The following is a 288,358-nucleotide window of genomic DNA, read 5'->3' as shown; positions in this document are numbered from 1 at the left end:
AAAACAGGAAAATGATAAATGTTGGAGGAGATGTGGGAAGATTGGAACACTAATGTATTGTTGGTAGAGTTGTGAAATGATCCAACCATTTTGTAGAACAATTTGGAACTATGCCCAAAGAGTTATGAAAATGTGCATACCCTTTGACCCAGCAATAGCTCTTCTAGGGCTGTATCCCAAAGAGATCATACAAATGGGAAAAGGACCCACGTGAACAAAATTATTAATGCCACCTCTTTCTGTGGTGGCAAAGAATTGGAGACTGAGGGGATGTCCATCAGTTGGGGAATGGCTGAACAAGTTGTGGCATATGAATGTAATGGAATACTGTTGTGCTAAAAGAAATTATGAGCAAGTGGACTTCAGAAAAACCTGAAAAGACTTGCATGGACTGATGCTAAGTGAAGTGAGCAGAACCAGGAGAGTGTTGTGCACAGTAACAGCTACAGAGATGACTTTGATAGACTTAGCTCTTCTCAGCAATGCAAGGATCTAAGACATCTCCAAAAGTCTCATGATAGAAAATGCTATCCACATCCAAAGAAAGAACTACGGAGTTTGAATGCAGATTGAAGCATGCTATTTGCTATTTTTTTCTTCTGTTTTGTTTTGTTTTGTTTTCTCTTTCTTGTGGTTCCTCGTATTGGTTCTAATTCTTCCTTACAACATCACTAATGTGAAAATATGTTTAATAGGAATGTATATGTATAGCCTATATCAGATTGTGTGCCATCTTGGGGAGGGAGGCGAAGGAGGGGGAGAAAAATTTAAAACTCAAAAGCTTATGGAAGGGATTGTTGATAAATCAAAATAAATTAATAAAAATAAGAAAAAAAGAAAAGGCCCTTTGTAGGAGGAGATATTTGAGCCCTGAAGGAAATGAAGACTTCTGAGAGGGAGGTGAAGTAGATGAGCCTTCCAGGGCTATAGGACAGACAGCATATGAATCCAAACCCAGGACTCCTTTCCCTAAGCCCTGGTGCCTTCCTGTCATACTTACTACAACAATTAATAAAAAAAAAGAACTTTGCAAGAAGCATCTCATTCAGTCACCATCACAACCCTGTGAAAGCAACAACTCATTATATACTTTGGTTCTGAACAGGGCAAAAAGAGGGCAGGATAGAGTAGTGCTTTGGTCATAGATAAAGAACAAGGAAGGAGCACCGCCAGTACTGAAATCTAGATCTTCTGACTCCCACTCCAGTGTTTCTTCCACTGTACCACAGAAGCCCAACGGTCACACTGACCTTGCCCCTGGGCAACTCCATTTTCATCCCTGACAGCTGACTGCCTAGGAAAGCCTGCAAGGTTCAGCACATGGAATACTAGAAATGGAAGGGACCTCAGATATGAGTCCAACATCCTCCATTTATTGCCTCAAGTCACATTACAATTCAGTATTGGAGACAAGATTTGAATTCAGGCCTTTTGATTGCTGGTACATTGTCCTTCCTAGTCTATTATGGTTCACTTTTCTTTCTCTAGGGAGCTTTGTCTCTGCTAGTCAAGTGTATTCTTTCTCTTTCTCTTTCCTCTGAACTCCTGTAGGCCTTTGTACCTGTCAGAGAAATTATCACCCTCTACCCAGTTTTAAAATTATGTGTTTCCATGGATTAATTCACTCTGTCCTCCAAATACATTGTGAGTTCTCTGAGGCAAGAAGACTAACTTATTTGTTTCTCTATTTACCATAAAAAGCCACACATAGTTTTTCAGCTAGCAAATGCTTGCTTAACATTTGTGGAATAGAGACAAGTGGTTAAATTCTTTCACAAATAAAAAAAACAAAGATCCATCTCTATAGCCACTGAAAAATAATAATGATGATGCCTATCATCAGTGATGACTGGGTTTGCATTTGGACCATAATGTACAACCAAGAAATATCACCAGAAAAGGAAGAAACAAGTCAAAAAGTAAGAGTAAGAAAACATCCTCCACTCAGACCAAGTTCTGCACTGGTACCCCAAAGATAATTAAAGAATCAAAGGAAGTTTCTTGCCTACTGGGTGAATTACCTAAAGAGGATTTCCAAATTACTAAGATAGGAATTACCCAGGATGAGATGGGTAGAAGTTTTAAGATACATCAGTGTAGTATGAATATCAAATATAAGGTCATAGAACCATCGAAGGACTATATAAATAATAAAAAGATATTAGCTCTCATAATGTAGTATTTAAGGATTCGAAAGCTTTCTCATCACTAAAGTCCCGTAAGGAGGCAATAGGAGCAGAGTTATCTCCATTTTATAGGAGGGGAAATTGGGGATCAGAGAAAAGAAAACATGGTCAGAATCACAACTGTAAAGATCTTAAGATCTAGGAAACCGAACCCAGGCTTTCTGAGTCCATGTCCTGGAGCCTTTACAAGTTGCATTAAAAAAACAGGGAAGGAAAGGGAATGAAATCTTAAGAAGGTAGAGAACAGAGACAGGAAGAAAAGAGGGAGAGGAATAATAAGAAGCAAAAGAAAAGGAGGAAAGGGAGAGAAAGGGAGTATAAAAACAAGCAAATTAGACGGCTAAGGAAGAGATGGCTTGTTTCCAATCATGCACCCAAGGCATGCATCCCAACTGGGCCATTTTCTGGGTGATTTCACGGGTCACAGGACTCTGACCAAACATCCTGGGTCACTTGGGTCAAGTCATTTTACTTCACAGAATCTCCTTCCTAGGAGCCAAGGAGTCTGCTATTTCTGATTCACTGTCAATACCTACGGAATGCAGATGGGTCCCACAAATCAATAAAGCATTGCTCCAAGACTGAGAAGGGTGGTCGTCCTCAACCCTACCGCCCAGTAATATAATGTCATCAATCACGTTGTCCTGATGCTCCAAACCTAAAAACAACTGTATTCTTTTTCTCACCTATACTGTTCTGTTCTTTGTTCTATGCTTATACAAGGAGCTACACTTCCTCCTCTAGGTCTTTTGTACTAACTGAGCTAGCTATTTAATCCTCTTTATTAACAGGTTCCCACCTCCCAATAAACTGTTACCTTGCTCAGAAAAAAAAATGTGCCTCAGTTTACTTTTGTCGAGTTTAACTCATGACCGCACCATAACGAGTTTCAAATTCTGCTTATGACCAGTAAGCCAGGAAGGTAAGGAAAACAGTGAAGGACTTAGAAGATATTGTCTAGGAAGGAGCTTCAGTTAATCTTCAGACAAATAGTCCTCATCACTCAAATCTTTCCATGTTCTCTGTGCCTAAGACCTGCAACAGCTCCTAACCCAACTCAGGAGACTGTACCAAAGAATCAGAGAACATAGGATAAAATAGGCTCACACATGAAAGGGAAGCCACACAGGTAAAACGATTCCCAGAGCCACACTGCTCTATCACAACTTGATCTCACCTGGCTCCCTTGCTCTCCCACCTACCATAACATATAACTCTAATGCTACCACATAAGGCCTCATTAATAAACATCTGCCCATAATCCTGGAATGTTTCTGCTTTCATGAGCTTCTTACAGGTAATCTCAGAAGCAGGTCTGCCACTAATTCATTGACACTTCCTTTCTCAGAACTTCAGTTTTCTCATCTACAGTAAGAACAGCTAGGCCTATAAAATCATCTCATTAAGTAACATTTAAATTCTATCCCTCTATGATTATTAAGTCTAGAGTTTAATCTCTCCTCCCATGCAGGAATGCCACTTAACACATTTCCAACAAGTAAATAGTTGGCCTCTGCTAGAACAGGGGAGACCCTTTACATCCTGAGAAGTAGCATGGAATGATGAGGAAACCCAGCACTCAATTTTGAGTTCAAAAACTTCAAGTCCTGGTGCCACCATCTATAAACTTTGAGACTCTGAGCAAATCATTTAAATGCTCTGCACCAGTTGCCTCATCTGCAAAAAGGCCATTGAAGAGTCATCTCACAAGTGCATTGTGAGCAATCAAATAGGGTAAATTACATAAGGACTTAACAAACCATGATATACTCTATAAATATGATCTGTTACTCAATGAGGAAATTCTACTTATTTCATGTGTTTGGGAAACCAGATTAGTACAAGATTACATGTGACAGGACTCAGGAGTCTAGTGAATTTCCCTTCATTTCCAGCTCTTAGGTCCAGGCTAACTTTTTCATAAGCAAATCATTCAAAAGCCATCTGGAATTTGTTTCCAGGGACCTGCATTCATACAAGCTGGTTTCATAATTGAAGTGGATTCTTGCCTGTATATAATGGTGGTCCCATGGAAGCTGAGCTCAGAACAGCAGCTCACTTGGGCTCACTTCACTCCACTTACCTTACCAACACTTACACCATAAAGGCAGCAGCTGTATGCTTGTTCCTAATGCTGACACTGACATCCATCTTCCATGAGTATATCTTTCCTGACTTGGCCCAAACCCCTGACATCAGCTGTCCCCTTACAGTGATTGACCCAGAGAGTCCCAGGATAAAAACATGTAAGATGTGGGCACACTTCCTGTACAGAATGACAGCTTTAAAAAGAAATACATTTACTTTTCTCCATCTGCCAAGAGAAATCTTTCAATATCAAGGTTGGAAGAGACCTTAGGAGATAGAACTGAAATTATAAGAGCTTGAAGGGACCTTAGAACATACAATATTGAAGGCAGAAGGATCATAGACTATAAAATATTGGAAGAAATCATTAAAAACGTACTTTTAGACATGAAATGGAATTTTGAAGTTAATAACAGAGCTAGAAATGGATTTAGAAGATGGGATGCAATCTGTTAGAAATATAACAGATCATAGGACATGGAATTGTAAACTCAAAAGGGTCTTCAGAGTAAATTTAATTCATTCCCCTCATTTTAAAGAGACAGAAATTGAGGCCTTGTGAAAGAAGAGGAGAGAAGTTATTTCCTTCCATTATATTAAATGGAATTTCTTGTCACAGTAGAGGAAAGAATTTCCTAAGACTAATGGAGCAAAAGCAGGAGCATTGTTGGATCATTCAAGAGACCATGTTGGCTTCTCCTTAATACTTTTGCCTTCTTTATTTCTATCCCAGATATGGAGTCAGTCTAAGAAGAAATAGCAAGTCCCTCAATACTAACCCTTCTGATTTTGTATTCCTATTTTGTAATGACATTGCATTTCACATAAATGTGGTCCCAAATTTATATTAAATTATTTTGAATGAAAACCAGTGCAAAATTTATTAAATATGGAGGCTTATTTCCAGATGGCATTCTGGGTCAGCTTCAAATGGGCTGTTCTCCAAATGTAAATATTAAAGTTATGTCCTGGGTAAACAGAATCCAAGTCCACAAGGACCAGAAGCCTAGATAGGATAGATAAAGCTCAAGGTCACAAATCAGAAAGTAATGTTATGGGGTCTCCTACTCTAGAAAATTCCTCTACCAATATAGATCAGCACCTAGGCTGTAGTGTATATATAACTCACAAGAGTTAAGATCCTTGTCAACATGGTGATACAACCAATGTAAGAGAAGCAGAACTGGCACCCAGGTCTTCCTGCCTCCAAAGCTGACCATCTATCTATTCAGCCATGCTGCCTTTTACTCTGCATATTCTAGAAAGTCAATAAATAAATATCTGTTGAATAGAAAATTAGAATTTTGGAAATCAGAACTCCTTACCCCTCTGTGACTATGAAATGCAGAGGAAGGGGTAATTGATCTCAGTGGTTCTATGTGAAGATTGTAGGCATGGTTTTCATAGTCTCCTGACCATTTTACTTTTCAGAACCAAGAACTAAGTATCCTCAGATTTTTAGAAACTTGACTTTGTAAAAATCCTATGACCCAAGAGGGAAATAATGAATATTATTGATTTTTCAGGTGGACTGAAAAGGTCATGAAAAACTGCCACCAGGAAAGTCCCAACCATGCACTCCAGACTATAGACCAATATATGGTTCTGATTGGGAAACATATCCCAGTAAATGTACTTTCTGCAGTGCTGTTAAGTAAACACAGACATCAAATAAAAAGGAAGAGATTTAATAGGAGCAGGATCTGGGGGGGGTGGGACAGAATTCAGTGGTTAACACAATGGAAACATATTCTTGAATGATATGTTAAACCAGAGAGTGAGAAACCATTGTTCCATGCCCTTACAACATACCCCAACAGCAGATCAGTGTTTACCAGCAGTTCTCCTAGCCAGATGATTCACACTCCTCTCTACTACATTTACTATCTCCATTATCTTTCCCTTCTTCTATATGTGCTATATGTATGGGCATAAAATGTATGTCCATTTTACAGATAAGGAAACTGAGGCTTAAAGTTTCTAAAGCTATAACAATAGTGAGGGACAAAGCCAAGTTTTGAACCCAGTTCTCCCTTCGTGACACCATGTCACCTCGATCAACAGGGCTTACGATAGACAAATCCCTTCAAGTCTTTGGGCCTCTGTTTTCATATGAATGGAATTAGTTAAATGCTTCCATAGTTTATTCGTATATGTATAAAATTAGTGTATAAAAATAGTTTGACAGAATGATTAATATATTGCTTCCAGATTCAACAATCTGTTAACAATTCCTTCTAGAGTTAATCAATGTATTTATAAATTTATGAACTAGTTGCATACCTTTGGACAAGTCACTCAAATTCTCAGTGGTCATTTTTCATCTATAAGATCAGGGAATTCCATGAACCCTGTCAGTTCTGACATGCTACAGCTCTAACCCTTCTCAAAGGCATCCACAGTTGTTCACACATCCTCTCCAACATGCCCATGATTCATCCTATTCATCAGTTTAAATGCTAAAGAGGAACACACATGTATGTGTGACATGAAATGTATATATGTTTCTGTCTTATATTTATATCTCTGGTTATCATCTTTCCTTCAAGAGAGTTAAATATCATTTTAGACTAGTAACTCTGACTCTAAACTTTAATATGTCTCTGTACCTGTACTAAAGAACTCCTCTGATGCCTCATTGTGGCAAAGAGGTGGCTCTGGATTCTCAAAGGCTTTCTCAAGGTATGTTCAAGTTTAAGTCCAGGTCTTCCAGCATGAGTACAGCAACAGACTCATTGAGAGATCTGCCTACCTAAAAAGGCTCATCTCCAGAAGGTTGTCTTCAGGGTGGTGAATTTTCTTCAGTCACAGCAATTCACTGAGACTGTGAGAAGTTGAAATCTGCTTGAATGCAAAACTTCCAGAAGTTTAAAGTATTGGCTTCTGTAGCTTCTAGTAAACACAGCATGGAATGAAGCAAAGATCTGATGTTGATCCATCAATAAACAACCATCAGCTGTGGCAATTTTTTTTTTTAGCTTTTATTTATTTATTTTTAGTTTTCAACATGCACTTCTATAAGATTTTGAGTTCCAAATTTTCACCCCATCTCTCCCCTCCCCCACCCCAAAATGGTGTGCAATTGGATATAGACTCTACATATACGTTTAAATTGAACTTATTTTCACATTAGTCATGTTTTAAAGAAGAATTAGAACCAGTGGGAGAAACCACGAGAAAGAAGAAACAAAAAAAGAGAGAGGTCAAATACCATGCTTTGGTCTGCATTCAGACTCCATAGCTCTTTTTCTGGGTGTGGACAGCATTTTCCATCATGAGGCCTTTTAGAGTTGTTTTGAATCCTTGCACTGCTGAGAGGAGATGAGTCTGTCAAAGGTAGTCATCGCACATTGTGGCTGTCGCTCTGTACAATCTTCTGCTGGTTCTGCTCACTTCACTCAGCATCAGTTCATTTAAGTCTTTCCAGGGTTTTCTGAAGTCTGCCTGCTCATCATTTCTTACAGCACAATAGTATTCCATCACATTCATATATCACAACTTGTTCAGCCATTCCCCAACTGACGGGCATCCTCTCAATTTCCAATTCTTTGCCACCACAAAAAGAGCTGCTATAAATATTTTTGTACATGTGGGTCCTTTTCCCATTTGTATGATCTCTTTGGGATACAGACCTAGAAGTGGTATTGCCAGGTCAAAGGGTATGTACATTTTTGCAGCCCTGTGGGCATAGTTCCACATTGCTCTCCAGAATGGTTGGATCAGTTCACAACTCCACCAACAATGCATTAGTGCTCCAATTTTCCCACATCTTCTCCACCATTAACCATTTTCCTGTTTTGTCATGTTAGCCAATCTGATAGGAGCAACGTGATACCTCAGAGTTGTTTTGATTTCTCTAATCAACAGTGATTTAGAGCTTTTTTTATATGACTATAGATGGCTTTAATGTCTTCACCTGAAAACTGCCTACTCATATCCTTTGACCATTTATCAGTTGAGGAATGACTTCTATTCTTATAAATTTGACTTAATTCTCTCCATATTTTAGAAATGAAGCCCTTATCAGAGATAGTGGTTATAAAAATTCTTTCCCAGTTTTCTGCTTCCCTCCTAATCAGGGAGATATGGCTATTTTAATAGAAATGGGACATGACTTCAGAAAACTGATGGTGAAGCACGTCTGCTCTCTCTCCACAGAATGGTGGGGCGCTATCAGTAAGAAATAAAACACACACTTTACAACATATCCAATGTGTTGGTTTGTTGAGGGTTTTGCTGTTACTGTTTCATTGTTTCCTGTACTAATTTGTTAAGAGGGATGGTTCTATTGCTAGAGAGGGGGTTGAGGACTGAAGAGTCATGGAGAAACGGCAATGATTTTTTTAGATAGCATAAATTAAATATTTTAAAGGCAGGCACAATAAGTTTTAAGAGGAAGTTTAGAGAACAATAGCAACATGGTATTAAATGTGGAATCTCAGTGAGAGAAGGAACATCAGAGATCACCTAATCCCACTTTACCCAGCACATGCATCTGCTCCGTGACATCACCTGCAGCTGGTCATCTTCTACTTAAAACAGGGCAGGGGCACCTGTGGCCTCAAGGCACATGTGGCCCTCTAGGTTCTCAAATGTGGCCCTTTGCCTGAACCCAAACTTTTCAGAACAGATCCCCTTAATAAAAGGACTGGTTCTGTAAAACTTGGACTCAATCAAAAGGCCACACCCGAGGTCCTACAAGATCACATGAAGCCTCAAAGCTGCCTGTTCCTCACACCTGGTTTAAACACTGCCTGCGACAAAGAGCTCATCACTCCCCCAAACAGCCCCAAACATTCTAAAGTTTGAAATAAAAAAATGGGCTTGTGTATTACTGATCTTCACTTAACTTTCTTTTCTCATTACACAGGCAGAGCAATGACGAAATCAAATTTTCACATCAAGAATGTAATTCACATCAATTTTCACTCAAGAATGGAATTGCTATTCAGGAAAGAGTGACCTTTATATAAATGAAATCTTTCAAGCAAATGTTAGATAACTGTTGGAGATACTTTAGAGCATATTTCAGCTATTTCAGAGATGGTTTGGACCTTCTATGAAATCCACCGAGATTTTTAAGCTTTTTGCTTCCCAAGAATGTCCTACTAAAATCCAAATACTACAGGGAAATATCAAGGTTCATCAATTGACCCCAATTGCCTCACCAGAAAAGAAAAACAAACAAACAAAAAAGAATCCAGAAAAGGCATCTGTGGGAAGATGAGAAAGGTCCCTTGCAGAAAGGAGAGCAAAGTATTCCAGGAGGTTTTCTGACCTATTTGAGGATATCTGCTTGAGGGAGATAATTTCTATTAGTACGTATATACATGTGTGCATGTAGGTATATATATATATATATATATATATATATATATATATATATATATATATATATATATATATATATATATATATATATATATATATATATATATATATATATATATATATATATATATATATGTATGTATGTATGTATGTATGTATGTATGTACATATGTATGTATGCATGCATGCATGTGTGTGTGTGTGTGTGTGTGTGTGTGTGTGTGTAGGTTGTAGGAAGCATCCCAAACACTGCCTTTGCTCCTTGGATCTTGAGACTAGATCAATACCATTCTATTCCTATCTAAAAGTAAGCTGTATACTGGAGAGAACAGGGCATCGGAAATGATAGTTGGAATCCTGCCTCTACAAGTCATTGTCTGCACAAGCTTAGGGTAAATCAGTAAACCTCTCTTGATCTTATTTTCCTCACTGATTAAAGGAAATGTTTGGATTAGATGATCCAGTAAGATTTCCTCACGCTTTAAATCTATGATCTAGACGAGGTAAAGAGAAGACTGTGACAGCCAATTTGTCATCCATGTTTCACCAGTTAAGGCTTATGTGTCGAGATTGCCATTTGTCAAACTGCTCAGAGTTATTGGCAGTACACACACTTAACATTTGGGGGCATACATCATGGGACCAACAAAACAGAGAACTAAATATTTTCACCACTCTTCACGAACTCTCACAAACTCCCCAAATTAGGAATTATGCCAAAGTAATAAAGTAATTGCTGCTCTCTCCACAAACCAAGGTGATAATGTGGCTTAGACCATCCTCAAGATGTAGAATAGGGTGTCAATATGTGGCCTCTGGAGAGGTACAGCAGACATTTCTAGGCTCTTTTCCCATCACCCTTCTCTAAGGGAGACGTCATTCCCTGGCAGGAAGCAAAAAGCAACAGGTTGAGGCCAGAAGTTTGACCACTCTGCTCTCTTCAAGGAGAGGAGGTACCAGGCTAGAATGGGATCTATTTGCTCTCTTAGATATTGTTGATGTAGGGAATGAATTTTTCAGGATCAGGCTAAACTTCTCACTACTGTTCATTGTTGGAAGAAGCGAAGCAGTACACCAAGATTTATATCCAAGTCTTGGCCACTCATGCAAGTACAGAGCATAGATCTCCATCGATTAGGAGGAGTATCATCCCAATAGGCTTTGGGACTTGGGTAACAGTAATAAGCCTACTTAGGTAACAGCCTTGTAAATTAACAATAAAGAATCTAATTCCTAATTGACTCAATCATCGTAACTTCCCCTACAAATACTCACATTTTGACAGGGCACATAACCTGACTGAAAGAAGAAGAGAAGGAAGAACACAAGAGCTTGGGATGCAGCCCAAAGGGTCGTTTCCTCTAAATAGGAGCCAAAAACTAAATGAAAAAAAAATGTTCAATATAGAAGAAACATTCCAAATGCCCATTGAAAGAAAACTAGACCTGAAGAAATTGTTTGCTTCCCAAACATCCCTGAAACCAGAAATACAAGGAAAGCTAAATAAGTACCTCAACCAAAGGCAGCAATAAAAACAAAACAACAAGACAGAAACCATTCAGAGATTTCTTTTTAAATGTACAAGACTAGATAAGGATGAAAGGCAAGGTCAAAAAAAAAAAGTTGTGCTGGAGAAACAAGCCTGAAAGATCACGCACTGAACCTCATCACACCCTGAGTACAGGAAAGTCACTGTTCTCCTTTTGGTTTTTAATGAGGCTAAATTACAGAAAGGGAGGGAGAAAGAAAGGGAGTGGTAGAAGTTTACAGAAGGGAATACATGATGTACCTTAATTATGTCAAAAGGGAAATAACTCCTCCTTCCTCTCAGGAAGAAGATAGCCTAAAAGACAATAGAGAGAGATAAAAAGGAGAGCTAGAAAAAGACAGTAATGAAGAGAAAATTCTTTTTTCAGTGGTGAGGTAGGGCACCAAATGTCCTATGAGACAAGAGAAATATTCTGTGATGCAAGATGAAGATCGCATAACCGGTGTAATCTGCAGAGAGTTTATGCTTAGAGAAACCACTCATTCTGCCTCAGGAAAAAGAAAATCAGAGTACCTGGGGGCAACTGACATGCAGAGGACTGAGACAACATGGCCCTAGGGAGGAAATTTGGAAACAATGGTGGGAAAAATGACCAAGAGAGGGCAAAGATCAATGATGAACTGAATAATCAGGGACATTGGAAAATTTCTACCTTGGGGCAATATCTTCTCGTTATTTGGAAGAATTCTTATTTCTAGGAGTGAGGAACAACAGGAAAAAAGGGTGGACAATGCGAAGGTTTAAAAACAGTAACAAAAAACTTTCTTAGAATAAGTAACCCAGGTATCTTAGAAGGCTTGATTCCATGAGGGATTCTGAGACTAAACAAGGACTAAATAGGCATAGCGACCATGAACCAAAGTCTGAAATAGGCAAGGGAAGTTAAATGATGGAGAAAAAGGAGAGAAAGGAATCAGTTGTTTTTTTAAAAAAAAAAGGTATAGAAAATGAAATTTTAAATACTAACAAATAAAATAAGTTAAAGGTGAGGAGAAGAAGGTGATTTCTACTTGACTACTCAACTGGGAGGGTAAAAAGGAGTGAGAATTAAATAAATAGATAATTAATGGAAAGAAAAAAGAACTATTCTACAAAACTCCTAAGGGATGGAGTAACAAATGGCAGGAATGGCAGGGGGTGGGAGGGGCAGACCTCTAGGATAAGAGGAAGAGAGCCAGTGGAAAAAATGATTACCTTAAAATATATTAAGCTAAAATAACTAAAAAGACACAGTATTGTATTGGAAAATGGAAAAGGAAAATTTTAATTTGGAAATAAATACCTATACAGTCATAATGACATATACATATTCATATAAGATAAATGAAAATATATAAACAGGTTCTAATTTTAAATATCAATGGATTAAACTGTAATGCAGAACATTATTTTACCATTTAGGTAGTAGAACCCTTTAGGCCATGGAAACCTCCAAATTCCTTAGCAAGACCCTTATCTGGCTGCTCAGGCCACAGCCCTCAGATCATATCTCTGGAAACCTCCAAATTCCTTAGCAAGACCCTTATCTGGCTGCTCAGGCCACAGCCCTCAGATCATATCTCTGGAAGCCTCCATTGTGAGAAAGTTTGCAGAGCATTATCATATCTAGATAGAGGGAGAGGGGTGTCCTTGAAAAAAAACTCTTCCTCTTGCCAGACTTCAAAGATCCATCCCCCTCCCTGTCCTGTATACTCTCAATATAAACCCAGGCTCGACCCCTGATGAGGGCTGCTTGATTTGGAAGTGAATATCCCTGGCAGCCGGTAAAGTCCACAATTTAAAATTAGTCTGGGTGGTCAACTCGCTAATTTCTCGGTATAACAAAACAATCCAAGAAAATAAAAAAGAATGACAAATTGAAAAAAGAAAACAAAACAAAACTCCGCAAATTGTTACTTGCAAGAAAAGTTAAAAAACAAAAACATCCACAGAATTAAAATGAGAAGTTGAAAAAATATTTACTTTCCATCTAATCAATTAAATAAACAAAAGTTGCAATCCTGGTAGCAAACAAAGCAAAAACAAGCATTTCCAACATAAAAAGGAATAAACAAGGGAAAGGCACTATGCTGAAATGAACCATAGACAACAAACCAACCTCAATATTAAGCTTACATGCTGCAAGTGCCTTAGCATCTAAAATCATAAAGGAAAACTTCAGGAAGATATAGACAATATGTCTTGATATATCAGTGATCCTCTCTCAGCTCTGGATAAATCTAAAAGAGACTGAAAGGGAAAGTATAGAACTGAAAAAAACTGCTGTAGAAACTAAAGGTTAAAAAGTGTGATGTCTAAATGATAGACTGCTTCTATGGGTATTTCTCAGTATGACATGGAACTTTTGCAAAAAACAAAAAACAAAAACTGAGGCCTAGAGAGTTAATTAACTTGCCTCAAGTCACATTAGAATTCAGTATTAGAGACAAGATTTGAATTCAGGCCTTTTCATTGCTGGTACATTGTCCTTCCTAGTCCATTATGGTTCACTTTTCTTTCTCTAGGGAGCTTTGTCCCTGCTAGTCAAATGTATTCTTTCTCTTTCTCTTTCCTCTGAACTCCTGTAGGCCTTTGTACCTGTCAGAGAAATTATCACCCTCTACCCAGTTTTAAAATTATGTGTTTCCATGAATTGATTTACCCTGTCCTCCAAATATATTGTGAGTTCTCTGAGGCAAGAACACTAATTTATTTGTTTCTGTAGTTACCATAAAAACTCACATATGGTTTTTTCATCCAGCAAGTGCTTGCTTAACATTTGTGGAACAGAGGCAAGTGGTTAAATTCTTTCACAAATTTTTAAAACATCAAAGATCATCTCTATAGCCACTAAAAATAATAACGATGATGCCTACCATCAATGATGACTTGGTTTCCTTTTGTACCATAGTCCACAACCAGGGAAATATCACCAGAAAAGGAAGAAGCAAGTCATGAGGTAAAATTTACATAAGAAACAGCCTCCACCCAGGCCAAGTTCTACACTGGTACCCCAAAGATAAATTACAGAATCAAAGCAAGTGTCTTGCCTACTGGGTGAATTACCTAAGGATGATTTCCAAATTACTAAGATAGGAATCATCCAGGATGAGGTAGGTAGAAGTTTCAAGATATATCAATGTAGTATGAATATCAAATATGAGGTCATAGATCCATTGAAGAACTATATCAATAATGAAAAGATATTAGCTTGTATAATGTAGCATTTAAGGATTCCGAAACATTCTCCTCACTAAAATCTCATAAGGAGGCAGTAGGAGTAGTGTTATCTCTATTTTATAGAAAGGATATTGAAAATCAGAAATAAGAAAACATGGCCAAAGACATAGCTATGAAGATCATAAGATCCAGGAAACTGGATCCAGGCTTTCTGAGTCCATGTCCAGAAACCTGTCTAAGTCATATTTAAAAAAAAAAAAAAACCAGGGCAGGAGAGGGAATGAGATCTTAAGAAGACAGAGAACAGAAATAGGGAGAAAAAAAGGGAGAGGAATAATAAGAAGCAGAAAGAGAGGAGGACAAAGAGAAGGAATAAAAGAATGAAGCAAATTAGAGGGTGAAGGAAAAGACGGCTCTTGTCTCCAATCATATACCCAGGCACTCATCCCAACTGGGCCGTTTTCTGGGTACTTTCGTGCATCACAGGACTCTGACCAAACATCCTGGGTCACTTAGGTCAGGTCATTTTACTTCATAGGGTCTTAATTTCCTTATCTATCAGATGAAAGTGTTGGACCAGACCTGGAAAGTCCCTGTGATTTTCTAAGTCTAAAGCACTGGATTTTCTTTCACACTGGGAATCAAGTGACCCAGAGAACAATGGAGGATGGATAGCAGCAAGCTAGGACATTATTAACAATGACTTTTTGCCTAAGCAGTAGCAAAAAAAAAAAAATATATATATATATATATATATATATATATTATCAAGGACATGTATGATCACAAAAGGAGGTGGACTGCTCATGTAGTGAGAACAAATTATAACATATACACAACCCAAGAGCTACATCATTATTCTCATATGGTTAAAAGAAGAAAAAGGATTTTTTTTTGTGGGGGGGAGTTAAAAAGACTTGGACAAGGTTCACAATGGATAAAATGGCACAAAGGCCCTGAAATCTACACCATTAGAGTGTGCATATGATGAAATCACAGATAAATCCAAGCATCTGTGTAACAATAGCTCACATTCACATGGTACTTTATATTTACAAAGCACTTTCACAAACATTCTCTCCAATCCAATAATCCTCGTGAGTGAAAGGGACTATTGTATTCATTTTATAGAAGAGGAAGCTGAGGCTGAGAAGGGTGAGATGACAATAATTTAGGCAGGTTTTTTTTTAACTTTAGGCAATCACATGTACCTATCAAAGTGGTAAAGTAAAAGGAATATTGGATTTTGAATCAAAAGGCCTTAATGTGAAGCTTCACTGTGCAACTAGTGATCTGGCTGTTTGTGGGCAAGTCACTGCCCTTCTCTTGGGTCTCAATTTCTTCATCACAAAAACCAGAGAGCTGAACAAGATGATCTCACAGGTAATTTCCTGTTCTGACAATCTATGCTCTAAGGTTCCGTTCAGTTTCATAACCTAAGTATTTATGTGTTGACTCATTCCTCAGGTAATTGCTTCTTTACCCAATAATCATGACACATCTGATCTCATCCTTATAAGAAGGCATAGAATTCCTAAACTTCATTAAATTGTGCTGCTTCTAGTATCAAAAAAAAAAAAAAAAAGAAATCATCTGAGACTCCTCCATTACCTGAAAGGGAACTGAGATTCCCAGAGTGAAAACAAACTATTTTGTACATTTTTCTCTGAGAAGGAAGGCCTTGTGTAAGAGTTAACTTTTTAAATAATCATACTATTAAGCTCATTAAATCATAAATATCAGGCATTCAAAAGCTTACCCACTATGATCAGGATGGATTTATACCAGGAAGATAGGAATTGTTCAACATTAAGAAAATTATAAGCACAATATGCCATATTAATAATAAACATTAAAATCAGATTATTATATTAATGGACAGAAAAAGCTTTTGACAAAATATAGTATGCATTTCTGTTAAGTATTAGAAAGCTTTGGAATAAATGTATCTCTCATCAAAATTATGGAGTATCAAAACCAAGAATTAGCATCAGTTGTAAGAGAGATGCTACAGATCTCTCCAATATAATCAAAGTCTCCTTTCTCACCAGTACTATTTAATATAGTTCAAGAAATGCTAGTTATTGCAAGAAAATTAAAAAAAAGAAATGGATGCAATAAGCAGAGGCTTAGAAAACAAAATTATCTCTATTGCAGATGACATGACTGCTTACCTAAAGAACCCAAGACATTAACCTACAAAAAAATTAAGTAATTAATAGCATAGGTAAAGGAGTAAGATATAAAAAACACAAAAAAAATATCAGCTTTTCTGCATATTATTAACAGAATCCAACAGCAAGATACAGGAAAAGAAATTCCATTCTAAGTACAAAGAATCTGTGAGTATGGCCTACCAAGACACACTCAGGACTCACATGAATAAAGCTACAAAAAGCTTTTTTATGGAAATACAAAGCATTGGAAAAATATTAAGTTCTCATGATTATAGCATGTCAAAACATTAAAAATAGCAACACTACATAAATTAATTGTAGGTTTAATTTTATACAAGAGTACTAAGGGATTATTTTATTGGTCCAAACAAAATAGAATAGTCATCTAGAGGGGAAAAAAAAAGGTCAAGAAGCTCAAGGAAAATACTGAAAGGGGCAGGTAGGTGGTGCAGTGGATAGAGCACCGGCCCTAGATTCAGGAGGACCTGAGTTCGAATCTGGCCTCAGACACATAACACTAGCTGTGTGACCCTGAGCAAGTCACTTAACCCCACTGTCTAGCCCCCCCAAAAAAAAGAAAAAAGAAAGAAAATACTGAAAAAAGAAGGCATAAAGTGGCCATAGAAGTACCAAATTTCAAAATACAGGATTAGTAGTCATCATCAAAATAATCTGATCCTGGATAAAAAACATAAAAGTTGAACAATGGGGTAGGAGATTAGGCAAACAAATACTAGAAACTATCAAACCTAAAATTACAGTTTGATGAGCCCGAGAGTACTACTAGGGGATATCTTATCTGAAGGAAAGGAATGGAAAAACTTGAAAGTAAATTCAGAGAAATTAGGTTTAGACTTAAATGTTATGCCATATACCACAGTAGATTCCCAAGGTTTACATAACCTAAATATGAAAAGTTACATACAAAAATTTTAAAGGACAAGGAATGGAAATAAATTTTATAACTATGGCTAAGAAAGAATCCTTACCTAAATGGGATAGAAATGACCATTAAAAACCTGAATGAATAATTTTCATTTCACAGTATTGAAAAGCTTTTGCATAAGCAAATAAAAAGTTAGAATCAGAAGGGAAAAAATTTGGAAAATCTTACCAATAAATTTCCCTATAAAAATCTAACATCAAGAATATAAAAAGAAGCAGTGTAAATATGATTAATACACAGTCCTGGAAAAATTGGTAGCAAAAGAACATAATCAAGAAATTCTCAAAAGAAGAAATCCCGACTACCAAAAACTATATGAAAAAAAATCCTCTAATTCACTAATAATAAAAGCAAGGCAAATGGAACAACTTTGAGGTTCCACTAACATATCAGATTGTCTAAGATGACAAAAGTAGAAAATAACGTTGATATGAGGTAGTGTAGAGAGAAAGCACACTAGTGCACCAAACTGTACACACTCTTTGACCCAGGGGTCATTAATTATAACACACACTCCATGGAACTGAACACAGAAGGAAAGGATGTAGATGTGTAAGAATATTTATAGTTGAACATTTCATTGTTGCAAAAGACTGAAAAAATAATTTTCTATAACTTGGAAAAATGTCTGAAGTAATTGTGATGCATACATGTTACAGAATTTTATACGATAAGAAAGAAGGAATAGGTTGGATTCAGAGAAATCTGGGAAGATTTCTCCGAACGCATGCACCAGGAAATGGGTAGAAGAAGAAAACAATTTATGACCTGACAACAAAAACATGAGAGGAAACACGGTCAGAACACTGACCGAAAATTGCCTAATCACGACTTCAAAAAACTAATGAGATAACATACCCTTTACCTCTCCACAGAGGGGTGATGAACTAGAGGCATAAAACTAGGTTTGCATGATCAGATATGGTCAATAGTGTTTTGTTTTCTTTGACTACACACAGATCTGCTATGAGAGTGGAATTCTATTGGGTGGGGTGGGTAGGTTAGAGTCAGCATGTGGAGATAGACATAACAGAAAGAACGTTAACAAATTGTTTTTAAAAGCGCAAACCGAGGAAGGGCAGGAAAGTGCCCACCCCAAAAGGACACTGATAGAATAATTAGCTGAAACCTTTTCATATAAACATATATACATTTTTCTAAGTATATGTGTGTACTTTTTACTTCATATGTGGAAGAAGTTTCCTGATTATACAATCCTATTCCTTGTTTTTCAGATCTCAAATTTTTGTATTACTGATTATTGAAAAGAGGAAAAAAAGAGTCCGGAACATACAAATGTCTATACTGTGTTTCAAAAGCTCTAAAGAAAAAAAAAGTGGACTATTACAGGGTGTCTTTTTAAAAATTTAATTGATTGGTTATTTTTTTAAATTCTTACTTAAAATTAATTGATTGGTTATTTTTTTAAATTCTCACTTAATTCACTAAAATTTAAAGATTAAAATAATCTTCTGAGGAAAAAAGAGTTTGAATTTCAAAGATTATTATTTAGTTATAACTAGAAATTCTTTCACTTAGAGCAAAAGCTCATTTTACGTCTATTTGCCCATTTGTCTGGGGATTGTGGGAGGCAGAGGGGACACCAGTACAAAAAACTGTCTCCAGCATGCAAGGGTGCAATGCTATCGCACACAGAAAAAAAAAACGATCATGGCAACAGTTATACATTTGGAGGCAGCAGCCTAGGGTACTAGCAGAAGAAGAAGTTTTGATTTAGTTAGCATGGGGAGAAAGTAACCTCCTCCCAGACGTCCATACTCTGAGGCAAAGCCTTACTCATAACATGTTTCAGATTCTGCTCATGACCAGTAAGCCAGGCAGCCAAAGAAAGCAATAGGAAAGGACCCAAAAATAGGCTCTCAAGGAAGCAATTGCTGTAGTTCACTCAAACGTTTGCATGTTCTCTATGCCAAAGACCTCCAGTAGCTCCCAGCCCAACTCATTAGACTTTCTGAGAGATTCATAGAGCATGGCAGAAAATAGACTCACATCCATAGGGAAAGCCACCCAGGTAAACAGATCCCCAGAGCCACACTGCTGTGTCGTAATGTGACCTCACCTGGCTACTTTGCTTTCCCTCCTACCATAACATATAGTTCTGATGCCACCACATAAGGCCTCATTAATGAACATCTGCCCATAATTCAGGAACATCTCTGCTTTCGTGATCTTCTTTCAGGTAATCTAAGAAGCAGATCTGCTACTAACTCATTGACACTTCCTTTTTCAGAACTTCAGTTTGATCATCTACAATTAGGACAGCTAGGTCTATAAAACTGTCTTATTAAGCAACCTTTAAATTTTATTCCTCTGTGATCATTAAGCCTAGAGTTCAACCTCTCCTCTCACACAGGAATGCCACTTAACACGTTTTCAATAACTAAGTAGCTGGCCTCTTCTAGAACATTTTCAATGATAGGGAGACTCCTATATCCCAAGAGGTAGCATAGAATAGTGAGGAATCCCAGCACTCAATCTGGAGTCCAAAAACTTCATTTCAAGTCTTGGTGTCACCATCTACAAACTTTGAGACTGAGCACATCATTTAAATGCTCTGCACCAGTTGTCTCATCTGTAAAAAGGCCATGGAAGAGTTTCTACCTCACAAGTGCATTGTGGGCAAGCAAATGAGGTAAATTACATAAAGCAGTTTGTAAACCATAATTCATTATGTAAATATGAGATACTACTATTTGAGGAAATTCTACTGATTTTATGTGTTTGAGAAGTCAGTTTAGAATAAGATTACATGTGACAGGACTCAGGAGTCTGGTGAATACCCCTTCCTTTCTGGCTCTTAGCTCCAGGCTTTCATAAATGAGTCATTCAGAGTCATTTGGAATTTGTTTCCAGGGCCCTGCATTCATACAAACTGGTTTCACGATCAAATTGGATTCTTGCCTGTATATAATGCTGGTCCCACGGAAGCTGAGCTCAGAACAGCAACTCATTTTAACTCACTTCACTCCATTTGCCTTGCCAATACTACTACCATGAAGACAGCAGCTTTTTGCCTGTTCCTAATGCTGACACTAATGTCAATCTTCAGTGAGTCTCTCTTTCCTGACCTGGTGTGAACCTCAGACATCACTTGTCCCCTTACAATGACTGGCCCAGAGACATCCAAGATTAATAACACCTAAGAGGTGGGCAAGCTTCCTCTTCCGAACAAGAGCTTTAAAAAGAAATGTATTTACTCTTCTGCCTTTGCCAAGAGAAATCATGCAATGTCAGGGCTGGAAGAGAACTTAGGGGACAGAACTGAGAATATAAGAGCTTGAAGGGATCTTGTAAAATACAGTATTATGGGAGGAAAGACAATAGATTACAACATGTTAGTACAGGAAGAGATCATAAAAAATGCATCTTTGAAGATAAAATGGAACTTTGAAGTTGATATCAGAGCTAAAAATGTATTTGGACAACAGAATGCAAATTTTTAAAGATATAACAGAACCTAGAACACAGAATTTCAAAGTTGAAAGGGTCTTCAGACTTGCCCTAATATACTCCCCTTATTTTAAAAAGTTAGGAACTGAGGATGGAGTGTGATGGAGGAAAGAAGTTATTTCCTTCCTTTATATTACACAGAATGTTTGTTCGCATTAGAGGAAAGAGCTTTCCAAGGCTCTAGGAGAAGAAGCAGGAGTACTCAAGAGACTGTTTAATCCTTTTGCCATTTTTATTTCTATTACAGATGTGGAGTCGGTCTCAAAAGACGCAGTAAGTCTTCTATCCCTCAATCCCCAACTATTTTCCTGTTATATTCCTATCTCATAATAACAATACATTTCACATGAATGTGGTCCCAAATTTAAGTTAAATTGTCTTGAAGATGAACCACTGCAAAATATAATAAATATAGTGGCTTATTCCCAAACAGCATTCTGGGTCATCCTCCATTGGGCTGTTCTGCAAATATAAATTTTAAAGTCATGCCCCAGTTGAGCTGAAATCAGATCCACAAGGCACAGAAACCAAGAGCATATCCAAATATGACAGATAAAGTTCATAGTCATAAATCAGAAGTCAACTGGCTTCTATCCTAGAAAAATCTTCCACAAATATAGATTGGCGTTTTATTTATTGATCTTACTGCCTATAATTTACAGTTATAGAGGCTTGTCAGGGACACAGAGATTAAATGACTTGCAAACATGGTAACACAGCTAATAGATGAGAGGCAGGGCTTGATTCCAGGTCTTCCAGCCTCCCACACTGGTTATCTATCTATTCTGCCATGCTGCCTCTTACTTTGCACACTGTGGGGAGTCCACAAACACCTGATGAATAGAAGATTAGAACTCTGGAAGCCAGAGCTTGTCATACCGCATGACTATGAAATGCAGGTGAAAGAGGAACAAAAACTGGTGTAAGGAACTTTATGTTGAGACTGTAGGCTATGATTTTCACAGTCTCTCTCAATCTTTTTCCTTTTCAGACCCAGTGACCTAAGCATCTTCAGGTTTTTAGAAACTTGATTTTACAAAAATTCTATTAATAAAAAGGGAGATGACATGTATTATTGATTTTTCAGGTTGACTGTAGCAGTTATGAAAAAATGCCAACAGGAGAGACCCCAATATGCACTGAAGGCTATAACGCAATATGCAGTTCTGGTGGGAAAATATTCTGATGAATGTGTTTTCTGCTCTGCTGTTAAGTACAGACATCAAATGGAAAGGAAGAGAATTAAATACCTGATAAGGAAGGGGTTCAGGGTGGACTGGGGTGGTGGAGAGGGGTTCAGTGATTACTACAATGGAAACTTATTCTTAAGTGATACATAAGATCAGGGTCTAAGAAACCATTGTTGCATGTCCTTAAAGCATACCCCAACAGCAATTCTCCCAGCTGGATGATTTATGGTTCTCTCTGTCACATTTACTCCCTCCATTACCATCCCTTCCTCTATATTTACTGATATCCCAGTTTTACATACAAGGCAAGCAGGGCTTAGAAAAGCAAAGAGAAGTATATAAAGTTATAAAGGTAGTGAGGGACAAAATTAGAATTTGAACCCAATGTTCTTTCCACTACACCATGTCACCTCTATCTATGTGGCTGAACATGGAAAAGTCCCTTCAAGTCTTCAGGCCTCAGTTTCCATATGTATAAAATGAGTACATAAAAGCAGTTAGACAGGATGATGGATGCCTTCCAGAGCTAACACTCAATGTATTCATAAATTTATGACCTGTCACTCAAATTCTCTAAGACTTTTTTTACCTGTAAAATGAGTGGATTACATGAATCCTTCCAGCTCTGAAATGCTACACCTCTAACCTTTCTCCTTAAAGACATCCATATTTGTTCAGATAGCCTCTCCTCCAACACCATCACAGTAACAGGTCCCTGTTCTTCATCCTATTCATCATTTATATATACATATACACACATATATGATGATTTGTTCTGTCTCATATTTTTATCTTTGCTAGACATACCCCTTTCAAGAGATTTACATCTCACCGTGGGCTAGTAACACTGACTTTAAACTTTAATATGTCTCTACACCTCCTCTAATGAGATACTCTGATGTTACCTTGTGGCAAGGAGGCGGCCTTGAATCCTCAAAGGCTCTCTCTGGTGTGTGCAAGTTTCTGACCTGGTCTTACCAATACAGAAAGTCCTCCAGCAGTACAGTGACAGAGTGTTATTGAAAGACTTACCTACCTAATTTTATAAAGGGCCATCACCAAAAGTTATCTAACAAGTGATGAATTTTCTCTGGTCGGAGCAATACATCAAGACTGGCTACAAAGACTCTGATGGATTGTGACATAATTCAGTAGAGAAAGTTCCTAAACAGACAAAATTAAAATAGTAATTTTTGAGTATTAGTTTCTGTAACTCCTAGTAAAAACAAGGTGGAGTGAAGCAAAGATCTGATGTTAACTGATTGATAAGCAACCATCAGCTATGGCCCTTTTAATAGAAATATGATGTGACCTCAGAAGACCGATGGTAAAGCATGTCTACTGTCTCTCCACAAAGTGGTGGCAAGTTATCAGCGCGACATGAGAAAATGTTATGTGTGTGTATATTGTTATATATATGTTATGTAATCTATGTGTTATATATTATATATGCATATATATGCCCAAACTAATACATTAGTTATGTCTCAAATATATTCATATTTACATATATATACATATATATATTTAAGTTTGTTTGGTTTTTCCCCTGAATCTATTTGTTGTTAAGGGTGATATTATGGCCTGTGAGAGGGCTAGGGAGTGGAGAGGCAATGAGAAGTGACAATGACTTTTTTTAATAGTGTAAATTAAACATTTTAAAGAACAAAACAGAAGTCAGTGAGTTTTCTACGGATGTTTAGAGAATGAAACCAAGCCAATATCACATAAAAATGGAATCCTAGTGTGACAAGGGATATCAGAGATCAACTACTCCTTTTACCCAGTGCGTGAATCTGCTCTGCAACATCGCCCCCAAGTGGTCATCTTACTTCTGTTGAAACACTGCCTGTGACAGGGAACTCATCAGCTCCCCAAACAGCCTGTTCCATTGTTTTCTCCTCTGCAGAAAAAGGAAGCCGGACTAAGTGATATGTAAAGTTGTTTCTATATTATTATAAGGTTTGACATCAGAAAAATGGACTTGTGGCCCCTCCACGCCTAACTTTTTTTTCCTCATTCCACAGGCAAAGTGATGACAAAATCAAATTTTTACAAATGAGGAAGTGTTGAATTAGAGCGTCAGTCCTGAAATGTCCTCCCGTGCTTTACATTCCTGATAGAAGGCAATGCACAAGACATCTCTTATTTCCAGAAGATTCTCCTTCAGAATGTTGGATCTTCAACCTTGCTGGTACTGTTGCTTGTAGCATGAAAGAAACTTCACTGAAATCTGTCTGAATTCTGTGAGAGGGAGAGGTAAACAGGGAACTTCAGGAACAGAAGATGTCAAACGTCATAATAGGACTAGAACCCAGAGTATTCCACCTAGAGAAGACTTGGTATTGGGTGGAAAGGTGGGGCAGTTTACTGACTTCAAAGATTTTTTTTCTACTTGGCTCCAGAGGAAAGGACTCACACCTTTTAGGGGTAAGGGGAGGCAGGGGAGCACTTTTTGCAGGGGGAAGAGAATTTCAGCTTAATATGATGAAAAACTTCAGCAAGAATAGAATGTGCTGCCCCAGGAAGGAATGCTTTGGTTTTTTTTTTTGTATCTGTAGTTTTTTAAAGCAGATGCTAGATTACCACTTGCTTGGGATTTTTTTTTAACTAGGTAATGGGGTTCAGTGACTTGTCCAGGGTCACACAGCTAATAAGTGTCAAGTATCTGAGGACAGATTTGAACTCAGGTCCTCCTAACTCCAAGGCCAGAGCTCTATCCATGACACCACCTAGCTGTCCTGTGCTTGGGATTTTTTAAGAGTATTTCTGCTATTTCTGGGATGGGTTAGACTAGCTGATCTTCTAGGAAGCTCTTTTTAATCCTTTGAGATTTTAAAGCTTTGCAAGACTTGGTAATTAATATGCAATCCTCCAGGGGAATATTAAACTCTATCCATTGAGAATCAGACAACTTGGCAAAGAATCCAAGACAGGCATTTGTTGGAGCAGTAGCTTGCAGAAGGGAAGGCATCAGAAATTGCAAAGGATTCAAAGAGTCTCTTTGACCAGTTGGAAGGTGTCTGTGTGACTGAGATTATTTCTGTCTGGGCATGTTTAAGCTATGGGAAGCAATCTAATATGCTGGCATTTATACTTAGATCTCTAGACCATATCCCTAAAAATCTGGTGCTGATTCAAAGTAATCCATGCTATGGTACAGTGGAGAGAACAAGGGGTTGTAGTGAGTGAGTTGGAATCCTGTCTTTACCACTCACTGTCTGGATGAACTGCAGTAAATCACTGAATCTCTCTAGGCTTCATTCTTCTTACTGATCAAATTAAGTGTCAAGACTCGATGATTCCCTAAAATTTATTTGAGCTTTAAATCTATGACCTATACAATCTAAAGTGAAGACTCTGGGAGCTGATGCATCATCTTTGTTTCTCCAATTAAGTCGTATGTGTCCAAGTTCCCATTGCTCAAATTGTTCAGAGTTATAGGAACTGAATCCATTTAAAGTTTCAGGGCATGGATCATATGATTAACAAGAACAAGAACTCAACATTTTCACTAGTCTTCATGAACTCTCAAAAACTCCCCAATATTAAGAATTATTCAAAAGATGTCAAGCAATTGCCAGTCTCTCCACAGGACAATGTGACAAAGGCTTTCCTTGGCAGGTAGCAGGGAGTATCCTTGGGTTGCTCAGGGGAGACATCTCTAACTTACTCTTCCTACATTCTTCTCCAAAGGAGACTTTACTTCCTGGAAGGAGGAGAAGCAAGAGGTTGAGCTACATGGTCTCCATTAAAGAGAGGTGATGCTCTTGGTGTGTGAAATGAAACATACATACACACACACATGCATACAGCAAAGGCAAAATTTTTTGGCTTGGTAATGAATATTTATTACAATAAATTTGTTTTTTTTCTTTTTCAGTAAGGCAGTGAAGGGGAAGAAAAGAAATTTATTCGATGTTCATTTTTTAAAATAGAGGAGTGAAAAGTAAACAGATCCCTAGGGGCTTAAGAGTTAAGGTTTTAAGTGGATGCAGAGCCACAAAGTAGTGTGAAACTGTTTCCCAGACCCATCTAGGAAAGGAAGTAACTGTGGTGCTTTACACAGGTGAGGAAACTAAAGCTCAAGGTGGTTAGATAACAAATATATGGAAACAGAATCAAGGGAAAACTCACCAGTAAAACCAGATTTTTCTAAGCTTCAAAGCAATATTTTGGCATATAATCTCAAGGTCACAAGATTCCTCATTAACTGGGAAGATAATACAGAAAAACTAGAACGTGCATAAAGCAGTAACACAACCTAACTTCTTTGAACAGATGCATTTCCTTCAGCAGCAATGAGATGGCTGACATCAGAAAATTCATTAAATATCTTTCTAGAATCCCATAATGATTACATGTGACTACTTGCTATCCCTTTAGTACATGTTAAGATATAAAAACAAACAGAACTATTGTCCTGAAATTCCTTAAGTTCATAGTCAAGAAAAAATGTTTAGAATTTATTTTAAAAAACATCTTATAGAATGTTTATAAGAATCAGTATTTAATCAAAATGTGGGGCATAATTACAACTATTTTAAGAGATGTTTTCTCTAAATTCTATTTGCTGGAACATTCTGAGTAAAGGATACACAGATACACACACACACACACACACACACACACACACACACACACACACTTAGATATATTTTAAAGGTTGCCCTGATAGTATCATAACACAAATTCTGACGCCAAATTACATGCTCTACTGACCTGTTTCTGACTCTTCTATGCAGATGAACAGACTGTTCCTTCCTTAGCGGAATCTGGAGCTTTCCACAGAGTTGCAAGGCATCAGGGCATCTTACTGAACATTTCATGGGCCTGGCCCAATTCTTAGTTGAGTAAAGGAAATTATCCAACACTGCCACAGCTGGCAGACCTAGCCACTTTGATAGGCTGGACTAATAGGCTGCATGAGAGAAAAAATTAAAAAATACTCCTGTCTCTTTATTTTGCAACTTGCTCCTTTGTTCTCTGACACACTTTTTCCTCCTGAGATGAATGTGGTTGTAGAAGGGGATCCAGTGAAAATTGGAAAGCAGTTTGGCAGAAACTAGGTATAGACCAACATCTTACAATATATACCAAGATAAGGTCAAAATGAGTATACAATTTAAACATAAAGGGTAATATCATAACCAAACTAGGGGAGCATGAAAATTCTTATCTGTCAGATCTGCGGATAAGGGAAGAATTTTTGACCAAACATATTATAGAGATCTTTATGGGATGTAAAATGGATAATTTTGGTTACATTAAATTTAAAAAGGTTTTGCATAAACAAAATCAATGCAACCAAGATTAAAAGGAAAGCAGGAAACTAGGAGGAAATTTTTACAGCAAGTTTCTTTAATAAAGAACTAGTTCTCAAATATATAGAGAACTGGGTAAAATTTGTAAGAATGTGAGTCATTCCCCAATTCATAAATTATCAAAAGAGGCAAAACAGGCAGTTTTATAAGAAGAAATTAAAGCTATCTATAGACAGGTGAAAAAATGTTCTAAATCACTATTGATTAGAGAAATGTAAATTAAAACAACTCTGAGATACTTCCTCACACCTATCAGATTGACTAATGTGACAAAAGAGGAAAATGACAAATGCTGGAGGGGATGTGGAAAAATAGTGACACTAATACACTGTTATTAAAGTTGTGAATTGATCCAACAATTCTGGAGAGCAATTTGGAGCTATACTCAAAGGGCTATAAAACCTTGCATACCCTTTGAGCCAGCTAGGTCTACCCCCTAAAGAGATTTTAAAAAAGGAAAAGGACCTATATTTACAAAAATATTTATAACAGCTCCTCTTATGGTGGCAAGGAATTGGAAACTGGGGCAATGCTCATCAGCTGGGGAATGGTTGAACAAGCTGTAGCACATGATTGTGCTTTAAGAAACAGCAAGCAAGAGGCTTCCAGAAAATCCTGGAAAGGTTTATATGAAATGATGCAAAGTGAGATGAGAATAACCAGGAGAACACTGTACACAGTGACAGCAATATTGTAAGGAAGAATAATCAACTGCAAAGACTCATCTACTCTGATCAAGACATTGATCCAAGACAATTCCAAAAACCCATAATGAAAATTGCTATCCTCTTCCAGAGAAAGAACTGGTGAGCTGAATTCCAATTGAAGCATGTCTTACTTTGTATTTCCTTTGGCTATTTTTTGGTCATTGTTTTCTCTCATAACATGGCTAAGACGGAAATATGTTTTGCATGACCTCACATGTAAAATCAAAATCAAGTTGCTTGGCTTCTCAAAGAGAGGGGAGAGGCAGAAGGGAGGGAGAGAATTTGACACTCAAAATTTTTAAAAATGAATGTTTACAAAAAAATTTTTACATGTAATTGAAAAAAATAAAATGCAAACAAAAAGGTTGTTGAAATACTTTCAAAAAAGCAAGTAACTCAGCCAGCTATTTTCCAATTCAGTCTCACTTGAATGACCAGGAAGTTTGGTATTAGACTACTGAACAGATCTCTGACACTCACTGAAACTGAGTGGCAAGATAAAGGTCAAAATGCTTGGCAATGGACCAGGATGCAGTGGATAACTTTGGCATCTTTGATGTCTGACCAAGGTCTAATTACTCCATATTGCCTGCTTCAGCCACATTCATGGCCAGCAGCAGAAGTCTTTGCATACTTGGGGTAGACATCTCCCTAAATCACAGATGGATTTGAGGCCCGGCAGTTAAAACCCTCACCCTGGTTTAGCTCTTCTGCCCAGATGGTTTTACTAGGGTGTGGCCACTACACGTGCTTAACTACAAACCAAGTAACTGGAGTGAGGAGGTAGGCGAGGACATACTACCTCATGGAATCAAATAAAGGCCCCTTGTAGGAGGAGACATTTGAGTTGAGCCCTGAAGGGAGTGAAGAGTTCTGAGGAGGGGGTGAAGAGGATGAGCCTTCCAGACCTGGTGGACAGACGGCCTGTGGATCCAAAGCCAGCACTCCTTTCACTAAGCTCTTGTATCTCCTCCTAACACCTATTATAACAATTAATAGAATACAAAGCACTTTGCATGGTGCATCTCATTCAATCACCATCACAATCCCATGAAAGAGCAGCAGCTCATTATATCCTTTGGTTCTGACAGGGAAAAAAGAAGTCAGGGAAGAGAGGTGCTTTGGTCATAGACAAGAGCAATGAAGGGGCAGAGCCAGCACTGAAACCCAGGTCTTCTGACTCCCAATCCAGTGTTTCTTCCACTGCGCCACAGACACCTAAGGCTCACACTGACCCGTCCCTGGACAACTTCATTTTCATCCCTTCCTGCTGACAGCCTAGTAAACTTACAAGGCTCGGCTCATGGAATACTAGAACTCGAAGGGACCTCCGATACAACAGGTACAATAGAATAGTTTATTTATGAAGAAACTGAGGCCTAGAGAGTCCATTAACTTGCCCCAGGTCACATGACAGTTCAGTATTAAAGACAAGATTCAAATCTAGGCCTCTTGATAGCTGGTTCAGTGTCCTTCCCAGTCCATGGGACTTAAAGAAAGAGGGAAAGGACCCATTTATAAATGACTATTTATAACAGTACATTTTGTGGTTGTCAAGAACTGAAAACAAATTAGTTGTCCATCAAATGAGGAAATGTTTGAACAAAATGTAACATAAGAATGTAGAAGAATTTTACTGCATCCCAAGAAATAAAGAATATGATATATTCAGAAAAATTTGGGAAGAATTATATGAACTGATGCAGAGTAAAGGGAGCAGAACCAAGAGAACAATTATGCACTGACCACATTAATGTGAGGGGAAACAACTCCAAAAATCCTCAGAATCCTCACCAAAGTAGTGACTCATCATAATTTCAAAAGACTAATGACGAAACAGACCTCCTACCTCTTAGCAGAGAGGAGATGGACTAGAAGTAAAGAACTAGACTTGTACTTACAGATTGGGGCAATGTAGTGATTTGTTTTGTATCCCTACATAGATTTGTTATAAGTTGGTTGATTTTTGTCCTTTGTTCTTAAAGAAAATCAAAATGATATCATTATGTTGGAATCAAGGTACAGTGTGTTCAACTGTGGCTGACCGATCAATAAGAGCTCAGAAGGCTCTAGCCCAAGTCGGGCACGAATAGTCCACATGAACATTGGGAGTAGGGGTGTCTCAAAATTTGCGCATCTCAATTTTTTTTGAGCTATTGCAATATACTTCACTCACCCAGCACAGCACTTTCTTTGATGCAGGCATACCAAGCTGAGCAATCCTTTGCCAGTATCTCCCATGTCACATAATTGATTCCAAAGCTCTTCAGAAAGACCTTGAAAGTGTCCTTGTATTGCTTATGAAATCCATTGTGATCATTTGCCTTATGTGAATTCCCCATACAATAGTCTTTTAGGCAACCACGTGTTTGGCACTGGAACAACACGGCCAACCCATCAGAGTTGTGCTCTCTGAAGTAGAGTTGAATGCTTGGCAATTTAGCTAGAGAAAGGACCTCAGTTTCTGGTATTTTATCCAGCCAGGTGATCTTCAGAATCTTCCTAAGACAATTCAAATGGAAGTGATTGAGTTTCCTGACATGGCACTGGTATACCGCCCAGGTTTCACAGGCATACAACAATAAGGTCAGCACAACAGCACTATAGACCTTCAGCTTGGTAGTGAGTCTAATATCTTTTCTCTCCCAGACTTTCCTTCAGAGCCTCCCAAGCACCGAATTAGCTCTGGCAATGCATTTGTAAACCTCATAATCTATGTGTACATCTCTGGAATGTATCCTGAGATAGGAAGTCACTTACCAAGGCAAGAAAGCAATTAAGTGGCAGAACCACTGGTCCAGGGAGAAGGTATTCAAAATTCACCCAAGTATTATGAACTGGCTGTGCTGAATTTCATATAACTAGATATGTGATTTCTTAGCTCTGACAGGATTTTACTATCTAGCTTCCATATTTCCTATTTTGTCCACATCATTTTGAACTCATGGGTAGAACATCTCTCTTTCAAATTTCACCTGTCAAATAATGCAAAGTGAGGAGGAAACATGGTGCACTGGGAAAGCATACTACAGCTGGAGATAGAAGACCTGGGTTTGAATCTCAACTTTTATACCTATTATCAGAATGAATCTGAGCATATAATTTAAGATCTTTGGTCCTCTGGTTCCATTTATGTATAATGATGGGTTTGAACTATATTTATCTTGGATTTTTTGGGTACTTAGGCTTCTAAAACACTGTAGCTCTACTTTCCCCCCAATTCCAAAAGACATCCCCTTTTGTAGTTTCCCTTGCAACATCCTTCTTCCTCTTTGCTACAACCTACTTAATGGGCATTTCATTAAAACCTTTGTCTTCTACTAATATTGTCTCTTAAATGATTTAAAAATTAACACTTTAACTGAGTAATGGCCAAATAAATTGTGGTGCACGGATGTAATGGATGAAGTGGTTCAGACTCGATATCAAACTCAAAGGAAATGCTCATAGATGCTCCATTCTTCAGAAAAAAAGGAAGTTTACTTAACCACAGAATGCAAAGAATATTCAGCGAGAAAATGGCACTCATTCATACAGACACAACACACTGGTCTCCACAGAGAAATACATCTTCTCAAAATAAAGTGTTAATATGCATGGCAGTAACACACCTTTCAAGTCTACAAGCTGCCAATTCCAGAGACTAGGATTTTGAAACCTTAAACAACCAGGAAGCTGGGTAAACAATTCAAGCCTTAATCATCTGGATCATTTAAGTATAAAGAACACTTCACTTTCCTTCTTAAGGAGAAAATTAGCCTAGCCTAAGGTAGAGTTTGTTTCCACCTCAAATAAATATATGCTGAAAGAAATTATAAATATTATGAATACAGAGAAGCATGAGATCACTTAAGTGAACTAATTCAATGCAAACAAAGCCAGGGAAATAATATATTTAACTACAACAATGTAAATGGAAAAACAAAATAATTAAAACTGAATTCTGTGAAATTACAATGACAAAGCTTGACCACAAAGAATGATAGAATCATAGGTTCATAGATTTAGAAATAGAAAGGAACTTGGAGGCCATCATATCTAATCCCCTCATTTTACACATAAGGAAAATGGGAAAGGTCAACCTGTTTGCCCAGCATTATACATCTAATAAGAATCCTCCTCTTCAACTACTCTGTAGCTTTGGATAGTGTTATTGTCCTCATATCATTGATATTCTCTTGTCTCTAGGTTTTCAGGACACCACTCTCTCCTGATTCTCTTCCTAGTAATCTGATTATTCTTTTTCAGGTTCCTTTGCTAGATCCACATGCAGAACACACCTTCTAACTATATGAGTCCCACAGAGTTTGGTCCTGGACCCTCTTCTCCTCTCCCTCTATTCTACTTCACTTGGGGATCTACTCAGCTCTGATGAATTTAATTACCATCTCTCTACTAATGATTCTCAAATCTACCTATCCTGCCCCAAACTCTCTACTGACATCCAATCTCTCATCTCTACTTTCCTTTTAGATATCCCAAACTCAACATGTTCAAAATGGAACTCATCATCTTTTCTCCTAAAACCTCTCCCCCTCCTATGTTTCCTGTTAAAGCTAAAGACATCACCATCCTCCTAGAGCCTTGGGATCATGGCCTAAGAGTCATCCTCTTTACCGTCTATCTCTCATCTCTCATAGCAAATCTGTTGCTAAGTCTTGTCAATTTCATCTTTGGAGTATCTCCAAATACACCCCCCTCTCTACTCAGATATTGCCATCACTCTAGGGCAGAACCTCATCACCTCATTCATAGACTACTTCAAAAGCCTTCTGGTAGGTCTGCCTGCTTCAAATATCTCCCCACTCCAATCCATCCTCTATTCAGTCACAAAAGTTATTTACTTGTTTTTTTTACATTTATTTATTTTCAGTTTTCAACATTCACTTCCACAAGATCTTGAGTTCCAAATTTTCTCCTTATCTCTCCTCTCCCCCCAGCCCAAGGCAGTGTGTATTCTGAATACCCCTTCCCCTGATCTGCTCTCCCTTCCATCATCCCCCCTTCTTTTATCCCCCTCCCTCTTCTATTTTCCAGGAGGGCAGGATAGATTTCTATACCCCATTGCCTGTATATCCTATTTCCCAGTTGCATGTAAAAACAATTTTTAACATTTGTTTTTAAAACTTTGGATTCCTAATTCTCTCCCCTCCTCCCTGTCCACTCACCCTCATTGAGAAGGCAAGGTTATACATATATAGGTCATGCAAAACACTTCCATAATAGCCATGTTGTGAAAAACTAACTGTATTTCCCCATTTATTCTATTCTCTCCTTTGACCTTGCCCCTCCTCAAAAGTGTTTGCTTCTGATTTGCCCCAATTTGCCCTCCCTTCTATCATCCCCCCCTCTTATCCCCTTCTCCATATTTTCCTGTAGGTTAAAATAGACTTCCATACCCAATTAAGTGTATATGTTATTCCCTCCTTAAGCCAAATCCAATGAGAGTAAAATTCATTCATTCCCTCTCACCTCCCCCCTTTTCACCTCCACAGTAAAAGCTTTTTCTTCCCTCTTTTATGTAAGATAATTTACTCCATTTTACCTTTCTCTTTCTCCTTCTTGTAAAATCCTTTCTTGCCCCTTAATTTTATTTTTTAGACATCATCCCTTCATACTCAACTCACCCTATCACCCCTCCTTCTCTAAGCCAAATCTGATAAAAAGTACAGTTCACTCATTCCTTCTCACCTCCCCCCCTTCCCCTCCACTGTAAAAGCTTTTTCTTGCCTCTTTTATGTGAGATAATTTACCCCATTCTACCTCTTCCTTTCTCCTTCTCCCAGTACATTCCTCTCTCACCCCTTAATTTTAATTTTTTAGATATTGTCTCTTCCTATTCAATTTACCCTGTGCCTTCTGTCTATATATATTCCTTCCACCTACCCTGATACTGAGAAAGGTCTCATGAGTTCCAAATATCATCCTTTCAATGTAGGAATATAAACAGTTCAACTTTAATAAGTCCCTTATGATTTCTCTTTCCTGTTTACCTTTTCATGCTTCTCTTGGGTCTTGTATTTGAAGGTCAAATTTTTTATTCAGCTCTGGTCTTTTCATCAAGAATGCTTGAAAGTTCTCTCTTTCACTAAATGTCCATTTTTTCCCTGAAGGATTATATTCAGTTTTCCTGGGTAGGTGATTCTTGGTTACCTCCAGAATATCATATTCTAAGCCTTTCAGTTCCTTAATATAGAAGCTACTAAATCTTGTGTTATCCTAATTGTGTTTCCACAATACTAGAATTGTTTCTTTCTGGCTGCTTGCAGTATTTTCTCCTTGACTTGGGAACTCTGGAATTTGGCTATAATATTCCTAAGAGTTTTCCTTTGGGAATCTGTTTCAGGAGGGTAATCAGTGGATTCTTTCAATTTCTATTTTACCCTCTGGTTCTAGAATATTGAGGCAGTTTTCCTTGATAATTTCTTGAAAAATGATGTCTAGGCTCTTTTTTTTTATTATTGCTTTCAGGTAGTCCAATAATTTTTAAGTTATCTCCCCTGGATCTATTTTCCAGGTCAGTTGTTTTTTTCCAATGACATATTTCACATTGTCTTCTATTTTTTCATTCTTTTGATTTTGTTTTATAATGTCTTGATTTCTTATAAAGTCATTAGCTTCTATTTGCTCCATTCTAATTTTTAAGGAAGCATTTTCTTCAGTGAGCTTTTGAACTTCCTTTTCCATTTGGCCAATTCTCCTTCTTAAGACATTCTCCTCCTTATTGGCTTTTTGGACCTCTTTTGCCATTTGGGTTAGGCTACTTTTTAAGGTGTTATTTTCTTCAGTATTTTTTGGCTCTCCTTTAGCAAGTTGTTGACTTCTCATGATTTCCTTGAATCACTCTCATTTCTCTTCCCAGTTTTTCCTCTACTTCTCTTACTTTCTTCTCAAAACCCTTTTTGAGCTCTTCCATGGCCTGAGGCCAATTCATATTTTTCTTGAAGGCTTTGGATGTAGGAGCTTTGATTTTGTTGTCTTCTTCTGGTTGTATGTTTTGATCTTCTTCATCACCAAAGTAAGATTCTATGGTCTGACTTTTTGTTTGCTGTTTGCTCATCATCCCAGACAATTACTTGACTAATAAACTCTGTGTTAAAGTAGGGGTCTTCTTCCAGTGTGGAGAATGTACTGTCGCAAGCTTCAGAGATTTTGTGTAGCTGTTTTCAGGGATGCTTCTTGGGACCTGTAAATTTTCAGTTCTTCCAAGGTGGTATGATCAAAGGGGTGGTGTTTACTCCTTTCCTGGCCTGTGCTGTGGTCTGTGAGTGATCACCAGCACTCTTTTCTGTCTTGGAACTGTGAGGATTCTCTCTCTACCACTACCACAAGCTTCAACACACCAGCACTCCTCCTCATCCCAGAACCTCCACCTAGAACTACGGCTCAGATCCAAGCACAGGAAAAGCAAGAGAATCTTGCCTCAGCACAAGCAAAGAGATCCCTGCAATCCTCTTCTGATCAGCCACTCAATCCTCCCTTCATCTGTGGCCCAAGAGCTCCAGAAGCAGCTGCCACCCCAGGGCTGCGCTGCAACTGGGGCTAGACCAAGCTCCTCTCTCACTGTGGTCCAACAGACCTTTCCTACTGACCTTCTAAGTTGTCTTTGGCATTTGTGGGTTGAGAAGTCTGGAAACTACCATAGCTTCTCCTTGATTCAGTCCCCTCAGGCCTTAATTAAATCCAGGATTTATAAATATCTATATTATGTTATGAGTTCCAAAGAAAAAAGTGGTGTAGTATAGTACTTCTTTTCATAAGTTTATTAGATTTCTTCAGTTGTCTTTAATAAATATACTAATTCAATGTTTAATTCCTTAAATTTTAAAGATAAAAATGAAATTCTTCTAAGAAAAAAAAAGTCTTGGATTTTAAAGTTTCGTAACTATAGTCATAACTTGGAATCCCTTTACCAGGACCAAAAACCATTCATTTATTTTGCAGTGGGCTTGGAGAGGGGGAACAAATACACAACTTAGCTTGCCACAGGAAGATGAATGATATCAGCTTAGAAGACAATCTGATCACAGGTACAAGTGGGCCATTGGAGGTGGTGGACCAGGACCCTGATGGAGGACCTTAAGGCTTCCATTCAAGGACTGAAGTTACCAAGGGAAGGAAGCAACCTTCTCAGATGTCTGTACCCTAAGATATACTTGTTTGAGGTTCTGCTCGTGACCAGTCGGCCAGGAATGAAAGGAAAAGAATATTTAAGAAGTCAGAAGGTACTGTCAAAGAAGCAGCTGCTGTTAGCCTTGTGGCAAACATTCATCACCACTCAAACCTTTTCAAGTTCTCTCTGCCTAGGACCTCCAGCATCTCCTGGCCCAACCCATGAGACTTTCCCAGAGATTTACAGAACATGGGGAAATATAAGCTCACACAATTAAGGAAAGCCATGTAGGCAAACAGAACTCCAGAGCCACACTCCTCCTACATGAAAACTTAATATATTTATGAATTTATGAACTAGATGCATAATCTTGGACCAGTCACTCAAATTCTCCAGGGAAGTTTTTCTTCTACAAAATAAAGGGATTCCATGAGAACAAAATCTCACCTGGCTCTCTTGCTCTCTCTCCTGCCATCATCCATAGCTCTGATGCCATCACATTAGGCCAATTTGGGGAATATCTATTCACTTTCCAGAAATATCTCTGTAGCTATGAGCTTCCTATAGGCAACCTCAGAATCAAGTTTTTATAGGAACTCTACCAATGACTCATTGTCACTTCTATTCTCTTAGCCTCAGTTTTTCCTTCTAAAGACTAGAATACTATCACCTTAAGGGTCCTTTGAATTCTAATTATCCATGATTCCTAAATAAGTAGCTAGTTGTTCTCTGTTTAAACATTTTCAATGATGAGGAGGTCATTATTTCCTGGGAGATGGCATGGAATAGTAGGGGAGTGGTAGACTCAATTCTAAGCTCATGAATTTGGAATATTTATTAAACACCTACTATGTGCAAGGCACTGTGTTAAGCACTGGGGATACAAAAAGATAGCCCCTTCCCCCAATGAACTTACAATCTAATTAGAGAGACAACATGCAAACAAACATATACAAAGCAAGTTATCTACAGGATAAACAGGAAATAATTAATAAAGGGAAGACACCGGAATTAAGAGGTGCTAGGAAAGCTTCCTGTAAAAACTGGGATTTCAGTTGGTCCTTAAAGGAAGCACAGGAAGTCAGTAGATAGAATTGAGGAGAGAAAGCATTACAGGCATAGGGGACAGAGAAAATATTCGGAGCTAGGAGACAGAATATCTTTTTACCTAAACATTAATGAGTACGAAATCAATGAGGAAAGAATAAGATATAAGGAGACTAGAAAAGAAGGAGGGAGCTAATTACGAAGGGCTTTGAATGTCAAAAGCAGAAGATTTTGTATTTGATACTAGAGGCGATTAGGAGCCAATGGAGTTTATTGATAGGGGACAGGGGGAGACCTGTGTTTGAGAAAACTGTTTTAGTGGCTGAATGGAGGACATATTGGAGTAGAGACTGACTTGAGGCAGGTACTCACCAACAAACAAACTGTTTATAGAAACCTGACTTTACAAAAACCATTTGAGCCAAAAGGGAGATGATAAATATCACTGCTTCAGCAGATTGACTGCATCACTACTCAAACCTCTTCTAGTCTTCTGTGTCTAAGACTTCCATCAGCTTACAGCCCAAAACAAGAGACTTTCCCAGAGATTCCTTGAACACAAGGGAACATAGACTCACACACATAAGGAAAGCCACCCAAGTAGCCAGATCCCCACAACCATACTGCTCTATCACAAGATTTCACTTGGTTTCATTGCTTCCCTCTAGCCATGGTAAACAATTATTCTGCCACCGCATAAGAGCAGGCTAGGGAGCATCTACCCATATTCATGGGATATTACTAAAGCTAAAAGCTTCCTAAAGAAAACCTCAAATCCAGGTTTGTTTGTTTCTTTAACCCCACGTCTGCCACTACTTCCTTGTTACCTCCACTCTTAGAGTTTTGCCATCCATAATAAGAACAGGTAGGCCTATAAATCTGTCTCGTTAGGTCCCCTTCAGTTCTAATCATACAGGATGTTTAAGCCTCTCCTTCCATGCAGGAATGCCACTTACTACATCTTCAATAAGTAAATGGCTAGTCCCTGTTAGACCATTTCCAGGAATGAGGAGCTCACTACTTTCCAGGAGGTATCATAAAATCATGGGGAAAGAGCTCAATTTTGAGTCCAAAAACTTGGTTTCAAGTCATGGCATCACCATCTACAAACTATGAAACTTTGAGCATGTACTGTATACTCTCTGAACCTGTTTTCTCACCTGTAAAAAGGCATAGCCTAGATCAGGGGTGGGGAGCCTACTGCCTTGAGGCCACATGTGGTCTTCTAGATCCTTATGTGCAAATAAAGGCCACGCATAAGGATCTAGAAAGGCCTGATGTAAGTCTTCTTTCTACAATCCCCAATCCTTTTGCTATTGGATTTCTTTCTTATAATAACAATGCATGTGAGATGAATGTGATGCTAAATTTGAATTCAATTATTTTGTGTGGAAATCACTGCAAAATATATTAAATAAAAGGACTCATTCCCACAAGGCATTTTGAGTCAGGAGCCTGACAACAATCAAACCTTCAACTGGCTATAAATTGTTAAGTTATGACTTAGATCAGTAGAATCCAGGCACACAGAGCCAAAAGCTGACAGTATTTGAGTATGATAGGTATTGCTCAAGGTCTTAAATCAGACATCAAAGATATAGGGAACTCTTGGCCTGGAAATTCCTCCTCCAGTGTAGATCAGTGACTTAGCTATTACTTAAAGGCTTAAAAAGGACGTGTCACTGGGGGCCCTAGAGGTTAAGTGACTTGCCTGTAGTGATTCAGCTAATATGTGTCAGGAGCAGAACTTGAACCCAGGTCTTTCTGACTTCAAAGGTGGCCATCTATCTACTCTGCCATTTTGTTCCTTATTCTGCACATAGCAAGTGTTTAATAAATGTCTGTTGAATTGAAGATTGGGACTCTGGAAACCCTAGCTGCCCCCCAGCCTTTGACTCTAAAGAACAGGGGAGGGAGGGCAGACAAACTGATCTCAGGGGCTTTGTGTTAAAATTGTAGGCTATGATTTCCAGTGTGTATTCATGTCTCTTTTTTAGATGCAGAGATATAAATACCCCCAGGTTTTCAGAAACCTGACAATCCAAAAAACCGTTTGAGTCAAACAGGAAATAACACATAGTATTGCTTTTGCAGGTTGACTGCAGGGGCTTTAAAAAACTGCCACCACAAGAGGTCCCGGCCTGCATACAAATATATGACCCAATATGTGGTTCTGATGGAACCACATATTCTAATAAATGTGTTTTTTGCTCTGCTGTTAAGTAAGTATAGGCATCAAATGGAAAGTAAGAGAATGCCTGAGGAGGGGTCAGTGGTTAATACAGCAGAAACACATTTTAGCATAATGCACAAGGTCAGGGTCCAAGGGACATCAGATCAGGATGTACCATCAGGTCAGATGATCCACACCCCTCTCTGCTACATTTCTTTTATCCTCTATCCTTCCCCATCCCAACACAAACAAAATGCTGTAATAATTCCCAAGAGCAAGATTAATAAAGCCAGACAAAATGTAATACAGCTTAATGGATGGAAAGCTGGATTTAGAGATGGGAAGCTCTAGGTTCAAATACCCACCTATGACATTAATTAGCAGTAAAACTTTGGCCAAGGCATTTAATCTCCCTAAGCCTCAGCTTCCTTTTCTATAAAATGGGAATAATGATATCTGTATTTCCTCTTACTTCACAGGATAACATGAGGCTCAAATAGGATAAGGCATATACCTCCCTTTCCAAATTTTAAAGTAGTACATAAGCATCAATAATATCATCATCATCATCATCATCATCATCATCAGTATTTCTTTCCTGATCCCCATGCAGGGGGCAATAGAACCAGTATCCATTGGCCTGGTCATACTCTAACTTGGAGTTTCCTTCTAATTGGGGTGTCACATTTACATCTCATTTAGGCCAGTGTCTTTTAGCTCTAATATATCTCCATACCTCCACTAAGGTACTTCTCTGATGACTCATGGTGGCAGGGAGGTAGCCCTGGATTCTTAAAAGCTGTTTCAAGTTTGTGCAAGTTTCTGGCCAGGTCCTACCAATGCAAAAAAATCTTCAAGCATGAGTACAGTGACAGACTCTTGGTCTGTCATTGGGACGCCTGCCTAAGTTCAGCAAGATTTATTACTAGAAGGTTGGCTACCAAGTGATAAATTTTCTTTGGTCATGCCCATTCACCAAGACCAGCTAGGAAGGTTCGAAGGGATTATAAACCATTTCAATGGAGGGAGTTCCTATAATAAAATTAGAGAACCTTGAAGAATTAGTTTCTACGATTCCTAGTAAAGATCAAATCATAGTGGAGCAAATGTAGAGTGTTGACTGACTGACAGACAACCATAAGTCACTGCCTTTTTAAAAGAAATAGGAGGTGACTTCAGAGGATTGATAGTCAAACACTCTTCTTGTCTCTTCCTAGGATACTGGTGGACTATTAATGTGAAATGAACTATATTTTCAACATGATTAATGTGTTAATTGTTTATTTGCTTTGTGATATATTTATCTGTTGTTAGGGAGGATTCTGTGGGCAGGAAAGGGCAGGCAAAGAAGTGGAGGGAACTTGGGACTTGGCAGTGATTTTTTTAAAGAACATCAGTTAACCATTTCAAAGGAAAAACAAGAATGGTTGATGAGTTTTCTAGGTATGGTCAGAAAAGGAAAGCAGAACAGCATCATATAAACACAGACTGTCCAAGTGGGAAGGGATTTCAGTGATCATCTAATCCTAGCTTTTACCCAGTACATCAGTCTCCTCTATGACATCACTGCAAAGTGGTCGTCTTACTTCTGCTTAAACATTGTCCATGATAAGGAGCGGCAGCCTATTCCATTGTTTCCCACTCTGCAAAGAGGACAAAGTTAGACCAGTTAGTCTTTGCAGTTTGACTCCCAAAAATGGGCATGCGGCCTAGTGTTCTTCACTTCACTTTCTGTTCTCATTCCACAGGCAGTGATGACAAAATGAGATTTGTAAATTTTGGGACGTGTTGAATTAAGGCAACAGTTCTGAAATATTCTCTGCTTCCTTTCCTTCCGACTAGCAGATCAATGCACAAGACATCTGTTTTTCCAGGAGATCCTCCTTCTTAATGTTTGTTTGATTGTCAACACTGCTTATACAATAAAAGCAAAATTATTGAAAAAATTTTTGCTAATTTCTGTTGGTATGAAAGAAAACAAGAAATCCAAGGGACAATACAATCCCAAATGTCATAATAGGATTGAAACTGGTCATGTTTCAACAAGAGAAAATTTGTAGGAGGAAAGGAGAAACATGCTCACTGGCTTCAAGGCTTAAATTCAAGCAATTAAATTAATTCAAGAAATTAAACTTTTTGTCTTGGTTCCAGAGGATAGGGCTAGTGCAGTTAGGGGTTGCGTTGTTGAACTGAGTTTTTTAGGGAGGAGGATTTCAACTCGATAAAAGGAAAACTTCCTAACAATTAAGAGTCAAACAATGCCACAATATACCACCTCAGGAAGTAGTGACCTTTCGGTAACTAGAACTTATCAGGCATAAGCTGAATGACCACTTCTTGGAGACGTTGTAGAGTTTATTTTGACTATTTCAGGGATGGGATGACTTCTATGAAGCCTGCTGTCTTCACAATTCTTTGAGACCTTCAAGCTTTAGACACTCCCACAACAGACTATCCTATAAAAATGCAAATGGTCCAGAGAAATATGAAATTTTGTTTATTGAGAATCAGACCTCATGGAAAAAATCCAGGAGAAGGATCTGTGAAAAGAAAAATTTAGTGCCTTTTTGATCTTTAGGAAGGTTTCTGTATGACTGGGACTATTTCTATTTGGGCACATTTAACCTATAAGAAACAACTCAGACTGTTGGTGTTAATCCTTGGATTTCATTCCAGATCCCTACAAATATGTCTTTGTCTCAGAGTAAGCCATGCCATGGTTTAGTGGAAAGACCAGGGAATCTGGAGTGTGAGAGTTTGAATCCTTGCTCTATAATTAACCACCTGGGTGAACTGGAGTAAATCAGTAAACCACTCAGGGCTTCATCCTCTTTATTGATAAAGTCAGGATTTTAGATTAGATTACTCTCTAAGGGTTCTTCTACCTGTGATCTAAATAACCTGCTAGGAAAGCTCTGGGAGAACTCCTGTCATCTCTGTTTCACAAGTCTTACATGTCCAGGTTCCCATTGGTCAGAAAGTTCAGTATTATGAGCACACAACATTAAAATTTTAAATTTTAGGGCAAAAGTGACATGACTAAAAAGTGGAAGACCAAACAATATCTTCAGTCCTCATGAAATCTCAAAAACCCAAAATAGAAATTCTGTGCAAGAGATAAAGAAATTTTAACTGTCTTCACAACCCAAAATACCAAGAAGCCTACCAAGGTAATAACCTTATGAATTAATGATAGAGAAGCTAATCACTAACACTCATTGTCCCACTCCCTCCTCCAGCAGACCCTGAACTCTAGCATGGCAGACAATCTGACCCACTAGCTTATGCTCTGGGATCCACACAGCAATTTCCTTGTCACCATTCAGTGACAACAAACGGCAGAACTCAGCTCTGCCTACACACTTTCAGGGAAGGGAGTGATATAAGAAGCCAGCCTGCCAGAATGCAGCAATATGCAGCCAGAGAACTAAAGAAAATATGGAAGAGCAAAGGAGCTCAAGATTCACCTGAAGGTGATCTACCCTACAAGTCTGAGCCTAATCATAACTGAAAAATGTATAATAACGGTCAATAGAGGAGAGGCATTCAAAACATTCCTAGAAAGAAAACCAGACCTAAAGACATGATTTCCTTCTCAAACACCCCAGACAACAAAAATACAAGAAGGTTGAACAAATACAACAAACAAGGAAAGTAAGAATAAAACCCCAGAGTAACCATTAAGAGATTTCTTGCTAAATCTCATGGATATGACAAGGGCGAGAGCAGAAAAGGAAATGAAAATGGAGAAACAGGCCTGAAACATGAAGGGAAAAAACTCAGAAAATCCCGTTTATGGGTCAATCAATGTTTCTGAGGAGTTAAATTACACAATGTGAGGGTATGTAAAAGTGAGTAGGGAAAGAAGCGGAAGAAGAAGATAGAAGAGAATATATGATGTACTCTAATCAAGTCAAAGCTTAATAATGAAGAGAAAATAACTCCTGTATTCTCTCAGGAAGAAGAGAACCTAGAGAATGGGTAAGGAAGAAAAGGGAGAGATTAAATAAGGGGGAAAGAAATGGGAGAAAGTTAAGGGGGAAATTTTGGTCACTTGATAGGAGAGAATAACCACTAACAAATGCTCCTATGGGTGAACACAGAGGGGTAATGGAAACCTTGTGCTGGGTATGATCTTAAGAGATTTGGCACTTAGAGATACCATGTATCCTGCCTCAGGGGAATCAGAGTTCCTGGGGGAAGATAACATCTAAAGAGTGGGACAGCATGAACACAGCAAATGGGGGTGGGGGAATGAGCAAGAGGAAGTAAAAGGTCAGTAATTAACTGCCTGATGAACGGCATGGGAGAATTTCTACCTCAAAGCAGTCTCCTCATCACCTGCAGGAATTAGTATTTCCAAGAATGAGTCACAACAGAAAAAAGGCGGGGGGGGGGGGAACGGGGTACGGGGGCGGGGAACAACCAAAGGCCAAGGTTTACAAGATAATAACAAAAAGAATGACAGACTGGCTAAAAAAAATACAACCCCATAATTTATTTCTTACAAGAAATACATTTAAAAAACAAAGACATACACAGAATAAACCTGAAGCAGAAAAAAATTACCATTTTTTTTACATTTTTAGTCAATCCAAAAGCAAGAGCTGTAATCATATTATCCAACAAAGACAAAAATTCACAACACAAAAAGAATAAAAAAGGAAACCCAGTTGTGCTGAAATGAACTATAGATATTAAACCAATGTCACTATTAAACTTATATGCTTCAAATGTTTTAATATTTAAATTTATAAAGGAAATATTAACTAACTGACAAGAAAACACAAACAAGAATACAATAGTGGCAGGAGATTTCAATGTCTTCCCCCGTTTTGGATAAGTCGACCAGAAAGATAAAGCAAAGGGAAAATATGCAACTGAACAAATTGCTAAAGAAACTAGTGTTGAAAGATTTATGCTCTCTTCAAAATGGGACTACTAAAGAATATACATATTTTTTTTTCTCAGCACAACGTGGAACTTTTACAAAACTTACTCATGTATTAGGGCACAGAGATTGCAAACAAATATAAGAAAGTAGAAATACTAAACATATTCCTCACAGACCATAATGTAATAAAAATAGCAATCAGTTCCAGGACCACAGAAGACCCAGACTCACATGGAGACTTAACAATGAAATCTAAATAATGAGTAAGTCCAAGAATAAATCATAGAAAAGACAACTAATAATTATGCAAAAAAATGATAATGATGAAACAACACACCAAAATTTCTGAGATGCAACTAAGGCAATCTTAAAGGAAAAACCATATCCCTGGAAATATACATTAACAAAATAGAAAAAGAGAGAGTTAACGAACTGAATAAGCATTTTGCAAAAATTAGAAAGTCAACCAAAAAAAAACCTAAACTATGTAATAAAGATGACATAGTAAAAAAAAAAATAGAGGATTAGATAAAATGGGGGGGGGAAACTAGAGAAATGATAAATAAAACTTAAAAGCTGGTGCTTTGGAAAGACCAGTAAAATTGATAAATCTTTACCAATCTGATTCAAAAGCAGAAGGCAGAAAATAAAATCTATAAAATAGTAAGTGAACAATATAAAACCAAAATAAGACCAGAAGGAAAAAAAAAAGGAATAATCAGTGTCTATTATGCAGAATTATGTGATAATAAAACTGAGAACACAAAAGAAATAGAGGAATACCCACAAAAATATAAATTCCAAAATTAAAAGAAGGCTTAAGAGAGATCTTTAAAAACCCAGTCTCAAAACAGGAAATAGAGATAGCTATAATAGAACATTAATGAACAAACTCCCGATCCTGATGGATCCTCAAAATAATTCTGCATCAGAGTTTTAAAGAATAGTTAATGCTCACACTGGGTGGCCAGATGGCACAGTAGATACAGTATTGAGCCTAGGATCAAGAAAACTCATCTTCCTGAGTTTAGATATGGCTTTGGATACTTACTAGCTGTGTGATGCTAGGCAAGTCACTTACACTCATATGCTTCAGTTTCCTGTAAAATGAGCTGGAGAAGGAAAAGGCAAACCATTCCAGTATCTTTGCCAAGAAAACTCCAAATAGGGTCATGAAGAATTAGACACAACTGAAAAATGACTGAACGACAACAAAAGTACCCATACTTCACAAATTAATCTCAAAAACTTTTGTGAAACAAATGTGATCTTCATAACCAAAACAGGGAACTATAAGTAAAGTACAGGAAAACTATAGACCTAATATCATTAATGAATACTGATTCAAAATTTTAAAATAAAATCCTATTAAAAAGACTAGCTTCTTGAAAATACTTTGGAATTATACTTAAACAATTACTAAAGGGTGCATGCCATTTGACTCAGCTCTAATGACTAGATCTAAAGACAAAAGAGATACAAGAAAGAAGAAAAGTTCCTTTACTACAAAAAAAAATTATTGCAGCTCTTTTCATAGTGGCAAAAAAACCCCCTAAAAACTGAGAATGTCCAACAATTGAGGAATAGATAAATAAATTGTGGTATATGAATGAGATGGTGCACTGTTATGCTAGAAGAAATGAGGAAATGGACAATTTTTAAAAAGATTTATATTTACAGATGAAGGATGAAGTGAGCAGAACCAGAATACCAATTTATAGTATAATATCAATATTAAACAAATGAATGATTTTGAGGAATTTATCAACTGACAAAGAATGAAATGAGCAGAATCAGGAAAACAATTTATATAATGAGAACACTTGAAAAAACAATTTTTTAAGTTGATGCAATGACCACTCATGCATAATTACAGGAAATCAGTGATGAAACATCCTATCCATTATAGAGAATGACACATACAGTTTTGCTTGACAATGTATATTTGTTTCAATAAATTTATTTTTATCTTTTAGGGAGTGAGAGTGAAAGAAAACATTTCTGTTCATTTTTAAAAAAAATACAAGGGTTGAGGGAGGCGATATAGATTAGAAATTTTGCATGCACTTTTAGATGAGACCACTCTATTATCAATTTTTTAATTGCTTTATCTTGCAAGAGATTTCTCATAAAGTGGAAGTAATCTGTAAATTTATGTAACATAAAAATGAAACACATTACTAAAACTGGAAGGTGACAAAAAAATGGAGGGTGATTGACAAACTTGAGGACATGAATACATTGAATTATCATGGCAATAATAATTTTTTTAAATACTAGCTTACATTATATAAAACTTTAAGGCTCCCAAAGCATTCACATCACAAAAACTCCATAAGGTAGCAATGGAAGTATTAGCACCATTTTATAGAATAAGATATTGAGGATCAGATATAAGAAGACATGCCAAAAGTCATACTTGTAGAGATCATGAGATCCAAGAAATTGGGCACTGGCCTTCTGAGACCATGTTAGGATCCTTTCCATATCACTTCAACCACACAGGGCAGGAAAAAGGATAAAGTCATAGGAAGGTGATGGACAGAGATAAGAAGAAAGAAAGGAAGAAAGGATAAAAAAATAAAGGTAATGGGGGCACCTAGGTGGCGCAGTGCACTGGCCCTGGAGTTAGGAGGACCCAAATTAAAATCTGGCCTCAGATATTTGACACTTATTAGCTATATGACCCTGGGCAAGTCCCTTCACCCTAATTGCCTCACCACAAAAAAATTTAAAAAAAATAAAGGGAATGCAAAAGAACAAAGAAATGGAGGGAAAAGGAGGAGATTACTCATACAACTAATCCAGAACATAGGCAGCCCTTATTTGATGACTTTTTGTGTGACTTTGGTCAAATCATTTCACTTCACAGTTTCAATTTCTCTCTCAAATGAAAAGATTGGTTGGACAAGGCCTTCACACTCCCTTCTAAACCTACAGTTCTATCTCTATGGTTTTACACAGGTTTTTATTTTAAAGGGGAGTACAAGGGGACACGCGGAGCAATTAAAAGATACAAGGCAGGAGGCTGACTTTTTGTGTAATTAGTGGTAAAAAATATGATGAAGGACATATACAACCAGAAAGAAAGGTAGGCTGGCAATGTAGTAAGAACAAGGGATGACAAATAAATGGCCAAAGTTCTGCATTGGTATCCCTGTGGTATGAAAAACAGAGGAAGAGAAAGGCCTCTCAGAAGACTTTTTTAAAAGACTTGTACAAGGTTCAAACTAAATAAGAAGGCATGGATGGACTGCAATCTAAACCATGGAAAAATGGTGCCCATATTGTGAAATCACAGATTCATCCAAGCATCTATGTGACAACAGCTCACATTCTTGTGAAAATTTCTGGCTCACAAAACAAAAAAAAATGTTTCAAAAACATTCCTTTGTTTGTTTTTCTAAAACCTCTCTGACAGAAGAGGGAAGGTATTATTTTCACTTTCATGGGAGGAATCTGAGACCTAGAAATGTGAAATATAATATCAGCAAGGTTTTTTTAAATCTGCTTTTTTACTTTTTAAATTTATTTTAATATTTCCCCAATTTATTTATTTCTTTTCAGTTTTCAACATTTACTTCCACAAAATTTTGAGTTCCAAATTTTCTCTCTATCCCTGCCCTCCCCCCACCACATGACAGCCTGCATTCTGATTGCCCCTTCAACCAATCTGTTCTCACTTCCATCCTCCCATCTCTTATCCCCTTCCCCTTCTATTTTCCTGTAGGATAAGATAGATTTCTATACCCCTTTGCCTGTGTATCTTATTTCCCAGTTGCATTCAGAAACAATTTCTAACATTCATTTCTAAAACTTTCAGTTCCAAATCCTTTCCTCTCCTCCCTCCCCACACACCCTCATTGAGAAGGCAAGGAATTCGACGACATAGGCCGTATATACACATGTAGTTATGCAAAATACTTCCATAATAGTCATGTTGTGAAAGACTAACTATATTTCCCTTCATCCTATCCCAGTCCCCATTTATTCTATTCTATTCTATTCTTTGTCCCTGTCCCTCCTCAAAAGTATTTACTTCTGATTGCTCCCTCCCCCAATATGCCCTCCCTTCTATCACCCCTCCTTCTCTAAGCCAAATCTGATAAAAAGTACAGTTCACTCATTCCTTCTCACCTCCCCCCCTTCCCCTCCACTGTAAAAGCTTTTTCTTGCCTCTTTTATGTGAGATAATTTACCCCATTCTACCTCTTCCTTTCTCCTTCTCCCAGTACATTCCTCTCTCACCCCTTAATTTTATTTTTTAGATATTGTCTCTTCCTATTCAATTTACCCTGTGCCTTCTGTCTATATATATTCCCTCCAACTACCCTAATAATAAGAAAGGTCTCATGAGTTACAAATATCATCTTTCTATGTAGGAATGTAAACAGTTCAACTTTAATAAGTCTCTTATGATTTCTTTTTCCTGTTTACTTTTTTATACTTCTCTTGAGTCTTGCATTTGAAAGTCAATTTTTCTGTTTAGGTCTGGCTTCTCAAGAATGCATTAAATTCCTCTATATCATTGAATGTCAATTTCTCACCCACCCCCTCCATTGATTACACTCATCTTTGCTGGATAGGTGATTTTTGGTTTTAATCCTAGCTCCTTTGAGCTCTGGAATATCATTTTCCAAGCCCTCCAATCCCTTAATGTAGAAGTTGCTAAATCTTGTGTTTTCCTGATTGTGTTTCCACAACACTTGAATTATTTTTTTCTTGTTGTTTGCAATATTTTCTCCTTGACCTGGGAACTCTGGAATTTGGCTAAGGAATTCCTAGGAGTTTGCTTTCTTTCAATTTCTATTTTACCCTCTAGTTCAAAAATATCAGGGCAGTCTTCCTTGATAATTTCTTGAAAGATGACATCTGGGGGCAGCTAGGTGGTGCAGTGGATAGAGCACCAGCCCTGAAGTCAGGAGAACCTGAGTTAAAATCTGGCCTCAGACCAAACACTTGACACTTGCTAGCTTTGTGACCCTGGGCAAGTCACTTAACCCCAATTGCCTAAAAAAAAAAAAAAAGAGGACATCGGGGGGGGTTTTTAGCATGACTTTCAGATAGTTCAATGATATTTCACATTATCTGATTTTTTCATTCTTTTGGCTTTGTTTTATAATTTCTTGATGTCTCATAGACTCATTAACTTCTATTTGCTCCATTTTAATTTTTAAAGAATTATTTTCCTCAATGAGCTTTTGGCCTTCTTTTCCATTTGTCCAATTCCACTCTTTAAGGCAAGGCATTCTTCTCCCCATTGGCTTTTTGGACCTCTTTTGCCATTTAGTCTAGTCTACTTTTTAAGGTATTGTTTTCTTCAGCATTTTTGGGAGTCTCCTTTAGCAAGCTGTTGACTCATTTTTCATGATTTTATTTCATCACTCTCATTTCTTTTCCCAATTTTTCCTCTACTCCTCTTACTTGATTTTTAAAATCCTTTTTGAGCTCTTCCATGGCCTGAGACCAATTCATATTTTTCTTGGGGGCTCTGGATGTAGGAGCTCTGACTTTGTTCTCTTCTTCTGGTTGTGTTTTGATCTTCCTTGTCACCAAAGTAAGTCTACAGTCTGAATTTTTTCCCTCTGTTTGCTTATCTTCCCAGTCAGTTCCTTGACTTTTTAACTCTTTGTTAAGGTAGGCTCTGCTTCCAATGCAGAGGATGGACTGTCCCAAGCTTCAGGGGTTTTGTGCAGCTGTTTTCAGAGATATTACCTTGTGTAAGTTTTCAGTTCTTCCAAGGTGGTATGATCCAAGAAGAGGTGTTTACTCCTCTCCTGGCCTGTGCTCTGGTCTGTGAGTGGCCACAAGTACTCTTTTCTGCCATGGAAATGAGAGGAGGGTTCCCTCCACTGCTGCCATAAGCTCTACCACGCAAGCACTCCTCCTTGCCCCAGGACTGCCACCCAGGACTGGACCCAGATTCAAGCATGGGCAAAGCAAGAGAATCCTTGCTCAGAGTCAGCAAAGAGATCCCTGGAATCCCCCTCTGATCAGTTGCTTGATCCCCCCACCATTTGTTGGCCAAAAGCTCTGGAAGCAGCTGCAGCTTTGACCACTGCCCTGGGGATGTCCTAGGGCCAGGGCTGGACCACGCTCCTCTCTCACCCAGGTCCAACAGACCTTCTAAGTTGTCTTTGGCATTTGTGGGTTGAGAAGTCTGGAAACCACCACAGCTCCCCTTAACTCGGTCCCCTGAGGCCTACTCCAGGTTCACTGAGGTCCAGTCTTTGCCTGTGCAGCCCACATTGAACTGTGCTCCTCTCCCAGCCCAGCACAACAGACCTTTCCCATTGACCATCCAGGTTGTCTTGGGCTGGAAATTTGTTTCACTTAGCTTTTTGTGGGTTCTGCTGCTCTAGAATTTGTATAGAGTCATTTTTACAAGTATTTGGAGGGGTTTGGGGGAGAGTTCAAGCAAGTCCCTGCTTCTACTCTGCCATCTTGGCTCCATCCCCCCTTTTTAAAAATCTTTTAAAATCTTTAAACAATCATTTTTGTACATATCGAAGTTGCACAATATAAGGAAAACTAGATTTTGAATCAGAAGAATGAATGTGACCCTTAGCTCTACAACTAATGACCTCAGTGTCCATGGTCAAGTTACTTCCCTTCTCTTGAGTCTCAGTTTCCTCATCTGTAAAATCAGAAGATTGGACCAAATGGTCTCCAAGGTCTCTCTAGCTCTAATAATTTATGGTCTGAGGTCCTTTCCATTTCCACAAACTGTGTATTTAGAAGCTGTCTTGTTCTTTAGTGGATGGAGAACTAGGACTGAAGTCAGGAGGACCTGAGTTCAAACTTCACCACAGATATTTACTAGCTGTCGCTAAAAACTTTGCCTGCCTCAGTTCCCTCAATTATAAAATAGGGATAATAATAGCATCTACCTCCCAGAATTGTTGTGAGGATCAGATTAGATAATAATTTTAAAGCACTTAGAACAGTTCCTGGCACATAGTAATTGCTTAATAAATGTTTGTTTGTTTCCTTCTTTCCTTCCTAATATCCTTGAGATTTCTAGCCTTGTCTTTCTGAGCCAGGGAAAGGCTTCTGCCTTTCTTTAAATTTTATTGCTCCTAGTAGGAATCTATAATTCATCTGGGTCTCCTGAGTTCCCTTAACGGAAACTGAGACTTCTAGAGTAAAAACAGATTACTTTCTGCTATTCAAATTTCTGAATGTTTTCATTTTCTCTGAGGAAAAAAACATATGCTTATAAACTTATTAAACCATAGAGTGCAGATATTCAAAAGATTATCTATGATGATTAGGTAAGATTTATGCCAGTAAAGCAGGGATGATTCAATATTAGAACTTTATCAATAACCACGGAAAAGGCACTTCATTTTCAAAGCACTAGAAATGATGGGGGAAAGAGGATCTTTCATCAAAATTACAGAGTATCAAAAATTAAGAACTGGTATCAACTATGATGAAAAACACAAAAGGACTTTCCAATAAAATAAGCAGAAATGGCTATCAGCTATAAAGCAACCATGTAGCCCAGCTTTCATGTGTACCAGTCAACACCTGAGAGAAATCTGGTATTATCAATCAAAGCTCCCACTTCTTCAAGGTTAGATGTGACTTGCTCCTTTGACTCTGCTCCTTGTGAGTGAGGTCCAGATTATTGACTCTCCATGCTCCCACTTGCTCAGTGAGGAAAAAACCACCCTTCTCATCCATCTCCTCACTGCTATGTTTCATTTGATTGCATTTGACAAAGCATAACTATATACAGTCCTTCAATCACAATCCTGAAAATGAATATAAACTAATGCATCAGAACATCCAATATAGATCTTTTCTTGACCATGAATACTCACCCAAATAAGCAGCCACCCTTCTTCTTCCAGGACAGTCCCAAACACAAATACTCACAAAAAGCCATTGTTTTCAAGGCTGTTTCACTGGAGATTTAGCCTTCAGCCAGTTAGAATGTCACTTTGATTAAGGATAATCTGGTCTCAGACTCTCTTCCAAAGGCAACACTATTTGAGCCAGAATGGACAACCCAAGGTAGGCTTGATCAGGTGCCAATCCTTCATTCCGGTGGTGTTGATCCCACTCCAAGATCTTGTTGTCTCTGGCAGGGTCTATCTTTGTACAGGACAGGAAGACCATGTTATTCATCTCTCAATATTCCATCATGGGGGCTATCTCCAGTCATCCTGATCTATATCTTGCCACAGACCCCAGATGGTTCCAGAGCGGAGAGCTGGTGACTTTGCAAAGCCCTGCCTCACTTAAATCCAATTCACTTGCAAGTCATGACATCACCTTCCCGATGCCATGGTTCTCTTCTAGAACAAAGGACAAATAATAATAATGTCTTTGTACAAGGAAGAGATAATTAAGCATAAGATGACTATGGAAGGGATTTGTAATACAATATCATTTTGTACATAAGGACACTAAGGCTCAGAGACATTAAATGGCTTGCTTTATAGGTCAGGTAAGTAGAACTGGAATTTGAGTCCAGGACCTCTAACTCCAAAGCCAGCCCTCTTTTGACTATGCCACGTTGCTACATGAGGTCATTTGCCAAGAGATCCCTCAACTATCCCTTCTTATACCATTCAAATACCTTCAAGCACAATCTCCTCCACCCCTTTATCACACAAAGCCTTGGCCCTTCTCCTTGCCAAGGCAAACCCCTCCACCTGTGCCAGTTTTCTCCTTCTGTTCCATCTCCTCCAGCAGATTGCGTCTCTATCATCCCCATTCTTATTTACCTGCAATCTCCTGTTTACTGGTTGCTTCCTTATTGCCTTTAAACATGCCCATGTCTACCCATCCTCAAAACTCATTTGATCCATCCATCCCCACTAAATATCATCCCTTATCTTACCTCCTTTTTGTGGCTAAGCAACTTGAAAAAGTTGCCTACAAGAGATGCCTTCTCTTGTTTTCTTCTTAACTCTCTACAGTCTATCTTCTGACCTCGTTATCAAACTGAAACTGCTCTCTCCAACGTCACTAGTGATCTCTTAATTGCCAAATCCAGTCTTCATACACCTTACATGCTGCCATATTTTTCTTTAATCCGCTGACACTATTCCTCATGCAGCTCTGGGCATTTTCACTGGTTGTCCCCCATGCCTGTAGGACTCTCCCTCCTCATCTCTGCCTCCTTCAAATTTCAGCTTAAATGCAACCTTCAACAGGAAGCCTTTCCCAGTTCCCCTTAATTGTGCTACCATCCCTGTTGATTATTCCCCATTTGTCTTGTGTTTAGTTTTTACATAGTTGTTTGCATGTTGTCTCCCTTGTTGTTTTATGAGCTCCTTAAGGGCAAGGACTGCCCTCAGTTTTTGTTTAGTTGGTTGGTTTTTTTGTCTTTCTCTATATCGCCAGTGCTCAACACAGCCTGGCACACAACAGCACTTAATAAATGCTTACTGACTGACTCCTTTCTTGAGAATGATCTGGAAAAATTCTGCCTGTCCCATCTGCCATTTAAGGTTTGTTTTTTATTAGACTTTTCCTGTCTGGCCAGAACCTGTTGACTAGTAACTTAGGATCACCAAATCATAGGGTTCAGAGTTTAGACACCATCTGCCTAAATCCTTCACTTTACAAATGAGGAAACTGAAACTTAGAAAGATGAAACACTCTCTTCGGTCAGAGGCAGCAAGTTTCTCCTAACTCCAAAATTCTTACTACTGCCCTCTAGTAACACACACACAAAGTCTAATTTCTGTAACAGCCCTTCAAATGTCTAATGACTAGTTACACACCCTATAAGTCTTCCCTAGGCAAAACATGCCCAGTTTCTTCTATTCATAGGGATAATAAATCTAGCAGTAGAAGCCACCTCAGGGCTACCTAGCCCACTCTTGGATATTTTAGAGAAGAAAATGAGGTCCATTCAATTGACCCTAGATGCCAAGAGGTATTTTTTTCGTTTGAATTTTTTTTAGTTGTTGTTTCTACTTTAAAAAAATTGAAAACTTCAGAAATTTGCATGGAAATATATCTTATCAAAATGTTGTGTAAGCAATGGGACATCCTTCAGGTGTAAAGAGATGCCAGCTTTTTATTTGTTGTTGTTGTTTTAGGTTTTAGGCAACCATAAAGCTGGGTCAATAGTTCAAGCCTTAATCACCTGGATCAATTAAGTATCAAGGCCAATATTTTTAAGGAAAAATTAGTCTAGTCTACCTGAAGTAGAGTTTATTGCTACCACAGACAAATTGGGTGAGGAAACTACATGGTTGGTTAAAGGACTGACAGTATCATAGGGGCTGAGATAATATAATTTCATTGAAAGTCTGAAATGTGGGCTGGGAACAACTCATTCCATCTTGACAATTTTGAATGATATTGTCCACCTGGATCTTGCAGGAATAACTAATAGTAGATAACAAATTTTCTCTAATTGTGTGAAAATACAGCTAGAAACAAAATATTTCCTGAAATGGCACCATGCTGGCTGATAGAGATAACAATAGATGTCCTGGAATTGAACTAGGTAGGGTATAGAAGGTAACAGAAGGGTGTAGAAGGGTATAGAAGATAATAAGTTTTCTTGATAAAATATTTTACACATGGTGCTGAGATAACAATTCTCTTTGAATTAAAATGTTTTATGAGAGCACTGAGGTGAGAGCTAAGTGGCGCAGTGAATTGAGTGCCAGGCCTGGAGTCACAAAGACTCATCTTTCTAAGTTCAAATTTGGCCTCAGACACTTTCTAGTTGTGTGACCCTGGGCAAGTAACTTGACCCTGTTTGCCTTAGGTTTCCCAACTGATGGGCATCCCTTCAATTTCCAATTCTTTGCCACCACAGAAAGAGCTGCTATAAATATTTTTGTACATGTGGGTCCTTTTCCCATTCTTATGATGTCTTTGGGATACAGCCTTAGAAGTGATATTGCTGGGTCAAAAGGTATGCACAGTTTCATAGCCCTTTGGGCAGAGTTCCAAATTGCTCTCCAGAATGGTTGGATCAGTTCATAACTCCACCAACAGTGCATTAATGTTCCAATTTCTCACACTTCCTACTTGGGAGTTCTTGAGAATATGTGCAACTATAATACATCACTAAGAAGCTCCTATCTTGCAGGAATCCCTGCTCTATGTGGATATTCTGACTAGAGGTCTCTTGCCTCAGGAACCAGATCTTTACAACTCAGAAATTTCCCCATAGAATCCAAGTTCATTCCATTTTCTATTAGGTGACTTTGCTTCTAATTTACCTAGACAACCTAGTTTTGTTAAATCATTCAAAGAAGAAATATAGTAGTAAGGTAAAATTCTTCTCCTAGAATTAAAGTCTATTCTCTTTCTGAATTAAGCAAGCCTTTTTCTTTCAGAGACAGAAAGAAGAGATAATCTGAGATATTATTAAACACTAGATAAGGCTTTTTTTTCCTTTTCTCTGGAAACCCCTCTAAAATGAGAGGAGGTCCTTATATTAATAACCCAGAGTTCTCAGCCCAACCCTTTCTTTTGACTAGTCTAGTAAGGGAGGCTACAGTAATAGGAGAGGTAAGAGGTAATAAGGCCCAAGTGAACTAGTGAGGATTGTGAGAGATGGGAACACATAAGAACAATATTATGGATGTAGAAAAGACAAGATTTGGCAACTGGCTGGATATTTGGTGAAACAAAAAGTGAGGAATCAAAGATAAAGAAGAACTTGAGAACTTAGAACACAGCAAGAATGGTGATGAGATACACAGAAACAGGAAAGTTCCAGAGAATAGATAAATTTGAGGGGAAAAAATGTAATCATAATCCATTTATGCCTGCTCATCCTGTGATACTCATTCTTGAAAAGTGTATGTGATGGAATTTGGGAGGTAGTATTATTCTCTGGCCATTATCCTGGAACCTACTTTTCCAGTGATCTGGGAGGAAAAATGGAGCAACATTGGAGGGGTATGGGAAAGGGGAGGGGGAAGAGCTGAGGGAGATTGAAATTTGATGGCACAGCTGATTCAGGTGCTTGGATTTGAACTGGCTATAATAGGTTTGAGGAGCCAAAGCCCAGCACAGCAACTGGAGGTCAGCTCTGGAGTTAGGGAGAATGAAGGGTGTAGTATAGTAGTTATAAACAAGAATAACATTAATTATGAGGGGAAGGGAGCCTCCCCACATTCTGATTAGTTGATTACTCACCCCTTGGGGTCAAGTCATAGCCTTCACCTTGGAAACCACTACTCTAGAAGACTGAAGCTGAGATGACTTGGTTGCCCCTCTGAGGCCATAAAATATCTGGGAGCAATACCCAGTAAAACTTTCATCAGCAGCAGCAGAGCATCATTCATTTTTATTTTTTTTAATTCATTTTGAATTTAAATACAAAAAGACCAAAAAAAAGAACATTTCCATGTATACTATACAACATAAACAGAGTATCTGATATAAAACTATGAATTTCCATTCCAGTCTGTTTACTTTTTTTGGAAAAGCTATGTAATAAGCACTACACTTTGTTTTCAAAGCTACCTTGCTTTTCTGTGCTTCCTTCTAAGTTTTGTTCTCTGCTGTGTACTTATCTTTTTTTTCTCCCTCCCATCCCACCTTGCTCTAAAGAAGGATACAATTAAACACAAAGATACATAGATACATATATAGATATATACACATACACATATATGTATGTATGTATATACACACACACATACGTGCATAAATCCATACTACACACACTTCTGTTTGTCAGTTCTTTCTCTAAAGGTGGATGGCATCTTGCTTCAGAGGTCCTTTACAGTCAGTTAGTTTGAGTATCAATGAGACTCAAGATGAATTAGTCATTCAAAGTTGTTCTTAGGACAAAATTTCTGTTACTATGTACACTGTTCTCTTGGTACTGCTCGTTTCACTTCTCATTTTTTCATGCAAGTCTTTCATATTTTTCTAAAATCAACTAGCTCATCATTTCTTACAGTACAGTAGTATTCCATCACAACCACATGCAACTTGTTTAGCCATTCCCCAATTGAAGAGCAGCTGTCATTTTAGCCAGTTTGATTGATGTAAGATGATATCTTAAAGTTGTTTTAATTTGCATTTCTCTAATCAATAATGATTTGGACCATTTTTTTCATGACTACATATTGTTTTTGATTTCATTGAAAAACTGCCTATTCTAGAGAGCAGTTTGGAATTATGCCCAAAGAGCTATAAAAATGTGCATACCCTTTGACCCAGCAATACCACATCTAGGGCTATACCCCAAAGAGATCATAAAAAGGGGAAAAGGACCCACATGTACAAAAATATTTATACCAGTTCTTTCTGTGGTAGCAACAAATTGGAAATTGAGCGGATGCCCATTAATTGGGGAATGGCTGAACAAGTTGTGGCATATGAATGTAATGGAATACTATTGTACTATATGAAATGATGAGCAAGTGGACTTCAGAAAAACCTGGAAAGACTTGTATGGTCTGATGCTGAGTGAAGTAAGCAGAACCAGGAGAATGTTGTATGCAGCAACAGACACAGTGTGTGATGACTTTGATAGACTTAGTTTTTCATAGCAATGCAAGGATCTAAGACATCTCCAGGTCTCATGATGGAAAATGCTATCCACACCCAGAGAAAGAACTATGGAGTCTGAACTCAGATGAAAGAATACTATTTGCTCTTTTTTTTTCTTCTGTTTTGTTTTCTTTCTCTCCTATTGGTTCCAATTCTTCTTTACAACATGACTAATTCAGGGAAAAAAAACTGCCTTCATGTCCTTTGACATTTATCAAGGAGGAATGATTCATATTCTTGTAAATCTGACAAAGTTCTTCATATATTTGAGAAAAGATACCTTTATCTGAGAGACTATAAATTTTTCCCCTAATTTTCTGCTTTCCTTCTAATCTTGGCTACATTGGTTTCATTTGAACCATTTTTAAAAAATTTAATGCAAGAAAAAATTATCCATTTTACATCTCACAATACTCTCTATCTCTTGTTTGTTCATAAAAATTGTTTTCCTATCCATAAATCTTATAGGTAAAATGTTCCATGTTCCTAGGTCATGTACCTGTTTTGACTTTATCTTGATAAATCATTTAAGGTATTAGTCTATGCCTAATTTCTGTCAGCTTGCTTTCCTAACAATTTTTTACCAAATAATGAATTCTTATTCCTAAAACTTAAATTTTTACATTTGTCAAATACAAAATTACTATAATTATTTACTATTGTGTACTGTATGTCTATGCTGTTCTACTGAATCTACCTTCCTATTTCTTAACCAGTACCAGATAGTTGGGATAATTACTGCCTTATAATATAGTTTAAGATCCCTATCTCCTTCCTTTATATTATTTCCATTAGTTTCTTTGAAATTCTTTTGTTCTTCCAAATGAATTTTGTTATTCCTTTTTTCTAACTCAGTAAAATAATTTTTTGGTAATATAATTGGGATGGCATTGCATAAATAATTAAGAAAATTGTCATTTTTATTATATTGACTTTGCTTACCCATGAACAATTAATATTTCTCCAATAATTTAAATCTTACTTTATTTGTATAAAATGTATTATAATTACGCTCATCTAGTTCCTGGGTCTGTTTTAGCAGGCATACTCTCAGGTATTTTATACTCCCTACAGTTATTGTAAATGAGGTTATCTCTTACTATCTTTTCTTACAGGATTTTGTTAGTGACATATAAAAATGCTGATGACTTATGTGTGTTTATTTTATATCCTATGACTTTGCTAAAAGTATTGTTTCAACTAACTTCTTATTTGAATCTTCAGGATTTTCCAAATATATCATCATAATTGTTTGCAAAAAGAGATAATTTATTACCAGTTTTCCTATTCTGATTCCTTCAATTTCTTTTCTTCTCTTATTGCTGTCGCTAGCATTTCTAAAACAATATTGAATAATAGTGGTGAGACAGTGTAGTTTCCCTGTTTATCTCTTTTAATCTCCTTTTTTTTACATCGGCTAAATTCTACTCCAGCTCTTTATTTTAACTCTATCTTTCATTTTTAATTGTTTCTGATAAACAACATGTTGAATTCTGATTTTTAATCCATTCTGCTATGTGTTTCCATTTTATGGGTGAGTCCATCCCATTCACATTCAAAGTTATGATTACTACTTGTGTATTTCCTGCTATCCTATTTTCCCTTGCTATTTATTGTTCTCACTCCATTTGCCATATTCCTCCTCACTCATCCAATTTACTTCTATCTATTGTCTTTCTCTCCTATTCCTTAATCTATCCAACCCCTCTAAAGAGTCCCTTCCTTATTCTCTCCTCCCACCCTCCTAAGTTCCTCCCTTATCCTAGCCCCTCACCCTCCTATTTCTTTATAAATTTAGAAGACTTTTATGCCCTTCTAGACATGTTATTCCCTCTTTATCCGGTTATGATGTAAGATTGAAGCACTACCAGCTCTCCACTCCCACCATTTCCGCTGTAACAGTTATGACATTCATGCCTCATTTGTATAATTATTCCATTTTACCTCTCCCTACCCAATTTTATTTTTTAGAATCATCCCAATATATTCAACTCAACCTCAAGTCTTTTATCAATGGATGATCTTTTTAACTACCCAAGTAATGATAACAATTTTAAGAGTACAGGTAACATTTTCCCATATAAGAAGTAAAAAGCTTGACCTACTGAGTCCCTTATAATTGTTCTTTAATGTTTACTTTATATTTCTCCTTGATATGTCAAATTTTCCTTTGAGTTCTGGTCATTTTGTCACAAATACCTGAAAGTCTTTCAGTTTATTACATATCTAGTTGTTGCTGTTGCTGTTGTTGTTATTGTTGTTGTTGTTGGGCAAGTTATTTTTGGTTGTAACCTCAGCCCTTTTGCTTTTTAAAATATGTTTGAAGTCCTATGGTCTTTTAATGTCAAAGCTGAGCAGTCTTGTGTTATTCTGCTTGTAGCTCTGTTGAGGTCTAAAGGTTTAAGGGTTCTGGGACCCCTGAGATCACGATGCGGGCCCTGCCTGAATGAATTCAACCCAAATCTTCTTTCAGCCAGAGAAAATGTTTATTAGAAATAAACCATAAGGAGCATCTGAATAAGATCAAAAGGTAGGTCTAGGGCTTTCAAAGGGAGATGAGGAGCTGGGGCCTGTAGAGCCAGATTCCCTTTGGGGTAAGGGGCAAAGATCTCGGCTTGGGCCCATACCCCATCAGCTCCATGGTATTTAATTTTTTTTTTCTTGTTGCTTGTAATATTTTCTCCTTAACCTGGGAACTTCAAAACTTGGCTATAATCCTATAAATTTTCATCTTAGGATCTCTTTCAGTTGGTGATCAATGCATTTTTTCTATTTTGATTTTACTCTCTCATTCTAGTACTTCAGGGCAATTCTCCTTAATAATTTCTTGTAATATCATATCTAGACTCCCTTTTTAATCATAATTTTCAGGGAGTCCAACAATTCTTACAATGTCTCTCCTCAATTGGTTCTCCAGATTAGTTGTTTTTCTGAGAGGTTTCACGTTCTCTATTTTTTTCATTCTTTTAAATTTGTTTTATTATTTCTTGGTGTTGTATGACATAATTGGTTTCCCCTTGCCCAATTTTAGTTTTTAAGGAATTATTTTCTTCCCTAAGTTTTTGGATCTCTTTTTTCCAATTAGTTGACTATCTTTTTATAATTTTCTTGATTTTCTTGGATCACTCAGGGTTTTTTTTCTAATTTTTACTCAGCCTCTCTCATTTAATATTTAAAGTCCTTTTTAAGATCTTCCAAGAACTCTTTTTAGGCTTGTGACCATTTGATATTTTTCTTTAAAGGAGGAAGTTTTTTTGTTTGTTTTTGGTTTTGTTTTTGGTTTTTTTTAGCTTCACTATCTTCTTTGCAGTATGAATCCAGATTTATAGTGGAGAACAGCCATCCATAGTCAGGGTCTTTCTCCTTTGCTTGCTCATTATTGTTATTGTTATTATTATTTTATTTTTAGGAGCTTATTGCTGTAGTAAAGTTCTAGTCCCAAGGCATGGAGAATGATGCCTCAGGCTTCAGGTTTTAAGTACAATTGTTTACTAAGTTCTATCTGGGAGTCTGATCTTGGGCACTCCTCTCCACCTCAAGGCCACAGTTTGGGTAACTGCACAAGTCACTGCATCTGCTCTTGGCTCCCTAAAGTCCCTCTCCAGGCTGGGAACTTTAATTAAGTTAGAGGGAGAAAGGACAAATCAGGGAAAGTGATGTTGAACTAAATGGCCTTCAGTTCTTTGGTATGCAAAGAAATTAATCTAATTAGGACCTTTTTGGAAGGATTTTCCAAATGCTTTTTTAAAAATTGAATATGCATAACTTTTGTTTTATACACACACACACACACACACACACACACACACACACACACACACACACATATATATATATATATATATATATATATATATATATATATAGAGAGAGAGAGAGAGAGAGAGAGAGAGAGAGAGAGAGTTATAGTTATAACTATTAAAACCCCAATGAAGGGGTTTTAATAGAGTGAATGCTGAGTAATGGTAGGAAAGGAAGATTCTGGAAGGGGCAGTAGGGGACAAGGATTATCATGACTCCCTTTCTACATCCAATTTGATGAGGAATATGAGACAAGCTAAAGCCAGTGCTAAAGAGAACATTCAGGGATGTAATAACATCTGGGGGAAGTCATCAATGCAAATATATAGAATAAATCAAAGAAGAAGTACAGAATTAAGTTTGTTCCTATAGGATTTAAAACTGGAAGAGATCTTAGAGGTTCTAGTTTACATATGAGGAAACTGAGGTCTAGAAAGCTGAAGCAACTTGACCAAGGTCAGTAATGGTAAGCAGCAAAGTTGGGAGTTCATGCACTCATTCAAGAAATATGTATGAATCTCTAAGTATTTTAGAAAGACTAACTGATGTGTATAATTAGAGGACCCAGCTCCAAATTCTGGCTCTGGGTGTGATGTAACCTTTTTGGATCTCAAAGTCTTCATTTATTTAGTTAATGGGGGAAGGGACAAATCAGGGAAGATAATGTTGAACTAAATGGCCTTCAACTCTTTGGTATGCAAAGAAACTAATCTGCTTAGGCCTTTTTATTTTTCAAATGACTTTTTAAAAATTGAATATTTATAACTTTTCATTTACACTTAGGCACACATTTGCAGGTTATATCACCTTGGGTTTCATATTGAACTACACTGCTCTTGGGAACACATTATTCAATTTCCTTCAATAAATCAATAAACATTTATTAAGCACCTATTATTATATAAGCAGCTAAGCAATAAACACTTATTTAAGCACTGGGGATCCAAAAAGAGACCAAAGAGAGCTCCTGCCTTCAAGGAGCTTATAACATGCAATCAAATAGATACAAACCAAGGCACATAAAGGATAAATAGGAAATAATTAAAGGTGGGGAGACATTACAATTAAGAAGGGTTACAAAAGGCTTCCAGTAAAATTTGGGATTTTAGTTGAGACTTAAAGGAAGCCAGAGATTGGAACAGAGAAGGAAGGATATTCCAGGTATGGGAGATAGCCAGAGAAAAGGTCCAGACAAAAATATGGAATGCCTTGTTCATGGAACAGCCAAAAGGACATTGTCACTGGATCAGAGTATGTGATTGGGAGTAAGGTGTAAGAACACTAGAAAGACAGAAGGAGACTAAGATATGAAAGGTTCTGAATGCCAACCAGAGCATTTTTGGTTTTGATCCTGGAAATAATAAGCCCCTGGAGTTTACTGAGCAGGGGGTGACATGATTGGACCTGTGCTTTAGGAAAATGGGGAGTGGGAAGAGACTTGAAGAAGGCAGATCCCAGCAGGCTATCGCGATAATCTAGGTGTGGGATGATGCACTAGAGTGATAGTAGTGTCAGAGAAGAGAAGAGGCTTAACAGGCTTTAACAACAGATTGAATATGGGAAGTTCAGAGACAGTGAGAAGTCCAGGATGTCTTCTAGGTTGGAAGCCTGGAGGACTGAGAAAATGATGTTGCCCTCTACCATAATATGGAAGATAGAAAGGGTAGGGTTTGGGGGAAAAGATAATGAGTTTCATTTTAGCCATATTTAGTGTAATATATCTACTGGATATCTAGTTTGGCATGTATGAAATGCAGTTGGAGATGCAAAATTGGAGGTCAGCAGATAGAATGGGGCAGGATAGGTAGATCTGATAATCTTCAGCATATATTTGGCAACTAAATCCATGAGAACTGATGCGATCACTAAGTGAATTAGTATAAAGGGAGAAAAGGGTCCAGGAGAGAGCCCTGAGGAGAACACGTGCTCTAATGAGTACATGATCTGTAAGAGGAGCCAACAAAAGACCCAGAGAAGGAATGGTCAGATAGGTAGAAAGAGAATCAGGAGAGTTGTGTCCCAAAAACCTAGAGAGAAAAGAGTATCAAGGAGAGGATAATCAACAGTTAAAGGCTGCAGAGAGTTCAAGGAAAATGACTGAGAAAAGGACATTGGATTTGGCTACTAAGAGATCATAACTAATTTTGTTTGGCAGTTTGAGTGGAATAACTAAGATCAGAAGCCAGGATTGTAAAAGAGGTTAAGAAGAGAGGAAAGAAGGCAGAGACACCTATTGTAGATGGCTTTTTAAAGGAATTTAGTTACAAAGGGTAGAAGAGATATAAAAAGATAGTTAAGAGGGAATGGAAGGCTCATGTGAGTGGTTTTTGTTTTTGTTTTTTTCCAAGATGAGGGAAACATGGGCATGTTTGTAGGCACAAGGGAATGAGCCAGTAGACTGGGAGAGATAGAAAATAAGTGGAAAATGGTGATGAGAATGAGGGCAGTCTGTTGGAGGAGAAGGAATGGAGTGGGATTATTGGCCTTAGTAACAAATAAAGTCACTTCATTAGATGAAGGAGGAGTTAGTGGCAGAAAGCAACTGAGTGACAGGAGATAAAGAAAGGAATGAAGAGGGAGCTCATGATGAACGGCCTCATTTTTTTCTTAAAATATGAGATAAGATTTTTAGCTGAGAGAGTAGGTGAAGAGGGAGCCATTAGAGGTTTGAAGGGGGATGAAAAGGTACCACTGTGGAGAGTGAGGTAGTGAGTTATTAAGGGAGGTATAGTAGTGGTGAAGGCTAAAGCTGGAGAGTCTAATAAGGGCCTATTTTTTCAGAATATTTGACTCACCAATTTCCCATGCCCGGCAGGTGTTAAAATACTCTGACCGCTTCTTGAACCTTGATGGCAAGCAGGTGTGTATAATTAAAGTAACACCTTAGGGCTGGGATTAGTCACATAAGAATAGTGGGAACCCCTCGGGGGTGATTGTTAGCCTCCACTATTTAAACTGGACCCTCCGAATAATAAAAAGCTCAGTCTTTCACTGGCTGGCCTGGCCCGTCCTCTTCATTTCACACTTCTCCGTTTGATTTAATACTTAGTCACGGGAGACAGGTGGCACCACGAACAGGGACCTGAAAGAAGGTACGAGAGGAGTGGCTGTCTTGGGAACTCCTGAGAAAAGAAAATCCTTGGCCAGCAAGGTCCTTGGCGGCTTAATGCTGTGGAAACAAGGTAAAGAGAGCCACAGTCACAACACCCTATCTTTTAGCAGTGTTAGGGCTGGAAGGACACCAGGCAAAGTGGGGATGTAGGGAAAACAAAAGAAAAAAGGCTCAGCAATAGGAAGAGAAGGGAAGAGAAGGGAAGAGAAGAGAAGAGAAGAGAAGAGAAGAGAAGAGAAGAGAAGAGAAGAGAAGAGAAGAGAAGAGAAGAGAAGAGAAGAGAAGAGAAGAGAAGAGAAGAGAAGAGAAGAGACGAGAAGAGACGAGAAGAGACGAGAAGGGAAGAGAAGGGAAGAGAAGGGAAGAGAAGGGAAGAGAAGGGAAGAGACGAGACGAGACGAGACGAGACGAGACGAGACGAGACGAGACGAGAAGAGACGAGACGAGACGAGACGAGAAGAGAAGAGAAGAGAAGAGAAGAGAAGAGAAGAGAAGAGAAGAGAAGAGAAGAGAAGGGAAGAGAAGAGCTCGAGCATAAGAATAAGGTCGCTTGGGAACAGCCATGCGCACTTACTTTCGGTTTTGGAAGGTGCGCCTGGGATTGAAGGTATGGGTCAAACACAAAGCAGAAGCAAAGACAGAGAATATTATCTACCACTTTTCAAGGAAATAGTGAAAGAAAGGGGTTTACTCATTACAAATAGCCAGTTACAGGAATTTTTGGAATGTGTAGAAACATGTTGTCCGTGGTTCCCTCAAGAAGGAACAATAGACTTAGAAATGTGGGAAACGGTGGGCAGACAAATGAGTGAGTACTATAGGAAATAGATCCAGGTGAGTTCTCCATAGCTACATTTTCAATTTGGATCATGCTAAAAATATATGTTACCCCCCTGCAGAATGTGTCATTAACAACAAAGGTACTCAGGGTAGATGCGGGGGTGGGAACAGAGGAAGAAGAAGAGATGAATAGAATATTTGATGAGAAGCTTAGACTTGTAGAAGAGGATGAGAAAGATGTTATATATTCAAGACCTATCACATCTTCCGCACCATTAAGATCCCCACCCTCATATAGATCAGGCTCAGATAAAGAAGATCATGAGGAGACGAATAAAGATCAAAAAAGCCATAAAATGCATTGTAAAGGGACATTAGAAGAATCAATCATAAAAGCAGAGGAAAAGGGAGAGTCAATACCCATGGAATTAAAATTAGCTGTGCCAAAAAACATGCTATTTCCAGTATATGAGGAGAAAGATGTAAACAACCCAGGCACAAACATTAGAGTTCATAGACAGTTTGAATTTAAATTGTTAAAGGAATTAAAACAGGCTTCAGTTAATTATGGGCCTAATAGTTCTTATGCACAAACATTGTTGGCACATGACTGGTACTCATTAGCAAAACTTTTTTGTAGGGGTCACAGTCAAAGATAAAAGAACAGTACAAGTTCCCAAAATAACTTGGAAAGAAGGGCCTCCCATATGGGTGGACCAGTGGCCCCTTAATCTAGAAAAAATCAGGGCTTTTCAACAGATAGTAGAGGAACAGTTAGCTGCAGGACCCACAGAACCCTCCACGAGTCCGTGGAACTCTCCAATATTTGCCATCAAAAATAGGTCAGGAAAATGGAGCATTACAACCAGGATTGCCTCCACCAATTGCAATTCCTGCAGAATGGCCTTTATGGGTTATAGACTTGAAAGATTGTTTTTACACCATACCCCTTAGGCGTGAAGACTGCAAATACTTTGCATTTTCATTGCCTTCCACAAATTTGAAACAACCTTATAAGAGATATCAATGGAAGATACTTCCCCAAGGGATGAAAGATAGCCCCACTACGTGTCAACAATATGTGGCAGAAACTATAGATCCTATTAGAAAAAAAAAATATCCGAAGGCATATATAATCCATTATATGGATGATATCCTTTGTCCTCATCCCCAGAAGGAGAAACTGTCATTGCTGATGGATGACATGTTTAATGTTTTATGAGATCAAGAATTAGAAGTAGCGCCAGAAAAAATTCAAAAGACACCTCCACACTCTTATTTAGGTCAGATAGTGGGAGAAAAAGAAATTCGACCTCAAAGGATAGAGTTAAGTAAAGATCAACTCCTTACACTAAATGACTCAAAAGCTTTTAGGTGACATTAATTGGATTAGGCCTTATTTAAAAACAGGGACTCATGAATTGAAAGATTTGTATTATCCGAATCCTACTTCAATACGGATACTGACACAGGAGGCTAAACTTCAGTTGAAAAATGTAGAGGACTCATCACAAGCTGCTGTGTCCTGTAGAATAGACCATGAGTCACCTATAGAGATTACTATACTAGATATCCCAGAAACACCCTTCGGGTGTATTCCTCAACAAGACAGGTTATTAGAATGGGTATTCTTATCCACACAGCCAAAACATACCCTCCAAACATACCCATCTATGACAGCAGAATTGGCTAAAAAGGCACGTAAAAGATACCCCAATTAGTAGGATGCCTTCCCTGTGCCATACATCAGCCTTATAATAAAGAGCAAAGAGAAGATTCGATAAGCCGAGAACACTCATGGCAAGTATTAATGGCTGTTTTTCAAAGACATGTTGACAATGTGTACAAACACCCTATTCTACAATTGACCAGAAAGCATCAATGGATTATTAACACAGTAGTGAGAAAAGACCCATTAGTGGGAGCACTGTCAGTTTTCACTGATGCTTCATCCAGCCATATAGCCACTTCTTTTATCCCTCCTGATGAAAGGTAGGCAGCTCATACACCATTGAAATCCACTCAACAAAAGGGGATATATGCCATAATTTTAGCATTACAAAGATGCACAGGCCCTCTTAACATACTTTCAGACAGCAAGTATGCTATTGGGATGGTCAATAACATAGAAACAGCACAAATAAAGGTATCATCTAATTATTCCATATTTCAAGTGTTTATGATGTTACAACAACTCATTAGAGAGCGAACTTTGCCTCTCTATTGCACTCATGTACCTTCACACACGAATCTCCCAGGACCTATTATTCAAGGAAATAGGATAGCAGACGAGCTTGCAAAACCCACATTATTAATGTTAAACATTCCAGAAGCCAAAGAATCACATGCTAAGTTTCATCAATCTGCTACAATGCTAAGGAAACCATTTGGAATCACTAGAGAACAAGCTTGTCAAATAGTAAAAAATCGTTGTAAATGCCTGCCTTGCAGTCCTACACCACACGCTCGCTATCAACCTACGTGGACAACAGCCAGGTGACCTTTGGCAAACAGATGTTACACATTACAATAGCTTTGCAAAATTACAATTTATTCATGTTACAGTAGACACATTGTCTTCTCTCACTATGGCTACAGCACAATCTGGAGAATCAGTCAATAATGTCATAGATCACATGCTTCATTGCTTTTCTAACTCAGGAGTACCTAATATTCTTAAAACTGATAATGGCCCAGTATATACTTCACATTCGTTTTGTACCTTTGTCTTACTTTCCAAATAAAACATATCACTGGAATCCCCTATAACCCTATGGGACAAGCAATAGTGGAACGCAAAAATAGATCCCTGAAAATGCTTCTTCAAAAACAGAAAGGGGAAGAAGTAAGGGGAAGGACACGAAGACAATTGGTACCAGCAGTACATGCTCTAAATTTCCTTACACCTGATAAAGAAGGCTATACCCCAGCTGAAAAACACTTTAGGGTTTATGGGAAAGGTAATAATGGGGAACAAGAGACTCAAAAAAGAGTCATGTAGAAGGACCCAAAAACCCATCATTGGTTTGGGCCAGATAGGTTGTTAACCTGGGGGCGAGGGTATGCTTCTGTCTTTCCAGATGGTGCAGAAGGGCCAATATGGGCTCCTGAATGGAACATCCAGATCTGTGCTCGAAGTGACCCGGAAACTTCAGACACTCAGACTGCAGGACAAGCACAGAGACAAAAGAACAAGAAGGGAACGTCCAAGACAATGGAGAAGGACAACAAAGACATTATTACAAATGATGAGTGTGCTGCAGTTGACCACCCTGAAGTTTGATCAAAGCATCGACTCTCATTTTCCCCTGCAGCCTTGAGGTGTTGTTTTTCTTCAGTATTTGTACAACGTACTCTTTCATTCTACAAGGGCAAGCCAGCCAGAATTAAGCCTCCTATCCTCCACCTTGTGATGTGACTTCTTAAGGGAAGAATCAACCCCAGGACATACTGCTAAAATGACCGACATTGTACAAGAAGAGTTATGTTGGCATTGCTTACCACCTTGCAGGGGAATTATACCATGGCAAAGGGAAAGCCAGTACGCTTCCAATATGTTTTAGGACAGAGGTGATTTTTGGTCTGGGATATGGTATCCTCTGTATCACTTATTGTATATACCAGATCATTGGCTTGGAAGGTATCATTGGCATAGTGTTGAATTTATTGGAGATCTTTGATTCTGATTTATCTTTTGTTAACAGTCATTTCCCAGGGACTCAGCCCCAGAAACTAGCCCAAGAAATTCTGGAAAATTGGGCGCAACCAATATATCTGAAAAGGTACCTGCTTTACTGTTTCATCTGTTTTCATGGTCAACATTGCTTGTTATATTATCTATGGCAATGGGTAAATCATGGTTTAAGTTTTTGGGTACAGATGTTCATCACCTTAAGTCAATTTCAAAAACAAAAATGGGGAGTTGTTGAGGGCCAGAGCTGGAGAGTCTAATAAGGGCTTATTTATTCAGAATATTTGACTCACCAATTTCCCTTGCCCAGGAGGTGTTAGAATACTCTGACTACTCCTTGAACCTTGATGGCAAGCAGGTGTGTATAATTAAAGTAACACCTTAGGGCTAGGATTAGTCACATAAGAATAGTGGGAACGCCTCAGGGGTGATTGTTAGCTTTCACTATTTTAACTGGACCCTCCGAATAATAAAAAGCTCAGTCTTTCACTGACTCGCCTGGCCCATGTCTCTTCATTTCACATTCCTCCGTTTGATGTAATACTTAGTCGCAGGTGACATAGTAGGATTGCCCAGCAGTAGTGAGGGCCCAGTTGAGGCTGTATAACATAAATTTGTAGTGGATCCAGTCAGACCAGTTTTGTGATTTTCTCCATTTTTGTTTAGCAGCACATATGTAGAAGCAAAGGCAGTAAATAGTGGGAGTGATCTAAGGCTGAAGTTTGGCTGGGCATAATTGGTGATTTGATAAGGGGGTTAGGGATTCAAGAGAGAAACAGTGTAAAGTTGAATTGGTTCTCCAAGGGATCAAACTGGGGAAAATAGGACAGAGTGGCTAATACAGGGGAGAGAATTGAGAGGTCAAAGGATTAGAGGTTATGATATGGATGAAGAATAGGGTATTGTGCTTCTGCTTCCAGGAGTCAAGATGGCAGAGTAAGAAGTAAGTTGTTCTTACCCTCCCTTATAAACTTCTGAAAGCCCAGAAAATATAGCCCCAGGAAAGGCCCTGGAACAGCTGAACCAGAAAAAAGATGGCTTGCAGCAGTCCAGTAGCCCAGGTAGCTTGAGGGGGAAAGGCCTCTCTTGCCCTGGGGGAAGGGGAGAAGTACAGAATGGGAGGCATCTCAACAAGCTAGCAGAAAGCCCCACCTCAGCATACCAGGAGGAGATCCTGAAACCCAGGTGGTGGAAAAGGCAAACACCAACACCTGGACCTCCAAGTGCCTCGGTGTGGGCAGGGGAACCAGCTTGAAAAACCAGGTGCCTTGGCATTCCACAGCAACCAAGTCTAACAGTGCCTCAGCAAAACCAAGGGAAGCAAAGGCCCCAGGCAGATAAACATCCTGCAACATCCATCTGAAATGAGCTGAAGAAAGCAAAAGGAAGGAAAGGCCTGGGTGAACAGGAAGTCTCCAGGGGCCGCACTACCCAGTCCTACTCCTAGAGTTCCAGTGTTGCTGATTCCAGCCCAACACCAGGTAAGCTGCCAGAACCCTACAGCCTCCAACTGCCAGCATTGGAGGCCCCAGCACACAAAGCCAGTGACCAGGCCCCAGGCTCCCAACACAAGAAGCTTGGGTCAGTGCTCTCTGCTCCCCAGCAGGAGAGCTCAACCTCTGTAAAGGCCAGGAAATAAGCAAACACCATGAGCAAAAAGAAACATATGATAGATTCTTATTATGGGAACAGTAAAGATCAAGGCAGAAATTCTGAAGAGGACAATATTGTCAACAAACACACATCTGGAACCTCAAAAGGAAATATGAACTGGCCTGAAGCCCAAAAAGCCTTCTTGGAAGAGCTCAAGGAGGATTTTAAAAGTCAAATGAGAAAGGACGCTAGGTGGCGCAGCAGATAGAGCATCAGCCCTGAAGTAAGGAGAACCTGAGTTCAAATCTGGCATCAGACCAGTCATTTGACACTTACTAGCTGTGTGACCCTGGGCAAGTCACTTAATCCCAATTGCCTAAAAAGAAAAAAAAGTCAAATGAGGAGGGAGAAGAAAAAATGGGAAAAGAAATGAGAGGTATGCAAGAGAGAGCCAATAGCTTGGAAAAAGAAGGACAAAAATTAACTGTAGAAAACAAGTCTTTAAAAAATACAATTGGCCAACTGGGAAAAAAGTACACTGAAGCAAACAAATCCCTAAAAATACAATTGGCCAAATGGAGAAGGAAGTACAAAATCTAATAGAAAAAAAACAATTTGTTAAAAATTAGGATTGGGCAAATGGAAGGTAATGCCTCTGTGAGAAAGCAAGAATCAGTCACACAAAAACAAAAGAATGAAAAAATAGATGAAAATGTAAAATACCTCATTGGTAAAATAATCCAGGAGAGACAATTTTAAAATTATTGGTCTACCTGAAAATTACGATGAAAAAAAGAGCCTGGACAGCATCTTTCAGGAAATCATCAAGGAAAACTGCCCTGAGGTCCTAGAACCAGAGGGTAAAATAGCCATAGAAACAATCCACGGGGGAGGGTGGGGTGGAGCCAAGATGGCAGAGTGAAAGCAGTGACTTGCTTGAGCTCTCCCCCAAACCCCTCCAAATACCTACAAAAAATGGCTCTAAACAAATTCTAAAACAGCAGAACCCACAAAAGGACAGAGTGAAACAAATTTACAGCCCACAACAGCCTGGATGGTTGATCAGAAAGGTGTATCACGCTGGGTGGAGAGAAGAACACAGTTCAGAGTGGGCACACAGGCCTCAGTGAACCTGGAGCAGGCCTCAGAGAACTGAATCGTGGGCAGCTGTGGCAGTTTCCAGGCTTCTCAACCCATGAATGCCAAAGACAACTTAGAAGGTCAGTGGGAAAAGTCTGTCTCTGTGGTGAGAGACAGTGAAGTGTAGTGAGGTCCCAGCCCCATTCCCCAGGCTCAGCTCCCTCCCGAGCTTCTGGCCCACAGACTGAGGGGGAATTGAGTGGCTGATCAGAGAGGGATTGCAGAGATCTCTCTGCTGGTGCAGGATTCTCTTGCTTTGCCCATGCTTAGATCTGGGTCACAGTTCTGGGTGGCAGTCCTGGGGTGAGGAGGAGCTCTGGCGTGGGGGAATTTGTAGTGGCTGTGGAGAGAAAATCCTCCTCATAGTTCCAAGACAGAAAAGAGTGGTCACTCATAGACCACAGCAAAGGCCAGGAAAGGAGTAAACACCTCACCCCTTATCATGCCACCTTGGAAGAACTGAAAATTTACAGGGCCCTACAAGTATCTCTGAAAACAGTTGCACAAAATCTCTGAAGCTTGTGACAGTACATTCTCCACACTGGAAGCAGACCTCTACCTTAACAAAGAGTTTATAACTCAAGTAATTAGCTGGGATCATGAGCAAGCAGCACAAAAAGAGTCAGACTATATTATCTTACTTTGGTGACAAAGAAGATCAAAACATACAACCAGAAGAAGACAATAAAGTCAAAGCTCCTACATCCAAAGCCTTCAAGAAAAATATGAATTGGTCTCAGGCCATGGAAGAGCTTAAAAAAGATTTTGAGAAGAAAGTAAGGGAAGTAGAGGAAAAACTGAGAAGAGAAATGAGAGTGATGCAAGAAAATCATGAAAAACAAGTCAACAGCTTGCTAAAGGAAACCCAAGAAAATAACATCTTAAAAAACAGCCTAACCCAAATGGCAAAAGAGGTCCAAAAAGCCAATGAGAAGACTGCCCTAAAAAGCAAAATTGGCCAAATGGAAAAGGAAGTCCAAAAGTTCACTGAAGAAAATACTTCCTGGGGACAGCTAGGTGGCAAAGTGGATAGAGCACCAGCCCTGAAGTCAGGAGGACCTGAGTTCAAATCCAGCCTCAGACAAACACTTGACACTTACTAGCTGTGTGACCCTGGGCAAGTCACTTAACCCCAAACTCCCTAAAAAATTAAAAAATTTTAAAAAAAGAAAATACTTCCTTAAAAATTAGAATGGAGCAACCAGAAGCTAGTTACTTTATGAGAAATTAAGATACCGTAAAACAAATCCAAAAGAATGAAAAAAATAGAAAACAATATGAAATATCTCATTGGAAAAACAACTTACCTAGAAAACAGATCCAGGAGAGATAACTTAAAAATTATTGGACTATCTGAAAGCCATGATCAAAAAAAAGAGGCTAGACATCATCTTTCAAGAAATTATCAAGGAGGAGCAGCTACTTGGTGCAGTGGATAGAGCACCTGCCTGGATTCAGGAGGACCTGAGTTCAAATCTGGCCTCAGACACGGAATACTTATTAGCTGTGTGACCCTGGGCAAGTCACTTAACCCCATTGCCTAGCCAAAAACAAAAAAAAAAATTATCAAGGAAAACAGCCCTGATATTTTAGAACCAGAGGGCAAAGTAGAAATTGAAAGAATTCACCAATCACCTCCTGAAAGAGATCCCCAAAAGAAAACTCCTAGGAATATTGTAGCCAAATTCCAGAGTTCCCAGGTCAAGAAGAAAATATTGAAAGCAGCCAGAAAGAAACAATTCAAGTATTATGGAAACACAATCAGGATAACATAAGATCTACCAGCTTCTACATTAAGGGACCAAAGGGCATGGAACATCACATTCTGGAGGGTAAAGGAGATAGGATTACAACCAAGAATCACCAGGCAAAACTGAGTATAATCCTTCAGGGGAAAAAATGGTCATTCAGTGAAATAGGGGGCTTTCAAGCATTCTTGATGAAAAGACCAGAGCTGAATAGAAAATTTGACTTTCAAATACAAGACTCAAGTGGAACATGAAGAGGTAAACAGGAAAGAGAAATCACAAGATACTTATTAAGATTGAACTGTTTACATTCCTGCATGGAAAGATGATATTTGTAATTCATGAGACCTTTGTCAGTATTAGTATATTTGGAGGGTAAAGAAGATAGATAGATAGATAGATAGATAGATAGATAGATAGATAGATAGATAGATAGAGGGCATAGGGTGAGTTGGAGATGAAGGGGTGATATCTGAAGAATAAAATTAAGGGTTGAGAAAGGATTATACTAGGAGAAGGAGAAAGGGAGAAATAGAATGGGGTAAATTATCTCACATAAAACAGACAAGAAAAAGCTTTTACAGTAGAGGGAAAATGGGGGAAGGTAAGAGGAAATGAGTGAATCTTATTCTAATCGGATTTGGTTTAAGGAGGGAATAACATACACACTCAATTGGGTATGGAAATCTATCTTACCCTACAGGAAAATTTGGGGACAAGAGAGCAAGGGGATGACAGAGGGGAGGGCAGATTGGGGGAGGTAGTAATCAGAAGCAAAACTTCTGAGGAGGGACAGAGTCAAAAGAGAGAATAGAATAAATGGTGGGTGGGATAGGATGAAGGGAAATGTACTTGATTTTTCACAACATGACTACCATGGAAGTGTTTTGCATTACTACACATGTATAACCTGCATTGAGTTGCTTGCCTTTTCAATGAGGGTGGGTGAGGAGGGAGGGAGAAAATTTGGAACCCAAGGTTTTAAAAACACATGTTAAAAAAATGTCTTTTCACATGCAACTTGGAAATAAGAAATATAGGAAATGGGTATAGAAATCTATCCTGCCCTACAGGAAAATAGAAGGAGAAGGGGATAAGAGAAGGGGGGTGAGATAGAAGGGAGGGCAGATTAGGGGAAGGGATATACAGAATGCATGCCATTTTGGGGTGGAGGGAGGGATGAGATGGGGAGAAAATTTGGAACTCGAAATCTTGTGGAAGTAAATGCTTAAAACTAATAATAATTTTTAAAAAACATCCAGCAATCACCTCCTGAAAGAGATCCCAAATTGAAAATGCCAAGGAATATAGTAGCCAAATTCCAAAATTACCAAGTCAAAGAGAAAATACTGCAATAAGCCAGAAAGAAACAATTTAAATATCATGGAACTACAGTCAGGATTACACAGGACCTTGCGGATTCTACATTAAAGATGATAAGGCATGGAATATGATATTCCAGAAGAGAAAGGAGCTTGGATTACAACCAAGGATCAACTACCCAGCAAAAATGAGCATGATCTTTCAGGGGAGGAGATGCATACTCAGCGAAATAGGGGACTTCCAAACCTTCCTGATAAAAAGATCAGAGCTCAACAGAAAATTTGATCTTCAAATACAAGACTCAAGAGAGACATAAAAAGGTAAACGGGACAGAACATGTTATTAAGAACAAACTGTTTACATCCCTACAAGGGAAGATGACACTTGTAACCCTTGAGAACTGTATTGTTATTACATCATGTTAAAGGGGTATACATAAAGGTGGTGGGTAAAAGTTGACTTTGATGTAATGATAAAAAAAAAATCTAATCAAGTGGGTTAAATGGATCCAAGTAAGTGGATTAATCTGATCTAACTAAGAAAATGTACTGAGGAAAAAGGAAAGGGGGAGGCAGACAAGGGTAAATCACACTAGAGGAAAATGCACAAAAACCTATTACAGCAGAGGGAAAGAAGGGAGGGAGATGAGCATTGTTTGAACCTTACTCTCATCAGAGTTTGCTCAAGAAGGGAAAAGCATACTCAGTTAGGTACTAATATTGATAGACTTAACCCTTCTCAGCAATACAAGGATCTAAGACATCTCCAAAGGCTTCATGATGGAAAAGGCTATCCATTTCCAAAGAAAGAACTATGTAATTTGAATGCAGATCCAAGCATACTATTTACTATTTTTTTCTGTTTTGTTCTGTTTCCTCTTTCTGGTGGTTCCTTCTATCGGTTCTAATTCTTCCTTACAACATCACTAATGTGAAAATATGTTTAATAGGAATGTATATGTATAGCCTACAACATATTGCACACCATTCTGGGGAGGGAGGTACGAAAGGAGGGGGAGATAAATTTAAAACTCAAAAGCTTATGGAAGTGATTGTTGATAAATCATCAAAATAAATTAATTTTTAAAAAAGAATAGGATATTGTAAGGGAAGACAAGAGGGAAGTAAAAAGCCAACAGGTCATGATTGGATTAGAGGATTTCAGAATTCTTGAACACAGAAGTGGTACATTTGTGGGTGATGGCAAGATCATAAGTATGACCATCTTTGTGTGTGACTCAGGTTGAGTGCAGCAGCTCATGGAAAATGAGTAGGTTGAGGATCTGAATGGCTAGGGTATTTGAGGATAGTCAATATATAACTGAAGTTTCTTAGTATGAGCGCAAGAGTAAGGAGAGAAAAAATGTGAGCCACATAACAAACCCATTTGGAAAGGAAGGGGGGAGGTCACCTGGAGGGTCTGTAGACAGTAGCTACTGGGTGGCATATAGAAATAGCACGAAGCTCAAAGTAAAACATGTTACTGAGACATAGAGGGAGGAGATGAATCTGGAAGTAGCAATAGAGGCAAGGAGTTATTTCAACTCTGCCCCACCCTCTGACCAAATAGTCAAAGAGAATTAGTGTAGGTGCATCCAATAGTGAAAAGGGTGACCAAGGAGGCTGTGTCATCAGAGGGGAACCAGGTTTCAGTAAGAGCTAGTAGAAGGAAGGAGTGGGAAAGGAAGATTTAATATGAAGGGTAGTTTGTTGCCTATGAGACTAACGTTCCAGAGGTCACAGTGATAGGATTAGGCAGAGTTAAATTGAAAACTGAAGTGGAAGGGTCGAGGGGGATAGGAAAGAGAAATTGTGTGGTGACAATCTAGGATTTGGATGATAATCTACAGGATTTGAAGGGTATAACCAAGTGTGAGAATGTTCATCATTGAGTGGAAGACACCCCTCCTCTTGCCAACAGAGGTGACAGATCTGCCTAGAGGCAAATGCACTACGTGATGGAAGGAACAGATAGTCAGATGAGAGGCCCTACTTTACAACTCATCCCTCTAAAAGCTGGAGATTAGGCAGTAAAGTGCCCAGCTGGAGATGGAAGTTGAACCTGCATTACAAGAGAAAGATGTCCTTTTTGGTGGATGCAGAATAGACTTGTCTTATTGGAATTTCCTTTCCTTGCTATTCGAAATTCTTTCTCCTGCTCCCTTGCAGAGCTTATTGTTTAACATGACAATGTCCCTGCCTTGAAGAGTTTATATTCTAATATACTCCACTCCCTTTACACTTCTCCTGTCACGTATCTAGAGTGATAGGCAGGAAAAGGAGTTTTGTTCTGGGGAGTCACAGGGATGATGAGTAGACCCAAGGGACAGTAGGTTGTAAAGACCTTTAAAGATGCAATGGTGATATTGGGCTGATTACTGAGCCACTGCTTCCTTTACCCATACGAAGAATCTATCAATAGCCAGAGTATGTGTAAACTGAATCTCCAGCCCCACTGATATAGATTCTCGCCTCACTGAAGGAGATAAACAACCTGCATCTGGGTGATGGGTGAGATGGAGTTGTCTGGAGCAAGAGATTGTTTTTTTTCAGTCCTTTAAGGTCTTCTAGCTTCCAGCTATGAGGAAAAAGATGTGTGAAGTCAACCTCTTTCCAGGACTCAAAAGGGGAAAAAGATTCTGGAAAGAAGTCAACATGAGAGGAGCTGGCAGTATCTTATTATGGCCTTATCCCCAACTTGCTACAGTAGAGATTTCAGGGAACTTCCTTTTGGGTGGGATCTGGGATTCTCCTCCTTAGATGAGCTAAGTTATCTTTCAGTGGAAGAGCTCAATCAGTACTGTCTAGTGTATGTTGCTATATGTGTATTTTCTCTGATTTCTGTTTTATTATTAACTTGGATATATAGATTTCATCACTAATTGCTATGTGTCTTCATTGTGAAACTGGCATTTGGTGGGAAGGTGGTCTAGCCTTGGAAATAAAGCTTGGTGTCCTGTCCCCATTAAGAAATGGCAATTAGAAGTCTAGCTTGAACCTAAAACTTACATCCCCTAGACAAATGATATTTAATAGAGCAGATAGATATGACTTTTACCCCCACTCTTTAAAGAAAGCAGAATGGAGGCTTCCTCTCCTGGAAGGAATTAAAGTGTCACTTGGAAAAGGGTAGGGGAAAGAGGCATTAGAGATCCCTATTCTTGTCTCACAAGGCTATTGAAAGAACATTAAATGACATGGTGGTACATTATTTTTGCAATCGTTAATGCATAATACAAACGTGAGTCATTATTGCTAAGTAGCCTGGATGACTGGAAAAGCATATTTTCTGTTGGGAAGCATTAGGCATGTCTTGGTAGATACTGACCTATAAACTGATTCTCAATTGATTTGTCCTCAGTGCTGTGTGTTACTTTGCAAGGCCCTGGTACTGTACTTCTTGACATTGAGACCCTCTCAAGGTCACCTACACTACACCCAGAAGGGTCACCACCTTCAGCATAGAGCCTGGGAGCACACAAATTCAAATTAATTTATGAATTCAGAAAAGGGGGTTACCTTTTTGGAGTAATTCAGAGAAATAAAGGCAATGTGGCCAATAAATCAATTAGCATTTGTACTTCAGGAAAAAACACTGAAATTGAAAATAATGGGCCTGGGTTCAAATGACAGTTCTGCTATTTACTAGTTCAACCTTAAGCAAGTCACTTCACCCTTAAATAATGAGCATTACTTACTTATTAACATTACTGTATTGATCACCTCCTATGTGTTAGACACAAGGGATATAAAAACAAAGAATGGAAAAATTCCTACTCATAAGTTTACTCTCCAAGCAGGAGAGTGGACTAGATGAAATCTAAGGCTCCTTCTAGGTACAGAGTCTATGAAAATTTCACAGAATTGGGGGGGGGGGGAATTAAGTTGTCATGTTTTAGAAAATATATAGAAAAGCTTTAGCACACAAGAAGGTTGGTGAAGGGACTATAGATTATTATTACATAAAAGGTTGGTCAAGGAAATGGAGATATATTACCCTAGGGAAGGGAGGATTTAAGACTTTGAGGGAACATGAGGAGTGATGTCAACTATTTGAAGGGCTGTCAAGTGGAAGAGAGATTGAACTTGAATTCGTCCTACTTGGGAGCAAAGATAAAGGTAGAAGCGATGGTAAAAACTGCGGAGAGGCAACGTAAGGAAAAGCCTTTAAATAATTTAAACTGCCCCAAGCGCAATGAGTGGCCTCCAAGGGATTTAGAAGGAAAGGGTCCTAGGTGTTCATCTAGTCCAATCCTCTTCTTTTCCAGATGGGGAAATGGAGGCCCAGGGAGAGAAGAGACTCGTCTGAGCTAGGACCGGGGACATCCGAGGTCCTTAATCTGAGACTTCGCGTTGAAGGGGTCGTACTGAGGCTGCCATAAAGGGTTTTGTTGCACTGACAAAAAACAGCGCTTCCCTCAGAGGCTGGCACTTAGTAGGCGCTTAATTAAAATTGATTGACTGACTGACTGACTGACTGATTGATTGATTGACTGAAGAAGTCACAGGACAAAGCTGGAAGGGACCTAAGAGTCCCTGAAGTCCAACCTCATCTTGGAGAGAAGATGGGACGAGCACTCATCGCGGACTCCTCCCAGGGTTCTTGGCCACATCTCCGCTAAATCCCTTCCGTTTCACAGCCCCGGGAGCGGTCCTGAGCGAGGCCGGAAAGGCAAGCGGAGCGGCGGTGGAGCCGGAAGTGTTTGCCGGGGTGTTTTCTCTCCCTCTCTCTCTCTCTCTCTCTCTCTCCCTCTCCCTCTCCCTCTCCCTCTCCCTCTCCCTCTCCTCCCTCTCCCTCTCCCTCTCCCTCTCCCTCTCCCTCTCCCTCTCCCTCTCCCTCTCCCTCTCCCTCTCCCTCTCTCTGTCTCTCTCCTCTCCGCCCCTGCTCAGTCCGCTTGTCTCTCCCTCACACACGCGGAGTCAGAACATTGTCCTCCCGCGGTCCCAGCCCCCCGCAGCCTCTGCCTCAGCCTCGACCTCCGGGCGCCCGGGCCCGCTGTCACGGCCGCTAGACGCAGGGGAAATGGGGAGGGGGCGCGCCGGGGTGTCCCTGCGGCCGAGACAGCGGAGAACACGCCGGGGGCTGGGCCTGGGGCGGGAGGCCGTGAGACAGAAGTCAGCCTTGGGGACCCGGGTGGGAGAAGGGCACAGACTAGGCGGAGGACAGTGGGACCTGGAGCCCTGGACAGCGAAGAGGGGGGATGGGGACTGGTGAGGGGCCCAGAGCAGAGAAGGACGCAGACTCGGGGCGGGGGCACCCAGGGGTACACTGTGGCTGGAAAAGATAACGAGGGCAGGAGGGGAGGGGAAGGACCGAGACCAAGCACAATGAAAGCGTGGTCCTCGTGAATCAGTGACTTGAGGAAATCGTGGAGCAAAATCATGGAAATGTGATGGACTGAAAAAAAAATTTTAATATCATGTCATGTCATCATGTCATCTTTATGAAAAAAATATCAAGCCTTGAAACTGTCAAGAGCTCTCCCTTACCTTGCACGGAACAGAGCTTGGGAAATGGTGGACCAGATGGTCTCGAAGGTTTCTTCTACGACTAGTATTCCATGGGCTTCTCTGTTAACTCTGACAATTCCACTAGTTGAAATTGTAACCTTCTTTTAAGGTCCAGTTCAAATGCCGCCTCCTGGTAATCTCTGATGAATTTTCATTGTGAGACAGAAGCCATATCTTTAAATTCCTATAGTAACTTAAATATACTATTCTAGTCACTATAGTATATTCTGAATCATTTTGTAGTTATTTCTGTCTTTATCTCTTCCACTAAACTATGAGCTTCAGAGGGCAGGAAGTATGTCCTATTTTTCTTTCTATTCCAAAGAGTCATTTATGAGCTTCCTCTAAGGTGACCACCTTAGTCTTCACTCAGGGCTTAATGCTATTGTAGGCATATTTCTCATAAGCTCAGTTTTCAGCTTTCATAGGGTATAGCTGATTAAAAGCAGAAAATGGGATAAGGGGGAAAATGAAGTGTTCCTAGAAGTAAGCATGCTACCAGCATTCATTAATGCTTACAAACACAAATGGAGGTTGCTGGTAGACCATAAAAAATAGATCAGAAAACTCAGGACACAACAGGATGGGGCTATTTATTTCAGAGACAAAGATACCTAAAAAGCTCCTGACGGAGATCTTTAATGTATAGGCACTGTAGATTCTCTGTTGGAAGGGATCTCTAAGGTATTCTAGTTGCACCTGTGTCTGAACACTTTGTTAGGCCCTGGGGATACAAAGACAAAAATTAAACAGTCCCTCTTTTACTAGAGCTTACATATCTGTGTGTGAGTTGGGGAGGCAGGCATATAATATACTCAGCTAAATAAGCACAAAGTATATACGCAGTAAAAATAAGTTCAAGATAGGGAGCCAACAATTGGGGCACTTAGAAAAGCCTTAAGAGGAGATACCCAAACAGCTCCCCTAAGGACTGATGGCACCAACAAAACCAACATCACCTGCACTATCTCCACATCTTCTGGAGCTATTTCAAAGACGGTTGGTTACTGAACCAGAAAGAACCATAGACCTAGTAGGTTTTAAGAAACAAAACCAAAGTTGCTGCTCATATCTTTCTGTTACCCTTGGAGAGGGCCACTTGGGACTCAGCAGCTTATTCCTTGGCCTTCCCGTTGAGGGAAGAAGAGAAATCACTTTTCCATCTTATCCATGGACAAGGTGAGCGATCCATACATACTTATTTGTGTACATACTGCATCTCCCAGTTGAATGTAAGCTCTTTGAAAACGGATTTTTTTTCATTTCCCCCCCATTTTTGTCTTTAGACATAGGAATTAAGGAAGTCACTAAATTTGTTATTTCCAAATCCATTAAATAAAGTCTGATTACCAGGAGGCATGTTAATACTGGATCCATTTAAGGACCTATGTACATACAATATGGACAAACAACAGAAATGGATCACTAACTTTTTTTCGGTCCTACCTGTAAGAGACTGAGGAGGATAGATCCTCCCCAGCCCCCTGTATAACGGCCTCATGACCTGACAAAGATAAATGGGAGTTACCAATGCATGGCCGGGACCAAGAGGACTGGAACATTAAGTAACAAACAAACTTTTACCTGGGAAAGCAATTCATCTCAAAGAACATTTTTCTTGAGAAAGGAGTGTAGCTGTCCAAGGAATTGATCACTCCTTGGGAGACTTACACAACAAACAGTTATTTGGGGCTCTGATCAAGCCCCCCAACCTTTGTTAAAGATGTGTGTGTGTCCTGGACAACAGCTCACCAAGGATACGTACACAAAACAAAATATTAAGATTGTTTTTCCCTGGTTTACATAGATATAAAAGGGGTCATTTGGGAAGGGATTTTTGGAGTACTTTGATGTCAGAGATAAAGCCACCCGCATCTCTGATCAGAAGCAGATTGCATGCATGACTTCTGTTGAGTCGGAGTGGGACTCCGCCCTGTTGCCTCCCTAACCAGAACTCTTGGCCATTCTTTAGTCTCCTTGGTCCAGTAGGTATGAGCTTGCCTGGTCAGTGAGTGTGTATCCTTTCTTTTCTTATTTCCCCTTTTCTTTGATTATTACTTATTGTATTGAATGTTATTGTCATCTTTATGTGTATTTTGCCTTAATCATTAGTAATCGTTGTAAAATAAATGTCATAATTTGTTAAGTTTACACTGAGTACGTGTCATTATATCTTGAGATCCAAACCTAAATTGAAATACTGCACAGTCCATAATCCTTTCGATTATACTACCCAATTCAGAAAAATGGATGCAGGTGGAGAATGGCTACAGCTCTGGTCCAGAAGTCAGAAGATGTAAATAAAAGTCCTGTCTCTGCTCCTAACTTACTATATGTGATCTTTGGCAAGTCACTTCCCTATGGACCTCAGCTTCCCCATCAGTGAAGTGGTGACTTTGTCAGCTTATTAGTGACAAGAGTATGCTAGAATTGGAGTTCTAATGCCTGAGTTTAGATCTGGGATCTAACACTCATCTTAATGACTTAATCTCTCTGTGCTTCAGTTTCCTCAACTGTAAATATGGGGATAATTGTAATCATATTCTTTGCCTTGCCGGGTTGTCATGAGGGAAGTACTTTTTAAACCATAAAGTTCTAGGGAAATGAGAATTGTTCATACCATTTCTCCATAGTGAATACAGTATTGCTTCATGCAGAGTATGTGCTCAGCAAATGTTTCTCACTGATAGGACAATCAAGTCCACTACAGAAATTGTCAAAAAATTTTACTTTTCATTAAAACAACCAAAAAGGATTTGATGGCCAGCAGGTGGTGCCATTTCATCTTTTTGGACAGAAGATGAAGGTGACTGACATGAATTAAATAGCCTTTGGTGGGTCTGACAGCTGTTTCAAGTCTGGCCTCACTCTAGTCCATCCTCCATCCAGCTTCCTAAAGCTCGTGTTATGCCATGTCAGCTTTCTACTCAATAAACATTAGTGGCTCCTTTCAGCCCTTGGATCAAACACAGAGTCATCTGTTTGGCACTCAAAGCCCTTCATGACCTATGTCCAGTACCCTCTCCAGTCTTCTTGCCCCTTGCTCCCCACCATGGCAGATCCAGCGTCACTGGCTTCTTGGCTGTTCCACAGATAAGACACTCTACTCATTTTCTCTGCCTGCCCTCATGTCTTCCATCTCCCTCCTCATTTCTGTGTCCTGGCTCCCTTCAAGTCCCAATTAAATCCCATCTATAGGAAGCCTTTTCCAATCCCTCTTAAATCCAGTGAGCCAACCAGGTAGCACAGTGAATACAGCATTAGGTAGTCCTAGAGTCAGGAAGAATTGAGTTCAAATCTGGCCTCAGACCCTTACTAATTCTTTGCTTCCTCAACTGGAAAATAGAGATAGTGATAGCACTTACCTTGTGGGGCTGTACTTTGTAAAGCATTTAGCATCGGGCCTGGCACGTAGTAGGTGCTATACAAATGATTTTTCCCTTCTCCACTCCCATGCCTTCCCTTTGTTAATTATTTCCTATTTATACTGCATATGGTTTTTTAATACATAATTGCTTGTTGTTTCCCCTATCGGATTGTGAGGTTCTTAGGAGTAGAAACTGCATTTGACCTGGCACATAGAAGGCACTTTAAAAAGCTTACTGACTGACTGTCTTTTCTGCATCTAGATTGTGACAGGTATCTATTTTTTGTTTGTTTTCCTTTTTTTTTTTTAAGGCAATTGGGGTTAAGTGACTTCCCCAGAGTTGCACAGCTAGTGAGTGTTATGTGTCTGAGGCCAGATTTGAACTCGGGTCCTCCTAACTCCAGGGCCGGTATTTTATCCACAGTGCCACCTAGCTGGTATGAATTTAAGTATTATTTATGTCACTTGGGGTTCCCCACCTCAGGGTGGTGTCTGCTTAAGGTGTTAGGCAGCTCCTGCAAGAGGACCATTGAGGAGAGCTGAGAAAGAATTTGATTCCTATTCCTACAGGCAGGCCAGCTCAGGAGATAAGTAGAGTGAATAGTGAGGACTGGCTCTCTCTTCCCCTTGCTGGCAGGAAGGTGCCATGTCAGGAAACAGACGCTCAATGGAATGGAGTCTGAGTGATCCCCTGCAAGCAAAAAAGGGCCAATATCAAGAGACATATGCGTAATGGAATGGGATATCTCTTATTCCCTGGTGTCCTGTGTCAGGAACAGCAAGTCAGCCAGTGTTGCTAGATTGTAATACATGGAGGGGAATAAAGTATAAGAAGACTGGAGGTATAAAGGGTCCAGATTGTGAAAGGCTTTGAATGGCACACAGCATTTCCAGTTTTGTCCTGGAGGTAATAGGGAGCCACTGTGATTTATTGGACAGCTAGGTGGCATTGAGGATAGAGTACTTGGGCCTGGAGTCAGGAAAATTCATCCTTCTAAATTCAGATCTGGCCTCAGACACTGTCTGTGTGACCCTGGGCAAGTCACTTAATCCTGTTTGCCTCAGTTTCCTCACCTGTAAAATGAGTTGGAGAAGAAAATGGCAAACTACTCCCGTGTCTTTGCCAAGTAAACCCCAAATGGGGCTTAGTTTCACAAAGAATAAGACACAACTGAAACAACTAAACAACCATGGAATAATTTTTTTGTGTTGGGACAATATGGTGTGGTCTGAATTTTGGGGAAAATCACTTGGTAGCTGAGTAGAGGACAGATTGGAATGGGGAAAGGCTTGAGACAGGGAGACCAATCAGAAAGCCAATTTGTATCACTTGAATCTATGATTATTTAAATTGTCTCTTTCTCTCTTCTTTTCTTTCCAGGGAACCTGGTCTTCATCCTAAGGGAAACTGGCACATCTTACCCACGGAACTGAGAGCAGGCTGTTTGTTTTCTCTTTACATTGTTAGGACCCAGGAAAGAAACAGTTGGGCTCACATTTCGGTAGATTTACATAGATTACACAGATTTAAGATTTACATAGCACTTCCTTCACAACAAGCTCGTAAGATATTCCCACTTTTTAGACGAAAAGAATTGAGGTTCAGAAAGGAAACGTAAAATTGTCTGTGGACATCCAGCTTCAAACTGTAACCGAGGTCTTCTGACTCAGAGCGGCTTTGAAAGAATATTGAATTTGGAGTCAGATATCCTCAATTTGAATCATGGTTCTACTGTGTGACCTTGAGCAGCTAGTTTCCCCTTTCTAGACCCAAGTTTCTCTCTAATTGTAATGAGAGGGTAAGCCTAGATAATCTGTAAGAGTCTTTCCAGCTTTAAATTCCATCATCTTAGGATTCCAAGTCTAACACTTTCTAGTATACTTTTTTTTTTAGTGAGGCAGTTGGGGTTAAGTGACTTGCCCAGGTTCACACAGGGAGTAAGTCTCGTCTGAGGGCAGATTTGAACTCAGGTCCTTCTGACTCCAAGGCTGGAGCTCTATCCACTGTGCCACCTAGCTGCCCCTCCATTTTGCCTTTTGCTACTGCTGTCATCATCCTCATCCTTCAGCTAATATTCAGTAAGAAACTCTATGAGTACAGTTCCTTGCTCAGTTAAGGAAAGGATATGGAGAAGATGTTTCATCTGCCCCTGAAGAGCTCATATTTTCATTACATAGCATTTACCAAGGGTGGCCGTGTGAATGTTTTCTGCTTCACACTGGATTTTTCAGTAAACATGCAGCAACTGCTTTATTCAACAACATAATCATCTGCCATTGAATAAGACCCTACTGTGCGCAAGGCATCATGCTGATCACCAGGGAGGACTGAAAATGTAGTTAAGACATGGTCCTAGCCCTCATAGATAATACTATATGTGACTCCAGTGACAGCCCGTGGAAGCACAATCCTATTAAGCAGCAAAGGCCGTCAGATGTGCTGTCAAGCCAGCACTGGGACCTTCGGGGATCTAGAGCATCAGCCATAGCTCCTAGGGCTCAGGCTACATGTGACTTGCCCTTTTTTCTCTGCCGTTTGTGGATGGTGGCCTAATGACTGCCAAATAACTACTCCGGAAAAAGTAAAATAAATGCCCCTCGAATCTCAGCCCTGCTCTATTTCACTCGCAGTCATTTCCCAAAGCAGCTAGGTGAAGCAATGGATAATACACTGGACCCAGAGTCAGAAAGACCTGAATTCAAATCCAGCTTCAGATAATTAATAGCTGTGTGTCCCTGGACAAGTCACTTAACTTGTCTCAGTTTCGTAATAACAGCACCTACCTCCCAGATCTGTTGTGAGGATCAAGTAGAATATTTGTAAAGCTCTTAGCACAGTGCCTAGCACATAGTAGGCATTTAATAAGTGCTTATTCTCTCCTTCCCCAAGCATAACTATATGCGATCCTTTAATCACAATATTGTATAAATACATGAAAATATACCCCGTACGGGCATCTTCTTGCCCTTGAAGCTTCCCCATACCAGGCTGCCACAGCTCCAGACCCAAGTCTTACTACATCAGGGCTATTCTGCTCTTGACCTGAAGATTCAACTTGCAGTCGGTTGGAGTGCCCCTTGAATTAAGGATACTCCAGCTGGTCTCTGTCTCTCCCAAGGACAATCCTGCTTATCTAGCAGGGATACCCAAAGGAAGACTTGGTCAGGTACCAGCCCTTTTTTCCAATGGTGTTTTCACTCCAGGATCCTATTAGTCTTGGCAGAGTCTATATTTGCACAAGCAGAGGTCGTAATGGATAGGATTAGATTGAAAGCTGGCAGGGACATTAGAGATCATCTAATGCAGTCATTTTGTACATGAAGAAACAAAGGTTCAGGGGTTAAATGCTTTGCCTCAAGTCACATAGGTAGCAAGTAGCAGAGGCAAAATTTGGATCCAGATCTTCTGATTCCATGATGAATACTCTTTCTATTGCACCATGTTGCTAGTTAGTGGAGAATGGTCCCAAGGAATTTTGCTTATCTTCTCTGCCCATTAAAGATTTGGGTTGGTTTTTTGGTTTGGTTTTTTGCTGTTGTTGTTGTTGTTGTTGTTATTCTTTTTCCTATCTGGCTACAATCCATTGTCCTGTAACTGAAAATCATTGAGCCATAGGGTTTAGAGTTGGCAATCGTCTAAACTAACCACTTCATGTTACACATAAAGAAACAAGCTTGGAAAGATAATATGCCTTTGCCAGAATTACACAGATAGTCTGTTGCTCTGGACTCTGAAATTCCTGCTTTTGTCCTCTGGTATTACACAGAATAAATCTAATTTCTTTGCTTTGTGACAGCACTTCAGATATCTAAAGACAGAAATCACACATCCTATAAATCTTCTCTTGGCAAAACCTCCCCAGTTTCTTCACTTCATGTGACAATAAATCTAAAGCCAGAAGGGTCCTCCAAGGTCATCTAGTCCAGCCCTTACCCCCATTTTACAGAGCAGGAAACAGAGGTCCTTTCAAGTGATCCTGGACAGGATGTTTAACCTGTACACCATCCTGGTCTCCATCCATTTAACTCATGAAAGCTCATCAATGTCCCTTCTAACAACCAACCAGAAAGAGAAATTGTTTACACTTCTGTAACAGTATAGTTTACATAACTTGGCAGCAGCTCTGGAAAGTAAGTAGTACAAGTATTTTAAACCCTATTTTATAAATAAACTAAAGCTCAGAGAGGTAGACTGACTTGCCCAAGGCCACAAAGCTAATGAGTGTGGGAGGCTGCATCAAAACCTAGGTCTCCTTAATTATAAATCAAGGTTGGTTTTTTTTTGTCTTGTAACACTAACTCCATAGGTGACCTGATCTAACAGAGCAGTGGTAACATATCTGGTTATCTGGACAGTAGGGCTCAAATCGTGCAGTCTAAGGTCATATTAACTTTTTTCAGGACATGATTACACTAATTGCAATCAACAATTGTGATCTATCAAGACTCCCAGGTCCTTTTCACTTGAACTGCTAGCTACCTAAGACTCCCACATCTCCTATTTGTATACTTAATTTTGAACCTGAGTAGAATATTTCTTTTAAGTTTTTCCTCCCACATAATGCAAAGTGAGAAGGAAATATGCTGTCATAGGAAAGAATACTGAAGCTGGTGGCAGAAGAACTCAGCTTGAATCTCTGCTTTTATACTACCAGTATGACTTGGGGCAAATAATTTAAGATCTTTGGTACTCAGTTTTCACGTGTATAATGAGAGGCTTGGACGATATTATCTTTTAAGTGCCTTCTAGACCCTCTCTTAAATTTGAGGGGTACTAAGGTTTCTAAAACATGCTAGCTTTTTTCCCCCCAATTCCATAGAAAACACTATCTCTTGCAACATTCTTCTCCATTACTATTAACTGATGTACAATACTATTTCATTAGTCTTTTTTTTTTATTTGTACTAATTTCATTTCCTGGCTCACTAGTAAATATTACATCAGTTGGGGTGTAAGCTGAACAAATGGTAATGGATGGTGTTCTGGCTGGGCCTGATTGGCCAGTCAGGTTGTTCAGGCTAGAGATTAGAATCAACTGAAACACTCAGACTCTCCAACATTTGGCAAGAAGGAAGGTTACTTAACTGCAGCATAGAAAGGATATTGAGCAAGAAAACAGCGGTTCAGATGGGCACAGCCTTTTTGTCTCCACATAGAAATTCGTATTGTCAAAAGGATATTTTACCACAGCTTCGTTACAGGCTTCTTTAAGTCTAAAGGCCAGGAACTCGAGGGGCTAAGCTTTTTAAGCCTTAGGCAACCAGCCAGCTGGGTAACCAGTTCAAACTTAGTGACTTAGATTATATAATGATCAAGTTTTCCTGCCTTTTTACAGACAAATTAGCCTAGCCTTCCTTCGACTGAGTTTGTTCCCACTATAGATGAATGTATCACCGTACTGAAAGAAAGAATAAATACAGAGAAAGAAAGATGACATACATAAATCGATTCAAAGTAAAGTTGTTCATACTTTGTTTTCAAAGAGAACCAATGACGTCATGGAATGATGTCTTACACAGGAATTGCATTTAAATGAAGCAGAGCTGTGCAAAGTTTCAGCCTCACCCTTTGGGAAGGCAACCGAAGCAGGTGCTGTACAGCGTAAAATAAGGCAGAAGCAGGAAAACAGTGAAATAAAATCAAAAGTGATTTCAGTGAAAATAACAAAGAATCATAGGATCATAGATTTAGAAGAGGAACCCCTTCGTTTTATAGATAAGGAAACTGGTACTAAGAGAGGTCAAGTGCCTTGTAAGCATCTGCAGCAGTGTCTGAATTGAGGGTTTCCCGAGTACAAGTCCAGTACACCGCGTGCTGTGCCGCCTGTACATGAAGTTACCTCTTTCTATGCACCAACCCTCACCACCCCCATGACACATAAGATGTCAGTCAACCTTTTTAGATGTTTTGGCTTATTCCTGAATTGAATTTTCCTCTTTCTTCTTCCATTATTTGCAACAGTTCTCTGGGAGGGAGAGAAGTGGCAAACCAGAATGGGAAATATAGGTAACATGAAAACAAAATATGTTAATTTTTTAAAGAAAATATGTCAGTGAGTGCCTGCAAGCTGTGGTTTTGAGAGATGAAGAACCACAAAACTACCTTGGACCTGATACAGCTTTTCTGAGGGCCCATGCGAGAGGGGGTGGAATGTCCTTGATGCTGTACGCAGATGAGGAAACTGAGGCCAAAAGAAGTTAACGGACTCATTCAGGGCCATCTAGGTAGTAAATGGCAAAGCTGGGATTTCAACACAGTCTTTGACTCTAGATAAAATGCTCTAATAAATCAAGTTTTCAACTCTGCTATGCAAACAAACCGGTTGTTTCCTCCTTGGCTGAATTTGGGGTTTTCCCACAGAGCAACAAAGCCTTAGGGCCTCCTGCTCTACACCATACAGTACTGGACCATTTCTCATCTTAATCAAAGAAATAAGTCTCTTTTCTCTTTTCAGAATTACCCAACACTGCCTCAATAGATGGACCTTGTCAACCGGACAGGTTCTGTAATGGACACCATAGGAAGAAATGTTAAAAATCCTGTTGTCTCTTGGTTTTCAAATCCGTCTTTTGCTCCTTGCTGTTGTTGTTACAGAGAATTTAGGCTTTTAATTATTCTGCTGTTGTTTTTCATGTGCATTGTTATAATTATTGTGTATGCTATTTTCCTGGCTTTGCTTATTTTACTTTCAATCAATTCATATAAGTACTTTGTACCCGTTGGGGGCATTATCATACTTCACGCTGCTTTATAGTTAGATGTATCCATGGATTCACCCCAACTACACTTCGAATTCCCTGAGGACAGGAAGACTAGCTTATTTATTGTTAAAAGATTGGGCATGGTAGTCTTGAGCCCACTATGAGAGTTTCCCTTTAAGAGAGGCTCAGGCTTATAGAATTTATGCATGGAAATCATTGTTATAAGAGTAGGCCTAAGTGCAGTGGATAGAGCACCCAGCCCTGGAGTCAGGAGAACCTGAGTTCAAATCTGGCCTCAGACACTTGACAATTACTAGCTGTGTGACCCTGGGCAGGTCATTTAACCCCATTGCCTAGCAAAAAAAAAAAAAGATTAGGCCTGATGGTCTTCAGGCCATTACTATGGTCTACCCTTAAGGCTATAAACTTATAGAACATACTCATGGAAAAATATTGAAAATAATATTTTTCTAAGATTAATACAGCTGCGTGCCCAAAATAATATTTTGTCTACCACCAGCTTGTTTTCTCCCTGATAACAAAACCCCTAAATAATGTTTGTCCTGACCCTTAATATGCAAATTGTCCAGCTCCAGGGAGGCTGCCTCCAAATTAGAGTATAAGAACCCCACACTCTGAAGGATACTTTGGAGCACACCCCTCTCCACCGGTAAGAGCACACACTCTCTCTGCAGCACACCTTTCCTGATTAATGGACCTGTGTCAACGTACTCCCCAATGTAGCATCATTCTTATGTGAGTTATGCTCTTATGTTAGTGTGTGTGTCCAAGTTGTATATCAGATCCCCTTTTCTTTCTCCCCTTTCTACCCTCTTCCTCATTACTTGCAATAAAACTTGCATTGAACTGATTCCCATTGTTTTACACGTTTTCAGCATCTGAGCTCACTGAAGGGTTGTTTTTCCTAGTATCTCTGGCTGGCCCATGGACCTTCTTTTAGACATAAACTGGGTACCCAGACAAGGACTTAATCTATTGACATTCACACCTATACTGAGGGAGTATGGTGCTGCAAGCCCAGTCAGAGAAAGTAAGGTCAACAGGGGAACCTTACATCCTCCTATGAGGGACTCCCTTATACCAGAGGACTGTCACAAAACATTTATTTATCAATATTCCATAACACCTCATATCTGGTTTCTTACATGGTAGGTGCTTGACAAACATTTATGGAATAAAAGAATGTTGTTAAATTGTGAGGAAATCAGTATTCCTTTATAATTTAAAACATTTTCTTCTATTGCCACTAATGATGATGATTATGATGCCTATTTCTAGTGCTTATTTGGGCTCAAGAAATAGCATAAGAAATAGTCAGGACTTATAACCTAAAAAAGGGATGGGTAAACCGTGAATCAAGAGAGAAAAACAGATTGTTGTTATCCCAAAGGCTACACTGGTACTCTCTAGATACTAAGAGAACCAAAGGAGGTGCTCTTGCATATTGGATGAATCATCTCTGGAGGCTTTTCAAACAATAGAGTTAGGCATCTTTCAGGATGAAGTACGGAGGAGTTGCAAGCTACATCAGTGGAGGGGGACAAATGAGATAATGGATCCATTAAAGTATTATAGCATTTTTTAAAAGAGCTAATAGATCACAATTATGCAGCAACTTTTAAGATGTTAAAATCATTTTCATCACAACAACCCCATGATGTAGCAATCTGTTTTATAGAAAGGGAAATTGAGAATCAGAGATCAGAAGACTTGCCCAGGTAAATAACAATAATAGGAAGGGTTGTGGGAAACTAGCATATTAGCACACTTAACTATACATATCCTTTGACCCAGCAGTATTGCTGTTACGCATGTGCCTCATGGAATTTAGAGACAGAGGGAAAGGATCCATAGATATAAGACTATTTGTAACAGCATGTTTTGCCACAGCAAAGAACCAAAAATGAAATAGTCTATTTGGGGAAATGTCTGTCTGAACTATGATATGTGACTATAGAAGAATTTTACTTTATCATAAGAAATAAGGAATATGGGGGCAGCTAGGTGGCACAGTGGAGTCAGGAGGACCTGAGTTCAAATCTGGCCTCAGACATAAAATATTCACTAGCTAGGCAAGTCACTTAACCCCATTGCCTAGACTAAAAAAGAAGAAGAAGAAGAAGAAGAAAAAGAAAAAGAAAGAAATGCAGAATATAGAGGATTCCAAGAAATATGGGGAGATTTATGTGAACTGATACAAGGTGAAGTGAGTAGAACCAAGAAAACAATTTATGCCCTGATGCAATAATGTGAAGGGAAACAACTCTGAAAAACCTCAGAACTCTTACCAAAGTAGTGCTCAATTATGAATTCAAAAAAGTAATGATACAGACTTTCTACCTCTTAGCAGAAAGATGGGTTAGAAGTGTAAAACTAAATGCATATTCTCAGACCTGGTTAGTGCATTACTACACAGTTTTGCTTGATTATACAGATTTGTTACAAAGGTGATCTACTGGAGGGAGGTGAGAGGCAAGTCAGGGGGTAGAGATAGACATGAAAAAAGAACATCAGCAAAGCATTTTAAAAGATGCATAGGAGTAAATGGAGGGGAGATGCAGATGCAGGAAGGAATATGAAAATAAAGCAATTTATTACAATCTGTTAGGTGTATTCTTGCACATATAAATACACAGACAAATTTTTTTAAGAAAAGTCTATGGATATAATGAGAATCTTGAGAAAATTTTAACAATATGAAATTGAAAAGCTTCTTAAAATTCATATACATAGGGGAGCTTAGAGAAATTGACAGGTTCACTGACACTGGGGCAACATCTAGCCACAACTATATGTGGGACAAAGGTGGCAGAATTGGGGAATATTTTAGCATCCAAGGATAGAAAGAATACCAAGGCAGGTAGCATTAGGGTAGAAAGATATACTTGAATTAGCACGGGGTGCCCTCTGGAAGCTCTGTCACTTGGCCCATGACCCAGTTCTGAGTCACAGATCCAGAGTGGAGATCAGGAGTCATGAATGAGGGGAACTCCAGCTGAATTGAAAGCATGGAACCAGTTCTGAAATGTGTCTATGCGGCTGTGAACCCACAAGGGGAGTGGGGATCCAGTTCTAGTCTTTAGCCCAAGACAGAGGCCTGCAGTAGGAATAATCAGGGTAGAAAACCCAGACCAAACAGGAACCAGCAGTTCAGTTACTCTGAACCTAGAGAACCTCCCAGCAAGCAAACAGTGACTAAATCCAGTAGTACTCTATTGAAATTCAATCACACACAAGCCAAACAGGAACCTGCAGAACTCAGACCAGGAGGGCAGTTAATAGACTTCAGCCTGGATTTTACCACTTTGGGAGGACTGAAAACTTGGAGGCCTGAGCCTGAGCTATGACAACAGCAGAGGAATGTAAGAGGAAAGATCAGGCCAGACATCTCTACCCCCTCCCCTGAAGTGTATAGAACCCAATGCTAATATAAAGTCCAAAGTCAAGAAGCTAGAAAAATGAATAAACAAACAAAAAAAATCCACATCATAAATGACTACTACATCAGCTACTACATATGCCAGCTCAAGGCTGGCAGAGAAAAAGACAACTTGAGAACATCTATAAGCAAAGCCACAAAGAAAATTGCTGATTGGATATAAGCAAAACAAGAATTTCTAGAAAAGTTAAAGAGCAAAAATAAAATGTAAAAACCAATTAGAGAAATAATGGATAGATGGCCAAAGACATAAGAGCTATATAAGAAAAATATGAAAATAGAATTAATAGCTTAAGAGGTACAAAACTTTTAAGGAGAAAAATAACACCTTAACACAATTCCAAAACATTTTTCACACAAATAGAGGCAGATCTAAATAACTGTGAAAATATCAGTTGCCAAAAGATAGGCCAAGCTAAAATAAAAAAATGACAATTCTACCTAAATTAATTTACTTATTCAGTGCCATACCAAACTACCAAAAAAATTTTATAGAGCTAGAAAAAATAATAAAATTCATCTCAAAGAAAAAAAGGTCCAGAATATCAAGGGAATTAATGAAAACAAATGCAAGGGAAGGTAGCTTAGCCATACCAGATCTTCAGTTGTATTATAAAGCAGCAATCATCAAAACTACTTGGTACTGGCAAAGAAATAGAGTGGTGGCTCAGTGGAATAGGTTAGGTATGCAAGACACAACAGTCAATGACTATACTAATCTACTATTTGATAAATCCAAAGACTCCAGCTTCTGGGATAAGAACTCAATATCTGACAAAAACTGCCAGGAAAACCGGAAAATACTATGACAGAAACTAGGCATAGACCAATGTCTTACACCATATACCAAGATAAAGTCAAAATGATATATAGGCTATAGATATAAAGGCTGATATCATAAGCAAATGAGGAGAGCAAGGAATAGTTTGCCTGTCAGATTTATAGAGAATGGAATAATTTATAATTAAACAAGAGATAGAGAATATTATGAAATGCAAAATGAATAATTTTGATGACATTAAATTGAAAAAGTTTTTTCCCAAAGCCAAGGCAACCAAGATTAGAAGGGAAGCAGAAAGCTGGGAAACAATTTTTACAACCAGTATCTCTGATAAAGGCCTCATTTCTCAAATATATAGAAAACTGAGTCATATTCATAAGAATACAAGTTACTCCCCAATTGATAAAAGGATCAAGGATATGAACAGTTTTCAGATGAAGAAATTAAAGCTATGTGTAGTCATATGGAAAAAAATGGTCTAAATCACTATTGATTAGAGAAATACAAATCAAAACAGTTCTGAGGTACCACATCATACCTATTAGATTGGCTAACATGACAAAACAGGAAAATGAGAAATGTTGGAGAAGATGTGGGGAAATTGGAACACTAATGCATTGTTGGTGGAGTTGTGAACTGATCCAAACTTATGGAGATAATCATCCTTGAAAGACTTAATACCTGTTATTAACACCATGATTCATCATAATTTCAAAGGATTCATAATGAAACAACCTCCAGATAGAGTTGATAGACGCAGAGTCCAGACTGAAAGACATTTTCTTCTCTTTTTCTTTCTATTTTTGATATGGGTAGTGTAGAAATTTGTTTTACATGACTATACATATTTGTAAAGATTTTTTTTTCTTGCCTTCTCAATGTGTGGGCAATAGAAAGAAAGAACTCAAAACTGAAAATAAAATAGAATTGAATTATTGGAAAAAAATTTTAAAGTGATGTGAAAAGGTAAATAAATAGATTAAAATGGCCATCCTTTTGACTCACAGATTCAATTATTAGTCATATACAAGAAGATTAAGAGAAAGTCCCTTCATACACCAAAATACTTGTAGAAGCACATTTTGTTGTAGCTAAGAACTGGAAACAAAGTAGATGCCCATTGATTAAGGAGTGGCTAAAGAAACTGTGATGGATGAATGCAGTGAAATATTAATGTGTTGTTTAAAAATGACCAATCTGATGGATACAAAGCACGGATTTAGATAAAATGCTTTAACATGAAACATAAAATACATAAAAGTTACAACAATGTAAATATAGAGAGAACAACCATAAAGCAAGCCAAAGTGAATGTTGTAAAATGACAAAGAAAAAGCACAATTCCAGTAAAGAGTTGGGAGAAAACAACCTCTCCCACAACTCTGCAGAGGTGGGAGGCATAGGGTATAGAACATCACATATATTTTCTGATTCTTTCCATCAATTGGATTTGTTTGGGGGTTTTCTCTTCATCCTTTAAAAAATATTCTTTTGATATGAAATGACTCTTTGGGAGTGGGAAGAGGAAAGTATGGAGAAATTTAGGTAATATAAAAATAAAATGTATTCATTCAAATTTATTTTTATAAATAAATACATAAATATAATACATAATTAAATATATATTTAAATTGTATATAAATACAAATAAAATATATAAATATACATAAATGTTTAATTATATAACATAAACATCTAATTATATAAATACATGCTTAATTATCTAAGGATCATTGAGTTAAAATAGAAAGCTATCAAATGATCTACCAGCAGGTACATACCAGGTAAAATCTTCTGTAGTCTACCTACTGCCTCATCTCTCCCAGTCTCCCAGAGAACCTTAAGAGCTTGTTATCATGCCATTTGTCCTCAGCACATTTTATGCTATTTACTCCAGGTGCAAAAATTGCTAATTACCTACAGAACTAAGTTTGACAGGAGTCAAGCACTGAAGGAAAGTAGAGGCAGAAAAGATTAGTTAGGTGATTTTACAATGTTAAATTGTCATTCCCTCCCAGTTTAAATTAGAAATATAAACCAGCAATATTTGTATTGTGTTGCTGGTTAAAACATACACTTTCATGAAGATAAGACTTGAGCCTGTGAATGATTTAATTGTAAAAAAACAAAAAAAAAACCTTATGGAAATAATTTCCCTGTTGTATGTAGAACAAGTCCTGTTGAGAACAAGATATGTTCCTTAGCGTGTGACTGAATTCCTAATGACCTTTTCTTTGGCATTCCATGGAACTGGACATTCTGAAACTGACTTCATAATAAGGGGAGTGAATGTTCCATTCACCAGTTTTGTCAACAAGAGCTGAATCTCCACAGATCTGTATAGAAAACAGTCAATAAGGACCCTTCAGGTGAAAAAAATCGCCTTTTGTCTCAGGACAATGAAAATTATTTTGATATTTTTCATCTTGGCACATTATGATTTCTCAGGTAAGGTTATGAAATTTAAATTCTGACAACTTAACAATACTAGGGCAGAGTAACCAAGGGAGAGCAATTTCCTGGACTGCATGTTGAGACACTGGACTCTCTCATTGATAATAAGGTTCACTACCAGGATTAAAACCATATACTTACTTGGTATATATTTTCTACTGTTTCTTCACAATAAAGTGTAAGTTCCTTATGGGCAAGGACTTTTTTATTTTTGTCTTTGTATCTCTAGCACTTAGCTTGACACACAGTAGGTGCCTAATAAATGCTTACTGAAGGAAGGAATATCTCTGGCAGTAAGTAATTGATCAGTTCAGAAAGATTAAAACATCATACTCCATGTCAGTTCTGAAGTGGAAATTTAGCAAGATGGTATGGAAAAAAAGGAAGGAAGGAAAGGAAGGAAGGGAGAAGGAAAGGAAAGGAGGGAGGGAAGGACAAAGAAAGAGAAGGAGGGAGAGAAGAAAACTTTGTTAAGCTGCTATGTACCAGGGACTGTGCTAACCACTTTACAAATATCTCTCGTAGCTAGAATTGTAAGAAGCCTACGAGAGGCCCTAGCCAGTAGCCTGCTCCTCCATCACGGCTAGGACAGGTTCCTGCGTTTTTCTGAACTTGGGATTCAAACAGCCCATGTTCACTTGAGGGTAGCGTTAACTGTTGTAGACTTGACTGACGACTACCTCTGAGGGAGACAGACAAATGGCTTCTGTCTGGGAAGAGAGGACACCTTGTCATGAGCACCAGTACGGAAGAAGGTTTCCAGGACTTCTAAGATTTGGGTTGGTGGTCTGTTCTTATAAAGCAATATTATTTGCATCATTTGTGTATATCGATGGATAAAATTCAATTGCATGCATTGGGAAGTATATCTAATTGGTATATCTATCACATTAGTTATGACAAATACTGGTAAATCAATTTTAGCCATGTCCATGTATTACACGACCTTCATGAATTTCCTTTGACTTTTTTGTGTGATTTTAGTAAAAAAAGAGGAAACAGTTATGTGGCAGTGAGATCATTCTATAATAGATTAAATTGCATGAATGAATGAAGGCTTTTCATGAATTTTTTTTTCTAATCACCTGTTTTCCTGCCAGTTAAGACTTTATCTTTGTTTTTCATGGGAAGATCAGTTCTGATTCTCACATTTCTCTTGTTCAGTAACTTAGCTGATTGTGGTGAAAAATGAGATTTACATTCAATACTTTCCATGCTATCTCATTTATTTATTCTCTGATATAGACTGACTTCTATTAAAAAGGTTCTAGCTTTTCCTGAAATACAGCTGTTTCAATTATACTGCACTTTTTGCATGATAATTAAAGTTAATGGTAATTTTTATTATATATGATTATAAGCCCAGGTAAGTAATAACTCTACTGTAGGATTGAAATTATACTCTTTAAAAATCATATATAATTAAAATTAGCCAGATAGGAAAGACCACAAGTGTGTCAATTTCAAAATAAAGATGTTTAAATTAATTTTTAATATTAGTTTTAAAATTTTAAGTTCCAAATTCTCTCCCTCTTTCCAGACCCTCCCCCATCCATTGAGAGGGCAAACAATATGATATCCATTACACAGGGAAAGTCATGCAAAACATATTTCCGTATTAGCCATGTTGAAAAAAAAGGCAAGAAAAATAAAGTGAAAAACAATAAGCTTCAACCAGCATTCAGAGTTCATTGGTTCTCTCTTGGGAAGTGGACAGCATTTTTCATCGTGAGCTCTTTGAAAATGTTGTTGATCACTGTATTGGTCAGAGTAGTTAAGTTTTTCATGATTGACTATTGTTACAATATTGCCGTTACTTTGTACAAGTTCTCCTGGCTTGCTCACTTCACTTTGCATCAATTCATATAAGTCTTCCCAGATTTTTCTGAAACTATCTCCCTATTAATTTCTTATAGCACAAGAGTATTTCAACACAAGCATATGCCACAACTTGTATATCCATTCCCAAACTGATGGGCATCCCATCAACTTCCAATGCTTTGTCACCACAAAAAGAGCTGCTATAAATTATTTTCATACAAATAGGTCCTTTTCCTTTTCCTTTGATCTCTTTGGGATACAGGCCTAGTAGAGGTATTGCTGGGTCAAAGAATATGCACAGTTTTTTAGTCCTTTGAGCATAGCTTCAAAATGTTCTCCGGAATGGTTGGATCAGTTCACAGCTCCAGCAACAGGACACTAATATATCTATTTTTTATTTCTGTTTTTGTTTTTGGTGAGGCAATTGGGGTTAAGTGACTTGCCCAGGATCACACAGCTAGTGTCTGTGTCAAATGTCTGAGGCTGGATTTGAACTCAGGTCCTCCTGACTTCAAGGCCGGAGCTCTATCCACTGCACCTCCTAGCTGCCCCTATATCTATTGTTCCGCATCCCTTCCAGTATTTATCATTTTCCTTTTCTGTCATGTGAGCCAATCTAGTACATGGTATCTCAGTGTTTGTTTTAATTTTCATTTCTCTAATTATTAGTTATTCAGAGCATCTTAAAATATTATTATAGCTAGCTTTGATTTCTTCTAAAAATCACCTGTTCACATCCTTTGACCATTTATCAAGTAGGGAACAGCTCTTACTCTTATAAATCTGGCTCAGTCCCTGTGTAGTCGAGAACTGAGGCCTATATCAGAGAAACTTGTCATTTCCTCCAAATTTCTTGCTTTCCTTCTAATTTTAGTTGCATTGGTTTTGTTTGTGCAAAACCTTCTTAATTTCACGTAATCAAAATGATCCATTTTACCTTCCATGATCCTTTATCTCTCTGGTCACAAAATCTTCCCTTATCCATAGACTTTACAGGTAATTTTTTCCATGCTCCACTGATTTGTTTATGAAATCACCCTTTATGTCCAAACCCATTTTGACATTATCTTGGTAGACAGTGTGAGATGTTGATCCATGCCTAGTTTCTACCAGATTGCTCTCATGTTGTCCCAGTTTTTGTCAAATAGTGAGTTCTCACCCAAAAAGCTTGGATCTTTGGATTTTTCAAATACTAGATTACTGTTGTGATTTACCTTTGTATATCCTGCATTTAATCTATTCCACTGATCAACCACTCTATTTCTTAGCCAATGTCAAATTGTTTTCATAATTACCATTTCATAATATAATTTTAAATCCGGTACTACTAGGCCACTTTTCTTCGTATTTTTCTTTCATTGATTCCTTTGACATTCTTAATTTTTTTGTTCTTCTAGATGAATCTTGCTATTATTTTTTCTAACTCTATAAAATAATTCTTTGGTAGCTTGATTGGTATGGCACTGAATAAGTAAATTTAGGTAGAATGATCATTTTTATTATATTAACTTTATCTACCCATAAGCAATAATTAATCTTTCTCTAACTGTTTAGCACTGTATTTATGTGAACAGTGTTTTATAGTTGTATTCATATAGTTCCTGGGTATGTTTTGGCAGGTAGATTCCCAAGTATTTAATGCTATCTACTATTATTTTAAATGGAATTTCTCTTTCTGTTTCTTCTTTCTGGGTTTTATTGGTAATATATAAAATGCTGATGATTTATATGTGTTTATTTTACACCCTATGACTTTGCTAAAGTTGTTGTTTCCAGTAGTTTTTTAATTGATTCTTTAGAGTTTTCTAAGTATACCATCATATTGTCTGCAAAGAGTGATAGCTTTGTTTCCTCACTGCCTATTCTTATTCTTTCAATTTCTTTTTCTTGTCTTATTGCTACAACTAGGATTTCTAGTACAAAAAATAAATAATAATGATGATAATGGATATCTTTGCTTTATCTTGAAGTTATTAGGAAGACTTATAGTTTATCGCCATTACAGATATTACTTGTTTTTTAGATAGATAGGTACTGATTATCATTTTAAGGAAAACTCCATTTATTACTATGTTTTTTAGTGTTTTTAATAGTAATGGGTGTTTTATTTTGTCAAAAGTTTTTTTTCCTGTATCTATTGAAATAATTAGGTGATTTTTGTTATTTTTGTTATTGATATAGTCAGTTATAGCTATAGTTTTCCTAATATTTAACCAGTCCTTTATGGTGGGTAAAAGATGAAATGACTGAAAAAACAAAGATTCAACCATTTAAGCTTATCAATTTATTAAGCAATGCATGCCAGTTGCATAACAAATCAGGACCAGACTTCTTCAGCTTAGGGCTGGACTGAATACAGGAGGAGACATATTTTTATGGATTAAAAACTATTAAATAAGACCAATTAATTAAAATAAAACAATTAACCAGAATATAAAATTAGGCAATCTGATTTCTAATTGGAGGAAAGATTAGGGACTATCCAACTTGGGAGGGAGAGAGCAAACAGGTGCAATTCCCTGAAATCAGAAGAAGAGGTATCTACTCCCCCCAAGTGTTTGTACTTACTCAAAGGAACACAGAAACACTAACTAATTGACTAACCTAGGGCCAGGTTTCAGATAAGATATATGGGTTATTTGAGAAGCATAATTGTGAGAAAACTCCTAGCATCAATCTTAGGATCTGACTGGGTCTCTGGGCCCCATGATCTAGGTCCTTAGCTAAGGGTCTCTACGCAGTGGGTAGAGATGGCCCAGCTTCCCAGCCATACAGGGCTAGGTTCAAACAATGGAATGTAGTTTTCTCTCAATTCCCACAATTGAATAAAGTTTATCACAAGAGAGAAATAGACTAGACCCATAACTGAATAGAAAGGGAACTGAGCCAGGTGCAGAATTGAGTCACAAGATGGAGTCGGTGTTACTCATTCAATTCCTACTATCACTTGCTGTTCTAATCCCCTCAATTCTTTCAGTTCCCTCTTTTGATTTGTGGAGGAATGACATCCCACTCCCCCCACCTCCCACGGATCACTTATCTAATAAACCAAATATAATAAGATTTTTCAAATATTTAGAATCAGAAATACATACGTCAAATCTATGTAAGTCAAGATCAAACTACTTAGATGGCTAACAATGAACTAATTTTGAGAAGGGATGGTTACATGTCACCAAAGTAACCAAGAAAACTTAAACATAAACATAAACACCATGAAATAAAAGGCTAAAGAAACACAACAATTGTCATCAGCATAAACTAACATCAAGTCTCCTCGTATCCTAGTAACTGACTGCCAATGTCCATTTAATCATCACATTTTGTCTTGAGTCCTAGATGTCCGATGTTGTCACCAATCCCTGGAAATCTCTTGGACATTCTGTAACAGGCTTCATTCTCAGAACAGTTCTGAAAGAGGCTCTGCTTCTCTGGTTCCAAGTCACTTGTAGAGATTCCTAGATAATTCTGATAAAATCTGCTAGTGACAATACTTAATACAATTTTGTAGAATCTCTTCAATTTGGTTTACCAAAACTGAAACTTAAGAGAATTTTCAATTTCTATTTCTTTATCTAAACCCTGTACCTGACAAAAGAATCTTTAAAAAAAAATCATGAGAGTCTAACCTGTAAAATGAACTCTTCTTTCTTTTAAAATTATCAGGCACATACTTTAAAAAAGAAAAATGATTTCATTTTCTGTACACTTAACAATGCAATTTTTATATAAAATCCTTAATCCAATTTTGAGAACTTATTACTAAAATAAATTCAAAGCCTGAATTTTTATACTAGATACATTTGGAAGCCAATCATATACATATGTATTTAGTTCTAGAGAAAATAATTGAATCCTGTTCCTTTCTCAAAATTTACTATTCCATTTAATTAGAAAGCTTTTACATTATATCTGTTTTATTACTTTGTCTAATTCCCCTTTTAGAAGGATATCATCCCTATATTATAAATTCATCACAAATATGGATTAAAATGATGATACTTGTATCTTCTTATACTAACATAGGGATTTCTAGCCTCACCCTAGATTCAGTATTGCATTCACAAAACTTCTACTACTCACTTGCCCTCATTATAGAAATTTACTGTGAAAGGAAAAGGAGGGATATTGTTATGACAATATCAAGACTCATCTCCTCAAGGGCACAGACTGATCTGAGGTCTACGTAACAGGGAAAGAAGACTCCCTCAGCTCTGCTTGATTCCAGTTGAGTCATATCTGACAGCCAATCATATAGTCACGAGCTATCAAAAGCCAGGCTCAGGATTAAGCCGGTGGGAAAACTTCCTGTTCAGAAAAGAAATACTGCAATAGAGAAACTGAGTCAAAAGGATTCTACGTCATCCACTCAACTTTTCCCAGGAACAGACATGCTTACGGTGCAGTTCTCAGACTGCAGCACATCTGCTAGCGGCTTCGTGACAATTCAGACAACCATCCCTGTATTCAAAACTCAAAACAATAGTAAATTATAGTCACAAGAGTTTTTACCTCTCATAACATAATTTCACTAACCATAGCTTAGGGCTTCAATATTATTCATTTCTTCATGTCTCCCTAACAGTTAGATTTCATCCATCCTTTACTTACAAATTAAAACTAACCTCATTCTAGGGTTTCATACTACAGCAAATACAGCAAATATAGTTGATTCATATAAATGTATTGAAATACATCTGCAAACCATCCTATACATTGTCATAATTTTTACAATAGCCAAAAATTTTCAAATGAAAACCCACTTTTTATTCTATAAACTTATTCTGTTTTAAAACAAAACATACCCCATTGAATATTTAACAGTTTTCAAATTTCTTTTATCACATTCTTTTAAAAGCTCAATTCATAATCTAACAGCACCCAGATTTTTTAAAAGTTGTTTTTCTAACAGCATTTTTGATATAATGATTTCCCAAATTTTACACTATAAGAAAAATTTAGAAATAAAATCATGACATATACAATATCATATATTTAAAACATGAAACAAAGCTGCTCTCCTGAGCTGTACTCTGGTCTTTACCCAGGAAGAGCTCCTGCTCCCCTGCGACAGCAACTGCTCCTGTTTCTCTCGGCCTGAAACTGTGACCAGGCTGCCTTGCTCTCCCGTATCCACAAATGCTAGTGTTCTTCTCTGCTTTAGAACTGCAACCAGAGTGCTTCCTCCCTCGGGACCAACTATATGTACTCCTGTCCACCCTGGAATTGAGACCCAGAACTGCTTATGTGCAAGAGAGCTGCCGATCAGCTCTCGCTACACCCAGTGCCAGCAAAGAGTTCTCTGTAACCTCTTGCTGCCCAGATATGAGACCCCCTGAGAACGCTCAAAGCCACTTCTGCCGCTGCTACCTCATGTGTGCACTTCAGACAGGCTTCCACCCCAGTGTCACAGGCCTCTCCTGCCATCCTCCCAAGTTGTCTTGGGCTGGAAAAACATCTCATCTTGACCTTTTGTTAGTTCTGCCAAATTCTTCCAAATGTTGGTCAAGCCAAAATTTGATTTGAGGCATTATTTTGAAGTTGTCTAGAGGGGAATATTAAAAGATTTCAATGGGTTGCTGCCTATACTTTGCCTTCTTGCCCCACTCCTCTCATTTCTTTTCCCAATTTTTCCTCTGCTGTTCTTATTTGATTTTCAAAATCTTTTTTTTAAATTCTTTTTTTAGATCTCTTTCATTAGCTTTTCCAGTAATTCTCACGGGACCTGTGTCCAATCTACATTTTTTACATTGAGGCTTTGCTTGTAAATGTTTTGGTTTTTGTTTTTTGTTATTTCTTCTAAGTTTGTCTTGAGCTTCCCTGTAACCATAGTAGCGTTTTAATGTTCAGATTCTGTTTTTTATTGTTTTTTGCTTCTTTTCCCAGCCTATTTCTTGACTTTAAACTTTATGCTAGAGTTGGGCTCTGTTCATCTCTGGTGGGGTAGGGCTTACTATTCCAAGCTTCAGGCTTTTTATCTCTGCTGTTTTCACAGCTAGCTCTTGGAGTCTGTACATTTTTACTGTTTTCAATGTGGTGTGATCCAGGGTGAGGTGTGATTAGTTATTTCCTGGCCTGCATTTCAGTCTCTACCCAGGAAGGGCCTCTGCTCCCCTTGTGACTACAAACACTAGTGCTCCTCTCTCTATCCTGGAACTTCAACCAGGAACTGGGGTTCTTTGCTCTCTCTCTCTGCACTGGAGCTGTGACTAGGGCCTCTGTTCCCTTGTGGTCACAAGCATTCCTCTTCACCCTGAAACGGGCACCCAAAACTATGTCATGGGCATTGGAGTTGCCAAGCAGCACCTGGTCCTGCACCCTGGTCTCTGACCAGTTGTCCAAACCTCTTACCATCTCTGGATAGTCAGAGCTCCCTGAACTGCTTCTGCTTCTGTTTTTGCAGCTGCAGCTTCCAATTCCCATAGCTGGTATTTCTGTCACATTATGTTCCCCCATCCCAGCGTCACAGACCTCTCATTCTGACCTCCTAAGTTTTCTTTGGCTGGAAATGTCCACCCTGATCTTTTGGTGGCTATGCTGTTCCAGAATTCGATTTGACACATTATTTTAAAGTTGTTTAGAAGGGAATGTCGGGAGAGTCCAGCTAGGATTCACCCTCTACTATGCCATCTTCATATCTATGTCCTATGACCAAGATAAGGATTTGATCTAAGTGTTGGGTTATTTGGTCTGGGCCTGGATATGAATCTGGTATATGATGTGGATCTGGCCTATTTCCCCCACATCATGCAAACCCTACAGGTGCCCCTTCACTAACACACTCTGCTAGCAATCCCTCCTCCCTAGTACTTCCAGCAGTCCATGGAAAACGGGACAGGCTTGACATTGTAGGAAGGACAGAAGCCAAAAGCTTTTGGCAGTATCTGCAGTTCTGGACAAGGGCCAGATCACTGCTGCGCCATGGAGAGGAGCCAGTGACAGGATGGAGAATCTCCAGATGGCAGCTGGCCAGAGATAGGACACTGCAGTTGATCACAGAAGAACCACTTCCCATTTAATGGTTTTGTCTATCATGTATAATTCTGAAGAGCAACATGTGTGTGTAAATGTGTACAATATACAATGATTATTTTTCTCTCTCGTTGAATTTTGAATTCATACCAGTTAAAAGCAGATATGATATAGCCTTACCACACTGATATGCTGTTATATACCACACAAATAATAACTTTCATAATGTATATAGCTATTTAAGGTTAAAATATCTCATTTGTATCCTCACAACCATTGGCAGTATGTGCTATCATCCACATTTTGTAGATGCGGAAACTGAGGTAACTAGGAATTAAGTAACTTGCCTCAGATTACACAGCTAGTCAGGTCCAGGCTGGATTTCAACTCGGGACTGTCCCAGTTCCAGGTCCAGTGCTCTACCCAAGGTACTAGTTAGCTGCATCTAAGATTTGCCACCTTTGTACAATTACTTCATGAGAATTTTCAGGCATGCTTAGGACACAGAGAAAGACAAACACACATACACAGGAAACCACTCAGGTAATTAAAAGCTTCCAAACTCAATTTATCTACTGCATAGAAAGCTTCCCTGGGCTCTGAGGTTCTTTCTTCCTAGCAATGCACGCAGCTTTATGAGAGTCAGTTGAGAACCAATGGTAAAGAAGCCTAGTCTAATTCTACTTTTCTAGGCTAAATATCATTAGGCTCAGAAAAGAGAGAGGCCAGTAACCCCTCAGAGTAGTACTTCCTTCTATAACAGATCAAATGTCCTGCTTCCCTACTTGTGGTTACACAATTTGCTAGATCCATTTGCTACATCCATGCACAGTCTCCACTCACAGGGAGGTGATAAAGGGTTGGATCAGAGTCAACAAATCTTAAAAAAAAAATAAACAATTCTGAGGCTGATTTATAGTCTATCGACTATGTTACTTCCAGGCAAAGGTAGAAGCAGTGGCCAACCTCTGGTGGTTGCTTCAACTGGGCCATGGGGCTAGTTTACAATTTAGCACATCTGTATCCCAGAAACCCTAGGGCTTCTCTGCTACAATTCAATAGATGTTTATTAAGTGCCTATTCAGCACAAGTCACTTTGCTAGGTGCTGGAGATATAAAGATTTTTAAAAAAAGGAAATCATCTCTGCCCTTAAGTTGCTGAGCTTCAAAGCAACCATAAGTTACAGAAGGCCTGCTATTGATAATGTGTTTATTAGAAACTGGGATATACGGGCATCAAAATAATTTGAATTTTTTTACCTAATCTATAACCTACATATTCCATGTGAAGATAATTCCATCTTTTCCATCATTTATTTTTACCAGATTACTCTTTCACACAAAGTATGAGATGTATGTATGCAGATCCTATATGTAGCCCCACCATCTGCCTGGTACGAAAGGCAACACAAGCTGCTCCACAAGGGACCTAAGCTGTTTTCCATTTTATTAAACAGTCTCTACCCTGTCTCCCAGTCTCCTTGTTCATGCTGGCCACAGTTCTTTGTTCCTATTCCATTCTACCAATGCCCCAAACTTCTTTCACTAACCGTTCTCACTGTTTTGCACATAAAACTTTGACCTTGACCCCATGCCCCACTCTGCTATCCCAGGAAACTACTGACTTGATACTTGGAAATTTGAGGAAGAGTTTACAAATATTTTTTATGACTCCTTACAGAAGTGGAATCATATGCTTTAGTTCTCCAAGATAAGTTGTTCATTTTCTCTCAAATTTGTACTTATTTGATCTTTGTTCATGTTTGTTCCAGATGTATTCTGTCATGGGCTGAATCAAACTCCAACAGTAACAGTGACAGCTACAGACCATATACAAGCAAAAGAGAAAATGGCTTCTGATGCTTATCAATGGGAAATTGACGAGGAGGTCAGTCTTAAGTAGCAATAGAGCACATCACTGTGCAAAGATGCAGAAAAGGAATAGACCAAACTAATCAATTGAAGCCTAAAAGACACAAGGTTTCGCTAAGTAGGTTGGAACAGAGTTTGGTCATGGAACTGTTTATTTATGTGCCATCTTTTCACAACCCTTATCCTTTTGTCTAACCTGTCCATGTAAGAACACGTTCTTTAATGAAACTCAAAGAAGAGAATATGGAAACAATCCATCTATATCCTCAGAGGATCTCTTAAACCTGAAAGATATGATGGTAAAAGGTATGCTCTAGCTTTGGGATACGGAAAATCTAGAATGGATAGAAGGTGTAATTGCCAAGTCCACTATCCTCCCAGCCTAGTAAGTGCTGCAGCTGCCTGTGCTGTTAGCAATATTTAAGAAACTCCCCCCACACACATTCTTTCAGACAATCATTTCAGTACAGAAGGTGGCTAAGGAGCAGTTCAATACAGAGGAAAAGTCCTCATAGGCCTTCTCACACAACACTAGGTAGAATCATGTTAAAATAAATCTTGGTTTGGAACTCACCCATGAGGCAAACTCAGGAAAAGAAAGTTAAAAGGATTTTATTTAGAGACCAAGGCAGCAAGGCAGTGTTACTTTTATTAAACAGTTTTCATAAAAGGGCAAAAGTATTTTGATTGGTATACATAATTATGAGGAAATGGGATTAGTGCCATTTTAGCTCTTCTCTCATTACAGTATCATAGGGAGATGGGATTGCATCTCCTGAAGGCTAGCTCCTCATATACTCAAAGTCTAAACCAGGTTGAAAGTGGATTCATTAAGAGTGACTCGGAACAAATAGCTGACTTTGCAGTCACTCCCTCTGGTGCTAACCATACTCAGAGCGTAGCACCACAATTGAACCTATATCGCTCCTCTATCCTAAACTGCATCATCCTAATCTCTGCTTCCTCTAATTTGAAACTTGGCTTGAGAATCGGTTCTTTGCACCAGTGGAGGCATTGTAAACACAAGCAAGACACAATCACTATGAGGACACACAAGAGATCAACAAACAGATACTTTGGCCATGAGAGATTTGGGATCCTAGAGGTTGGCCGTTCCCATAGGGACCAGGGTTCTTTCCCATCCTCCTGGAACTTTTTCCAAGCTTTTCAAACTAAGTCTATATGGATCTGAATGTCATCAAAATTGTCAAGAACTCGGGTGCATCACTCTCTGTCAGAAGGAAATCTAGAGCCAGCCCATTTTGTAAGACCGCATCGCTAAGTGTGTGGACTTCAGTATTAAGGTCCTCTACTGCACCTATGATTTTATTAAGAATTACTTGCAAAAATGTGTCCATTTTATTCAATAGTGCTATACTGCATCCCATCCCATACATGAGCAATATGATAGAAAAAGCCCTGTTAGGAAGAAGTATGGCAGAAACTTAGATGGCAGTTCAATAAAGTCAATCTGTGGATGTCCAAATGCTAGGGTTGCCCACTTTCTCCTATTTCATGGCAGTTTTCTCCTCCAATGACTTAAACTGTTGACAAAAAAAGACATCTAGAGACCACACAATGGGCCTCTGCATAAACACTGTGGGAAAACCATGACAGACAAACTTGTAGTGCAAGGGCCTCAGTTCCCAAACCTATGACAGTCCAAACAGAAAAGAAAATCAGCCTACAAAAAAGATAACAGGTCCATGACCCATAGAACTAATAAAACAAGCAAAATTATAACAGGGTGAGTAAAGAAACCCAATATAGTTGTAGTTTTAGGGGTTTCAAGTCCTTTGGCAGGGTCCATGATCTTCAAGAATCTGACAAGCATTTCTTGTGGGTCTCAAACAGCTGTGCATGGGTCAAGGCAGATGTGTGGTAGAATTTCATTAGCCATCCCAAAGTCACTTAGAGATTCTCTAGGTAATATTGCTAAGGCCTGCTAGTGATAAGACAGTATAATTTGGTTAAACATGATAAGGTCTAATAAAATTGTTCTTCCAGTAATTAGTTCATGTGGTGAAAGCCAGTTCAGACCTTATGGATCCAATCCTATTAAAAACAGAGCTATAAGAAGAACACCAAGTTAAAAACCAATGATTCGCCTGAAACTTCAGAGAATTTTGGTTTTTACATAGTGCTTGCTTTTCCTATCTTTACTCAAACTTTGTGTCTGTTATGGACATTCTGATACATCTATTGACAGGCTGAAGGAAGAATCTTAAAGATCCATGAGGACCGGATTTGGAAAATCAATCTTTCTGTCGCTTAATATTATCAGACAGAGACTTCAAAATAAGAGAAAGATTATTTAAATTTTTATTTAAAATTATTAATGCAATTTCACATGTAAAATCCTTAATCCAATTTTTAGAACTTATTACTAAAACTCAAAGCCTGAATTTCCCATTAGAAACATTTGGAAGGGGTGTGTGTGTGTGTGTGTGTGTGTGTGTGTGTGTGTGTGTGTATCCTAGGCCTAAGATTTCTAACAGTCTAATCTTGTTACTTTCTCAAAATTCACTACTTCATTAATTTTCTTTTAATTTACATCTTTATCCTGTTGCCCTTTTTAGAGGATATGTTATCTTCATATCATCCTGAAAGAATGATATACTTCAAGGACCTAATCATGAATATATAACTATTAGCACAGGATGTCAAGGCTGAGTCATTTACTCAGTTGCTTGAGATATGGAGCTGACCACAAATTCAGATTAAAAATAATGAGATCTTTCATACTTGCATCCTATTACGGTAACTCAGATCTTTTTGTATTAATTTAATAATTAATAGATTTAGTATTATAACAACAAAAACTTCCACTGTTCACCTGCCTTGATTATAGAAATTTGCTTCAAAAGGAAAAAGGAGGAATATGGTTATTACAGTACCAAAACTGTCTCAAGGGCACAGATTGACCTGACATAAGCCATAACAGGGAAAAAATTCCCTTATCTCAGTTTGATTCCAGGTAAGAGTCACAGTTAACAGCCAATCATACAACAAAAATTCACATTATTCACAGGATATCATATCCAAGCTTAGAATTAACCAGGAGGGAAATTTTTTCCTGTTCAGAAAAGAAATAGTACAAGGTGAAAGTGAGTCAAGAGGATCCTACCTTTGCCTATGCAAGGTCACACCCTCAAATTTCCCAAGCACATACACCTGTACCAGTTTCCAGACCACACTCCCTTTGGGTAGCATAGAGCGTCCTCTTGAACTATTGGCTTAATGACAATTCAGACAAACATACCTGAAATCAAAATTCATAATAATATCAAATTATAATCCCAAGAGATTTTACCTCTAATAGCAAAATTTCACTAATCACAACTTAGAGCTAGGATATTATCATTTTTCTCATGTGGCAATAATATCTAACAATAAGGATATCTTATTTTTGCTTCATTTATAAATGAAGAATAATTTAATAAAAAAAACTCCACATTTTTGGAGTTTCACAATACAATGAATACATGATTGTTCATGCAAAACCCCAGAAAAAAATGCTGACTGTGGTAAGCCTCCAATTGGTATTTCTTATTTCAGTATTTCTAAGGCAAAAATGAAAACTTTGAATGTAAGGTCTATTGTTACTAAGTTGGTTCCAAGATGCAACTTCAATACATACAATTCATTAACAGGAACAATTTCATAATTTTCATAAGTAATAAGCAAATAATGTCAGGTAAAACTCACTCTTGGGGCAGCTAGGTGGCGCAGTGGATAGAGCACCGGCCCTGGAGTCAGGAGGACCTGAGCTCAAATCTGGCCTCAGACACAAAATACCTCCTAGCTGTGTGACTCTAGGCAAGTCATTTAACCCCAACTGCCTCACTAAAAAAACAAAAAACAAAAAAAACACCAAAAAAAACCCCTCACTCTCTACTATTAGCAAACTTGTAAGTCCCTGCATTTTGACTGTGGGAGTGATCCTAGTTTCTCAAACTCCATTACTTTAGCATTTTACAGCATGCAATCATCAGGGCTAATAGGATCTTATGGCCCAGGCTGAATAGAAAGTCCTCAAAGTTTCACAGATAAGGGCAACTTAAAAGGTCTTTGCTACTTCTACCCCCAAAAAAGAACAGTAATAACATTATTATTGATTTTACAGCAAAATATACTCAATAAAATATTTAACAGTTTTCAAGTGTTTTGACCACTTTCTTTAACAGCTCAATTTATAAAAGATTAAAAGAGAATTTAACTTCATAATGACATAATTGTAACGGATTATTTTTCAAGTCAACAGCATTTCTGATACGACGGTTTTCCAAAACTCACAATACAAGAAAACTTTTAGAAACACAATAAGAACATACAAAAATAATATATTTAAAACATCAAACAAATATTTTACTGGTCAGATAACATCTATTCAGTTGAATGCACTTCCATTCAGTTGAATGCACTTCCAAATACTTTATGTAGAAAATAATTCAGTATATCACTTTTGGCAATCTATGCTGACTACATTCAAGATAAATACAGAGTAATTTTGCTCCAATTATGCCTTTAACAAAACTTACTTTTGCACTTTCTAAACATATTGCTATAATGCCAAATACTAGTTATCTTTTCCTTTAAGGTTTGATTTCCTTAAATACCGAAAATATATCTTGAGACTGGCCAATTGGTGGCTCCAGCCAGCAGGATGGGGAAAAGGGTGGTAGTGGGATAGGGCAGAGGTAATGACTGGGGCCCTCTGATAATCTGAAGATGTCACCTTGGGGCAGAAGCTTCATCCTGCACCAGTTTTTTGCAAATTCTCTTAAAGTAAGCCTCCCTTTTGAAGTAAAACACTGTGCCCCCTTTCATTTTGTAAATCTACCTTTCTAGGCCTTTGTCTCTTCTACTCTATCTTGCTGCATTGTATACTTGCCAAAAAGACTATTTTATGGAGAACTCACTCAGGGCAAGCTTTCACATGGTAGTCAGAAGGAAGAAGTGATACAAGGACAGTCTCAAGGCCTTTCTCAGAACTTTGGAATGGATTGTGTGACACTTGCACAGGACTGCTTAGCATGGTGTGCCCACATCAGAGAAGGTACTATGCTTTGTGAGCAAAGTAGAATTGACATTGATCAAGAGAAACACAAGCTGCTCAGACTTGGAGAATTCACCCCAAATGTTCACATGGACCATTTGTGCCCAATCTATGGTAGAACATTCTGAGCTCGTATTGGTCTGATCAGCCACAGTTGGACACACTGAAACATCACTCTAGCATAGTGATGTCATTTTGGTCCTCTTCAAAAACAAAGAGCAACCACCACCCAACCAAACAGCTGCATTGCAACCCCAGACTTTATGACCACTACAGATTTTCACATCCTTAGCCTCACTTTCTTTCTCTTTCCTAAGTTCTTTCTTTTCTGATTATTCCCTACAAAAGTGATTCTTAAGAGTGCCATGGTCTTTGTTTCTGAAAAATTCAGATGATACAGACATGGTAATGAGTCTCAGCTGGAAAGGTCCACCCAGCAGTAAGTACCATGTCTGTTTTTTGTTTTGTTGCATACACAGCTAACAATAAACAAATTCCCCTTATTTATCTGGCTTAATTTGCTTCTCACAATTATCTAACTACCAAGTCCAGTCTGAACCAAGTTCTACCACTCAAGCTTTGGCCACTCCCAGTTGAACTGGAAGTATTCCCTTGCCCCAAGTTTTTAATAGCTTCCCTAATGGGGAGTCAGCAGGAGGTTTACTCTGTCCCAACTCCATAATGACACCAGTATTCCTTGCCTTTCTGTTCCTTGGTAACCTAATGCTGGGCAAGACCACTACTCATCACTGGTCCCTTTTCTTCTACATGATGCCACTCTTTTGCTTCATGCACAAATAAGAATTAATTTTGGATTTGGGACCTATTTTTCCTTGGCCTTCAGAAGTTTGGGAGTTTAATTCTCTGCTCACTTCATAGCTGACTGACCATTGTGGGATTCCACTGTGATCCGTGATTGGACAAAGTTCCACATGCTGGCTCACCAGTAACAGTTACACAAACAAAGTGGCTCCTGGTTGGCTTGCCAAATTTGTTAAAATAAATCGTGGTTTGGAATTCATCCTGGTCAAGGAGGCAAACTTAGGAAAAGAGAGTAAAGAGGATTTCATTTAGCACACCAAGGCAGCAAGTCAGTTGGGTGCAGCCAGCTGGATTCAAAGTGCTTTGCTTTTTATAGAAAGGAGTAAAAAACTTGTATATAAGAGCAAAGGTATTTTGATTGATACACATATTTATGAGGAGATAGGATTAGTGTTGCCTCAGCTCCTCATCTGTTAAAGTGTCACTGGGAGATGGAATTAGCATGGGGAAATGGGATTAGTGCATGTGCATACCACCAGATCATGCAGGCTAGCTGCACACTTATTCAAAGTCTAAACTAGGTTTAAAATGGATTTACTCAGACTTGTGCTGTGACTCAGCCAAAGGATCAGACTTTGCACAATCACATGGAGGCAGAAATTTTTAAATGGACATTATTGAGCTAAACAATCTGAAGAATTTGGAAGACACCTGTGGAAGGAGCAGCATCTGTTCCATGTAGGCTAAGATGATTTCTACTTAAGGATGGTCAGGGGATATGAGAAGCTACAGGCCCGAGGTCCCTCTTCCAGAAGGATGAACAAATAAGGCCACACCATAAGATACCTTGCATAAAATCATTTGATTTCTTTCATGATATTCCACTTGTGACTAGTTTAGTTATTTATTAAATACTTCATAAAATAAGCTGCAGGCAGTTTGTGTGGGGGGGGAAGGGATGGAGGGGAGAGAGAAGAAGTTGCGGATTCATCAAGATACCCCCATATCAATAACTCTTAAGACCAATTTAATCTTAAGGGGAAAAAAACCCACTTTAAACTCAAATCAATGAGACCAAAGACAAAACAGGATTACCAAAAACATCACCTGCAAACAATTCTTCAAGCAAAGAAGAAAAGATTAACAAAGTGATAATACTAATATTCATACACTGATATGTAATTAGAGAGCTTGCTTTGTGCACAAAACTTATACAGCTTGTGTACTGGGGAATCGAGTATAAAAACTTTCAAGTGTACCAATAGCTTGAAAAATATTTGTCCCAGCTCAGTTCAGCTGCATTTACTTTGAGAAGGTGGGGGGGAGGGTGTGTAGAGAGAATCCAAAGGCATTCACACAAATTTCATAGTAAAGTATGAAAATAATTTTTTAAAGGGTAAAGTCCCACTATCTGTTAAAAAAAACATACAGTAGAGGCTTTAATGTCTCCAAAAAATTTTTTTTAATTATCAATTTAAATTTTTACATTACTGTAATGAACTTCTCTGCTTTTAATAGGCTTCTCCAAGACAAGAAGGTATAATGACCATTAGCAACACAAAGCCATTAGTTCCCAAGCAAAGTTCTCTCTTGTGCATGTGTCCTTTAATGTAGAGAGGAGGAAAAGAGAAAATTTCTGACCAAAGTCCAAAAGTCCAGACCTTCCTTCTGGCATCAGAGTGCACCTGAAGAAATCCTTACAAATAATTTCAAATAGTCTTTAATTGACCAATTCTACTCCAGAGCCCCAGATCCCACCACTCAAGCAGAACTGGAAAGAGTCCAAGTCTTGGTGCAGGGAAGAGAAATGGTATTAACAATCTGCACTGATAAGCTGATAAGCCTGTGCCCAAGAACATCTTAAGAAGGGGTCTTTAACCTTCTTTGTGCTATAGACTCCTGTGACAGTCTGGTGAAGGCTATTGACCTCTTCTCTCAATGATTTTAAATACATTAAATAAAATACATAGAATTATAATAGAAAAGTTAGTCAAAATAAAAATGTAATTTTTTTCTTCATGTAAATTTACTTAAATCTGTCTACAGACTACCAAAGAGTTTGTGAACCCCCAGTAAAACTAAGTTCCCCTGCCTGTAATAATCAAGATCTCTCTTGAGGCTGCCTGGAATCAGGAGTCTGCTGCCCTGAACTCAGCTTTCCTAGACTCTTGGCACTCTGTAGCTGGTGCAGGCACTATTATTGATACTCTTAACTTCCTCCGTTCCTAACTTCCCTGGCTTCCTTCCATTTTCCACTTCTGCTTCCATAAGGGTCTGGTGGAAAGAGAAGGGGGAATGTCTAGTGACCTGGTTCTCCTATACTGAGGCCCTATGACAACTCTCTTATCATTTTCGTTTTCTGTCATATTAATCAATATGATAGCTGTGATGTGGTACCTCAGAGTTATTCTGTTTTGCATTTCTCTAATCAATAGTGATTTAGAGCATTTTTTCATATGACTATAGACAGTTTTGATTTCTTCATCTGAAAATTGCTTGTTTATAGCCTTTAACCATTTATCAATTGGGGAATGACTTTTAGTCCTACAAATTTGACTCAGTTCTCTATATATTTGAGAAATGAGGCCTTTATCAGAAACACTGGCTATAAAAATGATCCCTCTCTAGTTACCACTCCTAAGAAAGCTCTTCATACCAGCATATGGAATTAAGACAATAAAGTCCAGTTTGGGGGAAAAAAATTTTTTTTCAAAGAGTCAAGCTGAAAAAGTTGTTCTTTATTTTAGGAGAAAGGGGAAGGATTTAACAGATAGCAGACCTTTGATGTTTGTGTTTTTAAGTTTCATTATTTTAACAACAATTAAGTTGTCTTAAACTTTGGCTTCTTAGATGAATAAAAATGCCTTATAGTTGAGTATTCAAAAAGTGCTGTACTTAGAAAAAAAGTATATAATTCCCTGAGTACATACCTTAATAAAACTTCTTAGACATACTGGTGAACAGGTATATGTAGGCATGGGAAACACAGAAAGAACATTCCACTTGGAACTTTACCCAATAGGCAAAAGAGAACCATTGAAGGGTTTTGAGTAGAGAAGTGATCTGGTCAAATATTTTAGAAGATTAGCTTAATAGTTATGTGAAAGCTACACTGGAGTGAGAAAGTAGAGACACTACTCTATTACGATACCATTGCAATAATCCTGGCACAAAATGATAAAGGCAGGGAAATGTATGTCCAAAATTGTAGTGAGAAATCTGCTAGTACTTGACAATTGATTTTATGTGGTATGTGAGGAAGAAGGGGTTTGAGCATGCTTAAGAGGACCCCAAAACTCTGCTTGTAGACTTAAAAGTGGTTTCATTTAAACAGTAACAACTGCGGAAAGCCATTGCTATAGAATTAAAGTCACAAAATCACAATCTAGTCTAAACCTAACCAATAATCCTTGTTATACCATCCTCAACAAATTGTCATCCAGCCTCAGCTTGAAGACCTTAAATAAGAGATAACCTACTACCTCCTAAGTCAGCCCATCATATTTAGGGTTAGTAAAATCAATAAGCACTTATTAAGTGCTACTATACGTTAGGCATTGTGCTAAGTGTTAGGATACAAAGAAAGACAGAAACTATGCCTTTCTCTGCCTTTAAGGAGCTCACAGTCTAATGGAGGGAGATAACTTACAAGTAATTACGTACAAAGAAGATGCATATATGTGCATTATATATATATATATATATATATATATATATATATGAAACACACACACACACACACACACATATATATATATATATATATATATATATATATATATATATACACATATTTATTTATTTATTTATAAGAACACTTAGAGGTAATCTTGAAGGGAAGGCACTCACATGGAAGTGGAGGGGAAAAACCATGAATAGGGTGGGGATAGTGGAGTGGGTTGTTTTTGGTTTTTTTTTTTGGTAAACATTGGGATTTTAGTAAGACTAGGAATAAGACAGAGAAAGATTTATTTTTCACGTTTTTTCTCACATCAAGAAAAATGCAGATGCTGCTATAAAGTTCCAATCTTTATTCTTGGTTCTTAACTCTGAATCCAAGCAGAAAAAACCTGATTACTTTTTATTTGTACCTACATTTCAAATAGATGAAGATAGCTAGCAAATACTTCCCCAAGTTATCTAGATTCTTCAACTGAATCTCATAAATCATATTCTCCAGACTTTCTGCCTCCTGGCATCCATTTTATGCACATGCTCTAGACAAAGAAATGGTTTCCTGCTCCTGCTCTCCCTTTGGTGTCCTGTGATCTCAGACTACCCAGGTTTCCCGTCACAGGCTTGCGCAAGAAAACAAGCAAATGGTGCTGTCAACGATGTTGTTATTACTCACCTTGGGAAAAAGCCATCATTGTTGAGCCCCTTGATGAATTTATGATATAATCTATGCCCAAGATCTCAGTTACCTTACAGTTTACAGAATAGCCTCTGTCTTGTGTAATATTTTTCCGACAACACAGTACAACACAAACTCAAAGGGGAAGCTACCTTGGCAACCAAGCTACACTGTTGTCATGAAGAGGTCTCACCTGGCTCTCTCAATTCTTTCCAACACAGAAAGCCCTGTAACGACTGTAAAATGAGCCATTTTAAATGCCAACTTCTCCCTGCTTTTATCCGTAATCAACCACAAAATGGAAGCATCTGTTGCCTCATCAAAGTAACTAGAAGCAGCTTCTGCCTTCCCCTACCCATGGCTAAGTTGCCCTACTTTCCAATTTCTGTTAAACTTCCTTAGGCAAAGAATGAAAACTCCTAATAACTGAGATGAACTATGAAAAAAAACAATAAAACAATCCTTTATGAAAACTGAAATTTGACCTGTTAATTTTTTTAAGGAGTATTCATGTGATATATTCCAATCAAGACGAAGGAAAAAAATTCGTTTTTGCTCCCTAAAGATCCATCTACTGTGTGGGACTAATAACATCACCTATCCTAGCCTCTGTGTATTCTGCTATGTGAATATGTAAGTAAAACAAACGAAACAATTCTTTGATTGATTAAGGGTATTTATTTGGTTGATGGTCTTCTGTTTACTTCTGAGAATGTTTTCTCTTTAGGTGTTATCTGGATGGCTTATTTGTGTAAAGGAAATAGATCAAGGCAATCTTTCATCTAATTGGAAACTTTTCCTAAATAACCTGAAAACATAATACCTTGCAGGCCACTGTTTATCAGGGACTAAACAAAAGAAGTTTCTTAATCAACTTGAAGAATCATAGGGCGTTGGCCTTTGAATAAAGAAAACTGATGTGACATAAGGAACTGTTAATAATTGGTCAAGAAGACCAACCATGGATCTTTGTGGCCTAAGCAAAAGCAGTCTGGCCCTATTAAATACTTCAGTATCATCTTTTCCCTTGTGGAATGAGGAGCAATATGATAATTTCTTCCCTTCTTAGCCCCCATAAAACCAGGAGTAATGGTAATTTGCAGCAGAAGCCTCTGGTCAAGGGAAACGTGTTTGCACATGGCCTAAGAGGAATTCAGGGATGTTGCTTCCTGAACCCAAACTTCTGTGTAGAGGAACTGGGATTCTGAATTCCTTAGACAACAATGATCTCAGAATCTGCTTTTCTAGAAGAGCATGGAGATCTCTAGGGCAGCAACAACTCTGAAAAGCGCCTCATGGGTAGCTTCAAATTCAAGAGTTTCTAAGGGAGTTTGAGAGTTCTAGATACTTTATCTTCTAAAGGACAATTTCCTCATGCTTTCTGCTCCTTGGAAAAGGATGAGGAAAGTCCATATGCATCCTATGCAGTGTCCTGCTTTGATCTTAAAGCCACCAAAGATTTTGATACATCATAACACGAAGAGAGCAACATCCAGAATCAACCTATAGATAATCAATTGCAGGAAACCAGAGACCAAAGTCATCCATCAGGAGCACTGTAAGCAGCCCTGAAACACCAGAGGCATGCATTGGTACTCCTCACGTGTATCCTGGTATCACATGGTCCCCAAATGCAAGTCTTTCTACATGTGATCACTATATGTGTTCACTTTCCCTGCTGATATTGAGTATATTTGTTGGAGAATGATCCCTAGTTTTATTTGGGAGATGTTTTGTTGCTACTTTTCTGATTACGTAATTTCTGTAAATGCTTTTGCTTTGAGCTAATTGTGTCAATGGCTGATAATTAAATGGCAAACACATTGGTGGGGGCTCATGAGCAATAGTTTTAGAAGTAGAGCCCCAGTCAAGAGGATATTGAACCTTTAACCTTGCCTTCTGAGGTACTCTACTGGAGGTTAGAGGTTGACCCCCAGGGATTGCACTTAGAGAATTTGTGGATTGTTTTTTACATCAACATGAGAATCAGTAATTTGAGAATGTTACCCAAATTCTTTCTCAACTAAAACAACATTCTACTGATTTAAGTGACAGACTGTTATAGCAGCGTATTGGACTTGAAGCCAAAGGCCTGAGTTAGAGTTCCTGTTCTGCCACTTGCTACAAAAAATTAATGGTTAAACTCCTATGGACCTCAATTTCCTCATCTATAAATTGAGAATAACTCCTCTCTTCCCCTGGCCTGCTTACTTCACATAGGTGTTTTTAATATCATAAAGTTTAGAGCTAGAAGTCTTAGAGATAATCCACTTATTTTATTGGAGAGTGGGGATGGTATGGAGGGATTGAAGCCCAGAGAGGAAAAGTTACTTGCTCAATGTCTCATTATACCTATTAATACAGAGGACTGGAAGTTACAATTAGAAAACCTGCATTCTTTTTTATTTCCCACAGTGAAGTATTATGTGAACCTTAGGCAAATTAATTTTCTTCTCTGAGCCACAGTCTGCTCATCTACAAAATGGACATAATCATACTTGTTTTTATGTCACATGTTGAGTATAAGCAAAGTACTTTGTGAGATATTAAGCCTTCTAAAAAGCTAAGCTATTAGCAGGACAGAGACTGCTAAAGCCTGCTCAAACCACTAGGCTTTTCTGTGTGAGCATTTACACCTCATAAACTGTCATATGCCACAAATTAGGGCTTGATTCAGTTTCATTGATTGTCTAGACTTAAGAAAGTGAAGGAGAAATTTTAATAATGTAGATCAAACTTAAAAGTGTATCATGTGTACTTCCTCCCCCAATGTCTTTCGTTAAACATTTACCTGCATATTAGAATTGTTACTATTAGTACTAGTATGGTTACTTTGCACAGCTCCCAAGTTCCTTCTACTTAGATTTTCATCCAGACCAAACACTATCTAACTCAAACACCTAGTCCAAAAAGAATACAAAGAAGAAACATTTATTAAGTACCTAGTGTATGGAGAATATGGTGTTAAGCAGCTGAGAGGAAAAGTAAAGTTTAAACAAAATGTTATGAACAAGATTCTAAGAGCAGTAAGGGAGAATGGGGCAGCAGCGTCCTTGCTAGGAATTCTAGTAAACTGGGGGGCTAGAATGGCAGCAACATTTGGAGAAGTAGTGCTGGGAGTGAAAAAATATTATGCTTAAATCCTTGAGATCTTGTTTCTAATCTAGTCTCTGGAATCTTGCAGCTGTGTGACTTTGTGCAAATCCTTTAATCTCTCTGAGCCTCATCTTCCACATCTATGATGTAGGGATACTAATATCTGCACCACCTACCTCACAAAGATCTTGTAAGAAAATTGCTTTGTAAAGTTTAAGGCATAACTGAAGCCAGTTCTTGTTATTATCCCAGTCTATTGGATATAATAGCTATAAATGCGAAGTGATGTGCTACATGTTAAAAATTTAAATATAGAAGACAGTCCTACCCTCAAGAAGCTTGCTTGAAATCAAGGGTTTGATAAGTACTTACCAACATAAAGAAATATTTTAATAACTAGCTTATGATACGCTTACCATAAATTCATGGTATAAAAAAACCAGTGGGGCCCAAGAACCTGTTTCAGCAACCTTATATAGGTCTTAGTTACATAGGCAGGATGGATATAGTCGAATTTTACAGAGGCAGAAGGGGAAGATCTATATCAGGTAAAATAATAAATTCATCAGTAAATGCTAGGATCATAGCTGTAATGTTCATATTAACCAGCAATACCAGAGCTTTAGCTAGTTAGTGAAAATGTTTATCTTAATAGAGGTAATAAAGCTGAGCCAGAAATTTTCTTATCATTAACCAATTTATCACCAAGCTAAAGTTTGGTCAGTTAAGTTCTATAAGCTCTAGCCAGTCATGTGACTTGCTGCCTTAAAGACATGACAGTAAAAGAACTAAACCAGAAAAATTCTCCTATGACAGACCCTGCTTTGGAGCATAAATCTCATAATCTGTTTATCTATAACCATATTCTTGTATATTCTATCAAATTCCTCTCAGGAGTTGTCTGATAAGCATTTCCACAGGCAGATACAAATATTTGGAAGCATCAAATATGTCAGCAAAATAAATGCAATATAATAACAATTGTTAGCATGACACAACACAATTTCCTATATAACATAATTTCCTTTATCCAGCCAATTCCTGGCAACTAGCTCAGAATGTCTTATTCAGATATCTCTATATATTTTATGTCCTCCAGTCCCTTCCCTAACTCCTCAAAGAAATTCAGACGCTAGAAAAGTACTAGGAGAAACACATATGCACAACATTCAGCTAATGTCCATTTAAACAACAGATGTTTTATCTTGTCATTTTGGGCTTAGCTGTCTACTTCATGATGTCTTCTGTTCCTGGGAAACATTTTGCTTTGGAAATGCTGTGTTTTTAACACTGTCAATGCAAAAATATGCATGGCATGACTTCATAAATATAATGGGAATTGTATTTCTTGCCTTCTTAATGGGTGGGGGAGGGAGTGAAGGAAGGGAAAGAATTTGGAGCTAAAAATTAAAATCAAACCACAAGAAAAAAATTAAAAAGGGGAAAATAATAAAGGAAAAAGAGTCTGCCCTTGACCACTATCCAGAGTTTCAAATTCAGGTCATTCAACCTCAGAGACACACATTCCTGAGTCTGCATCCTGGCGTCCCTAATTGGGGCATCAGTTTTTAATAGTACCTAGAATAAGTCTTGTTTCCAGGGCAGTTTTGGAGAGGTTATTCCTCCTTCCGAAGTTCAGGTTACTTTCAGAGATTCCCTACGTAATACTACTTAAACCTCCTAGTTATAAAATTTAATATAATTTAATAAATTTTGCAAAACCTTATCACATTGGCATTCCATTGTAATTAGTTCACGTGATAAAAGCCAGTTAAAATGTTATGGACTTAATGTTATAAATCAGAGATATAGGAAGAACATCTATAATCTATCTGAAAATTTACCGAGTTTCAGCCTTCGTATTCCATTTGCTCTTTTCATCTTTACCTGAGCCCTTTACATGATACTGATAATGCTATCCACAGGCTAGGGGAAGAGTCAGACTTTGTAAAATAAATCCTTCTGTTTATTCATATAACCAGAAAGGGAGATCAAACAGAAAAAAAAAATCAATCTCATTTAAGAAAAGCTCACAAAATAAGATATAAAAATGAATTTTTAAAATTGACTTAAGAATTTAGTAAATAATAATGATAATTATAAATTAGTTTTAATATTAAAACCCCATTCTTTATAATTAGTAACTCTCTACTGTTATCTTAATTTGAAAACTGGTCTTTTAACCAAACAATTAGACCATACTGTAGAATTTTTTTAAAAAATTTTTATATCTATTTAATCATATTGTACACACTGAAATGCTATGGACAACCAGTCCATTTAATGCATGAGCTTCACCAAATTGAGATAAATTTTCTTTCTCCCTAAAGTTAAGTGCTTTAAGATTGTATGTTTATAAAGACTCATTATTTGGTTTTACAGGGAGCTTTTATTCATGGTCATTCTTAGAACCACAAATATTTCCTTTCTCTTTTCCAAATGTATCTACATATAACACATGAACCTCCAGGTACAGTAGTTTAACAGTTTTTTGGAGAATTAATTAAAATATATCTATATATGAGAGCTTCAATACAACTTAAGACTTTATCAACAATTATTTAAATATATCCAAAGATTGTTATTAAAACATATCCTGAAGCATGTCACTAAAATATATCCAAATATTTTTATTAAAACCTATCTAAAGCCTTTGTATTTAGGCATCTTTATGGATAGGCATCTGTGAATATTCAGATGTATCTGAAAAAATTTCAAAAGTTTCCTATTCTTTCCAGGACAAAATTTAAAATGTATCATTTAGGACAATCATCATTACTTGTTCTTTTCTTTTTCTTTCTTCTTTTTTTTTTGATTGACACACTAGCAGAAGTTTTAAGGACATTAATATAATTATAGTTATCACAAGAAGTTTAAGTATATTCCTTTAAAGAATAAAACATTCAGAAGCCAATTGTACATTTCCTAATTCTCAAGTGGAAGCAGTTTAATCTTGTTGCTTTCCCCAAAGTGAAGTCTACTACATTAAATATAAGACTTTTACATTTTATAACATCATATCTTTATCCTAGCTCTACTTTGAGAATAAAATTATTTTTAAAATGAATTCAAAGCTTTAGTTAAATTAGATTTAATACTAAAACCCATTTTACAAATATATACACATACATATGTAGAGGATATTGAGACAAGTAACACTCACAAATTCAGAATAGTAAAAGGAAAGCAATGGGGTCTTTTATAATGTACCTCATTACAGAATTTAAGAGATGCTTACTGATTGTAGCAAAAAGGTCCAATATAAAATATTTGCAGTTCTTCTGAGACAGAGAAAGTTGCTATGAAAGGAGGAAGGACACCACTGCAACAAAACAAATATTTCCTCCGGCCTAATCTTGAAGTCACAGACTGACTGACCTATCATAGACCATAGGTTTAGCATAGGAAAACCCCTCCAAGATCTGTTTGATTTCAGGTGAAAGTCATTCACATTTTGGAACAGCCAATCACTTACTAGAGTTACACATTATTCACACTGTGTCATATCCAGGAGCAAAAATCAAAAGCATTCCTTTTGAGAAAGAAAATAGCGCATGGGGAAACTAAGTTAAGAGGATCCTGCCATTATTTATGTAAGGCCATCTTCTCAACCTTCCCAGTCATTAGCCTACGTAACAATCCTAACATTCATTCTTTCAGCAGTTTCCAGAAAGCATTTTTTTCTGAACAGCTCTTAGCCATTCTCTTGAATATAACTAGTATAACAGACAGTTATAACTGAACTTAAAACTCAGAACAAATCAAATCACAATTCTATACCACACAAGTTCCACTGCTTACAGTTTAGAGCAAGCCACAGTTGTTTTTCATGTAGCAAAAATTGTTAGTTAACAATAAATAACAATCTAAAAAATGAATAGATTGTTCTTATTGAGTACATACAAAACCTTTCCAAAAGCATCCTTTTCATTGTTTTACTTTTCTACTTTTTACACATTCTAATGTAAAAATCAATTAAGAAGTAATGATGAAAATATTCACATTCTCGAAGTTTATCCATAAAGTGAATACACAATAATTTACTCATAACCAAAAACAAAAACAATGTTCTCTCTTAGTGCAGATGTAGTAAGGTACTTATGTAAAACTAAGTAGGTTCAAAGGTGTAATTTCAATTTATACTATTCCAGTTGCAGTTTAATAATTTTCAAAATCTGTTGCCAGACAATCCATCACATAAATAACAAACAAGTTATTCTCCACTTTAGGTTGTGAATGTTTTGGGGGAAGAGCTTACTATATAGATAATGAGTTGAAGTACTTTTACTCTAAGGGTAGAAGTTAGAAAAGCCCTTATTTCCATACCATTTTCATAGAGCTGATAAGATTTCAGGATGTTTAAAAATTTTAGTGGATCTGGGCCTCTCATAGACAATGGAATTCCCAGGCAAACCAGAAAATCCTAATCTAAAAATTATAAACAATCTTTAATCAGAAGGGCACTCTGTCACCCAGGTAAACCAAATCACTCACCTTTAAACATTAAGGATAATCTTTAACTACAATAATTTAATCACAGCATTCAGATCAAATAAATCATTACCAATAAATGCATTATTCTCTAGGTATCTTTATCTCAAATTACAGCATTCCTAGTATGATGGTGTCCCAAAAGTACAATGAAAGAGATGAAACATAATAACGCAGTACCACAAATTTATAACATAGACTCGAAACAAAACTTGTGGCCAGGTAAATTACATTAATCCGGTTGAGTGAATTTCTAAATTCTCTTAGAGAAAAAAAAATCAATTCATTACACTAACAAGTTATGCAGAGACCACTATAGAGTAATTAAAATCCATTTGCATGTACAGCTACAAAAGCAGCTCTTATTTTTGCAACATTTTGCAAACATTTTTATCTTAATGCCATATTTCAAATGCATTTTCCATCAAGATCTGCTTAATTTATAGAGAATCAAATATCACAAGCATTCTAAGAGGGGAAAAAACTCACTTTAAATGAGACTGCATTACAATATTGTTTCCAGGATCTTTGTTAGAAGCTTAAACACAATACAGATAGATAACTGCAGTTTATTCAGTAAGAAAATTATATACCCAACAGTGGGTAATGTACATGCCTGTGTGTCAGTTTCACTGATGACATACCTATATTCTCTCCTATAGAGCTACCTGAGTCAGAAAGAGCAAGGGTTTCTTACAAGGCAGGTATTCACTCAGACCAAAGAAGATGTAGAGATGGGAAAAGAAAGGTATTAAAATGAAAAGAAGGAGCTTAAATTGTTAACACAGGAAAGAAGGTGTCTTTTATTGTAGACCAAAATAGATAATACTTCATCTGTCAAAAAGATCACTTGTAGACATTTTAAAATATATATATATTTTTTTAAATTTATTTATTTATATATTTTTTTTAAATTTTGAGTTCCAAATTCTCTCCCTCCCTTCAATACTTTTCCCCACCCATTGAGAAGGCAAACAATGTGATATATATTATAGGTGTGAAATCATGCAAAACACTTCCATATTAGCTATGTTGCAGGGAAAAAAAGCAAGAAAAACAAAGAGTGAAAAAATTACACTTCATTCTCTGTAGAGTTGGATAGTATTTTTCATTGTGAGTCCTTTGGAACTGTGTTAGATCATTTTATTGATTGCAATAGCTAAGTCATGAAAAACGCATTTCCATATTAGCCATATTGCAAAAGAAAACACACACACACACACACACACACACACACACACACACACACACGAAAAATAAAGAGAAAAAAGAATACTTCCATCTGCACTCAGAGTTCATCAGCTCTCTCTCTGGAAGTGGATAGCATTTTTCATCATGGTTCCTTTGGAATTGTCTTAGATCATTGTCTTGATCAGAGTAGCTAAGTCTTTCACAGCTGATCATCCTTACAATATTGCTGTTACTGTGTACAATGATTCCTGGTTCTGCTCACTTCACTCTGCATCAATTTATATAGGTTCTTCTGAAAACATTCCCCTTGTCATTTCTTATAGCACAATAATATTCCATCACAATCGTCTATCACAGCTTGTTCAATCATTCCCCAATTGATGGATAGCTCCTCAATTTCCAGTTCTTTGCCACCACAAAATAAGCTGCTATAAATAGCTTTGTACAAAATACTTTTTCTTTGATCTCTTTGGGATACAGAGCTAGTAGTAGTATTGCTGAGTCAAAGGATTTACAGTTTTATATAGCTTTTTTAAAAAAAATCCACTATCAAGAGGACAAATTTAATCAAATCAAATCTGAATTTACAGTTACAAACAGTACCATGCAGAATTTAAATGTGTCCAAAGTTCATTCATTGACAACACCTTTTTTCCTCCTTAGTTTTGGGGTACATTCTCAGCTATTCTGAAACAAAGGAATTGCAAAAATAACCTTTCTAACATAGCAATGAAATTGCAAATGCATATCCCCACCACACCCCCCAAAAAAGATACTATTATACCCTTCTCTTGGTCCATCAAGTTCAGAATTTTAATACGCTATGTTAAAATAACTCCATTCTGTATATTTATCTCTAAATTCTTGGTAAATGTTGTAACTGAAGAAAATTCTGCAATTTTAAATCATACTATGATTCTAGCTCTTTTCCTATATCAACAAGAATTAGCTGAAATAAAACTCAGAGATCATTTTAAAAATCTCAAAATTAATTGTAGAAAGCGTGTGTCCAAAAAGTGTCCACATATTTACAGGCACAGAAATTTTTCCATTTTCCTCTGATCATGAGATCCAAAACTTTTGGAACCTTTCTATCCCTTTCTTTCTGTGGACTCTAAGTACAACCCTAACAATTTATTCAACACTATCTACACTTAAAAATTTTCTCAATCCCTCACATCTGTAGTTTTCCCAATCAAATCTCAAACCCATCCTCAGAACTAGTTTCCTTAATTCCACTGAATCTCTCCTTTGTAAATTAGAACCATACTAATCAAACTGAAACTTTCAACTCATTTTCCACATCAAAATAGAAGCTCTGGTGAATTTTAAAACCTCAGAGATTAAAAGAGTAGTTGCAAGGTGATAACAAATAGACATTTCCCTCAATCTGCATTGTACTTGACTTCACTAGAAGCCCACTAATCCTATCTGGAAAGACATCTCCACTATTTTAAGAGATTTCCAACCCTATCTGGTTATTCTAATGGGATTAACTAGAGGCCTCCAGGCCCAGGAACCAGATCTTTACAACTCCTCAGAAATTTTCCCATAGCAACCAAGTCCATTCCAAATCCTATTAGGTGACTTTGTTTCTAATTTACCAAGACAATTTAGTTTTGTCAGATCATTCCCAGGAGAAACACAGTGGTAAGGTAAAAATTATTCTTCTAGAATTAAAGTTTGTATTCTCTTTCTGATTTAAAGAAACCTCTTTCTTCCCAAGACAGAAAAAAAAAAAGAATCTGAGATATTCTTAAGTACCAGATAACTTTCCCCTCTTTTTCTCTAAATAGTTTTATAGGAGGATATCTCTTACGTTCTCTAGAGACCAGCTTCAGTTTTGTTTAAGAATTGAGCATTTACTGTAACCCTCCAGAAAATATGGAAGTTGAAGAAGGGGTGCTTTATGTAAAAACCACTGGGTTGGGGCAGCTAGGTGGCGCAGTGGATAGAGCACCGGCCCTGAAGTCAGGAGGACCTGAGTTCAAATCTGGCCTCAGACACATAACACTTACTAGCAATGTGACTCTGGGCAAATCACTTCACCCCAATTGCCTCACCAAAAGAAAAAAACAAAAAAAAAACCCAAAACAAAAAACCATAAAAAAAAAAAAAAGGGGACAGCTAGGTGGCACAGTGGATAAAGCACTGGACCTGGACCAGGAGGACCTGAGTTCAAACCCAGCCTCAGATACTTGACACTTACTAGCTGTGTGTCCCTGAGCAAGTCACTTAACCCCAATTGCTTCGTGCAAAAAAAAAAAAAGAAAACCACTGGGTTTATGGCATTATCAAACTATACTTTTCATGAATATTTAATGCATGGTAAACATATTTCCTTTCTGCTAATTTCTGCAAATGGGAAATCTTAACTTATCTTCTTCTTTCTCTTTGTACCCCCAAATTGGTCTAAATGAGGAGCAAAAAGACTAGAAAAAGGCCTCAATCTTTTTCCTTCTTCTGGTTCTTAAAACTTATCTCCAACTAAAAGTTTAACAGAAAGTTCAGTGGAAGTCTCTCTTTTGCCAAAGGGTGAGATCAGCATTAGAACTGTAGTAGCCTTAGACCCAGAGCTAATTTGGGTATGAAATTACAGCTACTAACTTTACTTCAATTTCAAAAGATGTTTCGTAGGGACAAGGATATTGTTTTTAGACAGTTTCTACAATATATACATTTTTCCCCCCTCCAAGCCAGAGTTCCCATATCAGGAGTAGATTTGACCAGGAATAATTTAACTTCTGAATCTATAAGCAATTCTCACAAACCAGAATTATCAGACCAAAATTTAACAAAGCACTACCTATATTAGAACCAGAGAGAAACCCCCAAAATGATTTGATTACTAAAGGCAGAGTTGAGATTTATGTTGGATGTTTTAACCAGATCAGCATTCCCCATGAATTCAACCAGGGAGGGTAGCCAAGATAGTACAGTAAGGACAAATAAGAGACAGACAAGTCCTGCTTATCTGCCTGAGGGAAAATGAGGTGAAAGGTCATGAGGTCTGTAAAATTTCTAGTTTAGGGTATTCACTGAGAAAAAGGAGGTGGAGAAGTCCCTCCTGTTAAGACCTCAGAGTTTTTCTCAGCCCACCAAATCTTGTCTTTTGACTCCATATTCACAGAGCCATGCTCATCAGAGAAACTGATGCACTTGGAGATTTAACAGGCTGAGAATGAAACCCCAAAGTGAAATGTCTACAAGCCACACATTATACAAAACTAAAACAAAGAAACAAGGAAACAGTAGCTGATTTGGTTTCATGGAGGCAGTTTCCAGCTAAAATACTTGGGTTGCTAGAGAAATATAATAGGAGAAAACTCCTTACATTAATCTTCAGATCTGACTAGGTTTCTGGTCAGCATAACCTAGGTCCTGAGTTAAGCATTAAACAAATCTGGTTTCCACAGGGCTATGCTCAAACAATGCCACAAAGTTTTTCTATATTATTTAACTGATTATTCAGGAACAAAAGGTAGACAAACAGTAGGCTATGCAGACAAAATAACAGGACACTAACCTGTCTGCAATTTTCTAAAAGCAACAACAAATTTACAAGTTAGTCTATTTAGCCTACCCAGGGATCTCTCAAGCTAAGTTTTACCTCGTGCTTCTGGGCTTCTTTATCTTAATCTGCCCACTCTGACCTATTCCCCTCTCTTCATGGTAACCTGTTTTGATGTAAAAATTGTCCAATAATTCATTGACACATACTCATACTTATCAACATTCCAAAACATTTTAATCAGTATATATATATATATATATATATATATATATATATACATATATATATATATATATATATATATATATATATATATATATATGCATATATGCTCACCATTCACTCTCAGTATACAAAAACCAGTGGGGCCCAAGCAACCTTATTTATTATATCTTAGTTACATAGGTGGGATGGATACAATGAAATTTTACAGAGGTAGAAGGGGAAGGTCTGTCACGTAAAATAATAAACTCATCTGTTAATACTAAGGATATAGCTAGAATTTTCATACTAACCACTCATTAACACTAGAGCTTTAGCTAATTAATGAAAATATTCATCTTAAGTAAATAGAGGTAATAGAGCTGAGCCAGAAATTCTTTTATCACTAACCAATTAATTGCCAGAATTAAAGTTTGTTATGAGCTAAATTCTACAAGCTCTATCTAATTATATATTTTACTGTCTTAAGGAAATAGAGGCAACGGGACCAAACTAGAACTTTTTTCTTATGGCAAAGCAAACAACATATTTAATAGAACAGTAGCCAGAGGAGGGATGGTTTGTACAGTCACAGGGGATACACACTTTTAAAAGTAATGAGAAAGGGAGCAGCTGGATGACACTGTGTATAGAGCACTGGTCCTAGAATCAGGAGAACCTGAATTTAGATCTAGCCTCAGAGATTAACTAACTGTGTGTCTGTGGCAAATCACTTAACCCTGATTTCCTAAAAAAAAAAAAGTAATAAGAGAGTTGATTTGATTGATGGCTATGGGTGAAGTAAGGTATATCTAGAGCTAAATCTAGATGTAGCAGGCTACCACCAAAAAGAACAGTGGAGATCCATGGCAAAGAGTCAAGTCTTCCAGGTCATGGTTTCTGGCCTACTGTTGAAGGGGCTAACAAGAAGATGACCCAGGAGGAGCATAATGCAGTCAAACATGCAAGCTAGATGGTTGGAGAATACCTTGTTTCCTTAGTTTGCCACTTCTGCTGCCTCAAATTAATCTGCAGAAAGGATCTCTGGAAGCATAGAAAAGTACCCAACCCTAAGCTAGACAGTTATTTGTAACAAAAGACTTTCAGCTCTACCCAAATCTAGGGGTAGAAAAAGAAATATTTGATTTTAGTCTGCAGACACTATCCAGGTTTTTGTTACCTGCCTGTGATGGAAATGACTAAAGGATTCTCAGCATGGCTACCCTTCAAAGGGAGGAGTTCTAGCCACCATACTGTAGCACAGTGGCCTCCAAGGGCCTCCAAACTTTGATCCCATTTTCCTACCATTAAAAAAAATTTGGAATACATCCCCTACCAACAAATGTGTATTTACCTATTTAAAATACATAAGCAGCTAGAGTAATAGTAAAATTATATACACAAGACTTACACAAACATAAAAATTAAAAAGATTGATATAGATGAAATAATATTTGGTCCTGTCAAAGTGATATAAGGAAGACTACCAAAGTAGCAAAAACTAGGATCTTTAATCTAGGCAGGAGAATTATAATTCAGGATAAGTATAGCACCTGAGTACTAGAGTACCTGGAGGAGCAGAGAGGGTAGTCTAAATAGTTTCAACAGGGAGGGAGTCTCATGGAAGCCACAGTCTCACAAAGCTGTTACATGAAGTTGTTTTGCATAACAACTAAAGTCCATAGCTGGGGAGGCTTGACTAGATATCAGAGCAGCAGGTTCCAGGTACAGCAATGGGGAGTTTCCAGAGATATCATAAGACCAGCTCCAACTGCTCCAACCATGGGCTTAATGGGACCAGGGTCAGTTAGCCCCTTCTGATGACTGAAATAGTAGCACCTACCCAACTGGGTTGTCATGAAGACCATGAACCCATCAAGGAGCAGGCCCAATGAGGCCAGTGGAGCAATACTGCCAATAATAGCCTGGGCTTGGTGCAGGTGCAGTGAGAACAAGTCAATGACATCACCAGGAGTTGGTAAGGGTCTTGCAGCATTGAAGCAAGTTACCCTCCACACACATTCCATGCATGTGGATCCTTCATGTGTGATCTTCATGCATGCTTATTGTCCCCACAGATATGGTTTTTCTTTGTGGGATAGTGTACTCTAGGTTTATAGGTGAAATAGTTTATGTTATTTCATTATATGCCTCTGCTTTGAACTTATGGTGCCTTTGGGCAGTGAGGTGACACAGTGATTAGAGCTCAGCGACCGGATTCTGGAAAACTTGGGTTCATGTTTATTACATCGTCTTTTCCCCTCAAAACCAGTTCATCCTCTCATAGCAGCTAAAATGATTTTTTAAAAAATGCAGACCCTGAGCAAGTCACTTAACCTCTTTTTGCCTCAGGTTACTCAACTATAAAACGGGGATAACAACAGTACCTACCTCACAGGGTTGCTGTGGGGATCAAATGAGATATTTATAAAGTACAGTGCCTGCAACATAGTAGGCACTATATAAATACTTATTCCCTCTAAGGTAACTAGTTGCATCAGGCCTGGAATCAGGAAGACCTGAATTCAAATCCGACCTCGGATACCCACTAGCTCTGTGACCCCATGCAAGTCATTCAACTTCTATCTACCTCAGTTTCTTCATCTGGAAAATGAGGGAAATAGTAGCACCTACCCAACTGGGTTGTCATGAAGATCAAATGTGATAATAATTCTAAAGGGCTCAGCACAATGCTTAGAATACACTAAGCACTGTATAAATGTTAGCTACTACTACAACAACTAGTATTACTACTACCATAATCATAATAACAATAATAGTAATTATTATTATTAATCTAGCTATGGAGAAAAAAGCCACTGGGCAATTGATGGTGCATTTTAACTTTTAGTCGAAATTAGACCCACAGAGAATCTTGAACCTGGGATAGCCCCATGTGTGCATAGGAGATGGCCCAGATGCTACATCTCTATATAAAGGCACTTTCCATCTTTTCTCTAAGTTATAAGTTTCCTTCCAGCACTGACATTCTCTGTTTGATGTGCTAAGGTACTTTTACATTAGGAATTCTCAAACACAAGTTGAGGACAACAGGGACAGAGTCTCAGAACAACAGATGTATTAAAAAATGCATCCTAGGTTGCACCTAAATAGCTTTATTTATTAACATAGACTCAAGCCTCATCAGAAAACTGACCCATCTCCAGAGATGGCACAAAATGGCTTCTATGACACAGACGACAATCAGGAAAGGGAAACACAGCAGAGCGTTCTTCCAATTATCTCTCGGCCTGTTAGTGCACTGGGGAAAAGACACAAAAAATGGCAGTGGGTGCCATTTGCCCTTCTCATGATGCTGCCTCTGAATGCTGCCCTATTAGCAGGGCAGTTGCCCAACCTGTACTCTTACCAGGTTTCAACTACAGCACCAACAGCCCGTATTCTAATATTCCCTTCCACTCTAACATCCTGTTGCATGATCTTCTGCTACTGTGGAAAGGTTTGAAAGCTAAAGGGTTGATTTTATGTTGCAGTTTTGCTACCTAACCATGTAATGTGGATATGTGGATGCTTTCATCTGATATGCCAACAGTGTGCCCACATGTGGTATGGATAGATAAATATCTAATCTGAGATTTGGTCTACCTCATCTCCAAAACAGATTATAATTTCCACCTTTATAGATAGTAGGAATAAGGCACCAGCAGCAGCCTAGTGAGGTTGGGTAGGAGGGGCAGGTAGGAGTGGAGTCACCATATCTGAACAATCTTTTCTGCACTCTTTTATCTCTAAGAGGCGTAATGGGCAATAATTATATCTATCACACATTACATATCTATAGTCTAGGGTTGCAATAGGCGAGTTTAGGATAAATACTACTTTCTCTCATTGCTCTAATAGCTTAGTTCCTTTACACCAAACATTTGGTACAGAAAAGATTATCACAAATAGCATACCTTTTCTCAAAATAAGTAGTAAACAGAAATTGAAAGCATTACATAGATTAAAGTAAATAAATGAATACACAAGAGTACATGAATTCTTCAGGAGAAAGAATGATCTCACTGTGAGTTGGTAGAAGTCTGCTCTTAGCATTCTCTAAGGATGCAGGTATTAGAAGTCAAAGGACATTTTGGGAACAGCTAGCCCCCTTGTCTGTTGCTCCAGGGATCCTGATATTCTGTCAGCTCTTCAAAAGTCTGCACTCGCCTGTAACTCTCAGACTCCCTCATTGCCTCTCCCCATAGTCTTATGTGCAGGTAAACATTATTATGGGGTCTGATGCCTCTCAGCCAATCAGGAGTCATGTCTCATTCCACATATGAATCCTCATAGGGGCTGTCCCTGAGGAAAAATCACTCTAATCTTGAGTGGGAGTAGGGTTACCTCAACATTAGAGAAGAATATTAGTGGAGGATTCTAATTATGTATACTGTTTTTTAGTGGATCTGTGATTTCATCAGTGTAGGGAGCTCTCAATGAAGAAGTTCCTATGCCAATGAAGATTGGTACCTTCTCTGCCACTCAGAGTCTTCAAAAGTTGCCTGACCCACTGAGAGATTAAGTGACTTGTTCAGAGTTGTACAGCAAGTATATGTCCGAGGTAGGACCTGAACCATGGTCTTCTGGCCTTTCATACCACTTCCCTGTCTACCACTCCATATTGCTTGTTAATTGTATTTAAATCTATGAAGAGATAAACAATAGTATACATTTGTATACAGCTTTAAACTCTATAAAGTGCTTCCCATTATCAAAAATGGAGTTAGAAGATAAATGAGCATTGATCTAATTGCTCAAAGCACCTTGTAGATCTGACACCATTTAGAATGGAGAAGTTTTAACTTTGTGCATATGGATTTACTGCTCCTAATATCTATTTCAATTTCCCTTAGTGCATCCCAAGGCAAAGTTCAACTGAAAAATATTGGGAAATGCCAACGGCAATGAACCATTCTTACTTCAATTCCCCACTATTCAACTGTTTTAAAAGAAGGAATCATCTTTGTCAACTTTACATAAGAATTCATTTCATCATTCCATTTTAACATTCTTGCTCAATAAACTATTTTTTTCATGGGAATCCTTACTTTTTATTCAGAAACTGACACCTTCGGACGCTTATAAAATACTTAGTTACTGGACAGAACGTGATGCTTGTACAGCGGTATATAAAGCACATAACGCAGTTGTTACTGTGTGTCAAGGGAGAGTGATTGGGAATTCTTTACCACTTTGTCATAAAATTCATACAAGATTATGTATTTAGAGCAAGAGACTTAGAGTGCATCAAGTTCAATCCCCGTATTTTATAGCTGGTTAGAAAGGAAGGCTCATTAACTTACCTAAGGTCACATGGTAGTAAGTCATCAGAGAAAGTCAGTCCCTCTGGCTCAAAACTTAGTTCAGTCTAGTTAACATCAACTTAACAAGTATTACCTGAGGGTTCATGATAAGGCTCAGAATGGTTCTAGATGAAAAAGGAACAGAGAAGAAATGTAAACTGTCAAGCTGCTAGCTCCTAAGGGCCAGACCTTGAAGGAAAGATTCAGAAGATACCATCAAAGACTCAGTTTTCTGCCTTGTTCTGAGTCACCAACTCCTTACAGATAAAAACAGGGGTAAAAGGTAGAGAGGGGAGAAGGTGATAGAGAGTTCAACACTAAGTTCCCATCTTAGACAAATGGGGTAGAGGAATTAACTTTTAGATATATTTAAAAATTGAATAGCATAAAAAATAAGAATTATATTTAGTTTTATTTGGTTTAGTCATAGTTACTTCTCTGAGCTTCAGTTTCCTTATTTGTAAAATGAAAATAATAATACTTATACTGGCTATCTCAAAGGTTATGTGAGAAAAGTGTTCTGTAAACATTATATTAAAAACTATTATTATTATTATTACTAAAGAAATAATGACATTAAAGTTTTTATTTCCTTCTGGTAAAATTAGAATAATCTAACAGAACTGTAAATAATAATTCAAATCTAACAACTTTAATATTACATGTAAATGGATTATATTTTCCCAGAAAAGAAAAAAAGGGTTATAGAATTTGTTTATAATTTTAGTTATACATTTTTAAAAATAGAATAAAACATGTTTTGTAGGAAACATCAAATGTGTAAACATGAATATAGATTTAGATGAAGGCTGTATAAAAATTTGTCATATTACACAAGCTGAAGGAAATCTGGAATTTCCTTGATGTTACCTAACAAAGATTAACCTAAATAATAATACATTAAGAGAGATAAACAAGAGTATTATGTTATGTTTGAAGATTTGATAGATAATAAAATAACATCCATTTCAAAACATATGCACGTCAAATAGTAAGTTAGTACTTTAAGGATATAGGGCAGCTAGGTGGCACAGTGGATAGAGTGCTGGGCTTAGAGTTCAAATCTAGCCTTAGACACTTATTCTCTGTGTGACCCTGGGCAAGTCACTTAACCCTATTTGCCTCAGTTTCCTCATCTGTAAAATGAGTTGGAGAAGGAGATGGCAAACCCATTCCAGTATCTTTGCCAAGAAAACCCCAAAGGGGGGTCACAGAGTCAGACATGACTGAATGACTGAACAACACTTTAAGTATATATAATTTCATCACCGTGAGTGCTTCCTCAATGGAAATTCAATTTAATTCAAAAAACATTTATTAAGCACCTACTAATATAAAGTACTGTGCTTAGGCATTGGGCATACAAAAACAAAAATAAAAGAGCCCTTTCCCTCAAGGAGCTTATAGTCTCCTAAGGGATACAACACGTACACAAGTAAATAATTACAAAGCATCTACAAAGCAATTTTAAGAGAGAGTATGCTAACAACAGAGGGCAGAAGTGAAATCTGGAAAGGGCTCGTGTAAGGGCTGCCACCTGCACCGTACTTTGAAGGAAGCTAGAGGTTTCAGGTAGCACGAGTCAGCTAGACAGTGGAAGTCTGAGACGTCAAGTGGAGTTTTGTATTCTATCGTACAGGTACTAGGCAACCATTGTGGATTTCCAAATAGTGGGGTGACACAGTCAAATCTGTTTCACTGATATGAATTTGGCATCTTTGGCAGAGGATGAATCATAGAAGGGAATACCTTCTCAGGGGTAATTTAAATCAATCTCTGCTAAGTAACACCAACCTAGCCCGACTGGCCTTCTTTCACTTCCTCACAGACAATATTCTACCTCCCATTCTCATGCCTTTCCACTATGCCTGGAATGCTCTTCTTCCATATCTCCACTTCTTAGGATCCCTACCTTCCTTCAAAGCTCAGATCAAGTTTCTTCTTTTACATAAGGCCTTTCCTCATCCTTCTAGCTTCTAGAGCCTTCTTTTGAAATGATTTTGTGTCTACTTTGTACTTTTTTTTTTCCAGCTCTTTTAAGTTTATTACAGGGTTCAGCTCATTTATTAAAAGGGAGGTATGGAATTGCTACATTATACAATTTTTTTAAAAATTTGTTATGTGGAAAAGGGGGAAGTTTTCTACTTATTACAGGTAATCTTGACTTAAGCTTCAGTGAGTCACAGGTACCTAAAACCCATTAATTTTCAGCTGATCATCTATAGACAGGCCAATCTTGAAAAGAAACTGGAATGTGTTCTTCACCCTCTAGCTGGAAATCTCCATATTCTGGATGCTCAATCATAGGACCATTGCAAACATTTTCTTTCTTAAATGCCTTAACTATTTTTTAAACTGTAATCATTGATTCCTTAGAGAGTAAGAGAGGGTCTTCCTCCTTAACCTTTTATTGTTGAATTTTTATATTGATATAATCCTCTGTCCTAGCAGAAAGTAGGTCATCACCCTTAACTTGAATCAGCAAAGAGGTCAAATAAGTGGAGGTTCTGGATAATGAGTTTATATTACAATTCCTTTTAACAAGTAGGGCTAGTAGGGGCAGCTAGGTGGCAGCAGTGGATAGACCACCTCAGACCAAACGCTTGACACTTACTAGCTGTGTGACCCTGGGCAAGTCACTTAACCCCAATTGCCCCAAACAAACAAACAAACAAAACAAAACAAGTAGGGCTTGTTGAGAGGATAGAACCCTGGGAAGTGAGGGTAGTCAAGGGGAAGACTTCTGAGGAGCAGCAGTTAAGTTATTTCTCCAGATGAAGGATTTTTCACCTAAACAAACTTCCCAGACTAGAAACCTTCCTAGATGTAGACTGTAGAGAGGAAAATCTCAAAGTAGCTTCCACTCAGTATCGTATATGTTTAAGATACTGAATGTTCTCTCTTTGTAAGTGGACCATTCCGTACAATTCTACTTAAATGATTTTATGTAACGTGAATTTCCTGTGGAAGTAGGGAAGGGACGGAGGCAGGAATGGGTAGGCCAGAGACAGACACGCAGCACCCCAGCTAATTGTTGTTGTTTTTCATCCTTCCTTCTCAAAGAGGACCAAAGACATCAGGAGGGTGATGTCTTGACTTGCAAGTGAGGCAGAGCTGTGCAAAGTCATCAGCCTCACTCTTTCCTCCAGAGTCACTGGCAAGACGTAGGTCAGGATGACTGGTGATGGCCTACAATACAGTGGGAGATCTTGGCCTTTTCAAGCTAGGGTTTCCCAGGTCTCAGTTTGTCTAAGCCAACACCCATTCAGTAATTAAAGGCTAGGTAAGAACTGAGGCAAAAGATGGCCTAGTATGCCTTCCCAAAAGAATCAATCTGAGAGCGGAAGCGTTTATATTTACACCCACAGAGCAGAACTTCACACGTGTCTCATGACGAGGCCACCTTGCTTGATCCAAACTACTCTCACATTGGCAAGATCTAAGTTTTTGTAAAGGAACCCCATTCTCTCAGGCCTCCATGCTGAAGGGAATAGACTCTATTCATTCTTCTAACTCCTGAGTGTCACTGAGGCCCTTCCGTTTACTTAAATCAGCCATTTATAATCATGACGTTTAGATCCTAAACATAGCTGTTGACTTAGAAATGAGGCAAAAAAGAAGCAAAGTGAAAAACATTTGTAGAAACAAATCTAATGACCCAAGACCAGTCAGTCAATCAATAAACATTTACTAAGCACCTAAAATAAAAGGGAGATAAATGAGGCAAAAGAAATAATGATATCACATGCACTGACATTAAAGCGAATTCAGGCATCATAAAGACATCACAATTTACACATAAACCAGGGGCACACTCCCCTACCAACATCCTATCTATAGAGGAGAGTGGGCACGCCTTTGGTAGCCACTGAGACCTGACAGGGAAGTATGTGAGGGAGTAAAACCCATGTACTTAGCAGAACTCGTAACTTTGGATTGCTGGCTTTGCTGTCATTGGTTCAATCAGGAACCCACGAACCATAAGAAGCCATTTCTATGCTGGTACTGCTTCCTAGTGGCCAAATACTGTTTTCTTTCATCTTTAACTAACGTAGCATTTACAAACTCAACATTAATCCCCCGTAAAAGGGCATTGGAAAAGTGTTTCATTATTAAATTGCCCATAGTTCTATTCAAGTCAGAGGAATAGAAAGCTGGCTATTTTTCTGGCGACTACATTGCAGCCCAACTAGGACACCAATCGGTCTATCGTTTGAACAGCATTGAGCTCATTAGCAAAACAGTTCAAGCGGACTCTGAGCAAAGCAAACTAACTTAGAGAGCACTTCAATCACCCGAATTCTGCACCATCCAATCAGATTTTTAACACTATTCCTATACAACAAAACAGTTATAGAGTTTGTCTCCCCCTCTTTCGCTTGTCCCTCAAATACTAGAGGGGCGCAAAATAGAGCAGTGGGTGCTTCTGAGAGTCTTAAACCACTGTGACCGTTTGGAAGTTTTGAAGGGCAAGAGCTGGAAGTCCAATCTATTTAGCTAATTAGGAACAAGCAACAGAAGCCTTATTGTCAGTTGGCTGCTCTGCTGCTGGCTTCTTCAAATATCCCCATGAAGCTGCTGTTCTCTTGCTGCTCAATGCTTCCTCTTCTGCCAGGTTCTTTAACAGCTGCCCCACAGCTCCTCAGCCTGTAGTGAAGGCTGTCCCCCATACGTGTCACAGGGTGTCATGTATGGCTTGCAGGTCGGCCAGAATAGACTCATCTCTAGTATCTTCTTCACCCACCATTCTCCACGGGAGACTAATTCCCACCAAGAGGGAAAGCATGGCATTGGGGCCGGAACCCTGGCCATTCTACTCTCCTTGGAGAGAAGGGGTACAGAGCCAGTATTCATATCTATCTATCTATCTATCTATCTATCTATCTATCTATCTATCTATCTATCTATCTATCCACATACACACACACATACCTATATATACACAAACACACTTACATATATAGTGTATATATAGCACACATATATGTTTACATAGTACATGTATACCATGTATATATTATATACACATATTCTATATATTATATATGTATGTGTGTATGTGCATGTGTGTATACATATACACACATACCTGCTCCCTTAAGTATTGTTAATCTAGGAGATGTAGTTTTAAGGTTCAAGCCAAACTCCTGATTTTTGATGGGGAAAAGAGGACCCAAACTTTATTTCCAGGGCTTGACTTCCTTTCTAGCAAATATCAGTTCCACAATGCATACATAGAGCAAATTGCAAAGAAACCCATGGATATATGGGTCAATAGCAAAACAGAAATCAGAGAAAATATTCATAAGAAAATAAATACCAGGCAAAACAGAGTGCAGGAGTTCTCCCATTGGGAGTGAGGTAGCTCAGCTCAACCAAGAGAGAGTTCCATATCTCATCCAAAGGGAAATTCTTCAAAGTCTCTAAAGTAGCAAGCTGTTGTATTAATATGATTTAGTGAGGTTCGGATTCGCTCCTATAAATGACACTCTCCAATGCACCAGAAAATAATAGGAAATAGATAATTTATTTAGAAGAAGCAAAGCACAGATAGTTTGAATTTGCATAGAAAGCATAAATAATAAGAACAATCAATAATATAGCACCGATCAAGAGAGTCGGTAATGGAAGAGAATACATCACCAATTCAAGGGAACCTCCAAAATCAATCAACGGCTGGGAGCCCCGTTGCAGCCAGTACAAACTTGAATTGTGTAAAGATTTTCCCGGGCAAAGCGTCCTTCCCGCGGGTGAGGCTCAGCGGGCTTACAGGACGCAGTGTTTTTATATTGTTCTAAACAAAGAAGGCTTGGGGCCAAGAACCCCTTTTTGATGCTTGCGCTATTCATGGTTTGTCCAATACACATCTGACCTTAGCCACGCTCCCATCCGCCTGAGGCTTGGTATTTTGTTTTTTAATAACATCACGTCTCACAAGGAGAGGAGCCAACCCTCCATGTCAACGTGACCTAGGAATGGCTAGTTCCTGGAATGCTAGGCCAAGAACACTCAGGAGATATGGAACGGTCATGACCGAGATTTGAACTGAACCTATTTATTTGAGTGATCTTATTAATTTAAAGGGGAATTTCCAATTTCCATTTCAGCTGGGCATAAGGATATGGTGGAGACTGGCAACTCCTCTCATGTTGGTTTCTTCCCAAAGGCTTTATAGGATTGGTACCATCCATTCATCTTCTTTTTCAAAATTGGAAGCCAGAAGAACCTAAAGAGACTCAAAAGCCTAAAGGGTAATCTGGATTATTTACCCTTTCTCTTTCTGTTACCAACTCTAATCTGCCCCCTCAAGCAGGCCAGAGGCATTGCTCTTGGCCAATGAGGAACAAGTCCCATACAATTGGCCCTTTGGGGCTCATTTAAGTGTATATCTCTAATACTTGAGTCTCTACCCATCTTTGCCAGGATGCCTTTAAGCAGTAACCCTTCCCTCCAATCTCTCCCCTCTGAGATTGCCTTATGCTTACACTGTATATCTCGTACATAGTTATTTGAATATCCTCCTCATTAGAGTGTGAGCTCCTTAAGGGCGAAGTCTGTGTTTTTGCCTTTCTTTCTATCCCCAATAAAGTACAGCACTTGGTATTTTATTACTGTTCTTTCAGCTGTGTCCAAGGGTTTTCTTGGCGAAGATACTGGAACGCTTTGCCATTTCCTTCTCCAGCTTTTTTTTTTTAAACAGATGAGGAACTGTGCCAAACAGGGGTAAGTAAAGGGCCATACAACTAGAAAGGGTCTGAGGTCAGATTTGAACTCAGGAAGATGAGTCTTCCTGACTTCGTGCCTGGCACTCTATCCATTTAGCTGCCTTATCCACTTACTCGCCTAGCTGCCCCCTTGGCACATAGTGCTTAATACTTGTAAATACAGTAAAGTGACTGACCCCTGTTATTCATAGACTCATCTTTCATTTGTTTGTTAACAACTTACCAAATCTGGCATATGAAATCAACAATCTTTATTTAATCTTTATCCCTCAGTCTCCGGGCAGTTAAACAATTTTTATAATTTTTTTCAGTTTTATACTGTTTTAAAACAGTTATGCGAAATGAGCTGAGGCCTCCATCATATTTAGTGTCCTTAAAACTATGCTTTGTCATACCCCTGTATTATCAGATTTAATAAATAAAAGCCCTTTCTCTGCTCTCTTTAAACCATCACTGTTGACAAAAAAAGAGACATCACCCTATATCCTTTACAAGGTAATTTAAATTTTCATATCTATTTATGCCACAGTTCATTTTCTATTCCAAAATATTTTTTCCACCTGAGAATTCTTTTGTTATTTACATTTTTTTAAAGTAATTTTATTAAAATGAGGCTATTTTCCTATACTTTTCAGGCATCAAAGTGTTCATCTAGGAAAGTAGCAGTACGTTCTTTACTAGGATATTTAACTCTTTAGATAAAAAAAAAAATCCTTTTAATGGTTCATTTGATAGTAAAGGGATCCATATAAAAGGGCAGTACCTGAAAGGAACAATGCCTTACATTTCTTTGGATGCATCTTGTTTTCTCTTGGAGAGCAGGGCATTTTTGTCTTTGTATATGCCTATTATTTATAGCAGGTGCTTAATAAATGCTTGTTGATTTTTATTTTAAACTATTATGATGTTTCCCATAAGGCCTGCTGAAGATGAAATTTGAATTCTCCCTTCTATCATATTATAATGTTATTACATTTGTGTATCTTATATGCTTTGTTCCCCCATCCTTTTTAATTTTCTTCTATGCCTCATGCTTGGAAACATCAATTCATGTTGGGGCAAAATGTTGGAAGCAATATTATGTGAGAATCACTCTTAAGTGATAAGGCTTGGCTCTAGGATTTGCCCTCACTACAGACACTTAGTACTTGTAAGGTCAAGTTGTCTAAGGAACGATTCTTTTTCCCTACCACCATCCTGGGTGCTGATGATCCTTGAAATTCACATATCCCCCCTCCTGGGGTGGAATGCAATCTAGGAGAAGGCTGTCTCTTAATGTACAAAATCTATTCTCCACACCCCATCATAAGGCTACTACTGTCTCTTACCACAGACATATGCTTATCCACCTCCGTGGTAATATGCTCTAGTGGAATGGAAATCTTTCCTTTCCTATTTAGGGAAGAGGCTTAGCTCTACTTATCCCAAATTAGTCCCTGGCCTTCACTGCTTTTATCCTATTTTCCCATAGTCCACATTCTTGATCAGAGATAAAAGAAAGTGCTAATCCTACTCTGTTCTCCTACAGACTGGGCAGGGGCACATCTAGACCTCTCCTTTATCTCCTACCTCTTCTCTTCACATACACACATAGCTGGTACATGGCCTTGGACAGACTCACATGACATTGAATATAGTGCCCACAGCTCCCTTTTTCTTTCTCTGGGATGACTGACAGCCCCAATCTTCACTTACTCCAGGGGTGGCCATACCCTCAGCAATGATAACTCAAAACTCTCTCAGAATCCCTCTCTCAGGACTAACCCTGATGCTGAGTGTGATGCACTCTTACTACTTGCTACTGTAGTTGCTGAGACCCCACAAGTGTGATATGAATATATATACACAAAATCAGTTGGCCTGTCACCAATGACTCTTAAACATAAGACATTTACTAAACGATATGGCAAAGGCAAGAATAATCACAAAATTTACTTTCACTCATTAGGAGACAAAAGAAAGAATAATCAAAATATAACAGTCTACCCACAAACCTGGGTCATACCCTCCTACTGTTGTACACAATATCCAAGGGTAAATCAAGAAACGTAGCAGCAGGGAGATCCACAAGTAGAGAAAACCATGTGCAACTCTTGACGCTGGATAGCAGACCTTGACGTCACGGGTCTCTTTAAAAGACAAGTAGCAACGCTGATTACCTAATGGACATCATGGTTTCTCTGTTATCTACTATCCTTTTGGTTTTCACAGATCTTCTGTCAGAACCACTTTTCTCCTACTCTTGGGTTACTAAAGCAATGACAAACCCTTGGCAGGGTATTATGGGAGCGTCAAATCAAGTCAATAAACATTTATTAAATGCTTATTATTGATGGGATACAGGCCCTGGGACTCCCCCCCCCCACCAACTTCCTTGAACTTTCCCACATAGTCAAGTCTCTGGCTTTCACCTGAGGCATTGACCCATCCATCCCAACTGACCTTTCATTGTGGCTACACACAGTCTCCCAACTCTGTTACCTGTAACCTAGCCTAGCCCTTCATTGTTTATTACCTCTGGATAACCCCTGCCCCTTCCCACCCTTAATTCCATCTAGACTCCTTCTCTGTTCCCAATGTCTTCTGTATAAAAGGTCTGTCTTGCCTCCATTAAAGGGCTCAGATTCAATCTGGCCCACTAGTCAGCACAAGCGTCACAAATGCTCAGATTCCTTAAGAAACTGGCCCAATTCTCTCAATTCTCTCAGTGCTAGGGAATCAGGAAAACTTTAGGTACTTTTTTGTTTGTTTGTTTCCCAAGGCTTACTCCCAGATCCTCCTTTATGGAGGGAGGGACTTCCAGCCCCCATACTCATAATAGGTCAATCCTTTTCAATTTCCAAAAATTCGCCTTTGGGCTATCTTTTACAAAATTGGAAAAAATTTAGTTTCTCTAAATAACTGGAAAAGAAAAAGCTCGTGTTCTTTTGCAACACTGATGGGCCTCAGTATCAGCTGAGGGACTAAGAAGCATGGCCCATTTACTCTCACAGCTAGATTTATACTGTCTCCAAGAAGGAAAATGGATGGAAATACCTTTCATTGAGCTCTCTCAGGACCCCATTCTCAGAAAAGAGTGTAAGATACTCGTAGCTAGAGCTGCCCCACAAAGGGGGAATGGGGGTCAACTGGACCTTTTGGATGACCCTCTTCTTATGCCCCCCCCTTCTTCCCTGCCTCTGTTTCTACAACCTCCCCAGCTCCTATCCCCACCCTACTCTCCTCTAGGCCCTCCTGCTTCTCATTCTCCCCTGGCCCCCCCTGTTTCCCATGCCCCACCCTTGGCCATCTCCTCCTTTTTCTTTTGGTTTTCCTTTCCTTCTCCTCCAGCCCCCCCCACCATTTTCTGCATCATTCATCTTCAACATCTCCTACATTGCACCTCCTCCCCTAACCCCTCCCCCTATGGCACTGTCTATGGTATCTCCTCCTCTGACCCCACCCCCTCCTCAGGCGCTAGCTGATCTCTCCCCTTGCCAGCCAAATCCCCGGGCCTTGCAGTCCAATTCAGTTCAGCCATCAATCCCCAGCTCTTTGCTCACAAGAAGTGGGATTTCATAACTCCCTCCCACACTCCTGTTCCCACAGCACTTTCAGGGCTTTTTCCTCTAAGGGAAGTAGCTGCCTTGCCCAGTGGGACAATTAGAGTGCATGTTTCATTCTGTATATCAGAATTCACTCAGGTTAAAGAGAAACTGGGGTGATATGCTGAAGATCCCACTAAGTTTACTGAGGGCTTTAGGGATATACCCCTACGATTCGAGCTTTCTTGGAGTGACTTGCGTATCCTCTTCTCCACCTGTTATACCACTGAGAAGAGGAGAATCTGGGAACAAGCCCAAAATTATGGGGATTGTTTGGCTAGCAATGACCCCATAAAATACCGGCCCCAGGAACAGCTGTTGCTCCCACTAGTGACCAGGCACGGGATTACCACAAGAGTGAGGATAGAGGAAAGAGAGATCATATGGTAATTTGCCTATTAGAAGTCCTAAGAATGGCATTTTGAAAGTAAATAAATCTTCTAAAAATTAAGGAAATTACTCAGGGAGAAAACCTTACCCTTTGCCAGGACTAGCTTTGGTCAAGAATGGAATGAAATAGCTAATCAAAGACATCACTGCTGATTTTTTTAAACCAATATATTCATCAATTATGTTAAAAAACAAAAACAAAAACAAAACAACTGCAAGAGATATTCTGTCAGTTTTGACTGGTGGTAGGGTCTTTCCCATGTTCATGCAAATGCTGAAGCTGCATTCTGTCAAGTGTCTGTCATGCTAGAGAATGGAAATACAGCTTCACATGATTCCTAATCCCTGGCCTGAAGACTCTAAAGTCTTGAAATGCCAAATTCTCATTGCTCCATCAATTCCAGTGCTGCAAAATGTGCAGCAGTCTTGCTTGTCTCCTTCATAAATAGATACTTGGGGGATGTTATTTTGGTGCAGTGTGTGCAGAGCAGTGTGGCAATCCTCACTGGTGGCTGCTCTCTTGTCCATGTTGTAGAAGCAGCGCGCGCGCGCACACACACACACACACACCCCACCACCACCACCACCACCACTGCCACCAACAACAATGCAACCAAGATGAAAAGGAAAGCAGAAAGCTGAGAAACAAATTTTACAGCCAGTGTTTCTGATGAAACCTCATGTCTCAAATATGCAAGAATACAAGTCATTCCCCAATTGATAAATGATTAAAGGATATGAACAGGCAATTTTGAGATGAAGAAATTAAAGCTATGTATAGTCATATGAAAAAATGCTATAAATCACTATTGATCAGAAAAAATACAAATTAAAACAACTCTGAGGTACCACCTCACACCTATCCTATTGGCTAATAATACGACAGAAAATAGAAATGATAAATGTTAGAGAAAATGTGGGAAAATTGGGACACTAATGCATTGTTGGTGGAATTGTGAACTGATCTAATTATTCTGGAGAACGATTTGGAACTATGACCAAAGGACAATCAAATTGTGCGTACCCTTTAATCCAGCAATACAACTACTAGGTCGGTATTCCAAAGAGATCATTAAAAAAACAGAAAAGGACCTACATGTACAAAAATATTTACAGCAGCTCTTTTTGTGGTAGCAAAGAACTGGAAATTGAGGGGATATCCATCAATTGGGGAATGGCTGAACGAGCTGTGGTATATAAATATAATGGAATACTATTGTTCTACAAAAAATGATGAGCAGGAGGATTTCAGAAAAAGCTGGAAAGACTTACATGAACTGATGCCGAATGAAGTAAGCAGAACCAGGAGAACATTATACACAATAACAGCAACATTATGCAATGATCAACTATGATAGACTTAATTCTCAGCAAAACAATAATCCAAGACAATTCCAAAAGGCTCATGATAAAAAATGCTACCCATATCCAGAGAAAGAACTGATGAATGAACTGAATGCAGATCAAAGCATACTATTTTCACTTTCTTTGTTTTTTTTTCATGTTTTTTTCCTTTTATTCTTTTTCTTCTTTCACAATATGACTAATGTGGAAATATGTTTAACATGATGGTACATGTGTAATCTACATCAGATTGCTTGCCGTCTTGGGGAGAAAAATTTGGAATGCAAAATCTTATAAAAATGAATGTTGAAAATTATCTTTATATGTAATTGGAAAAATAAAATACCATTTACAATAAATAAATAAAAGTTCTGGGTAATTTAGCTGCATTACTTCTATTTGCATTCATGTTTTTTCTTGTGTCACATTTTTTCTGGATAACCTATCATGTTATATGTCTATGTTTCATGTCTTCATGGTCAAGACACTTTGGCTTGTAAAGGTTGAATACATTCTTTAGCAGTTGTTGCCTTTTGGTCCTCTAATGCCAAAACATATTCTGATGAAACCATTTTTGGTTTCTGTCTCCTTCAGAACTTCTACATCTTTGCAGAGATTCTCCACTGTGTTTTCTGTTTTCTCTCATGCTTTTTGTGGATTTTAAAAAAATTCTTCAATGAGAGTTCTGAATCTTGACCTAATTCTATTTCTAATATTTCTTTTAACATTTTGATTTCTTCAAAGAGACTGACTCAAAACTACACATCACTAGATGAATCTTAATGTTGAAAAACTAGATCTTTCATACAATCACAGATTTAGAGCTAAGAGGGAACTTACTGGCCATCTAGTCCAACCCCTTATTTTTATAGATGAGGAAACCAGGGTTCTGAGAAGTTGGGTGATTTGCCTAAGCCCTGACCCACTCCCAAGTGGCAAGTGAAAGAAGCAGTATTTGAACCTAGATCCTCTAACTCTAAATCCAGGCTTTTTCCTCTGCCACAGTGCTCTTTGTTTCAGGGAGAATACTGGTTTAATTAAAAGAATGAAAAAACGTATATGGAAAAACAAACAGGCAAGAATATTAATGAGATCTCAGAAAAAAATGAAGGGAAATTTGTTCAAGATTTAAAAATAAATCCTACAGTGAAGAGTATTAAATTTACATGGTAGTATATAAAAAGTAGAAAACATAGAACAGAGTAGAGAATCTAAAAATAGAACCAAATGTTCTCAGTTCAAAAGTTTAGTGTTCTGTCAGATCTATGGACAAAGGAAGAATTTAGGATATAGAGAGCATTATAAAATGTAAAACGATCATTTTGATTATATAAAATTTAAAAGGCTTTGCACAAACCAACCAATGTAAACAAAAATTAGAAGGAAAACAGAAAACTTGTGGAAAAAATTTACATCAAATTTCTCTGATAAAGATCTCATTTCTCAAATATGTAGAGAACTGAGTCAAATTTATAAGGCTACAAGTCATTCCACGATTGATAAATGTTCAAAAGATATGAGCAGGCACTTTTCAGACAAAGAAATGAAAGCTATCTATTGACTACAGAAAAATGAAATATATGAAAAAAATGTTCCAAATCACTATTGATTAGAGAAATGCAAATTAAAACAACTCTAAGATACTACCTCACATCTATCAAATTGGCTAATATGCAGAAAAGGAAAATGATCAATGTTGGAGGGAATGTGAGAAAACTAGACACTAATGCATTATTGGTGGAGTTATAAACTGGTCCAACCATTCTGGAGAAATATAAAACTGTGCATATCCTTTGAACCAGCAATACCACTACTAGGTCTGTATCTCAAAGAGATTAAAAGAGGGGGGAGGGGAAGAACCTGTTTATATAAAAATATTTATAGGAGCTCTTTTTGTGGTGGCTAAGAATTGGAAATTGAGAGAATGCCCATCAATCGGTGAATGACTGAATGAGTTGTGATATATGAGTTTATTAGAATATTATTGTGCTATAAGAAATGATGAGCAGGATGATTTCAGAAAAACTTGGAAAGACATGAATTGATACAGACTGAAGTGAGCATAACAGGAGAATACTGTACAGTAGCAGCAATACTGTACCACGAACAACTGTGAATGACTTAGATATTCTCATTAATACAATGATTCAAGACAATCCCAAAGGACTCATGATGAAAAATACTATCTGGAAAGACTGGTGATACATGAATATAGACCAAAGCACACTATTTTTCTCTTTCTTCCTTTCTTTCTTTCTTCCTTCCTTCCTTCCTTCCTTCCTCCCTTTCTCCCTTTCTTTCTTTTTCTTGTTTGAGTTTTCTTCCATAAAATGACTAATGTGGAAATGTTTTATATGATTGCACGTGTATAACCTATATCAGATTGCTGACCATCTCAGGAGATGAGGGGAGGGAGGGAGGAATAAAATTTGGAACTGAAAACTTAGGAGAAAATAAATGTTATAAATTGTTTTTACATGTAATTAGGAAAAAATAATATGTTATTTTAAAAAACCCAACTCACTAAAACATAGCAAGGAAGGGTAATGACAACTTTTTTCATTAGTCAGCTTTTCAATTTATATCCAATTCTCTTCCTGCTGCTTTTTAAAGATAATAAATGTATTTCACAATTGCTGCTTAAAAATTAGTTAAGGGGCAGCTAGGTGGCGCAGTGGATAGAGCACCGGCCTTGGAGTCAGGAGGACCTGAATTCAAATCCAGCCTCAGACACAGAACACTTACTAGCTGTGTGACCCTGGGCAAGTTATTTAACCCCATTGCCTGATCCCCCCCGCCAAAAAAAATTAGTGAAACCTAATTTTGTAAAACTTTGAGGCAAGCAGTCATTATTCAATAAAATGTGCTGGCAAAATTAGCTAGCAGCAAGCAAGAAATGAAAAGACATCACACTAAAAAAAGCTAGAAAATTCTAACATTATTAATGATCTAAATCTAAAAAAATCCCCCAAATTTGGAAAAAATAGTTATGCTCATTTGGAAGGATAAAAAAATTATCAAAGAGTAAAATGTCAAAAGCAAAACCAATGAATTTCACCACATAAAATAAAGATTTTTATATAACAAACTCCAAAATAACCAAAAAGAAACATGGGAGAAAAATATTTCCTGAAAATATGCCCAATAAATATTCAATATCCAGTATTTGTAAGCAACTGACACAAATGCATGAGATGGAAACCCAATCTTCAATGGATAAATGGTCAAAGGAGAGAAACAGAAATTTTTCAAAAAGGAAACAAATTATAACTAGTCAGTTTAAAATATATTTAGACTTTGTAATATCTTTAAATACTCAAACAGATGTGAAATCTCACTGACATGAGTACTCTGTCTAGTGATGCAGATTACAATTAGACCATGCTTGCATCTCCCATACACTTCTTGCACTTCTTGTCCATTTCATAGGTCCATAGATCTAGAGCTGAAAGGGACATTAATAGAGCATCTGGTCCACCTTCCTTTTTAATTTTTTTTTTTTAGGGAATTGGGGTTAACTGACTTGCCCAGGGTCACATAGCTAGTTAAGTGTCAAGTGTTAGGTCTGAGACCGGATTTGAACTTGGGTCCTTCTGATGTCAGGGCTGGTGTTCTATCTACTGCACCACCTAGCTGCCCGTTGGTCCATCTTCTTAATTTTATGGAGGAACTTGAGGCCAATAGAGAGTAGGTAACTTCGCCAAGTCACAGAACTCACTATAGTGATTCACCCAACATGGTCATGGCCTTTCTTGCTTTATTGTGATGTCATAAAGATATCAATGGAGTACATAGGCTGTCCAATGCATATTCCTTACTCTTGCCCCATGACCAACTTTGATAATACCATTTATTCTGTATCTCCTTCATAATTGTTTGTAATACATTGCATTATGCTTCTGCTCACCATATACTTTCCCATTGCTCTTTAAGTGATTTTCAATTTAAATCACCCAACATGGTCATGGCCTTTCTTGCTTTATTGTGATGTCATAAAGATATCAATGGAGTACATAGGCTGTCCAATGCATATTCCTTACTCTTGCCCCATGACCAACTTTGGTAATACCATTTATTCTGTATCTCCTTCATAATTGTTTGTAATACATTGCATTATGCTTCTGCTCACCATATACTTTCCCATTGCTCTTTAAGTGATTTTCAATTTAAATTCAGTAACTAGTGTACCACAATTCACAGCCATACAATGCTACCACCAAAAGAAAAATAGCACTTAAAATGATATTTTTTTTACGTAACAGAAACTTAAAATCACAAAAAGAAATTTGGAACTTCCATAACAAGATCCATCCCATCCATCTCCTCTTGTTCCATTTTGTGCCCAACTCATTGTCTATGGATATTTTTTATAAAAAAATATATATGTATATATGTAGCCCATAGTGTGAAGTCACTTTAAGCTCTAGACTCACATGAACTAGATCCAGTCTTGAGTACTTGGCCTAAAAAGGCCACGTTATCTTTGGTTTGTGTTGAGGGCCGATCTTAAGAGTCTGATAAGGGTTTAAGATCCAAGGCAGAGTTTGACCTCTGCCCAGGCTTTTACCCAAAAGGGCTCACTCATTAAGTGGTACGGCTCTCCAAGTCCTTCCTGATTAGGAGGTCCCTGAGACATTCCTTCTCACTCTTTGAACCTTAGATTTACACATTCACTCCTCTATGCAGGTGGCACCAAGGTGCCTGGGAAAACCTTGGAAAATACAACCCAATCTAGGAACCCTGATAACGAGGAAATTCATGTTGTCACATCCTCAGCAGATGCTCTGGGGAGTACCTCATGGGGAGGACTCTTTGAAGTTAGGCTAGATTTTCTATATATATCCTGTACCCTCAGATGAAAAAACTGAGTCAGTAATTCTGCTCCGCCTGGCACATGTCACAAGTTATTTCACGCCTCTCCGTTCGGTGTACAATCTGGTTGTGGGCAACAGGTTTGTATACTTCACCTAGAATTTACTCTAGCTAATCTTTAAAAACATTTTTATACTGAATTTAATGAACACAGAGAGAACATTTCCTCATGCAAGGTAGAATAGAAAAAGAAGACTATATAGGAAACTAAGAATCTCTATTATGCACTGATTGCTTTTTAAAAAAAAATAGTATATAAATACTTGCTACTTTGAAAGCTTCCTTGCTTATTTGTGTTTCCCTCTGAAGTTCATTCTATTCCCTTTTGCACATCTTAAATATATATATATATATAATATATATATATATATATATATATATTATACAGATGTATATAGATGTCTTTTGTTTTCTTAAACACCAAGATTTATCCCAATATCCCCCCCCTCCCAAGAGCTATCCCATGTAAGACTGAAATTTTTTTTCAACACAATATAGACTTTTAATTACTCTAGAAAAAAGATTACATTTCAGGAGTTGCATGTGATAGCCTCCCTTGTTTGTTCAGTAGCTATATTTCTAAACAGCCTCTCTGGAATAACCTTAATCGGCACCCTGGTACAAGCCGCTCAGCTTTTCTTCCAGCCGCAGCGTCAGGTTTTGCTGGGCTGTGGGCTCAGTGTGGTACATCGCAACTGTCTGTGCTGGATGGTTCTGAGAGGCCGTAAGATCCTCGTTGATAATCATTTTGCTGATTATGGAATGAAGTGTGGGTAGATCCAGCTGGAACATATCCAACAATGTCTCCATGTTAATAAAGTCAAAGACACTGGTACACATGAAAAGACAGGTACACAATATTTCTTCTTAGATCTTTCTAATTATCGTGGTCTCCACTTTGTTGGACTCAGGGAACAAATACCAGACTTTTCCATTCATCTTCTCCTTGATAATAATGCCAGGGCAAGTCTTTTAGTTACCTACATTCACGGCTTTAGAAGCTGCTGCTACATGTTCCCTCACTGATCCAGGGGGACTGAGCTAGGGTTGCTGCTCAGACACCTCCAGCTGGTGGTGGAAATGTTTGCTGATCGTGGGCCTCTGAGCATCACTGTCACGGGCTGCCATGTATAAGATCTCTAGAAACACAGCAGATACCAAATAAAAAGGAGGAAGGCATGTGGTGTCAAAGCTCCATCTTCTGTCCTGGTTTTGCTTCTGCAGCCTCCTGAGCAATAGACTCTGTCTTAGCAGTTCCCTAACATGGCCACTGGACTGATTTTCCAGGACATTGTGTGTATACTTGGTTAGGCCCTGGGGAAAAGCACAGATGCTCAACTGCACCATGGAATAAAAGATCTGGCACAAGAGGGTCTGCAAGTTGAATGCTGTCCTGCAGGTGGCTCATGAGCATGAGGTCTTGAGCCTGGTACCAGGCTTAATTAAGAGTGAAGGGCATGATGGCAGATGTGGCTGAGGATTGTATACGTCCAAATTCTGTCTTTCCAATCCTTGGCTTATATGTACTTGCACAGCTTCTCCATCAGAACAGCTGAAACCCACCCCTCATTTTCAGCCTGATCTTGTTCTGACTTTGAGGACCCTTTTGGGGGAGCAAGTTGCTGCTGCTGGGCCTATAGTTAAACTTAGAATAGGTATGGAGCATATGACAAAAGTAGATACAGCAGATCTCCTCAGTTGTTCCTTTTTCCTGCAGATAGTGCTGAATGCACTCAATGATGGCATACGCATGGGTCTTATCTTGAGATACCCTACATAATCTTGGGAATGAGGATCTGTGTTCTGCATGATCTTGGTAAACTATTCATCCATCCTTTCCACAAGAGTTAGGATACCAACACAAACATGAAGTGGCTGCTCACAGTTGGATAGGCTCTCTCTCTCTTCCAGGATATTCTCTCTGACAAAGATGTTGAGGTTTGGAAATGAGATATTTACAACTCATTGATGGAGTCTAAGCATGTCTGCCATATCTCTAGCTTCATGTATGTGGCCAGGTTGGGGTTGTAGTCATAGAGAAAAGCAATGATTTTAAATTTGGTCTTGACAATCACTCCTCATCCTAAATTATTTTCTGCTGCAATCTGAACCAGCAGTTGCAGCAGGTCAATGCGGATTGCATGATCAGTTCCTTTCTTGCCATGAGCTTGCAGGATCTCATTGAGCTTCTTTACTACAATTTCATGAGTAACCTCTATTCCCTTGGCAAACATCCTAGACTTTATGAGCGGTACCTGCCTTGAACCCTCTCTCATCACCACTCCCCTTCATTATCCTCCTCTTCTTCACCTAGGAACTTGGGTTTTAAGTCACGATTTTTCTTGGCTTTCTCCTTTCACTTCTTGTCTGCAGCCTTTTTGTTTATGGTGCTCTCTTTTTTAAGGAATTTGGAAGCTCACAAAGTATATTTCCCATCATTCTCTTCTGAGTAAGAATCTGAAGAAGCGGAATCTGAACTCCAATCTTCATCACTGACTGAATCCTCAGAGTCCTCATCTTCATCCTCCATCTTCTTGAGGAACTTGTGACTTTCCCCTCAGACTTCTTCAGTGTGATGCCTTCAGACTATCTAAGACTATCCTCATCCTTACCTGAAGAGAAAGAACATTCTGTGTCCTCATTTTTCTCAGTGTCCTCATCGGCAGACTGCTCAGGGTTCTGCTTATAGTTGGTGATCTGAGTTTGATCCCGATTATATTTATGTATCTTCTGAAACATGGTACTCAGAGACTTTATATTGTTCTTGTTCACTTATTCTTTCACTCCTTGTCCTTCCATAAGTCACTGATGTGTCAGGATGCGAACATAGAATTGGAGAACACCCTCTTTGCCCACAAAGCTCTTGGCTTTTCCAAATGCCTTTCCCAATAGCTCAGATTTCTTAAAACATTTAGTGACAAGCCAAATCTTCATGGCATTACAGATAGTCTGGAAAAGGTTGGTCAGCTCCTCAAATCTTTTGTCCTTGGCACTTCTTACAACCTACTTAGAGTCCTCCTTATCTTCACTCAGCAGCAATGGCTGTTTGCCATAGTTATGCACCTTGAGTGCTAGCTCCTCCCTAGACAGAGAGGAACTGTCTGAGCCAGCAGTGAAAAATCGTGACATGGAGGCAGGGGCCCAGAAGGCAGCAGGACATGGACATGGACCAAACTGGATGGAGGAAGAAGATTCAACACATAATATTTTTAAAGAAAAAAAAAAGAAAAAAATCAGCAAAATTGATCAATGCATTGAAAAAGTCTGAAAATAATTTACAATGGACTACACTCATGGACTTCCACCATCTGCAAAGGAGTGGAGTGGATGAATAGCATTCATATCTCTTTTTTGGAGCCATGATTGTTCTTTTTAATTTTGCAACATTCATTTTTTATTGTTTTGTGTTTTTTTTTTAAATTTCCATTGATGTAGTAGTTGTATACATTGTTTTCTTAGTTGTGGTTACTTCACTCTGCATCGTATTATGCATATCTTTCCATGCTCCTTTGTATTTATCATATTAATTATTTCTTACCGCACAGTAATATTCCTTTATATCTATGTACCAGAATTTGTTTAGTCATTCCCTAATTGATTGGCTTTATCTTTGTTTGCAATTGTCTTTGCTATCACAAAAAAATGATAGCACAAATATTTTGTTATATATAGGGACTTTCTTATCTTGGGGAATAAGTGTAGTAATGGATTCTATGAGTCAAAGGGTATGGGTGTTTTAATGACTTTACTTACATAAATCCAAATTGTTTTCCAAAATGGTTGTACTGATTCATAATACCACCAACAATGAACTAGAGGGCTAATCTTTCCAAAACCCCTCCTACATTGACTATTACCACCTGTTGTCACCTTTGTCAATTTGTAGGGTGTGAGGTGAAACCTCAGGGTTGTTTTCATTTGCATTTCTTTTACTATTGGTGATGTAAAACATTCATTCCTACCATTGTTAACAGTCTACAATTATTTTGAGTACTGTTTGTTCATATCCTCTGATTACTTATCTACTGGAGAATGGCTTTTTGGTTTTACAGACATATCTAATTGTTTCTATATCTTGGATACCAAACTCTCATCAGAGATATTTGATAAAAAGTGTTTTTTTCCCCATTTGACCACTTTCCTTCTTATCCTTGATGCATTAATTTTGTTTGTGCAGAAGCTTTTCAATTTCATGTAATCAAAGTTATCTATTTTATCTTTTGTAAATGCCTTGATCTCTTGTTTGGTTAAGAATATATCTTTTACTTACAGCTCTGACAGGCATATAATCTTCTTATTTTCTATTTTTATACTGTGATTTTTAATATTAAGGTCACATATCTATTTAGAATGTGGAATATAAGGTGTTGGCCTAAGCCTAATTTCTGCCAGACTACTTTCCAACTGAGTGGACTAAATTGGGAAATTCTATAGGCAAAGAGAAGGTTTTTGAGCACCAAGGGAATGTATAAAGATTATTTTGGCAGTGTTGTGCCTAATAGACCAGAGATCAGAGACAGAGCTGGAGGCAGGGAAAACAGTTAGAACAAGGGTGGGGAATCTGTGGCCTTCTAGGTCCTCAAGTGCGGCCCTTTGACTGAATCCAAACTTCACAGAACAAATCTCCTTAATAAAAGGATTTGCTCTGTAAAACTTGGACTCAGTCAGAAGGCCTTAACCAAGGACCTAGAAGGCCACAGGTTCCCTACTCCTAAAAAAAAAAGGAGAGAGAGAGAGAGAGAGAGAGAGAGAGAGAGAGAGAGAGAGAGAGAAGAGAGAGAGAGAGAGAGAGAGAGAGATGAAGAAAAGGAGAAAGGAGCACACAGTAAATAACCTTAATTTTCTCAGTAAAATAAGAAGTAATAACCTCAGCTGAGAGGGTTCAAGAAGAGGGCATATTTGGGAGACTTCAGGAGAGAAGGGAATTAGCTATTTTGCTTAATTTTTTCCCAGCCCTGTTCAACAATGAATATATAAGAACAGATATAGCAGATGTTGGGAGTAATCCAACAATTTGGAATTTGACCAGGGATGAGAAGAAATAGGATAAGAGGTGAAACAATTCAAGATAAGGGGACAGTGTGGAATGAATTGTTAAAATGTAAGGTGAAGATTAGGAAGGGAGGAAAGCGAGGTTAGTGCAGAGTCTTGAGAAAATACAAGTATGTATAAGGCTTGGAGATTTCTAACTAATTCTTTATCTCATGGCTATTCTGAACCTTCTCGTCACTCCTTCAGTTCCAAATATCTCTCCACTTTGGTCCATTCTGTATACTGCTGCCATTAGCAATTTTCTTTGGTTGCAGATAGGACTGTATGACTCCTCTATTCAACCAATTCTAGCAGTTTCTTGTTTCCTCTAGAATAAAATATAAACTACTTTGTTTAGTTTTTAAAGACCTGCACAACCTGGTCCCAACCTACTTTTCCAATCTCACTAGACATTACTCTCCCATCTGAAATGGAGATCCGGCTTTCTCTTTGTTCCCCACTCGTGATACTCAATCTCCTATCTCTGGGTCATTGCATTGGTCATCTCCCATGCCTGGAATGAACTCCCTCCACACTTCTGTCTCAGAGTCCCTCACTTCCTTTAAGATGCAGCTCAGATACCACCTTATGCATGAAGTCTTTTCTGATCTGCCAATCAGTGACTTCTCTCAGATTATACTTTATATTTAACTACTTGTTTGTATCTATCTATTTATCTCATACTTATACTGTATGTATTTTCAAATGCTTTTGTCCTCCTCATTAGAATGTAAGCTCATTTTGAGGAAGGACCATTTCTTTTTTGTATTTGTGATGCCAATGGTTGGCACACAGTAGATACTTAATACTCATTGATTTGACAGGGGTGAATGGATTTAGTAAGAATGAGGCACAGGGAACAGCGGAATGATAGGAGATTATCAGTGAATTTTAGAGATTTTCATCATGGAAGCAGAGCACGTGTGGGTAGTGTTGGGATTCAGGATGAAGCCATTTCCTATACATAGTGGAAGGCTACAGGTTTGGAGAAGATTGAGCAATCTGGTAGGAGTGTATAAGAGGGGATATTAGCATAAATGCTGAATGCTCCTGATACAGAGATAGGAGTTGAAGGAGAGAGGAAGACAGTGATTCAGGTGTGGAACTCCTTGGGAATAGAGGGAGAACGAACAGATGGCCAGTAGGCAACAGCCACCTTTGTATACCATGAGAGATTTTAACAGAATGAACTTCAAAAGAGAAGTTGCTGAGTAATGGTGGCAAAGGGAGATTCTGGAAGAGGCCACTGAGGTCAAGGAGTATCAAGGATATAGTGACATCTGGGAGAAGCCATCAGTGAGATGGAAGGAATAAAGGAACAGGAACAGAACTAAAGGAAGTTTGTTCCTACAGAATCTTAAATCCAGAAGAGACCCTAGAGGTTGCATTTTACAGATGAGAAGGCTGAGGCCTAAAGAGTTGAAGTGACTTGCCCAAGGTCATATGAGTGGTAAGTGACAAAGCCGGGAGTTCATTCATTAATTCAATAAATATATATAGATCTCTAGGTACTGTGGAAAGAGTACTGGATTTGGAAATACCAAACATCAAATCTAGGAAAGAAACCCATTTATCTAAGTCAATAACAGAAATCAGAGAAAGTGAAAGAAATTATTGTTTCTTTCTTATGTTAATAACCAATTATTAACTGAGATTAAGATTATCCCTCTTCTATTTCCTCATTCAGAAATCAGCTCCTTGTAGGTTATTCAGGTAACATCTGAAGGACATTGCTGATAGATGAGATTGCCCAAATCCTCCAGGTACATGCTTTTTGATCTCAGGTAGGACTCTACCCAACTAGGAGACCTTACAAACAGAATCCAGTTTAAAGGAGATCTTGGCCTTAGGAAATAAGGCCCTGTCCATCCTTGGGACCTTCCATTAGAATTTAGGATGACCTAGCAAATGAAAGGAAAAACCAGTGGGGTCTGGGTAGAGATAGATTCTTTTGCCCAGATTGTTGAGTTTCATGATTAGACCACAATCTCTGTAGGAGTTGCTGAAGACTTTTTGCTCTCTTCCTCATTAATATGTTTACCCCCTCACTAATTGTTAACCAATCAGAGTTGATTTCCACCCTTAGGTACATACTCTTTTCCAAAGGCTTCTTAAGCATTCAGAGGCCCCCAAGATTCTTCTTTGGTTTATAAAAGAAAGTGAAATGATGATTCTTTTATTAATTATTCATTAGCCATAGTTAATAAAATTATTATTAACCCTGAAACTAAATCTCTTCAACTTTTCATTCATCACAAAAGTAGATGTATATGGATATATACTATTGACTTGGATAAATGGATTTTTTACTATTTGTTATATGTTCATTGTAAAATTGGTATTTGGTGGGAAAGGGGTTCACCTTGCATAAAAAATTTGAGGCCTCCTTAAGGCCTCCCCCTTAAGAAATAGCAATCAAATGTTTAGCTTGAACCTAAAACTTATATATCCTAGAAAATAATATTTAAGGGATCAGACAGATATAATTTCACCCCAGTCCCCGCTCTCTCTGAGCAGACCAGAGTGCTTCCCCTGCTTCCTAATTCCTGCTTCCCCTCCTCGTACAAATTAAAGTCTCCCTTGGAGAAGGGGAAGAAATAATTAATAGAGATGTCTATTCTTGCCTCCTTGTGAGTCACATACACAACACACACAAACACCCTTGTTGTAGATACATGTCTGTCTGTCTATCTATCTATGTATGTATCAAAAGGCTGTTGACAGAAGATTAGAAGAATGGCTCTTTGGAACCATTAAAGCATAATATAAATATGAGCTATTATTTGGTAGGTATCCTGAGTGAATGGAAAAGCATGTTTTCTGTTGGAAAGCACTTGGTAAATCTTGGTAGATAATGAGTTATAGATGTTAATTCTCAATTATATCTGCCTTCATTGTTATGTATTACTTTGGAAGGCATTGATACTGTACGTCTTGAGGTCCAAGCCCTCTATTCTTTTGTTAAAAATTATTTTTATTTATTTTATTAAATGAAGTTGCCAATGACATGTAAATTTTTCTTTTCATTTTATAAAATTTTGAATTCCAAATTCCCTCTCTCTCTCCTGCCCTTACCCCATCCTTAAGAAGGCAATTTGATTTCAATTGTACATATGAGGTCATGCAAAACATATTTCCATATCAGCCATATTGCAAAAGAAAACACAAACAAAATGAAACAATACAAATAAAAAAAATTAAAAAGTATGCGTCAGTCTCTATTCAGAGCTCATCAAGTCTCTCTCTGAAGGCGGATAACATCTTTCATAATGGGCCTTTTGAAACTGTCTTGGAGCAATACCTTGATCAGAGTGGCTAAGTCTTTCACAGCTGATTATCCTTACACTATCACTGTTACTTGGTACCGTGTTCTCCTGGTTCTACTCACTTCACTTTACTTCAGTTCACATAAATCTTCCCAAGTTTCTCTGAAACCATCGGGCTTGCTATTTCTTACAGCATAATAATTTTCTGTCACAAGCATATATCACAACCTGTTTGACCATTCCCCAATTGATCGGCATCCCCTTGATTTTTAATTCTTTTCCACCACAAAAAGAGCTACTATCACTATTTTTGTACAAATGGGCTAATTTCCCTTTTCTGTGATCTCTTTGGGATACAAACCTAGTAGCGATATTGCCGAGTCAAAGGGTACGCAGTTTTATAGCTCTTTGGACATAGTTCCAAATTGTTCTCTAGAATGGTTGAACTAGTTCACCACTCCACTAAGAATGCATCAGTGTCCCATTTTTTCCCACATCCCCTCCACCATTTGTCATTTTCCTTTTCTGTCATGTTGGCCAATATGATAGGTATCTCAGTTGTTTTAATTTGCATTTTTCTAATCAATAGTGATTTAGAGCATAGCTTTGATTTATTCTTCTGAAAATTGCCTATTCATGTCCTTTGACCATTTATCAACTGGGGAATGGCTCTTATTTTTATATATTTGGCTCAGTTCCCTACATCTGAGAAATGAGACCTTCTCATGAGAGAAACATAATGTGAAAACTTTTCCCAAGTTTTCTATTTTCCTTCAAACCTTCTATTCTCAAGAATATCCACAATACAACCAGAAAAAGGACGGGGATCTTCTGTAAAAGAACCTGGGGTACACACACAAATTCAAAGTCATTTATGAATTCAGACAAGGGAGTTACCACTGTGTACTGGAGTAATTCAGAAAAATAAAAGCAGTGTGGCCAATAAATCAACAAGCATTTATACTGCAGGGAAAGGCAGTAGAATTGATCTGGGTTCAAATCCCAGTTCTGCTATTGACTAGTCTGACTTTAGGCAAAGCAAGTCACCCTTGAATAAATCAACCAATGAGCATTTATTAGTCATCTATTATGCGTCAGACACATGGGATATAAATACAAAGAATGAAACAATTCCTACTGGTAGGGTGGACTAGATGAAATCTACGGCTCTTTCTAGGCATGGATGCTATGAAAATTTCAGAGAACTGGAGGGGGAAGTATTGGTTGCCATATTTTAGAAAATATGTAGAAAAGCTTTAGCACACAAGGTTGGTGAAGGGACAGACCACATATTATTGTCATACACAAAGGTTGGTCAAGGAAATGGAGATATATACCCTAGGGAAGGGAGGATTTAAGCCTTAGAGGGAACATGAGGAGTGATGCCAACTATTTGAAGGGCTGTCAAGTAAAAGAAAGACTGAACTTGAATTTGTCCTACTTGGGAGTAAAGGTCAAAGGTGGAAGCAATGGTAATAATTGCAGAGAGGCAACATAAGGAAAAACTTTTATACAATTTGGACTGTCCCCAAGCGCAATGAGTTGCCTCCAGAACAAACGGGGTTTTAAACCAAGGGACTCAGAAGGAAAGGGGACCTTGACGTTCATCCAGTCCAATCTTCTCATTTTGCAGCTGGGGAAACAGGCCCGGGGAGGGAAGAGGATCGCCCGAACCAGAACTAGAGCCATCTGAGGTCCTTCCTCAATCTGAGATTTCACATGGAAGAGGTTGTAGTGAGGCTTCCACAAACGTCTTTGTTGCACTGACAACACACAGTGCTTCCCTTAGTGGCCGGTGTTGTGGTCTGAGAGGCTGAGACCCCCTCAAAGACCGGAGTACAGGATGGGGTCGTCTGAAACGAACTCACAGCCTGTAGCGTTCTTTAAGTCCCTGTCATGCCATACAGCGGGCAAGGGCTCTTCAGGCCCCCCGGGAGAGCCTGGGAGTGGCGCTGGGTTGATATGGGAAAGGACCGCCAGGGACGCTGATTCGGTCATCTAAAGGCCCAGGAGTCTTTGGGAGCTGCGCAGGGGAAAGCCAGGGAGACCATCACACACTGAGGGCGTGCCCGGACCTCGGGGAGCGGGCGGGAAGAAGAACGGGGCCAGCAGGGGCCAGGAGCTCCTGGCCAGGCCCTTCTGTCCCGATGAGAGAAGGTCTCTCGAAGGCCGGGGCCTACTAAGCTCGGGAGGCTCCAGAGCCGCGATGTGAGCGCTGGGCCCCCTCAGCCCGGCTCTGCGCAGCTGCACCAGGGAGGGAGATGAGGGTCGTGCTGCCCGGCGCAGTGTCCTCGGGCGGGGGGGCCACTGCGAGGGACAGTGTTTCCGAGGCTAGGGAGAAACTGCAGCATCCCATCGGCTGGCAAGCAGCAGGCGCTTAATCAAGGAGACTGAGGAAACCACAGAACACAGCTGGAAGGGACATTAGAGCTCCTGGAGTCCGACCCCCTCCTTTTAGAGAGGAGAAGACGGGAACCAGCTCTTACATCTCCTGACTCCTTAGCAGGGTTCTTTTCGTCACCTCCGGCTGACTCCATCTAGGCAAAGCTCTTCTCCATTCTGTACATGCGGAAAACTGAGGCTCAGAGAGGGAAGGTGACCCTGCCGAGGTGTCACAGTGAGTCAGTAGCGGGGCCAGTGGGATACGCTAACTTCCTTTCCTGGGCACTTTAATGCCCGTTTCTGCCACACTCAACATGGTGTTCTCGCCTTGTCCCCGCGACGCCACTCCTAACATGGCAGCCCAGGCTACCCCGCCCCGGAAGTGGTCCTGAGCAAGGCCGGAAAGGGAAGCGGAGCGGCGGTAGAGCCGGAAGTGTTTGCCGGGGTTCTCTCTCCCTCCCCCTTCCCTAGCCACAATAACAGACCGGAGGCCGCCGGGCAGGTGAGGCACCGGCGAAGCCTCGGGAGGCTCCGGGTACGGGCGGGGCGGGGCGGCTGCGCCCCTGCTGAGCCCGCTTCTCTTCTTGTATCTCCCTCACAGACGCAGCCGCAGCCTCGGAGCCGGAACATGGTCCTGCCGCGGGCCCAGCCCCGCGCAGCCTCCGCCGCAGCCTCGGCCTCCGGGCGCCCGGTAATGGGGGAGGGGGCCCGCTGTCACGGCCGCGAGACGCAGGGGAAATGGGGAGGGGGCGCGCCCGGGTGTCCCTGGGGCCGAGAGAGCAGGGAGCACGCCGGGGGCGGGGGTTCGGGAGACAGAAGGCAGCCTTGGGGACCCGGGTGGGAGAAGGGCACAGACGGGGAGGGGGGCAGCGGACAGTGGGACCCGGACCTCTGGACGGCGAAGAGGGGGGATGGGGAGTGGTGAGGGGCCCAGAGCAGAGAAGGACGCAGACTGGGGGCGGGGGCGCCCAGGGGTACACTGTGGCTGGAAAAGATAAGGAGGGCAGGAGGGGAGGGGAAGGACCGAGACCAAGCAGAGTGAAAGTGTGGTCCTCGTGAATCAGTGACTTAGGAAATCTTGGAGCAAAATCGTGGAAATGTGTTATACGTAAGATTTGTTTTTTAAATACGTCATTTCATATTTATGAGAAATATCACAACCTTTGAAGCTTTTGCCAAGAGCTCTCCCTTACCTTGCTTGGAACAGAGTTTGGGAAATGGAGGACTACATGGTCACAGAGGTTTCTTCTTCCATGGGCTTCTCTGTTAACTGTGAAAATTTTACTAGTTGGAATTTTAATCTTCCTTCAAGATTCAGTTCAAGTGCCATCTCCTGGTAATCTTCCATGAGTTTCCATTGTGAGACAGAAGCCTCATCTTTATCCCTTTAAATTCCTGTGGTAACTTGGATGTACCATTCTTCCACTCACTATATTTCACGTTGTTTTGTAGTTATTTTCTGTCTTTATCTCTCTTACTAGACTGTGAACTCCAAAAGGCAGGGACTATATCTTATGTATCTTTATCTTTACTACTATTGGTATACTTGGCCATTTACAGCTCCAAGCATGAGCTCCAAAAGCTTACAACTTCAAGGGACTTTAGTTATTCTTATCCATTTTAAAAACATAAGGCAGGCTCTCCTTATTTCATTTAAATTGTAAAGTTGTAGAGGGTGGGTGGGGTTGTGTTTGTGTGCGGTACAAAATGATTTCAGTGTCACTTATTTTGGACTCATTGACATTGTAATAAACTGGACAAAGCGATAAAAATCAAATAGCCAGTAGACAAGATGATTTAATTGGGTCTTTTTCTAAAAAGAGAATTTACTGAAGAGATCAGGGAACTAAATGGAGAATCATAGAATCATAAATGCCAACCCTTTATTAATTCTAATAGCAATCTCCCTAAAAAATGGTTGCTCATCTTACCTCTGTTTGAAAATCTCCAGAGGTCATGAACCCACGCCTCTCCAAGATAACTCATTCCACTTTTGTATTACTCTACTTGTTAGGAGGTTGAGCTCTAATTGAGCTCTAAGTCGCCTTCATGTAATTTCTACTCCCTGGTTCCTGTTTTGTTCTTTTTATACAGGTAATATTTTTCTAATCCCTTTTTCTGTTGAAGAACATTGGAAGTATATAGTAATAAGTTCAGTCCATTGGTGTGGGACAAGACAGAGATAGGTGTCAGGCATCTGGAATTTCCAAGCTCACTACTTCAACTATGTGTTTGGTTGCTTCTAAATTTTGAAATATTTGTACTAGTATAAGGCAGTCAAAACTGAGGAATTGTTGTCACGTGAAAGAGAGAGTATTGAATTGCGGAAGTTGAGAAGGGAAGATATTAAGGTAAGAATGTGCCTGTATCTGAATTGGGGAAATCAAAGAAATCTCAGGATGCAAAAGACATTAAGGAAGGAGGAAGTGTTCTCATCACAGAAGTTGAAGGTTTAACTGGTGTAGTGGAAAAGGGAGTACTTTTTAAGTCAGGGGACCTAGGCTTGAATTCCTAGCTCTGATACTGTAAGATGGGTAAGTCACTTGTCTTCTCTGGCACTGATGTTTCTCATTTGTGAAATAAAGAGGTTATACTAGTTAATCTCTTGTCTCTAAATCCTATTACCCTATGAGCTGTTTCCAGAATGAAAAAGAATTAGGAGAAATGCCAGACAGAACAACCTGCCATGGTTGTGAAAAAGTGCTTTGTAAGCTATAAAGAGCAATGTGAATATGAGCACTTATTATCATTATTATTAATTTGACAAGATAGGAGGATATGAGTCTGTGGTACGGGAGGCAGATAATCTGGACTGTTAATCATTAAACAGTATGGTTAATGTGGGCCTTGAAAGAATAGAATAAAAAAAAACTTGAAATAGCAGGGAAAGTTTTTTTTTTAAACTTAATAGGAGGATAACTCCAGTTTTCAAAGAAAGTAGGGGAAAAAATATGTTTTGGAAGAGTCGTATTTTATAATTAAGTGGGATGCAAGATGGTTTGCCATTAGAAGAGATTGTGTTCATTCCATTATCACAGAAGTAGTACCTAGAAGCCCAATTTTCTTGAACAACAAATTTTCCCCTTTTTGAAAATTGAGGCACCACTTGTCTATTTCTAGGCCTGTGGGATACCTTTTCATTCAGTTATGATTTCTTTCAGTACTTAGGGCTAGAATTTATTTAGGCCTAGTGACTTGAACATGTTGAAGAAAGCTAGATGCAAACTTAGCATCTCATTTGGGGTTTGACTCCCTTTCTTAAGGGCTTGAAAGACAGGAAGGAAGATTGAGAGGTCTTGCTGAGGGTGAAGAGAAAGGGCAAATTGGAAGAATGGGAGATTCTGATTAGAGAGCAGACTCAGGAGTTCAGGGCGAAGTTGTATGGATGAACAGCAATAGTCAGGATATTTGAAGCTAAAAAAACCTAGAAACTAAAAATATATGTATGAATTTTGATCTCTCCAAGAGTGATGGAGGTCTTCAGGAAGAGACACAAATTTTATGGAGGAGATTTGTTGTTAGTTATGGGTTCAAGTATCTGACCTACTTTCTCTTTCAATTCTTATTTTGTAATGGCAGAGTTTGTGGTAGAGAAGAGTATAATTTGAATCCTTAAGGAAGTTTAAAAATGGTATCTTTTGAGGGTTTGCAGTGACAAGTATCTGGACAAATTGTAATTCTGGTTTTATTCTCAACATAGTCTTTCTTTGAATATGGGTCACCTCCCTGAAATGATGTGTCTTTGCAGGGAAAAGCACACACACACACACACCCTGAAAAAAAATACACAATTAAGTTTTATAGGAGTCAGATTTGGGGAGAAAGTACTGACTGGATTTGGACTAAAAGAGTTTGTGCTTCTGATAGTAGCTCGAAGGGAACAACATGAGTAACATATGGGCAGATTGCTTTGTATTGATGATTCTCTGTTGGTGAAGCCATCTTTCCATTTTGGTTTATAGAAGTCTAATTATACCATGTGGTAGATTAGATATCATCTAGTCTAATTTCTATTTTAGCAGAGGAGGAAGCAGACCCAGATAAGGCAGTAGACTTTCCTCACATCATGCTGGTAAAGTAACAGGGTCAAAATTTGAATCCAGGTCTTCTGAATTCAAGTTGTACACTTTCTGCTGTGCTAGGCTCCTGCTGAGGTTACATAGTGAGGAAAACCTTAGACATAAAAAGGCAGTAGATGGTTTTTATACTTGGAGCAGTAGCTGGAGGGTAGATGGCTTCATTTATAGTCAGTTGGGGTTAGGGGGAAAAGAGAACACTAAAATGGCTCTGTCAAGACAAAGGATATTAATTAGGGTTAGTGATCACATTGAGAGAGGGGAGTGACCAAATGACTTGTGCCAGGACAGTACAATCTTTGTTTTACTACTATTGGAGGCATATTTCTCAAACTCAGTTATCTGCTTTCATAGAGTATAGCAGGAAATGGGATAAGGGATAAGGGCAAGGAACAAGGGGGAGAATGAAGGTGTTGCTAGAAGTAGGCATGCTACCAGCATTGATTAATGCCTACAAACAGCAAATGGAGGTTGCTGGCAGACCATAACAAATAAATGCACAAACTCAGGACACAACAGTATAGGGCTGTATATTTTAGGAACAAAGATACCTAAAAAACCCCTGAGAGAGATCTTTAATGTGTTGCACTATAGTAGACACTGTAGATTCTCTGTTGGAAGGGATCTCTAAGGTAATCTAATTGTACCTGTGTCTGAACTTGAGTCCCTTTTACAGTATTCCCTGAGAGGTGGCCATCTATCTACTTCTGTTTTACTTGAAGATATCTCATTTTAGGGAAACCGCTGCTTCCTGAGGTGGCATGTTTCACTTTTGGTCAGGCATATTTAATGAAGTGTTTCATCATTTCAAACTAAAATCTGCATCCCGGTAACTTGTACCCATTGCTTCTAATTCTAATCTGCTTTCTGTGGAAAGTAGCACAGCTACATATCTCCCCTCTAAGGCTCCTCAGTTCATTCAGCTGATTTCATATAGTGCCATTTCCAATTGCTGTAGCATCCTTGGCCCCTTCCTCTGAATGCATGTCAGTTTCTCAACATTACTCTTGAAATGTAATGCCCAGCACTGTGCAGATGACTACAGAAAGGGTCTGGGCAGGCAGGCTGTGTTAGGACTAGTACTTCCCTCCTTTTGGACCCTTGTTTAATGGTTCGATCATATCAGTGTGGGTTTTTCCTGCACCACATCAGGGTGGATACTTTCTGCACCAGAGCAGATCCCATCTTCCTTAGCATGGGTTGTTATTCTTTATGCCTTTTTACAAAGACTCTATTTTATGGATTCCAGGGGAGCATTCAGGCTATCTTTCTTTCTCTCTTTAAATGACCAGCTCCCCTTGTTTTCCTGTCATACCTGCCCTTGACATCATTTACAATACTTATTATCTGCAAGTCCTTGGTAATGTCACCTCTGTTGTATACACCTTTGGTCTTTCAGAGAAGCAGCAGGGTCAGGGTACTAGAAAGCTGCGCTAGGGGTCTGGGCCTGGGCCAGAATCTCCTGTCACTTAGTAATTGTGTGATCTGGGCTTGTTACCTCTCTGATCCTGTGTCTTCATCTAATAATAATTAGACTAATAATAGTTGTAGTCTCTACCTCATGTTTTTTGTGAGGCTTAAGTATGATAATATACTTTAAACACTCTATAAACATCAGTTGTTGTTTCCATTTCCCTTCAGATTACCTTTAATTTAGATTTTTCTCAAATCATGCAATCATGGGGAAATTTAGGGTTATTGAAAGTTTTTCCAAATCTAGTCCAGCCTGCCCTCTTCCTGTTCCAGTCTGTCCATTTCTTGTGCCTTTCAAGATATATATATATATATATATATATATATATATCTTGACTACTCAGGAGGATGCCTAGCCCTCTGGGTGTCATAATCTGGGCAGTATGCATTCTTCATAGGCTTAATTTTTTCCAGTATATATTAACAGGAGTTTTTTGAGTGGCTATCCCATTGAAGAAGCTCTCAGGTGTTTCAGTACTTTTTGCTGTCTGTACAATGTCATCTACAGGCAGAAGCCTAGAGAATATCACTTCAATATTGACTTTGTATAGGGTATCTTTTATGATACCGATGAGTTCTATCTGCTTTTTATTTTTACTTTGTGTAAATAATCAGAAATCATAGAAGTTATCTTTCTGGTTGACTTTATTGAGTAATCTCAGTAATCTCAATACAGTCAGTTCTGCTATAACAACATATATATTCCTAAATATCACTGTACTATGCAAAATCATGCAATAAACAACATAGGGCTTATGGAAAAATGGGGTTAAGGAAACAATACTGAAAAACTTCATTAGTGACATATTAAGAAAAAGATAGGAACTCAATAAAAGTGGCAGCACAGCTTTGTGCATATATAAAGGGTAAGAAATAATATAAATACTACAGTAAATAGTGGTGGTGTCTCATGCTGCTCATGCTGTTGGCTGGTACCCATTTCCACCAAGCTGAGAGGGCTACCTAAACTCTCCTTCACCCACAGCTCCTATTGTACCAAAAGATATGCTATAAACATAGCACTTTATCATGAAAAATACCTGAAGTTTGCTTTTGGAAGTGAGTTTTGGTAGGGTTGCCTTTTGTGAGTTATTGTGAACTGATGGAATTTTTTGTGTTCTCACTTTTCTTCTAAGATAAGATCTTGCATAAGTAAATTCAAAATTCAAGTTCCCAAATTGTTTCCTAATATGTCAATTGGATTGGAACAAATTTACATTTTCAGAACAGGCATTATAGCAGAACTGACTATATTTGAGGGAGAAAGTTTGTTAGAAAAGAAACTTTAAGGCTGCGTTTTGTTTATATGTGTATGTGTGTATATGTACATTTATATATATATGTAATCATTATCAGTAAACCATTTTCTATAGGCAATTGTGTAACTAAAGATGTGGTCTTTTGTAAAAAGTTATCTGTGAATCCTGATTGTACCTGTCTAATATTTTCATCAAGTGTATCTGTGATGAGTATTGAAAAACTGAGCAAATGGATTAGAGCTTTCATATATCTTCTCAGACATCTCAAAACCCACCCCCAAAATCCCATCTTATTTATTCTTTTGGGAACTTCTCCTTCAGATAGCTCAAAAATTAATCCCTGTCTTCCTTTCAAATTGTATAACCACGTAGATTTCCTCTCTCATGTTTTTTTTTTGTGAGGTCTAGCTGTTGTCACTAAATGCATCTTCTGAAATAACATTTCTTTTTTGTCATGTAAAACATCGAGTATTAATGTGATAGAGTCCAAATTTGGTGATTGTACCGTCACTGATGATAAGAATAGGTCACTCTAGAAATACTGGCAGATTTTTTTCTTGTTCTTCTATTTTCATGTATAAATATTATAAGGATGTGGAATGACTGGGATTCAAGCCCAGGTGCTAGATTCCAGGGCCAACGACTGTACCAATACAGTGAACATTAACTGCTTGACACACAGGGTTAAAATAGGTCAGAACGGTGGAAAAACACAAAACTAGCTGTCATTGCTTATATGCTTAGGTATTGGGATCACTTAGTCTAAGTGAGTCCATTTTAGAGTCCTGTCATAACTATCATATCACAACTTGTCATTCTGAGGTATGTACATGAATCTCACAGTTTTTTCTCTGAAGTGGGAGACCAGTAGGCTTTTGTGATGGTTTGGGTGAGGTGGTAGTTGTGGGAATTGTAAGGTAGAATAGGTGTAAGGCTGGGATCAAACTCAAATTTGGGGTTTGAGGTCACACCGGCTGCTGAACTGTACATAAGGATCTCTATAGGCACATATTGACTTAGAGAACCACATATTAACATTATCATTGTTTTGATGCATTTTAGTTTATTTTGTTAAATCTCATTTTAGTCTTGTGTGGGCCACCCTTGGGAGTATTTCAGGCTGCATGTTTGACGTATCTGGTATAAGAAATGTTGGATGAATATGAGGAGCTAGTGGAGGGGAGGGATTATGAGTTTAATTTTAGTTATACTGAGATTAAAATACTGATGCAACATCTATTTGAATTTATCATACAGCGTTCAGCTGGAAATGGGAATTTGGCACTCAGGAAAGATGTTAGGGCTGGAGATACAGAGTTGAGGAGCCATAGTTATGGAGAGAATAGATGAAACTATGGGAGGGACCTTAAAATCAAAGAATCTTAGAGTCAGATGAGACTTGAGAAATCATTTAACTCTGTGCCAACCTGAAGCATGAATTCCATCTACTCTTTATCAGATGGTCTGACAAATGGCCATCTAGCCTATACTTCCTCATATTGCTCACTTCTCTATTTTGTAATGCCTTATCTTATTTTGGACTCCTTTCAAGGAGGTTTGATCACCAAAGGTATTTAGAGAACAGAAAATCATGCTCTGCACATTGTAAGCAGTTGATAAATATTTGTCTAATTTAGCTGCTCATTTGAGAACATATTATGCCTTGAAAGTAAAAGTATTGACTAATTGTATGTTATCCATTTTTTTCTCATTTTAAGCTTATATGTTTTAGGAAATTGTGGTTCATTTCATTAATCTGCCTATTTTGACAAGGTTTCTTTATGGATTATTTTAAGTTGTGTGAATTTACTGTAGCATGAATTCTTTTTCATGATATATAAACTGTCAAAATGTTAAGCCTGTGGCCATAATTTTAGATGTATAGAATCAATTTATGTTCTAGAGGCCTCTTAAAATACAGTTGGAGGCATTTGACTAGTGAAAGAGCACTGAATTTAATTTTAGGAAACCTACATATTGGCCCTGTCTCATAAGTGCCTCTGGCTCTAAAATTCTATGATTCTTGAGTTGTTCCATTCATTTGGTGACTTGTTACCAACTTCAGATTCTTCTAGCAAGTAATGGGCTTTAGATAAACTGAATTGACATATTGTCCACTAAGCTTTTTTTAGCCATTATTTTTGATCATCCATTTCCTTAAACCTTCTGTAGAAGCTGTTAATAAGTAACATTTAAATCCAAAGTAATACTTAGATACTTAGGTTGTTTTTTTTTTAAGTTCTTTTTTATGTTTCTTATATCTCAAGAGTTCCAAGACTGGAATATTCTTGGTAGATTATCTGTCTCTCTGTCTATCCACCTAATCTCTTTTTCTGGCCATAAACATCCTTAGTGATGTCTTTTTATGCTGTTTCTTGATTGGATGATATCTTGATGTTATGCTACAGTATCATTATAGCCACCATGACTTGTTAAAATACCCATTGGGTAACTTGCAGTTTTGATTTCTCTAGGATATGATATTCCATAGTGATGGGACAATAAGATTTGGAGCTGGAAGAGACTTCTTAAAGTCTCTAAAAAGACATCTCTTAAAGCATTTAGTTCAGTCATCTCATTTTACAGATGAGGGACTTGAGGTCTGGTGCAGTTAGTTTGTATCACTGAGGGTATATTGCTTTTAAAGAGAGAGGCTTTTGTAACAGCAGTAGTCTTGAAAGGAATGAATGCACCACACACTTGTCCAAAGGATAATTCTTAGTACATACCTACATATGTAATGTGCACATATATGTATACTTCCATATACTTACGTTTTTTGAACTTCCTCATTTTAGATATCTTAGTCCTGCTCACATGCACCTTATGTCTCCATTGCCTTTTATTTGATATTCATTTTCAGTTCTTTAGAGAGTGTTGTTTGATATCTCATAGCTATAGCACACTAATAGAAAATTGGTATTAAGGACAAGGTGAACCTTAACTTTTGAGACATTTGCTGAAGGCAATTCAGCTTACTCCCGTGCTGTTAATTTCTCAGTTCATCTGGTCTGTTTTACAGTGTCTCGGATATATATTCAAATAGAGAAGAACAGTAGGTTATCCATTTAATTGCATGCATAGTCCACTCGATAGATGAGCTTCATCCACTTGGCTTGAAGTGATATAAAGACACTCTCAAGGTCCCACTGAAGAACTTTGGGATTGATCGTGAGGCATGGGAGACAGTAGCACAGCACTGCCAAGCATGCATGCCCACTTTAAAAAAGGTACTGTGCTTTATAAGCAAAGCACAATTGTAGTAGCTCAAAAGAAATGTGAGATGTGCAAATTTAGAGACATCTCCACTCCAAATGTTCATACAGACTATTTGTGCCCAATCTGTGGTAGAACCTTCTGAGCTCATATTAATCTAATCAGCCATAGTCTGTACCTTAATCCCAACATAGTAATGTCATTTTAGTCCTCTTTGAGCATGAAGGACTGCAACCAACTATATGAGTAGTTAGAACAACTTTTTTCAGTGGTTACAGATCGTTTCCCAGAGGTGGTAGTGTTATAGGGTTTGATGCAAATAGCACAATGTCAATTGCAAACAGTAGCATCAGTAAAGCCTAATTGTTATCAAGGAATCCCTTTTCCACATAGACTTTGCTCCTATCACAGCAGTATGCATTTTTTGGCACTTGGTTTTGTGCCTTACCTGATGTCAATGGTCTGAGGCTTGCTGAACCTGATTATATCTTTCAAGGAATCTAGAACAGATTTGATGTAGGAAAGAGAGACATTGTTGGAAGTGAGGCTTTAAGGCAGTGTTTTCTCTATTGAATCAGATGTTTTGGGGCAGCTAGGTGGCGCAGTGGATAGAGGTCTGGCCTTGGAGTCAGGAGGATCTGAGTTCAAATACGACCTCAGATTCTTGAGGCTTAATAGGTGTGTGACCCTGGGCACTTAACCCCAGTTGCCTAACCCCCCCCAAAAAAACCCCTATTTTTTCATAATCCATAAGCAGTAAGCACAAAGGGATCTTGAGTTCTCTACTTCTTTTAGGAAATTGTATGATGGTAATAATTTTGGTGCACTATGCAGTATCACTTGTGAAAGCCTTCCTGTTACTTACATTACAGTACATTACTATGTGTAGATGATTCTCATAAAAAATTTTGTTATGGATGGAAAAGTAGGTATGCAGGTCAGTAGTTGCTGATCTCTTAACAGCCTTTTTTCTGTTTTTGTAAGGTTGAAGATTTTTCCCATGCCTCTGGTGTCTTCTTTTCTTTCCACTACCATTTAAGTCAGTTCCTCACAGTTATGTTGCCTCCAGCATGGATCTCCTCTTGTTACACTTGATCCAATATGAATGCTGTTCCTATATTTGCTTTGTTTAGCAGCTTAGAAACTATTTATGTTTCCTTTATAAGCACATCTGGGATTATAATTTTTGAATCCATATACAGTGACATTACTGTCTTTGATAGTGATGTCTTTGCCATTCTCTTCTACTGTTCTTCTTTTTGTTGTCCTCCTTCCATTTTCATCTACATATACCTTTGGGGATCACCTTGCTTGGGATTCTTGCCAAGCATGAGTTAAACTGATTTTGCCCTCTGTAGCTTCTGTTTCATGAGGCCTTATTGCTCATGGTCTTTTATCATCTTTTTCCATAAGATTTCCTATTAGCTTATATACTAAACCAGTGTTGCCTTTGAATGCCATCACTCCTTTGCAAACAAATCAGGTGTTTGCTGACTGATATGCCTTTTAGATTTTTTTTTTTGAGCTCTTTGTTAAGGAAACTGATTTACATACACTACTAAAAATTCTTTATAAGATAATTATAATTGGCATTGATGGTATTTCTGCTGTCAGTTACCTATTTTTTTATTGAGTAAATTGCTTAAATCGATCAGAAGTGAGTTGTTCCACTTCACTTCACTTCACCTCATTATTATTTCAACTAACTTTTTGCTAGTTAACGATATTTGCTACAAGAAGTCTGTATTTAAATAGATCATTCAGGGATGGCATATCAGTAATGATATTCTTCCTGTCAAAATATAATCAGTTTCACTTTCTTTGTTGTTAATTGATGCCTATCATATCTAGTACCTACTGAAATTTTTTTGAAAAAAGTATTCATGATGTAGAAGCATGAAGCTTCTGTTAGTTGTCAAGTCGTTGGCCTCCCTAATTCCTTACTGTTGACCTGTGCTTTCTCCTATATTTTACACCATCCTTATCTGATTTCACAAAATGTATGTTGATTGAACTTAGAGTATCTTATATAGTTCTTCATAGAATTTCCTCTGCATTGGATGTTGATATATAAGCTGCAGTTATTTTCATGAAGGTCTTTTTTGCAAATATGGCTCATGAACTATTCAGTATGAGATGATCAGAAATCCCATGAAGTGATTCTTATTGCTTTGAGGAGCTTAAAATAATCCAACTCCACCAGCTCCTTTCTTAGCTTCTCCAAGAACAATCTATGAGCTATCCTTCCGTTTAGCTGTATCTTCCTTCTTTCTTCTGGTGTCATTTATAGTAAGAATATCAAAACTAAAATGGTTTTCCTCTTGCTACTGCTGAGTATGTTTATTCATTGGTCATTGGAGAAAGAGTAAAAGCCAGATTAAAATTTAGTCAGTCTAAAAACTAAAAACTAAGGGCACATTCTGCGCTCTTTTCCATCACTTTGCCAGTGTCACTGCTAAAACAGAAGGGAGCCACACAAGACTGAGGGCTGTTTTTTTTTTCTTTGAATTTTTTATAGTTTCACAGGTTGCCACGTGGTCAGCGTACTGGTAATGAGCCTCTCTGTACTTGAGTAGGCTGCTCCTTAGAAAGTCTCCCTATGTCACTGGGGCTATACTTTTATTTATCTTCATTTTATAAATGAGGAAACTTAAGACTGTAAGATCTGAAATAACTTGTTTACACTCACGTGGCTTGTCATTGTCAGAATTGTGTTTCCTGCCTTCAAAGGGCAGTGATTTTTCTGCTTTGTATCATCATTTGTAATTTCACTTTGGTGAAATGACCAATAGGTGAATGATACATAGAAGGAGGAGAGGGCAAGGATAAATCACCAATTCCATAATAGTCTGCTGATTTTTAAGTAGAGGGTAATAATTCTAAATGTATAGTATAGATGTAGTTTCAATGTGTTTTAGTAGTGAAGATATGCTTTGCTTTATGTCTTAGGCTTTACCAATTTTGTATTTACAGTACACAGGATTTACAATAGCTATGTCATAGCTCTAAAAATCATTACAAAATGGATCTTTTTTTTTTTAATTTTAAGGCAGTTAGGGTTAAGTGATTTGCCCAGGGTCACATAGCTAGTAAGTATCTCAGGCTGTATTTGAACTCATATCCTCCTGACTCCAGGGCCAGTGCTCTATCCATTGCACCACCTAGCTGTTTTCAAAATGGCTCTTAGAAGCATAGAAAATGAGAGCTAGAAGGACTTTATGGACCATTTGATTCAGCCTGTCTTGTTTTCAGATAAGAATACATGAAGGCTAAATAAAGTAAATGGCTTGTCCACAATGAAGCACTTGATTAGTGGAAATCTTATTCCTGGCCCAGTGTACTCTATAGTAAACAGTGCTATAATGTCTCTATCCTGCTTGTGAGACTTTGAACATCAGAAAGGCTTTTCTTTAACACTGTGTTTTTCCAAATAATGCATTAGTCTCAGGGATAGCATTATGTCTTTGATGAATGTATGATTGGAAATAACGCCTGTGACCAATGTTCATGCTTTAACATTTGTCAGTTCATTCTTTCTCTGTTCATAACATAGATTGAATTTGTAACTGCTGCAGAAAGTCTAACAAGAACAGTATCTTTTGTCTAGTCCAGAGGCTTCCAAAGAGGGCACGTTGGAACAATCCAGCAGGGTAATAGTAGACTCAGATACAACTGAGGGAGAGGGATATTAAATAAAAATAAAGGAGCAGTGGAAGCATAAGGAAAGAAGAGAAGAAAAAGGACCATTCATACATGTTTCATCTGTTGTGTAACAGAGTTAAAGTCATAGTGATTATGTTATTTTCCAGATAGACACACAGAATGCAAGTTAAAACCCATCAGTGGTTAGGTCTGCTGACAGATCTTAACAAGCAAGTGTTGGCAGGCGAGCATGTTGTGTATTGTTGAGAAGTCCAGCATGCATGCATCAGCAAGAATAGGTGCGTGTAATGACTTGTTTACATGACACAATATTGTGTCATCAAAATTTCAAAGTAGGAAAAAGCTACAAATTTATAATAAATCATTAAATTAAGATGCATCATTTAAAAAAAATTGTTTTTTGAAATGACATAAATTTGAAGAAACCATTAAAGGGTTAAAGAAAGTAGATTTCCAGTGGGGTGCTGAGTAATTTTTTTTTTGAAAAGGGGGTGGTGGGCCAAATAAGTTTGAGAACCTCTGGTCTAGTCTTATCATTTATTTGCTCTTGAAGAACAGATGATGTGGATAATCAAGAAAACAGTGGGTAGTTTTCAGTTTATTGATTTGGAAATATGTTTCTGTACTTGAATTTGGTTACAGTTTTTCTGATATTGGGGAAATTCACAATACTTTGAAGAGATTAGTGATACTATAATGTTAAAACCAGACTCAGAATCTTGAAGGCTGTTTTATCTTGTCTATCCTTCACTCTACATATCAGTCTCTATAAGATCTCAAACTGGAGATAGATAGCATCACCTCACTGACGTATTCAAAGCATCAGCCAAAATAAAGGACCTCTTTCTCAAGCCTTTTTTGTAGCCAAGAGGAAGCTGTATCTTAGTTTCAAAGGCTCTTCCTGTTAGGAAAGCAATAATGTAGTTGAATTAAACAAACATTTATTAACTGCCTATTTTGTACAGAACTCTGCTAAGACTAGAGAGAACCAAAAGTTAGATAAGACATGTTGCCCACATGGAGCTAATACTCTTTTGAGGGAATAACTTTCAGAGAAATAACTTGGATTCCTCAAACTTTTTTTAGTGCCTGTTATGTGCCAGGTACCAAGCTAGCATCTGGGCATACAAAGACACAGATTAGTTTCCACTCTGAAGGAGCTTACATTCTATTGCAGGATACAATACATACAGATAAAAAATACAAGGTATATGCAAATTAATCCCATAAATGTTTTAATAACAGGGAGAACCAGGAAAGGTTTCATGTAGTAGGATTTTGGAAGGAAGTTATGGGTTCTAAAAAGTACAGATGATGAAGGAGTACATCTGTTCAGAGCCATGAAATGACATGTACAGGGCACAGCTAGCAAGCCAATTTGATGAATGGAAATTGCATGAGAGTAATAAGAAATGAGCTTGGGAAGGTAGTATGAATCAGATTCTGGAAACCTTTAAATGCCAGACTGAGAATTTTACATTTTATCTTAGAGGAAATATGGAACCATTGAAAAATTTTTGATAGGGAAATATATCTATGTCTCTACTTTAGGAATATCCACTTGACTACCCCCTTTATGAAGGCTTGTTTGGAGAGGAGAGAGAGACTAAAAGTAGGTATACCTGTTTGGAAGCTTTGAAATAGTCTGGGTGAGAGATGATTATACGAAATAAGTCTTAAAGCTGATGAGATTGGGGGATTAGGGAAGACTTTGTGAAAGAGATAGCATTTGAAGTGGTCTTTTAAGCACTATTTCCCAGTCCTAACTCTTCTTCAGTAGTAAGAAATATTGAATTGTCTATGAGTCAGTAAAAATTTAACTCTTTTTTTGAATGCATTCTACAGCTGTTTATCTGCCTTTTGTTTGTGTTTATGTAAGCTTTCAGGACTCTTGGCTAAGAACAGTATAACTATCTAGCTTATGGTTGACTTTATGAACTACCTACTGAGATATTTTGGGTATCAGTCTGCTGGTTCTCAAGCTACCGCAGGAGAGGAAACTCTGCTAGTCGTTGCAGTTGGAAGTAGATTAACACTAGGTTGTATTTGATAGGAAAAACTGGGGCAAACTACAATATTTTATATTACCTAAACTTCATTGTAAGGCTACTCAAAACATTTTTTAAAATCTGTAAGCGTATCTTGAAAGTATAATTTCAGTATGTTAGACAAAAGTCAAATTGCTCTCCTCACTCAAAAGGATAATTGCTGTTGGCTTTACCATATTTATTAGGGTGATACTTTAAAAAAAATGCCAGGCACTGTGCTAAGCACTAAGGATACAAAGAAACGTAAAAGAGAATTCCTGCTCAAGTCTGATGGGGGAGACAGTGTGAGACAACTTATATACAAACAAGCTACATACAGCATAAATTGGAAATAATAATAGGGAAAGGCTCTAGAATTAATGGGAATAAGAAAAGGTTTCCTGTAGAAAGTGGAGTCTTTGCTGGGGCTTAAAGAAAATCAGTAGGAGATAAGGAATGATTCCATGAGGAACAGCCAGTGAAAATGTCTGGAGTTGGGAAATGGAGTATCTTGTTTGAGGAACAGTAAAGAGGTCAGTAGTACTGAACTGCAGAAGACTTAGATTAGGGGAGGAAAATAAGAAGACTGTAAGAGATGGGGCAGGTTATGAAGTATTTTGAATGCCAGTCTGACTGGACTCCCTGGTATAGCCTTAGCGTAATGGCTTTCTGAATCTGGGATTGGAGACCTGGGACCTGTGGTTGAGAATCAAAAGAGGCATGTAGAAAGTAGGGCAGAGGAGGGGAGTCTCAAAGGTGGTGACAATCAGGTTTTAGTAGAAAGAACATTGAAGTTAGAGTCAGAGGTCCTTAGTTTGATCTTCAGCCCTTCTTCTAACTACCTATACAGGCTTCGACCTCCTTGGGTCTTGGTTTCCTCATCTACATAAACATGGAGTTTGACTAGATTGTCTCTAAGGCCTTTGATCCTATGAATATATTTTTAAAGTGTGTAGGTCTTGGGAAATAAGGATTAAAAGTTTTGTAGATTGTTATAAATTTGCCACAGAATGGTTATGGAAAACCTTGGTTTAAATAAGGATGGACAGAATTTGAACAGGGAAAGGATGGACATTCTATTCTAAGCATAGGAAACAGAACGAACAAAAGTGTTGAGGCAGGAAAAGATAAGATAATTCGTTTTGGAATATAGATAGAAGTATTGTGAAATAGAGCTGGAAGGGATCAGTGATATGAGCTGGTTATAGAACTTTGAATCCTAAGCTAAAAAGTTTGTACTTTATGTGCAATGAAGAGAGCCCTGGATAGAGACAGAAGACTTGCGTTTTAAGTGATTTCTTATAGCCTTGAGCAGATCACTTCATCTCAGAAAACCTCAGTTTATTTTTCTGTAAAATGGAGATAATACCACTCATATCTTACACTGTTGTGAAGAAAATATTTTGTAAACAGTAAAGCACTATAGAAATGTTAGCTATTGAGTAAGCAGTGTGCTAACATTCAGTAAGAACTTGGAAACAAAATTTTGCTTATTCAGGAAACATGTTTTTCATTGATTAAAAATTGTCACTTAAACTTGTCACAACTCTGACCCCCAGGTGACCTTGATGGAAAAGAAATGACCAAATAGTTTGTTTACATACCAGATTAGAAAATGCCTATGGACATACCTTGCAAAATCCCTTTGTGGTCATGAATTTTATATCCTTATACACTGGCTTGTATTAGTACTTGCCTTTATTACAACAAGAAAATTAACAAGATGGTTTGACATGAAGAGCAACATATTATAGAAGTGAGTCTCTTTAATTGTCAGGAAGCTGTAGCTTCTAGCTCAGTCTTTGTATTGCTTGGTACTCTTTGTGCAAGAAGTATTATTTTGTTGGCCATTAAACAATCAAAAGAGGATACCAGTGATGCATTTTTATTGGTAGACTAATTAATAATAAAAAGATTATAATTTCCAGCTGTTTTAGTTAATTTATGCTGAATTCCTTTTAACTATTTGATCACTTTACTGTTTTTCACTCCCCTACCCCCAGATAAAATATAAACTCTTAGAAAACATTAGAGACTACCATGTGCAGTATACTTGCCATTAGAAGTGAACCTGGGATCTTGAAGGATATGCTAGTGAATCCCAAGTTGTGACAGGTCCTTCCAAGCTGAAACACTTTGTTACATGCCTAGCAATGAACTTTGTGCTTATCCTCCTAGCAAGATGCAGAGAGGCTCATTGCCAAGCTGGTATATGTTGGTGGCTTTTTTTGGGGGGTGGGATGAGGGAGGTGGGGCAAGCTAATATTTCATGCAGGAGTTAATCAACCAAGTTGAGGTGGGGGTTGTCCCGGTGGTAGAGACAGTATTCATACTGATGGAATAGCTCATAGAATCTTATACTTTAGCTCTGGAAGATAGTATTGGAGATCATTTCATTCCACCCCTTCAGTTTATATGAAACAGTTCCAGAAAGGGGATGTGATTTACCCTGAGGTTAGGCAAGGTAGTAAGTTCACAAATCAGGATTTTATGATCTTGTGATGTGTTTGAAACATATGTACTGTGAATCACTGAAGGTGATAAAAAGATAAATGAGCCACTGTCCTTCTTGATTGATTTAATTATTCAATTTGAAACTGCTCTCTCCAGAATTACTAGTGATCTCTTAATTGCCATATCTAATGGTCTTTTCTCAATCTTCATCCTTCTTGACCTGAGTCTTCGAATTTTAAAACTTGATCACCTCCTTTTCCTTTATATTCTGTCTTTTTTTTTTTAAATGACACTGCTGTCTTCTGGTTATTGTACCTTTCTGACCTTTTTTTGGGTCTTCATCCAGTTCACACTAATAACTGTCATGTTGTCAGGGGTCTGCCTTGTGCCTTCTTCTCTTCTCTATTCTCTCTCTCTCTCATCAGCTTACATGGATTCCATTTTTATCTCTATATAAAACATTCTCAGATACATTTATCCAGCTCTAATCTCTCCTTACCTCTGCTCTTATATTACCAACTGATGGATTTGAATTCAAATTGAATGTCCTGTAGACAACTTAAATTGATTATGTTCAAACAGAACTCATTATCTTTTCCCTAAATCCTCCCCTCTTCTGAACTTCGTTGAGGGTACCACCATCCTCCTAAGCTCTCAACCTTGGTGTCATCTTTGAGTCCTCACATGCATTCACTTTACATATCCAGTCTCTTACCAAATCCTGTCATTTCTTCTGTTACATTTCTGATACAGGTTCCCTTCTCTCCACTTAACACAACTATCATACTGATGAACTTGAACTATTGTAATAGTCTGCTGATTGGTCTTCCTGCTTCAGATTTCTCCCCACTCCAGCCATTCTTCAACTTTGCTACTAAAATAATCTTTCTAAAGTGTAGGTCTGACAGTGTTACTCCCCTGTTCAATAAACTCCAGTAGCTCCATATTACTATTACCTCTGGAATAAAATATAAAATCCTCGGTTTGATTTGGAAAGTCCTTGTCAACCTAGCCCCTTCATACCTTTCCAGTTTTCTTGTACTTACTGCTCCTGCTGGTACTCTGTGATCAAGCAGTGTTTACTTTCTTGCTATTTCTCATACAACTGCTCCTCATTCTGTGGCTTTTAGTTGGCTGTCTCCCGTGCCTGGAATGTTCTTCATTCGTCACCTGCCTTTTGGCCTCCCTGGCTTCCTTTAAGACTCGGCTCAAGTCCTACCATCCACCCAAAGTCTTTCCTGTCCCTCCCCAAAGCTAGTGCCTTCCCACTAAGATTCCCTCCCATTTATACTTGTATGTATCTTGTATGTACACAGTTGTTTATGTATTTTCTCCTCCATTAGAATATAGGGACAGTGACTGTGTTTTTGTTTTTGTTTTTCTTTTTATCATCAGTGCCTCATACATTGTAAGTGCTTAATAAATGCCAGTTGAAGGACATAAGCATTTATATATTATCTACTATGTGCCAGACATTATGCTAACCGTTTATAAAAACATCTCATTTGATGCTAACAACAGCCCTGCAAGTAGGTGTTAGTATCTTCCCCATTTTACAGTTAAGGAAAGTGAGGTTGAACGAAATTAAATGACTTGCCTAGGATCCCACAGCTACTAAGTGTCTGAGGTCAGATTTGTACTCCTTTCTTTCTGACCAGGCCCAGTGATCTATCCACTTTGCCACCAGCTGTCTTATTGTTGACTGACTGATTGACCATATTTATATGTGATAAGTTATTACTTCTTGGTGGATGAGATTCAAGAAAAGCCTCAGAAGAGATGTGGCATTTAAACTGAGCTTTGAAGAATGAGGCTTGTGTCAGTAGGTAGAACGGATAGGGTTATAGAGTATGAAAGTTCATGAAGAAAGTTCTGTGATTTGATTAGAGGGAAAGGTCATATCCTCTGAGGGCAAGAGAGATGGTTCATAAGAAGGTAGAATTTGAACTGACCTGGAAGGATAGTTAGGACTTCAATTGAAAGAGACATGTTAGGGGCAGCTAGGTGGTACAGTGTATAGAGCACTGGCCCTGGAGTTAGGAAGACCTGAATTCAAATCTGGCCTCAGATATTTGACACTTACTAGCTGTGTGACCCTGGGCAAGTCACTTCACCCCACTGCCTTGCCAAAAAAAAAAAAAGAGAAAGAGACATGTGAAGAGGAATAGTTAATATAAATTAATTTGTTAAGTGGGGTTGGATCCCAATAGTAGAGAGCCTGGGATTCTAGGCTAATGTGTTTAGATGTTACACAGTAGATAATAGAGAGCTTGGAGAAATTTGTGGGGTAGGGAAATAACATGATCAGATCATTGTATTAGGATGATCAATCTGATAATGCTTTGTAAGTTAGATGTGAGATGGGAAACAATTAGACTATTGCAGTAGTTCACATGAAAGATGGTAAAGATTTAGTAACTTATCAACACGTTGACCAACCACAATTCCAGAGGACTGGGATGAAGCCTGCTGCCCAAGTCCTGATAGAAAGGCAGTGGGCTCTGGGTACAGTACAAGGTGTGTATGTTTGGACTTGGCTAGGGAGGGAATTTTTCCTTGGTTATATAGATTTATTAAAATAATTTTGTTTTTTAGGGTTTCTTTTCTTTTTTATTGATGGGCAGAAGAAAGAGAAAATAACTTTTTGTTAATTAAATGTGTTTTTAAAGAAAAAGAAGGTGGTAATGGCATTCTGAGGAGGGGATGGATAAAAGAAATGTTGAAGAGAGAGATCTTCCCTCGATCTAAAGAGGTCTCTCCCTTCTGAATTCCTAAAGTGCTTACTGTCATTGTCTAGGTAGCTTAAGCTAATGTTGATAAAAATCTATTTTGTGGTTTTCTTGATCTGCTAGTCAACTTTCAGCATGTTTTTGTCTTGTCTCTAATCTTAGATTTTAAGGTCCTTGCACTAGAAGCTGTGTCTTGCACTTCTTTCTGTTTCTCTACCACCTCTATCTAGGGACTTTGCACATAATAGTAACTGCACTTATTTCTATAGTGCTTTCCTCGTAAATCTGTGAGTTAAATGTAGTCCAGTATTATCCTTCTGGTTTTACAGGTGACCAGTGAGGCTCTGGTGGGTTTCAGTAGTTTGTCCTGAGTTGCCAGACTTAAATTGTAGAATCAGAATTCAGTCCCAGGTGTCCGTCTTCCAAGTCCATTCTGCCTCTTTAGTAGCATGCATTCTACATGAGAATAACTGAAATCAATGATTGTACAAATGTCTGTATTTCTTTTTTGATGTCTGCTCCACTTAATTTTCCTGAACATTTATTTACTTGTCTCTTAAATTGATGTTAGGCTAGAAGATGTTCTGTAATGGTCTTTGTAGTTTTAATATTAGCGATTCAATGATGCCTGGCTTATAAACACTTATAAACACACTTGTACATATGAAATGCCCTGGAAAGATATTCCCATCTGACTTTGTGTGTCTTTATTTTGCTGTTATTTTCCTTCTTTGCATCAGACAGAGCAGCTGCTGTTTTCAGTTTTGTAGCCTTCAGCTAGGATTCAAGTCATCAAATGGTAGATCTGGAAGGAAGCTCATCTACTCTTCTCCCCTCATTTTATTGATGAGAAAACGGAGCCCAGTAGAGGTCTTGTGACTTATCCAAGGCTGCATAGCTAATTAGCAGAAGACTTTGAATAAGAATCAAGACCTTGTTGACTCCCAGTCTAGTTTTTGAACTAAATCCTGCTCCTTTCTGTGCTAAACAGAGCTAGTTTTATAAAAGTCATTCGTTGGTGTTTGCTCCCAAAAATACTAAGATATTTTACAAGCTAACTTCCAGTCACTTTGTTTGAATGTCCTCATGAAAAGAATTCTTTTACAAGGCTTGATTTTAGGTCCTAACTCTTCAATTCTCTCACTTCTGCTTGTTTTAGCAACTTTGAACTCAAGTAACCAAGTTGCAATTGGTCATTTTCTCCTGGAGTCATCATAAGGATGGGCCCACGAAGAAAAACTGTGAAACCATGTCTGCCAAGTAAGGAAAACCCTGAGGTGACAAAGTCAGATGAAACAAAAGATTACATGAACCAGCTCTCACATGAAGTACTCTGCCATATCTTTAGGTAAGAGATTCTGTTTTTTAATCTTTCTTTTCCTGGGGCTTATGTTAATAACAGCAGATCCTAAAGAGGTTTTAAGAAGCTTCCAGCATCTGTGTTATAAAAAGTCACATAATCAATGTGTGCCTTAGTTATATCAATAAAAATATTTTTGAAAAAATCTTATAGGCTCATCAGGGCAGTTGTCAATTCTCAGGAAGTATTTATTGACATCAGTCAGTTAATGAACATTTATTAAGAACTTACTATGTGCTGGGGACAGGTAGGTGGCGCAGTGGATGGAGAGTCAGGAGGACCTGAGTTCAAATCCAGCCTCAGACACATAATACTACCTGTGTGACTCTGGGCAAGTCACTTAACCTCATTGCCTAGCCAAAAAAAAAAAAAAAGAACTTCTTACGTGATAAATAATGTGCTAAGGCCTGGAGATACATATAAAAGGTAAAAGACAATCCCTGCCTTCAAGGAACTCAAAATATAATGGGGGAGACATGTAAATTACTATGTATAAACTATCTGTATACAGGATAACTAGAAAATAATCAACTAGCAGAAGGCACTAGACATAAGAGGGATTGGGAAAGGCTTCCTGCAGAAATGGGATTTTAGCTGGAACTTGAAGGAAGCCAGAGAAGCTGGGAGGTAGAGATGAGAATTGTGAGAGCATTTTAGGAATGAGGAACAACCAGAGAAAATGACCAGAATTGAGGTATAGTGTCTTGTTTGAAGAATAGCAGGGAAACCAGTGTTAATGAATCAAAGAGTACATTGTCAGGAAGAGGGATATAAAGTTTAAGAAGAATGGAAAGATTCAAGATGGAGAGATGGTAGGTTGTGAAGGATTTTAAACACAGAGCAGAAGATTTTATATTTGCTCCTGGAGGTGATGGGGAGCCATTGTAGTTTAGTGGGAGGTAGGAGGGTGTTTCATGGTTGGACTGCACTTTAGGAAGATCACTTTGATTGGATGATAGATTGGAGTGGGGAGAGACTTGGGATAGACAGGTTGACCAAATAGTCTATTGCAATTGTCCAGGACTGAGGAGATGAGGGCCTTCGCTAGTTTGGTGGCAGTATCAGAGAAGAGAAGGGGAAAAATTTGAGAGATGCTACAAAGGTAAGCTCTGTAGGCCTGAGAATGAAGAGAGAATGATGATGCCCTCAATAGTATTAGGGAAATGTAGAAGAAGAGAGAGTTTGGGGAGAAGATAATGAATTCCGTTTTGAACGTGTTAAGTTTAAGATTAGTTAGTTAATAAACATTTATTAAGCATTTACTATGTGCCAGACACTGTGCTAAACTCTAGGGATACATAAAGAGGCAAAAGATAGTCACTCCCCTCAAGGAGCTTATAGTATAATAGAGGGGACAACAAGCAAACAAATATATACATATATATAGGATAAATAGGAAATATCAGAGAAAAGGCGCTAGAGTTAAGAGGGATTGAAAAGGGCTTCCTGTAGAAGGTGGGGTTTTAGTTGGGACTTGAGGAGGTGGAGATAAGTATGGAGAACTGACAATGAAAATACCTAGAGCCAGGAGAAGGATTATCTTGTTTGTCAGCAAGGAGGCCAGTGTAACTGGATCAAAGAATGTAGGGGAGTAACATGGAAGAAGATGGGAAAAATGAGGAGGGTGAACAAGAAATGGATTATGAAAGTTTTTAAATACTAAACAAAGGATTTGTATTTGATCGTGGAGGTGATAAGGAACTATTGGAATTCAGTGGGGAGGGTTGTGTGTGTGTGTGTGTGTGTGTGTGTGTGTGTGTGTGTGTGTGTGTGTGTGTGTGTGTGTCTGACACATGGTTGGACCTATCTAAATGCATCCATTTTAAGATGTCTAATAGGCACATGGAGACTGGATGTCAGCAAAGAGATCAGGGCTGGATTGTTAGATCTGAGAATTATCAGACTAGAAATGATAATGGAATCTATGGGAACTGAGGAGATCACCAAGTAAAGTAGTATAGAAGGAAAAAAAGAAGGGTGTCTTGATCAAAACCCCATGGAACACCCATGATTAGTATGTGATCTGGATGAAGGTCCAGCAAAGGATGAGAGAAAGAGCAGCCAGTTAGGAAGGAGGAGAACTAGAAGAGAGCAGTGCTCTGAAAACCTGGAGAGAAGAGATTATCAACAATGTCAGAAGCTACAGAACAGTCAAGAAAGATAAGAATTAAGAAAAAGCCTTTGAATTTGACTTACAAGATCACTGGACATCTTCAGACAGCATTTTTAGTTGAAGGATGAGGTTGGAAGCCAGATTATAGAGCATTAAGAGAATAAGAGAAGAGGAAGTTTACTCAATGTAAATGGCTTTTTCACAGAGTTCATCCACAAAAGGCAAAAGAGATATGAAATGATAGTTAATGGGAATAGAAGGATTAAGTGGGGGATTTTTGAGGATGGGGGACATATGGTCATGTTTCTAGGCAGTAGAGAAGTAGACAGTAAACTGGGAGAGATTGAAGATAAGTGAGACTGAGGACAATTGCATGGGCAATCTGCTGTAGAAGATGGGATAGAATGGTTTCACTTATGCTTGTGGTGGGCTTTACCCTGGCAAAGAGAAGGGCCTCTCATTAGGGCTGACAGAAGGCATTTGGTTGATGTGAGATAAGGAGGGGAGAAAATGGAGCTCTCAGGGAGAATGGCTTCAATTTTTTCTATAAAATATGAGGCAAGGTTCTCATCTGAGAGTAAGAAGGGAAGAGGGACTGATAGAAGGTGTGAGGAGGGATGAAAAGATTTGGAAGAGCTGCTGTGGTGAATAGGATAATGAGTTAATTTGGGAAATGCAAAAGGATTTCTTAGCAGCAGTGACAGCCCAGTTGAAGTTATGTAACATAGATTTGTAATGGACTCAGGCAGAAAAGTTGTGTGATTTTCTCTATCTTTTATTTAGCACAGTTGCAGAAGCAAAGATAATGGATAGTAGGGGTGATCCAAAGCAGAGGCATAGTAGGGCATAGTTGGTGTTATGAAAAGAGGGCAAGGAACTCACGAAAAGGACAGAGTAGACTTGAACTGGATTAGTAAGGGGTTAATATGGATGAAAAGGAGGATAGTGCAGGGGAGATGGCCTGGAACAGAACTGAGGGGAGTCAAAGGATTGTGGACAAAGGGCAGGCTTTCATATGGGAAAACAGAGAGAGAGGTAGAGTGCTCATAAATTGTGATCAGTTAAGGGAATTTTCAGAGTTCACAAACATGTAAAGTAGTACATTTGTAGGTGATGACATGATCAACGGTATGACAGTTGTGGGGTGTGCCTGAGGTGGGGTGGAAGAGTATGTTATGGGAAATGAGTAAGTTGAGGAACTAGGAGGTTAGGATATTTGAAGAAGTATCTGTCTGTCTCTTTATCTATCTGTGTATGTGTTTTGAAGTCTCCTAGTATGAAGGCAAGATTTAGGGACAGGAGAGAAAGATTGTGAGCAGGTACTGAACTCACTGAGGAAGAAAAGGAGTGTTCTGGAGGTCTTTAGATGACAGCTCCCAGGATTTTGCTTGGATGGTAGATGCAGTTGAATGAATCTCAAAGGAGGAGAGGTAACTGAGTGATGGTGGTAGAAGAAGAACGTGGAAGTGGCAATGGGAAGCAAAGAGTATCCCAACTTTCCAACCTTGGCCAATGAGGAAGAGGGAATGAGGGAAAGAAGAGCCAGTGCTGGAAAGGGTGGCCAGGGTGGCTGTGTTATCAGAAGATAGTCTGGTCTTAGTAAGGGCCAGAAGGTGGAAGGAGTAAGAAAGGAAAAGATTTAAAATGAAAACAAGTTTGTTGACTATGGAGTAGGCATTCCAGAGTGCACAGTGAAAGAGTTGGGTAGCTTTGGTGGGTATGACGGGGGCAAGGGTTGAGTAAGGAATCAGGTAGTGGGGAGTGGGGAATAGGGTTTAAATGATTTCAAATTCCTGGGATGGAGAGGGTATGACTAGTGGGAAGTTTGTTAATCATTAAAGGAAAGTTTTAGAAAAAATTATCAGTGTCAATAGTATGGCCTCAGAGTAGAGTCCTTTCAGAGGCTTAGGCAGTTCAGACAAGAGAGCAAGAACTTGGGGAAGGAATGGTGATATTCTTCTTACCCAAGGCAGGAGTTTAGGCTGGAAACTTGACACTTTCTCTCTTCATACATCAATTATGACAGTGCTTTATTCATTAAATATTTGATTGACTCTGTTTTCTGCATTGTGATTCTAAAACCTCTGAAGCAGGGAAAGAGGGAAGTCCTTGGTAGCAACTTGAAACATGTAGAATGAATCTGAGTGTGTAGCCCTTTGTCTTGTCATTGTTTGTCTCTCTCTGGTGTGTTTGCTTGCCAGCTGTGACCTGCTTGTTTTTGCTGCCCCAGATAGACATGGGGTTCTGCCGTGACCACTGATTGAGGTGCTTACACACAGAGAACATAACCCTCGGACGTTCTGGTGAGCTGGTAACAAAATACAAAGGAAGTTGCTCAGAGCCACCGGAGACAGTGTGCTTCTTTCCTTTATTTTATCATACTTGCAATATTTTTCATCCTGCTGAACAGAATCGTTTTCTATTCTGGATAGCAACAATAGGTTACTGTTTGTAGAGCCTCATAGCTTGTCCTTCAGTTCCCTAGGGTTTTTTCACATCATTGGATCCGCACCTAACACTTCCTAGAATCTGCATTTGTGTCTTTATCACTACTTTGTCTCCAGGGTACCAGAGTACCTACTATTGGAAGAGAAGCAGTAGTTGGAATGCATTTTCACATATGTATGAATTAAATATAAAGAACCTTAAGGGATTTACTTACTCTCAGGAAGAGGATAGTTTAGCAGAGTCAAATAAGGGAAGTCAATGTATATTTGAAGTTAGTAAGGAAGGGGTATATAGAAAAAGAATGAAAAAGCAAAAGGTAGAGTCAGAATGGTGAAGACAGGTGCCTTGTAGGGGCAAGAACCTTTTCCACTATGGTAGAAAAGAGAAACTGAAGGGGGAGGTATAAGAGAGTAAGATTAAGATGGGGTAGATGAAGCTTTAAGTCAGGAAATGCTTTTAAGTGTCTACTGTCCTGCTTTTGAGAGGAGGGATTTAAGGAGTACAGGGGGATACGAAGCATAATGTTACTTTCAGATGTGAGCTCTAGGCAAAGTGGTAGGAGAAGTTTGAAGGTAAGAGTGAGACCTCACTGTCACACACACACACACACACACACACACACGCACACAGAGTGTATATATTCATACATTCTTACAATTTGTATCTTACCTTAATATGCTTGTGTGAATGCATATTATGTGCTTGGCAGGAGAGAGGACAACAAGGTCACCATGGAATAATTAAGGCTTGAAAAAGGGAGGAACTTCAGCAAGAAGAATCTGAATGGGAAGGTGTCATTTGCCCTGTCCCTTCCATTCATGGGGCATGGTAAAAACAAAAGCATAAAGATTGGAGAAGTTAGGATACAAATGGAAACTAGAGAGCAGTGTACCTTGACTGAAACAGAATACAGGAAGACGAGTCATGAGGCAGAAATCAAGTTGGAACCCACATTGTGGAGCGCTGAGAATGCCAAAAACAGGAATTCATACGTTATGTGGACATTGGGCAGCCACTGAATATTTTTGAGTAGAGTACTCTCGTGATCAGAATAGTACATTAAGAAAATTGCTGGGGTGCTATTGTGAAAGATAAATAGGAGAGAGGAAGACTAGTTAGGAGACTAATGTAGTGGTCTGGGGAAGAAGAAGGGAAGACCTGAGTGGTTGCAATGGAAAGGAAAGGATGGAAATTAGATGCTGAAGTAGGCTTGAAATGATTAGTTTAAATGTTTCCTTTGCCTGAAGGACAGTTCCAGGTGCTGAGACTATGAAAACAAAGAATGAAATACCTCCTACTGTAAAGTAGCTTACATTCTCCTGATAGGAAACATTACCTAACTAGATAAATACTGAGTAAGCACGAAGTAATTGGGACTTGTGTGTTGGGGAGGAATGTTGGCAACATTTGGGAGGATCAGGACAGGCTTCTTTTTAGGAAATTGCACAATTGAGCTGAGCTTTGACTAGATGTAGGAATTCCAAGTGGTCAGAGTGAGGAAGGAGAACATTCCAGACATGAAGGAGGTAGCAAAAATGGTGGTAAATCTAGTGAGTCTGAAAGCCAGGGCTTAGACTCTGGTTCAAAGATCTTGTCAGGCTAAAATCTTGGGTTTAGAATAACATGGGATCTAATGGTAATCAGTGTAAAATTTTATGTTTAGGTTCCAAATGTCAGCTTCACAATTATAAGAGCAGGTCACCTAATAAAGATGTGGGAATCTCCCCATCCCCAATTACTTTGTACTTAGTATTTGTGTAATCTTACACTGCACTTGGAGAGGAATAGTATCTTGGACTAGGGAAGACCATTCTATTCTGCCTTCATCAAATGAGAAAAAGTTTCTTACCTACTTAGCACAGTGCCTGGCACATAGTAGCTGCTTAATAGATGCTTGTTCCCTTTCCCTTCCTTCCCTCCCTTCATCCTACTTCATTTGTAATGTTATGTTCAGTTCTGGGTATCACCTTATAGGAAAGATAGTGTTAAATGTCCATAGGAGGACAGCCAGAATGAAGAAGCTTCTTGAGATAGTGCCATGAGACTTGGTTGAAAGAAATAGGAATATGTGGTTTGGAGGAGAGGAGCACTTAAATGAGATGGAGGACTTGATAGATATTTTCAAGAATTTGAAGGCTTGTTTTGTGGAGAAGAGATTATACTTAGCCTCTTTGGCCTCAGAAGCAGAACTAGGAACTCTGGGTAGAAATTGCAAAAAGGCCAATTTAGGCTTAATGCAAGGTGAAGCTAAGAGTGAGAGCCATCTAGAAGTAGCATTGGCTGCTTCTAGGGGTGGTGGATTTCTCCTCATTGGCGGTTTTAAAACAAAGGCTAAATGACCACTTGTTGGAATGTGGTAGAGATTCTTTTTCAGATACAAGTGGGACCAGATGCTCCTAAGGTCCCTTCCAGCCCTGAGATTCTCTGTTGACTCCAAGTTTAGTACTTTTTCTAGTCTTCCGTGCTGTAATGATGCATTTACAGCATGGGAAGAAGTTAGGAGTGAGTAAGACTGTGGTTGGTATTACAATATAAGATTTGCAGTGTTGATTTACAATGGATTAAAAGATGTGAGTGGTAGCATTGCAGTTGAATGACAATATAGAGAGTATTTTGGACTTTGGATATATGGGACAGTGTCCATTTAGGTTAGAAGAATCTTTCGGTAAAATTGGACTAAATACTGATTGGCTATTGGAGCATAGATAGCATGCTTATCAAATTTACAGATGAAACAAATCTTGGGTGGCTTGACTCCAATAAGATGAAATTTACTAAGTTTCAATGTTCCTGCACTTGGATTATCAAAAAATCAGCTGTACAAGTGCAAAGTAGGGAAGGTGTGGCTAGGCAACATACATGTAAAAGTTCTGAAGGTTTAGGGGACTGTAAGTTCAGTGTGAGTCACCAGTATGACATATAGCCTAAGAGCTAGAATCACTGATTGCCGTTAATAGATACAGCGGAGATTATAGGACTTGTTTTCTGTCTGATCAGAACACACCTTGAGGTCAGTCAGTCAACAAGCCTTTACAAACAACAGCACACTGTGTCTTGAACTGTGCTAAGTGCTGGAGATAAAATAAAAGCAGAAACATTCCCTGCCCTCTAGGAGCTCATATTCAAATGGGGGCAACAACATGTGAATAACTAACTAAATCTCAAGTTAAATACAGAACAGGTGGAAGGTTAACCCAGAGGGGAAGGCAGTCACAATGGGAAAGACTGAGAAAGGCTTCCTGCATATGGTGAGTTTTATTCTGAGCCTTGAAGAAAATCAGCGTAGCTTAGAGGCAGAATTGAGGAGGACAGAAGCATTCCACAAATGGGGACACCTGGTGCAGAGGCACAGGGATGAGAGATGGAATGTCATATGCAAGGAGTGTTGGAAAGTAAACCAGTGTAGCTGGATCATAGAGAGGATGGAGAGGAATAAAGTGTAAGAAGACTGGAAAGCTAGGATGGAGCCATGTTATGAAGAGCTTTAAATGCCAAACAGAGGATTTTATTACCCTAGAGGAGATAGGGAACCACTGGAGTTTATTGAGGGGTGGGGGGAAGGGAGGAAGGAAGGTTTGAAATGATTAAGAAAATCATTTGGCAGCTGAGTGAAGGCTGGATTGGAGTTGAGATACTTGAGTCCGGGAAACCAAAGTGTAGATGAGGATGTTGAGGACTTGTACTAGGGTTGTGGCTCTGTGAGTGGAGAGAAGGGCATGCATTTGAGAATTCAGGGGTGATTATGACTGAGGAGTCAAGGATGACACTGAGGCTGCAGGCCTGGGTCACTGGGAAGATGGTAGTGCACTTAATAGGGGAGTTCAGAAGATGGGAGAGAGGCCTGAACATATTAAACTTGAGATGTTTATAGGACATCTAGTTTGAGATGTCCAAAATGCAATCAGTGGTACAGTACTGTAACTCAGAAGAGAGACTAGGGCTGGATATGTAGATCTGGGGGTCATCTCCATAGGGCTGATAATTTAATCCATGAAAGCTGATGAAAACACCAAGTGAAATAGTATAGAGTGAAAAAAGAAGAGGGCCCATAACAGAGCCTTAGTGAATAACCAGAGTTAGTTGATGTGACATGTATGGAGAACCAGCAGAGAGTAGTGTCAGTATAACTTAGAGAGGAGAGAGTTTCCGGGAAAGAGGAGATCAGCATTCTGTAGAGAGGTCAAGAAGAAGATGTGGCTTGGTCATTTGACAATTAATTGATCATTGGTAACTTTAGAAAGAGCATTTTCAGTTTGTGTTCATATTGTGTTTATTTCTGCATACCACATTTTAGGAACCAGGGATAAATTAGAGAGTGTCCAGAGGAGGGCAGTCACAATAGTGTGGAAACACCATACACAGATTAGTTTGAAAGAACTAGTGATTTAAACTGGAGAAGACATGATAGGATGAACATTTTGCTCTTCCAGTATTTGAAAAATTATTGTTAGAGGGATAAGAATTGTTCTCTTTGACCTCAGAGGGCAGTTGTAGAGAAGTAGTTTTTAGCTGAATGTGAGATAAATGTTCCTTGCAATTAGAGATGCCTAAAAGTAGAAGGGGCTTCCTCAGGAAGTAGTGGTTTCCCTGTCACTGGAAGTCTTCAGAAGAGCTTTGGTGAACATTGAGATTGTAGAAGAGAGAGTGATCTCTGAGGTCCCATTTATTCTAGGATTCTATGATTCCCAGCACTTCACTGCATAAGTGAGTTACTGCCTGATCTTGAGTGAGACTTATAGGATTTAAGAGTTGATGTGGACCTTGAGATCATTTAGTCTGGTCTGTTCAGTTATCAGAGGAAAGGACTGAGGACAGAGAAGCAACATGACACAACTAAGACCATTCCGTAAGTCACAAACCTACATTTTAACACAGGGCTTGTTTGCTTCCAGTTCCATCTTGGTGCCCTCACACATCCATGTTGTTTTGTACTTCCACTCTCTGTCTCTGAATGAGGGGTTGTATTAAATAATCTCTAAAATATGATTCTAATTCACTGAAAAGTGATAATAGACAGAAGCTCCCTTCTTATTATAGAAGGAGAGATACATTGGTAGAAGTAAAGAAGACCCATGAACTAGACAGCATATTGCACCTTAACATGCTTAACTGCTTAAGTCCAATTTTATTTTTATGTTCTCAAAGTTTGGCATTCAGGTCTTCCATTTTTACTGTACAGGAGTTGGCCTCCTTTCATCAAATTGTATCAAAACCCTTGATTTGTCTTGAAGAAACCACATCTGTATTGGATCACTTGTGCTATTTGCATTTAATGTGTTTGATCTTCCTTTTAAGCTGATGAACTTGATTCCTATTGCTTCACATTGTGTCTTTGAGGAAAAAAAAAAGATTGCTTTTTCTTAGGGAGTTTGGTTGTAAATGCAGAGCTATTTTACTTTTTGTGGCATTGGACTAATATGCAGTACCAGGGAATTGAATATTATTTCTAGATACATGGTGGACCAAAATAAATTCGTAATCTCCCAGATTTTCTTTAAAAAAATTAAGCTCCTTTGCTTTAGTCCTATAATCTGTCCTGTCTCTAAACCTTTTCTCTTGCTTTCATCATCCCAAAGTGTTCTCTTTCCCCCCTCACCCGTCCACCCATTTTTCATTCTGTTTCCAACTGTTAAAATCCCCGCCCTTTTTTTTTTCCCCACCAAAATCCAACTAAAAGCCCCCTTCCAAGCCCCTTCCTTCATGGAATTTTCCTTGACATAAGCATGCTTAACTGGCGAAAAGTTATCTCTCTTTTACACATCTCAAAGCACTTTACTTGGACCTTTTATTTTTAGTTATTTTACAGACCTTGCTTTATAGGCTTTATAAGTTTTTGTATATGTCTTTCCCACTAATTATTGTGACTTTTTGAGAGTGGGGCCTGTGTCATATCTATCTTAGTATCCCCAGCAACTAGCACAGTATCATGGTTATATAGATGCTTAATAAGTATTTGTTGAATTGAATTTAAAATTAAGTTTCAATTTTTGTCATTAAAATGCTCTTTTGTAAAACTGCCACTGCCACCATCACAAAAATTCTGTGTAAAGATACTTAAAATTTAAAGTGTGAAAGCCCCATGTATCGTTAAGGAATGAGATTTAGAGAGAAACAGTAACTGAGAATACAGTCAAGAAAAAGATTAGATTGTTTCTGATTAGAAGTTTTAAATTTGTTTCTAAAGTTTTAACTTAAATCTCAATCTAAATTCTTATGTAACCAAAGATTAGTTTATTGTTATTTTAATAAAGTCGTGTTTTGGTAGGGAACATATAAAGTATGTGCTACAATCTAAGGCTACATTTATGAGAGAGCTGACCTTATTAACTGCGGAGTTATAATTTAGGTATCATTAGTCACTTGGTAGCAGCCTTTTAAGTTGTGTACATAGTTCCTAGAAGAAAATAAGTCCACGTGTTAGGCTTATGAATCCATATCTGTAGTGTGATAATAAGCATGAGGCATCTGTGTTTGGTACAGGTACTGTGTTTTTTTGATTTGTTTAATTAAAAAAGGGAGAAAGGGATAAAAATGTAACCCATTAATGAATGGGAAATACTTATTCATTTGATAAATGTGAGTTTCTTTCTCTCACAAAGGTACCTCCCTCTGCAGGATATCATGTGTATGGAATGCCTCTCCCGGAAGCTGAAGGAGGCAGTGACCCTGTATTTGAGAGTAGTGAAGATTGTAGATCTCTGTGCAGGCCGCTGGTGGGAATATATGCCAACTGGTGAGTGATGTTTATTAGCTAAAATATGGTTGAATATATTTACATGATGTTAATCATGTGGGGAAGATAATAGTATATTTGTTAGAAAAACTTCCTTGTTTTAGTAGAAGTAGTATACTCGGGGCATGATTTGACTTGCTGTATAATTGATTAAGTAGTATAATGAGATGTTTGAAATAAATCAAGTCTACAGTTTTAATGTAATGCTTTAATTTCTTCCCAAATAAGTAGCTCCATCTGATTGTGCCAGGAGTAGGTAACTTTATAGGCAGACAACTAAGAATTTGCATTAGGGAGTAGAAACTACAGAGTTAGAGTTAGGCTTGATGTTAGAAAAAGTTTTCTAACAGTAAGCTGCCCCCAGAATGGAAGAAACTTCATTGGAATATTGCAAATTCACCCTCACTTGAAGTCTTCAGACAAAGGCTAAATGATCACTTGTCAGGGATGTACTTCATCTCTCTAAGCCTCAGTTTCCAGCCCTGTAAATTAGGTTATCATAACTTACATGATAATATTATAAAAATAAAGTAGTTAGCAAGCTGCAAAATACTATATAAAATGAATTTTGTTGTTCTACATATTATTGTTAATGTCTAAAACTCCCTATTTTTGTCTTTGATCCTATCCTTTCCTATTTTAATGCTGCTTTAATGTCTTATTCATTACTTTTTAAAATCTGACATCTGTTTTCTACCAGGCCTTTGAAGTCCTGTTTAAATATTCTTTTCTCAGTAAAGCCTTTTCTACTTTTTCTCAGTAGTAATGTTTACCTCATCTGATCTTTTAGCACTTTATACCTTACTTATGGCAGCTAGGTGGATCACTGGATAGAGTTCCCAACCTGGCATCAGGAAGGCTCTTCTTCCTGATTTCAAATCTGGCCTTAGGCACTTACTAGCTGTGTGATGCTGGGAAAGTCACTTAACCTTGTTTGCCTCAGTTTTCTCATCTGTAGAATGAGCTGGAGAAGGAAATGGCAAACCACTCCAGTATCTTTACCAAGAAACCCCAAGTGGGGTCACAGAGTGGACACAGCTGAACAATAACAACAAAAACAATTCAGAGCAGCTAAGTGGTACAGTGGATAGGGTGCCGGGCCTGGTGTTGGGAAGCCTCATCTTTCAGAGTTCTAATCTAGCCTCAGACCCTCACTTAGCTATGTGATCCTTGGCAGGTCTCTTAACTCTGTTTGCCTCAGTTTCCTAATCGGTAAAATGAGCTAGAGAGGGAAATGGCAAAACCGCTCCAGTATCTTTGCCAAGAAAACCCCAAATAGTGTCACGAAGAGTCAGACAACAACTTCACCTATGCATTTGCACAAATTTGAATATAATTATATTTATTTGTACCTACATCCTCTTACCTTTGCTCAGATTTTAGGAGAGGACACGGACCTTGTCTGATTTATCTTTGTGTTCTCTAAGTGCCCAGGATAGCACATGGTCCATATGAGGCACTTAGTAAATATTTTGGGGCAAATAAATTGAGTGAATTTATACCCGTTTGAATTTCTGCCATCCTGAAACCATAACAGCTCCACATTGCTAGATCTTTAAAGGTCATTTACAAAGCTCTCTCCTACTTTTTCTACTTTGAAGTCAGTAGTACAAGTATTATTGATACCATTTTGAAAAAGAGGAAACTAAGGTCAAGAAAAGGGAAATGACTCGCCCAAGGTCACCAAGAATTCGGATAAATATTATTAGAGAATAATGTAAGTGCAGGATAGTTCTGTGTGACTAAATAGTAATTTTTGAAAAATCTGAATGTTTTAGTGGACTTTAAACTCAGTGTGAGTCAACAGTGTGATATAGCAGGCAATGAAGCTAATACACTTTTAAGCTACATGAAGAAAGGCATGGTATGCTGGACTAGGGAGATGATGGTTCTGCTGTGCTCTGTCCTGATTAAATTGTATCTGAAATACTGGATTCATACCTGGGTGCTGTATTTTAGGGAGATGATAGATAACCCAGAGAACATCCAGAGGAGATTGAGCATGATAATAAAGGAATTGGCAATATCTAGAGACAAGGAGATCTATGGAGTAAACAGGAATGATAATTGTCATGTGGAAGAGAATAAGATGTTTTCTTTTTTTAATGTCAGTCATAGAAGCAGGCACTAGATTTGGAACCAACATATTTGATCACAAATGCTGGCTTTCCTTCTTAATGTTTGTGTCACCGTATAATCTAATCTCTTTGAATCTCAGATTCCTCATCTATAAAGTGAGCAGTGTAGACACCGTGGTCAGTGAGGTTGCAGTCCCTGTGTTCCTGTCACCTTAAGAACAGAACACCTTGAGATGACTCCCTTAACTTCTGTGCCCAGGGCAAGATAACACATTGGTGGTAACATCCTATAGAAGCTTGAGATTTTCAGATGGTATAAGTTGGGTTGGACTAAAGGAAGGAGACCTAGAAACACTGTAGAAATAGCCATTTTAAATAAAATAGCATGTATCCAATGTGAGAGCATATTCACTAAAATCAGGCGTGATAGTAAATGAAATATATCAGTGAGATGGTGGACTCACTAATGGAAACATATATCCAAGTGGCCTTCCAAATGAGGAAACTGAGATTCAGAGAAGAAGCTGATTCAAGGTCATGTAGGTAATAATTCTGGCAAGGCCTAGATTTGATCCTAGGGTCTCTTGCTTCAAATCCAACACTTCAGTACTTTTTCCACCATACCACCATGCCTGAATTAGAGTCAGAATAGGGATTGAAATCCAGAGCTTTGACTTCAAGTCCAGCCTTCCTTTGACTATTGCCAGGCTTATTTAGACTATAAGATTATTTGGTCTCAAAGTTTTGTTTTCCTTGGATATAGGGCCTGGTAATGTAAGATTTAATCATCTATTGCCTCATTTAAAATTCATGGAAATTAATTTTTTGCTTGGCGAGGAAGCAGATGGCATTCTGCTAGTCTTCACTTAAGCTGAAGTGGCTGATATAGTCTTAGGGTCTCCCTATCTGCCGGTCAGCCTTTGCTGCAGAACTGTTGGCCTGGCTGTGCCATTTCCTTTCTTGTGTTTGCTGGAGGAACCTAGAACACCTGGATAGCACTAACTAACCTCATAGATACTTGGCTCTGCCAATTAAGAAGCCTCTGCCCACACCCTCACTAACTTGGATTAAGTAATATCTTCCAATTCTTTTAGTTCACCTGTTTTGTGGAAATTACTGCTGGGCATAGAGTCAGTAGAAATTGGACTTTAGTTCTTATCTTAGTAGCCATGTGGCCCTCTGAATATCAGTCTTCTCATCCAACAAATAGGAACGGTAATATTTGGACTTCTTACCTCACAGGTTGTTATGAAGAAAGCACTGTGCGAACTTTCAAAGGCTGCATAAATTTGAGTTGTCTGTTATTACTATCAAAAGAATGATTTGTCTGAAGCACTGAGAAATAGGGCTAGGAAATAAGTTGAAGAGTACAAAATGACTTAGGTAGGGAGTTAAAACAGGTGGTGGAATGCCTGAGAAAAAATGGTCCAGGTTAAGAGAGATTTTCCTCCAGTGTGGTCCTTCTCCTCATCCATTCCCTTTAAACTCTGACTTTAGATCTTAATACTTCAAAGGTAGCATAGTCTAAGAAGAGTGGGGCCATCTCTAGTTATCCTGATCTATGCCTTGCCAGATGGCTCTGGAAGAGAGAGTGAGGTTGATGACTTTGCACAGCCCTGCTTCACTTAAGTCCAAGTCATGACATCTCCTTCCTGATGTCATGATGTCATGGTCTTCTTCAAAAATGAAGGACAAACAACGAAAGAGTCTAAGATGAAAGAATAAGTGACTTAAGAGCCAGAAAGTCCCTATCATGTTATTAATTAACCCAGTAGCATTGGGTAAATTACTTCCCTTCTCTACTGCTCACTTGATGCATTGGTATAATAGGGATGATAATCTCTGCCCTGCCAACATCACGTGATTATTGTGAGGATCAAATAATAAAACTGATATGGACTTGATTCGAAAACTGTGAAGCAATATAATGTCCCATTGATAGGTTGGACATAGGTCCTGGTAATGTAAGATTTAATCATCTGTACTTTTATCACAAAAACCTGGTGTAGTAAGCATTCAAATATAATGATTATGATAATAATAATCATATTATACCACTATACAGGATGCTGTTATAAAGATAAATAAAGCTTAACACATCTACCTGTGTGTATACACATACATACATATGTGTATATATGTGCATACATATATACATACATGCATATATGTATGCACACACATATGGTGGGTGGATGTGTCAATGTGTCTGTCCATGTATTGCTTCATCTTCCAAGCTGTGATTTCACTGATATCATTAGGTACTTTCTTCCCCAGTCATATCAAGATCTGCTGCCTTAGGCAGTTTCATGATTTATTGTAGTTAAAAAAAAATCACCACTATTTGCTATTTTTCCACTCATGTTCATTCTACAAACATTTGGTGCCTGCTATGTGAAAATTACTATGTTCTAGGAAGACAGGATCTATGCCTTCTGTTTCTAGTCATCTTGTACAGTTAATTCTTTTTACTGTGACAAAAAAAAGCAGAGTGATGAGGTATGGAAAGAATACTGTATTTGGAGCCAAAGGACCTAGGTTCAAATTTTACTCTACTTCTTGCTACCTATGTGACCTTGAGTGAATCTTTTAATATCACTTGGCCTCACTTTTCTCATCTGTAAAATTTGAACTTCATGACTTCTTTAAATCACCCTCCAGCCTTAAAACTCTGCTGCTGTGAAGATTGTCCATTTTGTTACTTTTCCTTAGATACTAATGTAGTGTTAGGTATCCTATATAAACTTCTCAAGTGTTCAAACTAGGTGAGACCTATGAGATCGTTTGATTCAGATGCCTTATTTTACAGTCAGAAATGGGGGCCCAGGTTGAGAAAGGGATCCAGAGTCACAGGATAGGCTGATCCTGGTAACAGTTTACAGTAATTTTAGAACATATCCAAATGAAGAGAAGACAGAAAATGACTATGCAATGGGAATATTATATATCAGAAAGTGGAATCTATTTTAAGATAAAAGATGTGAACATGTGAGCATAAAATGATCTGAATACATTAGAGACCTACATAGCAGGTACCCATTTCATCTGTCCAGAGAATCTTACTTCTTGTCTTCTTACAAATTTCTCAGGCTTCACTGATTCCAGTTTTCTAACACTGCTCAAGAAGATGCCAGACATTGAGCAGCTCTATGGCCTTCACCCTAGGTACCTTGAGAGGCGACGGGTTCGTGGCCATGAGGCCTTTAGCATTCCTGGAGTGCTAGAAGCCTTGCAGGCTTGCCCAAACTTGCTGGTGAGTATATCATCCCTAATACATGTCTGGGTATCTTTGAGTAAAAAAGTACTAACAAGCTTCATTATTCCTGTGGAAATAATATCTGTACTACTTCCTGTCCTACAGCGTTGTTAGGAAAATCTCATAATAAAATAATGGATAATAGGGGGTGGCTAGGTGGCACAGTGGATAGAGCTCTGGCCTTGGAGTTAGGAGGACCCCGGGCAAATCACTTAACCCCAATTGCCTCACCAAAAAGCAAAAAGTAAAAAAAAAAAAGATAATGGCTATAACTGCATTTTCCTCTATAGAATATTAAACATGAAATTGGATTTTGTTGTTTGGTCATGTCCAACTTTACATGACCCCATGGACCATAGTACACCAGGCCTTTATGTCCTTCACTATTTCCTGCTGTCTGTCCAAGAGCATGAAATTAGTTACAGTGGGTTTTATTATCTGAGAATTACAGGCATCAGAAAAGGGCCACTTAAAATAATAAGCAAATCCACTTAAAGTAGGAAAAAAATTTCATAGTAAATCATTGAATAACAATTTGATTATTATCTTGAAATTATGAGGATTTTTTTTGGGTAATTTTTAAAAATTCATTTTAAACTTAAATACAAAATGAGAAAAGACAAAGGAATATTGTTCTACACACAGCAGAACATAAGAGAGGATTTAGTATAAAATAATAAATTTCCATTGCAAGAAAATCTATAATAAATACTACCACACTGTATTCAAAGCTACCCAACTTTTCTTTGCTTCCTTATGGATTTTCTTTTGTTCTCTGCTGTGCATTTTTTACTTTATTTTTTTCCCCTCTCCCCATGCACCCCTTCCCCTAAGAAGACTACAATTAAACACAGATATATATATACATACACATATATACACATAGACACTTACATATATATATGAAATGGTTCTGTGCATATTTTCACTTGTCATCTCTTTCTCTGAAGTGGGATAGAATATTCTTTCATAAGTCCATGTTTTTCCAAATCGACTAGCTTATCATTTCCTACACCACAACAATATTCCAACCCAATTATATCCTATCTGAGAGATTGTCTATGAAAGTTTTTTTCCTGAATTTTCTACGTTCTTTCTGTTCTTGGCTATATTGGTTTTATTTGTACCAGAAAAAATTTTAATTTAAAATAATAGAAATTATATATTTTACACTTCAACAGTGCTTTCACCTTATGATAATTTAAGGTACTGCTGAATCTGGTTCCTTTTCATCTTTTTTCCCTGATTTCTTTGAAATTCCTGACCTTTTATCTTTCCAAATGAACTTTGTTCTTATTTTTTCTAACTCAGATAATTTTTAGTAATTTGTTATGACACTGGATAAATAGATTAGTTAGGTAAAAAAGTGTTTTATGTTTATATTCATACAGTTCCTGTGTCTGTTTTGGCAGGTATACTCTCAGGTATTTTATACTGTCTAGTTATTTTAAATGGTCTGAAACAGTATTGAATACTATTGCTGACACATTGTATAGTTTCCATATTTTTCTCTTTTAAGTCTGTTTTAGCTTTAACTTTGTCTGAGATCATGATTACTACCCCTGCTTTCATTACATAATAAATTTTACTCCTGCCCTTTATTTTATCTTTGTTTTTATTTCTCATTTTTGTAGTGTTTCCTGGAAACAACATATTTAATTCAAAATTTTAATCTGCTGTCAATTTCTGTTTTATGGGTAAATTTATCCCATTCACATTGTAAGCTATAATTACTTGTATATTTTCCTCCTTCCTAATTTTTACTCACTATCCTTCTCACCCTGTTTACCCTATCCCCCCTCACTCCTCTGCTTTACTTCTACCCTCTACCTTTCCCTCTTATTCCTTAACCTAATCAACTCCTCCAAGAGTGTCTTCCTTATCTTCTCTCTCTCCTCCTCCCCTTTTTCTCCCCTTGCCTTCTTATTTCTTTCTGAATTTAGAAGACTTTTACATCCTTCTAGGTATATGTTATTCCCTCTTTAACCCATTCCTGATGAGAGTAAGTTTCCAGCACTACCTGCTCTCCCTCTGCTACCTTCTTCTAAATCAGTTTTTCCTTTTATGCCTCATTTATATGAGATAATTACTCCTTTTTATCTCTCCCTAGTTTTATTTTTTTAGAATGACTCTGTCACATATAGCTCAGTCCAAGCCTTTCTTTCAAACTGCCTGAATTATGACAATCATAAGAGTACTGCTAACATTTTCATGTATATGAAGTAAACAGTTTGACCTTATTGAGTCCTTTATATTTGGTCTTCAGTGTTTACCTTGTATTTTTCCGGGATCTTGTATGTTGAATTTTCCATTAAGTTCTACTGTTTTTGTCACAAATACCCCAAAGTCTTTCAGTTCATTAAATGTCCATTTTTTTTTTCATTCAGAATTACTTGCTGGGTAAGTTACCCTTGGTCATAACCCCAGCTATTTTACTCTACAAAACATAGCATTCCAAAGCCTACAGTCTTTCACCATAGTAACTGTTAGGTCTTGTGTAATCCTTACTGTAGCTCCATGATATTTAAATTGTTTTTTTCATGTTGCTTGCAATGTTTTCTCCTTAACTTGGGAGTGTTGAAACTTGGCTGTGATATTCTTGTAAGTTTTCCTCTAGGGATCTCTTTCAGGAAGTAATCAGTGGATTTTTTTTTCTATTTCTGCTTTGCTTTCTTGTTCTAGAGCTTTAGGGCAATTTTCCTTCATAATTTCTTATAATATTGTAGTAAGATTCTGTTTTTGATCATATCTTTCAGATAGTCTAAATATTCTTATATTATTCTGTAGATTAGTTGTTTTTTCTGATAAAATGTTTCACATTTTCTTCTGTTTTTTCATTCTTTTGGTTTTGTTTTATTATTTCTTGGTGTCTTAGGATGTCATTAGCGTCCTCTTGCCCAATTCTAGTTTTCAAGGAATAAATAATTTCTTAAGTTTTTGATTCTGTATTTCAAGTTGGTTGACTTTCTTTTGATAATTTTCTTGATTTTCTTGGATTGCTATAATTTTTTTCCAAATTTTTCCTCAATTTCTCTTTTATTTTTAAAATCCTTTTTAATTTTTTCTAAGAACTCTTTTTGTGCTTGGAACCATTTGACCTTTTTCATTGAGAAAAGAGTGGCTTTTTAAGGTCTATTATCTTCCTCTGAATATGAACCCAGGTCTTCTCTGTCCCCATAGTAACTGTCTGTGGTTGGGTTCTTTCTTCTTTGCTTACTCATTAATATAATCCAGTTCTAGTCCCAAAATATGGGGCATGATGCCCCAAGCCTCAACCTTCTTAATATTATTTTCTGAGGTCTGTCCAGGGACCCAGCCTTGGGCTGTCTACTCCTAAGCCATGGCTAGGGCCCCCAGCCGTGGTGTTGCACAAATGATCTTGCTCCCTGTGGTCCCGTAGGTGGCTGCAAACTACAGCTGTCCTCTCTGTCCTGGAACTGAAATCAGGAAGCTGAAACTTACTCTTCTGCAAGTGCCCACAGCCCGCAGAGGCTACACCCATCTGCCACTGCACTCACCAGGATTGTGCTGGCTCTTTTTCCCAGCAGCCATACCTCAGGATGTGTCTGGTCAGCACAGCTCTGGCTGGTGTCCCTACTACTCAGCCATCAGACCCCTACACACATACACTGTCCTGAGATGAAAGTTTCTAAGGCTGAGGCTGTCTCCCAACCCTGCTCCTCCCAGGGCTTTTTGTTTGTTGATTCCACTCATTCAGCCTGGAGGTGTTTGCACTTCACTCAGGCTGAACTTCCCCTGGAAGTTGAGTTTTTCCTGGGGTCTTCTCAGATTGTCTTAGGAGGACATCTGCTTTACCCCAACTTTTGTTTATTTCTGCTGCTCTATATTTCCTGTGAGGCGATGTTGTCTTTTTTTTTTTTTTGGTGGTGGAAATTTGGAGACCCAGAAATTTTCTGACTTACTCCACCATTTTCCCAGAATCCTCTCGATATTTTTTCATATTAACAAAATTCAGGTCATAGTTTCAACACTAATTATTAGAATCAAGTGAGGAAATTGAAGGTTTATTTTTTATAATAAAAGTATATGTCAGCAAAATATGACATCTTTCATTTCATATTTTGTTTTCATAGCGTGATCATCAAGAGGGTTATTTTTGTAAAAATATTCGAGGGTTGTGTCCATTTTCCCAAGGGCTTCTCTTAATCTTAATATTTTACAAGACTAACCCAGCAGAGATGTTAATGTGGTGGTCAGGTATATATACTAGTATAAAGTGGGGAGGTATAATTAAGTAGTAACTAATTTTATAAGTGGTGAATTCATTAATGAATATTTTTTGTTACAATTTTTTCTACTCTTCATAGTATATAGGAATGCATCATGGCATAGTGAGTAGAAAGCTAGCCTCAGAGTTAGGAAGACTTGGGTTCAAGTTCCCTTCTAATACGTATTGGCAAGCCATCTTATTTCTCAGTAGTCTACTCAGCCACGAGTCTTAAGTTGCAAAATAGCTGCTTATCTGCTTTGGTAAAGGAGTTTTGCAACCAGGAGTTCGCAAAGCCAGCTCCAGACTGAACCAGAGTGCAGCCTCATAACTTCAGGGACCTGTGTAATGAATATTCCGATATGAAATAGCCCCTGTACTTCGTAGTTTACCTCCATGATCTGATCAGTAATGGTGGACTCTCCTTTTGTTCAGACTACAGTCCCTTCATGCCCCCTTCTCCTGTGTGCTGCTTTTTTTAAACCCTCCATAAAGTCTTACCTGTTGTACTGGAGACCTTCCTCTGGTTCTTAAATGTATTTATCAAAAATACTTACTAATATATATCAGTTTTTCTGTATAAATGTAATGTCTTTTATTTTGTTCTGATATTTTCCCTACGCCTCTCTGTTTTGGAGACAGTTTATATCATTTGGCCTCCGGTGCCTATGCATGAACAATCTATCATGTTTCAAGATTAGAAATATTCTGTGATTAACTTAGATTAGAGAATACTAATCTCATCAAGCCCCATATTTTAGTAGAGTCTTGGACTCAGAAGACCTGGCTCTGGTGCTTATTAGTTGTATGAGTAAGTTGCTTTTCCTTTAGAAATATGAGTGTTATTATTTCAGATAACTGAAATCAGAGAGGTTGTTTCCCGGTTGTTGTTTTTTTATCTACCTACTGGTATAATCTCAACTCGGAACTAAAGCACTTTGTAATTTCGAAGTAGTATAAAAACCAGAGTTGTTACTTGTTGCATTTCAGCAGCAAATTTTAGGGAAGGGGCGAGGGGGGGCAGTGATGCTCTGAGTTCATTTGCTTTAATGTTTTACTATGAAAAGAGAATGTGTGTTTTCAGATGCTAACTACAAGTTCCTCTCCTACTAATGTGTTACAATGCAGGGTGTGGAAACTTCACATTTGGAGTTGGTGGAAGCGATTTGGACATATATGCCTCAAGTTCATATTTTGGGGAAGTTTCGTAATCGCAATGGAGCTTTTCCCATCCCTCCTGAAAACAAATTGAAAATTCCTATAGGAGCCAAAATCCAAATCTTGCATCTAGTGGGTGAGTGGACGCTTTCTGCTATCACTTGGGATCCTCCTTTGCCAGTGCCATAAAATTTGCATTCCGTATGAAGAAGACACCTGCCAGCTCCTATAGATTTCAGAAAGTTCTTGAAGAAGTTGAGCAGAAATTTGGTTTTCTTATTAACAAGCTTGCTAAGTACACTCCTTCCTGGGTAGCTTTTCAAACTCAATAACACTTTTCATACTTACATCATTCTATTACAGTCAGTGTTTATTTCATGTCCACTTGTGCTTCAGAAGTTATTGGGGCAGCTGAGTATTCTGTACCTAGTCTCTGTTTTCTTGAAACCTTAAGGACAGCTGTAATTGAGATTAATGAAATGGTTTTTTGGGGCATGTAATTTTTGGGGAAGTTTCCATGAGTTACTTTGAAATTATTGCTATCCTTCCAGACTTAACTCCAAACTCTACAATTTCACTCTCAGGTAATAATGAAACTAGAAACTTTGGCATTGTCATTGGAGCATTCAAACAACTGTCCAATAGTCATTAAAGCTCACTTTCTCCTCCTCTGTCATGGTGGCCAGCATCCCTTTTCCTTCAGTTTTATCTATTGACCAGTTACAGGCATTCATGTAGCCTGTACCACTCTAGTGTGAGGAAAGTGCTTTGTAAAATTTAAATATCATAGAAATGTGAACTAGTAGTTTTCTGTTCCTCTAAAGTCTTCCTCCATTGTCTCACATTGAGGAGCTGACCTCACTTTCTCAAAGGCTGTGCCAGCAGAGGGCAAGCTCTGGCAGGTTTTATCAAACTAGAAAGGCTTTAAGTGTAGTTGATCATCTAAGGTCTAGTCTAGCTAAGTGCGGAGAACTGGTATCACCAGAAAGTTGGACTTGAGGTGATGAATGATTTTTTCCATACCAATTCCTGAAGACCATATGATAAAGTATGGAAGAAGAGTTGTGATCTGTGTTGGACCCACTGTAAAATCCTGGTTCCTTGAAGTTTAAGTAGAGTACGTCAGTAACTAGTAACTCTGTCCTGAAAATGGTCACATTCAGGAAGTTAAGGCCTACAGAATTCTGAAGTTTTTAAGTGCTTACATGTGAGAAAAGCCAACTGACTTTCTGACTGGGCCTCTCATCTTGGTAGTACCTGGGTGGGAGCAGCCCCAAGTCTCTGAGCTCTTGAGCTCTGCAGGCTCAGAAATTTGCTTTTATTTAGTTTACGCTGAGGTTCTCAAGTGCTAAGGGTTCACACTATGGAAACTTAAAAGATACGCTTTCATAAATCAGAATGCCAAGTAACTCATTGACAATGAGGTTTTTATTTGGCAAGATAGATAGTATGAGTGCTTTCTTCAGAGGCTACTCTCTTAATGGGAGACTTAATTACTAAGTCAGAAAGCAGCTTAGTGAGCATATAATTAATAATAGCTCACCTCTTATGGTTTACAGAACATTTTCCTCATGACCCTGTAAGATGATATATTATGTTCATTTTATAGATAACATCTGATATTTTCATAGCACTTCATGGTTTCATAAGTCTTTCTATTTGATTCTTATAGCAAGTCTCTGAGTCTTACATAGCACAGATAATATCACTGTTTTACAGATAAGGAAACTGAGACTTAGAAATGAAATTACTTGGGACTTCTTACTCATATGACTAATGTTTTTGTACTGTTTCTCATGGAGCAAAAGGAGTAAGTCCTTCTAGGACATTTTCATCCAGCTAGGGTAGCTTCATGAATTGCCCTTCAGTTTGTTGATATTTTTATCTTAAATTATTTTGCCTTATACGAGACAGTGCTAGAAACACACTGACACATTCACAGAGTACCTCTCAGTCATATCTACATCTGCCTAATGTTAAAAAATATCGAAAATAACTAAATAATTATTAGTGTCAGATTCAAAGGGCAGTATTAATAATATTTCCTCCAATTTACTAACTGTAGACCTGCCAGAGAAATATTTAGACTTGAGTCAGTTCTTGCTCAAATCTGTCCATTGCAAGTCTCCCACCACCACCCTCTCCACACTGCCCCCCATCTTCCACCCTGACCAGTTTCAATCCTTTACTATCATGACAACCTTCTTTCTTCTTCCACTTCCTCCTGTCTCCAAGCACAGTGATCTGCTTTTCTTTCTATCTTGAGTTCTATAAAGAAAAGGGAATGGTTTGGGATATATGGGGTGCAGATGAAGCCTTCCTTGAACATGCTTGCCTTCCATCTGATGAAATATCTCTTCCTCAGATATCTTATAATTCTTTGTCCCTGTCATACTTTATATGTCCCTTCCCATATGCCAGGACTTTGTAAACTTTTTCCACTTATGACCTCTTTTCACCCAAGAAATTTTTACACAATCTCAGGTATATAAAAGAGGTATAGAAATCAAATATTTACTGATAATAAATCATAAAAAAATAGTTTAAAACAATTCTTTGGTATCCATATAATTTTACCATTTATTAAAGATGAAAGCAAATTTGCATGCTAATGAAATGGATGTGCTTTTTTATTTTTACATAAATAATTAAATCTTGGTGAAATATTTGATATTGCAGGATGCAGAGCATCCTCAGCATTTTTCAGAGTTGATTGATATTTTGATTTTATGATTATCAATGTTGAGAACACCACTTCATATAAATACGTAGTACAAAATGGCAGAGTATGTTTAGGGCCATTTCAGAAATTGTTGGAGATTCTGTCCTAATCCCAAGCCAAAATTCATTTAATGATTTTTTAGGAAACTCAAATTTTAAACCTGTGTCACTTGATAACTTGGCAGATTCTTCTTGAACTTTTAATGGCAGATGACTGACATTTTTTATATCAATTGAGTATGATTTATGAACCCAACTTAGTTTTTTAGAATCAAAATTTGAAGGGAAGTATTTCTGAAATTGTATCTCCAGGCATTTCAGATGAATAATTATAACTCTTACAATTAAGTCTTTGAGAAGGTGATTTTCAGTTACACAGTCATCTGTAGCTATAAACATTTCTAAAGAACCATTTTCTGCATTTGTCTTCCATGTTAACTTTTTTAGTAAAACTTTCAGTTTTATCTTTTAACATAAGTCATTATGAAAAAAAATTAACAAAATCAGATTTCTGCTCAGTCAAAAATACAACAATTTCAGTTTCATTTTCAGTAATCTATTTAAACTTCACCCTCTTGGGAGCCACATGATTCAGCATATTTTCTTTTTCTTTCCAATTTAGGTGTACTACAACCTGGTAGAAAGACTCTACCTCATTGTCATCAGTATTTTTACGTCTTCTGTCTAAATTTAGCCACTTTTCCATAACCAAAAAATCGCTTTTGTCTTAAAATATAAATATTGTTGATAATTTTTCAAATAAATACTAGCTTTAGTTTATGAAATTACATTTATTTGTCCTTAATTTAAAAAAATGATGTTGACACTTACATAACACATACAACAGTGATGGTGGAGAAATGTTATTAAAGGGCTTTAGTCTTTACTTGCTGCAATTAAGCACTTAATGTTTTTGTAAAAGAAGGCGATAACAGCAATTTTAAAAATCAAATATTCTAACACAATACAATCAAATCATATATTAATACTTAGGAATGACAGTAGGAAAATATTAAAAATCTTTGTTTTCCATAATTAAGCTATTATGTTTCTGTAAGAGCAGAAAACTTTGTATATACACTAAAAACTCTGCATTCCTAACATACTATAGTCTCAAATCTGAGCCAAGGTGTTTTCTGGCAGTGTTCTTTCGTGTTGCATAGCATGACAGCATATGCAGTGCAAACTGCACATGTTGTGTGTTCAAGACCAAGGCTACAGTGAAATTGTGAGATACGACCAGAAACACCTTGGATTCGGTACACATTTGAATTAAGTTTTGTTTGTTGCATATTCAGAAACCTGCTGTTGCCAAATTTTTTGTGACCCCTACATTCAGTTACACCACTCTGTATGAGGTCATGACCCACAGTTTAAGAAGTGCTGTACCTATACCATATAAGTCTGTGAGCCTTTGAAAGCAAAGCCTGGGCCATTTTTCATCTCCATCTTCAGTGCTTTCTATATTGCTAATCATTTTTAAAAAATTGATGTGTAGATAAGTTTCAGAAAAGAACCGAGAAAAATGATCAGATTAATAGAAGTCTGTTTTAAAGTAAATATGTCCATGTGGTTCAGGATTATTTTAAATAGACCATACTTAATATGCATTGGTTAAATGAATTGCAGACGTTGAAGTCTCCCAGAATTGGTCAGTGAGATTTACTTAGAAAATACCTTCTTGGACTTTCTTGCTTGTGAAATAAGGCATTTGATTTTCATGAATTCTTGAATGCTTTTTTTTTTCCCTAGGGGTGAATGTTCCTGAAATTCCTTGTATCCCAATGCTAAGGCACCTTTATTTGAAGTGGGTGAGACTCACCAAGCCCCAGCCTTTTAAAGATTTCCTTTGCATCAGCTTACGCACTTTTGTCATGAGGAACTGTGCAGGTAATTATATGGTTGAGTGACAGAATTTTTATAAGTTACACACATTAAAAGAATCCTGAAGTAAAATTTAGTGTTATATACTCATACATTGAGCTAATTAGAACATTATTGTGCACTAAATGTTACTTCCTGAAGATAAGTAAGTTTGTAGCTTTAGAAGTAGTAGGAGCATTAGAGGTCATTTAATACAACCCCTTTTATCTTTTTTAAGCAGATGTAGGAAACTGAGGCCCAGAGAAACGAAATAATTTGTCCAAAGTCACACATATGATAAGTAGTGGACTTGAGGTTTGAGCCAGGTGCTCTTACTTCATTCTAACAAGTTCTATGTATTCCGCTACTCTTCCCTGAGGATTTTTGATTTGTTTTTTTGTTTGTTTTTTACTTCAAAGAAGTTTTGGAGGAGATCATGAAAAATACATTTAACTTTTTTTTTTCACTGTTTAAATATTTTATTTTTCCAATTACATGCAAAAACAATTTTTGAAAGTTTTTGAGTTCCAAATTCTCTCCCGTCCTATTCCCTTCTCCCCTCATTGAGAAGACAAGCAGTTTGATACAAGTTATACATGTACAGTCATGCAAAACATATTTCCATATCAGCTTGTTGTGAAAGAAAACACACAAAAAAGATATGCAAAAAAAGGAAAAAATAATATTCTTCCATCGGCATTGAGATTCTGTGAGTTCTTTCTCTGGAGGTGGATAGCATTGTTCATCATAAATCCTTTGGGATTGTCTTAGATCATTATATTGCTGAGAATAGCTAAGTTATTCACAGTTGATTGTCATATAATATTGCTGTTACTATGTACAGTGTTTTCCTGGTTCTGTTTACTTCAGTTTATATCAGTTCATCTAAGTCTTTCCAGGTTTTTCTGAAAGCATCCTGCCTGTCATTTCTTATAGCACAATAATATTCCATCCCAATCATGTACTACAACTTTTTCACCCAATCCCCAGCTGATGGGCATCCCCTCATTTTTCAGTTCTTTGCCACCATGAAAAGAGCTATATAGATCCTTTTTCTTTTCTTTCCTCCCCTCCCCTCCCTTCCCCTCTCAGATATAGACCTAGTAGTAGGTTGCTGGGTCAAAGAGTATGCACAGTTTTGTAGCCCTTTGGATAGAGTTCCAAATCACTCTTCCGAATGATTAGTTCAATTCACAACTCCACTAAAAGTGCGTTAGTGTCCCAGTTTTCCCATATTTCCAATGTCTTATAGGTATAAGGTGGTACCTAAAGAGTTGTTTTGATTTGCATTTCTCTAATCAATAGTGATTTAGAGTATTTTTTCATATGACCATAGATAGATTTGATTTCTTTGTCTCAAAATTTCCTGTTCATATCCTTTGGCCATTTATCAGTTGGAGAATGATGTGTATTATAAATTTGACTCAGTTCCTATATATTTGAAAAATCAGGTCTTTACCAGAGAAACTTGCCATAAAATTTTCCCCCGGTTTTCTGCTTTCCTTCTAATCTTGGCTGCATTTGTTTTGTTTGTGTAAAACCTTTTTAACTTAACGTAATCAAAATTATCCATTTTACATCTTGTTATGCTCTGTCTCTTATTTGGTTACAAATTCTTCCCTAATCCATAGATCTGACAGGTAAACTATTCCTTGCTCCCCTAACTTGCTTATGGTATCACCCTTTATGTCTAAATCATGTGTCCATTTTGACATTATTTTGATATATGTTGCGAAATGTTGGTCTATACCTAGTTTCTGATAAACTGCTTTCCAGGTTTCCCAGCAGTTTTTGTCAGATAATGAGTTCTTGTTCTTAAAGCTGGCATCTTTGGGTTTATCAAACACTAGATTACTGTGGTCATTACCCACTGTATATTGTGTACCCGGTCTCTTACACCACTCTATTTCTTAGCCAGTCCCAGATGGCTTTGATGGTTACCACTTTATAATACAGTTTGAGATCTGATTTGGCTAGGACACCTTCCTTCACATTTTTCTTCACTAATTTTGTTGATATTCTTGACTATTTTTTGCTCTTCCTAATGAATTTTGTTACTGTTTTTTGTAGCTCTATAGCATAATTTTATTAGTAATTTAATTGGCATGTCACTGAATAAATTAAATTAGATAAAATTGTCATTTTTATTACATTGGCTCAGCCTACCCATGAGCAATTAATATTTTTCCTTTTGTTTAGATCTGACTTTATTTATGTGAAAAGTGTTTTGTAATTATGTTTGTATTGTTTCTGAATTTTTCTTGGCAAATAGACTCCTAAATATTTTTATATTGTCTGCAGTTATTTTAAATGGAGCTTCTCTATCTCTTATTTTTGGATTTTGTTGTTATGAAAATGCTGATGATTTGTGTGGGTTTATTTTATATCCTGTAACTTTGCTGAAGTTGTTACTTATTTCAACTAGTTTTTTAGTGGATTCTCTAGGCTTCTCCAAGTATTTATTTCATCATATCATCTGTAGAGTGATAGTTTTGTTTCCTCATTGCCTATTCCTTCAGTTTCTTTTTCTTATCTTATTGCTATAGCTAGCATTTCTAGTACAATATTGAACATATTTTTAACCTTTTAAAAGGAAATCTGTCAAATCATTTCTCATGTCTCTCCTTTACATTCCATTCTAGTGTGATTCTTGATCTAGGCTTTCATCATTTCATCCTGAAATAGTTTCCTACTTAGGCTCCATGACTCTGTTCTGTTTCTAGCCAATCCATCATTTATACATTTTCCAAACTTGTTTTCCTTAAGTAGTACTTTTTATCCTGTCACTTCTGTGCTCAGAAATATTCAGTGATTCCCTTAGCTATAGCAGTAGGGTGCAGCATTGCTGCCTACTTTTCTAGGTCCTACTTGTCTGTACTTATTTCCTCCTACTTAACATTCACCTTTCCCCCCCACTTTCTTTATTGAATTTTATTTTATTTACAGTTCCAAATTCTCTCCCTCCATCTACTGAGAAGGCAAAAAATACAAAACCCATTATAAATAATAAATGACACAAGACAAATTTCCTCATTATCCATGTTCTGTAAAAGAGAAGCTTTTTCTTTGTTATGCCTTCTGAGTTCCTCTGTGTCTTTGCTGTTCAGTCATATCTGATTCTTTGTGACCCTGTGGACCATAGTATACCAGTGCTTTCCATGGAGTTTCCTTGGCAAAGATACTGGAATGGTTTGCCATTTCCTTTTTCATTGGATTAAGGCAAACAGAGATTAAGTGATTTGCTCAGTGTCTGAGGCTGGATTGGAACTCAGGTCTTCCTGACTCCAGACCCAAGGCTCGATCTACTGTGCTACCTAGCTGCCTCCATCTACCTTCTGCTTTAGTCCTACTTCTTCACTATCCCCTACATGGCCGTATTGGTTCTGACCTTACCTGCCTAGGATTATGTTGTGCTATCTTCACCTTGCCACTAATTCACAAGGTGTCCTTTGGACACACTTAATTACCTAATCACGCTTGGCCTCAGTTTTTTAACCTATATGATACACATATTAGAGGAGAAAATTTGTAAGTTCCCCTCTACTTCAAACAATCATACTGCATCTTCTATGAAGCTTTCTGTGACTATGTCCCTTCTCTGACCCCTGGTAGTACTTTAGAGTCATAGAGTTATGGCATGTAACAGTTGGAAGGGATCACATAGGTCATCTAGTTCAAAACGTATCTACATTTTATGTTTTGCCAGTGGATTATTTGTATTCTTTGTTGTTTCACTTGATAATTGTTTCGGGGTTTTAAGCTATATGCTTTTTAAATTTCTTATATCCTGCTGGCACAATGTCTGGCAGCTAATTGTTCAAAAATGTTTATTTGGTTATTGTTCATTGACTTGGTCAGGAGTATAGAATCACAGTTGTAACTGTGCTGAAGGAATATAGAAGGAACACCATGGATAGTCTTCATATTTCACTCAGATGTGTTTTTGCATATTGAGAACAAGGTCATTAGCAGGCTAACTGGAAGCATGGGATTTTAGAGCATGAAGGGATAGTAGAAATCATCGAGTCCGACTTCTGATTTTATGACGGGAGGAGGAAATTGAGGCTTCAAGAGTCACTTATGAGTAAATGGCAGAGCCCGAATTAACGTCCAGAGCCTTCTGACTATTTATTGCAAGGAGAAATATCATTATGGAGGCCCAGCCACTTTTGTGTCATTTTGAGGCACACATAAAATTTTGAGGAAGTTATTTGAAAAGAGGCCTAGTCTGAGGTCAGCACACTGAGGCTGGAAATGTGACCTGGATGAAGTCACTTCATCTTTTGGATCATTAATTCCTGAATCTGCAAAATGAGAAGTTTGGACTTAGGCTCTCTAAAACTCCTACGATTGTATTTGCAGGCACACATTTGAAAATAAATCCTGAAAAGTAAGTTTCCACTGTTCATCTTAAAAGTTACATAGAAACAGGTAAGTGACTCAGTAGGTAGAAAGCTGGACTTAACCTTGAAAAGACCTGAGTTCAAATGTGCCCTCAGATACATACTTAGCTGTGTGAGCCTGGGCATGTCATTTAACTTCTGTTTACCTCAGTTTCCTCAGCTGTACAGTGGAGATAATAACTACCTACTTCGCAGGGTTGTTGTGAGGATAAAATAAGAAAATTTTGTGAAGTGCTCTGCAAACTTTAAATAAATCACCATATAAATTCTAGCTATCACCACCACCACTGCCGCCACTGTCATATCATTATGTTATGTTGTGGGGTTTTTTTTCCCCCAGGGCCTACAAACTCTTTGAAGTATGTCCCATTGGTAACAGGATTAGCTTCTGCCCGAAACTTGGAACAATTAGAATTGGTTCGAGTTCCTTTTCTTGGAGGTCTCATCCAGCATGTAGTTGAAGACAGTTGGCGATCAGGTATGGTTCTTTCATTTATTCTTTAGTATTGTGCAGTCTTTGAAGACCAGTAAAAAATTAATTTCCTTCTGCAGCTTCATTTTTTTTAAAGGTCATTCGTTTTAAAAGTGATAGAAATCAGTTGTTACTAATCAAACCTTTCTTATGTCATTTGAAAAGAAGTGGAGCAAGAGACCTTTTCTTCTTGCTTGTTGCTTGATTACTGATACATTGAATCATGTCTTGAGGCTGTGTATTAGAAATTCTATTTGATATATTTTTGTGCCATTTAGAGCTTGGTTGAATAAGACTTCAGAGTTTCATGACTTGGGATTTGCAACTCAAATCTCTTATTCTACCTTTCATGTGATACATCAAATACGTTTAGGAAAATAACCATTATTAATTATTAATGAAATGTGTTAAAGGATTAAAAATTGTCATATGGTAAGGCATTAACATTCTGACCCCAGCTAGCAAGTATCTGTAGTAAAATAATTAACAAAATTCATGATAATAGAAATTATTATAAAATCATATTGGTTGTAATTATATCATTATGCCAAGAACTTTTGATTTCATCGGTTTGGGGGAAGGGAAAGAAGCTTTTTGCTTTCAGAGATGTTGGTACTCTCTCCAGGGATTGTTTCATACCTGCCCATCTTGTTTAACAAATATTCTTTCATTAGTTCTCCCTGAGTGGTCCACACAATGGGTTGGGAATTAAAATCATCATCAACCAAATAAGCAACTTACACAAACTAGGAAATCCTAACCTATCAGATATCCAGTGACCATGCAAAGTAGAATCGACTTAAAAATACCCTTCTTGTTGATAGCGTATGAGTGAAAGTGTAAGCAGGTTTAGCTTTCAGACATCAAACAGAAGTTGTGATGCTGCATATAATTTTAAGTTTTATGCTTAAAGCTAGAAATCAAAGTTCAAGTATTCAAGATGCGTATGAGTAAAGAGAAGGTATCATAGCATGAGCAATAGTGCTAACATGTAAAAGAAAATTTAGAGCAATTTTCATTAAAACACTAGGAAGAACATGAGTCTTCTGAAAATACTTTATGAGTTAAGTAACTCTGGTATATGCATGTCTGGTTGAGAGGCAGCATGGAGCAGTGACTAGAGAGCTGGCTTTCAGGTCAAGAAGACTCATGCTGACTGTGTGGCTCTGGGCAAGGCATTTAACCACGCAGTGTTCCAGATAAACTTAGAATACTGTGTGTTGCAGAAAAGTTGCCATTCTGCATTGGGGAATACAGTTTTCTCAACAGAATCTCTTGTCACTGAAGAAATCATAGGTCCTGACCAAAAACAAAAATGTGCTTGGTTATAGGAGGTAAGGAGAAGGAAGTGGGCTTCCTAAGTCTAAGTGGGAGGTATTTAGAGATTAGTAGCTATTCAAAACATTACCATAAAATTGATAATAACAGCTCATATTTGTTGTTTTGGGGTTTTAAGTTTTACAGACTTTCTTCACAACTGTCCTGTACTTGGTGCAAATGTTGTTTTCCCCATCTTAAAGATGAAGCTAAGGTTAAGTGATTTGACCATGCTTACATAGCTGATAAGTATGAGTTGTGATTCAAACCCAGGTCTATTAATTCTCAAGTCTAGGATTCTTTCTACAATGTTGTGACTTAAACGGATTGATTACTAGGGTATAAGCTCAGAGAGCTGAGGTTACACATGAGGACCTCATAAGAAAGTCAGAGACCGCTTAACCCTAGTCACTCCTTGATTAATACCTTTCAATAATTGAAGGTATGCTCAAATCCTCCAAAGCTGCATGGAGGGGATTATACATTCTGAAAAGCCATAGCAGTTATGCAAACACTAGATGGCCACTACCAAGGAAGAAGGGCTTCATGTATGGGCCTCAGAATGGACTTTGTGACTATAATTTGAGGACTTGCTTAGTTAAATGCAGAAAAATTCATTGCTAGAAGGTTGTCCTGTAAGACATTGTGCTAAAAATTTTAGAGGTAAAAAAACCTTTTTTGGCCACAGCAACCCATGAAGACCAGTTATTAAGAGTGTAAGAGAAAGTTGTGATCTGTGTCAGTAATATTGAAGTTAAAGTATTGAAGTTTAAAGCATGCCAGTAAAGAGAGCCTTCTAGATTTTTAAAACTTCCTCAAGGGCAGGAACTTGTTTATTTTTGTCTTGCTCTGAGCATAAAGCTTAATAAATGTCTTTTGAATGAATAAGACTAACATCAGGTAAGGGAATGGAAAGTCCATAACTGTTATTCTTGATCTTGTTGCAACAGTATTCAAGTTTTGACTCAGAAGTGATCATCTTCAACTCCTCACCCTCTTACTTTCCCACATCCAATTGGTTACCAAGTCCTATCAATCTTACCTTCATAGTATCTCTTGTATAAGCTGCTTTTTCTGTTAGCATGGCTAACAGAGGCCAGGCCTGGTGCAGTGACCCTCATGACCTCATGCCTGGACTATTGCAGTGGCTTTCTGGTAGTCGTCTTGCCTCCAATGTCTCCTTATTCCAGTCCGTCTTCCATTCACCTATCAGATTGATTTTCATACAGCAGAGGTCTGACCATATCACCTTCTGCCCCTCTTCAGTAATTCCAGTAATTTTCTGTTACCTCAGGGAACAAGGGATATGATCCTTTGCTTAGCATTAAAAGCCCTGCATAACCTAGTTCCCTCCTATCTTTCTAGTCTTCTTATACCTTTCTCCCTTCTACTTGCTTTACGAGTCAGTGACATTCTGGTTCCAGATAGTTCTGCTGGCTGTCTCCCATGCCTTAAGACTGCCTTCATCTCTGCCTCCTGGCTTCCCTGATTTACTAATCCCCCTAATGTCACTAAGTCCACCTTTTACAAGAAGCCTTTCCCAGTCCTCTATAACCTTAGTTTAACCCTTTGCTCTGAAATCATCACTAATTTATCCTGAATTTGTCTTGTTCTAAATAATTTTTTGAGACTGGTTTTTCCCCCTAGTCTTTAGCATAGTTCTTGGCACTTAATAAATGCTTGTTGACTTATGATTCACACATTACCCAGAAGTCTGCAAATTCATGAAATTTCTATTAAAATTTCTCTCTTGACAATTCACTAGCTTTCTTTAGGAAACGTTGCATCAGTGTCCATTTCCAACATTTTTTAGGAAGTAGCCTTTATTGTAATCCATCTTTAGCAATTGGCAGGCTTGAACAGGAGTGCTGGTTTGATTTCCACTGACTATAATAATTTTGTATATATACCATTGTCGTGCCTAAAATGTAAAGTTTGAAGTAACAAGCTGATTGGTCAGAAGAAAAGCATGCTTTTAATTCTCTGTTTCCTCCCTTGCCTTGTCCAGGTGGTTTTAGAAATTTGCACACTATTGTTTTGGGAGCTTGCAAGAATGCTCTTGAAGTAGATCTTGGCTACCTCATCATCACTGCTGCTCGAAGGTATGTATGTCTTCTTTATTCCTCTCATGTTTCCCTTGGAGAAATTACACACCATTTTTCCTCTTGGGTTGCTAATGGAACAATTTTTTCAAGTAGGACTTGACCACAAGGTTCTGAAGAGTACTGCTTAAGTTACTGAAAAAAAAATAGATAATAATCCACAGTGACTTAGCTGCTTTATAAAAGTTATGAAGGGTGACTAGTTTAGACTATTTCAGGCTCTTTACTAAAGCAGCAACTTCCTGTGTTAGAAGGAAGGGGAAATCTAAATACCACCATTCTCTTCATTGTTTCTCAGTGTAAATATGGACAACTTTGTTACAGGAGGCCCAGACCAACTGAAATTGTGATGACACTTGAGTAGTGAGAAAGTCTAGTGATCACTCTGGGGATTTGTCTTTGGTATCCATGGAATCAACTTCATTATTTTGGTTGGCTTCTGTGATGTATAGTGATGATCCTTGGAAAGAACTATTTTCATAAATGATTTACAAAAGGTGTCTGTGACTTTAGTGAAACCTTACTTGACTTTCTTTGATCTCATCTTTGTATTCCTTTCTTCTTAGGTTACATGAAGTTAGAATCCAGCCTTCTCTAACCAAAGATGGCGTCTTTTCTGCACTTAAGATGGCAGAATTGGAGTTCCCACAGTTTGAAACCCTCCACTTGGGATATGTAGATGAGTTTTTACTGCAGTGTAAGACTTATTCTACTTTTGTCTTATCCCTAAGATTGCTTCTCTTGAACCTTAGCAGTTGAATCCCAAAGTTTTGATATACCGTATTGTCCCATATATAAGGTGATCTCAAACCTAATATGATTTTGCTTTTCAAAGAAGAGGTTTCCTTATCTGTAAAATTAAGGAGTTGGACTGAATGATCTTTAAGGTCTCTTCTAGCTCTGTCTTATAGGAAAACATTGTAAAATTAGAGCATTTGGTAGGTTTCTGTATTTGCTGTGGACCTATCATGTGAAACATCAAAATATTAATCAGTACAACATCACCAACAAACAACAGATAAGCAGAAGAGAGTTGTTTGCAAATGTTGCCTGCACAATTTCCTTATTTTCTCTCACTGCCTAAGCCCTTTTGCCCTGAAGCTTCCTTTTCCCACAGTTTGTCTTCCATTTGCGTTTATTATGCTGCGTTTCTTGAAGCCTGTAATAGTACTCTCAAATAAGCATCCATTCCATGCTGCAGTAGCCATTCACACAGTAAACCCACTGAGGGTTTCTTGACTTTTCCAGATGGTGTTAGAATATGATCTTCAGTGAGCAAGCAGTCCATACGCTCTTTCTGCAGGTTGTCTTTGAAAGGCTTGTTCACAGCAACAACCTAGAACCTGCAATTGGGAAGTCATCCCTTCAGGTATACTCATCAAAGTCATTATACATTGCACGAACTTATTTTCTCACCACATTAGTTAAATGCTCAGAAAAGGCATATTTTTTTTATTTTGCAAGAAATCTGTACCTCCTTGCCCCATATTTTTACCAGCCTGAAAAAAGATCCAGAGTTAATTCATTGTTTTTCTTGAAATTCACACCTAACATTCTCTTGCCATTTTAAAGTGAGGCAATTCAATTCATAATTTAAAAAGATCTTGAATGGGTCCTAAGGAGATTGATCAAGTTGTTAAAGGGATTAGTGGCTTTGCCTTGAGTGTAGCAGCCTTATAAGGATTTCTGGAAGGAATCAGGAATGTTAGGCTTGAGAATTTAAGGTCCTTGAGCCATTGTTTTTGTCTTTGTATTCCCTGTTTTGTGCACTTAGTAGGTACTTAATAAGTTTGTTAAATTGAATTCAGAAGAAAAGCAGGAGAAAGAGGGGGTGGCGATAGAAAGGAATTACAGCCCAGGTAGTAGAACTGGAGCAGTAGTTCTAAAGAGGCATATTTAGTTTTGATTTAAGGGAAAACTTTGTAACAATTTGAGCTGGCAAAAATTGAAATAGGCTGCTTTGGGAGGCAAAATCAGTGGGTTCCTTACTACTAGAGGAGTCGTAAATGGAGGCTGTTGTAGAATGGATTACTCAATTTTTTTTATAGGTTGAATAAAGGTGGCTTTTGAAGTACCTTCCAACTCCCAAATTCTGTAATTCCACTGATTGATTAAAAGCCTACAATATGCAAAGTACCATTTGGGTACTGGGGATAACAAAATTGAGATCAGGTACCTTCTTTGCCCTCATTGTATTCTCAGTATAACTAAGGGGATATCACACAGAAACAACTTATATATTCCATATTGCATAATGAGTGTAGAAAAGAGGTGCAAACAAAATTCTGTTGAAGTTCTGAGGAGTAAAAAGATCACTATTGATTAAAAGAGGGGAGGCAGCATTTTAAAGGATGGTGAAAATTCAACAGATAGAATGGAGGACATCTCAGGCATAGGGAAAAGAAGGAGCAGAATCAGGAAAAGCATAGAATGTGCAATAAGGATGGCTATTTGTGTATTATGTTAACCGTGGCTGCAGTAAGGCTAGAAAGAGCAGTAATACCATACTGTGTGCTACAGTTACCCAGAAATAACAGTTGGAGATTTTCTAGGTATAAAGTGAAAGATTTATTACGTTCTCGCAAGAAGCAGACGTCTACTTCGTCCGGCAGTCCGAGTGAAGCGAGGCAAAGCACAAGGGTCAGAACAAAGGTTATATAGTCCTAATGCAGAGACACCCACCCATCACTGGCTGTAAATTCCCATTGGACAGGAATTTCAGCCTTACAATCTAAAACGCGAAAATCTACCCCAGAAACAATTATTATATTATATATTAAATCATTATAATACTACCAGTCCTAGCTATTTTATCCTTATTTAGCATTAGCCATTACCTAATACTAATGTAACAGTACAGATCATGTGTTTTCTAGGAACTTGAAACTTGGGCCTATTCAGGCTAGCGGAACCAACCTTGAGTTTGTAATAGTCTACAAAACTGTTACACTCAGTCCATCTGAGAGATCTCACACTGTTTACATTGTCTCACTCAACATTATCAAGGTCTTTGCATACAAAGCTAAGGAGGTTGAACTTCACCTGTTAGGAAGTTAGGAGAGATTTTAGGGTTCTGAGCAGATGAAGTAATATGGTAAGATTTATGCTAGTAGTACAAAAGAGGGAGTTTAGTTCCCTTGGTTGAAAGTTAACTTAAGTGTTGTGTATCCTTCCTAATTTCCAATTGATTTTACAATTATTTCTTACCTTTTGTGTATGCACAGTTATTAAATGGTGTTAGCAAAAAGTGTTAACATCTGGTCCGCATTCAAAGTATAATTATGTCTTTTATATAAAATGAGAATATAGCATTAGGTGGAAAAACTGATCTCTTTCTAAATAGTCTGGAAATTGTTGCTCAAAGCTAGTCTTCTACAGAGCAAATCCACTTTAACCCATCATCCTTTTACACCATCCTGGACTGGTTCTGAATTGGGATGCTGTACATCTGTAATGACCTCCTTAGGAGCTTTGTGTCTTTTTATAACCCAAAAACATTTTTAAAAGCAGCTAAATAAGTATTTGCTTCTTTGGCACTCTTGGTCTTAAAATTGGCATTGTGATTTCTTTGATATTTTGACTTTGTTATAATTTCATTCTTTTCTGCATAATCACTGCAGACAGATTTGCCCAGTTTTGGAAGCTGGACTTCCAGACTTTGAACTCTCATCTCTCAATTCTCCACCCTTCTCCCCTTCTCCTTTCCTGAAGTCATCCCAAGGGTCTCCCTCCTGAGACAGGTTTTAGAGCAGCCCTTGAAACGATATGGCCTAGGGGCAGTTAGGTGACTCGGTGGATAGAGCTCTGGCCTTGGAGCCAGGAGGACCTGAGTTCAAATCCGTCCTCAGACACTTGATACTTATTAGCTGTGTGACCCTGGGCAGGTCACTTAACCCTGATTGCCTCATCAAAAAAAAAGGAAAAAAAGAACATATGGCCTGAAAAGGGCATGTGAGGCCACTCCTCTAGAATATGCGTGATATAGTGAAAGAGCACTATATTTGGACTTGCAATTCTGTAGCTTATTGGACTCAAGAACAAGCCCATCACCTGGAACCTTGGTTTAATTCTCTACTAAAGGGGAAACTTATGTCAGATGATCTTTTAAGATCCCTTCTGGCCCTAAATTTTATGATACTAACAACTCTTTGGGGTTCTAAGCTTTACCAAATGCCTTTCTCATAATAGCCTTATAAAAATTATTAATAATTTTTTTTAGATGAGGAAATTGAGGCCTGGAGAGATGAATTGAAAACACTTCACCCAATTTTACACAACTAATTAGGGTCAAAGCTAGGATTTGAATCTATGTCTTTTGATGCCGAGTTCAGTGTTATTTCTGTTAGATCATTTTGCTGCTCTCCCAACCCCCTAAAAATTCTCCATCTAGCCTCCTCTTCTAAATACTCCACTTTAACCCTCCCTTTCAGGAAAAGACTTGTAAAAAAGGCCTAGGAAAGAAGGTAACAAATTAAACTCTTCCCCACCTCTCCCCCCCCCCGCTTTAATGGGGAAAAAGTTATAGATTGAGGGTAGCCTTTGGAGGCTGATTGTGGTGTTTTATATATTGTGAGGGGTGCAAATGAGTTAATGCCCAAGAATGTCATCTCTCTCACCTCCATGCCTTTGACCTAGGCATGTACCTTGAATGTATCTCCTAATCTCGTCCTTTAGAATCTTTTGATTTCATCAAGACCATGTTCAGGTACCACTTTCTACCTAATCTACCTAAGCACTTCCTGATTCCCCTAGTTATCAGTGTTTTCTCCCTCCTGAAATTATCTTGTATTTACTTGCCTGTATACCTGTTGTATCCTTAAGGTCAGGGACTGATTTCATTTTTTGTTTTCGTATTATACACATAATTAGTGCATAATAAATGCTTTTTTAATTGAATTGAAAAAGAGAAGACCCAGAGAGGAGAGATAGGCTTTATCCTTCCCTGAAGTGAAGTGATTCTTGGAATTTTTGAGGGACCATAGGTTGAATAAGGGAAAAGATCATAATTTCTAGATTTAGTCAAATTTCCTTACTTTACAGATAAGGGAACTGAGGTTTGGGAAGTAGAGTGACTTGTACAAGGTCACACTGAGAGGGAGTAGCAGAGCTAGGATTCTAACCAGGTGCTCTGATTGCGCTCAGTGTCCTTCCTTCTATATCACGTGGCTTCTTACATCATTAGAGTTGAAAAGGAACATAACATTCATTTTATTCAATCCCCTCATTTTGCACATGAGGACACTGAATCCCAGAAAAATGATACTGCTGGCCTAAGGTCCCATAGGTAAAGTAGGATAATCAGGAACCAAATCCTGGTCTTCTGCCTTCACATCCATTACTCTCTCTGCTATATCACACTCTCCTCCTAGAAAAGAATCATATGCTACAAGATCTGAACTATAAGTACCCACGGAAAACATTGAGCATTGTAGTTCAGGGAGACACTTGGGTACAGGAGGATTGAAGTTAACTGTGGAGAGAAGAAAGCAGGTTGTATCCAGAATGAGAGAGATGCTTGCAGGTGACAGGGACGAGTGAGGATTGAAGGAGCTGAAAAAATATAATTTCTCCATGAAAGCAAAGGGTGAATCAGTTAGCCAGTCTAAGTCTTAGTTTCCTCATCAAATAAAGGAATTAAATTACATGATCTCTAAAGAAAGTTCCTTCCAGTTTTCACACTCTCTTATTTAGATTATATAGTTAACTTCAACTGGTTGCACACTACTGTGTTGTAATTCTCTACTAATGAACAGATGGGGGACCCTCTCAGAAGCCTGCAGTGACCCAGGCTTCCACTGGGAAAAATGTTCTTTTTTCCCTCTGCTGGGCCCTGGTGGTAGAAAGCTGCCTAAATCAGCTGAGGCAACAGCCTTCTGTTCGGGGGCTGTTTTGGACACCTGTTTTGTTACAGAGGGAATAGTTGGAGCTCCCTGGTGGAAACTTTAAGAAATATTTTGAGCCCCCTGTTTTTATAATCCAAATGTTAGATTCCCACGGGTATAGTTCTTGAATGTGAGCTTAGTTATATTATTAGAATTTTATTTTACTCTTTTTTAATCCAGAACTGAAAACCTCACCTTATATTTTGGCCAATACGGTATATTTTTTATCTATTCTTTGGGGGCTGTTAGATGTCACATTCATTTTCTGTCTTCAATTTTATTCCTTTCACGATTGAAAGTGAAATTCTTCTTATTTGTATTTCTCAGTATTAAGAATCTTTGTTCCATTCCTCATTATGGTGTGAAGGTGTGCCTCATGTATGAGAATTAGCTTAGCTAAGTGTGGAGAGACTTGTCACTTAGCATTGACTACTAAGCGATAAATATATTTATCCATAGCAACTGAAAAATTGGCATAAAGAGGTATTGGAAGGCTTTCTAATGTAGATGAAATATTGGTACAGAGTTTAGCCACACAGTTGAAATTAGGGATCCTTGAAGTATCGAGCTATTAAAATTAGTTTTTTATGTTATAAAAGAAACCTTGTTCTTCATGTAGGGTAGGTTAAAGGTAGGAAGTAAGCAGCCTTATTTGTCTTCTAGGAGTTTGGCTTTCTGACACTGATTTCTCATTCCAGGCAAAATGACCAATGCTGATTTGGTGAAGTATGGTTTAGCTGATGTTGTGGAAAATCCTGGCATTATCACAGATATCGGGATGAAGGCTGTCAATGAGGTTTTCTCCTGTATCAAATATTTGCTCATTTACAATTGTCCTCATCTGCATAACCCAAATAATTGGATCACAGGTACTATAAACTTAAAGATATAGCTATTACTGTGTAGTCAAAATAAATGATGCCACCGTGTATCTAGAGCTTCTAGAAGCCATTCCTTACCAGTTTAACAACATGGTCCATATTCATCTTGCTTTATCCTGGAGCTACAGGTTCCTTAATACCCCATATCAGGGACTAACAGCCGTTTTCATTTCTGTCATGCTTTTTTCACACTAGTTCTCTGAAGTAGTGCAAATATAACGCCTCACATTTCCATCAGCTGAATTTGATAAAGCACTTTGCTTACAATAATCTCATGAGGAAGGTAATGACAGCTGACAGGTGTACAATTCTTTAAAGTCTACGAATCTTAAACCTGTGCCATCTGTAGCTAAATATCAGCTCTGCTACTTACTACCTGTGTTACCTAGGGCAAAGTACTTAATAGGATTTAGAGCAGGAAGAGACCTGACGTGATCTTTACTTAACCCTCTGTTTTACAGATGAGGAAACCGAATGCCAGTGAGGTTAAGTGATGTGCCCAAAGTTACCCAGTATTCCAGTTCATGTCTTCTGACTTCAAATTCAGTGCTTTTTCTACTATACCACGCCTCCATTTTTATTTATCAGGGGAGAAAGGAGATTGGATCAAATGATACCTAAGGTCCCTTTGAGTTCCAAACATAATCGTATACTATTACTGTTTTAGGTTAATTTGTTTACCACAGTCATGTTTATTTTAAGTGTATGCAAGTTTGGAGGACTTTTTTCTTAACTCTGCAATTCTCTTTATATTCAGAACAGGTCCCTAAACAACAAGTGTGTTCCCCCTCTCTCGGGGCACCAGGTCTCTTTGGGTTTGGGGCACTGTGACTAAAATTCTGAAAGACAAACCTGTTAGAATAATGTTTATCACCCAGACATTAATATACCAGAAATTGGATTCTAACAGCCCCGTATCCCTAGGGAATCATAAAGAGACTTGTGGGTCACATTGATATTTGGTTGCTGTAGCAATGGAGCATGTTTAAATTGATGTTGCTAGAAAAGTGTTTTTAAGAAGACTAGCTCTCACCGATCTTTTTGCTGTGGTGGTTTCAAGAAGCGTCATAGGTAAGAGCTGTGGAGGCATTGTAGTGTAGTAGAATGTTGCATTTAGAGTTAGAAACCTTAGTTTTGACCTCTTTCTTATAGATAGGCTTGGGGGGAGAGGAGGGGAGGGCAAAGGAAAGGGAAACAGTAAGAATGAAGGATCCTCTTGTAGAGGAAAGAGCACCAAATTTAGAGTTAGAAGGCCTGAGTATGAATCCTAGCTCTGCCAATTATAATTGTATTCTGCCAAATACAGTTATATAATTTGTGGATTATAACCATCTGACTTTAGGCAAATCCCTTAACATCTCTTGCCCACAGTTTCTTCACCTGCTAAATGAAAAGATTGGAATGGATGACCTCTCTGGTGGTTCTTACCAGTTCTAAAAGTTGTCTCATTGATGACCTTTTGTGACTTGGCTGCAGCAGTTTGGCGGCCTAAAACAGGAAGCAAGACTAAAGAAGTTTTAAGACCTGAAATTATTCACTTTTCCTTCTGCAGACCATTCAAGATGGACGCGACTAGTTGACCTCACTTTGGTGAGATGTCATGCAGTTAAACTGGAATCGTTTAGTCAGTTCATTGAGTTGTTGCCAAGCCTGGAGTTTATCTCTCTGGACCAGATGTTTCGAGAACCGCCCAAGGTAGATGACACGGGGAGTATTTGTTTGGCTTATTTTGAAGCTCAGGAAAGAAACAAAACAAGATGATCTGCAACAAGCATTCTAAAAATATGTCCACTTTTTGAAAGTCATAATCGAGGAACAATTTTTGAATGAACTGAAAACTCTGTGAAAGTTATACAGATAATAGTTTAAGCAGTATAAGGTAGTGGAAAAAGCTGTAAACTGGAAATCAGTAAACCTGAGTCTTACTGCTGGTTCTGCCAGTAGCATGCTGTGTAAGCCACTTTTCCTTTCTTGTTCTTATAGTTTCCTCATCTATAAAATAAGGGGGTTGATCTAAATTATTTCTCAATTCTAAGCAGATATGTTGTATACACAGCTCGCAGTAATTTACAAAGATAAGAGAAAAAGAGAAAAGTTAGGAACAAGTTAAGACTCGCTGGACTCTTCCATTAATTTTGATGGACGAAAACTTACCATAAAGGGTACTTCCCATTCAAGTTAAGGTCAAAGCCCAGACTGTGATTTGCCTGTCTGCCATGCCTACTCACCCATCCTGAAAACCCTATTCTCAGAGACTCAAGAGTTGGGGGCTAAGATAGCCAGTTGTACTGGAACTTGCTAACTTATGGGGAAGTTTCCCCCAGTAGTCCTTGGTCTCTTCCTCTATAAACAAAGTATTTGTTATATAAACGCCAGCATTCCTTTTAGCTCTAAAATTTTGTAACTTAGGAAATTCAACCTTTAAAGGTTTTGTTTACCCCCAGAGAAGACTGAACCTGCAGTTTAGGTATGCAGACATCAGGTGGTGATGGGCTCTGAGCTACTACCACTCCCATGAGTACTGTGGTCGAACCAAGCTACAGTATAATGTAGTTTCAAGAACATTATATTTGGAGCTAAATGACCTATGTTCATATTGTAGCTCTGCATCTTCTAACTTTTGTGCCATTGGGAAAGTCATTTCTGTTTTCTGGGCCTGAGTTTCCTTATCTATAGAATGACTAGGTTGGCCTAGAGCCAGGGTTCTTAACCTGGGTTTAGGATTTCAAGAGGTCCTTGAACTTGGATTGGGGGTGAGGAGTGGGGGTAGAATACATATCATTTTCACTAACTCCCGATTGAATTTTAGCATTTCCTTCAAGTATGAATTTTTAAAAAAATTGTTCTGAGAAGCAGTGCATAGGCTTCACCAGATTGCCAGAAAGGAGTCTGAGACAGAAAAAACGTTACAAACCCCTAGCCTAGATGATTTTGAAGGTCTTTCCAGCTTTGGAATTCTATGATTCTGTGTAGCCTGAATGATCCTGCTTTGGAGTATGACTTGCTGGACGAAGAGCAAAGATTTGTAATAAGACAAGGATTGCCATAAGAAATGGATGTATAATTGGATTTGATATCAGTATTCTGGAATAAGAAATAGGGCCTAAGAATATGCTGTGGGAATTTTTTTCTTTGTTGCCATAATAACCATAATAATAGTGATAGTGTACATTTCTGTCGTGCTTTTAGAGTTTACAAAGTGCTTTCTTCATGAGCTAGTTTATACAAATATTACCTTCCTTTTGCATATGATCAAACCAGTACTCAGGCTAATTGCCTTGCCCATGCTCACATAGTTAAAGCATTTTTGGACCCAGGACTTGAATACATATCTTCTGCTCAGAGTCCAGTATTTTTCCCACTGTACCATACTGCCACATCCTTTGTCCTAGAAAATCAGGATATCCAATCATACAAAATATGCGAAAGGATTCCAGACAGATTTGTATATGAGTTCAACATAAAGAGACCTGCAGCTCCTGAATCAGTTTCTTTCATCTCTAAATCATTAAACCCCTTTTCTTGGGAAGATGCAACATTTGGAGTAGCTCAGTCTTAGGCAGAAATCAGGAGGTAAAAATGTTTTGAATTTTGACTTTACCCGGCATTTGGATTGATCATCCCCTTGTCGTTGATATCTGGCTATGTATTTCTTTAGGGTTGTGCTCGTGTTGGTCTGAGTGCAGGTACGGGGATTGGTGTTTCGTCAGCCCTGGTGAGCAACCAGAATTCCAACAATGAAAATGACAATCATCCAAACAACAACCCGAACGCACCCAACAATAATCCCCAGCAGGCCAATGACCAGAATGAGGAGAATGAGATGCGCCAGGATGGGCAGGCTGAAGAGCAGCAGATTGCAGCTGAGGGTAACCCTGTCCTTTTGTGAGCTCCAGACAGAAATGGTTTTTACTTTGCATTCTCTTTCTTTTTGCCCAAGTCCCACCCGCTTTTTCTTTCTTCTTCCAGGAATCATCACCCTTTACTGCTGGGTTGGCTAGTGAGCAGACAGAGAGAGAATGAGCATTTCTTGTTTTGCTCGCCTTTGCAAAACATCAGACTTGACAGCAGTTCATTTGAAAAGGAACCTGAGTGTCCTAGTTGGTAGTTTGCCCAGATTATTTGTGATCATTTAACTTCAGGCTCTCTAGTAGTAAACATTAGGGCACAGCAGCTAGAGAAAAACCTAATGTGATTGTGGGTGTTTGACCTTGGGAAGTCACTTGCCCTTCTCCCTGGACCTCAGTTTCCTCATCTGTAAAATGAAAAGATTGGATTCAATAACCTCTGAAGGACCTTCCAGTGCTAGATCTGTGATCTGGTAATGCTAAGTTGAGTATCTAAACAAAAAGAAGAAATAATCCCACTGTGCTTTACTGCAGTCACACTATATCTGGAGTATTGTGATCAATTGTAGTGCACCACACGTTGGTGACAATGTAGAGTGCATCCACGAAAAGAGTGGATAGAAAATAAGATTCTATGAGAATCAGTGAAAGAAACCAGGGATGTTCATTTTGGATTAAGGAGATGAGGAAAGAGGTAGAGCATGCTTTTGTTACCTTTGAATGTGTCGAGGGTTGTCATATGAAAGAGGGGTAGTATTTGTTCCACTTGGTCCAGTAGGCCAGAACTAAGAGATTGCAGGGAGGTTACAGAGAGGCATATTATGCCTTGATATAGTGGAAAATTTTATGACAGAGCTGTCCTGAAATGTGAAATGGAATGGATGAGCTTGGGAGTTAGAGTTCCCTTTCCCTTTTGGTCTTTGAGCAGAGGCTGGGTAATCTTACATCTTGGGGAGGTTGTAGAGACAATTAATGCTTCAATTGTAGGGATGGGTATTACCTGTAACCTGGATGTTCTCTTCCAAATCTTAGATTCAGTGACTCTGTTAGGTATTCTCATAGTGTTCAGTAAATCTGTGTGGATGCAATGATGTAAGAAGGGGATAAAATATGGAATGTCGCAAATGAAATTGACCATTATTGAGAAGGGAAGTAGAATTTGAGAGCCATTACAGAGGTAGAGATTGAAGTGAAAAGGCAAAGGTGACAATCTAGAAGATGAGCAAGAGTTTGGCCTAGCTTAGCTTAGCCCTATATCATAAAAATTAGGCATGAAAATGTATTTTATTTCCTCCTCACAGAGAAGAAGAATAGTATTGTTTTCTATGGACCCTGAACAGCAGGTAATTCTTGTCATAGATATGGAGATTGCAATGATCAAAGAGTTGCCTTCATAGGTGACTCAGGAACTAAGCACATGAAAACCTGAATGCCCCTGCCTTTCTTTTGCCTCTCTTATCTTCCCATAAATAATGTGCAGTAAGTTTATTCTCTTGGCTTCTTTTTTCCAGCTTGACCTTTTGGGCTGTAAAAAGATACTCATTTCTCCAGGACTGTGTGCTGTGCACCAGCAGGAGCTTACCTCATTTCAGAGTCCATTATAGTAGGGCAGAGTACCCTACTGTTATGCAGACTGCCTTCATGATAATATTCTTTTATTGTCTAATGCTTGATTCAGTCTAGCTCTTGACTGAGTCAAAAGATAAATTTGCTTAAATGGTTTGTAGTTAAACATTTGCACAGATTATTTGTGATCATTTAAATAAGACTGTAAAATATTGAGTAGTTTATTAGTTTGGCCCCCTTCTACTGTAAGTCATAAAAGAGATTTGAATTTTTGTCCTCATCAGTTATCATGAACTTAGATAATGCCTATGTTCCATTCTAAAGTGTGCCTTTTTTTTTTGTTTCAGAAACATTCTTTTTTTAAAAAATTAATTTTATTAATTTAAATTTTAAAATTAATTTAAATGTATTTTTTCATTAACAATCATCTGCTCTCTTTTTATCATTCCCTGCTCCCCCAGAAACAAATACACACACGCACAAATACAAATAAAACCCCTATAACATACCATTAAGCAAAACACATTCCCACATTGACGTTTTGCATATCTAGTCTGTCACCTCTGTCTTTCGCTTAGTAGGTATTGTTCTAAATCATTGGTCAACTAGAATCAAAATGTAGCAAAACACTCCAAAGTATTTCATCTTGTTTGATTTCTATGACCCCTGTTGAAATAGTTCTTTAGTTCTTATGTAGTAGTACTTATATCAGTACCCTCTTTGCCTCCAATTCAAACATAGCTTTCAAAAATCTATTTACTTTCCTATGTTTCTCTTTATTCTCATGATTTTTTTTTAAACTTTAAATCCAGCTCTGTTCTTTTTATCAGTAATGCTTGAAAGTCTTCTGTTTCATTAAAAATCCATTTTTTCCCCTTGTATGATTACATTCACTCTTGAGCTGGGTAAGATATTATTGGTTGTAAGCCTATATCTTTTGCCTTTTGGAATATGGTTTGCCATGCTCTTTGCTTTTTTTATGGTAGTAACTTCTGAATCTTATGTGATCTTGACTGTGCTTTCTCATTACTTAAACTCTTTCTTGCTGGCAACTTGCAGTAATTTTTCTTTGACCTGTAAGCTCTTGATTTTAGCTATGATATTCCTAGAAGTTTTCATTTGGGGAACTCTTTGAGGAGATGACTACTGAATTCTTTCTATTTTCATTTTGCCTTCTGGTTCTGAGAAATATAGGCAGTTGTCTTTCATGATTTCTTGAAATTAAGGCTCTTTTTTTTTGGTCGTGGCTTTCATGTATGTAGTGCAGTTATTAAATTATCTTTCCTTAATCTGTTTTCCAGGTTCTTAATTTTTATATGTGGTACCTTACGTTTCCTTCTGTTCTTTCAACCTCATTTTAATATTTCTTGTTTTCTCATGGAGTCATTGAACTCCATTTGGCTAATTCTAATTTTCAGTGAGTCTGTTAACTTGGATAAGATTTTATAATTCTTGTTCCAAACTATTAATTCTCTTGCCAACTTTCTCCTCTTTACTTCACATTTCTTTTCCACTTTTTTCCTCTGTTATTCTCATTTAATTTATACTATTTTAAAACATTTTTAAACTCTTGCATCATTTCTTCAAGGAGTTCTAATTGATCTTGTGAGCAAACTGTGCTTTTATTTGAAGCTTTGCTTGTAGATGTTTTAGAATTATTCTTTTTTTCTAGGTTTGTGTCTTGAATATCCCTAACCTCTTTATCGGGTTTTTTGTTTGTTTTTAAATTTTTATTTATCTTCTAGGGATCTGCTCTGGGCAGTCTGACATTGCTGGTTTAGCTGGCAGGGGATGTAGGTGGGGTTGTCTCCTTTCTTGGCAGATCAACATGCTGCTGTCTTGGAAAAGGGACTTCCTCCACAGTCTGTTCTGAGTGACCTGATGCAGGGGATTCTGAGCATTGTATCCAAGCTTCTGAACCCTCCAGGTGATCTCTTGCTGTTAGTGTCAGCCCTGTGACTGAATCCTTGATAAATGCTGGACTTTTCTTCTGGGTGCTGAGTCTCAGTTTCTTCATTTTCAAAGTGAGAGGGTTAGACTACATCTCTTAAAATTCCTTTATCTCAATCAGTCTATAAATCCAGAAGGAAAGGACATGAAACAGTATAAGGCAAGGAAGTACTGATTGTGTCTGTTCTCAGACTCTTCTTGTATGAAGTCTTCTCCAGCCACTAGAGTTCTTCAGTGAACTCTCCGTCTTCTGAATGTTTGCTGCACTCATTTTGTTAATAGAACATGTAATTTTTTTTTCCTATATAACTATCTCATTTCTCCAAGTAAGGACAATAATTGTTTTTTCTGCTTATTTATAGGTACTCAAATATTTGGTTATTGAATTATATGTAGGTGTTTTAAAGGATACATGATCAAATCCATCTGGCTACTTCCTCCTCCGTTATAGCTCCAAACTGGCTTCTTATACTATTCAATTCTTATCTGTATCTTTCTGTAATTCTTCTCTAGAGGTTCCACCCAAAGCACAGAAAGCCTTTTTCTGGTGATCTTGAAATCTCAAAAAAATAACATTTCTGACTAAGTTGGTTGCCAAAATGGGAGTCAGTCCAACCAGTTCCCATATACCTACTCTAGCAAAACCCTGAAGTTTGCACCAGGCCAAATTAAAAAAAAAAATTCTAATACTCATTAAGTGATTCCTTCTCTTCCAGACCTATGTAACATCTTCTAAGACCCTGAGGATAAGAAAAGTCAGTGCTAATGCAGGGTATTCTTCTAGTTTGAACAGAGACAGCTCTGTATTCTGAGGCAATAAAAGCAAAGGTCTCCTCTGAGAAAGCCCTAAAGTAAAGTTACTCTGGAAGTACAGTAAATAGCAACAGTATTGAAGTCTTCAGACCATGATGGTTTAGGCACAAGGGCTCTGAAGTTCCTAACACTCTGTCCTGAGATGTCAGAGAAGGCCTGGAAAATCAGAGCTCTGAATCCTCAAGCGACCAATGGACCAACCACTGCATTCAAAAGCGTAGCAGGGAGCAAAGCCTGGACTTAGTAAAAGGCCCTAATTCGGGAATTAATGCTAGCAAGATGAGTAGGTTAAAGAAAACACTAATACAAAAATTATTGCAAATCTAGAGATACTACAAAAGGAGAGAGTAATTTTATAACAACTGCTAGCAAAGTCTTAAAAAATATTTTCCTCAAGAACTAATGAATATTTAGAAGAAATGAAGCAAGAGATGAAGGAAATAAAGACTCTAGACAAAAGAATTGGAAGGAAAATAAATAGCTTAGAAGAGAGAACGAGTAGAATAGATTGGTGACCCCTTGAGATAACAAGTCAAGGAAAATACAGAATTGTTGGGAACTTCTGGTCGATGCGAGGAACAAAATAGAGAACTGGACATAGTCTCTTATTCCTACAACCTCTCAGACCTCTTCAAAATAGAAACTATGCTTCAAAGATAAAGCAACTTCAGCTGCCTCAATGGTCCATGTCACACATAATCCAAAAGAAGATTTTATTAAAAAAACAAAATGACAATAACCTATTATCCTATATTCATTGACCTTGAGCTCACTCAGCACTGCTCCCCCACCTTCCTCTCTTCCTGTAGTGATACTACAGTAGTAGAGCCAAGGATATGACCTAGGCCTCCAATAACTTTGACCTCTTCCCACTTTCCAGTGCCATAAAGACCCCCACCTTCAGGGCTACAGAAATTTACCATGGCTATGAAAGACAGTCCAGCCATAGCCCTTCAAGAACAAAATATGCCACCACTCTGTAGCACTAGTGCTACAAAGCTCTGAACCACTAGTACTAAGGTGGACAACCCATACTACCAGCAATGCTGGTGCCAGAGTAGATAGCCCCCTTAGCATCAGAACTGCAAAGCTCCAAACTGGCAACGCCAGGCCAAAGAACTAAAGAATAAAGGGAGCAAAACAGGAAAGCACATATATGGGGACTGTGTAGCATTTAGTTAAGCCTGAAGAGCACAGTATCCAGCTAGGACCAGTGCTGATCACCCAGAAGTCACTTGGGGCAAAGAACTGGACTGGTCAACTTTGAATTGCTTACCATGGGAGGTGGCTGAGATGCTTTTAGATCCAGCTCTTAAGGATACTATCTGAGGAGAAGAAGCCAGAAAGTGATGATAGGGGAAAATTGAGGGGGAGGGGGGAAGAGACTGAAATTACCAAAGATTTCATGAAGAAGAAAACTCAAAGATCTTGAACTTAAGCAGGTAAATCAACAGGGAAAACAGTAACAGCAGAAGTATAACCTCTAGATATAGTAAACTCTTTTAGGAATTTATGAATAAATGTTTCAAAACAAAGGAAAACAATTCATCTCATAATGAGGTGGAGTATCTTGTGGAATCTGAGAACAAGACACTACAACACATTGTTCCTGAGTGGTAATTCAAAAGACAGATGTGAATTATGAGAACAGAATTTAACAGCCTGCACAGAAAAAACAGTGGGCATGATAGAAAAACTAGAATCTGCAATGGTAAGCCTCACCAAAAGAAAAAAAAGAGAGAACAATAGATTGGGAATGCAAATGCATAGAAGTGAAGGACAATCTAGAAGAAGAGAAATAGAGCACAGTGATTTTGATGACTGGATGCATAGAGATTGCATAAGGATCCTAGGTCTCCCAGAATAACACTACAGAACCAAAAAGCCATAACACTGCAATTAAAGGAATAGAAGAGAACTGCTCAGAATATCTGAATATAAGAAAATGAAATTCTGATGAAAAGAATTCACAGATCTCCAGGAAAAAAAAAAAAAACCTAAGGCTGCAATCTCCAGGACACATAGTGATTAAATTTAACAATTGATTTAGAAACAAGTTCTGCAAGTGATCAGGAGAAAGAACTTCATATACAAAGAAAAGGAAATCTGAATAACACAAGATATTCTTCCCCTGCCATCAAACATAGGAGGGAATGGCATAATGTGATCTAGAGAGCAGTGGAGCTTAGCATTCAGTCCATGGTGACATAACCTGCAGACAGAGAGGATGGATAATGAAGAGAGTAAGAGAAATCTTTCTTTTTGGAGATGGGCACAAAATATGAAATTTTGAAAACAAGTGAACAGGACTAGTTGAAGGGGAGGAGAGGAAAGACGAATCAACTTGATTGACTGAAATGAAAACAAGGGTGTAAGAAGTATATTACCAGATAAAAGCAGGAGAGAAAAAGGAAGTAATAAGAAAAACTTCAAAGGGAAAGGCTGTGGGAGATGAAGGGATCGGGGGGGGGGGGGGGGGGAGAAGAGAGCCAGTGGAGATAGATTTCAATATCCATCTCTCAATGACTATTAAAGGCACAGAGATATTTCAAGTAAGTGTCAAAAGGTATAAATAGTTAATACATCCTTTACAGAATGTAATGCAGTAAACATAGATGGCTACCAGAAAAAAAAAAATTATAGACCCAAATGGAGACTCAGTGAAATCTTTTGTTGTTGTTGTTTTGCTAGGCAATGTGGTTAAGTGACTTGCCCAGGGTCACACAGCTAGTAAGTGTTATGTGTCTGAGGCCAGATTTGCACTCAGGTCCTCCTGATTTCAGGGCCAGTGCTCTATCCACTGTGCCGCCTAGCTGCCCCAACTTCAGTGAAATCTTAAATAATGGTCAAACAAATCATAGAAACAATATGTAAAAAAATTGTAATGATGGAACAATATACAAAAATTTCTGGGTTGTAGATGAAGCAGGCTTCAGAGGGAAAGTGATATCCTTACATACATACATTTACAAAATAAAAAAAGAATGGATTATGAACTGGATATGGATTTTTAAAAATTAGCCAACAAATTTAAAAAAAAGAACTAAACACAAGAGAAGATATTAAAAATTAGAGAGGAAATAGATAAATTGGAAACAACCTTAGAAATGATAAATCAGACTAAAAGCTGATGAAAATTTGTAATTTTGAAATTGAAAGTAGCAGTAAAATTGATAAACCCTTAGCTAATTTGATTAAAAAGAAGAGCAGAATATCAGATCGATAAAATAGCAAATAAGCAAGGTGAAATCACAGCAAAACTAGAAGAAATAAAAGGTAATCAGAAAAAATATTATGTACATCTCTATGCTAACGAAACTGAGAACGTGAAATAGAGGAATACTTTAAAAACATAAAATACTCTGACTATCAAAACACCAGATAGAGTTCTTAAATAGTCCTGTCTGGGGAGGGGAGAGGGAATAGATTTGGCTGTAAAGGAACTACCGAAGGGGAGGGGTACTGGGGGAATCCTGTTGTTGATGGATTTACAGGAGAATTCTGGCAAACTTTTAAAGAATAATTAGTACTCATCCTTCATAATTTATTCTCAAAAATTGAGGGAGAAAAAAAAAGGCTCCATACCAGAATCCTTTGTGAGACAAATACAGTCCTAATGCCTAAACTAGGGAAAGATAAAACACAGAAAAAAATAATAGACCGATGTCATTAATGGACATTGAGTCAGAAATTTTCAGCAAAAACCTGTCAAACAGACTATAGTGATTTAACCAAGAAATCATTATTATGATCAAGTCGTATTTATGCCAAGTGGTGCAGGCAAGGATGGTACAACATTAGGAAAACAACATAGTCACGTGAGAAATCAAAACATCCCAAACCACTTGATCATCTCCAGTAGATTCAGAATATGACTTTGACGAAGGACAACATTCTTTAATGCTAAATACAGTAAAAAATGTGGACATAGAGAGATCTTTTTAAAAATATGATAAAAAGCATCTATCTAAAGCCAAAAATAAGAGAGAAAAATTAAAGAAATAAAAATAAGAGGAGATAAAATATCATTCTTTGTTGATGATATGATACTTGGAAAATCCTAGAGAATTAGCAAAGATACTAATTGAGATAATAGCTTCAACAAAGCTACAAGCTACAAAATGAACTCTCAAAAACCAACATTTATATAATAATAATAAAATACAAACAATAGAAAGGGAAATCCCATTCCAAATAACTATAAAATGCATAAAGTATCTGGGAATCAACTTCCCAAAACTGCACAAAAGACTTGGTATAGATAGATTCAGTTACAAAGCATTTCTTAGACAGCAAAACCTAAATAGTTGGAGGAATGTCTAGTGTTCATGGCTAGGCTCTGGCAATATAATAAAAATGACAATGTGAACAGAAGTAATTTACATTTTTAATACAATATGAACAGAAGTAATTTACATTTTTAATACTGTAATCAAAATTAGGAGATAATTTATAGATATAACTTGAGAAAATAATAAAATCTACTTGGAAAAACAAAAAGACCCAGAATATCAAGGGAAATGATGAAAAGAAGTAGGAACAAAGGGAGAATATAACTCCCAGACCTCAAACTATATTATGAAGCAGAGAGAGAAAATAGATCAGTGGAAGACTAAACAAGGTGGATTCAGAAGCAAGAGAATTCAACATCTCAGTGTCTGGTAAGATAGAAAACTAATTATCTCAGGAAAATCCTTGATTTGATGAACTTTTGGGAAAACTGGAAAGGAGTCTATCAGAAATTGGTCTTAGACTAACAGCTTAAACTGTATTCCATCATAAACTATAAATGGATATCTGACCTTAAATAGTATACTATGAAAAAATTAGAAAAGAAATATAATATATCTCTCCCAAGTATGAGAAGGTGATGTATTTTAACCAAACAAAAAAATAGAGGCAATTAGAAAAAAATAAAATAAATAACTTTGATTACATGGAACTGAAATGATTCTGCACAATCAAAATGAATATAACTAGGAGAAGGCAAGTGGCTAAATGGGAGGAAAAATCTTTGTATCACATTTATTTAATAAGGGTTTGGTATCCAAAATATAGGGGCAGCTAGAAGGCACAATGGATGGAGCAGCAGGCCTGGAGTCAGAAGACCTGAGTTCAGATTGACTTCAGACACTTATTAGCTGTGTGACCCTGGGAAAGTCATTTAACCCTATTTGCCTTAGTTTCCTCATCTGTAAAATGAGTTGGAGAAGGAAGTGGCAAACCATTCCAGTTTCTTTGCTAAGAAAACCCCAAGATCCTGAAGATTTGACATGACTGAAACAACTGAACAACACTTTGAAGAAATATAATTTCACCATTGGATGCCCTGAAAACCACAATTTAAAAAAAAAAAGTTTGGACACTTTTAAGAACTCATAAATGAAAATTTCCCAGTAGAACCAGAGAGCAAAATAAAGATAGCCTTCACCTATTACCCCCTGAAAGGAACTTAAAAAGTCCCAGGAATATCATAGCCAAAATCCAAAGCTTTCATATCAAGGGGGAAAAATACATTCATCTTGAAAGAGGCAGTTCAAGTTCCAAGAAACAGAGATCTTAGAATACGGTATTCTAAAAGGCAAAAGAGATAAGCTGAGTGTCCTACAAGGAGAAAAAAAAATGACTCTTTAATGAAATAGAGGACTTTCAAGCTTTTCTGATGAAAAGACCAGAACTGAGAAAGAACTTTGAAATACAAACAAAATAGTCCAGAGAAACCCACAAAGGTAAATTTATTTTAGCAATTGGAATGAGATATATAATTATACAATGTTAACTATTATAATAAGGGAGAAGAGATGCATGTCCTTTTAGACATCTTAATAGGGTATTGAGAATTGAAATAAGAAAAATAATGATTTGAGGGCATGGAAGGAATAGATTGTTTTTCTTTTGAATAGTTGAAGAGTGGAAAAAGAAGGGAAGGTGAGAGAAATACATTAGTGTAGAGAGGAGGGGAAATTGCTCTTTCTCATGAGTGGGGTACATAAAAGCACACAAACATGGAAAAGAAATGAGAGGGAGTTAGCATCAGATGAACCTCACTCATCTGAAACAAAGGAGAGTTGAATGTATACATGCTTGGTTGCTATAGAAATACATTAAACTCAAGAGGGGAAACAAGCAGGGATGCGAAGGGCAGGGATATTAAAGGATGAGAATAATACCAGGAAGCCAACAGTTACAAGTAAAACAAGCTTCCTGATCCTGAAGGGGAGATTAAAGATTAAAGTGGAACGGATGAGGGAGAAAGAAGAAAAGCAAAGGTTTAGAATCTGATGGGGTTAGCTTACATTATCTCCTAGAGACAAATAGGGAGTGGCTGGACAAATTATGGTAGATGAATGAACGGAATATTATTGCATTGTAAGAAAGTTAGAGATGAGACCATAGAACCCTAGGTAATATGTTCTGATGCAGAGTAAAGTGAGCAGAACCAGAACCATTGATGAAAAATAGCAAAGAAAAACAAGTTTGAAAACCTTAAGAACTCTTGTCAGTGCAATGAGTAACTGTTTCCAGAAGACCTTTAAAGAAGCAGCTTGCTATTCCCTTCCTGACAGAGATAATGGACACAGGATAAAGAAAGAGAAGAGGCTCCTGTGAGGCTTCGTTTTGCTTGCTTACGCATGCTTATTTCTTTGATGTTGTACTATGAGTTATAGCAGTTTTGATGACGCCCCTTTTTTCTTTCCCCAAAATAAATAGGGCCACCATAACATTTTTGAAAGTGAGCAGAAGAGAACGAAAGCATAGATAAGCAGGACAGTTTTGAAAGTAACAGCTAGAATTTATTATATACTTTGTCGTTTGTTCCACTTTTCATGCGTGAGTTATCCTTTTTAACTTGCTATATAATTAGCTTACTTAAAACTATGATGCTTATTTCAATTTCCCTTTGTCTTACCTCTAATATTGCTTATTCTGGGACCATGGTATTCCAAGATGAAGAGCCATATAGCATCAAAAGAAGATCATCTGTATTAAAAATATGAATGAATAAAAATTGGAGTCATTGATGGTTATAGGCCTGGCCTAAATGACCTGAGAATCTATGTTTGAGAATAGAGATAAAGTTAAATAGAATGAGGCTAAATAATAAAGGTGTTTGAATATCAGGTTGAAGAATTTGGACCGAGTCTGATTAGAGACTAGGAAATTCACGTCTCATTTTATTTATCATTATTTCAGGAAAGATTACTATTTGATAGTTTAACCAAGACCCTCCACTTTGATTACATGTTAACAATACGTGAAATTCTTGACAGCTTGTCTTTCCCAGAAATGTAAGACCAAAATTAAATGTTATCAGTTACTTGATAGGTACTAATTACTTGTAATGAAGATTTAAATTCAGATACATGATTTGAATTGACATTAGAAATGTAAACAGGATTCACATTAATTTGTTAGTTTGGTAGCCACGTATGAGATGCCCCTAAAACTGCTCTAAGGCTTTTGAAACATTCTGTATTATGCTATTTTTGGTTCTCAACTCTAGATGGCAGTATGGTAAACTATAGTGGCCCCATTTAGTATACACTCTCTTCTGGTTGAGCTTGTATGCACACCTTCACTCCCTCCTTACCCTCCAAATACTTCCAGCCATCACTGGGTCTGTGGTTATTAAGAGACATTCTGGAATAATGGCTTGATTACTAGTTTTACAATCATAAGTCCTCTATTCAAATCCAGGCTTAGTTACTACTCACATGGCCTTAGGCATGTTACTTCTCTGGGACTCTTTTTGATCTTTAAATGAAAATATTAGGCTAGAATATTTCTAAGGCCTCCTTAATCTCTAAATCATATTCTATAGTATCATATTAGAATCATTCCACAGTGTTTATTCATAGATGATTTAGTGAGTGGTAAAGGAAGAAGATGGGATTTATGGGTCAAGTTTGGAAGGGAATGTGACTTGTGCAGCTGGTGCCTAAAAATGTTTCTTCCTATTCCCCAGCCAGCCAGCTTTCTTTAGATACCTGTCCCTGACTTTGTTACCAAGTGCTCTTTCACTCTTTTATCTTTGCTGAGATTAGTCTCTGGATAACAATGAAGTCATTTTATCCTAACCTCCTACCTACAGGAAACCTTCTGGTCCTTGTGTCATTTGGCCACATCACATGCGGTACAAACTGTATTCCCTGCCAGAAGCACAGAGTCTGATTTGGAAGTGACCTTAGAAGTTACTCATCTACCCCCTAAATAGGAGTCCATTTCTCTCATTTCAGCCCCCGATATTCCCAACAAGTGGTCATCTAACCTCTGCTTGAAGACCTACAAAGATAGGCTGTCTCACCACAGGCTCTCTCACCATATCCTAAACTCATTCCATTCCATTTTGGGACAGCTCTAAATATTAGGAAGTTTTTCCTTATAACAAGCCAGAAATCTGCCCCTCTGTAGCTTTTCCTCCTTCGTTCTTCATTTTGCTCTCTGGGTGATAAGCCAGACAAGTCTAATCCCTCTTCCTACAGTGAACAGTGTGGAGCTGACTGCAGAGCTTTTTTGGTAGCATGATTTGATGTAGTACTTACATATTTGCCCCTCATCTTTTCATATCCCCTTGATCCCACTTTGACTTTGTCCCTCTTTGTAGCATTGAATGAGATGGAAGAAGTGCCTCAGGAAGATGGAGAGAGTAGAAATGAAGGCCCAGCTCATGGCCAGGCTGTTCTTCCCATGGAGGTTGATGAAGAACAAGCAGGTAATCTGGAGTCTCTCCCTCCCTTATTGTTAGTCCCTGACAAATAGATCTTAGTTACCGTTGATGACAGTGAAATGTTGCTATGAGTGACCACTCATTCTCTTGGCCTGTAGCCACTGAATGTATAACTGCTATGGTCTTTTCAAACTGAAACCTGTTGCTGCCTTTCTGTTTTAAAATTTTCCCAGTTTAAAATGAATGGCCTCCATTTCTCTTCCCTTCCCATGTTGACTGTTGTCGTAATGGGTCTTCAGATATCTTGTTAAATTTGATTAAATGTTTAAATGTCTCGTTGAAATGTTTTTGGTGACTGTGGTGTAGTAGAAAGATCATTGGGTTTGTAATTGGGAGACCTGGGTTTAAATTGATGTTTTGCTGCCTACGAGATGTGGTGCCTTGGGCAAGTATTTTATCCTTTCTGAGCCTCAGTCTTCTCATTTATGAAATGGGAACATAATCTTGCCCTACCTACCTTGCAGAATTGTTATGAGGAAAGATATTATTTGTAGACCATAAAACTATATAAATGTGCTGTTGTTAATAACAAGGATAATAATTTTAATAATAATACCTTTTTGTTCTGTTCTCCAACACGCCTACCAAATATTGGAACCTGTACAAGTTTAGCAGTCTTTCCATTACACCATGCTGCCTGTTAAACCTTTTGGCTAAAATACTGGTAAACAGATGCCAAGCAGTTCCTTGATTCATGACACTAAACCTATAACTAGAAAACAGCCTTTCTTAGACCATCTTCCTTGTACCATGCTTAACTACTTGCTTTTTCTTTTAGGACCCAGTGGTCTTCAGCCCGCTGCAAAAGCAACACCAATTACTGTTCACGATTCAGACAGCGAAGATGAGGAAGAAAATATGGGAGCCCCTGGAAACTGCATTGCTAAGAACAGTTCTCAGAACTTTTCTGACAAAGAAGACAAAATCAGAGAGCCTGTAGAATCCAGGCAGCTGCCAGGTGAATGGCCAGCTCCTATATTTGTATTATTGTTCATATTAGGAAATTTGGCCTGAACGAATCTCTAGCTAATATTTGTTGTCTTCCACTAAAATCTTCTTTTGACACTTTATGGTTAAAGCTGTACCAGCAGGCCATAAGCTCTGATAAGTGCTAGTGAGCTAAAACTATGGTTTATAAAATTTAGACAACTAGAACACACTATAAAACTGTGATTAAAAACCAGATAGCCTGACACCCTTCCACCTCCTCACACATTAACCCTCCCATCCATGTTAGAGTCTCACATTCTTGTCACCTATTCATTCAGCAAATATTTATCACGTGACTGATGTGTGCAAGGCACTAGGAGAGATACCAAGTTTAAATAAAGCCTAATTCCTGTCTTCATGGATCTGGCACTCTCATGGGAGGATCAGACATAGTTCTAAATAACAAAGTGCTATGTTAGGTTGGAAGATTAAGCTTATTTCTGATCAGAGAAATCAAAATGCTTCCCAGAGGATTTTTTTTAATTGGCCATTTAAAGATAGACTGTGCCTTCAGCAGATGGTGAAGGTAAGGGGGTATATTCTAGGAATAGGAATATGTGAGCAAGTCATGGAGGCAAAAGGGTTCCTGGCACATTTGGGGAGCAGAGTGACAGAGAGGGGGATCTGCTATGATCAGCTTGGGTGCAGTGTGGAGAGGATGAAATCCAACCTCAGATAGGGCTGGAAAGATAGACCAGCTCCAGATTGTGGAGGGCTATGCCTGTGTCAGGCAGAGGAATCTGCCCTTTATCTAGTCGGTGGTAAGAAGCCAGTGAAGATTTTTGAGTGGAGAAATGTCATGAGTAGATGTTGCATAAAAAAAAAATAATTCTGATAGGAAGGATGAGTTGGGGGAGAGGAGTGGATGAGGTAGGGGTGGAAGAGGCAAAAAGACCTATTAGGTAGCAAATATAATACTAATGAAGGGAAGGGGAAGTGAGTAAGCATTTATCTAGAGCCTACCATTTGCCAGGCAGTGAGCATAAACATTTTATAAATATAATCTCATTTAAACCTTATAACAACCCTTCAAGGTAGGTGCTCTTATTATCCCCATTTTGCATTTGAGGAAACTGAGGCAAATAGGTTAAGTGTCTGAGGTCATATTTGAACTTAGGTCTTCCTGACTCCAGACCCAGAACTCTGTGCACTATGGCACTGCCTAGCTGTCTCCTAATGAGAGACTGAGCTAGGATTGTGTCAGTGTGATTAGAGAGGAAGGAGCCAGAGTAGACAGTATACATTAAAGAGGAGTCCCTTTTTGTTATGAGTGGTGTTCAAAATCCTAACTGAACATTTCTTTTTCTTCTGTCATCAGTGAGTGGAAAAGGCAAGACGCCACTTCGAAAGAGATGCAGCTCCTCCCATCAGATGGGCCAGTTGAAGTCATCTTCCATTGAGGAAAATAGCTGTGAGAAAGGCTGCCAGGTCACAAGTGAACAGATCAAAGCAGATATGAAAGCAGCCAGCGACATGCCTGAGAAGAAGAAAAGCAAAGATGTGTATCCCAGTTGTGGCAACAGCCCAGGCTGTGTGGGCAACTCCCCCTCATGCAACGCTGCTCCTCAAAGCCCTGACTTTGTAAGGACCGTGACTGGCAACTCTGGTGAGCCCAGCACCCCAGCCCCAGACCCATCCCAGCCATGTGTCTGCTCTCCTTGTAAGACTGAGGGGTCAGGGGCCGGTGATAGAGAAAACTCAGTCTCCTCCCAGTGCTCCTGCAGTAGGTCTCAGGGACCACAAAGCAGAACTAGCAGATGTTCTGATGAGGAACGACCTTCCACCAGCAGAGCCTGTGTTGTAAATGGTCCCAATGGCATAGGATCAGACTTCTCCTTTAGGACTCTCCCACATGGTGGGTCTCGAAGCCCAGCCAATGATGAGAGGACTAATGGGAATGTCTATGGGGCCACAGGGGATGACAGGAGAGGAAGCTCCCAGTCTGAGAATTTTGAAATGGAGTATAATGAAGACTACCCTCGAAGACCTCTAACAAGAGCCAGGAGCAAACTCTCCCATGTACCACTGGTATCTGAGTCAGGTATGGTTCTGTTCCCAGCGTCTGCTGCAGACTCGGTAAAGGTTATCATCTCATTCATTAGCTTCATAAGTTTTCTAGCATCTGGCACGAGACACTTTGGCAGATGAAACTTGATTCTCTCATATTTTGAGGTGTAAGGATCTGGGATTATGTGAAGATTGTGGTGTAGTCAGAGAGCCTGAGTGCAAATCCCAACCCTATTATTACCTCTGGGACCCTTGACAGTCACTTTTCTTCTTTGGTCCTCAGTTTTCTTTTCTTTAAATGAAAGGATTAGGGAAAATTATTTCTGACGATCCCTTGTAATTCAAGAAGCCTTGGATCTTGTGATAAAATAGGTAATAGTTCTCAGAAAGTATTTGCAGTTCTGTTGACATAAAGAACTTAAATAATTAAAAGTTAAACTTTGAAGAAAGATCTTATTCAAGCTCATCATGGGCACAAGTACCTGGGCATTAGCCTAGGAAAAAATCTATTTCAGCAGATATTTATCAAATTCATACTGGGTATAGAGCCCTGAAGCAGACCTCAGGGCTGCATCTTCTAATTTAAAAAAAAAATTTTTTTTCATCACCTGCTGCCCTAAATGCCCATGGAGGTACAAAGTTGAACTGTCACATCATCCCTGATTTCATGGATCTCAGTCTTTTAAGGAGACTGTAACAGGAATATGGATAACTATAATGCTTAGTCAATAGTAAATGTGTTAGAGAAATCTAAGGTGCTGCATGAAATTCAGGGATCATGGCAAGCGAGGGGGATGGAAGGGGATAGGAGTGGAGAGAGGAGGGGAGGGGAGAAAAGAGACTGGAAAAGAGAAGTCATTACCAACATAGAGGGCTTCCTGAAGGTCAGGTGGCTTTGATAGGAATTTAGGTGAAGAGAAGAAAGGAAAGGTATTCAAGACATTAGTAAATGGCATAATAGAAGGTCATGGTTGGAGGAAAGGAGTGTAGTATATATGGAGTGAGGTAATACAGTATGAAGAAGGAATAGGGTCAGGGTAGGCTTTGAATACCAGGCTTGAAACACTACATTGTTCAAACTGGGGAGACATTGAAGGGTTGTGAGTAGAGGTTGAACAAGATCAGATCTGTTCGTTAAAGATTATTTTTTGCAGTGGTATTCAGAATGTTGAAAAACAGAGAAATTGTATGCCCTTCATTCCCCCCCCCCCCGCCAGTACTTATGTGCTCTTCTTACCCTATCCCCTATAGCCCATAGTCCCTTTTTGGGGGCCTAAAAAAGATGAGAGCATCCACATACCAATACTCTTTCTCCATGCATGTTGTATGTTTGCTGATGTTATAACTTCTGATTTACTAAGTTATGGGTGCCATGGTAGGTGATGGACTAGCGGTTAAATTTTTATTTTCTACAGTAATAGTGATTCCTATTTCCATAACCCTTTACAGCTATGACATGTTTCCTACATATTATCTCATTTAGTGCTCATTAAAAATAACCTGGGAGAGACAGGTCAAGAATTTCTATTCCTACCTTGAAGGAGAGGAAACATGGGCTTAGAGTAGTTTAAATGACTAAATGGCAAAGCAAGGACTGGAATCCAGGTCTAAAATCTCGAGCTTTTCCTACTGTACTGTTGTCGTGATGGAAATAATACAGTATGATGTCAGCCGTAAGGGGGACTTACTAACTTATATGTAATTCAAGGCCCAGGAGCTGTGACCTTTTGAATCACTAATACCTGTCAGATGAAAGCACGTTTGAATTTAAGCACCGATATCTACCTTGTCAGTGTTTTTTTGATTTATGGTTCTAATCAAGGCATTCCATATATCACGATCCTTTACAGTGGGATTATAAACAGGTGCCTAATTGAATAATGAGCATGCTAATTATTCTTGACTGTAGCATATACTTTTTTTATGTGCATGTTAAAATATATTGTTTTCATCTAGGGACCTTGAAATTCCTAACATCAATTCAGCATATGCCATTGCTTTGAAAATAAATTATTTTGTATATATTATTAGTATTGTTATTAATAATTTTTCACATTTCTGAAGTACTTTAAGGTTTACAAAGTAATTTTTATTATAGAAGACCATTAATATAGATGCTGAAGTATTATATATATTTTACAAGTGAGGAAACTGAGGTTTAGAGAGGTTAAATGGTTTGCCCACAGTCACACAGCTAGCAAATGATGACAGACCTCAAGCCCCAGATTTTCTGGCTGTAAATCCAGTACTCTAATATGCTTCAATGACTGATTGTGCATTCAAGTTTGTTTCTGATGTGTATTAATGTTAATAAAACAACTTTCTCTTTCCTCCTTTCCTATGATTGTCTGCATTTTCAAGTAAATAATTAATGGAAAAAGACAGCCCTACTTCTGTGGTTTGACCTGTCCCATGTCTCTTTCACTAGTCACAGTAAAAATTAAACTATTTTCTGGGGTCAGATATTACAGTAGTTTATTTGCATAGCACTTTAAAGTTCTCAGAGCAGCTAATAGGTATTGACTCTTGTTTTTAAGGAGAAAGAACTCCTAAAGCATTCTTAATACTTTAAAATGCTATAGAAGTAACCATTTGCACCCATGACTACATAGGCAGCATAGCTTTAAATTTATGGATAACTCATAAGGGAAAGAGCTTTGGATTTGGTCAGAAGATATAGATTAGAGTCCCAGCCTTCACTACTTAGAAGCTTTATAATCTTAACTAAATCATTTAAACGTATGAACTTGTTCCTTAATCTTTAAATTGGGAGTAACTTATTTTTATTATTTGGGAGAAGAAGCATGGTGTACTGTAGTTGAAGAATTTCTCTAGAGTGGAATCAGAAGACTTGAGTTGAAATTCCACAATTCTGTTTACTAGCTTGATGACCTTGGTCAGATCCTTTTTGTTCTTCTGCCAGGCAAGAGGGTTGGACTTTATAAGTTGTCTTCTAGCTCTAACACAGTGTCATTCTCTAGCATTAGCTCTGTAACCTTTAAAACAAGTTAGGACCTTATTTGCTGATCAGTTTTGCAAGGCTTTTCAGAGCAGAAATCTAAATTAATCGAGGAATGAACTTTTTCTAGTTACAGTATAGGCGTCTGTGTTCTTTTTGCACTTGATCCCCCAGTGAAAAGCAGAAATCTTTGTAGTTGTTTTAGGCCTTCTAAAATGTTAAATCTGTTCTAATCTTGTGGTGGTTTTGCTTTGTGAAAAATTAAAGTGTTCTTACGCATGACAGGGTCATTGGTTCCACTGTGTCATGTTTTCTTAAAAAAAAAAAACCCAGTTGTCCTTGAAACAGGAAGATTGGCAAAGACATGCCATTAATAGTAAATAAGCTTCTTATTAGAGGGGAAATCACACGGGGTATAGAGACAGCTTGGTGGCATAGTGTACAGTGTTGGACTTGGAGTCAGAAATACTTGAGTTCAAATCCACCCTCAGATTACTTACAAGCTGTGTGTTCCTGGGCAAGTCACCTGACCTTTCAGCCACTGTTTTCTTCTCAGTCTGTAAAATGAGGATAATCATAGTGTCTCCTTCACAATGTTGTTTAAACTCAAATGAGGTTAAAACACTAAATGCTAGCTATCATTTAGTACAACATGAAACCACCAAAAGTTGCCTCCATAGAAGAATAATTCAAGAATTTGAAGGAGGGAAAAAGTAAGGATTAATAACTTGTTTTACTTTTGTCTTATGTCTTGAAAAATACCCATTGTTTCAGACAGATTAATTTGGACTAATGAATGTGATTTTTTTTCCTGGTGGAGCTTGACACATAGAGCATCAACAAGAAGTGAAGGCCACTTAAATTTCGGAAATAAAAACAAAATCATCTGGCAGTGCGAATCAGTGACTTAGCTACATTGTAAAAGCCAAGAACATCCCAGACTCCCATTCCTTTATATAATAAAAGCATCTGTTTTCTGTGGTTGGGAGGTGGGAAGAATCCTACTTATGCAGAATATAAGCCTTGCTCCACCTTTATACACCTTACCGTTTATTTACGATTCCACAGGGCGAATATAGATGAATTTCTTCTAAGAGGCCTCGGTTCCAATAGAAATCCTAAAGCTGGTACAGTATGATTACCATAAGCCCGAGTAGTCACTTGCTCATCTGAAGACTTTTGTCTTTGACCTCTGAAGACCCAAAATCATTGACGTTGTTGGTCTCTTTGTTAGAGTACTGACACTTAAGAAATTAGTATTGGAAAGTTTTTGTGCCAACCTTGGCTATTCCTTAAGTGGTTGTTGTAGTAGTGGTTGGAGTAGGGACCTTTAAGGTCCCTTCCAAAGATAAGATTGTAACATGCCGTTTTTCTTTAAAGCAGGAATGGGGAACCATGTTTCAGTTGAAGATCATATATACATACACACATACACACATACACATACACATACACATACACACACAGCAATCCAGTTTGCACTATTTAGTGAAATGTAAAATATCAACATGAAACTTTTAAAATTAAGAACAATATAAAATGTTTTAATAAATATTTTTAAGTACTTCAGTTAAGTACTTCAGTTGGCTATACTATAGAATTGGAATATTCTTTGTTAAGGAGAGAGATAAAAGAAGACAGAAGGATAATAAAAAATGAGACATCTAGAAACCAAGTCATAGGAAGAATAACTGAAGAAGCTGGAGTATTTGGACTAAAGACATGAATTCTAAAAATACACATAAGCCCTTGGCTTCAAATACAAGAAAAAAGTGTTTTCATAACTAAAGCAGTGCAACAGTGGAATGATAGACCTCAAGAGGTATTGTGTTCCCGTGTCAGCTAAAAATTGATTAACAGCTTATAAAATAACTCCCATGCCTATATCACTTTACAACATGATTTTCCCTCAAGGACTTTGAGAGGAGGTATTGCAATTATTATCATCTCCATGAGGATTCTGAGACTCAGAGAAGTGAGTGACTTGCACCAAAGTTATATAACCAGGATGTGGCAGAAGAAGGACTTGGACTTCTGATGTAGAGTTCAGAACTTTTTCCCCTGGGCCAGGAGTTCTTAACCTAGAATGCATGAACTTGGTTTTGACTTTTAACTAGTTTGATATCTGTATTCTTATTTAATTGGCTTCCTTTGCAGCCTGTTTTATGCATTTAAAAACGTTATTCCAAGAAGGGGCCAGTTGATTTCCCCAGAATCTAGAAGGGTTCATGACATACAAGAGGCTGAGTCCTGAGCTCTTCTGCCACGTGCCTCTTGAAGAGACATTGTAGACACCGTTCCGATGCTGGGTAGGAAGAACTTGACCTTTAAGGCCCCTTCTAACTCATAGAGTCTAAGATGAACTGCCTTCACTTCTCTTTAATTCTCTTGACCCTAAAACACATTTATGCTAGCAATCTTGGGGAAACCCTGCCAAGGACCAAGGATTTCATGGTTTTTAGGAGCAGTATCCTAAATAGCCACAAGATGGGACTCTACCACTAAAGTAGACCCTTTGGTTTGAAATGTTTGCTAGCCTCTAATTTCTAGAATGGAAGATGAAAGTTTTTTTAAACAAGAAAAATGGTATTTCAAAAATAGCTGTACATTTCTAAAACATTTCATTTATATTATAGAAATTAGATTTTTAGGTAAAATTAATGAGCATCAATTTATATTATAGAATTTCTCATGATATGGACACGTAGTGTATATAGAACCCCCCCTCCTTTTTTTTTCCACCAGACCTGTGATTTCATCTGCTTTCAGTGAGAGAGTTCTACTGTTACTACAATTTGACACCTTTTCTGCAAGTTAGAATTTTTTAAAAAGGGAGCTTTCTGGGTCACTGGGAGCTTCACTGACTTGCCCAAGGTTACCAAGCCTCAGGATATTTCAGGGCAGGACTGAGCCCAGGTGTTCCTGTTCTCTATGTACTCCACCCCACTTCTACTCATATTAAACACTGTAGGTAGGTTTTTCCTTCTTTCCTCTCCCCCCCCAAAAAAAAAGGAAAGAAGCAATGTTAGTGAATAACCTCAGGGATTTTATATCAAGAATCTCTTGCAGGGGCATCTAGACCTTAGGTTTGGGTGATGGCTTACACACATCATTAGTCCAAGGCGATCGCTTCCATCTCAGTCTGGAATCCCTTTTATTGCTTCCTAAGAAGGCTTTCAACCATAGATTTCTAAGTATCATCACAGAAGTTAGCTAAATAATTGTTTGGTTCCCTGAATTTCAAAGCTAAACTCTGTCCTTCCTTTCCCAAAAAACGATAGAAAAAAAATCCCACACTGATACATTAACTATTTATACCTTTTTATACTTATTTGAAATATCTCTATCTCCAGTGGCTGTCTTCTCACCCTGATCCTTTCATCTGCTATAGCCTTCCCTTTGAGGTTTTTCTTATTAGTTCCTTTTTCTCTCCTGCTTTTATCTGGTAATATACTGAATTAGGGAATGTTGTTATCCAGATGTTGGGGGTGGGGGAGGGATTGCTGTTCACCTAAGGCTTTCAGAAGAAAGTCATCCATATGTTCCATACTAAAGCATTCCATTCACTTAAGCATTTATCTGTAGTGCAAGAGATTTGGGAAGACAGCATTGTGTAGTTGAAAAGTTGCTGGATTGGCAATCTGAAAGACTTGAGTTCAGATTCTGACTCTGATACTTAGGAGCTGTATAGCTGTGAGTGCATGCCTTAACCCCTCTAAACCCGTTTCCTCTTGTGTTAAGTGGGTATAATACATGTAGAATGTATTTCACAGATTTATTGTGTCATAGGATCAGAGACGTAGATCAGAAAGGGACCTTAAGAAACCATCTAGTCTTTTCATTTTAAAGATGAGGAAACTGAGGCACAGAGAGGTTGTGACCCTCAGAGGCTGGTGTGAGGCAGGATTTTAAATCCACGTGTTTTTCAATCTGCTACACCAGGATGCCTCTATGAAGTAATGTTTCAAAGTGTCTTGGAATCTGTAGTGCATCATGTAAATGAGATCTATAATTGTTATTATTACTATTGGGAATGCAAAGACAGATATGAACTAGGCCCTGTTCTCAGAAGAGTTTGTAATTTAATAGGGGAAGAAAAGTGTAGACAGATAACTGATGCAAGGGAAAGAAAGATAGAAACAAGAAGACTAGATAAGCAGAGTACAAGAAGAAATTGGAGGGGAGAAAAGTAACATTGACCTGGGGAGCATCAAGGAAGAGGACACTTGTGAGCTGGGTCCTGAAGAAAGGGAGAGACTTCACATTAAGATGGGATTTGGAATTCCATTTCAGGATTGTATGGGATGAGCTGAGAGGGGGACCATAATGGGTGGGACAAGAATTGGGAGAATAGGAGGCCTACTAAACAAGTGAAGGAGAGTAACATAAGATAAAACTAGATGGGGTGGGTATGAGAAAGTATTTGGAGGTACTGCAGGGCATGTTTTTTTTTTCAAAAGGATTCTCCTTTCCACTACAGGGAGTTACTACCTTGATAAGAAAAAACTGGAGTTTGGGATCTTGTAATTTACTAAGACATCCGTGTCTTTTTTTTATCGAATCTTAGTCGCTTGTGATTATGGACAGTTCTTTTCAGCATCTTCAGTAACCTTATAGTGAAATCCTACTTAAAGGTTATTATATTTAGGCCAACTTGAAAAACACTGAGTAATCACAACAACAAAGAAACATATTATTTCTCTCGATCTTTCTTATGCGCCTGTGAGCTCAGTGGTCAAGGAATGACATTTTTTTCATCTCTCAGATACCACCCAATCCTGGACCATCATTCTTGTATGTAAAGGAAGTAGGACTAGATGACCTCAAAGACCTCTAATTACAACTCTCAGATTCTATGAACTCTAGTTATATAGAATCTCATCATATGGTACATTTGCATCAAGCTAAATGGTACTTTAAAACTTATGTTGTGTGTCTTTCTTGGGTTCCTTGTGAATTGTAGTATATTCCTTTTCTTCAGTATAACCAGGCCATAGAGTGTGTGAAGGGAAGCAGTCTATATTAAACCTGGAAGTGTAGGTTGGAGCCATGTTGGGAAGGACTTGAAATGTCAAACACAGGAGTTAGAAATTGATCCTAAAGGTAATAGGGAGCCACAGGAGTGACAATAGCCAGATTTGTGCTTTAGGAGTATCATTTTGACAGATGTGTATGGGATGGATTGGGGGAGGGGAGAGAGAGTTGTGACAAGGAAAACAAAGAATATAGTAGTCTAGATGAGAGTTGATGAAGGCCTGAATTATAGTGGTGGTTGTAGGTAGAGAGACAGAAATGGATGTAAGATGTTGAGGAGGTAGAAATGGAAAGATTTGCACTGATTGGAAAGCAGATACTGACTCAGCTGTTACCAACATAAGTAACTAGAATGTCGGTATACTTGACAGACAGAGAAGTTTACAAGGATCTAAGATGTCTCCAAAGGTCTCATGATAGAAAATGCTCTCCATATCCAAAGAATGAACTATGGAGTTTGAATACAGATCGAAGCATACCATTTGCCATTTTTTTCTTCTGTTTTGTTTCCTCTTTCTTGTGGTTCCTCCTGTTAGTTCTAATTTTTACTTACAACATCACTAATATAAAAATATGTTTAATAGGAATGTGTATGTATAACCTATATCAGATTGCACGGTGTCATGGGGAGATGGGGAGAAAAATTTAAAACTCAAAAGCTTATGGAAGTGATTGTTGATAAATCAAAATAAATAAAAAAATGAGGACACATCATAATCAGATCTAGATTTCAATTAAAAAAACTGAATAAATGGATGCTATTAAAAACTAAAAAAAAGTTTAGAAGAAAGGTGAGTTTTGGGAAAAAGATAATGAGCTCTGTTTTGGACATGATAAGTTTGAGATACCTCTATGGAACATCCAGTTGGAAATATCTAAAAGTTGATGGTGTGGGACTGCAGCTCAAGAGAGAAACGAGGGCCAAATATAAATCTGAGATTCGTTTGCATAATAGAGATCATTGGACCTGTAGGAGCTGATGAAGTCACTAATCAAAAAGCAGCTATTAAGCACTACCTATGCACTGTGCTAAGCACTAGGGATTTAGGAAAAATAAAAACAGTCAAGGCACTCACGTTCTTCTGTGAAAACTATCTTGCACAGAGCTTATCCCCACTATTAGGGGGCAAGACATAAATGATAAGTCAGCAAAATAAATGGAGAAGAGGCTATTGGACAGGTAGGAAGAGAACCGAGAGAGCTGTACTACAAAAACCCATAGAGGAGAGAGTGGTCAATAGTGAAGATTGAGAAAAGACCACCAGATTTGGTAGTTAATAGATCATTGGTAACTTGGGAAAGAAAAATTTCAAGTGAGTGAAATTGGAAACAACATATTTAAGAGTTAAATTGTTTTGAATTGTGTTTTATCAGACATTTATTAAATACCTACTATGCTGGGCACCGACGTCAATACCAAATTCCCTAATAGAACTTAAATTCTACTAGGGGTGCGACACACAGATAACTAAAATATGAAGTCCTAAGTGTTGTAAGTACATAAATGAGGTGCAACTAAATTATTTTAATGGGCTCTGATGAGGAAAAGGTCACAACCAAGGGAGAGTCAGAGAAAGCTCCGTGGAGGAAATGGCGTTCACATTGGATTTTAAAAGGTAGAAGGAATGGGGAATCAAGACAGTAGTCAAGTCAACAAGCATTTCTTATGCCTGCTGTGTGCCAGGCACTCTGCTGTGCACTGAGGGGACAAAAAAGGACAAAAAAATGTCCCTGCTCTCAAGGAGCTCATAGTCTTAATGATATAGCATAAACAAAAGGATGGAGATGGATAAGAGTGGAGTGTATATGGAAGCAGCCAGCAGACCAATTAGGCAAGATCATAGATGCAGAGAAGAGAATGTGAAACAAGTCCACCTAAAGGAAGAGTGGCACCAATTTAATTTGTGTAAAACCTTAAATATGAGGTTAAGGAGTTTAAACTTTACCAGGTTGGCAACAGGAAGTCACTGGAAAACTTCTGATCATCTTAGTCAAAACAATGGGAAACCAACAACATGCAGGAGTAAAACCTGGAAGTGTTATTAAATAACTTGTGCTGGGAAGATGGCTTAGTATTTACTAACTTTGGGAAAGTCACTTCTTTCTGATTCTAAATTTCTGAAATTCCAGCTTTACTTCTTGCATAAAGAGTGTTCATAATTACTTGATCTTAACTTTAAATTGAATAAAACTCTTCTTGGGATTGGGATGGGACAACTTTTGTGCTGACAGCCTCTTTCATAGGAATGTAGTTGAGGACTAGAATGAACCTTAGGGGTCAGCCAGTCAGTCCTTTTCACTTTACAGGTAAGGAAACAGGCCAAAAGATGTCATGAGGCTTGCCAAGATCATACAGGTACTAAGTAGTAGAGGGAGAATTAAAACCCAGGTTCTGTGATTCCAAATCCAGTTTTCTTTTCACTGTGCTATACTATCTCTGTAGTTACACATAATTTAGATCCACTTATATTTTGTTTCTCTGCAGACACAGGGTTCCTTAAGAAATTTAAAAAATTAAAGATCAAAGATAAGCTCCCTAGAGTACTGGTTACTTTTTAAAAAAATATGTGACTCTATTACAGTGCTATTCAGAATGAAAGGAATAGCCTTTGAAAGGAGAAGTGGCCTTTTTCTCATCCTCTCTTTTTAAAGGTAATGCTTTGGCAGTGTCATCTTCTGTGTTGGAGAATTAGGGCCTGACATCAGAGTATAATGGAATATTGGGAGTCAAAAGACTTGAGTCGGAATACCCACTGTCATGTAACGACAAGGGCAAAGTTGCTTCACCTCTATTTTTAGGGGATAACACTTGATCCACCTACTTTCACTGGGTATATTATAAAGAGAGAACTTGATAATTCTCTAAACCCTATAGCTGTTGAAATTGTTATTATGCACTGCTCAGTTCTTTCCCTGATAAGGAGTCATAATTAGGCATAGTTTCAGAGACTCAGATCTGGAAGAAATTAAAATCACTTAGTTCAGCCTCTTTATAAATAAGGAAATTGAGGCATAAAGGGATGGGGAACTGCAAGAGCTGAGGCATAGAAGTAGGAAAATATAAAATGTATTTAAGTGACGAACATCACCATAGCATCATAGATTTAGAACTGAAAGGAGGCCATCTATCCCCTCATTTCTGGATGGGGAAACAGACCCAGAGAGGTAAAGTGACTTGAGAGTGGTCACACGGGTTGTGACAGAGGCAGGACTTGAACCCAGGTGCTGTAACTCCAAATTCAGTCTGGCTGTGGCATAGTGTGTAGAGAGATGATATGGAAGTTGTGAGCAGTATAAAGAGTTAGAGCTGGAAAGGTAGAGGCCACACTGTGAAAGGGGCTGAATCTAATCTGGCAACAGTTTGTGACATGAATGGAAGGGAAAAGAAACTAGAGGCAAAAGGCTAGTTATACAGATGTTATAATAAGTTTGGATGATGTGATTATCAGGGGCATAATAGAGGTGAATAAATGAAAAAAAAAACCTTCAGTAAGCACTTAACTGTTTGCCAAGAGCTGTGATGTAGAACTGGTGACACACAATTTTTTGCGGTAGAAAAAACAAGACAGCCCCTATTCTCAGGCTCACACTCCATGTAGGAGAGACAACACATAAAACACCTGCAGGGTGAATGGAAAAGGCCAGAAGTCATAAGAATGTTATGGTGCAAGAGATGGCAAGACCCAGGGGTCCTGGAGGTTCAACATTGGGGTGCATAGCAAGGATCTGGGTTCTTAATGTGCATTAGCAGGTTGTTTGGCAAGGCTCAGGTGACCTGAAGGGTTTAGCATTGGGATAAATGGCAAGGCCCCAGGTCCTTAAGGTGCATCAGCAGATTGGATGGTAGTACCTAGTGGCTGTAGAGGGAGGGCAAAAAGAAAGGTCTTTAGAATTCATTAGCAGGGCAGGTGATTAGGTCTAGCAATCACTTAAAGGATAGTAAGTAGTTGGTGACTTGTAGCTAACCCAAGCAGAATGAAAGTTTGCAAGATAAGAATCCGTAGAAGTTGATGACTCTGTGAATGTCACTCTATTAGCCAAGGTGGGAGGTAAGGGTTGTGGGGGTGGGGTGGGATGGGGGCATTAAACTAAGGGCAAAGACAAAAAATTAGAATTGTACAGTTACCTGGAGTAAGAAAATAGAGACCATCTACCATGCTGTCTTATGCCCTGCGTTTTACAGCCTCTGGTTAAGAGGTAGCTCATCTTGCCAAGACTGGCCCTTCAGTCTCTTCTGGGAGCTTTTCTTGTGTCTCCTCCTCATCTCTCCATTATTTACTAGTTCCTTCTCTGCTGTATTATAGATATGTCCAGGCCACCCCATCTTTAAAAAGAACCTTCACTAGACTGTCATCCTATAGGCTCTTCTTTTCACAGCTAAGCTCCTTAAAAGAATCACTTACCCTTGTTTCTTAACCTCATCTCCCATTCCTCAACTCTTTGCAGTTTGGTTTCCAATCCTACTTCCTCACTGAAACTGCTCTCTTTAAGATTATAAATAGTCCTTTAATTCTTAAATCCTTTTGACTTATTTATCAGTCCTCATCCTTGAATCTTTCAGCAGCTTTTAATATAGTTGACCACTCCTTTCTCCTTCACCTAGCTTTCATAAACAGTACTTATTCCTGTTTTTTTTGTCTTTTGAATGTCATTTCTTTGTAGTACAATATCTAACAGCTCTCACCTTCTTTCTCATTCTGTATGTCTCAACTCTAACGTCTTATGGAATGTATTTCTTGCATCAGATGAATGGTTGGATTACATGATCTTTAAAGTCCCTTTCAGCTCTAAGGTTCTTTGAAAGTATGGAAGATTGGGGAAAGGGAGGATTGCAGTGATCCCAACGTTTTGAATATACATAACTATAAGAATGGTGGTCTTATTAATCAGGAGGAGAAAACAGATTGGTGGGGAGGAGGACAATGAGTTCAGTTTTGGAAATGTTGAATTTAAGGTGTCAGCGGCTTTTATAGGTAGAATTTCAGGTCCAGAAATCTGGTTAAGTATAGATCTATTGAGTGGAGAATCCTCTTCGTGGATGTGATCATTGAAGACATAGGAGTAGCTGAGGTCAACAAGGGAGAAAATGTAAAGAAAGAAGAGACACTGAAATAGATTATTTTTTCCCTCTCCTTCCAGAGGTTGCCAAACCAAAGCCACGTCATGCCATGAAGCGGAAAAGGACGGCTGATAAGTCCACGAGCACCAGTGATCCTGTTATCGAGGATGATCATGTGCAGGTGACATCCCTTTCTTTTTTGGATTAAAGTAATCAAAAGAATGTTTTTTCTCGTGCAATAGAAGCTGAGTTACATTGCACACTCATGAGAACGTAGCTATATAATTTCTTTGTCTTGCAGTGAAAATATAAGCAGGATGTAGTAGAAAGAATACTAAATTTGTAATCGTAGGATCACAGATTGTGGAGGACCTTGGATGCTCTTTGGGCTAATGTATCCTATATGTAATTATTCCTTCAGTGCCCTTTTGGCTTGAAGGTGACTCTGGGTTCTCCAAGGCTTTAGTAGAAAGCAAAATCTGGCAGCTCCTACTAAGCTGGAAGGTACTAGAAATGCAAACACATGATAATGTACCTGTTGCCTAAAAACTAATGAAAGTCAGTTCAAAGAGGCTCATTATTAGAAGGATGACCATTGGATAGTGATTTTTTTTCTAGTCACAACAACTCACAGAAACTGTATGCCAAGGCATGGCACGTAACCCCCTCGGGTTATACATGTCAATGAAGGTAGTAAACACAATAAAAAATAGTCATGGGGCTTTGAAGTATTTGTTAAAATCTCACATATAGCGTGGCCTCTTTTGGAGGGTTAGTGAGTGCCAGGTACAGAAATATGGTGAGTAAGATGGAGTTTAGGAGAGGATTTGTAGTGTAGGGAGCACCTGAGGAAGGAAAGGAAGAACTTCAGCCGCTGAAGATGGGTGTTAAGAGCTCTGTTCCAGGTATGGAGGATATCTTGAACATAGACTAGAGAAGGCAAGATAAGAATAGGAGATGGAGAGCAGTCTCTTTAGTTCGAAACCTTAAATATAGAAAAGGAGAATAATATGAGAAAACACTCAAAAGAAGTAGTTTGGAGCCAGATGGTGGAGGGCTGATCAAATGCCAGCATCAATTTGTTCTTAATCATTAGGCATTGGGGAGCCGCTGTAGGTTTTCAGATAGAGGAGTGACAACGATCAGGCTTGTTGTTTGTCCTCCACACTTGAAGAGGTCCATGACATCAGGAAATTGGTGCCATGACTTACAAGGGAATTGTATTTAAGTAAGGGAGGGCTGCACAAAGTCACCAGCCTCACCTTCTCCTCCAGAGCCATCTGGGTCCAGTGACCAGATATAGATCAGGACGACTGGAGATGGCCCTGGATACAGAGGGAGCCCTTGGCCTTTTTAAGCTAAGGTCTGTCCCAGGCCTTAGCTTGACTGAGGCAACCCCATTCAGTGATTAAGGCTGGGTAAGAAATAAGGCAAAGAATGGCCTTTTTTAACTAGTAAAAAAAAAAAATCAACCTAGGAGGGGAAGACCCTCAGGGTTTCTGGCCAAAAGAGAAACAATTACTATTTACATTCACTCATCAGGGCCCAAACGGTGACCAAGGGGGCCTGGGTTGGGACCTGTTGTTGGCCAATCAGTGGGAGCCAGAGTGATTTGGGTTTAAGGCATGGTCCTTAAAAAAGAAATCTAGCCTGTGAACTCCAAGATATTTTGCAGGGTTTCAGCAGTCAAAATTTATATTCCTTTGGGCAGAGCAGCTGCGCATGATTCCCCATGTGGACAGAGGGAGAGGAGGGAGAGGATAGGACAGGATCTGTGTGGCCCAATTAGAACTGGCCAGTTCGGTCCCCACTATGGCAGCTGCATACAATTCACTGCTTGTTTATCCTTCGTTCTTGAAGAGGACCATCGCCAAGGTGATGCCTTGTTTTGCAAGTGAATTGGATTTAAGTGAGGGAGGGCTGTGCAAAGTCACCAGCCTTGCTTTCTCCTCAGATCCATCTGGGTCCAGTGGCAAGATATAGATCAGGATGACTGAAGATGGTCCCCACAGTGATCGGGGAGTGCATTAGAAATAGTTACTGTGAAAGCTTTCTGAAAAAATGTGATCAGAGTTGGGAGAATCTGGTTAGAGAAAGACTGTTTAGGAGGCTTTTAGAACAGTCCAGTTGATAAAAGATAAGGTCTGAACTAGAGTTGTGGCAATGATATTGGAAGAGAGAACACTGGATAGTTATTTGGGTGGTGGAACCAACAAAACTGGACTACTCTTTGGATGTGGTGGGAAAGGGAGGAGACAAAAGTGATTCTAGGGTTATAAGGAAACATAGTATTTTTAAAAATAATACTGAATAATAAATTGGAATTTAAATTTGCTTTGTATCAATTTTGTTCTTTGTTATCAACAGGTTCTTGTCTTGAAATCCAAAAATCTTGTTGGAATCACATTGACCAACTGTGGAATCACAGATCTAGTACTAAAAGATTGTCCTAAGATGATGTTCATTCATGGTAGGTGTTTATATCTAAGGTCTGGAATACTTGCTCTGTTAGCTCCAAGAGCTCATACATACATATGTACATACATATGTATGTACATACATACACGTATTAGATCATTATGTTATCAACATGAGCATCTTTTAAAAGTCAATTCTCATGTGCATGATTGATTATTAAATAGTCAAGGTAGTATTTCAGCATAGGGACAGAGAGTGTATAGTTATAGCCGTTGCTAATTGATTAGGTTCTGGATTTTGTCATAAGGGGGGAAAAACTTCTGGCACCTCCTTTTGCATATAGGTGATTCCGTACCTGAGGAATATCTTTCCAAACTCTACCAGAGAGTTATCATGGCTTCCCGTCATTCCTAATCACATCTTTGTGCCTAGAGTGGTTCTTTGTTAGTGATTATGTTGGGGCTCGTGTGCAGAAATTTTCCTGTCATACCTATGGAGAATCATAAGGTCTTTTTATGATTACCTCAAATAGTGTAACTGTATGAATGAAATTTAAATTGTTTTTTATGTTTGTGATTAGCATAATAAATAAAATAGCACATCTCTTTGGAAGGTAATAATGATAATAAAGTTCTACTTGAAATCTTCCACCACTTTTTGATCATGTGGTTTAAAAAAAAAAAAACAAGATCCTTTGTTCTCAAAGGCTGTACCAGCTGAGCACCAGCTCCATTAGGGCTTACCAAATGTATGGGCCTGGCAACAGACTATATGGACTAGGTGATCTTTAAGGTTTCTTTTAGCCTTCTGATCCTGTGATCCCAAGTCTGGTGGGTTTTTCCCTATGATCATATTTAGATGTACTTGTAGACTAGCCTAATGGAAACAGGATGGCCACGTGAGCAACTTCTTGTTCTTGTCTCCTATTATTATCATCTTCTTTATTTGTGTAAGAATTTACGTAAACCTGCAGTAAGGCCAGAGAAGAGATCATAGTATTATAAAAGTTGTAAGTATTCTTAGTAATCTAGTCCAGCCTTTCATCCATGCTCTAGAATCCCCTCATTAAGTACCTTTGACCAGAGATCAGGTTTGAAAACTTCATTGATTAGGTAGTCATGACCTCCAGAGGCAATCCATCCTTGTTTTATATAGATCTGATTTGTAAATGCTCATCCCTTAACATTGTCCTCCCCACTTCCCCATAATTTCCAGCTGTAGTCTTAATTATGTCTTAGAGCGATATAAAATAAATTATATCTCTCTTAGGCTTCTTTACCCATGAGGTAAAGCCTTATGTATAAATCCAAGGGGATAAGTAGGAGGTGAACATAAGCACAAATGCTTCTACACAGGGGCTCACCAGCGTTTATTAAATACCTACCATATGCATAATGTAAGACATTATGATGTAGTGCATAGAGGACCATCTCTGGAATCAGGAAGACCTGGGTTCAAGTACTGCCTCTGATGTATACTGGCTATGTGATACAGGGCTACTTCTCCAAGTTGGCACTAAACTTTTTTTTTGCAATTTGGGAGATAGGAGGGTATGACTACTTTCATAAGTTCTACAGGTACTCTTTGAGTCTTTACTTTTAAAACGATAGCTTAAAAGCCCGCAGCAGTGAGATTACCTTTAATAGTCAGATAGTGGGTATAGCCCAAAGCAAAGACATTTACTAAAATAGCATAGTAACAACAGTAGCTACAAAATATTTTCCCACATAAAGTGGAGTTCAGTCTTTCACACTAGAGCATTTGTAGAAAAAGTAGACAAGACCTAGAGTGCATGAATACTGAGGCACACTTTCAGGGAACTCATTTGGCCATGGCAACTCAGAATTCTGATACTTCAGGGCAATAATATCCTGGTTCTTGTGATATCTTTGTGCTGCTCTTCCTCTTCCTGACTGGCACGACACTAACTGGCAGGCTTAGCTTTTTAAAGGCTACAAAGGTTGTAGCCAGTCTTCTGCTAGCCAGTGTTTGGTCAGAGAAAAATGTTTACACTATAAAAACATAAGAGCGTAGACATGTTTTTGCCCTTAGTTTAACCAAGTAATACCATTACTTCTGTTATCTGCCCTTTTCTCTGATTATATCAAGTAGACTGGGTTGGAAATAGACTCTCCTCTTCCCTACCCTCTTACTATATAATAACAGGTCCCTCTATGAAGTAAGGGCTCAGCATCATTTGTTAAATGCCAACTCTATCCATATTATGAGGTTCCATATTATAGTTCATGGAGGACCAACTTTGGAGTCAGGAAGACCTAGATTCTGATTCTGTCTCTGTCATATACTAGCTGTGTGAGGCTAGGCAAGTCACTTAACCCTTAGTCCTTAAGTCTCAGTGTTGGAAGGGACCTCAGAGGCTGTCAGGAACAGTCTGAGCAGGCGTCTCTTCAATAACCAATGAGTGTGATGATAATAGATCATAGAAATTGAGCTGGAAGGAACCTTAGAGGCCATCTTCTCCAACCAGTTGTTTTACAGATGAAGCAACTGAGGCCTAGCAGTCAAATGATTTGCCCACATCAAAGGACATGTAAGGCCTAAAGGTCATGTAAGTAGCAGAGCCCGAATTTGAGCCCAGGTTCTCCTGTTGCAAATCCAGCACACTTTGTACTACACTGTACTGCCTCTGAGTTCATCTTAGTCTAAAAAAATTGGCTAGTCTTCAGAATGAGTCAAAACAAGCCATGTTTCTGTGTTACTTTGGTTATATTGCTGGGACTTTAGAACTTTATGTTTTCTTTTGTAGCTACAAGATGTCGAGTACTGAAGCACTTGAAAGTTGAAAATGCACCAATTGTGAACCGATTTGACTACGCGCAGTGCAAGAAACTGAACATGGATCAGGTACTAGATCAAATCCTAAGGATGCCTGCAGAAAGAAATAGGATCATATACCTTCGCCCAATGCAACAGGTAGTGCTGACTGTACTTTTGATTAATGAGGTTGCTTTTTGATCACCCCACTCCTATACATTCACTTTTTAGATCTTTGTATTTATACTATCCCCCCACATATTTTTCTTAAGAATGAACCCTGGAGTCCTTTATTAAAGCTACCACAGTAGAATTTTTCTAAACACTTAGAGTTCAGCCAGGCAGATAAAGATTGGCACTGTTGCTCACCCTCTTTCCCTGTCACTTAGACTGTTGCAGAAGTCTAACTTGTCTCTTTTTCTTCGTTCTCTTTCCTTTAATTTATCTTGAACTTGTTGCCAGATGGGTCTTGGTGGTACAAAGTTGAGACACAGAGAGAGAGAGAAAGAGAGAGAGAGTATATGTATGTGTGTATATCACTGCTCAAAGGCTTTCTAAGGATCCTTTTTGGTTTCTAAACAAAGATGAAGTCAGATTTAGAACTGGAATGAATCTCGGAAGTCCAGTCCCTCATTTTTCAGATGAGGACACCAGGCCCCAGAAAGATTAAGTGGCATTCCCAAGGCTACACAAAATAGTAAGTGGCAGAGGTCAGATTTGAACACAGGGACTAATATCCAGGGTCCTTCAGTATCTGGCTTTAACCTACTTTTCCAACTTTGTCTCCTGCTTTCCTCCTCACCTATTCTACGTCCTAGCCAAAAATGATCTACTTGCCATCCTTGCACCCATTCCATAATTTCCCATCTCTGTACTTTTATTCATACTCTGCCCTATACCTCTAATCCCTTCTTCATCTGTTACCCAAAGAAGTAGGTAGTTAGCTCTGTTTTTGCTTAATGGTGTTTCATTTTGATCATTCCACCCTCCTACATTCACCTTTTAGATCTTAGCCTGTAGAGTTTCTACCCGTCCTTCAAGGCCCAGCTCAAATGCTACCTCTTCCAGAAAGCCTTTCCTTTTCCCCCTCATCTGAAAGTGATTTCTTCATCTCATAGCACTTTTTGCTTCTCTTGTACTTTTTTCATATGTCAGTGGGTCTGTGATTTCATTGATGTAGGTGTTAACCTCCCGTGGTGCAAATTACAGTCCATCCATGCCTTCTCATCCTGTCCAACTCTTACTCATGCCATCCCACCATGAATTCCCTACCTGCAACATGTTGGGGAACTTCCCCAAAATTTCTTCACATTTCGTGGATACTCGAAGTGCCTGTGGGCGGTCTGTCTGTTATCTCTCACTCTCACCATGTGTCTAGCCCACCTCCTTTTCCAGTCCTTTGTCTCTCAGATGACGATGCCCTTTATGCTGCCTCTGCACAGTTCTTTCAGTAATAAGATGCAGCCTATTCATGCGTGTCATATATTTTAGCATATTTGAGCATGTGAGTTACATATTCCCCCTACTATATTTTGTAGCTTCTTAAGGACTGAGGCTGTCTTTGTTCCTCTTTTTATATCACCTATCAACTTAAACCAATGCATTTACACATAGTAGGTCCATAATAAGAAGCCATTTATTTGAATGAATAATAGACATTTACTGTTTATAAACATTATGTGCCAAATACTGTGCTTGATATTAAGGAGGAAATAAGTTAAAGACATAATCTGCTTCTAACAAGCTTACAGTCTAAAGGTAAGAGTATGCGCCATAGAATTTAGGACTGGAAGAGATCTTAGAGGTAGTCTAGTCCAGTCCTTTAATTTTACAGATTAGCAGACTGAGGCTCAGAAAGATGCCCTTTGCATCAGGTCACAAGAGTAGCTAACCAACCTCTTCTTCTAGTCCAGGGCTCTTTCCACTACACCATGTTGCCTCCTAATAAGAGCCTAAATTTCTCTAGCTGAACAAAGCGCCTTCCTCACAGCAACCCTATGAAGTACAGATGGTAAGTGGTATTATTCCCACTTTACAGCTGAGTAAGTTGTAAGATTCAGAGAAAGCAGGTGATATTTCCACACCCGTACAGCTAGTTAAGTGACAGTGCCCAGGTTAGAACCAAAGGGCTGTCCTGTATTCACAGCCTGTCGCTGAGGCGTAATTCTGCTGTTCCTTTGGCTCTCCCTTCCTGACCCATCTTGGCTCTGAGCCCTCCATCTGTATCCTTCCCCTTAGGTCGACACACTGACTTTGGAACAGAAGATATTCAGCGGCCCTTATCCCTATCACATCTGTATCATTCACGAGTTCAGTAACCCTCCCAATGTGCGGAACAAAGTTCGCATTCGCAGTTGGATGGACACAATAGCAAACATCAATCAGTAAGTATCCATCTGCAGAGAGGCCTAGAGAGGCCTGAAGACCTTCCTGCTTTTGAGAAGCAGTGCCCACAGGTGACTCTCAGATGCTACGATAATCATAGGCCAATGAGATAGTCCAGTTAATGGGACAGGACCCTCAGTGGTCACTTAATCCAGTCCCTTCATTTTGTAACTGAGGAAACAGGCCCAGAGAAGTTGCCCAAAGCCACACAAATAGCCATTGTCAGAGCCAGGCTTCAAACCTAGGCCCTGTTACTCTAAAGCCAGCCTTCTTTCTGTGAACCACTCTGCCTCTGTGTTTCTGTGGGAGGACACTCACCTGAAGCCTCTTAAGCGTAAGTGACAGGGAGTGATTTTTTTTCAACTTAGAATGAAAAGTGATGAAACCTGCAGGCAGCCATCTTATTTTCATAGCTGTCCCTGAGCCAGTCATGAACAGGACTCAGTCAGTACCTAAAGAACTCTATCCTACTTTGCTTCTTTCTTGAATTAATAACTCACATTTCTGTAGTACTTTTAAGGTTCATAAAAACGCTTTCCTTACAACTCTGTGGGGTGGGTTTTTCAGGTGTTATTATCCCTATCACCCATAGCTAATAAGTGTTGGGGCCAGGACTTGGACCATGTCTTTTGACTAGAAAATCACTTCTTTTTCCATGATACTACATTGCCTCTTGACTTCTGCCTGTGTCAAGCCACTGCTTGATAGCCAAGACCACATTCTTAGAATTATGGGATGTCAGAATTGAAAGCGACCTTATAAATCATCTGGTCCATGAAACCAAGATATAGAGAGGTTGCATGACTTGCATGAAAGCCTCCGCGTTTGTCGTGTGATCACAGATCTTCACTACCACTTTGTTTCACCCTGTCCCTTAAGCACCCAGTCTTCTTTCATGTTCCCAGCCACACTGAGGTTTATGATAGAGGTGTTTACTTACAGAGAAAGAATAATTTGTAATCTGTGTGAGAGAAATATGAAGATCAGAGCATTCAACAGTTATTTGACCAATAGCAACTGAATAATGCTAAGCTTCTTAATTTAAACTTGTTTCTTACAACTGTCCCCATCAGAGATTCAGATGTGACCCTTATGGGCCCATGACTTCCACCACGTTTAAATCAAGAACTGCCATAAAAAGGAGTGTGCTAAAGCCAGCTCTTAACAAACTGATTGTTAAATTTTCAGCATGAGCATTTATGCTGGAAATCAGTAAGCACTTTGCTACAAATCAGGGCTTTAATCTATTCTTTTGTTAATTATCTAGTTTGAGAAAGAATTAGTAATACAGATTAAACTTAAAGGTGTTTGCATACAATTTTTTCTTCCTGTTATTAAAACATTTACCTGCATACCCCTGTATTGCTCTGTAAGCATTGCTTGAGCTCAGCAGAAGGCTAAGGAAATGAAGTCATCAGCAGGCTAAAGGCCTGATGACTCTAAGCTTTAACAATAATAATAATAATAGGATTAATAATAATAACTGCTATTTATATAGTGCTGTAAGGTTTGCAGAATGCTTTATATCTGTTATCTTATTTTAGCCTTGTGATACCCTTAACCATAAACCAAATGCTCCCTCAGTCTGATCCTAAACTTGGAATGGGGTATTTCTTCCAGGACTCCTGCCCTCGCCTAACCTCTAATTTGTCTAATAGATCATTGTCTACAGTAAATACCGTGTTCCTCAGTCAGTTAGTAGGAAGCACTGGTACCTGTATGACCCTGATACTTCCACATCCTCCTGTGCTCAGTAACTCCGTATCTTTCACAATAAATGCATAGAGAAAAGAGCTCATTTAGTTTAGAAATTTCTAACATTGTAATGTTTCTTACAAAGACCCAGAATATAGAGAGAGCCCTTGCTAATTTCTCTTCTTCTTAACCCTTAATAACAGCTCCCATTTTTAATGTGCTTTAAGACTTATGAGGCACTTTCTGTAAAATACATCAATGCCTTCCTGGGGTTATTATACCCTTTTTTTTTTTTAAAAAGGGAAGAAACTGAATTTCTGAGAAGTGAAGTGACTTGGCCAAGATCATATTAATGTGTGGGAGAGTCAGGATTTGAACCCAAGTCTCCTAACTTAAAGTCTAGCAGTCTTTCCACTTTAGGAGGCTTAGAATGTGCTTGCTGTGTGTGTATATAAATAGGTGCAGTGGAATCAGCCCTCTATCATAAGCGGTTTTCCCCTGAAATATTCTCATTTCTATAATTTATATTGTATTTTCCCCTTTGCCTGCAGGGAACTCATTAAGTATGAGTTTTTTCCTGAAGCCACACGAAGTGAAGGAGACCTAAAGAAGTATACCAAGTACCCTTGGGGAAGAGAGATTTATACTTTAGAAGGTAAGCATGAAATATTGGAGACCTGAAGAGTTGTTTGCACACACAAAAGAAAAATAGCCGTTTCCTTAAAAGACTGATCAAGTGCAGATGCTTGTTTAGATACATAGGCATTAAGCCAGCAATTAAGGTAAGCTTGGCAAAAAAACAGGAGTTTAGATTGATTCCATATCCCTGCCAATAGCAAGACATCAGGAATGATGACTGTTGGTCTGCTCACATACATTTCCATGAAGGAAGTTCACAGTAGTAGTCCTTTAACATAGTTTAAAAATTTAAGGACTGAACAAAACTGAGAATGCTAGAGTAAGGAAGAGATCATAGAATGTAGAATGATGAGAGCTAGAAAAGACCTTAGAGGACAGTCAAATGCACTCGTTTTATAAAAGAAGAAACTGAGGTCCAGAGGAAAAAGTCAGGGATTCCCCAAATCATATATTTAGCCTGTACCAGGAGCAGGAGTAGAACCCATATCTCCTGGTTATCAAGCTCAGTGATCCCTCCTCTCAACCATAGTGCTTCTTAGATGGTGAGTTAGTAGGGAGAACATACCTTAAATTCTCTTTAACCTGATAATCTTGTCATTTGCTCTGGAGAAATTGGCTTCCTGTATGTATCCTTGTTTTAGGTGTTGTGGATGGAGCCCCATATTCCATGATTACAGACTTCCCATGGCTGAGGTCACTACGGACAGCAGAGCCTAATAGCTATGCAAGATATGACTTTGAAGATGATGAAAGAAGTAATTACTGCTTGCTGTGTTCTGGTTTCATTGTACTTGATTGCTTTGAGACCTGTGATATTTTAGTTGAATGTTCTTCAGGAAAGTAACCTTTTGAAATTTTCTCAGATATTGAAGGATTTTTTTCCACACTTTCAAAAATGGCCCTTAATTTATATACAAAAGAGGAAACAGTTGACATAAAGAATTAATAGTTGCTGAGATTTCTCTGCAGTAGGGAATAGGTTTATTCTGCTTGAACGAAAGAGTAGAACTAAGAGCTGTAGGGAAAAGCTCCAGGAAGACAGATTTTTGGCTCACTACAAGGGGAACTTCCTAATGCACAAGGTATCCAGAAATGGAATGGATGGCCTCAGAAGACAGTGGGTTCTGCATCACTGGAGGGCTGCTTGTGGAGCCGATTAGAGAGGATTTCTGTTCAAGTGGGGCCTGAATTTTGAACCCTCTGTCACCTTTAGTTAGTTCTAAAGTGTTGTGATTTTGAGTTCTTCAGCTAAGTTTTCTGCTTCAGAACTTCATGTGGTACGAAAAGTAAAGCAGATACAATTTATAAATGACATATTTGATTATACTACTATTTGAAAATTTTTATTCTCTTAAGTTCTTAAGCTTAAAGAGGAATTGGTTTCATTGAAATTCACTCAAGTTACAAGAAGTTTATGGAAAATATTGATGGACTTGAGTTGAATCAAGGATCTCTTGATTATGTAGACTGCTTTATGAACTTACATATCCAGCCAAATGGTAATAAATATTCCTCAAAGATCATCTGGTCAAAGGAATATAGAATTCTAGACTCAGATCTAGAAGGGGCTTCAGAGGTCAGTCATCTAATCCAGTCCCCTCATTATTTAGCTTACGGTGCTGAGACCCAAAGAGGTCATGAGACTTTTGCAAGTGCAGATGGACAATAGCAAAGCCAGGAAGCAAACTCAGGGAGGACTTGAGTACTTTTGAATCTAAATATATTTCTGTTTGTGCTACGTAATGCTGCTTACTATTGTGCCTAACGTTGCATCTTCATAGAATCAGTTAATGATATTATCTGAGGCATACTGCTCTTGAGAGACTGTTTTATTTGCTTTTTTTTTGTTTTTGTGTTTGCTGTCATTTTCAACAAGGTATTCTGTCTGTGTAATAAGACTGCCTCCAAGAAGCCATATGCATAAACCAAAAACTGGGTTTTGAAATCATTCCAATAATCATGTCATTCTCCCCCTCTCCCTCTCTGTTCGTAGCCACCATTTACGCTCCCCGGAGGAAAGGGCAGCTGTCTGCTGACATCTGTATGGAAACAATAGGGGAGGAAATCTCAGAGTTGCGTCAAATGAAGAAAGGAGTTTTTCAGCGAGTGGTTGCCATTTTCATCCACTATTGTGATGTCAATGGAGAGCCAGTAGAGGACGACTACATATGATTGGGTGGAGTGTGCCCCACCAGCCACTGGTCACTCCCACTTTCCAGCTGTTCCTCTGGCAGAAAACAAGAGGATATGTTGGGCTGCCTTAGTGCACTTCTATGTCTCAGGGCCAGGTCCTCGAAGGGGGTGGGGGATACTGGCTTGATTGGGTGTAGAGTATGTAGTAAATGTATAAGGAGCATTAACAGTGTGTACAAAGATTTGTACATAGCAGAAATATGGGGGGGGGGGAAGCTTCTTGGAGCTCAGACTTTATATCATATGTTTATACAATTTAATTTAAAAATCCATTTAAATGAAGGCAGGTAACACAGAAGAGTTGACACATTTGTTTTGTTTTTTTTTTTTTCTTGGCTCTTTCAGTTCCTAAGTGTCTCTTCATTTGCCAAGCCAAGACCTCGGTTGCTACATTCAGAAAAATCACTGGCGTCTCCTTAAATCTGTGCCTTTTTCTTCTTGAGCGAGTCTGTTTGAGTAAATCTGTTGAGCAGTTTGTGTGTCTCGAGTGCATTAAAAAAAAAAAATCAGAGTGCTGTAGCATAGGAGAGCACGATTGGAGAGGGTGGAATAAGATTTTCTGTACGAGACTGTACTTTCTATTTTTTTTAAAAGCATTACAGTTTCCACATTTCTTAAAATCAAATAAATAAAAAAAGGCTTATGGACTGCAATTCCCTGAGTTTGAAAACCTGAATTCCAAAGCATTTTCTAGTTATTTATTTCCACATTTGATTGTGTATTTGTTTTATCTTGGAATATGAAAATAAAACTTTATTACAAACTGGGGTTTTTGGTTTATGTTGAGGTTTTTGTTTTTTGCCTTGAACCCAGAGCCCCGTTTTCCAGAGAACAGCAGGCAACATTGCATGGAGATAGAGTGATTGCATAAAGACTGACATGTTTAGTTGGGTATTTACTGCAAAACTTGGGGAAAGGGAAAAAATATATTTTGCTCATCAGGTTTGTGGCATGCCACAGCAAATCAGTTGAAGGAACTGGGCATATTTAGCCTGGAGAAGAAAAGACTTAAGCTGAAACTTGCTGACCATCTTCACATACTTGAATGGCCTTCTGGTGAAATAGGGATTTGGACTTGCATTGCCTGACTCCAGAGGACAGAATTGGTAACAATGGGTAGAAGGTACAGAGACACAGATTTTGACCCATTCTAAGGAAAAACTTTGTAACAATTGGAACTATTTCAAAGTGGAAGTGGCTGCCTCAGGAGACCCGGAGTTCCTGGTCAGTCCAAGTCTTTGTGTAGAACCAAGAGGGTCACTTGTTGGGATAGCTGTCACTTCCCTTTTCTCAATGTGTGGGAATGGTATTATTTCCATCTTACAGATGGGGGACACACATTCAGAAAAGTGAAGTGACTTGCCCAAGGCCATTCATGCCAGTGGCAGCAAGGACTGGAAATAAGGTGACAGCAGAGCCACCATACAAAAAACTATCTCCCTCTACAGTTACTTAGGATCGTAGAATTTAAAACTGAAAAGGACTCAGAGATTACCTAATCCAATCTCATTTGACAGGTGAGGAAGACTGAGGCCTAGAGTGGTGGTCGTTTACCTAATGTCACAGAAAGTGCTTCATCTTTCTGGACCACAGTCTTCTCATGTATAAAATTGGGGGTAAGACTTGGTGCTCCTTGCCTCTACAAGATGTTGTAAGGAAAATGCTTTGTAAACTCCAAAGGGCTACAAAGCCCTGAGCTGTCGTTCACAAGTGTGGCAAGTGATGCCCATGGGAGAGGGATGTGATTAATATCTTCAAACATCTGAAGGGCTTTTCTAAGAGAGGGATCACACTAAGGAGTAGGATAAACGGGGAGATATGACAAGGAGACAGATTTGGACTTATGTCATAATAACTTTCCAAGAGAAGCATCATGCTATGGAAGGAATAGTACAGAGCCTAGAGTTGAGACCTAGGTTTAAAGTCTTGGTTCAGATGTTAGTGGCATGAGTAAGTCACTTCTCTGAGCCTCAGTTTTCCCACCTGTAGAATGAGAATGCTAATACACCATTCAACTCATGGAGTTGTTTGGAAAGTACTCTTTAGACCAGTCCTGCACAACCTGTGGTCCACAGGTCTCTTCACACCGAAGGATTCCTCTGTGTTTTTCACAGGCCGCCCAGAATCCTTTGGTGGGCTGCAAATTGTGGAGGCTTGCTTTAGCCATTTGGAGATCTGTAGAAATGGGGATTATTAACAGAGCTATTTGACAGTGACATACTCCCAAGGATGCAGTCTTGTAGAGGGAGGTAAGACAAAAGTGATGAGGCAAATGGTAAGTGGTGCCTTAAGACTGGTAAAAGTGCTGTGGGCATTCAGGAAGAAGAGCTTATTTCTGTGTGAGAGGGCTTAGAGAAGCCTTCTTGGAAGAGGTGGCCTTGAAGTGAGGTTTTCAGAAGGGCCAAGATTTCACTAGGCAGAGTTGCAGGGAAGGCTCTTCTAGGCATAGGGGAAGGACATAAGCAAAGGTAGGAACGCTGGAAAACATTGAAGATGGATAGAGGACTGCTTGCAGTTTAGTTTGGCTGAAGCACAGAGCACATGAGTCAAACTGGAATAACTCGCATTTATATAGTTCTGAAGGTTTGCCAAGTTCCCTCCTAACAGCCCCTGAGGTAAGTAGTACAGGAATGAACCAACTCCTTTGGAGGTGCAATGATTTGTCACAAAATTTGCAACATTTGCAATTGATTTGCAGTGATCAGTCACAAAACCGTAAGTGTGGGAAATGGGGCTTAAGATTCAGGTCTTCAGCCTCTGAAACTAGTGACTTCTGTATTACGTCACACTGCTTCTTCTAGGAAAAAGTGTGATTTGCTGCATCTGTGTCGTGTTGATTCATCCAGCACCAGACCAACGTGCCGGTTGAGGCAGAAATAAATTTTCTGAGCTGTGCTCAGCTCAGTCACTAGAGGGCACTGCTTTCTGATTTTTAGAGGCATTTACAACCCTGAGCCTATTGCATATTCCACTTTTCCAGCAGCCCATCTGTACAAAAATCACATAATGGCCGAGCCAGAACCTTAGAGAATAGAACACAATGTCAGGATAAGAAAGGACCTCGGTGACAGTCTCAGGGTACTGGATTGAGTGTCGTGCTTGAGCTCAAGAGGAGAACTTGGGTTCAAATCCTACTTGCGTCTTCATATGACACTGGGACATCTCAGCCTTGTTTTTCTGCTCTTAAAAGGGGAGGGAGGAATAATACCAGCTACATTACAGGGTTGTGATGATCAAATTAGAGTGTGTCAAATGCTTTGCAAATTCTTACCTGGGGTGGGGAGCCTCCAGCCTCCAGGCTCTACTCTAAGCTTCAGATCAGGATGAGTTGCTACCATGTATTATTATTTTGGCTACCCTCCCACCCCCACCCCCACACTCAATTTAAAGAGAAGTTCCCAGAGATGGGAAGTGACTTGCCAAAGGTCACACAGCAAATCAGTAGGAAAGCTTGGAGCTAGAACACAAGTGTTCAGGTATTTTCCCCCAGACAATGTCGTGCATTACAAATGCAAAGGAATGGTAACTGCCCAGGTGAGCTCCTTGTTCTCATTTAGAACGGGGGTGGGGAGAGGGCAGAAGAGGAGGGGCACAATTCAGGGAATCAAAACTCAATTTACACAGGATTTCCATGTGACCTTTATTTTAACTTCAAATTATAGACCAGGTGTTCACCCCGTTGTGACGTTAAGGGAATGGAGCAACTTTCTTTGCATCTGAAGAGGTGCGTTCCAGTTCTGCCTCAACCTCTGCAGTGGATGACCCTGGGCTCACCTGCAAAATGGACGTCATGATAATACCCTATGCATGTCACAGGTTTGTGAGGAAAGCACATTTTGTAAACTATAAAGTACTGGAGAAATGGGAGTGATAACAGAGGTTCATCTCTTTTTTTTTGGGGGGGGAGGCAATCGGGGTTAAGTAACTTGCCCAGGGTCACACAGCTACTAAGTGTGTGAGCCTAGATTTGAACTCAGGTCCTCTTGATTCCAGGGCTGGTTTTCTGTCCACTGTGCCACCTAGCTACCCGGGGTTCATCTCTTTATGGGTGCATCACCTCAGTGTAAGGGTTTTATCCAGAGTCACAAGTGAAGGAATAAAAAATAAACAGGAAACTCAACATTCTGATCCTTAGAGCCATGTCTGGAAAAGAGAGTCACAGATCCTGTCCCAAACACAATCTTTATTTCACACTGTCCAGTGTCCAATAGTACAGTGACCTTTTTCTTATCTGAAGACAATATGAACTCCAATTTTATCACATCAACAGAAAGAATACAATTTCCTCTTCCCTCTCCCTCCCTCCCTCCCCTCACCTAATTCCCAAAGCTTTAAAGCAGTTTGATGGAGCAGAATGGATGTGTGAACACCACAGCATGTGGAAGACAGGATGGCAGGGGAAGTGGGAGCATCTTAATTGAGAAACTTTGACTTGGAGACTGCGATTTGTCACGGCTTCCCACTCCTGTATGCCTCTTTCCTAAGGTTAGGAGGCCAGGTAAGAACCCAGTTGCTCCAATTCAGAGAGCTCCAGACTGGTTCTGACCATGGTTTTCATTACAGTCTTCCAACTTTGGGGCCTCCTGTGTGGAGACTTGCAGCTAGCAGCTCATGGCACTCAGCAAAGACCCCCAGGGAACACTTCTACACATCATGACGACACAGGGTGAGACTGGGTGTGAGACACTGAGGCCTCAGCTGAGGTACTGCACTGTGCCTTCCAAACTTGACTTGTCCTTTCTCTCACCAATAAGTGCAGACCAATTTTATCCCTGTATATCAGCCCCGCTCCTGTTAATCTGCTATTAAGTATTCTAGTGAAATTGTTAATACCATTATCTTTTACTTGATTCAGCTATTATGGTCTCAGTGCCAGCTCCAGCATAATTTTCTATGAACAACTGTACTGTTTTCAGTCTTCACCTTCCCAACACTTCATTTCCTTTGATACTAATATGGTATCAGTCACAAAGGTTCAGTGCTGGGAGGGACCTTATATATCACCTAGACCAACCTTCTCATAGTATAGATAAGGAAAATGAAACAGATGGAAAGCCATTTGCCCAAGATCACACAGCTAGTTAGTGTCACAGCTAGGACAAAACCAAGTAGTGTAATAGGTTTGACAAGTCCAGGTCCAAGACCAATTTTCTGGTCAGCCTATAGATTAAAAAAAAAATGGAAAAAGAGGCACAAAAATTCACTGAAGAAAAAGACTCCTTAAAAAGGAGAGTTGGCCAAATGGAAAAGGAAGCACAAAAACTCACTGAAGAAAATAATTTAAAAATTAGAATTGAGCGAATAAAAGCTAATGACTTTATGAGAAATCAAGAAACAATAAAACAAAACCACATCTATTCCAGTCACCCTCTCTGAGAGGTTCATCCTGCAACTCTGAGGAACAAGGTATGTGGGGGACAGAGGGGAGAGATTAGATGTGGTGTGTCAAGAAGACTGCTGATTACTAGTCCAGATCCGGAACACTGGGTTTAATCTGGAAAGCTGTGTTCCTCAGAACCTTCCTCAAACAGCCTACTGGCCCTCCCTCTATAGCCTCCTGTTTTCTTCACTTGTGGCAAAAGCAGCTAGCTTATTCAGAAGGAAGCAATGTCTATACCCAGCCCCTAGCTCTCTTCCTCTGCCATTTCATCTAATTATTGGCATTACTACTGGCCTGGATCACCATGACCTTTCAAAATGACAAGGACTTGGGTTGGCAGCCATAAGCATTTGTCATGAGCGATGGTGGGGATTTGGCTCTTTCCCACCCACACTGAAATCTTTGCATCACTGTACAATCCAAGATTTTTTTTTTTAAACAAGGGAGACCTGTCACGTAGCAACACAAAATGGATTCATTTTGCAGAAGTACACGTCTACCAAGTGTAATCCTTCCCTGAATAAAAGAAAGAAAAAGGCAAACCTTAACCTTACTGCTTGTCTTTTTAAAAAGAATAAATCACGGCCTTTTGAAATTACATAGAAGATTCTACAGTAAGCCCATATCCCTGGACCCAACCATTATCTCAGGGCAATCTCTTTCTTAAGCAGCTCTAGTCCTTGGAGGGGAACCCTAGGTAGTGTGGTGAAAGTCTAGCTCTAACGTCTATTGATGATGTCATCTTAGTGAGATACTACCCTCTCCAGTTCTGTGTATGTGTGTGTGTGTGTGTATTTGCCATATTAGAAAGTAAAACTTAGTATTATCATGAAAATAGTTTTGACCTCTTGAACCCCCTGAAAGGGTCTCAGAGAACCAGGGGTCCCCAGATCGCACTTGGAAAACTGCTGTCTTAGAGGATGATGGCAGATGAGGAAGTTATGGCACAGAGAGTGATTCACCCAAGGTGAGACATTCCTTGAGATCCCGGACTGGTTTGTTTTTGTTTTTGTGGGTTTTTTTTTGCCTCTCTTCGTGTTCCCAGGGCCCTGTACAATCCCTGGCATATGGTATATACTTAATAAATACTAGCATAGCATCTCTTTATGATATCAATATTCAGAGTTCAGCCATGTCCTTCATCTCACTGGCCAAACCAGGGGCTCTTTATTCAGGAAGCCTCGGTCTGGCTCAGAGAGATTTCAGGCCCTAGAATATTGGCTTCTCTTTTGACCCTCCCTTCCCCCTGTATTTTTCCTACCTCCAAATGGGTCTCCTTGTGTCTATAACATTTCCAGTCTGTCTTTCACACGGCTGCCCAAATAACCTTTCTAAGGGACAGTCTGACCTTGATACTACCTATTGCATGTAAGAGAACCTGGTATTCGAGACTGACCTTCCTTTCCAGTCTGATCTCATATCACTCCCTTTTACTCCTTCTATATTCCAGAAAAAACTGACCCAATAACTGTCCCCTAATCTTGTCCTGCCCTCTCTAGTCTCCATGCATTCACACAAGTCACCCACCATGCCTGGACTGTACTCCCTTCTCATCTCATCTGTCAAAATTTTCTTCCTTCAGGGCTCAAGGGTCACCTTCTCTATGAACTTTCCTTAGATTTCCTCCCTCCCATCTGAAATTGTTCTTTTTCTTCAAATTTTCCGAGGTCTGGAGTCCCTACTTTATTCTCATCATATTCTGCCTTGTATCACAACTTATTTTTTTATATCACACACACAAATTAGAATTATTATATACTAGACCCCTATAGAATCAGAATATTAGAGCTAAAAGGGACTTCAAGACCATCTGGTTTAATTGCATCATTTTACAGGGGAGAAAACTGAGGCCCAGAGACTCAAATTATAGTTCTCTATTTTTTTAAAGAACCCTACCATTGTCTGATTTCATAACACTAGTACCCAGCACAATACTTTGCGCAAAGAAAGCATTTAATAAATTTCTTAAGTTGAACAGGATCTGCTACATGGCCCCGGCATAGAGCAGAAACGTCCTCCTCTAACACCAGTCCATCCTGCCAGAATGAGAGAGATGACCAAAGCATGTCTTAGGAAAAAATCCATTTGGTTTCCTATTACTATGGAAAGAGCAAATTTTCAGGTAAAGATCCTCCAAACTCTTCTTACCTAAAAAGTGAACTTATGCTTCAAAAACATTCCATGCATCAGCTCAAAACCAAGCCAAGCAACTTGTCCCTCTATGGTCCAGAATCCCACTCAGAAATCAAATGTGTATTCCTGCAGCCCAGTCCCAAATTCATCTTGAGATTCAATATCTCCAGCTTTGGAAGGGAAAAATAAAGGTATGGCTAAAAGCTAAAGCTTCACTGGGAGAGGGATCAAGATGGCAGGAGGAGAAAAATCATTCTAGCAGAGTTATCTAAAAACAAAATGGCTGCCCAGGGCTCCTCATTTCTCTAGGTCTTTATGCAGAGACTGAATAACCACTCATCAGAGATACTGTAGTAGAAATTCCTGCTACAAAGCTCAAAGGTCCTTTCTAACTCTGAGATTTTACCTCCCTTGTCTGTAGTTAAGGAAATTAGCCTTAGCCTTAGTCTTAGCCCCAACATTTATCAGACTTCATTTATAGAATTTCTGTGAGTTGACAAGCTGGAGAATGCTTAGAGAAGGATTATCAGGTTGCTAAGGTGACTCAAAACTGTATGCCATGAAGATCAGTTGGACTGAGATCATAGTAACCCAAATGGAAGTGCTCACCAATTGGTCAGTTCAACAATTTCTATTTTTCATTCTCTTCAGGATCTGTGGAAGAGAAATCCTAGGAGATAGAAGACTGATAGGAGATACTTGCTGTCTTCTGCTATCTAGAGGGCTGTAACAGGGAAGAGGAATTAGACTTGTTAGTCTCCTCCAAAGGACAGAATTAGGATCAATAGGAGGACGTCAAAGGGAAGCAGATTTGAATCAATATTAGAATTTCCAAACAATCAAAAGTAGCCAACAATAGAAATGTGTTCTCCTGTGAGGTAGTGAGCTCTCTTCACTGCAGCTGTTCAAACAGAGACTGAATGGCACTCTACTGAGAATGGCATGGAAGGCAGGGATGCACTTGGTGGAAAGCTGAATGAGCTGTCTTTTGAAGTCCTTGCATTGTTGAGGTTCTATGATTCCATGGTTTACCTTCCATGAGAAGCAGCTTTTTTGTGGTGCTGTTTCCCAACTGCCTCACCTTCTTGTAACCTCTGTTTTCTGTAGACCACTGTGTGGATGGAGAACTAGAGCAATATGGGTGGTGTCCCTTCCATGGAAATGACAGCATGATTGGAAATCTTGCAGCCAGAGTGTTTTCCGATGTCTGTCATCCAGGTCTTTGATGAGAAACAGGACTCCTGGGATTTGGGGTCATTGTATGTGGGGAGTTTCTCAAGTTCCTGATGATGCCCACCATGCAAAACTGTATACCTGGGGAAGGAGAAAAGTGAAGGGAAGAATCAAATCGCTGTCATAGAATTACAGAATCCTCGCACTAGAAAAGCACTGAAGTTGGAAGACCAGGATTCCAATCCCAATACTGCCTCTCACTAGCTCTATGATTTTTACTCCTCTGAGCCTCTGTTTCCTCATCTGTAAAATGGAGGTAGTAGTTAACATTCCAGACTCTACCTCAGAGAGTTGTAAGATGTTACTGTCATGCTTGGAGATAGGAATTGGGACTGGACCTGTGATTCATACACATGGGGAACTCCCAGATAAGGAAATTCTTCCTGCCAAATGCAAGTTAGCATCTCCTCTGCAGCTTAGGAGAGTTGCCTAGAGCACCGTTGTCTTGCCCATGATTATACACCTGATGTGTGTTAGAGGTAGGACTTGAACCCAGGTCTTCCTGGTTCTGAGTTTGGCTCTCAACTCAGTGACTATGGGGGGGGGGGCTCCTTGTGATGCTGCTGCTGCTGCTGCTGCTGCTGCTGGAGGAGGAGGAGGAGGGTGGGGAGGAAGAAGAGGGGGAGGAGGAGGAGAGAAAAAAGAAGCAGGAAGATGAAGAGGAGGAAGGAAAAAAGAAAAATTAGGAGAAAGAATGAAAAAGAAATTGAGGAAAGGAAAGAAGGAAGAAATAGCAAGAAATCAGTGCACTGAGAGGCAGTGTAGTATAGTGGCAAGAGTGTTGGACTGTTCACTGGGTGTGGAAGACCTCAGTTCAAGTCTCCCCTTGAGGTTGCTGAGTCTTGGGCAAGATTCTAAGATTTATCTACTAAGTTACAGAGAGGTGTCAATCTGTATCAGTGGAGGGAATACTAACACTGGTGAAATTTCAAATTCTCAGAGTATTGACTACTATAATATTATTACTGCCTACCTCGTGGGACTTGTGAAGGTAAAATGAGATTACCCACACAAAGCGTTTTACACATCTTCTATTCACTATGTAAACATCTAGTATCCAATTTAACCTCTACCTAAGCATGAATACCTCTAGCTGTTGGGAACTCACTACTTCCTGAGGTAGCTGATACCTCTTTAGGGTAGCTCTAAATATTAGAAAGTTTTTTCTTTTATCAAGCCAAAATCTGTCTTCTTGCAACTTGCTGTCATTCTTAGGTCTGCCCTGAAGTGCCAACAAAACAAATCTTTTAGTCATTCTTATATTTGACAAACTCAGTCTCGTACACCCAAAGTTTTCTCTTCTTCAGTCTACAGAACTTCAATTCCAACAATCAGTTTTGGCATGGCCAAGGATCCAGGCATCTTTCTCTGGGCCCCATCCAGGCTGTCAATTGTCCCTAACATGTAGCATCCGCCAGGTCATTTGTAAATAGCTATCATGCCCCACCCCCCCAAAATTTCTTCTCCATTCTAAACATAGTCAGATTCTTGAACTAATCCTTCACTCCCCACATCCAATAAATTGCCATCTCCTATTGATTCTTCTTCTCTCACAGAGCTCTAAACCATCCCTTGCCTTCTAGTCCTATTGAGAAATAACATAGCACAGTGTATAGAACTCTGGAGTAAAGAAAACCTAGGTTCAAATTATGCTTTTAATACTTACCAACTATCTTACCCCAGGTAAATAACAATTTCTCTGAACCTCAATTTCCTCATTTACAAAATGAGGACAATATGTGTAGCAATGATCACATAGGGTTATTTTGAGGATCAAGTTAGGGAATATTTGCTAAACACTTTGCAAATCTTAAAACACCATATAAACACCAGTTATAATCATCATTATTATTTCATTTGTCCCAACACTAGTCTGGATAGTCATATCATGGCTGGACTATGGCAAGAACAATCTAAGTGGTCTAACTGCCTTCAGTCTTTCCTCATTTCTAATTAATTCTATAGAAGTTACTAGATTAATCTTTATGAAAAGATCTGATCATGTCAGCCCTCTGCTTAAAAACATTTGACAACTACCTATTGGTTACTAAAGAATGTGCCAGCTTCCTAGATATGCATACAAATGTCCTTCAGCCTTTCACTTGTGCTACACTGCAGCCAAACTTTACTATGCGTAGACTCATAGACACTTGGAGCTGGGTGGGACCTCGGGTAGCTCTAAGCCAGCCTGTTTCTGAACTACAATCCAGTCTACCTTATTTTTGACAAACTGTCTAGTCTTTTCTTGAAGATCTCAGATGAAGAGGAATTTACCATCTCCTGATGCAGTCCACTGCACTTCTTAGGTAGCTCTGGGTTGGAAAATGTTCCTTATTTCAAGCCTAAATAATCCCCTCTATAACTTCCACCTGTTGCTCCTAATTATACCTTCTAGGACTGAATAAAGCAAGTTTAAGCCCTCTTCCACATACAAGCCCTCTGTTTTCTTGAAGACAGCAACCATGTCTCCCCTAAGCATCATTTTTCTTAGAATAAACATCCTTGATCCACTCAAGCAATCCTCATTTGGCCTGGTCACCATTTCTATGGATGCTCTGCTAATGCATCCTAAGAATGAGTTAGCCTTTTTTGGTCCATGTTACATTGCTGATTCATTGACTTTGCTATCCAGTTAAGCCCCCAAAGCTTTTATGTATGAACTATTTATTGTCTAACCATAGCCTTTCCCATCCTGTACTTGTGGAATTCATTTTTGAACACCAGTATAAGATTTTACACTTGCCCTGTGACATTTCAGCTCATTAGATTCAGCTTATCATTCTAGACCTTCAAGACATTTCAAAGATTCTGATCCTCTCATTCATCATGGTATCTGTCCTTCCCCATGATGTCATCTATAAATGTGGTCTGCTGGCATTCAGATAAAGTTGCTAAGTGGAGTCCTGGACCATGTTGAGGCTAAATGGCTTAGTTTTGAGCTGATAGGTGATTTTTAAATATGGATGTGTTTTTGAAGTGTGAATTCACTCCCTAGATAAGAACTGAATTTGGAGAATACTGTGCTGAGCTATGTGATTGTAAAGATGGGAAACAACAGGGTTGTTATCCTCAGGAATCTTCCAATATGAGTCCTGACTCTATTCCTTTATCTAAGTGATTGAAAAACACATTGACTAGCATAAGGCCAAGGATCCTTGGGTTCTCCACTAGATAAATCCATCTAGTTGACATCAATCCACTGACTGTTCTTGGGTTCTGGCCATTTAGCCATTTCTGAGCCCATATAATTATACTAATGTCCAATCCATATCTTTTCATGTTTTCTGTAAGGACAGCATGAGAGCCTTTGTCAAATACTTTGCTGAATTCCTAGTCAAACACTCTCTACGTTTCTCCTGCCCTTCCCCTCCAATAATTTTAGTCTAATAAACCTGTCAAAAAAAGCAATAAGGTTATCCTCAACTTGTTCTTGCTTGCTATGGTCCTTGCTTTCTTTTTTGGACATCAGTTACCATTTCAATTAAAAATAAGATGAATAATTACTAACACATTCTAACATACTGCAAGGAATTGAAGTCAAGCTCTCTGGGCTTTTTTCAGACTGGTTTGAAGGTTCTACTTTATTCCCTCTGAAAATCAGGACATTGGTCCTTCAGAACTGCCACACTCCTCTTGTTCTCCATGATCTTTCAGAGATCATCAGAAGTAGCAGTCCCATCTGCCAGGCTTCTGTTTGTTTGATTTTCAGTATGCTGGGATATAATTTGTCTGGATCTGTAAAGGCAGACCACTTTCATTGCGTTTTTCTCCAAAAATGTGTTTCATCTCATTATTAGCTATTTTTATTCTGTCCTTTCCAGTCCAAAGATGATTGTCTTTGGCAGAAAACACAAAAGCAAAATAAGAATTGAGTAGTTCTGCCTTCTTTCCATCTTTCATGAATAATTATGGGCAGCTAGGTGGAGAGAACACCTCATCTGGAGTCACAAAGGCCTCAGAGCCATAATGTAGCCTCAGACACTTACCAGCTGGGTCACTCTGGGCAAGTCACCCAACCTCTGTTTGCCTCAGTTTCCTCATCTGTAAAAATAGGGATAATTGTAGCCCCTACCTCGCAAGGTTGTTTTGACATATTTGTGAAGTGCTTAGCACAGTACCTGACACATTGTCAACATTATATAAATGTTAGCTATTGTTATATTAGTCAGTCTGTCCCTCCCAAGTAGTGACACTACCCCTTCCTTGAACCTCTGCTTTTCCCCGGAATAACTGTAAAAGAACAAAACTAGATGAAATAAACAACAGACTTTTCATAGAATTTTAAAATTGGACAGAAATTTCAAACGTTGCTCAGTTCAACCATGCCTAACCAGGAATTCGCTTTACAGCATCCCTGACAAGTGGTCCTACAGACACCAAAAGGTGACAGAGAGCTCACCCCTCCTGAGACAGCTCATCATGCTTCTGATCATCTCAGTTGTAAGGAAGGTTCTCTTTGTATGAGGCCAAAATCTGCCTCTATGCACATCCCTTCACTGCTGCTAGTTCTGCTCTCTGGGCCAAAGCAAAATTGATAACTCTTCAAATGTTTGAAGAGAACTTGAGGTTCATAGGCTCTAGAACTAGAAAGACATATGGAGATTATCTAAAGCAATGGGTCTGCAGGCTTTTTAAATCGTGTACCCCTTCTAGTAAAACTTTTTGGAGTATACTCTCCTGATATGTGCATATTTAAGGGCTTATAAAGTATACTCATGTACTAATAAAAGTTATGTATATTATAAAACAGAAAATAGACATTTTAAAACCACCAAGATAGAAGTGAAATCATATTTGATCCTAGGATTAATAGGGAGCCCCTGGAGTGTCATGGGGAGGGAGATGGGGGATAACATGGTCAGATGGGCACTTTAGGAAATCATCTTGCTAGCTGCTGGGAGGATAGACTGGAGAGGGACAAGACCAGAGGCAGGGAGACAAATTAGCAGGTCATTGCTGTAGCACAGGTAAGAGGGGTGATGAGGCCTGAACAAGGGTGGTGACTGTGTGAGTGGAGAGAATGAGACAGATGGAAAAGATGTGGATGGTGCAACAGCCAGATCTGGCAACTGATGTGGATATAGAGAGGAAGGGTAAGTGAGGAATCCTGGCTGTACAAACTGGGTGACTGGAAGGATGGCGTTTTGAAGAGGGGCAGGTTTTGGAGGAAGAGTCCAGTTCAGATCAGAATCTTTCCATGCCTGTTCCTTCTATAACTCACTCTGTCCCCCCGAAAATAAAATAGAGCAAAGGCAAGGTTCTTATTCCCCAGTCACTGCCACCAGTCACAAAGTCCACTCCTGCCTCAGTCACGAGGCGAGGGATGGGGGCAGAGTAGGGGCAGAATTTTCTCAGTCGCACTAGTGTAGTTGCTGGGGGTAGCAGTGAGTTTAGGTTAAAGCTGCCCTCAGGGGCCAACATGAAGCTCAGAAGAAGGAGATCGGGGGATTGTGCAGCAGAGTGGGCAATGTGTGTGGGAATGTGAGCATGGGTAACCTGATTTCCCATCCTCTGATTGGTTGACCATACCTACAATGAGGTCAGGTAATTCCTTCGACAGTCTTTATGGCTTCAAGATCACTGGTCTAGACTAACTCCCTCATTTTACAGAGGAGGAAACTATGGTAAGGGGACTAACAACTAATTACAGACCCTTTCCATCTTTCCTTCTCTAGGGCAAACAGCTTCACTTTCTTCAATGGATCCACTCTGGGAAGCCTCAGTGATCTCCCAAGTCTCTCTTTTCCTTGCCATCCCAAGAGTATGGAGTGAAAAACACATCCTCCTCCCCTCAGAGAGGAGATTGAGATGCTTTCTCTTGTTCAGGAACTGCTCTGTAGGCCCTAGAGAACAGCTGAGGCTGTGACTGCTAGCACACTGATTCATACCAAGACCAGCCAGAAATTCAGAATACTTTATCTCGACAAGGCCAACTAATCACCTCAGGTATGGTGGGTAGTAGACAAAGAGCTGCCTCAGAGGCAGGAGTACTTGAGTTCAAGTCTTTCCCTATTCCTGGCAGCTTTCTAAGACTGTAAGTTGTAGTCAGTTAGCAAGCATCTCTCAAGTGCTTACTATGTCTCAGGCTACGTTAAGCCCTGGAAATACAAATACAAGCCCAAAGACAATCCTTCAAGGAGCTTACCTTCTAACGAGGGAGACGTTCCATAATGGGAAACTGAAAAGGGAGGAGGTGGTGAAAGTTTCCTATGGGAAGGGCATGATGGAGAAGTGGAGAGGAGTGCAGCCTGGTAGGAAATAAAGAGATGACTGGCCTAGGCACCCTCCTTGAATAAGAGTTCTGGGAGAAATCCTCTATCCTCTAATCAGAGGGACAGTTCCTAGGAGCCAAGGACTAACTGACCCCTTGATTTTAGGGGAAAGGCTTTAGGTCAGAACCAACGTGGCCTTCAGGCCACAGGTTCCCCACTCCTGCTTTAGATTTTGCTTGGTAGTCAATGAAAGTTTTTCAATCAAAGCAGCGATGTGATCAAAGCAATGCCTTGCAAAGAATAAACTGGCAACAAGTTGTGGCTGAAAAGGAAAGGGAAGAAACTACCCCAGAGTAATCCTTATGAATTCACAAGTGAGGTTCCTGCCCCTGTTTCCCAATCACACTCAGAAACTATCCATCTTCCCTCTTCTCTCCTCTTTCCAGTCCTGTTTTGAGATCGCCCTAGAACAAAAGTCACCCCGTAGACTTAATGTGTTCTGCTGCCTGTGGTTTTTGGATCGATAAATCCAATTCGGAGACACGGTTCTCAGCTCATGCCTCCAGGAAACACAGGGCAGAGCAGAGAGGCTGGAAAGGCATGTCTTCCTCTGCACAGTGTGTTCTAATCGGAAGTAACTGGCTGAGGGGTCCAGAGAACTTGGTTTTCATTCTTCTACTGTTTCCTCACCTTGAACAATCCACTTCCCTTCTCATGCTCCATTTTCCATCCTCCTTAAAATAAGAGTTAGATTTTGCAACTCCTTAGTTTTCTTCCCAGCTCCAACACTTTATGCTCTAGGTTTCCATGATCCTGTGTGATCTTTGATTGCCTTAGGAGTGGCATCCAGATCAAGGGAGGTGATGGTGTCACTCAGTCCTC

General features: G+C 38.5%; 2 protein-coding genes and 1 pseudogene across 5 annotated transcripts; 2 read left to right on the top strand and 1 right to left on the bottom strand.

The window, feature by feature from the left end:
* The first annotated feature begins 97,157 nt into the window (after positions 1-97,157).
* On the top strand, positions 97,158-135,678 carry LOC144455665 (uncharacterized). Its single transcript, XM_078149094.1, has 4 exons — positions 97,158-97,308; positions 107,880-107,995; positions 118,657-118,787; positions 135,504-135,678. Exons 1-4 carry the CDS (start codon positions 97,260-97,262, stop codon positions 135,556-135,558), a joined length of 351 nt encoding a protein of 116 aa, XP_078005220.1. The 5' UTR covers positions 97,158-97,259; the 3' UTR covers positions 135,559-135,678.
* A 17,781-nt stretch (positions 135,679-153,459) lies between these two features.
* LOC110196080 (eukaryotic translation initiation factor 3 subunit C pseudogene) lies at positions 153,460-155,997 on the bottom strand (annotated as a pseudogene).
* A 6,893-nt stretch (positions 155,998-162,890) lies between these two features.
* FBXO38 (F-box protein 38) lies at positions 162,891-273,286 on the top strand. Of its 4 annotated transcripts, none has more exons than XM_020969110.2 (23): positions 162,891-164,049; positions 164,149-164,238; positions 185,604-185,792; positions 196,965-197,098; positions 202,266-202,429; positions 207,789-207,954; positions 212,292-212,429; positions 217,146-217,283; positions 220,603-220,696; positions 221,263-221,393; positions 227,277-227,447; positions 229,012-229,154; positions 231,118-231,328; positions 244,242-244,349; positions 245,143-245,322; positions 246,673-246,960; positions 260,494-260,594; positions 262,781-262,883; positions 265,599-265,765; positions 267,845-267,990; positions 270,238-270,341; positions 270,967-271,080; positions 272,319-273,286. In XM_020969110.2, exons 3-23 carry the CDS (start codon positions 185,665-185,667, stop codon positions 272,495-272,497), a joined length of 3,108 nt encoding a protein of 1,035 aa, XP_020824769.1. In that variant the 5' UTR covers positions 162,891-164,049; positions 164,149-164,238; positions 185,604-185,664; the 3' UTR covers positions 272,498-273,286. The 4 variants fall into 4 exon arrangements, with proteins under 4 accessions (XP_020824769.1, XP_020824767.1, XP_020824766.1 ...); XM_020969108.2 differs by having other exon boundaries at positions 246,673-247,395; positions 265,599-265,696; XM_020969107.2 differs by having other exon boundaries at positions 246,673-247,395.
* Positions 273,287-288,358: the final 15,072 nt, after the last annotated feature.

This window comes from Phascolarctos cinereus, unplaced genomic scaffold (assembly GCF_003287225.1).
Source record: "Phascolarctos cinereus isolate Bilbo 61053 unplaced genomic scaffold, phaCin_HiC Scaffold_2;HRSCAF=192, whole genome shotgun sequence".
NCBI classification, from domain to species: Eukaryota; Metazoa; Chordata; class Mammalia; order Diprotodontia; family Phascolarctidae; genus Phascolarctos; species Phascolarctos cinereus.
The sequence above is the reverse complement of the archived record's forward strand: the minus strand, read 5'-3'. Positions and strand labels throughout refer to the sequence as shown.

What these genes read in the sequence shown, in the direction of transcription:
- LOC144455665 (XM_078149094.1), top strand. Translation starts at nt 97,260, where the DNA reads ATGAAAATTATTTTGATATTTTTCATCTTGGCACATTATGATTTCTCA. An exon ending in GGCACATTATGATTTCTCAG is followed by an intron (nt 97,309 to 107,879) that starts GTAAGGTTATGA and finishes TGTTTGTTCCAG; the next exon opens with ATGTATTCTGTCATGGGCTG. An exon ending in AATGGGAAATTGACGAGGAG is followed by an intron (nt 107,996 to 118,656) that starts GTCAGTCTTAAG and finishes AATTTTTTTAAG; the next exon opens with GAGTATTCATGTGATATATT.
- FBXO38 (XM_020969107.2), top strand. Translation starts at nt 185,665, where the DNA reads ATGGGCCCACGAAGAAAAACTGTGAAACCATGTCTGCCAAGTAAGGAA. An exon ending in CCAAATCTTGCATCTAGTGG is followed by an intron (nt 207,955 to 212,291) that starts GTGAGTGGACGC and finishes TTTTTTCCCTAG; the next exon opens with GGGTGAATGTTCCTGAAATT. An exon ending in ACCACTGGTATCTGAGTCAG is followed by an intron (nt 247,396 to 260,493) that starts GTATGGTTCTGT and finishes CTCTCCTTCCAG; the next exon opens with AGGTTGCCAAACCAAAGCCA.